The sequence below is a fragment of the Megascapheus bottae genome, chromosome 2 (assembly GCF_031878675.1).
Source record: "Megascapheus bottae isolate mThoBot1 chromosome 2, mThoBot2.hap1, whole genome shotgun sequence".
In the NCBI taxonomy this organism is placed as follows: Eukaryota; Metazoa; Chordata; class Mammalia; order Rodentia; family Geomyidae; genus Megascapheus; species Megascapheus bottae.
Window position 1 is genome coordinate 7377380 of NC_143510.1, and position 288358 is coordinate 7665737.

At 42.6% G+C, this 288358-nt stretch overlaps 2 protein-coding genes, 1 long non-coding RNA gene and 2 pseudogenes across 5 annotated transcripts; 3 read left to right on the forward strand and 2 right to left on the reverse strand.

Annotated features, from left to right (window-relative positions):
* Nucleotides 1-25229: 25229 nt before the first annotated feature.
* LOC150066331 (protein O-mannosyl-transferase TMTC1-like) lies at nt 25230-153300 on the reverse strand. The gene is given in 21 exon segments (XM_090320013.1): nt 25230-26406; nt 27325-27402; nt 28897-29019; nt 30174-30311; nt 32411-32566; nt 32569-32626; nt 33362-33497; nt 34613-34715; nt 36997-37105; nt 41207-41350; nt 47472-47585; nt 56019-56183; nt 57995-58116; nt 75034-75223; nt 85265-85368; nt 86533-86614; nt 122302-122502; nt 129436-129612; nt 130641-130714; nt 136623-136800; nt 152969-153300. Coding segments are annotated over 21 exon segments (2925 nt in total). The 3' UTR covers nt 25230-26265.
* Nucleotides 153301-180457: 27157 nt separating this feature from the next.
* Nucleotides 180458-183521, forward strand: LOC150066332 (golgin subfamily A member 2 pseudogene; annotated as a pseudogene).
* Nucleotides 183522-199326: 15805 nt separating this feature from the next.
* On the forward strand, nt 199327-208529 carry LOC150066333 (uncharacterized). Of its 3 annotated transcripts, XR_016539120.1 has the most exons (4): nt 199327-199445; nt 201935-202049; nt 207139-207254; nt 207611-208529. It is a non-coding gene; the product is annotated as an uncharacterized LOC150066333 (long non-coding RNA). The 3 variants fall into 3 exon arrangements; XR_016539119.1 differs by having other exon boundaries at nt 207139-208529; XR_016539121.1 differs by lacking the exon at nt 199327-199445 and adding an exon at nt 200549-200810 and having other exon boundaries at nt 207139-208529.
* Nucleotides 208530-213589: 5060 nt separating this feature from the next.
* On the reverse strand, nt 213590-269671 carry LOC150066334 (serine/threonine-protein kinase 38-like). Its single transcript, XM_090320027.1, is given in 17 exon segments — nt 213590-214032; nt 214035-214073; nt 214414-214505; nt 218260-218355; nt 220848-220971; nt 221635-221752; nt 224536-224597; nt 224783-224885; nt 225513-225667; nt 235909-236032; nt 238205-238288; nt 238482-238604; nt 245329-245380; nt 247775-247919; nt 255921-255974; nt 263577-263626; nt 269629-269671. Coding segments are annotated over 14 exon segments (1392 nt in total). The 5' UTR covers nt 247909-247919; nt 255921-255974; nt 263577-263626; nt 269629-269671; the 3' UTR covers nt 213590-213946.
* A 13480-nt stretch (nt 269672-283151) lies between these two features.
* Nucleotides 283152-288358, forward strand: part of LOC150066335 (cytoplasmic dynein 1 light intermediate chain 1 pseudogene) — a 9949-nt pseudogene continuing 4742 nt past the window's right edge.

The following is a 288358-nucleotide window of genomic DNA, read 5'->3' on the forward strand; positions in this document are numbered from 1 at the left end:
TACAGCTCCTCTGGTTGGTTGAAGATGGGACTCTGATGGAATTTCCTGCTAGGCCTGGCTTTGAACCTTGATTCCAGAGCTCAGCCTCCTGAGTAGCTAGGATTACAGGCAGGAGCCACCGATTGCCATCAAGTCATGTAATTTTAAAGTAAACGGTCACAAAATAATTCTGGTTAGAGTTCCTTAGTACACATTTGTGGACAAATAATGTTTGTGGTGGGGTTTGAAAGGTGACTATTCCTTTGCTAGCTAATAGAATGCTGCGTAAGAGTGAAATTAAATTTCAGGTCCACACAATGATGGGTCATTACTATGCACAAGGAAGGGGAGTTAGGAAATGTAGAGAGATAAAATAGATATGAATTGGCAGATGAGCTCTATTTCTAGTAGAACAGGATGACACTTCTATTTCTTTCATTGAGGAAGGGAGAAATCATTCTACCCAGTTTTGAAAAGAAATATGTAACTGCTTTTTTAATATATAAAGGAGGGAAATTTGTTTCTCACAGTCCAAGGCACCATCATATGTCATCTAATGTCAGTCTTCTTGCTGTATCCTCAAGTGTCAGAAGGCAGAAAGGGCATCCAAACTTTGGATGTATTTGTTTATGTTGTTGTAGTTTTGGTGAATATTAAGGATTTCCTTAACACCTTTCCCAGACCATCCACAAAATCATAGATGAGGTTAGACTTCAATTCTATCCATTTCTTCATTGAAGTAATGGAAACAAAAGTTTTCCCCAATAATCAATTGTTTAGGTAGAGAAAGAAATAGGAGAGAGTATTTACAATGAATAGTGATTTTTTAAAGAATAAAATATCCAATTTGCCTGGTGCTGGTAGCTCAGGCCTGTAATCCTAGCTACTCAGAGGCTGAGATCTGAGGCCAGCCTGGGCACTAAAGTCTATGAGACTCTTATAGCCAATTACTCACCAGAAAACCAGAAGTGGTGCTATGGCTCAAGTAGTAGAGTGGTAGCCTTTAGCTGAAGAACTCAGGGACAATGGCCAGGCCCAGAGTTCAAGCAACATCCAACAGAAAAAACAAAAAAGTACACTTTATGGTATCTTAAAACTGTTACATGTTTAATGATGTTTCTTGTAAAAAAATGTCATTTACCAGAGGTAAATGTCCTCTATCCACTTAGGGTTAGGATGTATAAACCCCAAAAGACATTCCATTCAGAATTATTCTTCCTTCTTCCAGAACCTAACCCAAAGCTGTGTCTTCTAAGGGATACTGACAAGATTTCATTTATATTCACTTTATTCTAGTATGTGTAAGATTATTGTAACCATATGCCAAGCTTTCTCCTTAACACTTTATAAAACTAACCTGTTATGAGCTAAGCACTGCTGTTACCTACTAAATCTGTCTGCACTGAGCTAAGTATTTCTAGTATCTCTGCACTGAAACTAGGAAAAGCCAAACGAGGGTAGCAGCTTTGGCTCACACTTGTATTCCTCACTGCTCAGGAGGCTCAGATTTTGAGGATCATCATTCAAAATCATGGTGTCTGAGAGATTTCACCTTCAGAATAACCAGCAAAAGATGAGCTGGAAGCATAGTTCAAAGTGGTAGAGCACCCACATGTGAGGCCCTGAGATTAAACTTTAGTATGACAGAAAAGAAAAGAGAAACCTAAGGTACAGGGGTAAGGTACAGCACAGTTGAGAAGGCAGCATTCCTGGAAGCACTCTTCCTCCAGGGCCAGTTTTATAATGAGTGTGCAAGCCTACATGTGAGGTATGGGGTAGAGGTGCTGCATTTCTTATGTGTTGTAATACTCACTGAGATTGCCTTTTCAATTTGGATTGACAATATTGTTCTTACTATCAGGAGTCAATTGTCATTAGGCTTATTCTGTTAGTACTGAATTTCATACATATCCATTAATAAAACAAAAATAAGTCTGGCGAAGTGGCTTTCCTCTATAATCCTAGCTACTCAGGAGGTAAGGTAGGGGATAAGGTGCTGCCTAGCTCTAGGCAAATTCAGGAGACCTTTACTCTGTGGAATTCCTTTAGTATGTGTACCCTAATGTTATTTGTGTTATTGTTCACAATAAGCAAGGCATGGAATGAGTGTAAGTATCTGTTAATATATTTATATATATATATATATATATATGGATTAAACCATAATATACACACACACAAATCCATAAGTATGGATATATACGAGCTATGTATAACCACCAAAAAATACACATGTACATTTATCTTTGCTTTATGTCATAGATAATGGTACAACACATATAAAATGTATTATGTTAATTACATATATCTATAATAGGTATGCACACAAAGAAAGAAATATTTTTATTGATAAACCCAAAGACATCTTATCATTGAAAATAGTGTGGCTGAACCGGGAAGAGTATTTTTTTATTTTTTCATATATTTCTTATTATACTTAATAGAAGGTTTGCATTATATTCATCAGATAGAAGATGCATTTCTTTACAAACATTGATACCCTTTCTCATGTTTAGGCCCCCATTCCCTTCCCCCCCAACCCCAGTCCTCATCTTGTTATTTTCTTTCCCTAACTGATTTCAAATAACAAAATGAGCATATATAAAATATATCAAATAGCAAGATAAAATACTGTAACAATATGAGATAACCAAGGGACAGCAAAAGAGATGAGAGATAACATAGTACATTAAGGACAATAATCACTCATTATATGGCTTTTGTTTCTATATCCTGGTGGTCCTTTCATTTAGCGTCATCTCATATGGCCTTATGTGTCTAGGTTTAGTTCTATTATAAATCTCTGCTAGGAGAGCCCAAGGTTTCTACTGATTATTACAAATGAGGAAACCATTGAGCCTATGTTCCTTTGAGTCTGGCTTACTTCTCTTACTATGACTTTTTCTAAGTCTTTCCATTTCCTTACAAATGGGCGACGTCATTCTTTCTGACAGTGGCATGGTACTGTTTATTTGTATGATTTACCTAGAATTTAATATGAGGAGGTTTCTTTAACAAGTCCTCTAGGTGCAGATTTGAAGGTTCATTTGTTGTCCATTCACATATTTGCTCATTTATTTCTAATTCAGGCACTGTGCTCATTCCTGAGGATGTGAAACAGGACAAGGCCACTATATTCCCTTTTGTGGAGTTTACGTGCCATTTTCTCTCCCCCTTCTTGCCAATACAGAGAATAAGCTCAGCAAATTTTGAGATTATTTCTCTTGAGGTTGATGAGAATTTGTTAATTAGATATGAATGGAGGGAATGTTGTTGAGTATGTGTGGATGAACTCAGGGCCTATGTACTGTCTCTGTTAATTTTTCTGCTCAAGTCTAGAGCTCTATCACCTGAGCCATAGATCCACTGCTGGATATTTGGTGGTGATATTTGAATTTAAGAGTCTCATGGACTTTCATTCCTCACCTGGCTTCAAACTGTGATACTCAGATCTCAGTCAATTGAGTAGCTAGGATTCCAGGTGTTAGTCATCGGTGCCCAGTGTAGCAAGAACGTTGGCCAGTGTATGCAGTGCTAGGAGTTGACTTACAGTGAAGCCCTTGCACGTGCTATGCTGGTTCCCTAACCACTGCATGCCATGGCCAGCCCAGGAGCAGTCTTAAAATTAAGGAAGAGCAAAACCTTTGTGGTCGCCTATTTTTTATGAGTGTCGACACAGAGAGGCAGCCCAGCCCACATGGACGTCTTCTGAAGTTCTGCTGCCTTTCCAGCTCTGGCATGGGTGCTTTCCTCTTGGACACAAAGACAAGTTGAACAATAGAGTATTTGTTTTTCTTACTTTTCTGAATTCTTTTCTCTTTGTTGTACACTACTGGAGTCTAAACTGTAGGATGTGTGCTTTCTAGGCAAGCACTGTACTTGTTGAATGAGGTCTCCAGTCCTTTGGTCTATATTTTCTTTTTGAGGTAGAGCCTCACTAACTTTGCCTTGGCTGACGTCAAACCATGATTGCCCAGTGTGAATTTCTAAGAGAGGTCAAATGACTGACCAGTCTAACCAGAGGAAAATGAAAGCCACTCCTTTGACTCTATTTTACAATTGTTCCTAGTCTAACATTCAGTGTCCCAAACACTACAAAGTTGGGATGTGATTTCCAAAGTGTCTGAAAAAGTTAGTGAATGGGGAACAGTAATGCACCTGAGGAAGTTAGACAGTATAGAAAAGCAACCGCCCATTTACAGCACTCTTCAGCCAGGCTGCTTTCTCAAGGGTCATGTAATGTCTGCCAGGCTCACCCTGCCCAGGCTAGGACCTGGTTTAGTCTGATGGTCTCTGAGTCCTGGACAGCCCTGCCCTGTTTGGCAACCCCTGCCTCTCCCCCCTACCCCCAGAGGGGGGGAGAGGACGGAAGGTCCTTTGATAGGAGGCACAGCAGTTCTTCTCTTTCAACTTCAGGGATCTCCTTCAGTTTGATGGAATCAAAGGAGCCTTACTTTGGACAAGTCTAGAGCACCTTGTTTTTCATTGCCACAGAGGCTTGGATTATGGGTGTGTGTGCCTGTGTGTGTGGAGTGTGTGTGTGTGTGTGTGTGTGTGTGTGTGTGTGTGTATGGTAGTACAGAAGTTGAAGTCACGGAGATGTGCTGATTAAGCAGTTTTATTCACGGTTGAAACTCTACCACTTCAGCCCTTGCTGATTAGATGGAGATTAATTTCCTAGATTTCTCTCCCAAGGGTGGCTTCAACCTGGACATTGCAATTTCAGCCTCCCCAGCAGCTAGGATTCCAGGCTTGGGATCCCAGTGCCTGACATTTAGGGACATTTAGGAGTTTGACCTAGTGCTAGAGTGCTGGCCTAGAAAGCACACAGCCCTGGTTCAATTCCTGGGTACCACATACACAGAAAACAGCAGCAGTGGTGCTGTGGCTCAAGTGGTAGAATTCTAGCCTTGAGAAAGCTCAAGGACAGTGCCCAGGCCCAGAGTTCAAGATTCAGGACTGGACAACACAACATAGAGAGAAAAAAAATCAATAACCATTGATCATTTTAAATGCAAACTCCAAGGAGTAAAGAAAGATACGCTGAGAGTCTTGATGAAGAGCTGGGGCAGTGGAGGAGCAGCTCAGCCTGGGAGCCAGGCTTCCCGTTGAGCGCAGTCCCTAAGCAGCTGGTGAGTGGGGCCCTCGCTGGTGGCTGAGCTTCAGAACCACCCAGGCGCCAGTGGACACAGAGGCTCGCTCTGCACTGAGGCTCCCATGCCTCGTCCACACCTGGACCGAGCCCCATGGCCGGCGTGGGGCCCAGGCTGGGCTAGGAGGGGATGGTGGGGGGAGACTGGCGCCCAGCGCTCGCTTGGTGTCCGGGGGCGCCATTCATATTGTAAGACCCCCGACTCAGCGGGACGTCTTCCAGACGGAGCCCCCTTCCCAAGGAACAGCGAATCCACGCAGTCGGATGCAAACAGAAAGAGGTTTATTTGGGTACACGGGCGCCCGGGGCAACAAAGTCTCCTAGAAGACTTGCGCGCCGAGGCTGGGGAGAGGGGAGTATTTATGGGTAGCTGAAGCGTGGTTACAGAAGCAGAAGCATGGTTACAGTGTAGGGATTGGTTAATTCAAATGAGGCTGGGGGTTTATTCTGGGCAGTAGTGGAATTTTCCTTTTTGGCTAGAGAAGGGCTTACGTGTCCTTCTTCTGGTCATAAGATGTTTCACACACACTCCTTATCCTGTCTATACAATTTCAGTTCTCGGTCACTCTGACCGTGAACATCTTGCTGGTTATTTTTCAATTTCTTTTTATGACTAAACTGCAGCTGCTACACAAAATGGAGTCACTTCTGCTATCCCTGGTAATTACAGTTAAGGCTATACATTTCTCAATGTCCTGCTCTGGAGAAGCAGGGCTCGGGCTCTGCAGGGAGGGCCTGGCTGGGGAGAGCACCGTCCTCACTCCTCCGCACAGCCAGTCCTCCTGACGGCCATCCCCACCTCCACCGGACTGGGCCAGGGGCACCGAGCCGGGGCGGATCTCCACCCCCACCCCAAGAGGATTCCCTGCCCCGCCATGGCCTCTGTGGGCTGGGGGAGCCCCACCAAGAAACCACTGCTGCCACGGAACCCCAGGAGACGCAAGTTGTTAAAGCTGCTCACCTGAGCATTAAAGGAAGTCGTCCTCTCCGCATCTGCACGGAGCGGAGGCCAGGCCTGGCTTGGAGAAGCCCGGCTCCGTGGGTATCAGCTCTGCTCAACGTGGGAGCCGCCGTGTCTCCATATCAGCCTCCGGCTCCTAGGAGACCGCCAGGAGGACGACCTGCGCATGCTCAGAGCACATACTAGCATTTCTGTACTGCGCATGCTCAGGACACATATGCTATACCTTACTGCGCATGCTCCGCGCATAGTACCATGTCTATACTGCACATGCTCAGAACACATATGCCCATTTCTTACTGCGCATGCTCAGGAAGCACAGGTCAGCGCTGACTTTTCACATTTGATGATTTCCACCTAACATGAAGTAACTTCTTCTGCACACATCTTGCCTTCAACCTACCTGGTGTCTCCACCTGATCTGGGCAATGAGGCACGTCCACAGTGTACTTGCTCTTTCAGATGATCATGGAGTTTTAACACAATGGACAACAGTAAGCCGGGCAGGGCACTAACGGCCACAGGAGTTGATTTTTAAAAATTGTTTTAAGTGAATCTTTCTTTTATTGAGCCTGGGGAATCATATACATGTTTTTCTATTCACACTGTTAAGAATCATCCTTCTGATTTAACAAACCTGTCACTAATATAAAATACAAAGAACTCAAGTTTATATAGGAAAAAAGTTGAATTCTTGGAACATTATTGGTGATTTTTTCTGTTCCTGTTGCTTAGCATCAGCCGTTCCCTCCTCCCTGCTTTTCCCTCCCTCCTCTCCCTGGTCCTGAGTTGATCAGTCCACCTGCCACTTATCCTTTGCCCTCCTCCATCTTCCTACAGATGTGAACTTGTTTGTGCCATGTATCAGGTCGTGAATACTGAGCCCTCCACAAACCATGGCACAAGTTAAGAAGAGACCCTCTGTACCACATCCTTGGGGTTACCTTCACTCTATATATTATTTTATGTACATATGAAGGGTTCTTGGGGATTACAATCAGGTTCTTTCTCCCAAGACTGTCCTCATGTGGTCACACTGCTCTTGCACTTGAGCCACAGCACCCCTTCTGGGTTTTCTGTGCTACCAAGGAATCAAACCCAGGGCTTCCTGCATGCTAGGCAAGCACTCTGCCACTAGGCTACACTCCAGCCCTGGATTCTGTTTTCAGACTCAATTCGTGGTTCTTTTTCTTTTGATTGGAGAATTGAGTCCATTAATGTCTAGGGTTATTATAGACAGCTATGTTGTATTTCCTAGCATTGTAGTTTTTACTGTTTGTTTTCCTTGTCCTTGCTTCATTTATCTTCTACTAAGTACTGTCTGATGTGGTTCCCTTGATTATTTTGTTCATATTCTATTCCTCCTTTCATTATTTTTAGTATTGCTGTTTTCCTTTTAATGCATTCCTTTAGTGTTTTAGTTTGGCCATCCAATGTAAGGGCTAGCTTTGCTGCTTAGAGGAGTTTGCATTGGCAATTGTGATCTTCAGAGCTTGAAGCATACCTTTCCAGGCTCTCTACACATTGAGGATTTGTGTGGAGAGGGCTGCAGTTATTCTGATTTTTCCCCCATTTTTAATATAGCTCCTTCTTTGATTTTGCTGTGCCCCATGCTATGGTGTAATATTTTTATTATGTGTCTAAAAATGTTTCTTCTTGGATCCTGTCTACCAGGTGCCCTACATGCTTCTGCTATGGGGGTGAGATTTTCTCTCTTCAGATGGGGAGGTTTTCTTTGATAGTTACTGAATTGGTGTTGCATTCTGCTGTTCTGGTATTCCTCTCCCTCACCAATTCCGACTGTATATAGATTTGCTTTCCTTGGTTTGTCTGCCATTGAACTTCCCTTTGGTAATCCCCCCCCCCCTCTGTGTGTGTGTGTGTGTGTGTGTGTGTGTGTGTGTGTGTATTTCCATTTCTAAGACTTTCTGCTCCAGCTCCTCCATTTTATCCTCTACTCCTGAAATTTTTTTCATCTTATTCTGTTTCCTATAGCTTCCATTGTGCTTTGCATTGTGGAAATTGAGCCATTTATGGTTTTGGAAGCATTACTTTTATCTTTTAATCTTCCTGGCAGGCCATCCTGCCCTGTGGGGATGGTGCAGCCTCACATTGGTCGTGAGCAGAGCAGGCCGGCAGTGGGGGCTTTCGAGTCTGGGGTTCACCTATTCTCGCCTGTGGTTTCTATCTGGAACCCGGTGCTTTGGAGGTCCTTGTGTTGGGTTCTGTTCTCTCCTCGTGTTCTATCGTCTGTGGAGGGGTTGGTGGGTAGGGGTCTTTGCAAATCTCTGCCTTTGTGGCAATTCTGATGTTTTGTTTTGGCTGTTGTTGTTATTTTGTCTTTTAGTCAGTCATAGTAATTGAACTCTGGGCATGGGTGCAGTCCTGAGCTCTTCAGCTCAAAGCAACCATCCTATCTTTGAGCCATAGCCCCAGTTCCAGTTTTCTGGAGGTTAATTGGAGATAAGAGTCTCAGCTCCTTTTGTGCCCACACTGGCTTTGAATCAGGATCCTCAAAGCTCAGCCTCCTGAGTAGCTAAGATTATAGGTGTGATGTGATGGTTTTTTTTATCCATTTCCTTTTTTTTTTGCTAGTGTCAGGGCTTGAAATCAGGGCCTAGGCATTCAACGTTGTCTTTCTCAAAGCTAGCACTCTACCACTTGAGCCACAGAACCTTTTCTGGCTTTTTCTGTGTAGTGGTTCCGGGTAATAATATGTTTATTGCTGTCTGTCTCTTGGTGGAATTATTTGTTGGGATCCCAAGGCCCTTTCTTGGTTAGAGAGAGCACCACCTTGGATTGTTCCTCTTCTTAACTGATTCTTTTTATTTCTTTCATTTATTTCTCGTGAAATCCTGGGTTGGATTCCTATGTACCACATACAATGAACAAAAGGAAGTAGTGTTCTGGCTCAAGTGGTAGTGGGCTAGCCTTGAGAAACTCAAGAACAATGCTCAGGACCTGAGTTCAAGCCCCAGGTAAGGCAAAACAATTAATTAAAAAGAGAAAAGACATGGTGAACCGGACACCCATGGCTCACTCCTGTCATGCTAATGAGCAATCTGAGATCTGAGCATTGCAGTTCAAAGGCAGCTCAGCACAAATGTCCGTGAGATTCTTATCTCCAATTAACCACAAGAAAATGGCATGTGCTGCTGTGGCTCAAAGTGGTATAGTGCTAGCCTTGAGCTGAAGAGCTCAGGGTCAGTGCCCAAACCCAGAATTCAACCCCCACGACCAACCTAAAGAAAAATAAGCCAGCTGGGAAGAGTGACGCACAGTTGTAATCCTAGCTACTCAGAAGGCTGAGATCTGAGGATCAAGGTTCAAAGGTAACCTGGGCCCTAAAATGTCCGTGAGATTCTTATCTCCAATTACGCACCAGAACAGCAGAAGTGGTGCTGTGGCTCAAGAGGTAGCGGGTTAGCTGTGAGTTGAAGACCTCAGGGATAGCATCCAGGCTTACAACAGACCCCCCCCCACAAAAAAAATAAATCAGAAAATGAAAAAGCCACTCATGGATGACCTCGGTAAGCTGGATGCTAAAGCATGGGAACCCCACAAGGGAGATGACTCCTATGATGTTCCAGAATTCTGTGGCGTATCTGCTCTGACATAACACACCATCCAAATATTTTTAGAGTTTGGAGTCCCTCAGGAGACCCCAGAATAGGCTTCTTGTTCTTTTGTTTTGATTTTGGCCAGTCCTGTTGCTGGCACTGAGGCCAGGGCAAGTCCCTGGGCTTCTTTCGCTCAAGGTTAGTACTCTTACCACTTGAGCCACAGTGCCACTTCTGGACTTTTCTGATCATATGGTACTGAGGAATTGAATCCAGGGCATGCTAGGTAAGCACTCTAACACTAAGACACATTTCCAGCACCAGAATAAGTTTTGTCTCTGCTTTCTGTTTTTCTGTCATTTTGTGTTTACTAGGGATTTATCCAGTTGGAATAGTTGGAAAAGGAGAGCCAATATGTTCAAGAAACCCCAATCAGGGCTCAGTGATTAGTGAGGACAGGATTTTAGGGTACAGAGGAGATCTGGTGAACAGGATTTTTTTGTGTGTTTCTGTTTTGTTTGGTCTGTTTTACAACATGGAACCTTGTTTTCTGCATCTCCATCTGGTGGAAAACAGCATTCTAGAAAAATGGCTAAATCCAATAGCCTTAGGCTGTGGCCCCTTCCTGTGGCCACATTTGGAGGTGGGGCCACCACAGCCTTGGTTGGGACATCTAAACAATCTTGGCAGTGTAAAATTGTAAAGAGCTCCTGGCTAATATTGGTAAAAGACAGTTTACCATCTGGGCTAAGAGATGGCTTCCCTTGTCACTCAAAGGTGTTCAAAGGTCAATTGGTATGTTCATGTGCCTGGCCACCAAGCAAGCCCTGGAGAAATTGGGCTGGGTATGGGAAGGTGATCTGTTAACTGGTTAAAAAATTTTGTCTTAAATGTTGGTTATCCATAAGAGTAATATTGGGGAAAGTATCACTTGCTACTAAAATTCCAGAAATTGTGTGGCTCATACTCATTTTTGTACACTTGAAGATCCTGTGTTCAAGTATGTATGTGTATGAATAAATATATTCAGGAAAACATTTAATGGTATTTTAATGCATAAAGCAATTTGCATTGTAATCAAGAGCCGGTATATTCACAAGTGGCAACCAGGAAAGTATTGGGAGACTTCATGGAAATAAGGCTCCCACCTCAGGTGAAGTTAAGTTGCAGGCACCTCACCAGAAGGTGTGCAATTTGTCTGGGAGATGATGCTACACGTTGCTTATGGACCAGCCTGGATCCAGCCCATTCCTCCCAACTTGGAGATTCCCAGCCATCGACTTTGTCATCCTGACCACCCCCACCATGGTGAAAGTAGGTGGGACCCCTGCCTGACTCCAGCACATGCAGCTGGTCCTGATGGAAGACTGCTTTGGATCTACTAGAACTTGGACTTTTGGTTTGTGACATTCTTTCTGTGCCTCCCAGATCTGTAAACTTTATCCAGCTGGGCCTGGAAAAGCATGTTCAAAGTCTCTTCACTGTATGTGTTTCCATCATATGGAACCAGCTTTAACTGCTGGAGAATTCTTGAATTACAGGTGGGAAAAACCCAGGCAAAAATTAAAGGGGAGTTCCGGACAGCCTTGGGATAAACTCCTCTGTAAATTTTGGTGAAAGTATCATGGCCAGGCTCATGATACTAAGAGCCCAGTGAAGCTCTCTCACTAGGTAATCAGTGATTTGATTTCATGTACATAATACCAATGGGGAATGAAATAGGGTGCTTGAGCTAAGAAATGCCATCTTGCCATCTTAATAAAAAGTAAGAGAAGATGAGACTTTCTGAGAATTCTGGAGGTAATAGAAGACATTCTTTAGTTGCAGAAATGCCATGATTTAGGCTCCAGGAAACATGTTCCCTGTGGATAATTGCACTTCTGATTATTTCTCTAGAGTCTACTCTGCCTGTTCGTGACCCTTTTATTAGAAGTAAATCTCCACATCTACATTGCTGTGTTTTATGTATAATACTTCTTTGAAGGCTGTTAACGCTTGCTCTCCACATCCAGTATATGATTTTTGTTTTTAAAAAGTTGGTTCAAGCTCTGCTCGTGGCTGCTGGTCTCTTTTTTTATGAGAAAAAAGTATATTTTATATTGTAAACAACCAGCAAAATTACAAAATTAAGTCTTTTTGTCATATATGAGTGATTACAGTACAAGTAATTGAAAAAAGCATTCTGTTAAAACAAAAAGACGGACAAATGGATTTTTTTAAAAGATTCAACTGAAACTGATCTACCACAAACACATTAGATTTAAAACACAAATATTTTTATGTTACATATTATCTGAATTTAAAGAATTGCACTTTAAATGTGTATTTCAGAAATTGATGCTAGGAATTACATTAAATTTCTGGAAACATCAACTTATTAACATTAAAATAAAATTAAATCAGCTGTTGATTAAAAAATAATTCAGGAAAATGATGGGGAAATAGACTCCTTCTGAACAAAAATCAGGCTAGAATGACTGTGCTGTGTCAAAGGAACTACATATTAAGATGAAAACTTATAGTACAATCCATCAAAACCATACTGTAGTTCTGAACATACACTTAAGAAATCAAATATGGATGTGTATATGTCCGAAGTAGATAGATAGATAGATAGACAGATAGATAGATAGATATGTATGTCTGAATGGTGAGATGGAACATTCAGACATAGGTAATAATAGTTACATGTGTCAATATTCTGCATTCATCCTTAGACATTGCCTAGCCTCATGCCAGCATGATAATTTTTTTTTAATTTTTCTATTTTTTTATTGTAATTAGTAAAAGGGTTACATGATATTTGTCGTGGCTGCTGGTCTTTGAGGCCGGAGTCCACCATGCAGTTGCTGGTTTTCTAAGAATGACACCCAATTTGATTTCTCTGTTTGCCCTGCATATCGTAAGCAGCAGCTGCTTCAAGTCACTGGGCATCCTTCTTTCCTTCTTTCTTTCTCCCCTTTTGCTTCTTTTTCTTGTTTGTCCTGAGGTACAGTGCACTGCTCATGAGCTTTTTCTCTCAAGGCTAGTGCTGTACCACTTGAGTCACGGGTCCCCTAATGGACTTTTTGGTACATAATTGCAGACATGAGTCTCACTCTCCTGCATGGGCTAGCTTCCACTCAAAATCTTCAGATCTCAGTCTCCTCAGAAGGTAGGATTGCAGGTGTGACCTACCCACACCCAGCAACCAAGTGACCAAGTTTGGCAGTGGATCATTCCTTAACAAGAAACAATGAAAGTATTTTCTGGGGCCATTATGTGGAAGAGACTGTGTGGGGAAGGCAACAGAAGTAAGAAGGTTTCCTGTCTGTCCCGGCCAACGGGTATGTCAACGGAGACCCTAGAGGGGGAGTGAGAATGGAGAGACAAGACACACAGGAGACAGAGACAAGACAGGTTTCTGATCAAGTCTCGTTTATTCAGGGTAAAAGCAGGGTAGATATAGGGTATTAGGAATAAGGAAGTTCTCCTTATTGAAGGTCAATGGATATCCAGGCACACCACAAAAATGTTTTAAGGTATCTTGTTATGAGAACAGGCAATTCTTTTTGCAAGAGCACAGGGAAACTAGTCAAAGCAAGCATGAAATAGATGGCCAAAATCTTCAGTTTCCCACTGGTCCCCCTTTTCTTTAAAATTTAGGCCACGGGAAGCATGCTTGTAAGAGTGCTTGAGGGGACTGTGCCTGTCTTAGGTCTGGGGATACATGCACTATGTTTTGCACAAACCTTACCTGTCATTGGAAAACTGAATCCTCTTTATCAATTCAGTCCCTGTCTCTTTTTTCAAAATGACTTGTCCCTTTATCTTAAAGGGGGAGGGCAGTTGATGGGCGAAGATCCATGTTCTGTAACTTCTTCAAGCTGACTCAGGGGCATTGTTTCTAGGGACCCTAAAAGCTTAGCCTATTTTACCAAGGCATTGCCAGGATTAGATATCAGGAGCAACACAACATTTAACAACTGCACAAACCCTTTTTTTTTTGGCTACAACAGTGTATCTTACTTAGCACCCATTTACAAAGGCTTTTTTCTGATTGTCTGGGGAATCTTAGTTTCTGTGACCCTAACAATGCCAAATTACCTATATAAGCCTATATATAGATCAATATGGACACAGCCTCAGGTGCACAAACTTTTTCCAGAATTTGTGGCTGGTGTCAACTCAGAGTTTGCTCAGGTTGGGGTTTGAACAAACATGGGGTTCAGGATTATAAACTACCTACTATTAGAGATGACTAACAAGTTTCTGCCCAGTTATGGAATAAATGGACATAGACAGTAGTAAGGCATGCTTACAAACTATCCTATGACCTCCCTGATTAATTTTGAATGGCCAAGCACAAGTGATGCTAGGATATAACACCATCTCTACCATCCAAGCAGTGGCTTACTGCATTTGGATGCTTCATTGCTTTTGTCCCGGGAGTGTCTCTACACAGAGATTGGGCATATCACTTGCTTGGCTTCTGGACTTGAACTCAGGGCCTGGCCACTGTCCCTCAGCTCTCCAGCTCAAGGCTAGCACTCTACCACTTTGAGCTCCAAACCAACTCTGCTTCACTAGCACTCTGCTACTAGATTAGACACCACAGTCTCACAAGGACTTTGCTTTGCCCGGGCTGGCTCAGAACTGCAGCTTTCAGATCAATGAGTCCTACAAAAGACCACTTTACTCCAATTAAAGCAACAAGGTGGTCAACACAGAAATAGTCTCTAAGCATAATCTTACCTGGAACTTGGTAAGGGCCAAAATTACATCTGAATAAGGATTTGTTGTCCTTTTCCATGGTCCAGCTGGAAATTGCTATAAAGAAACTTACAAGAGCAAACTGAAATAGCAATTAAGCAATCATTTTGGTAGTCCTAATTTTCCTCTTTTTTTCTTCTGTTTTTTTTGAAATACATTTAATTATAAAGTAGCATGAAACCAATTCATAAGGAGATAAACCTTTAAACATTTCTTTAAACTTTTTCCCCAATTAATCCATTTTAGGGGGAAGTTTAAGAAATACAAATTACATCACCCACATTTTACTATCAGATTTTCAGTGTCAGTCTGCAAGGAAAAAGGACAAAGATGGTCCATTCAGTCTATCTGACCCTGTTTAGATGAGCATCCTTTGTGCCAGCTTATTTTGTTCCACCATGCATGGACCCTCCCTTAGGGACTTTTCCACCATGGGAACCCAGAGCTGCACCTCTGCCAGTTCATCTCTCACCCCCAAAGATGGCCACACAGGACTATCCTAAGTTTTCCCAGTCCTTTCTCTTGGCATTTGATTACCTAAACAGTTTTAAAAGACAGACAAAGTTTCTGACATTGATAAATTTACGTTTAAAATTACGTCCAAATTTTAACTCAGGAAATAAATTCCAAATTTCCTAATGTCTCTGTACTAAACAGAGTACAATTTTTACAAGGTAAATATCTCTGTGCATTACAATACTAGATTTTTAATGCAAATTTCAGAATCTTTAGAAAAATTCTATTAATCAGTTCCTCTTTAAAACAATGCAATAATCTTTTGAGACATTGGAAACATTCAAACCTAATCATTTTCTTGAAGTTTAGACTTAGATTTACACAACTGTCTTTGTGTTTCAAGTATAAATTTACCTATTATTTTACACAGAATGCTGAAAATTTAACCTTGAACATTTTCACTTGCACCCATTCATATATATATTCATACTCAAAGATCTTAAAGTGCACAAAATTAATATCGTCTGTTTATTTTCCAGAAGCTTGTGTCAAGAGAATTTTGCCAATCTTACTCTTGCAGGTGAGAACCAGGTTCAAAACAAAACTTTTTACAAGGCAACTTAGTTAAAATTATTCATTGGTGGGGAGTCTTCCAGTGCCAAATTTAGCCCACCTGGAGCATAACTCTAGTCATTTTCCCAATTTTGACTAGGCCATCTCACATACCACTTTACAAGACCAAATTCAAACCTGGGGGGAACCAAGACTGATGCCTATGTCCTGCCACCAATTGTCTCCAGATTGTCACTTTAGCCAGGTTGTTAGGAAAAAGATAACTAGATTAGGCTTGCAGCTGTCTCGCCTGCCTCAATTGCAGCTGAGTGGGAGAAGCCATACCAGGCTTGAGACCTACCCCACTGGGGCTGAAGCTTTTTCAAATGCTTAGTGACAAAGATACAAAAAACAAGAATCCATATTTAGGACTGGTACCAGTTTTGAAAACAAATTCGGACAGGAAAAAAACATTTAACAAAACAAGACCGAGTAGCAGAGACCTTTAAGTAACCCCAAATTTTGATGGCATGCCTGGCAGCAGTCAGAGTGAGGGCCTCAGGGCCTTGAAAATTCAGGGGGCGCCTCGCCTGTGGAGACTTCTGTTCTCTGGCAGCTGGCCGGCCACGGCCATCCGACCCCAAATGTGAGTCATTTTACAGAACAAAAAGTAACAAATTTATCCTGTAAAGATTTATATGCAAGACAGAACAAAGCAAACGAACGCCAGGGCTGCTGAAACAAAGTCAATTAGGCACACAATACACACTGAAAGAATAAAGAAACGCTGCACAGTGCCGATGGTCAAGACAAAAACTGGGTGGGGGGAGTGTTTTAATCAAGGGGGAGATTAGAAGTTCCCTCAGCTGGCCATCCATCTTCAAAGGAGGGACATTTCTCACTGCAAAGTGTAACTTACTTACCTTTCTCTAATTTCCACATTTAAATTGAGTGCCCTTCCCTTCTCTGCTCTCCCAGGTCACTCAGGAGAGCACAGCCAGTTGCAAACTGTCTCCAGGATTTAGCTGTTAGTTTTTTTTATTATTATTCAATTAAGAACACTTAACGTGACATAAGACAATCATTCAACAAGACAGAACACTTAAATCGCATGCGCGTCCCAGCTGTAAACCAGCAGGGAGCTATCGGACAGTGGAATGGTCACAAGTCCATCCTTAGGATAGTCCCCCAGAAGGGCGCAGGGGACATGTCTTGCTGGCCCCGTTGGCTGTCCTATCCTATAGGGCATCCGCCAGGACCTCTTGCCAACCAACCCAGAACCTGCAGACAAATACAGAACACAAAACCAGAGGTTCCAAACCAGAATTAATGACAATTGTCCTAACATTAGAACGGCTTTTATAGTACAGAATAAACAAGTTTAGTTTTTATTCACAGTCTCATGTTTTACATCTTTAATATAATCAAAAAAGTCACACAACTGTTTGATTTTAACCTTTACCCCTCGTGTCTTTAAAGCTTTATCCAATCCTTCTACAAATAATTCATGCTAACTAATATCTTGTCCCATAATTGCTGCTCGACTTACCGAGGTTCAGAAGACATAGCAGGCTCCCATGCTTCTCTCCCTCTAAAACACTGTAACGCCGGCCCCTCTGAGCAGCGTTCTTCACTGAATCCCGGGTGCTCGAGCCCCACATTGGGGACCACTTGTCCAGGCCTGAGGTTATGTCAACGGAGACCCTAGATGGGGAGTGAGAATGGAGAGACAAGACACACAGGAGACAGAGACAAGACAGGTGTCTGTTCAAGTCTCGTTTATTCAGGGTAAAAGCAGAGTAGATATAGGGTATTAGGAATAAGGAAGTTCTCCTTATTGAAGGTCAATGGGTATCCAGGCAACTAAACCACAAAAACATTTTAAGTAGAAACAAAGTACCTTGTTACGAGAACAGGCAATTCTTTTTGCAAGAGCACAGGGAAACTAGTCAAAGCAAGCATGAAACAGATGGCCAAATCTTCAGTTTCCCACACCTGTCCTCAATGTTATTAGGCCCCAAAGAAATAAAGCGGCAGAAACGGTCTTACATATGCTTGCATGTACACACACACACACACACACACACACACACACTCACTGACACACACACATACATACACACACACACAGAAATCAGCATTAATATTGGAGAACAGAGATGGTAACTGTCTAGCTAGCTATCCATGTATGTATGAAAATGGAACTATGGAAATGGAGCTATGGCTTGAATAATAGAACATTAGCCTCAAGCAAAATAACTCAGTGGCACTGTCCAGCTCACAAGTTAAAGGCCCAGTACTAACATAAAAAAATCTGATATATATATGGTATATGTATAATGATATTTAAATATATATTTAAATTTTCATTTATGAGTGATATATAGAGATGTCTATATATATATGTATATGTAGATGTATGTGTGTGTGTGTGTGTGTGTGTGTGTGTGTGTGTGTGTGTGTAAATTGGCAGCAGAGAAATTTGATGTGAAGTCCAGACAGTTTCTAGTTACACTCTTTATTGCTGAGTCATCTGCCCTTTTTGCAATGATTCTATTTGACATAGGGTCTAGGTTCTGACAATGACTGCACATAGACTTAGGTTATTCTAGTTCAGGCTTCCTCTTTTGATTATGGGTGGCTTCAACTGGACTGGGCTCCATCTTTTTTTTCTCTTTGTGTCAGTCATGGGGTTAGAATTAGAACTCAGGGCCTGGGCAATATACCTGAGATATTTTGTTCAAGGTTAGTGCTCTACCACTTGGAGCCATGCCCACTTCCAGTTTTCTGGTGACTAATAGTAAACAAAAGTCTCAAAAACTTTCCTGCTCAGGCAGATTTTGAATACCCATCATCGGATCTCAGCCTCCTGAGTAGCTCAGATTACAGGATGGCCTATCAACACCAAGTACAGCTCCATTTTGTGTGTGTGTGTGTGTGTGTGTGTGTGTGTGAGAGAGAGAGAGAGAGAGAGAGAGAGAGAGAGAGAGAGAGAGAGAGAGAGAGAGAGAGAGATTGGGTTGGGGAATGTGACATTTATTTTCAGCTCACTGCATCGAGGCATGCAAATCTGACTTAAAAGTGGAGCCAAAATGGTAATATTATACAAGCTGCAAAGTTTTTAAACTAGAGACAATGGATAGGGCATTTCTACTCATTACAAATTAATCCTCTCATTGAGCTACTCTCCCAACCCCACCCCAAGATGCACATACAGAGAGAGGATCGTAGGGTTAGCATGGCCATATAATGGTGTTTTTAAAACCAAACCCCAGGCCCAAATCCCAGGAATTCCTAGGTAGTTCTAGCCCCTTCTTATGACAAATACAGCGACATAGTGAAGGGTAGAGTAAGTAAATTGATTACATGGCAGACATCTCCAGAGTAGGATGAACTACTGGCCACATCCTTCAACCATGTCCTTAGGCCTAGGGTGTGTCTAGGGATGTGAGAATGCTCTACATAGAAACATCTAGGGCGGCCTGAGACAGGCATGTTCCTTGAGTCAGGAGCTACTCGGTAGGTGATGGAGGCACTGAGTGGTGTCCTGTGCATCTGTGCATGTCCTTTCTGAGATTTGATTGTGCTGTGGCCTCTAAATCAGCCAAGGTTGGGTCAGGTGAGGCCAGAGCCCCTGGCATGTGACTCCATTGTGATGTCACCCATCCCACTGGCTCCAGGGTGGGAGACTTCAGGATGACCACACCCCTTCATTTGCATATGTCCAATCGACCAATGGCCTGGGGGCATCTAAGCCACGCCCACAAACAAGCCTGGTTGCCTAGTGTCATTTGGATTCCATTCTTCAGGCTCTCACTTGGCCAACAGTTGACCAGGTGGACACAGCTCTGGCATTTGTGAGAGCAGCGATCACTGAGTCTTGGGGGCAGTCCCGAGGGCAGCCCCACACCTTCCCCTTCCCAGCCCTTGCTGTCTAAACACCAATCCCTGACCAGTGTCCAGAGCCCAGACAGCTGCAGGAATCCTGAGAGGCGCTGCCCGGTGTGCCTGCCCCAGCAGTGACCCCATGAAGACCTGCCGAACCTGCGGGAGCCCCAAGACCACCCTGGAGCAGTGCAAGGCCCCGGAGGAGCCTCCCAAAGGCCGCCAAGACACTGAGCAGACTGTGCCAGGGCCCGCTGAGCAGGGCAAGATGGGTACCGCCCTAGCACGCTGTGCTGCAGGCCGCCGCCTCCGTCCACGCACAGCTGCAGGATCTCTCCAGCCAGGTGGGCAGGGCGAGGATCCGAGCCGGTCAGCTGGGGGACGCCCTGGGCCATCTCCACAGAGGGAGCGAGGCCTTGCAGATGAGAGTCCAAAAGATGCAGGACAGCCTGTCTGCTCAGGGCCAGAGCCAGGAGGAGGAGGAGAAGGGCAAGGAGGAGGAACAGGAGGAGGAGGCCAAAGAGGAGGATCAGAAGGAGGATGAGGATCAGGAGGAGGAAAAGGAGGAGCTGCAGGTGCCTCAGGTGGCCCTGGACCCACAGCACCCACAGCGCCCACAGTGCCAGGCCAAGGAGCTGGCAGCCGCCCAGACCCCTGCTGCCCTGCCCAGTCCGGATGGCGCGCGCCCCGTGCTCATCCCCATCCCGGAGCAGCACCGCAGTGAGCAGCGGGAGCCTAGCCACGCTGGCCACCCACAGCCCCTTCCTGGGCCTTGCCGGACCTGGAGCCTCGGGAGCCTCACTGGCCACATCCTGCAGCTGCCCCAGCTCCTGAAGGCCATGGCACAAGCAGTCATGGATGACAAGTTTGCCCTCCGTTGCCCAGCCAACGATGAGCTGGTGGAGGTCGTGGTGCTTCCCTGAGGTCTGAGGGCCACCGAGAGCGGGGCAGGGCTCGGCCCCACACCACCCCTGTCACCCCAGTTCCCGACACCCCAAATCCTTGCGCTGCGGTCTCCAACAAGGCCGGACAGCGTGGCACAAGCAGTGCCCTGGGTTCCTGCCTGGCACAGGCACATGGGCAGGTCCACTGCACCCGCCCTCTCAGGTCTCCTCATGGAAGAGCGAACTGCAGTTCACATGGCCCAGACCCTGGGCAACTGGACCAACTCTAGGGCCGTCAGCAGAGCCTGGGTGCCCAGGGAAGGACCAAGTCCAGGGTGGAGTCCTCAGAAACAAACTCCCTCAGAGACCAACTGGGGCAATGGAATACCTTTACATTCCTCTCTCATAATGTACGGTTACTTTATATTTCCTAAGGCTTTCTAGTTTATATATGGACTTTTTACATTGCTGTTGATTATATTATCTCCAAAACATAATATATCATTGTATTTGTGATACTGATTGTGTGAAGCTGAATGACAGTGTATTCATGGTCCACCTTTGTCAGAGGACACTGAAGTCTGCCCCAGCCTTCGTGGGACTAACTGTTATGTTCAGAGCTCACAGAGGGAGACTGATGTGAGCAGTGGAATCAAACCTGAACCAAGAAAGAGAATTCCTGCTGAGTCACTGAGGGGAAGGGCTGGTGGTAAGGACTGACAAAGACAAGTGTCCTCAGTATGGAACTTGGGAAAATGTAAGTGTTAATATAGTTTTATAATTATTGTGTATATTCATTTTTTACCATGTGAGTGGATATTTATGTGTCATTTTCCACACTGCAGTCACTTACCTTCTATGGCAATAGTGAACTTTATTATTTTTGTTACAAATGCCATAATTGGCAAACTGGAAATGTGAATAAATATAAGAAAAAGAAGCTAAATATTTTGCAAAAATGGGAATGGAGATATATTGTAATTCAAAACTACATATCAAATATAGCACTTATTGTAAAAGAAATGTAAGAATCCACAAAGATAGAGTATAGAATATTTTACATTGAAACATGCCGAAGTCATATATAGCATATAATTTTGTTGAATAAAATAAGATATTTCACTCCATTCCTCCTGGCTCTTAGCTTACTAATAGATGTCATTAGAAAGCCTGAAATTCTATGACCTGCACTGTGTGTGTGTGCAGGGCCAGTCCATCCTGCCAGCTCAGGACACAACACTGCTGACAGGAAAGGAAGGAGAGGGCCAGCCTCCCCCACGAGGTCATTCTCACCACCAGGCCTCACTCTGCAGCCTTTTCCTGTGGAACCATGGCTGGAGCGGCCTCTGAGAGCCTTGAGGCGGCAGAGGGGAAAGGAATCTCAGGACCTCAGTCCCTCCGCTCCTTGGGTGAGCAGAACAGCAGAGTTCTCGTCCCAAAGCACTCTCTGCAACAAGTTTCTGCTTTTGAGGCTTTGGGGGCAGAGGTGTATTGGGTCTTGCCGACTGCTTTCCTGTTCTTCACTGCTCTGTTCCCAGTACTAGAGCATAGTACTTGACACCAGATGAACGTATGTATATATGTATATGCACATATACATATATATATATGAAGAGAAAATATAAGAAAGATGTACTTTTGCTATTGCTGGGAATTGAACTCATGTTCTCCCTGACCTTTTTTATCCAAGGCTAGTGCTCTGCTGCTTGAGCCACACCCGCACTTCCTGCTTTTTGCTGGTTAATTGGAATAAAGGTCTCAAGGAATTGTCTGCCGGGCTGGCTTCAAATGATGTTGCTTAGATCTCAGTGTCTTGTGCATCTAAGACAGCAGGGAGCCACTGAGGCTTGCTTACCTCATGGTCATTAAAAATGACAATAGGGGACAGTAGCGTGGTCTAGTGGTAGAGTGCTCACCTATCATGCATAAATCCCTGGGTTCGATTCCTCAGTACCACAAAGACATCAAAAGCTGGAAGTGGAGCTGTGGCTCAAGTAGTTGAGCATTAGCCTTGAGCAAAAGTGCTCAAGGACAGCGCCCAGGCCATGAATTCAAGTCCCAGGATTGGGAGAGAGGGGGGGCAGTGTAAATTGACAATTTTTTCGTCAGCAGCAGCCTCAGGGATAATTTTCATGTCAGTCCTTTTCTGCAAGTTTTCTTGATCTGCTCAGTAAGGCAATAAGAGCTACTGTGCGGTTAATAGGTATAAAATGGGGGGCAGGGGGACAAAACCAATGCAAGATAAAAGGTCATCATGGTTTCTCTTCTCAACATTCCCTGGGCTTCCTCATAAAGGATGCTTTTTCCCACAATGCCGAGTGCCCATTCAATCTACAAAATGACCATGGAGGTGGAGGTGCATAGATGAATTTAAGACTCAGCACTGCTACAGATGTGCATCTATGAGTGAGTGCACGCGCACACACGCTCGCATACACATAAGCGTGCACTCCCACACACAAATAGATGGACAGAGTTTTGTTCATACCTTTGTCTAACATGATCTCATTGAAAATAATTCCAAATCCATGATGCTTAGCCTTGAAGACATGATGAGGAACTCAGGGACAGTTTCTCCCCTTGAACTAATCTGATTCTAGGCAGTCCTTCCTCACTCTGTAGCCTGGCCTCAGTGCCATCACGGCTCAAAGCCAGCCCAGGCATTGAAGTCCATGAGACTCGTATTTCCAATTAACCACCAGAAAACTGGAAGTGGGGCTGTGGCTCAAGTGGTAGAGCACTAGCCTGAGCTGAAGAGCTTAGGGACAGTGCTCAGGCCTAGAGCTCAAGCCCCACTACTGACCCTCTCCCCCTGCCCAAAAATAATTTGAGGCCAATGCCAGTGGTTCACACCTAGCCTCTAAGAAGGCAGAAATCAGAAGGCTCTTGGTTTGAAGTCACCTAAAGTAGAATATTCCCTGAAACACTTATGTCCAGTTAATCAGTAAAAGGCAAGGCTGGAATTGTGGCTCAAATGTACAGTACCACCTATGGGCTTAAAGTGGAGTCAGAGGTACTGAGTTTAATCACCTCAAACCAAAAACGAATTATCAGCACACCATTTGACCAAGCAAAGGGTGCTTGGAGGACGGCTGGAGGCTAGACAAGCACAAATCCAGGAAGGCATACCCACACCCCGATCACACTGGCACGAAGGGCAGAGGACGGTACCTCAGTGGTGGCTCTCCATCTTGACTAGGATAAGGATGAGTTCCACTTACCATTCTGTGCTGTAAGGATCAAACTAAAATATTACAAGGTACACTGAACAATTTGAAAAATAGCATGTGATTTATTTTCTTAGAACTATTTCAAATATGGAAACCATTTCATTGATCATATTACAGTAAAGAAAATATCTGATCTAAAAAAGCAGTGCTTATGTTGAATGTTCAAGGAGGTGTTGGTGTGGGGAGACTGAACAGAATGGCAAACAGAAGGAAAGGGAGGCCAGGGTGGACAGGACATGTAATCTTTTCCCTTCAACTTTTAGGATGCAACTGTCACTTCAATAATCAAAACACATATATACTCAGATGTTTAGCAGCACTTTAAGGCATAATTGCTCCGAAAAGTAAGGTTCAAATTTCCTGTTACTTTTATGCTACTACGAGGGCTTGAGTTCAGGGTAGGCGAGGGCTCACATTCTCACTTGGTTACTCTTTGAAGGCTGGCACTTTTAGCCATATATCCACCCCACACTAGTTAACTGATCATGAGACTTACAGACCTTTCTGCCTAGGCTGGCTTTGAACCTCAATCTTCATATCTCAGCCTCCTGAGTAGGATTACAGTCATGAGTCACTAGCACACGTCTTTTATGTACGCTCTGAGCATGAGCTTTGGCTAGAAAATATTCTGAGAACTTGTACCAAGATCCTCCTTGCTGTTTAAGCAAGGTTCCCTTTTTTGATTTGGGAATTTGGGGTTTATTTTATACTAAACACCACAGCACATTTTTGGAGGGACCTTGGGAATCTAAAAGCAAAATTTCACAAGAGTAAGTACTTGAAGATGTTGGGTACATTTTTGGCATGCAACACTGAAACACTATCAGACATGGAAGGTCACAGAGGCAATATATACAATATTGGATAACTGAGGCATAGAAACAGATGCATGCTAATTCAAATTCTGTCATCCTGCATTTAAAACAGCTCCCATCATCTCTTTACAAAGCAGCTTTCTCATTCATTTCTATTTGCCTTGTCCTCAAAAATGTCACAGACAGGAAATGCCTTTTCTATCGTATACAAAGCAGAAATGTCTACCTCTGCCCTGGCCTACACGGGTGAGAGATTATTGGCTTTCGGGCAACTGCATCTGGTCAGCACCACGGACAGCAACTGCCGGCAGTGTTTTTTATTTTGTGTGTGTGTTTGTGTTTGTGTGTGTGTACAGGCCCTGGGGTTGGAACTCAGGGCTGCTTCTTCTTCCTTAGCTCTATTGTTCAAGGCTGGCTCTTTCCTACTTGAGCCACAGTTCCACTTCTGGCTTTTTGGTTGTTAGCTGGATCAGGTTGGATTCAGTCTCCTGAGTGGAAAGGATTATAGATAGGAGCTACTAGCAATTATCCTTGCTTTTTATAATGACAAGTTTGATGATGACAAGTTATTCAAATGTCTTTTCTTTTAATCTGACCCCTAATTTCTTTAATTGTAGCTGGTAATTTATCAATACAATTATTTTGACAGATACTTAAAGTGTAAATTGTCATTTGGATTTATACTTTTGGTGATTTGTTTTGGGAGCTGTCATGAAAACCACTATGTAGAGAAGATAGTGATCATGTGTATATATATATATTTATATATTAAATATTTTATAAGTTATGAAATAAATAACTCTAAAAATAAATGTTAAACTGTAAGTTCATCTTTACCTTTCTTATATTTTAAATATAAATATACCTTGTCAAAATTATGAGTTTACATATTTTTCCCACTGTGTTGGGAGTATTCCCCATGAAATCTCCAAAATTATCAATGTAGACAGATTCTGCATTTCAGTCACTCATGTAATCATGGCATTCTCGGGCCTGACAAGAGAAATAGAGTTCTTTCTATCGACTTAAGCATCTATGAATATTTCTGTACGCACTGTAAAGATTCCTCCCTGGTTGAATATATTTTTCAAAAAAATAATCTCATGATTTCTTGAAATTAAGCTAATAAAGTAGATTTCTCTCAGTTAACACCTTCAATACTTTCTATGTAGAATATTGTTTTTTTCCTTCCACCAAAATAAGATTATATTTCAAGGTAGGAACATATATAATTTGAAATGCACTTTTGTAATGTTAGAGTATAATCTTTCCTCTAGTAATACTCAGAATAAAATTTAAATGATTTAAAACATTTCTATAAAGAATTAAGAGTATCAAGCTCCTTCATTTTCCTGTAGGGATAAAGATATCCACATACAGATCTAGAAGGTTCCCTTTTAATATATTATGTAAGTTAAAAAAAAACTTACATCAAAGGGAATTTTATGACTGCTCAGAAGACCTTTAGTAATAATAGCCTTCGGAGGATGTTAGATAAAGCTCACTGGACAGTGCCCTTTTCTGTAGATTCTGCAAGGTTCTTAGATCTCAGACCTCGATGAAGATGTCCCCATGGACCTCCCCCTTTCCCATCTGCTGATCCTAGAGGGATTTTGTTGCTGCTGTTTGAACTACCTTACCCCAAATGGAAGAGGTACTCTGCCTTTATAGCATTTTGAACTTGTGTGAGCTGTTGTGAATTTGTTTAAATGAAGAATTGAAATTAGATCTCTAGTCAGAACGACTCACGAGAAGATGTCAAGGGAAGTTGGGAGGGAAACCAAACAACCACCTGTAAGACGTCTACTTGCTGATTCCCATCCTCCTCAGGCCTTGATGTCCACTCTTCACCTTCTCTGTTCTTTCTCATGGAATGCAAGTCCTTCGGCTGGGTCAGCAGTGGATGTCCCCGTGCTGCCCCGGGGCAGGAAGTGAGTGTCGGGCGGCAGAGTCCAGATGTACTGTGGGGGTGTGGAGCAGGCCTGAGCCTTAGGTCTCTCCAATCATCGGTGCTGGCCCAGAGAGCGGATTCCAGCAGGCTATGTGTGGTCCTTTCTTCTAACTTCTTGCAATCGTTTCTCTAGGCGATGCAATTTGTGGAGATTTTCCTTCAGTAGTTTGTTGTCTGGAACCAGCTGTAAGGCTCTCTCATAATAAGTCCTTGCAGACACATAGTTTCCCTGGAGGAAAAGAAGAACAATTCAACCTGATTCTCAGAATCCATTGGAGGATTGGGAGATGGGGACCTGGCCCTGCCTGTAATTTCACCCCAGCAGCTTGGTGCTTAGGAAGAATCCGTTTGTTTGAAGCACCAGATCATCTGAAAAGCCAAGTCATGCCATTAGGGAACTAGAAAAGAAACAGAAGTCAACTCTAGGAATCCAGAGATGAGGCCAGGACTTCAGGACTCCAAAGGCTTGAGCACTGTCCTTTGAAATCTAAAGGAGCCACTGCTGAAAACAAGAATCAATAAATATGATCTTTTTAGTAAGAATTAGTCTAACATTCAACTTAAAAGAAAACTTCTAATGTAGGCTTTGCATGTGTAAACAGTTGACATGGAGATGGCTTCCAATCTGCTTGCCCCCCAGGCGTGTGTTATATGTGCCAGTATGGTTGCAGGCTGGTGATTCATATCTGGATTCCTAGGAAGCTAAGCTCTTAGGATCAACGTTCCAAGTCAGGCTGGGCAGATAAATGTAAAAGACTCCTTATCTCCAATTAACTACCAATGAGCCTGAAGTGGAGGTATGGCTCAAAAATACAGCATCAGTTTTGAGTGAAAATGGCAAATGAGAAGGCGATGGCCTGTAATCAACTCTTAGTACCAGTACAACAGGCCCCCATGGCTCCTGCCTACAATCTTAGCCACTCAGGCGAGATGTAAGGATCTTGATTGATAGCCAGCATGGGAAGAATAGTTTGTGAGGCTCTCATCTCCAACTGACCAGCAAAATGTGAAAAGTGGAGATGTGGCTGAAGAGCACTAGCCATGAGCAAAAACAAAAGCTGAGAGAACCATGTCCTGAGATGAAACACTAGTATGGGCAGGAAAATGGAGACGAAAGCAGAAGAGAAGACAGCAGCAATACTCCTACCTGCATGTGCTGGATACCCCCCATGTTCATCCAGGCCTGGGCTTGATCTGGATTCAATTCCACCGCTGCTTGATAGCTCTAAAGACACCAAGAGGAAAGCAGGTTAGGAAAGGAGAGCCTGCATTTAACCCAGCGGGACTGCAGAAACACCTTCCACCCAAGTCAGTGTCTGACATGTGTTTGTGTGCCTGGGCGGGGCTTGAACTTAGAGCCTGCTTGACTTTTCTGCTCAAGGCTGGCATTCCACCACGTCCACCTGAGCCCCACTTCTGGCTTTTTGGTGGTTAACTGGAGATAAGAGTCTCATGAATTTATTTTCCTGGGATAGTTAAGAACCACGATCCTCAGATCTCAGCCTCCTGAGTAGTTAGGATTACAGGCCTGAGCCATGGCTCATGTTGTTTCTGGTTTTCAAAGCTGATAACTGTCATTGTGGACTTAAAGGAAATGCAAGCCCTCTGCTGGTGATCAGGTGATTTCTGTAGTAACAATGCACTTCCCATACACCTTTCTCCACCTATAAGAAAACTGCTCTTTTAGGCATGTTCTATCATAAATGGAGTTGGTAATAAAATACCTTTTTTCAAAATCATAAAATCTGAAGGCCAAAGCAGAGCATATTATATAGCAGGTGCTTAGCGTGCATGAGGCTATGGGTTCAATCCTCAGCACTGAAAAACTATAATACAATTTAAAAAGAAACCCAAAACATAGAATTTTTAAGAAGTTTAACCTAGGATTAATGCCACAATGTGTTGTACTAGGGGATAGTTTTTCATTTATTTTGTTTCATTTTTTAGCCAGTACCAGAGTTTAAGCTCATAGTTTCTTATGTACTTGCTCAGTTGACGCTCTACCACTTCAGCTGTGCCTCCAGCCTGACGTTTTGCTGATTCTAGGGATGGGAGTGGTCTTCAGACATTTGTATCCAGGCTGGCTTTGAACACTGATCCTCCTGATTTCAGCCTCACGAGTAGCTAGGATTACAGGTATGCGCCACTGATGTTTGCAAATAATATTTCAATAACTAGTCATTTGCTAGCTTCCTCACACAATGACCTGATACTTTACTATCTACCGTATTGTGTTTAGTGTAATTTTATAACATCAGCAATTTTAACTGGTGACTTTATCAGATACCAGGACGAGTGGTGGCATTTTCCTAATGTTTGTATTTAATTTATTTCTTGATTTCATACTATGCAGAAATCTTATCTCAAACCTATAGATAGGAAATGCGAAGCTGGGTGCTGATGCCCTCTGATGCCCTATACCTAAAATCCAGGATGACCAAGAGGCTGAGATAGGAGGGTACAGTTCAAAACTAGTCGACATAAACCAATTTGGGAGACTCTTATCTCCAACCAGTCATGAAGAAGATGGACGTGGACCTGTGGCTAAGGTGTTAGAGCACAACCCTTGAGCAAAAGAGCCAAGCAAGAATGCAAGACCCAGCACTGGTGCTCACACACACACACACACACACACACACACACACACACACACACACACAAGACTATGAATTCTTAATCTGAATCAACAAATGTACTGGCATCATTTTAAGAGTCATACCTCATATGCTTTGTCAAGAAGGTTCTGCTCCCTCAGCTGGTTTCCTTTGGTGAAGAACAGTTCAGACAGCACTTTGGGGTCCTTTGGTTTCAGCTGCAGAGCGTGGTCGATTGCACTGAGCGCCTGCAGAGGTAGCATAGGGAGAACTGATCAATGGAGCTTGATGAAGAGAGCCTAGCAGAGATGATGAGATTCATTCTGTTTCTTCACATCTATTAGCCGGGTGAACCACACTCTTCATCTCCTCCAATTTCCTCATGCAGCATTCACGGCCCTGACAAAAATCTATGTGTTCTATTCATGGGCCAGTCCCCACTGCCCTCTGGTGGAGCAGACTTCCCTCATAGCACCAACAGATCTTAGTTTTCTCCTAAGCCCCAAAGCTTCTCCCAAGATTCTTTCTCAAGGCTGGTGCTCAACCATATAAGCCATGTCTCCAGTCTTGCATTTTGCTAGTTAATTGGAAATGAGAGTCAGTAGGGGGGGCTGGAAATGCGGCTTAGTGGTAGAGAGCTTGCCTAGCTTGCCTGAAGCGCTGGGTTTGACTCCTCAGCATCACATAAACAGAAAACATTGACAGTGATGCTGTGGCTCAAGTAGTAGAGTGTTAGCCTTGAGGAAAAGAAGCTCAAGGACAGTGCCAGGCCCTGAGTTCAAGCCCCAGAACTGGCCAAAAAAAAATGTCAGTGGAGGGGCCGGGAGTTTGGCCTAGTGGTAGAGTGCTTGCCTAGCATGCACGAAGACCCAGGTTCGGTTCCTTGGTACCACATACGTAGCAAAAAGCCAGAAGTGGTGCTGTGGCTCAAGTGGTAGAGCCCTAGTCTTGAGAAAATCCAGGGACAGTGCTCAGGCCCTGAGCCCAAGCCCAGGACTGGCAAAAAAAAAATGTCAGTGGACTTAGTACTCAGGCTGGCTTTGAGCCATGATTCTTCTGAGTTCCTAGGATTGCAGGCACGAGTCCAGCACTGGACTGGCTATCAGAGAAAATCCTGGCAGTGGTCAATGGATATGCCCTAAGGGATTGTGACAGGACTCCACGCAGTACCAGGCAGAAGATATAGCCCACCAATACCACACTTTCCAGAGTTAGCCTGAGAAAACGGTGATAGCAAGACCAAGAAGGAGCTAAGCATATTTCAAAGGAGCTCAGGAGTTCAGGGATACCTGTGCAAAGCTGCTAAGATCCAATACTAACGAAGTCACCCTCCTCTGACCAGGACTCAGCTGGAGACCCACACACATGCACATCTCTTCCTCAGGCCCAGCTTGGTCTGTACCTTGTCGTGGTGTTCCTGCTTGCTGTAAATGGCGGACAGGAGGCGACAGCGTTCGAGGCACTCTGCCTCTTCCACCACCATGAGACTCACAATCTGCTCTGCTTCTTCTGCCTGCTCCAGCACTGCCAGAACCTGTGCCTGCAAAATCAGGGGGCTCTCATGTCTCAGGGTGCATGCCTTTGCTTGCTTGGTTGCTGAATTATTTCTAGTACTGGGGCTTGAACTTAGGGCCTCCCATCTGCTCCCTTTCCTTTCTAGGCTAGTGTTCTACTGCTTGAACCACACGTGCAGCAAACAGCTGCTTATTTTGGAGGAGTCTCTCAAGGTGTCTCCTGCAGGGGTTGGCACTGGAACCTCAGTCCTCTAGATCTCAGCCTCCTGGGTAGGTCCAATTATAGGCATGAGTCTACATCAAGGCCTGTCACTGGCAGGAATGACAGCATTAGTCCAGAGAAATGCCTTTTGCCTCTTCAGAAAAAAAGTGACAAAAGCTGAGCACGAGTAGCTCACGTATGTAATACCAGCTACTCAGGGGGCTGAGATCTGAGGACCACAATTCAAAGCCAGCCCAAGAAAGTAAGTCCAAGAGACTTATCTCCAATAAGAAAAGCTGGAAGTAGCACTATGGCTCAAGTGGCAGAAAACTCTAATTTCCTTTTTTGGGGGGGTCAGTCGTGGCTTGGACTATGGGCCTGGGCACTGTCCCTGAGCTCTTTAGCTCAAAGCTACCGCCCTACCCCTTGAACCACAGAACCACTTCAGATTTTCTAGTGGTTAACTGGATATCATTATCTTGAGTGCCCAGGCTGGCTTTGAACCTCGATCCTCAGATCTCAGCCTCCTGAGTAGCTAGGATTACAGTTGTGGACCACCATTCCTGGCTATTTTCTTATAATTTTAACACAATATTGTAATCAAAAGGCTAGTATAATTTGGATATATCTAAAAAATTGAGATTTCAAAATTTAAATAACATTATTATTGGTATCAAAGTTGATTTGTGTGTGTGTGTGTGTGTGTGTGTGTGTGTGTGTGTGTGTGTGTGTGTATACTGGTGCTCATATTCATGGACTCGCACTCCTATATGACTTTTCCACTCAAGAATGGTGTTCTCCTTGCCTAGCATGCATGAAGACGCGGGTTTAACTCCTTGGTACAATATACATAGAAAAAACTGGAAGTGGTTCTATGGCTCAAGTTGGCAGAGCTCTAGCCTTGAGCAAAAAGTGTCCAAGGACAGTGCCCAGGCCCTGAGTTCAAGCCCAGGCCCTGAGTTCAAGCCCAGGACAGGCAAAAACAAAAAAAATAAAAGAATGCTGCTCTCTTACTTGACACACAACTGTGTTTCTAGCTTTATGTTAGCTAAATGAAGAAAAGAATCTCTTGGACTTTTCTGCCTGGGTTAGCTTCAAATAAGCTCCTGATTATCTAGCATTATAGGTATGAGTGATCAGCGCTCAGCTGTTTTTTCTGACTTTCACACACCCCTGCAGGTATGCTACATAATTTTCTCCTTTTTCAGAGCTATATGCTAACATATTTAGACCTCAGGGGAAAATGATACCTATATGTAATTCTCACATGGGCCAGAAAATAAATACACACATGTGAACATGTACATGTATACATGCTTGCATAGATATGGTGATATATACAATAACAGTAATTAGGGCCAAAGATTTAGCTCACTGATAGTGCTGTTGCCTAACAAGTGCAAGGTCCTGGGTTCAATCTCTAGCACTGCAAGTAAAAAAGAAGCTGACTGAAGAGGCTGAGATTTGAGGATTGTGGTTTGAAGACACTCTAGGCAGAAATGATCCTTGAGGCTCTCTATCCAGTTAGCCAGCAAAAAGCCAGGTTGGAGATATGGCTCAATTGGTAGGACACCAGCCTTGAGCAAAAAGTCAAACTAGAGTGTTAAGCCTGAGTTCAATTCCCAGCACTGGCAACAAAGAAAGGAAGAAAAGTATGGAAAGAAGCGAGGAAGAAGGAAGAAAGGAAGGAAGGAAGGAAGGAAGGAAGGAAGGAAGGAAGGAAGGAAGGAGACAAACGAAAGGAGGGAGGTATGGAGACAAAGAGAGTCCTGAAACTGCCATAAGTGCTATGGATGTAGTGTCTGGTGGCTGCACCCAGTCAGGAATTTGGACAGAAGGGATGCTGTCTCTGGCACCGTCCCTGCAGCCCCGTGTGTGTGCATAAGGGGCTATCCCCAGCGCCCCTCCTCTCCTGCCCCTCACCAGTGCCAGGCACAGCTCCCTCTGCGAAGGCTGTAGTGCTGCAGCTTCCCTGTAAATGTGCAGGGCATCCTCCAGCCGGCCCGTGTTGTAATAGAGAGCTCCCAGGGGGGACAAGACCTCAGCCGTGCGTGCCACCTGCAGGGCGCTGCGTTTGGGAAAAGAGAAAGCATCATTGTTTTCTAAGAGGCATATTTCCAGAAGCAGATTGAAGAAGGACTTCTAGGCTCTGAGACTCTGCTTCAACTTCTGCTTTCTTTTCTTTTTCTTTCTTTCTTTTCTTTTTTTTTTTTTTGGTGCTGATATTGGGAAGTAAACTCAGGGCTTTGTGTCCTTGCTTGGCTTTTACACTTGAGGCTGGCATTCTACTAGTTGATTCACACCTCCACTTCCAGGTTTTGGCAGATAAGAGTCCCCAAGACTTTCCTACTTGGACTGGCATTGAACCTCAGTCCGATCTCAGCCTCCTGAGCAGCTAGGATAATGGCATGAGCACAAGTGGCTGGCTTCCTCTTTAGTCTTTTTGTGTCCAGATCAAGGTTTAATAAGAAGCTGGTCGTGAGCAGCCCAGAACGTGACGACCTCAGCTGTCCCTCTGCTGGACTGTCCTAGCCACAGCAGGACAGTCTCCTTAATGGAGATGAACGTGCTGGTGTTCTGAGGCCAATGTAGTCCTCATCCACCCTCACTTCTGAAATGGAATCCAGAACAATCTGCACTCACTACCACAGACACGGACTCCTCCCCTGGTCTAACCAGCAGGAAGACAGAAGTCACTCTTAGGACACTAGTTACACCACTGTATTGTTCTCTTTGGAAACAAGAATTGGTGTAGCTCAACTTGGCAATAATTGTCCCTATTCTGAGAGCCTGTGTGTTTCAACTTACTGAAAAGTTAATGTGAGATTGCAAAAGTATCTGGGAAAGTTAAACAGTATAGAAAAGCAACGGTACCGTTTATAGCACTCTTCAGCCAGGCTGTTTTCTCCCTGGGACCTGTAGAGTCTGCCCAGATTCACCATGGCCACGTGATGGCCTGGGCTAAGCCTGACGGCCTCCCGGTAGTGGGCAGCTGCCTTCTCTGGAGACCCTGCCACCAGGAGAAGAGTGAAAAGGAAAAGCCGTGGTCACTGCATGGCTCTGGCTCTCTTTTAGAAGCACAATCATAGTGGCCTCACTTGGATCCAGGAATGGGGAACACGTTTTTACTGCCAAGGAGATTTCAATTGTGTGTGTGTGTGTGTGTGTGTGTGTGTGTGTGTGTGTGTGTGTGTCTATCCTGATTTGAACTCAGGGCCTAGTTACTGTCTCTTAGCCCCCCAGAGAAGCTTGGGAGTGCCAAGGCTTTAGAACAGCCTCAAGTTCTACACAGAGCTGGTCTTTTGTTGATCACATTATCATCCCGATTATGCCTTTTTTGAACAGAAGACACCAAAAGCCATTATGTCACAGAGGCCATCCAGGTGTCATTCACTTTAGGGGGCACTGATGCGATAAAGCAGAGGTTTAAATCATACAGGTAAGTTTGCTTTGTTGTAATGTAGCTCATCCACCAGCAGGGGGCATTGCATACCAATTTGTATGCAACAAAAGTTTTTCTCCAGGTACCAGAATGTAAATTTATACTGCATAAAACACGTTTTACATTCCCTAGAAAAGAAAAATATTTTCAAGCATTATCTATTGAAAAAAATAATTGAAATTGTGTTTTATTGCAGGGTAGCTGGTCTATTAGTAATAAGAACAAGTATTTTTGCATTAAATGTGTCACTGAATTACTCCTAGGTATTCATTATATGCGGATAGGAAAGCACTTAACTGGTGGACCCATACCTGTGACCAGTTTAGCTTCATTGTTTTAGATCGGGTCTTATCTTCTGTGTGGGATGCCCTACAACAGTGAATACTTCTATCTTTCCTTCCAGAGCACCTGGAATGGCATCAGCAAACTCAAGCCCAGTGTGCTAACTGAGATGGGGTCTCACCAGCTTTTTCTCCAGGCTGGCCTGAAACCAGAGCTTATAAATCAAGGTCACTGCCTGCCATGTGGGAAATGAGAGCACCGAGGTCTCTGGGTGACTACCAACTGGGAACATTCTGCTGGGCTAGTGGAGTTCATTCCTGAAGGATAATCTGAGTTGTAGCCGTTTTGCTTGATAGAGCATGTTTATCTTCACAGAACAGGCTCTCTTGAATTTCACTTACCAAAATCGACCAAGAAAACCCCGTAGTTGTTGTGCAAATCTGAACTGTCTGGACAGTGCTTAATCCCAGCCTGGTAGACTTCTTCAGCTTCCTTAAATCTCGCCTTTCCAACGGTGAACAAAGAGAAAGAAGTCAGAAAGTTTCACAAAAATCAATACACAGAAACAAAGACCTGCATAGTGGGGTGGGATGGGAAGACGTCAGCTACTGAGCTGCATCGTTATGAACTGGAATCCCTGGACTGCAGCCAACATGATTAAGCTTTAGTGGTTTCTGTGGGTCCACACATAACTCCAAGGAGACCAAAGGAACAAGACCTGCGCATGCTCAGAACTCAGAGGTCAGGGCGGTGGTCAGGGATCAAGGCTGAACCGCACATGCGCAGGGCGCATATTCATTCGCACTCCTGGGCATGCTCAGGCCGCATGGGCCAGCGCTGTGTATCGGTTGCTTGGTCCACTTTCCCACACATCTTCTACAGACCTGCCACATTCCACCACATCTCAGCTTTTCACTCCATTGTGTTAATTAGGCTCGTTCACTATCACCTTGCTTTTGGGAAGAGGGGGAATTCACAAAATGACATTTTTAGCAGATCATAATGATTTAATCGCAATAAGCAATAACTTGAGATGGCTGATACCTTCTCAGCGGCATCTGAGCTGGGCTTTGGGCACAGGATTTAAAAACTGCTTTTGGAAGCTCTTTTGATTTTTTTTAAACCATTCTTTCAGATTTTATTTGCTTATTTAAACTTCTCATTAACATTTTATCATTGTTATTTGACTGCACTTGGTCAAAACTAGATACTGCTTGGGACTAGTGGCTCATGCCTGTAATCCTACTTAATTACAAAGCTGAGCTCTGAGAAGGGTGGTTTGAAGCCAGGCCAAGCAGAAAAGTCCTCAAGACTTATTTCGTTAATCAGTGAAAAGCTGGATGTAGAGGAGGGACTCAAGTGCTAGTGTGCTAGCCTAGAGCAAAAAGCCAAGCAAGAGAGCAAGGCCTTCAATTCAAGCCCAAATAGTGGCACCTCCCCAAAAAACAAAACCCCACTCAGATGCAATAAATCCTAGACTAAGGCAGGCTTACTGTCCTTATAATTCCCATCTGTGTTTAGTTCCCTTTGGGCAGACAATGGAATAGGATCAATGTTTTGAAAAGGCCTGAAAGCCGTGGCTTGAACAGGATTTGCCTCTAATGAAAACTGACCGTACTGCAATGCAAAAGGATACTTTGGGACAGCAACTGAACGAGAAGACAGGGAGCCTGGGGACAGGAATAGCTGTCTTTTCTACTTATATTTTCAACATGTTTGGAGGTATTTCAAAGTAGAGATGGTGAATGTGATCCAAATGGCAGAGAGGGCTTTGCCCTCTTGTACTGGTTCTCTCTCTCTCTTTCCTGCTCTGGTTTACACACTTTTCCTCAGCTGGCATTCTACCTTCCGAGTGGTTTTTGGCTGGTTCTTTGATGGGTTTGTTTGCCCAGGATGGTTAAACTGGGACCCTCAGGGCTCAGCTGCCTGAGCAGTGCGCACAACAGCCCTGAGCCACTGGTCCCTGCTTCCACGTGTCTCTCTGCAGTCTTTGTGGGTGATTGAAATACAGGAAGGAAACTCCCCTAGGATTCCACTGGAGAGGGAAGAATATTTTACCAGCCTTTCCAGAACTGTAGTTTCATCAGATGTCCATTAGCAAATTACCTTGGACTCAAAAAATATGATCGAAAGAAGCAGGTATTTTTCATGTGTGCAGATTTCTGGATCCCAGAAGACTCCTTTACACTTGACTGCCAACTATAGGCTTAGTGGATAATCACAGTTGCAAATGGAGTACAGTCTTCCACTAAGTAGAAGAAGCTTGTGCTAGTGCTGACACCATGTCCCTGGGGCTGTGAGGTGTCTTCACTCGAGTTCATGACAGGAAGCAGCAACAGCCAGGGACCAGGAAGCTAGGAATCACTGAACGCAGGCCAAAAACTTCCCCAAAAAGCCATCCAAGACAGAAACTCAAAGGACAGAGATTAGCTGGATGTCTGTGGCTTAAGCCTTGTAATCTTAGTGACTCTGGAGACTGAGCTCTGGTGGAGCATAGTTCATATCTAGCATGGACAGAAAAGGCAATGAGACTCCATCTCAAATCATCTATATCTTAGAATAGACAGGCTCCCCTGTAAGTTGGGTTTTTGACAAGAGCATCTCATGTTAGTGATAGTGATGAATATTTCTTAATCCTCTATGTTTATATGTTATGGTATCCTAATCTAACTATAACATTGCCCAGGCCCTGAGTTTAAGCCCCAGGATGGGAAAGAAAGAAAGGAAGGAAGGAAGAGAGAGGGAGGGAGGGAGGGAGGGAGGGAGGGAGAGAAAGAAACTTTACCTGCTCAGCCAGTAGTGAAGCTAGGCTTGAATATGCATCTGCGAACTCTGGGCCGTATTTAATGGAATCCTTCAGTAGGGCAATGGCGTCTTCTTTTTGCCCCTGCGATCTAAAGATAACAGAGAAGGAAAAGAATATCTGTTTTGAACACTTTGCAGAAATCCTCTGATTAGATCTGGAATTTGCACTTTTTCGATCAAACATGAGGCAATTCATTCTGGATTTGGCTGTATGTGAATGAAATCACAGCATGTGAATATACTAATAATAGATTTTTCCTGAGAGTGAATTCTCATTAGAAAGAAATGTGAAGTTGTGGAAGAATCTACAAATTCTACCTTCTGTGTTCTGCTCTGCACCTTTTCTAAGCTCCCCTGAACCATCTGTGAGTTTGTGAACAGGAAGAGCTGGTCCTATGGGAGGCCACGGGGTGACACCACTTGGGTGGCGTGAAACCAGTGGCAATGTGAACAACGACATGGAGATGATTTCAACTCCTCTTTCTACCACGGTAGACACAATTTTGAATGGAAAACAAGCTACCAATCCAGGATAAGCCAGGCCAAATTGCCAAGGTTAATTTCTTGGTTCCACCAAAAAAGAAAAAAAATACATATATAATTTATGAAAGCAGAAAATGGTGTGACCACCAGCTGTCAAAGAATCATGAGCTATTTTTTAAGCTTTTTTTAAAATTGTAATTAGTAAAAAGGTTACATGATATTTGCCAGATAGAAGGTGCATTAATTCACATACATTGATACCCTTTCACATGTGTTGGTACCCATTACCCTCCCCCCACACCTCCACCCTCATGAGCTATTTTTTTCTTTTCTTCTTTTCTTTTTTTTTTGCCAGCTCTGGGACTTGAACTCAGGGCCTGGACACCATCCCTGGGCTTTCTCAAGGCTAGCTCTCAAGGTCAGAGTACCACTTCCAGCTTTTTCTGTGTATGCAGTACCAATGAGTCAAAGCCAGGGCTCTGTGCATGCTAGGCAAGCATTCTACCACTAGCCATGCTCCCAGCCCTCAGGAGCATTTTCTTAAAAACTTGGGCTGATTGTGATGCTGAAAACCTGCATGGCCTTTGTCTGGATTGCCTTGATGGTCTCAAAGACACAAGGGGAGAAATAAAATGGCCAAGACTCATTGAAGAAAATGATAAGCAGAGTTCCCGTTAGACAGGAGAGGTGTCTCGGTGAACAAGGTTAATAAGGGAACTCTAGGAGAGAGCTGCGTGACTCTCAAGATCGTTGGACAGAAGTCCCCAGACTCAAGCAGAGGTTCCACACAGCCCACAGATCTCTGTGCATTGTTTAGTCCCTCTAACTGGTGCCTGTTTCAGCAAAGACCTCTGTCAGTCTTGTCTTTCAAGGGCAATGGGTCATGAAGAGACGCACCAAGAGCCTGTGTGTGTGACTGCTCACTGCTGTGGTGACCCCACGTCTAGAGGCCCGCGCACAGGGCTGCTCAAAGACGTAGTGGGGAATGCAGAACCTGCAGGAGGGGCCTCTGCCCTGACGGCCCAGCCAGGCTCTCTTTCTGCCTTGTTTTGTCTTTTGTACTTAGGTCTCTACCTAGCGATTGTACTTGCTCTTATGGAGGATCAAGCTCTAATGTCTACTTTCTCTTGTGTGATGGTTCTCTTTCCTGGCAGTATCACGGAGAGACACTGGCTTCTTATCCTGAATTCAATGTCTTTGAGTCAGACGCAGACACTGGGCAGTGATAATTTTGCGATGACTGCAGTTCTACAAGCACTGATGTAATTAATGTTTAGCACTAGACATTATAATGAAGTCTGGAGAGTGCATGGTCTATAGTGCCAGCTTAAGCATTAACACCACAGAACAGTGTGCTTATGCTTTCCCTTTCCATTGATTCAGTAATGACTGTATATCATGAAATGTCACAGAACATTATTCGTTTAATTCTCACACAACAGCTCACAGAGTAGACATCATTGTTGCTGTGCTCAGTTTTCTAATACAACATTCAGAGTCAGTACAGTCACACGACTGTACTGTATTCATATAATTCATCCTCTGAATATTGTTCCACGGCTACCCATTCTTACTACCTGAAGTCTGTCCCACATGAGCTATGTCAGAACAGTTAAGAGAATTTCTCTACAAGAGTCAACTGACTATACCAGGCACTGGTGTCTCACACCTGTAATCCTAGTTACTCAGGAGGCTGAGATCTGAGGTTTGAGGTTGGAGGCCATAGGGAAGACAAACTTGAATGTCTCTTATTTCCAATTAATCAGCAAAAATCTCAAAGTGGAGGTATGATTCCAGTACTAGAGCTCCGGCCTTGAGCGAAAAAGGTCAAGTAAGACCTTGAGGTTCAAATTTAAGTATTGGGAAAAAACACGAAACCTCTACGTAGAATTTTCCTTTTGTGTAAAGGTAGAGTTGACCTTTAGCTCTATATAAGGCTATGAGAATTAGGGCCAGAAGAAAAGGGAAATGTTCAGTGACTACTGCTATTCTATTGTACCTTAATTGAATCATTCTCTCCTTGCCCCATCTTTTTAAGTCATTCTGTCATTCCCTAGCCTTGGGAACTCCAGTACAAGTGAACCCAGGAAAGGTGAGGAGCCTGAGGGGACAGGGATGACTTACAAGGCACCGGAGACGCCTGCAAACTCTTGTACTTGGCAAAGGAGTCAGGCCTGGGTAATTGTTCTCTGCTAAAAATATTTATGCATGGAAAAAAATGATGACATTCCAATCCTGCAAGGGAATGTAAACAAGAACAGGGCTTCATAAAGCCTGCTCTGGACATAGGGTTTCCTGTGTGGCTGTCCTCTGCCTTAGCCGTGTGGAGTGCAGCCACGATGGTAAAGGCAACACTGGGACAAGGTTCTTCCCTTGCTAACAATGTACAGGATCTATACATTACTCAAGCACAATTAATTAGCAGCCATGATATAAGTATAATATCATTTCAACCAAAAACAAAGTTGGAATCTTAGATAATTAGATGTGTCACCATGCCCTAGTCATACCTAGATACACCATGATTTTTTTTGTTTATTTTTGTTTTTGGTGCCCAGCCTGGGGCTTAAACTAAGGGCCTAGGTGCTATCCTTGAGATTTATTTTTCCCCCCTCAGAGAAAGCACTCTACTATTTGAGTCACCGTTCTACTTCCAGCTTTCTTTGGTGGTAAGAGTCTCAAAGACTTTCCTGCCTGGGATGGTTTTGAACCATGATCCTCAAATCTCAGACTTGTGAATAGCTAGGATTACAGGCATAAGCCACCAGTACCCAACTACTGCATAATTTTTAAAGATCTGCTCATATTCCATTTTAGTAGCAAACACCACCGATCATATCGCAATTGACACACTTTACTATGTTCTCTGGACTTCAGCTCTCTTCATCAATAAGAATTTTATGCTAGTTGTAATTTTTCCTTCTATTTTTTTCTCTTTCTTGTCTTTCCTTTTTCATACTTTGGGTTCCAAGCAAAGCCAACAGCTATTAATATAAATTAGGAAGCTGGTCCTTGCCAGGCACTCACTCTACAGATGAGCTGCATGGAGCAGCAGAACAGCCTCAGTGACACACGAAATGGCACCAGAGGCCAAATGTATTTGGATCACATGCAGCAAGGTCTGCGCTGGGACCTGGACTAAAGCTGTCTGTGCTGTGATGCCAAGAATTCAAATGAGCTGAGGCAAGCCTTCCAGGATCATCTGACAGAATCATGTCTTCCTTAGGTTCACTGCAGCACAGTGAATGCTATTTCCTTCAAAGTCAAGGTTATTAAATTAGCAAAGGTCCAATATAGCAGCTGTCCAATATAGTGATTGCTATGATACACTTGAAATGTAGATTTATTATTAAAAAAGGAAAATATAAGCTGGGTGCTCACATCTTTCATGCTACCTATTCAAGAGGCTGAGATCTGAGGATCTGGATTCAAGGACAACTCAAGTAGGAAAGTTCACCAGTTTGAAGCTCAAGTGGTAAAAATCCAGCCTGAGTGAATAAAACCAAGTGAGAGTACAAGGGCATGTGTTCAAGACCCAGCACTCACACATACACATACACATGAATATTACATTCTCCCAATATTGGAACACACTCTTTTTCAGCAGCATGTAGAAACAGCAGTAGTTGCAGCATAGGATGCTGTGTCTAAGTTAAAGCTCTGAAGGCTCATGACACGTGGTCCTGGCTGGCCAGTGCTGCACTTACTTGAGCAGGTTTCCCAAGTTGAAGAGAGCCAGGTTATGTTGGGGATGGAGACGCAGTGCCCTTTCATAGTACATCTTGGCCTCCGCTGTGTCTTTTGTCAGTGTTCCCAAGTTGTTCAGAGCGCTTGCTTGGCAAGGATACAACCTGGAAGATTGACAGCATTAAGCCATGATTTCCACAGGCTTCTTGCTTCCCCTCCCAGTCTGCTACATCAAATTCTTTCCCTATTTGTTTTGTTGTTATTCTTGTTTTTCTTTCTTTTTTTTTGCGGGGGGTGAGGGGGAAGGGGCTTGAATACAGGATCTAGGCATTTTCTGGTAGTTAATTGGAGTCTCATGGTATTAGTGCCCAGGCTGGCTTGGAACCATGATCCTCAGATCTTAGCCTCTGAGTAGCTCGGATTACAGGTGTGAGCCACTAGGGCTCAGCTTCAGAAGCAAATGTCATTTTTAAGATATCCATGACTGAGCCCTGAGCTCAAGCCTAGGACTGGCGAAAGAAAGAAAGAAAGAAAGAAAGAAAGAAAGAAAGAAAGAAAGAAAGAAAGAAAGAAAGAAAGAAAGAAAGAAAAAAGAAAGAGAGAGAGAGAGAGAGAGAGAGAGAAAGAAAGAAAGAAAGAAAGAAAGAAAGAAAGAAAGAAAGAAAGAAAGAAAGGAGGGAGGGAGGGAGGGAGGGAGGGAGGGAGGGAGGGAGGGAGGGAGGGAGGGAGGAGAGAGAGAGAAAGAAAGAAAGAAAGAAAGAAAGAAAGAAAGAAAGAAAGAAAGAAAGAAAGAAAGAAAGGAGGGAGGAAAGGAGGAAGGGAGGGAGGGAGAGAGGAAGGAGAGAGAGAGAGAGAGAGAGAGAGAGAGAGAGAGAGAGAGAAAGAAAGAAAGAAAGGAAAGAAAAGAGAGAAAGAGAGAGAGAGAGACAGAGAGAGAGAGAGAAAGAAATGTGGTATTGCCTGACTTATATAACTATAACCTTTATACAACAATAAAAAAATTACAAAGAAAAAAAAAGCTAAAGGGAGCAAGAGTTCAATCCCCAGTACTGGTACACAAAAAAAACCTTTAACCTACAGATAGCTTACAACTAAAGTCTTGGTGTCATACTTATATCAATGACTTATCTGAAATGTTGTACCATCTGTTTAGATGTAAAAATGTTATTACTTTGTATACTTTTAGTGCTTTATAAAACACTTCATTGTTCAAATATTATTGGATCCTGTGCTACCATTTGTAATTTCCTTTCTGAGTTCACACACCCTTAGTTGGCACTCAGATTTCTATTCCACACATTATTTGAGGCTAATTTTGCTAAAGCCACCTGTTTATTTTCTACTTCTTTTTTTTTAAGAGCCTTCGACTTTTATTTCCTCCAAGCACTTATTCATTTTTCAAAACAAATGACAAACTTCTAGAAAAGGCCAATGGGTAATTTTAACAGTAATATTAGCACTTAAAGAGAGTTTTTGTTTTTATGATTGAATATAGGCTGTCCCTTTGAAATTCATTCTTGCTTTTCATGTGTAAGACATGCTTTTTGAGTAACATACTTTGCCAATGAAAGTTACAAATTCAAAATCTAGTCCATAAACTAGATTTAATTGGCAATAACTAATAACTTATCTAGGATTTAGTGAGAAAGTATAACATTGCTCAAGGTACATTTCAAACAAATACTAATGCAACTCAAAAGATAGAAGTATAACCTCTGAGTAATATCCATGTGCACTTGAAATCTACAAACCAATCTAAACCAACACCTGAAATTCGTGTATAATAAATTGCATGTAATAAATTTCTCAGCGTAGTAAATCTAGCAAAACTAATTACCATAATTCAATCTTTTGAAAATTAAGGTATTCCCTCCCCATCTCCAACATACAGAAAGGTTCAACACGCTGGAAAGTAGTTTGCCAAACAAGGACATCTACTCCAGATAATTCCAAGATTTCCCTCTCCTTAGTTTATACAAAAAAAAAAATCACCGTTTCCTCGCATTAATTTACTATTGTCGATGACATTCCAAAAAGTAGAGGCAGAATCTCAGTCTTCTGTTTTCAGACCACATCATTTTCAATCATACTCATTTTCATAACTTGGAAAAGCCCAAAACTTCACTCTTGGATTTCTTTTCTCCTAACGTTAGAACTTAGAAGAGCCATTCATCAGCAACAACCAAAAATCTATGAATCCTTAGTCTGTAACAACTGCAGTTGCAAGTAAAAAAAAAAAAAACACAAAACAACAACAACAAAAAAAAACCTCAAAGGTCAGTGGGCTATGTAGTAAAAATAAAAGTGTCTCCTAGAAGCCAATTACACCAGGATTAGAAAACTAAGTCTGAGACCCGCTTTCTGTTTTGTTTCTAATGCTGAGTAAACTACTTTTGTCTGTTTCAGACAATGAAGGATCCAACACGGGCGGGGGGTGGGGGGGGGACGGGGGGTAGGGAGGAAGAGAAGGGGAGGGCTCAGATGAAAAGCTAACCAGCATCACTTCATCTTTCAACGTGCCCTCGGCGGCAAGAATGGTACCTGGTCCCACAGAGAAGACGTATGCCTAAGTTAACAGACACAAATGGGCTTCAAGTGTACGTGCTCCCCCCCCCCCCAAAACCAGGCAGCTGGGCTTGGGGCGGTGTCCAGGCACCCCACACACTTGGTTCGTGCGTGCGTGTACATGGGTGTGCACATACAGATGTGCGTGTATACATATACGTTAGTAAACGAGAGAGAGAGATGATGTATGCAGCTGTCACCGGGTGGCTGAAGGGAGCCCGGGCTCCACATGCTCGGTGCCCTGCGTCGCCTGACACCCACCTGAGCCACAGCTGGCCCGGCCCGAGCCTCAGCCCCGCTCCATGTGACCCTCTCCTGAGTCATGGCTTCCATCGAGATACCACATCACTTTGCTAGGACATCTTGTGTGTATTTCCTCGCGTCCACGACCCAAATGGACTCAAAAGTCCCGGGGAGAGCTGCCTGGCTGCACGCTGCGGGGCCGGCCGGGCAGCGAACGGCCCCCGGGCTACTCCTTCCCCCAGCCCGCCGGTGGCTCGGCAGAACCAGGAAGAGTGGGGTCGACGCGGAGGACGCGGGAGAACGCCGCGGCCACACCCCGGAGCCCTCCCTCACCGGAGCCGCGCCTCCCCGGCCGCCTGTACCTTCGGCCAGCGACTCCTCCAGGGTGACCTGGTAGCGGCCGGCGGACCCCCACGGAGGAGCCGCCCTAGCCGCCGCCGCCGCCGCCGGCCCCCGCCCCGGCGGCCCCGCCACTAGACGCGCCGCCGCCTCCGCTGCCCTCCGACTTGGGCATCCGCGAGAACTTCTTCATGGTCCCGCCGGCGCGCCGCGGGGCAGCGGGAGATTCCAAGGGCGAGCCGGGAGGTCGAGTCCCCGGCCAGGCGCGCGGCCCGGCGTCCGCGCGCGCTTCGGCCCGTCCTGCCGGCCTCACATTCCGCGCGCCTCAGCGCCGAAACCCAGGACCCGCCACCCGCTCCGCCGGCCCCGCTGCAGCTGCGGGAATCCCGCAGAGGGCGGCGAGGAGGGCGGGGACGGGCCGGGCGGGGCGGGGTGCGAGGGGGCGGGCCCGGGCGCGAGGGGCGCGACCCGGAGGAGCGAGCGGGACCAGGAGTGGGGGGGGCTGTGGAGCGGGGCCGGCCGCGCTCTGGGCGGAGGCCCGGACTCTCGGGCTTCCGTCCTCAGGACCACCGCCCCCAGCCTCGGCCCCAGCTCCACCCACGCTGCCCGCCGCTCGCCGCCTTGGGAAGATCAGAGCTGGTGCCATGGCTCCCCGCGCCCCGTGCACACGCGCTGCCCACGCCATCGGAAGTCTATTTTCTACTTCTTGCAGAACGACAACAACAAAATAATCCAAAAGGACACTGGGTCTAGAGGGGAAAAGAAAAACAACTATAAAAGCCAAATTTCCCTAGACTGAAATATATACAAATGAAACTTTGGTTTTAAGGGTTGACAGGATATTTTCAATCAGCTCAGTCATTGACATTTTAAAAAATTCTTGATTCTTTCATGTCACAAAATTCAAGTGAGCATGTGATTAAACTGCACCCATGTACATCTGTTAACTTTATTGACCTGTTTTCATACATATGTTTTGGACACTGGTAACTGGGTTTGAACTCAGAGCCTGGATGTTCTCCTTTAGCTTTTTCACTCAAGGTTGGTGTTCTACCACTTGAGCCACAGCTCTACTTCTGGCTTTTTGCTCATTAATTGCAGATAAGAGTCTCATGGCCTTTCTTTCCCAGGCTGACTTTGAGGTGAGATAGGGTGAGCCACCAGGGCCCTGAGTATTTATCTTTAAGTAGTTGTACAAAGGGCTTGCAATTTGACATGGCAGTTTATGCCTCCCCATTGTAACCCCTCTCATCTCAAGTCACCTCATTCCTTTCTGAAACATGTACACTGAACATTATACAGTATTGCCCCACTCTTACTTTCTCCATTTGTCTGTCTACCCCCCCCTGCTGCCCAAAGCATGTTTCAGCTTCTTGGCATTCCTGTTGTTCAACTGTGAATTGTACAATACATTCTGATCAATGTCACCCTTTCAATTGTTCTCCTTCCACCCTGACCGGCTTGTCTAAAATGATCATAAACACCTAGAAAGTATGTCTTCCTACTTTTTTTCCCCTGTATTTTTGGCACTGTACCCCCTTCTGATTCATGTCATGAAAGACAGCCTTGGAGACAAAATGTCAAGGACAAGTTAGAGAGATGTGACACACCCTCCACTGGAAGGGTGGGTGTGTCATCTGACCTCCAAGAGTAATGTCAAAGGCCTCCCTCCTCCCAGCCCAGCGCCCAGGTTCTGAGAGTGAAGTCATGGCTTTCAGATGTCCTGAGGAAAGGAGTCACTCCTAATGGTGGAATTCTCCCAACTTGTGAGGTAGGAGGAAATACACGGAATGAATGCCACTACTTGTTTAAATGGCTCCGTGAATGTAAGCAGTCTTTTTCAGAGACCCAGAGTGACCACAGTGAACTTTGTTATTTATTTACTTTTCTTATCATAGGATGGGTAGAAAACTGCCTTGGTACATGGAAATATGACAGACAAGGAATTACAAAACAAGAATGACTGTCCAGCTGTGTGATTTTTGGATCTGCATCTGTGCTTGTGAAACTCCCGTCACCACACCCGTGCCAGCACTCGCTGCCATATCCAGGTTCCTGTGTGGATTCTCTGTAGACGGGACCGGGTTTCAATCATCCTGCTGGGCTGGAGCAAGTAGCTAATACCCTCGTGTGAACCTTTTTGTATATATGCTGTACTGGGGTTTGAACTCAAAGCTCTTAGCTTTTTTGTGGTATACTTCAGTTTGAGCCAGACTTCTCCTTCTGGCTTTTTGGTGTTAAATAAGAGTCTACACTGGGCGCTGGTGGCTCATGCCTGTAATCCTAGCCATTCAGGAGGCTCTTGTCTCCAATGTAAGCATTAAAACAAAACAAAGCAGAAAAGGCAGAAGTGCAGCAGTGTGGTTCAAGTGGTAGAGCATTAGCCATGAACAAAAAAAGCTCAAAGACTATACACAGGTCCTCAGTTCAAGGCCCAAAACTGGCACACACTCCCCCACACACATCCAAGAGACAGTATAGATTCAACTTTTACAACAAATTCCACCACAACTTCTAGGGTGGCGCTGATCAGTAGAGCAGTGGGAATAGCTGCTGGAACTGATATCAAATCCCAAGGTCTTTAACCTGCCTTCTCTGGTGGCTCTTCCTGCAATGGGGGAATGCAGAAGGTGGCTGAAGCAGGCGCTGAGTAGCTGAGAGGGACAGAAGTCTGTCTCAGCAAGTTCCACGAAGAAGATAAGGGCAAGCTTCTACTCACAGCAAATAGAAAATTATCAAAATGGTATCTCTGTATTTACCCTTCTTTCTTACACAGTGTGACAGAAGCCAGCAGGGCATCAATGGCTGTAACTCGAACTATGTAGGAGGCTGAGATCTGAGGATCATGGTTCAAAGCCAGCGCAGGCAGGAAAGTTTGTGAGACTTTTAACTCCAATTAACCAGCAAAAAGCTGGATGTGGAGCAGTGGCTCAAGTGGTAGAGTGGAGAAAGTTAAGTTAAAGCATAAAGCCCTGAGCTAAAAGCATATTACTAGTACAAAACCAAACAAATAAAACATTGAATCAGAAATAGACAAGAATTGCCACATTAGAGCAGGCTGGAACCCTGAGCTTCTCTTCTGAGACAGAGCTCAAGCATGGTGCCACCTCCGGGACATGTTCCTGGCAACGTGCTTACTTGAGGGCGGTCCTGTAGTGGTACACGGCTTCCTGGTTCCGACCCTGGTCCTTCAGGAAGTTGGCGTAGTTGTAATGAACCTTGGCATTGTGCGGCAGAGTCTCAACTCCAGACCTGAAATACATGCATTATAAGGAAGTTTTTCGCCACTACCTGACTAATGTAACTGTATCCCTCTGTACATTACCCTGACAATAAAATAAAATTTTTTAAAAAGAGGGTTTTGTTTTTTGTTGCTTTGTTTTGTTTTGGTCCTGGGGCTTGAACTCAGGGCCTGGGCACTATCTGAGCTTTTTTGCTCTAGGATCATGCCCTACCACTTTGAGCCACAGCTCCACTTCTGGTTTTCTGGTGGTTCATTCGAAATAAGAGTTTCAAGGACTTTCTTGCCTGGGCTGGCCTTGAACTGTGATCCTCAGATCTCAGCCCTCTGAGTGGGTGGGATTAAAGGTGTGAGCCACTGGTGCTGGCTAGAAGGGCTTAAAAATAAAATACGCCGGAGGCACACCTGAACCTGAAGACACTGTGGTCATCTGCCGAGGCTTGTTCTCAGGAGCTAGTTACAAACCTGGGGGTACCTCACCCAAAGAAGAGGCAGGAGCTTCGGGAATTCTGAAGGGCATGATGAGAAATCCCACTTTGCAAGAGGCTCAGAATTAGACAAGACCTGACTCCCTTTCATGTCTATGTCAGGAGCAGGCTTTTACACAGAGACTCAGTGAAAGGGTCCCAGCGGTCTCTGTGTGTCAATACAGACAGCATGGTTTGAGGGGACACCACACAAGAGCAGGCAAAGCCCATAGCCACTGTACCCACAAAAGCTGATGGAGCTGGTCGAAGTGGCTCGTGCCTGTAATCCTAAACTACTCAGGAGGTTTAGATCTGAGGACTGAGGTTCAAAACCAGACCAGGCACAAAAGGACCTGAGTCTCTTATCTCCAGTTAACCTCTAGAAAGTGGGAAGTGGGGCTTGGCTCAAGGGTAGGGCAGTAGCCTTGAGCTGAAGAGCTCAGGGACAACACCCAGGTCAAGTTCAAGCTCCATGACCCACAAAAAGAAAAAGCTGAGATGAGAGCTGCTGTGCAGACCCTTTGCTTTCTCCCTGATTCTAGTTTCCTGCAGCACTGGGCCCACAAAAACAGTGGGTGGAAAATTTGGCGTTCCTTCAGGGAAGTGATCACATGTGTGGCCCTAGAATGGATAGTGTAGAACAATTTTAAAAAAGACACACACACACACGCACGCACACACACACACACACACACACACACACACACACACACACACACACACACGTGAAGAAATGAAGCCCAGTAGAATGGTTAGAGAAGTTCTTGCAGAAGTCTGATGGTTTGGTAAAATTGGCTTGCATGCATTCCTCTGCAGTGCAGTAAGCAGCACTGCATCCCCGGGATGCAGATATACATTAGTTCAAGTATCTCCCTTTTGGGAACTTCCTGGGGTGACGAGATAAAGGCAGCTAGACAATTGGAGTGATTTGCACACCATCTGTCAATTAAGTGTGATAGGATTATGGCAATGATAGGAAAACTGAGATTTTAAAGACAACAAGTGAGCTGAGCACTGGTGGCTCAAGCCTGTAATCCTATCAACTCAGGAGATTGGATTTCTAAGGATCATGGTTCAAAGCCAGCTGGAGCAGGAAAGTCTGTAAGACACTTATCTCCAGTAAATCACCCAAAACTCCAGAAGTAGGGGCTGGAAGTTTGGCATAGTGGTAAAGTGCTCGCCTAGCATGCACGAATACCCGGGTTCGATTCCTCAGTACCACATACATAGAAAAAAGCCAGAAGTGGTGCTGAGGCTCAAGTGGTAGAGCTCGAGCCTTGAGAAAGTCCAAGGACAATGCTCAGGCCCTGAGCTCAAGCCCAGGATTGGCAAAAAAAAAAAAAAAAAAAAAAGCTCAGGGACAGTATCCAGGGCTCTGAGTTTTAAGTACCAGGAACAGCAACAAAAGAAAGGGGGGAGAGGGAGAGGGAGAGGGAGAGGGAGAGGGGGGGAAGCACAAAAAGAACTGAATTAACTTTTGAGAATAGGCAAGGGACCATTCTGAGCACTGAACTCAGAGAAAAGAAAGCAGGAGCTTTTCAGGGACTGAAAGAAATTCAGGTGACAGATTACAGAAGGACAAGTCTCAAGAGTATGGAGACACCAAAGGGTCTTATGGCCACTGCAACTTTTGAGTTTTTGCAGGATGAGTGGTTCCAAGCATAGAAGCCAGAATTAATAGTTGAGCATCAGAGAAGGGCTGTAATGGCAGCCATGCACAAAGAGAGTAGAAGGAGGAAAGGCTGGACGCTCAGAGTCCTGACAGGGGCTGTCACAGAAATGCAGGTAGGCTCCAGTGGTAGAGAACCAGCGAAGCAAGACTTCGAGGGCCTGAGTTCAAGCTCCACGGCACACAAAATAAAAATAAATCAGATTTTGAAATGAGTATTACTCAGGGTGAAGTCACACACCGGATCTAGATCAGGGTGAATGCAACAGTTCAAAAAGAATTCAATTTGGGCCAGGAGTTTGGTCTAAGTGGTGGAGTGCTTGCCTACCATGCATGAAGACCCAGGTTCCATTCCTCGAACATACATAGAAAAAAAGCCGGAAGTGGTGCTAAGGCTCAAGTGGTAGAGCTCTAGCCTTGAGAAAGCCCAAGGACAGTGCTCAGGCCCTGAGCTCAAGCCCAGGACTGGCAAAAAAAAAGAATTAAATTTCTGGTGGGAGGCATGGCTGAGTTGGTAGAGCACTCGTCAGTGAGCAAAAGCATCAGGTACTGAGGTCAAGTCTCCATCTTGGACTGAAAAAAAAGGAAAATTAAATTTCTATTCATGGAAATTTCAGCGCTTTCCACGTAGAATTCAACAGTGCATGGTATTAGTAGGTTCTCAGATGAACTGGGATGCCACTGGCACAGTCCTGTCACCGAGCGTGTCCTCTGTGGGACTTCCTGTGGTGCATGAGCAACCCCAGGCCTGCATGGGGTCAGGGTGGAGCTGGGTGGTGGAGAAGAAACCTGCACAGGCTGGCAGGTGGGTGGGGTAACTAACACTCCACCACAGGGCTGTTCCCATGGCTGATCTTGACCTTCATGGGTATTTTTCTGCTGTTTTCCCAGATCTCATTGTACAGTGAATAGCTTGTGAAAGTCAACAATTAGCCAAAGAAAACATTTTCCCCGCAAATGGCCAGATGACCCCAGCCTTGAGCCTAAGCAGGGGACCCCATCCTTGCCTTCAAGCTCTGATTACCATTTGTTTCTGTGGTAATGCCCAGCTGTGCAGTGCACACTCTGCAAAAACAACGCAATGTTCATACACCACATGGCTGGATCAAAGCCTGGTTAATAACTGCAATGATTCACTCATTCATTTGCTTAATGCTGGTCCTGGGGCTTGAATTCAGTGCCTAGACACTGCCTCTGAGCTTCTGTGCTCAAGGCTAGTGCTCCACAGGTCAACTTTCAGCTCTTTGGTGGTTAATTGGAGAATAAGTCTCACAGACTTTCATGCTCAGGCTGTCTTTGAACCATGATTCTCAGACCTCAGCCTCCTGAGTAGCTAGGATTACAGAAGTAAGCCACCAGCACCTGGTAAAAATCACCCTTTAATTCAGTAGTTTAACATATGCATTTCATGCTTCTCCTCTACAACTCTTCTTCAACGAAGACTGAAGAGAAACCAGAAAGAAAATAGTCACTCTGAAGCCACGTTCTGGTGGCTCCTGCCTGCAGTTGTAGCTACTCAGGAGGCTGAGGTCTAAGGATCAAGGGTGAAGCCAGCCTGAGTAGGAGACTTATTCGCAATTAGTCCTGGAAGTGGAAGTGTGTCTCAAGCTGTAGAGCACCACTCTTGAGTGGAAAACACAAAGAGAGTGAGACCCAGCTCCTAATTTTGAACGTTGTGTGGGCACAGGGTTTTTATATTACATACATAGATGGCCCTACTCTAGGAACTGGTTTTTTTTGGCCAGTCTTGTGGCTTGAACTCTGGAGGCTGGGCACTGTCCCTGAGCTTTGATTCAAGACTCAAGGTTAATGCTCTACCACTTGAGCCACAGTGTCATGGCCAGCTTTTTCTGATGAGTTCACTGGAGATAGGAGTCTCACTGACTTTCTTGTCTGGACTGCGATCCTAAGATCTCAGCCTCCTCAGTAGCTAGGGTTGTAGGTGTGACCACCCTGCTCTTACACTACTTTTAATAAGAATGTTCTTACCCAGGCAGTGGTAGCTGGGTAAATAAAGTTTAAAAAGGAGAGCAAGGTTTCTGTTTTGGAGGTTTTAGGCCAGATTTAGGGTCAAACCTTGAAAGTTCAGCTCAAACTCTGCCACGTGTGTAAGGCAGAGCTAGGAAGGGCAGCTGAGCTGGATCTACAAACACAGTCAGGGGCGGTGTGTCATGTGAGACGAGGTCTTGCTGGAAGTGCTGGGGCCTGGCCAACACTCTCTTCTCACTAATCAAAGGTCTGTCTTCAGATACTCAATGAAGAACCTCATGGCATTGCTAAGCCCAAACCATCTCACGGTCAGCCAGGTCTCAGCGGGCACTGTCCCTGAGCTCTTCAGCTCAAGGCTACCACTCTATCCTTGAACCTCAGCTCCGCTTCTGGTTTTCTAGTTGTTAGAGATAATAGTCTCACATTCTTTAGTGCCTAGTCTGGCTTTGAACTGTGATCCTCAGATCTTAGCCTCCAGAGTAGCTAGGATTACAGGCAAGAGCCACCTCACCTGGCTCACTATGGCTTTTTTATATTTGACATCCCTGCCCCCATCCTTCCCCTGCTCTTACTGTTGCAGTACTGGGGACTAAACTCAGGGCTTCTCACATGCAAGTCAAGTGCACCTGAACCCCAATTCCAAAACTTCTGTTTTCCATTATGTTTTTGAGATAGGGTCTCACCAACTTCACTCAAACTGGCCTTGAACTTATGATCTTCCTAGCTCTACCTTGCCTTTTGAGTGGTTGGGATTACATGTGTACTTTCTACGTCCACCTTTTCTCATCTTTTAATACTCCTCTCAGATCTGCAATAGAATGATTGATGTTCGTCACCTTCCACACTTACTTAGAGTTCTGTATCTCCTACTACAGAGTATTAGTGTGTTCATGTGCCTGACTCACTGGTGCCTCCCGTGTATGTTTCTCTCCTATCCTAGAACACATAGCGTGGGAATGTCCTGGAAGCTTTAGATATGGTGTTTACCCTGCATAGATACTACTTCATGCCTCTTCACAAACAACTGCATCCTTGCCCGCTATCCTAGACAGACACATTACTATTCTAACTTTTGAAATGCACAAACCAGTACGACCTATCCAAGATCCAACTGTGGACAGAGCCACAAAGCCCACTCTATACCTCTCCTCCAAGCCCCAGGTGGTCCACCTCAGATTACTGGTGAATGTCTGCCTGACTCATCTCAACATTATCCCTCACACATGAACTCATCATGTGGTCTTACAGGAAACAGGAGGGTCTTTAAGTGTCAGGTTCTCAACGGATCAGGATTTAGGTAAAAGGTCAAGTTTTCTTAAAAAGCACTAAAATATTAGAGAACTTTGGATCCAGTTCTGGGTTCAAAACTGTCTAGCAGTGGGACCCTGGAAAGTTAATACTCCTTCCTGGGCCTGAGGAGGGGGTGGGCAGTCTCTGTGCTCCTTTAGAGGTTTATATTCTAGGCAGCTCAGGACATGTTATCAGGTAAGGAATGAGCCCTTAAAACCATCTTTTGATGGGAGAAAGAGGGAGATGGAGTCCCGGCTTGGAAGAGCCAGGATTTTACACAGGACGTAGTCAAGACTTACTAATTGGATGAATGGGTCAATAGCTATGGTTGGGGAGTGAGGACACAACATACCACACAGATGTTTAAGTGGAGGGAGGGGTTCTGGTGTCTAGGCTAGGAGATTCTGATTCAGAGGTGGATGAGCAAAGAGACAGCTGGGATGGGGTAGTAAGTCACCAGTGGACCCAAAGGGTGCAGATGCCATGAAACAATATGAACCCTGCAGAAAAAAAACCATGAGATGGCATGGGAGAGTCATGAGGGAGAACCAGGAGCCTGCAACAACCACGAGGCAGCAAACCATGTGTCGTCAAGGTGGCAACAATGGAAAAGGTAGCAGAAGTTGCCAGATGAAAAGAAGCTGCAAAGAATCCATGGATTAATAAAACATGAAGCTCTAAAAGCCATGAGGAGGCCTAGCAGCTGCAAGGCAGCAAGCAAAATCCTGGGACAGCAATGAGGGGAGCAGAAAGAAGTTAAAATAGGAGTGAGTATAAGTGCAGCAAGAAAGTAGTGGAGTCAGCAGCAGAGGCCTACACCTGACAAGAGGAGCCAAGCACCAGACCGGTTTTGGCTTTGGATCTGATCAGAACCGTTTGTCAAGGTTTTGTTCTTTCAGGAGGCTGCCTGTGTAACTTTTGATTCCCATCACAAAAAAGAAAATAGCATACTAGAAGCTTTTGGGTTTTTTTTGACAGCCCTGGGGCTTGAACTCAGGGCCTGAGCACTGTCGTTGACTTTCTCAAGGCTAGAGCTCTACCACTTGAGCCACAGCACCACTTCTGGCTTTTTCTATGTATGTGGTACTGAAGAATCGACCGCAGGTCTTCCTGCATTCTAGGCAAGCACTCTACCACTAGGCCAAACTCCTGGCCCCTGGAAACTTTATTTTTAACAACAAAATATTCTATTTGCCTAGCAAAGGTTCCTAAAGGCTACCCACTTGTTGTTCTGGAATGTCCTAAAGCTTCCAGAGGCCATCAGTGTGCCTTTGTTTTTATGTTTTCATGACTGGTGTCAGCTACATCACCAGCATGACCGGTGTTCATGCCTGTAATCCTAGCTGGGGTCTGAGAAATGAGGTTCAAAGATACCTAGGACAGGAAAGTCCATTAGACTCTTATTTCCAATTAAACACTAAAAAGCCAGAAGTGGATGTTTGGCTCAAGTGGTAGAGTACTAGCCCTGAGCAAAGCAAGCTCAGGGATAGATAGCACCCAAGCCCTGACTTTGAGCCCCAGGACTACCACAGACACACAAAAAGAACATCTATGATCCATCATTTTTTTTTCTTGCCATATGTCCTATTTGTAAGTAAGAAGCTTTAAATGCCACTAAATAAAACAGAATAAGAAGCTCTAAATGCCACTAAATAAAACAGAGTAACAACGCATTATTATGTAACCCTCTCCACCACTACATCTGGTAGAAATACTTAGAGAAATTCTCAGATGCTATTATTAAATGGTTATCTAAAACATATTCAAGTATGAGCTTGGTGCCTCATATGAAACAGGCATCCAGGAACTCATAGTCCAAGCCAACACCCCACTTACGTGACATGGTTATACCTAACATACTCACACCCTGGGAGATGAAAAATCTTTCATTTTCTCATTCAAAACTAGTGTTCAAAATAAGGCAATTAGAACTGATCACTGCTTAACACACTGGAATATTCTATACAGATGCATTGTATTTCTCTTCCTCCTTGCTGGGTTCTTGCCTTTGCCACTCACTTTACTAAACAATGACATTAGGCTTATTGGTTTCATTTTGTTTATGGCTGACTTCACAGCCTGGCTCATCATCAGGCTGTTTCCACCTGAATTCACAGACACAAAGCTGTCCCAGGAGTCTTTTTTTCATACATTCATTTAGACTATCATTTTGGAAATCTAAAATTAGCCAAGCCCTGGTGGCTCACACACAATTCTAACTACTCAGAAGGCTGAGATATAAGGATCACAGTTCAAAGCCAGCCAGCCCAGGCTAGAACTGGCCTAAGATTCTCTTATCTCAAATTAACAACAACAAAAAAAGCTGGGATTGGAACTGTGGCTCAAATGGTAGAGCACCAGCCTTCAGTGAAAAAGCAAGGAAGAGTGGTCTGGAGTTCAAGCCTCAATATCAGTACATACAAACATACTCAAAAAACACAAATCGGGGGGGGGGGGAAGCAACAACTAAAATTAAAATTTATTCTAGGTTTTGACCCAGTCCTAGGGCTTGAACTCAGGGCCTGGGCACTGCCCTGGAGACTCTTTTGCTCAAGACTAGCACTCCATCAGTTGAGTATCAGCTCAGCTTCTGGGTTTTTAGTACTCTTTATTGGCAATAAGTCTCATGTATTTTCCTGACTTTGAATCAAGAACCTCAGACTCAGCCTCCTGAGTAGCCAGGATTACAGGTGTGAGCCACTGATACCCAGGAGTAAATGCAATTTTATGTATCAAAACTATTACCCATGGTTTGAAATCTATTATATGTATTTATTTTTGGTGGCAGTCCTGGGGCTTACACTCAAGGCCTGGACACTTCTCTGAGCTTTTGCCCTCAAGGTTTGCCCTCTACCACGTGAGCAACAGCTTTACTTCTGGCTTTTTCTTGGCTAACTGGAGATACAAGTCTCCTAGACTTGCCTGCTCAAATGGCTTTGAACCTCAATCCTTGGGCTTCTGAGTAGGGAGGATGACAGATGTGAGCCATCAGCATCCAGCTTGGTAACCATCTGCCCATCTATTCATACCTGAATAGGGACTCTCTGGACAGCCAGATTTCATTCTGTTTCACAGTTTTCCAAGAGAAGAGAAGCAGTAGCAGCACTGTGGACACAGACAAAGTGGCTCCACACTGGTTCAGCCATGTATAGAGCTTGCTCAGTCCATGCACAAACAGGATGCAGTAGCCCATGCTGAAAAATAAGCCCAGGTACAAAGTTACTAAGTGGGCTCTGGATTCCCTAGCTTGGCATAACTACATAGCTTTCAGTGCCACATTAACATACTTGCCAGTTAGTTTTTCATAGTGACTGATTTTGTACTGGTACTGGGGCTTGAACCCAGGGTCTGGTGTTCTTGCTTGGCTTTTCACTCACTGCTGGTACTCTGCTACTTGAGCCACATCTCTACTTCTGGATTTTGAGAGGTTAACTGAAGATTAGAGTCTCTTAGGTTTGTCTGCTCGGGCTGGCTTTGAACTATGAACCTCACATGTCAGCCTCCTGAGTAGCTAGGATTGATTACAAGTGTAAGTCACTAGTACAAGGCTTCTTTGAAAATCAGTTTCCTCCATACAAATGAATGTTTTTGAGGTTTTAAACAGAAAAAAAACCTCAGAGGGGAAGATCTTTATGAAGAAATTCTCGCTCTTTTTTTTTTTTTTTGTGGGTCATAGGGCTTGAACGCTGGGCCTGGGCACTGTCCCTGAGCTCTTCAGCTCATGGCTACTGCCCTACCCTTGAGCCACAGCCCCACTTCCTGTTTTCTAGTGATTAATTGGAGACAAGAGTCTCAAGGTCTTTTGTGCGTGGGCTGCCTTTGAACCTTGATCCTCAGATCTTAGCCTCCTGAGTAGCTGGGATTACAAGTGTGAGCCACTGCACCCAGCTGAAAAAAATTCTTATGGTTTTACGTAATATATTTGGCCAGGCACAAATGGCTCACATTTGTAATCCTAGCTACTTAGAAGGCTGTGCTCTGTGGATCAACGTTCAAAGCCAGCCCAAGCAGGAAAGTCCATGAGATTCTTATTTCCAATTGACCAGCAAGAAGCAAAGCCTGAAGTGGAGCGATGGCTCAAGTGGTGGAGGGCTAGCACCAGCACTGGCACATAAAAATTATATTTGTGGGCCAGGAGTTAGGCCTAGTGGTGGAGGGCTTGCCCAGCATGCACAAAGACCCGGGTTTGATTCCTCAGTACCACATACATAGAAAAAAGCCAGAGATGGTGCTGAGGCTCAAGTGGTAGAGCTCTAGCCTTGAAAAAGCCCAAGGACAGTGCCCAGGCCCTGAGTTCAAGGCCTAAGACTGGCATAAAAAATTTTCTATGATAAGGACACCTTTTTAGCCATGTTCACAATAGTCAACTCAGATGGTGCACTACAGGAGATATATATACATATATTTATATTTATATTTATATTTCAATTCTATGTAGCCAACAGACAAGATAAAATAATGGCATTCACTAGGAAGTGGATGAAACTAGAGTGAATCATGTTGAGTGAGATAAGTCAAGACCAAAGGAACAAAAGGCACATGGTCTCCTTGATATGTGGATATTAGATCCAAACAGTACAAGAGCAATAACTCAATATTTGGGAACCCAAGATTATGGCCATGGTCTTGGAGATATAAACATAACTACATAGACATAAAATCTATGATGGGATGTATACTCTATAGGCATAATGTTTTATTATATAGATTAATATGAATCTATGACATACAAGCCTTCTGCTTAATTTTAATTATGTTCTACAATCTATGTGCCAGTGGTTGCATATAGATTCCCTTCTTGAATGCTTGTTTGTTAAACATGACATTTGAAATATGATATAAAAATCAGTGTTAATAAAATCTTTAAAAATATATATATTTGCACAAAGCTGTTGTTGAAATCACTTGAAGCTAAATTCTCCCCTCCCCCCAACTTCAGGAGTCATTATACACAGTAGACTGTCTCTGCAGCTGCCCAAGTTGGGGACAGAAGTAGGACAATTACCTGAGCATGTACAGGACTCTCTCAGCCACCACAAACCCCACCCTGAAGAAGAGGTTGCTGGCTGGAAGGAACGGGAATGCCAGGAAGAGCAGGCCCACCAGTACCTCCTTATGCTCCAGCCTCTGAAACACAGAAGGGAGGACAAAGGGACTTGTTTAGTTCCACAGTCACATGTAGGGCCCAGGAAGAATGACGGGTGACACACATTTGGATGAGGACTGAGTTGAGCACCGAAGGCTCCAGGCTGGAATGGAGGCAGCTTAGGTAGAGAGAGAATGCTGAAACCAATCCCCTCCCTCTAGAGTCATGTCCTGAAAAGCACCCCTAGTCCTCCCACAGCTGCTCCTGCTGTGCGTAATTAGTGGTCAGTTGTGCTTAGAGCTTCTTCCCGGAAGGAATTCCAGGCCAGTAAACCTTTGAGTCCTCACCCTGACCTCTCTCTGCCTAACAAATTTCTACTTAAGGCTCAAGCTTACTGAACGCTGTGGGATGGCAACTAGAACATGCACAGATCCCTTCCCAACCATCTATCCAAGTCACAACCCCATCTCCCTAAGACCAGCCACTATCATACCCATGAACGCCTCCCATTCTCCTAGCACCTCTGTGTGTGTGTGTGTGTGTGTGTGTGTGTGTGTGTGTGTGTGTACAAAATTCTTTGTTGGAGATGCCAAGATCATCATCTCTGCAACAACGCCCTGGCAACACATCAGGTGTCATAATACCCACCCATGCATGTGCCTGATGCACATCTGCACCCTAAGCATCTGGTACTGGCACAGCGCAGTCCCTGGCCACAGCCCGGCACTGTGTGTGCTCCGTGGTAACCCTGCTTCTCTCTCTGGCTGCTTTCAGAGTCTTTGTCTTTCAGGACAGGACTGCCTGGGCACACAGCAGCTGGGTGAAAAAGGCACGCAGAATCAGAGAGAAATAAAATCATGTCCTCTCACAGCAAACACCTCCAGAAACCAACAACACACCCCCAGAGAACCCACCTTGCCACAAAGGACAATAAGTGCAGTGGTACAACTTAGGCTCACAGCATGGGGTTCCTAGAACTAAAATAAGCACTAAAGGATATTCCAGTAGATTCTGTTAATAAAAACCCACCATAAGAAAATAATTCAAGCTGGCCTCCAGTGGCTTATATCTGTAATCCTAGCTACTCAGGAGGCTGAGATCCATGGTTCAAGTGCAGCCTGGGCAGGAAAATTTGTTGAGACTTCTGACTCCAATTAATCAGCAAGAAGCCAGACATGGAGCTGTGACTCTAGTTGAAAGAGTGCTAGCCTTGAGCAGGAAAGCTTAAGGATAGCTCCCAGCCCCAGGACTAATGCCAAAAATTAAAATAAGAAAAGAAAAAAGAAAAACAAAAATTCATTCAATTGGCAAAGGGCTTTCCCCTCTATCTCAAGTCCAAAAAACTCACTCACAATAGCATTTGTTTTGACTGTTTCTATGTGATCTTTTACACTTTTAAAGCTTCAGTGGCCTTAAAAATGAGAGACTAGGTATGCCCTGTGGCTCACACCTGTAATCCTAGCTACTCGTGAGGCTGAGATCTGAGGATCATAGTTTGAAGCCAACCTCAGCAGGAAAGTCTGTGAGCCTCTTATCGCCAATTAACCAGCAAAAAAGCAAGGAGTGGAGTTGTGGCTCAAGTGGTAGAGCACCAGCCTTGAGTGAAAAACTAAGGGACAGTGTCCAGGCTCTGCGTTCAAACCAAAAATGAATGAATGGATGGATGAATGGTTTCCCCAATCCCTGAAGGATAAGAGAAAGACTATGCTGAGACCTTGTAAAGACAGGACCTCTTGGGGGCCCTGGAGTGGACCCGTCAGCCCAGCTGTGTCTGAGTTTACCCCCCATCCCCACAGTCCCTTACTGCCACTCTCGCAGCTCAAGTTCTGGAAGACCACAGCATCAGCTTCAAAAGCCATGGAGGAAAGACAGGGGCTCAACACCTGTATAGGCTTTCAGGGGGGCAAAACGGCGGAGCTGGAGCTCCAGCCAGAGCTATGGACTCACTCCTTGTATACAGTCAGGTATTTCCAGTGGGTCCTTGGGAGTACTAGAGTTGTCTAGTGGGGGCTGCTACAAAAGTCACTAATCATGAGACATGACAGATGGCGTGTGCAGAGGGTCACAGGTGGGAAAAGGGGGGGGAGGCAAGATGTCAGTTCAAAGCCCCAGTCTTTTGCCAGCCAAAGGTTCCATCAAGGTGAGAAGGGAAGGTGGAGTGGGTGTAAGTCAAGGTCAAGTGGGCTGGCAGGCAGCCCAGCGTGAGTGGGTTAAATCCATGTAGAGATCACACAGAATTACTGTTCCAAACAGTTGCTCACTTATTTGCTCCCACGTTAATACCTCCTCCTCCGCTTTCTTCCTTCTTCTTGGTGCTGATACTGGGCTTGAACTCAGGACCTCAAGCTCTTGCATGGTGTCCTGCTCAATGCTGGTGGCTCCACCACTTGAGCCACATCCCCCGTCTGGCTCTTTTTGTGTTAACTGGAAATAAAAGGCTCATGGACTTCTCTACCCTTGCCTGGCTGTGTACTGTGAGCCTCTAATGTCAGTCTCCTGAGCAGTTCAGATGACAGGCGTGAGCCTGGCATTCCCACCTTGCTTACGGAACAGACATGGAGCTGGGATCCTGATTTTGGCCCAACAGCCACAGTACCACAGGAGCACAAGTCATATTTCAACAGAGGAGTGGAAGGCTCTGTTAGAAAACTGGTTTTGTTCTGGGTCACAGCAGCGCTGCTCTAAGTCAAATGCGCCTGGCTCAGGCTGTCCATAGGATTCCCCTTCCCCGGCCATGCTGGCATGAACGTACCAAGCATAGGATGCAAGGTTTTAAAGGAGGAAATGAGTCAAGAAGTGAAACCCCTCTGAGACAAGAGGCGTCTATATATAACATGGCTCTTCTCTGTTGATCTAAACAACCATCTCTCCCCGTGAGACTTCCTGTGCCAAAACACAATGCCAGTGGCCCTGATGAACTGGGGCAAAGACAGATTAGGTGAAAATCAGAGTGTTCATAAACCAACACTCTACATTTCTTGGGATCTGGCCTTGTTTTGGGGTTTTTTTCATGAGGAAATTTTGATTGCACGCCACTTCCCAGTATTGTACTGGGTTTGTCCTCGGGGACAAAGCTTCATGCTTGCTAAGCTGGGCTCTATCCCTGAGTCCCACCTCTACCTTTACTTTGGATGAATGAATCTGGAGAGTCTCATGTCAAATGTCATAGTGTAGAGATTTCAGCTGTAGCCATTTGGTGGAATTGACCCTGTGATGCATGAGTCTCTCTTGCTTTGTAACAATGAAAATAGGTGTGTGCAGGTCCGCTCTTGAACTCAAGGCTTGACCTCAGGGCCTGAGCACTGTCCTTGGACACTGTTTTTTGTTTTATTTTGTTTTTTCTTGCTCAAGGCTAGCACTCTGCCACTTCTGGTTTTTTCTGAGTATCTGGTTCCAAGGAATCGAACCCAGGGCTTCCTGCATGCTAGGCAAGCACTCTACCACTAGGCTATGCTCCCGGCCCTAAAATAATTTTTAAAAAATAATACACACTGGCCAGGCACAGTGGCTCATACCTATAATCCTAGCTACTCAGGAGGCTGAGATCTGAGGATCAAGGTTCAAAGCCAACCTGGGCACAAAAGGATCTGAGACTCTTATGTCTAATCAACCTCTAGAAAATGGGAAGAGGGGCTTGGCTCAAGGGTAGGGTGGTAGCCTTGAGCTGAAGAGCTCAGGGACAGCACCCAGGCCGAGTTCAAGTCCCATGACCCACAAAAAAATAAAATAAATAAATACTACAGTGTTGTAACTTTCTTTGAAAGTAATGCAAAATTACTTTCAGGGGATCATAGAGATACAATAAATAAGAGAAATGAACAGTCCAATGGAACAAATGCCCTCTAATTTCTAAATTTTGTTATTGTTCTAAGCTTTTTTCTTTAATATTCAATGATTTGTCTATAAATTCATGGATGCATGAATCTTCCAGAAATGTATCACGTGCTTATCACCTGTGTGTGTATATATACATTGTGGGTAGTTTTCATTTGAGCAGATGGAGGTGGAGAATCAGCACTGTATTGCTCTAATGGGTACAGGCTTGTGTGTTCACATTGAAGACAGCGAGGGAGACTGAGGCCGGAGGAGGCACTCGGGAACTACAAGAACAACCGTCCAACACCAGGGGCTGTCAAGAGACAGTGTCCCGGGAAGGGTCACTGGTGCCCATGAGAAGTAGCAGAAGCTCAACGTGGTACCCGTAACCTGCTAGGAAGCAGAGGAGGACTGCCTATGGCTCACATGCCAGGACTGACACACACTTGGCTAACAAGTGTGTGACACAGTGTTGCCACTGCCATTAGGAAGCTTTTCATCTCCATAGAAAGATACTCCCAAATCAACGTTATTGTGGCTCTTACTTCTGAGGTTTCACCCCAAGGGGACGGGTCCACAGCATTCAGTGCATCATGACAGGGCAGAGCAGCTCACCCCACGAACAAGGGACAAGAAGGAGCCAGGGCAGCCTTGGACAGCTCCTCCACGTGCAAGCTTCCAGTGAGCTCACTTCCTCCCGGGAGGCCCCCCTCCTAAAGGTTCTGCCACAGCGCGAGCGGCTGATGGCCAAATGTGTGACCCATCTTCTTGACCCAAAATCCTGGGGCTAACACTTAATTCCTAAAATGACTGTTAGGAGGCAGGAGTAATCAATCATTTGGCGTGTGCACGCGCACTCGTGTGTGTGTGTGTGTGTGTGTGTGTGTGTGTGTGTGTGTGTGTGTGTGTGTGTGTACTGGTGCTTTTACTCAGGCCCTCTAGCTCTAATTTGGATTTTGTTTTCTTTTTAAATTTCTTTATTATCATTATAAAAGTGATGTGCAGAGGGGTTACAGTTGAATAAGTCAGGTAAAGAGTACATTTCTTTTTAGACTTGATTTTTTTCACTCAAGGCTGCCACTCTACCAGTAGAGTCACCCCACTACTTCTGGTGCTTAGCTGGTTAATTAAGAGATAAACTTTATGGGCTTTTCTGCCTGGGCTGACTTCAAAATATTATCTTCAGATCTCAGCTTCTTCAGTGGCTAGGATTACAGAAGTGAGCCACCAGCGGTAGGCTCATTTTTATTCCCTCTGTAAGTACTTAATTAGGAACCAAGATGGATTTCCATACACAAGCCCAGTGAGGAGTGGATTTAGCTTTGATGAAGTAGTGAGAACAGGCAGAAAAGAATTCAGACAGATTTTCCCAGGCAGCTTTGTTCTTGTGAGAACCCACATGCTTGGCTGAAGTGGTTTTCTATCCTTGACTCCTGCCCAAGGTCTGCAGCACCCAAAGAAACAGATTGCTTTCAGCCAACAGAGACCAGATATTTTATTTCTTTATGCCACTGGGAGTGGACAATATACAGTATTGTAGTCTGTATTCTAAAATTAATGAGGAGGAGGAGCCTCAAAGAATGTTTACCATTTGCTCAGCTAGAGAAACTCTTAAAAATGTAGGAAATATTTCCTAAAGACAATTGACTAGACTTTACACACATACACACACACACACACACACACACACACACACACAAAAAAAAAACTGCTCAGAGACATTATTTAATGACCAGCTCAGTAATCATGTTAAGAGTTGAACAACAAAACAACAACTGACATTTGCTTGAGTAATCACATTTTTGGAACTACTGTAAGGTAGATTTGGCCCTGTTACTTGTCAGTGGATTCACCCCAAACTCAAAAGATCATCTATAATTAAAATGTGTTGCAAAACATTGGAAAAGGCTCATATTTCTGCTTCTGAAATGTACAATGATAAAAGCTTCATGGCTACAGTATGCTGGTAGCTCACTGAAACCCTAGCTACTCAAGAGGCTGAAATCTGGGGACCACAGTTTGAAGCCAGTCTGGGCAGGAAAGTCTGACAAAGTCTTATCTCCAATTAACCACCAAAGAAAGCTGGAAGTGAGCAGGGAACTGGTGGCTCATACCTAAACTCCTAGCCACTCAGAAGATTGATATCTGAGGATCACAGTTCAAAGCCAGCCCAGGCAGTAGTAGTTTATCTCCAATAAACTACTCAGAAAAAGCAGAAATGGTGCTGTGGCTCCAGAGGCACAGAGACAGCCTTGAAAGAAAATGTCAGGCAAGAAAGCAAGGCCTAGAGTTTAAACCTGATGGATAATTGTTCACCTGTCTGCCCATGGTAGTTAAAAGGTACTTTTCACAAATTACTGATACAGCTGAATTACACTCCCTCACCTTTAACTGGGTTAAACAGTTCCTATCCTTGCCGCAGCTTAGAACGGCTAATTTCTTTGACTAATGGATGTAAATGAAGACCCTGCCAAAAAATGGCAGCAAATACTTGTCATTTTCAAAAGCAGACCTGCACACACCTATTTTCATTGTTAAAAAGCAAGAGAGACTCATATATCATAGGGTCAATTCTACCAAATGGCTACAGCTGAAATCTCTATGAAAAGAAAGACTTTTACAGTATGACAGTTGACATAATATAAAAGAGCTTAGTCCAATGATTATTGGACAGAATTTATATTTTTCTTGGGAAAGCTTACAAGTTAGTAAAAGAATATGCAGGTTCAGGGTTTTTGTTTGTTTGGAACTATGCTTGAACTCAGTTGGACCTGATCTTGCTTGTTTCTCTGACACAGGCTGGTGCTCTACCACTTGAGCCACATCTCTACTTCAGGTCTTTTGCTGATTAACTGGACATAAGATTTTCACAGACTTTTCTGACCCAGTTGACTTTGAACCTGGATCCTCAGATCTCAGCCATCTGAATAATTAGGATTACACTCATGAGCCACTAATACCAGGTGAGAAAACATTTTTGATGGAAAAACAAGGGGCAAACGTGTTTCTCCAGTGCTCTATTTTTCTCATGTGAATAGACAGGCAGACGGAGGCCCTAATTCTGTAACAGGTAGAAAACAAGAGTTTATTCACCAAGCCTACTCAAATCCAAAGGAACTGAAGTGCAATGCAATTGAAAATTTTAAGAGCAATGCCAAAGAGGCTGGCATTAATAATCATGCCTCCCAATTAGTCGCAACTGAATAGCAAATGCCAATCCTGCATTACAAACAGATAGGGCCAACTGGCCATTCAAAGTTGCCCGTTTGGTTTTTTCCTTTTGCGTATACTGGTGGCCTTTGACAATTAAAGCTAGATGGGATACAAAAATGACAGCAAGCCTGAGAGAAAATTCTATTGGAAATGCCATCATACACTGCCATTTATTACAGATACACACTGGTTGTCTTAAAGTTCAAGTCCCTGTTCTGTTTCCCAGAAATTCCTCATGAATTTTCTAGGGAAGACCTACTACATAAGGCAGAACCATTCCATATCCACCCAGCAAAATCGTCAGTGAGGCTGGTAAAGATACAATAAGATAGCTGGATGCTGTTGGCACACACATGTAACCTTTGCCTCTCAAGAGGCTACACTCTGAGGACTGCAGTTTGAAGAGAGAGAGAGAGAGAGAGAGAGAGAGAGAGAGAGAGAGAGAGAGAGAGAGAGAGAGAGAGAGAACAACTTCAATTAACCACCAAAAACACTGGAAATGGGGGTGTGGCTCAGGCAGTAAGTATAGCTCCAGCCTTGAGCAGAAAAAGCCAAGTGAGAAAGTTCAAGCCCCAAGATTAGCATGTACAGCACACGCCCCCACAACCACACCCAAATAAGGAAATGAGTTCAGGAAGAAACAAGAGACAATAAACTGGATGTCCAATGGGCCAGAGCATGGAGAACCTTCAAGGCATTATCAAGATTGTGACTTCCTCTGAGATAAACAAGAAGTTCCTAGAACACATGAAGTCCACCAGGGGCATTCTCTGATATCCTAAGACAAGCACTCTAGCTCCAGCCAGCAGGCTGAGAACAGATAGGACTAACTACACCAAGCAGAGGTAGGAAATCAGTCACAATAAATAAAGTGAAAACAATCCAGGTATAAGGGTGTAAGCTTGTACTGAGTGACCCCAGGGAATGTGGGAAAAGGAAGTGTTCAGTGTCAAAGTGAGTTAGTTACACAGGATATTCTGACTGGCTAGATGAGAATTTTGAGAAAACGAACATGCACACAAAAGGAGAGAACCTGGAGAGTTTGGCTCAGGTAAACAGTAGAAATCTGAAAATGGAAAGCACTGTTAAGTTAGAAATAAGCCTCCCTACGGGAAGCTGGGAGTTGAATTCAGAATGCTGACTTGAGACCTCCATGGGGACTCACTGGGTGTGACGGTGCCTTCAATGACGGAATATGCCACTTCCTTTATTCTTCTTCATTACGGAGGAGAAGGCTGCTTTGATAAACTTACTGTCAAGGTTTTGCTGTGCAAATAGCATGAAGGCTCATCTTACAAACCCATGCTGTCATTTCCTCAGCAAGCACAAAAGGGAAGAGTTTTCCTTCAACACCCAATCCAGTAAGCTGTCTATTTCTATGTGGCTTGTTTTTCCTATTTTCATCTCCAAGTGTGCTAATTACATATTCCATGGTTTTCTGAAAGCAAAATATACACAAAATGTGGTTCTTTAAATAAAACTTAATGTCCCGGTGGAAATACAAAGGACAGACTGGATTTAAAATTAGAAAAAAATATCTTTTGACCTTTTGAAGTATAAGAACCATCAGAAGGGCCAGGAGTATGGACTAGTGGTAGAGTACTTGCCTAGCATGCACAAATCCCTGGTTCAATTCCACAGTACCACATACACAGAGAAAGCCAGAAGTGGTGCTGTAGCTCAAGTGGTAGAGCAATACCCCTGAGCTGAAGAGCTTAGGGGACAGAGCCCAGGCCCAGAGTTCAAGCCCCACAACCAACCAAAAAAAAAAAAGAAAAGGAAAAGAAAGAGAGAAAAAAAGAAAAGAAAAACAGAACAAGCTCAAGTACAGTGCCCAGGCCCTGAGCTTATGTCCCAGGTCTGGTAAGACATACACACACACCCCAAACCTTCAGAAGCAATGTAATCAAGGATTGCCTTTCTGGGAAAATGAATCACCTAAGTAAGAGAAATAATTGCCAATGAAAAAGTAGTACTTTCTTAGATTTTAACTATAGTATATACTATAGACCACACTAACTCTTGCTGAGACCACAAAGCATCCAAATCAAGAAAAAGAAAGTGAGCTGTTAGTGATGTCTGAAAACTCCCTTTGAGATTAAACAACTATCTCATTCTTCCATTGATAAACTCAGAGCGTGTTCCAACACAACCATAAACATCAGAGGAGTAGGTAAGTCTTATTAAATGGTGTGACTGGTGAAAATGTAATTGCTCTGTGAAAGCAAAGGATCTTATTTAATGAGGCTGGGAAACTCCTGCAGGCCCAGATCAAAAGCTACACAGAATGCTCCAGTTACAAGTCAACATGAGAACACAGAACACCAGGGAAAGGGATTTGTACACCTGTCAGCTACAGAGCAAGAATAACTTCTCAGATGGCATGCTAATCACCAACAAAACAAGGGGAAGCCTTGGATCAAGGACCTCTGGTTTTGGAAAGGGATGTCTTTCCTATGCCAGTCCTTCGCCAGTATCCCCACTGGGGGGTGGGGTGGGGGCGGGAGGGAGGGAGAAAAGGCAACAGAGCAAAGGGTTTTAAGGACAAGAGGTTTTAGTGAAAAGGAGGCCTAAGGGGAAGCTCAGTGGTGGGATGCACTTCTATACATGAATCCCTGCGTTCATTCCCCACCCTCTCCTCAGGTTAATTCCTCTTTTAAATCTATTTTCATGTTTTCAAATATGTTTTTAAAAAATTCATAATGAGGGGACATTAGGGAGAGAAGATGGAGGCCAGGGCCGGCTACAGCCTAGAGGCAGGGGAACAACACAGCAAGGCCATGGCAGCCAGGGCCGAGGGCATGCCCTCCTCCACTCAGGAGCCCCTCCTCCACATTGGTGAGCAGAGATGGGAATCCCATCACAGGGCAACTTCCCGGTTCATGTTCCCAGGCAAGGGAACCAACCACGAGATTCCCCGCAGCCTGTATCCATTCCTCATCCAATCAGATCAGGAGTACATCCTTAGGGGAGGAGACAAGGACCCCCTCTCTATCCAGTGAGCCCTCAAAGACTGCACACATGGTTCTGGGAGCGCTCTTGGCCCCAGGAGCCTGCTTCTCAAACAAACCTGCTCTGTTTGCTGTAAACACTCCTGTCTTTTAATTCTGGAATCCATTGATAAAGTAACTCCCAACCCTAGACAGTACTGATGATACTTCTCACACCCATCACAAATGTTTGCCACTGCTGTTCTCTCTTGAGGAACTGCTAGTTGGAATGGCAGGATCATTATGTAATATTGGTCCCTCGAGTACATCTGAGCATCTTAGCTTTCTGCACTTAGGCTTTGGCAGCACACATGTGGAGGACTGTTCCTAGAAAGCTTCCAGTCTCCTGGCCTAGAGGATGATGGGAGATGGAATGATGGTACAGGTGGTGAGTTTTCATAAGCAACAGGAATGTCATCCAGATTAGAAGCCTGGGCCTTGTAAAATACAGGCTTTATAAAGGTAGTAACTAGATTTCTTCTCTTGCTGGATTTCTTGACTTTTTGTGTTAGTACAGGGGCTTGAACTCGGGGCCCATACTTTTGCTTTGTGTTTTTGCTCAAGTCTGGTATTCTACTACTTGAGCCACAGCTCTACTTTCAGCTTTTTGCTGGAACAGGAGATAACAGTCTCTTAGAACTGCCTGCTTGGGCTGGCTTTGAACCATGATCCTCAGATTTCAGCATCTTGAGTAGCTAGGATTTCAGATCTAAGCCACCAATGCCCAGTTCAGATTTCTTCTTAGGTCTGCTACTTCTACAATATGGAGGCAGGAGACCGTATAGTAATCCTGCAGTTAAGCTGTGACAATCTCACAATGACAGTGATGACAATGATACTGACTATGAAGATAGCTGTCAGGAATCATTGTTCCCTAGGTAACTGAGTGTGTCTTGTAGTTTGCCCTGGCATGACCTCACATATGGTGCAGGAAGGCCAAGTGAGGCCAGCACCCACAGCCTGGCAGCAGCAGCAGCAGAGCCATGGCCAGTCACTCCACTCCACGCCTCCCCTCCTCCTAGCCTCAGGACTCCTGACCTGAAACCTAAGACACAGACACGGACACGGACACGGACACAGACACAGACACAAACACAGACACAGACACAGACACACACAGAGTTGCCTCCACACAGAGGAATCTGGCTCTCCCTTGATATGAGTAGTCATGATTTTAAAGCATGAATCACAAAACACAAGGTCTAATGCAACTAATATCACACAGAGCCAAGCAATGACTTAAAAAAAAAAGTATGAAACCAGCACCAGTGCCTTACGCTATTGTAATCCTAGCTACTCAAAAGGCTGAGATTTGAGGATCACAGTTCAAAGCCGACTGGGGCAGGAAAGTATGTGAGGCTCTTATTTCCAATTAATCACCAGAAGTGGCACTGTGGCTCAAAATGATAGAGTACTAGCCTTGAGCACAAAAGATCAAGAACAGTGCCCAGGCCCTGAGTTCAAGCCCCATGACCAGTGTGTGTGTGTGTGTGTGTGTGTGTGTGTGTGTGTGTGTGTGTGTGTGTGTGTGTGTGTGTGTGTGTGTTTATTTATTTAAAGTATGGAAAGAGCTGGGCTCCTGTGGGTCACATCTGTAATCCAAGCTACTCAGGAGATGAAAGATGGAAAATGGAAGGATCCCCATTTGAAGCCAGCCTGGGAATGAAAGACTGTGAGACTCTTCTCCAATTAGCCACCAAAAAGCCAAAAATGAAGTGTGGTTCAAGTACTATAGGGCTAACCTAAGGAAAAATGCTCAAGATAGTGCTCAGGCTCAGGACACACACACACACACACACACACACACACACACACACACACACAGTGTGAAGACCCAGTGGCAATGGCTCAAACCCAGCGTCTCTATTTTCCAATGTTGTATTTTTACACTGTCATAAGAAAAATAACAAGGACAAAAACTCCAGGTTTAATTGAAAGGACCTCCAGGATATTGAAACAAAAGCCATATAACGAATGATTGTTGTCCTTAATGTACTATGTTGTCTCTCATCTCCTTTGCTGTCCCTTGGTTATCTCATATTGTTATAGTATCTCACTTTGTTATCTGATATATTGAATTTATTTGTATTTGGTTATTTGAAATTTGATAGGGAAGTGGGGAAAACCAAGACGGGTGGAGGGTGTGGGGGGGAGGGAAATGGGTACCAAGACATGTGAAAGGGTATCAATGTATGTGAATTAATGCACCTTCTATCTGGCAAATATCATGTAACCCTTTTACTAATTACAATAAAAAATAAATAAAAAAAAAAAACCTCCAGATTTAGCAATGTAGCCTTAAGGCCAATACTGCAACAGCTGCTGAGTCTGAGAGCCGTGACACAAGTAGAAGAATGAGCCCACACAGGGTAGAAGCTGCCAGCTAAGGGCACTGACAAGAGCCTGGGTCAAGTGAGAGGGGCTGTTCTCTCACGGTGGCTTACTAGTATGTGGCACTGGGTGCCAGGGACAGGAGCCATGGCATGACATCACCAGGGCCTCTTCTACCTGTGGGAGAGTGGTATAGTGGCTGGGGAAGGTGAATGCACTCCACAGTGGAAGGAGTGGGGACTGAAAAGAAAACGCCAGCCAAAAGAAACAGCATCCATGCTGGACTAGAGCCATTCACTATTAAATGTGACCTTCATCCCCATGTTCCATTTTGTCTTACCACTTGGTATGAAAACATGATGCTATTTAACAAGGTCTCACAATGGCTTTTTCTGGAATCCAGTGATTAATGGGCTATAATAATATTGTAACCAGAACTATATACAAAATAATATCCAGATGCCTGAAATTATGGATAGTTCAACGTTCAGGTGACAACTGTACAACGTGAAGATAAGGAACACAAAGGCACAACGTCTCTATGCATCTGGTTGTATAAAATAGTACTGATCAAAATGAACTCCAGAAAATGGAAACCAGAGTTTTCTTTGTTATCATTTTCTTTTTGCCGTCTGTCTTGGGAGGGTAAGAGGGGAGGGGATGCAGAAACCAAAGATAAACAAATGCAGCAGGGGTATTCACTAGATACCATTTTGAAAATGAACTCTAAAACTTGAGGGTGGGGATGGGAGGGAAAAACTGAGAGACAGTGAGGGAAGGGGTGTCATTGGCCAAAAAGAAATATACACTTTACTTGACTTATGGGACTGTAAGCCTCTGTATGTTACCTTTATAATAACTATAAAAATTAAATTAAAACTTTTAGAAAAATACTGCAACATTCTACGCTAGGAGTAGGCTAAAGTGTTACAGGAATTAAGGGGAATAGTTGCTCCATTCAAATATTTATCACTTTATTCTTTAAGAAGAAGAAGATAAAAAGCAACCAGAAGCTAAGAGCTGGTTAAACACACCTATAATCCAAGCTACTCAGGAGGCTGAGATCTGAGGATTACAGTGTAAAGCCAACTGGCAGATAAATCCAAAAGACTCTCATTACCAATAAACCAGCAAAAAGCCAGAAGTAAAAGTGGACCTCAAATCTGCAATAGAGCAAAATCTTGATACATAAGGCCATATAGTATGAAGCTAATTGAAAGGACCTCCAGGATATTGAAACAAAAGCCATAAAACGAATAATTGTTGTCCTTAATGTACTATGTTGTCTCTCATCTCCTTTGCTGTCCCTTGGTTATCTCATATTGTTACAGTATCTCACTTTGTTATCTGATATATTGAATTTATTTGTATTTGGATATTTGAAATTTGATAGGGAAGGGGGGGAAAACCAAGACGGGTGTGGGGTGTGTGGGGAGGGAAATGGGTACTGAGACATGTGAAAGGGTATCAATGTATGTGAATTAATGCACCTTCTATCTGGCAAATATCATGTAACCCTTTTACTAATTACAATTAAAAAAAAAAGTGGACCTCAAGTGGAAGAGCTCCAGCTTTGAAAAAAAAAAAAGAAAGCCACGCACAAATTCTAGTTCCTGAGTTCAAGTCCCAGTAACACACACACACACACACACACACACACACACACACACACACACACACACACACACACACGTTTGCTAAGTATTATCCTATTGTAGTATTCTAACCCTCATATGTGGTTCCAAATCTTTTGAGAACAGTTAGCATGTTAACATACAGATAACATCATTCTGTTTTTGTTTTGTTTTGAGCTGTCCCTGAGCTTTTGTGTACAAAGCTAGTACTCTAACACTTAAGCCACAGCTCTACTTCCAGCTCTTTTGATGTTTAATTGGAGATAAGAGTCTCATTGAAGCCAGGCACTGGTGGCTCACTCCTGTAATCCCAGCTACTCAGGAGGCTGAGATCTGAGGGTCACTAAAGTCCATGAGACGCTTATCTCCAATTAACCACCAGAAAACCAGAAGTGGGGCTGAGGCTCAAGTACTAGAGCAGTAGCCTTGAGCTGAAGAGCTCAGGGACAATGCCTAGGCCCTGAGTTCAAGCCCCACACCTGACCAAAAATAAATAAATAAATAAAGCAAGAAAGAAAAGAAAAAAAAATCTCATTGACTCTTTGAAGCCAAGGCTGGCTTCAAACTTCAGTTCTTATATCTCAACTTCCTAAACTGCCAAGATTACAGGAATGAGTCTATGGCACCCAACCAAATAATCCCTTTCTAAGAGTGACTACTATTCAACCTCCCATTGAGATGTGGGGCAAGTTTACTTGAACAGCTTAGCCTTTATCAGGGCTGGGAATCAGGTATCTGAGCTTTGGGGGAGTAAGGCATTGAGGGAGCAAGGCAATGACCTCAGTGAGATGCCCCAACCCCACCCCATTCCTCCATCCCACCAAATTGTCACTGGCTACACACCTTTACCTCTTCATGGACACCAAGACTGGCCGGTTTCCAGGACTCAGAGCTACAGCCGATTCATGTTGCTCTGAGCCCTGGAAACAAGCCAGACCTGATAAATGGATAAGGTAGATTGGGACAAAACTATAGCCTCTCCTAAAAATGAATCAACGGCGCAAACTTGAGAGCAGTGGACCTGAGATTCTAACGTACAATCTTAAAAGACACCCACAGTGTCATGAGACCACTATTAGCAAAGTCAAATATTTATTTTTTTCTTTTTCTTTTTTTTTTTGGTCGGCCCTGGAGTTTAAACTTAGGGTCTGGGCACTATTCTTGAGCCCTTTTGTTCAAGGTTACTGGCCCGTCACTTGAGGCACAGCACCACTTTCAGTTTTTTCTGGATATGTGGTACAGAGGAATCAAACCCAGGTCTTCATGCATGCCAGGCAAGCACTCTACCTCCAGGCCACATTCCCAGCCCAAAGTCAAGTATTGCTAAGCCCCCTCCATTTAAATAATCCCATGATTATTTAACAGGCATAAAAATTTAACTGCTGGGTACTGGGAGCTCACTGTGTAACTCTAACTATGAGACTAGAGGAGCACAGTTTTAAGTCAGCCCACACAGAGAAGCCTCTGAGATTCTTATTTCCATTAACAACTATAAAGACAAAAGTAGAGCTGTCACTCAAGTAGCATTAGCAAAAAAGCTCAGGGACAGTATCTAGGCCTAGCCCCAAGACCACCACGCACAAGTACGTACATACACACACGTACACACACACACACAACCTTAAAAAAAACTCAAAAGACATCCTATAAGAATGTAATAAAGAATCAAATGAATTCCTCTTAATATAATTCCCTTGGCATTTCCTCTGAAATGCAGTAAAACCACATCAGAAGACATAGGAAGTGAGGAGCTACAGCAACTAAGCCCAATAGTATTAACTTCCCAAAACAATCAAGTCAAACGGGCAATATTCCTGATATATGTCACTTTTCATTGGAAGTCCAGGCTGACTGACATGAAATCTGGAAGACTCACGAAGAAAACTCATGCACACATTCAGCCTATAGTTCTCCTGGGGTATAGATGTTCACTTTTCATTGATAAGACAAACAGCATTCAGAACTTAAATATCCTTTTCATCTCTACCATATAAAGATTACCATAGAATACCCTCATCACAAAAGATGAGAACAACCTTATCTACTTTAAAAATCCATTAGTTGGGTGCTGATGACTTATGCCTGTTATCATAGCTACTCAGGAGGCTAAGACCTGAGGATCATAGTTCAAAGCCAACTCAGGCAAGAAAGTCCATGAGAGTCTTATCTCTAATAGACTACGCAGAAAAAGCCAGAAGTGGCGTTGTGGCTCAAGTGGTAGGCCTTGAATGCAAAGAGGCTCAGGGATAGTGCCCAGGCTCTACATTCAAGCCCCAGGATTGGCATGCCCATACACACACACACACACACACACACACACACACACACACACACACACACACACACCATTGTAAAAAACTCAACCTAGTTAGGGTCTCAATGCTTAGGAGCCAGGTCCAGAGGGTTGTGATTTAAAGCCAGGTCATGAAGAAAAGTTCACCAGGCTCCATCTTTTAAATAACCAGCAAAAATCTGGGCTAGAAGTATGGATCAAGTGGCAGAATGACAGCCAAACAAGCAAACCTAGCAAGGCCCTGAGTTCAAACCCTAGTGCAGGAAAAAAAAAAAAAAGAACAAATAGGGAAGCAAGCCTATACAGGCTTGCATCATCAGAAAAATGTCCACTTTCTGTGAAGTGCTGACATTTTGGAGGGTTTGGTTTTGGATCTATTTGGTGTGGGCTGGGTATCTGGTGTCTCTCCTGAGCCTTCACAGCTTTGTGATCAGCCAATGGGCTGACACAGGTCCACACAAGCTGTGAAGCTACCGAATGTTGCTACCCAATCTGTGTATGGGTCAAAGAATCCACTCAAAACTGCCTCTTAAATCTCCTCAGCTTAAATTTCACTGGGCCTATGAGGGGTTCTTCACGTACATGCTGAAATCCAGACCCCCCACATAAGACATTAATATTACTGAGCACAGACTCTCTGACTTCAAATGTAAGAGTGCATTTGAATTCTGGGAAAATTACCTTAAAAGCGGAGAACCAGTGCAGGCTCAGTGAGGTCAACACAGCCAGTAGCAGAATGGTGGCCAGGTTCCTCAGGTCCCAGATGGTCTCCACGAGAGGAATGCTGCCCACCTGCCAGTCGTAGCACAGGGTCACAGGTGCTAGCAGAAGCCACACATTGAAGGCCAAGAGGTAGGAATAGGTAAGGAATCTGTGCAGTGAAAAAGAAGCATAGAAACACAACTGGAGTGCTAGGTGCCGTGGCTCATGCCTGTAATTCTAGCTACTCAGGAGGCTGAGATCTGAAGATCAAGGTTCAAAGCCAGCCCGAGCACAACAAGACCTGAGACTCTTATTTCCAATTAACCTCTAGAAAATGGGAAGTGGGGCTCAGCTCAAGGGTAGAGCGGTAGCCCTGAGCAGAAGAGCTCAGGGACAATACCCAGGCCCAGGCATAGGGTGGTAGTCTTGAGCCCAAGAGCTCAGGGACAGAGCCCAAGCCCAAGCCCCTTAACACACAAAATAAATAATTAATTAATTAAATTTAAGGAAAAAAAGAAAAGAAACAACTCAAGATCCATCTTTCCTCTGTCAGGGTTATCATACCAACATTTCAAAGAGCTATGGCACTACACATAATCTCATCCAGCCTCTTGTTCCCTTCAGGCTTTGCGCCGCCAGTGAGCTGAGGTGAAAGCATGTCCGACTCTCCTTCATCCCTGCTCAGAAGCCAAGGTTGGGGACTCAGTCAAAAGAGAACTTTCTGTTTGTGCCCAAGGTGAGGAAACCAATCAGGAGACCTTGGCCTTACTCAACCAGTGACACCAAAAATCAGCCCCCAGAGTGAGGGAAGAGTGGGGGTTGTGTATCTTGTCCAGACAATGGGCATATGGGCCACTGGCTTTGGGACCCCTTTCTTCAAACAGTTTGTTCCACTGGTTTTCTTTCTCCTCTCAAATCAACTTGTTCTGTTTGCGCTACTTTCCTGCCATTTAATTGTTTAGAGGGCAAAGGACACAAACCTAAACTTGGACTATATCACAAATAAATGCATTGTAACCTGGGATAAATACCAGAAAGAAAATGTTTTCTGGGAACTACATCAGAAATGCCACTGTTGAATTGTCCCTTAGTAGCATGGTGAAGCCCACAGCCAGTAATGAAAACATTGTGTCATTTTTAGAACAGATTGATCTAAATTGATTTTTTTTTAAAGTTATATGTGGTGAGGAGATAAAAACCCCTTAGTCGGGAGAATGTGAAACCCTGAGTTCATGACTCAGTACTGGCACAAAAAAAAAAAAGATTTTTTTTGGGGGGGGGGGCTATGTGCCAGTGGCACACACAGCCACCAAGCTACTATGGTAGGCTGAGATCTGAGGATAGTGGTTCAAAGCCAGCTGGGGCAAGCAAGCCCTGAGATACTTATCTCCAATTAAATACCTAAGAATTGGTAAAGTTCTAACCTTGAGGAAAAAAGCTTATGGACAAAGTACAGGCCCTAAGTTTAAGTCCTAGGACTGGCACTCACACACAAAAGCAATGATAATAATAAAAAAAGAATATTTTTTTAAGTTCTAGACCCAATGAAGGTACTTTTATATATACATATACATATATATTATATATATATACTTCTTCTATATATACTTTTAGAAATATGCTTATTGTGGCTCAAATAGGTCTTAAAAACTAGTTTAAAAAAGTCACAGAACTAAAAGCAAGTTTACTTCCTTAACAATACTAGAAAAGTTAAAACCGTTAACTCACCAAGATTCTGTGTGTGTGTGTGTGTGTGTGTGTGTGTGTGTGTGTGTGTGTGTATACACACATATATGCAAGTACTAGTCTTGGGGCTTGAACTCAGGGCCTGGGTGCTGTTTCTCGGCTTTTACGCTCACTCTACTTATGGGCTTTATTATTATTGTTGTTATTATTATTATTAACAGGAAGTAAGAATCTCATGGAAAATTTCCTGCCCGAGCTGGCCTTACACGGTGATCCTCAATCTCAACCTCCAGAACAGCTGGGGTTAGATAGACAAGAGCCACGGCTGTCATGTGCACAGTTCGTGTGTTCTGTCTAGAAATGCAAAAAGCTCACATGGATTCAGGTCATGTTGCTGATAAGTTCTTTAAATACCCTCTGAAATATGGACATAGCATTCTAAGTTTCTTGCAGCTATAAGCACAAAGAGGCTATTTGGAGTGACTCCAAATGCTAATGACATTTTAGGGAGGGCTGTTTGAGCTAGCTGTAACCACCAGCTAAAGTATTTCTTTTTAACTCTGACTATGAATTACATTCATGCCAATCACCTCGTTCATAACTGCTAAAATTCCAGAAACAAAATAAACTGAACAATATCTGGACCCTGCTGGGTTCTCCCTCTCCTCCCTGTCTCTGTCTGTATCTGTCTGTCTGTCTGTCTGTCTGTCTGTCTGTCTGTCTGTCTCTCTCTCTCTCTCTCTCTCTCGAAGCAAGAGCAAACACATATTGCCAATTTTCTACCATAAATTCCACTAACAGAAGAAAACCACCATAATATCCTGCCAACCGATTGGAAAATACAACTGAGAGAGCCAGGATATCAACTTAGATGATTTCATCAGGCCCTTTTCTTGATAAATTAGGAAAGACAAGAGATTTTAGGACAGGACTGCACAGCAGGGAAGCCAGGACTGTGGGGAGGGTCATTTGGCTCCGGGTCAGACCATGGGACTTGAAATCAGCATCTTCCTTTCTTTACGAAGGAAACAGGGCAGTGCTTTTCATGTGAAAATATTCAGCAATCTTGTTCTTGTCTGTGCATAAACTCTTTGGCTAAGAAATAACAAAAATGCAGACTTGGTATAGATGGCTACTCAGGATGCTGAGATGTGAGAGTCATTGTTGAAAGCTGTCCAGGGCAGAAAACTCCATGAAACCCTTATCCCCAATTAACCATCAAAAAGGCAGAAATGGAGTAGTGGCTCAAATGGTAGAGCACGACCCTTGAGCAAAAAAGCCACACAGGGAGGGAGGCCCTGAGTTCAAGCCCCAATGCCAGCACCAACCAAAAGCCCAAAACCAAAAAAACCCCATGAGCCCAACATATAAAACCCATAAGCCTAATATAGTTCCTCATCTTACATAGCTGCACATGAGAAAGCCATATGCTGCAAACAGAAACAGCAAGCTCCTACTTGTCATCAGAGGGCTGCTGCAGTCTCACCACCCAGAGCAATGGGGTACTGTGCAGGCAGTACGTTCATGATTGCATCTTGTTCTCCTGAAAGCCATTTTCTGCATCAGCCACCTCAACAGATAGGAAATCTTCACCTGAATTCAGGCGACACCATCAAAGCACTGTGTATGCTCTCCTACGCGCCTGTGTGACCTCAGGATGTCAGCACTGCTTGGCTGGTCAGAAGACTACATACTTTACAGGGTTGGGTGTCATCTGATGAACATCAGGTCTCAATGGACCTCTAAGAAATAGATGGATGCAAGGAGGAGATGATGGCTCAAGGATTTTTACCGTTTGTGATTTGGTACCAGAAGTGGTGCTTGAACTCAAGGCCTGGACACTGTCCCTTAGCTTTCTGGTGCTCTACCACTTGAGCCACAGCATCCCTTCCAACTTTCTGCTAGTTAACTGGAGATGTGTCTCACGGATTCGCCTGCTGCCTGGCTGACTCTGAACTTGGATCTTCAGGTCTCACTCAGCCTCCTACATGGGCAGGATTATAAATGTGTGCCACTGGGGCCTGGGCAGAGAATTTAAATAGGAAAAAAAGATGAAAAAGGTAAAGAAAAAAGGCTTTAACTGTAGATGAGTATGCTGTTCTCTATGAATAGATAAGAATATCAACAGGTATAAAATTTAAAAGAAATTATAAACTGGCTGAGCATGGTGGTTCACTCCTACAATCCTAGCGCCTCAGGAGGTAGAGACTGGAAGGGCTACATGGATGGCGGCTCATAGCATGAGTGAGAACTGTACAATACCATGTGCTCCCCATATAAACACATCCTCATGAAGCTATGCTAAGCTAGTTTTACTTTGTGTTACACTGCAATGGTTATTACAGTTCAAATTAAAAAAAAACCTCTTGTTACACTGGGTAAACTAGAAAGTGAACTTGAAATGTCAGAGTATTTGTGACCTTTGACATGTGTCATTAGTAACTTATTAACAGAGCTCCACCAGAGGTTTTTAAAAAATGATTCATCTAGTTACAAATGTACAAATAGTTACTATGCTACCTGTGGTCTTTCTCCATAAAGCACCAGACAACGTTTTTATTCCAGACTAATTTTTGTCCACCTCCACCCAACCCAACATGTAGTTCTGCTTACTATCCAGAGCCTTGGGTGTCCATGGAAGAATCCTACTGGCCTACTGATGAACCTCTTTCTATAACATGCTTTTTTCAAATCCTGTTAGCCTGATGTCAGTGATTCACTGAGTAGGTAATCCTACCTACTCAGGAGGCTGAGATCTGAGAATCATGCTTCATAGCTAGCCAGGGCAGACAAATCCAAGAGACTCTTCTCCAATTAACAGCAAAAAGCTAGAATGGAGGTGTGTGTCAAGTGTTAAGAGTGCCAGCCTTGAATGACAAAGCCAAGTGAAAGTGCAAAGGCCCTGAATGCAAGGTCCTTGTACCAGCACACACACATACACATTTCAAATATCCTATTAACATGTACCACACTTGGAAGTTTGTAAAGCACTTGAATATGGACATTTCCTGTCATCTACACAATCTCTATTGAGTAAGCATTGCTTCCTTTGTGCCAAAGAAACCAGTTGTGATTTCTTCCTGTCCCAAAGCAAGCAGACATGTCCAGCCTGTACACACAGGAGAGAGGTTTAAATGCAGTTTCATCGAGGGCTTGCTAGGAGCAGTGTGTTACTAATGTGGAGAATTGAAAGGTAGCATCATGGTTACATCATTTTTCTCTTTGTTTTTCGGTGCCAGTACTGGACCTTGAACTCAGCCAGGCCAGCCTGGGCATTGTCCCTGAGCTTTTGTGCTCAAGGCCAGTGCTCTACCACTTGAGTTGCAGCTCCACTTTTGGCTTTTTGGTGGTTAAGTGGAGATAACAGTCTCATGGGCTTTCTTGCCCGGGCCTAAGCCTCCTTTGTAGCTGGGAGTACTGGCACGGGCCTCCTGATGGCATGCAGAAGCACAACCTGCCTGGGCCCCTGACCCCACTCCCGAGCTAGTAGAGCTCAAGTAATCCTGAGTGAGCACTCAGTTCAGCAAGGCTGATACAAACTCTGCTAATGAAGAAAGAAGTTTTTTGCAGCACACCCAGTGCTGGATTGCATTGCTACAAATGTTTGCCAGAACATTCCACAACAAGGAGCAGAATGCTGAAATCAAAGCCTAGACTCACTCTGAAAGCAGTTTCTGTGTGATGATTCTGTTAGCAGATATTGAAGATCTCCTGCTCCAGATCTCATTAACTTCTCCAAAATTTAAGTTACCAACATAAATTTAAACAATTTAAACAATCTTTTTCGAGAGGTAAAATATCAGTTAACAAAATCTTTACAAGATCATTTTTCAGAATTCAAAACCTAAAACTAAAATATCTTATAAGATAGTGAAACCAGGCACTGGTGGCTCAGCTACTCAAAAGGCTGAGACATGAGGATCTTGGTTTGAAGCTATCAGGCATGGCAGAAAAGTGAGATGATTATGTCCAATTAACTAGTAAAATGCCTAAAATGGAGATGTGGCTCAAGTGGTAGAGTGCCAGCATTAAGCAAAAAAGCAAGAACTTCAGTACAAGCTACAGTACTGACACACACCCACAAAAATAGAGTAAGCAGTAATGATACACATATCTTACCAGCCAAAGCTCTAGGCGACAACAAAAGTCAGACACATTTCTTCTGTCTTTCCATGCCATAGACAACCTTTTTTCTTTCTTTCTTTCTTTTTTTTTTTTTTGGTCATGGGGCTAAAACTCAAGGCCTGAGTGCTGTCCCTGAACTCTTTTTAGTCAAAGCCAGTGCTTTACCACTTTGAGCCACAGCAACACAAGGATCATTTCAAACACTGGAAAGCACCAGGCTACTCTGAACAGAATCCATAATAAAAATTTAATTAAAAAAAAAAGAGCCAGACATCAGTGGATCACATCTGAGTAGCTAACTCAGGAGCCTGAGATCTTAGAACAAGGGCTGAAAGCCAGAATGAGCAAGAAAGTCATGACAATCTTATTTCCAATTAACCATCTAAAATGCCAATAAATGGAGCTATGTGGCTCAAGAGTAGAGCACTAGTCCGGAGTGAAAAAGCCAAGGGACATGGGCTGGGAGTTTGCCTAGTGGTAGAGTGCTTGCCTGGCATGCACGAAGACCCCGGTTCGATTCCTCGGTACCACATACATAGAAAAAAGCTGGAAGTGGTGCTGAGGCTCAAGTGGTAGAGCTCTAGCCTTGAGAAAGCCAAAGGACAGTGCTCAGGCCTCTCAAGCCCAGGACAGGCAAAAAAAAAAAAAGACATGCATTAATAACTATAGCAAGGGGCTGGGAATGTGGCTTACTGGCCCAGTGCTTGCCTAGAGTGCATGAAGCCCTGGGTTCAATTTCTCAGTATCACATACACAGAAAAAGCCAAAAGTAGTACTGTGGCTCAAGTGGTAGAATACTAGAAGCTCAGGGACAGTGCCCAGACCCTAAGGTTCAAGCCCCAGAGCTCCAGAGGAAAAAAGTACAGCAACTCCTCAATGAACAACAACTGAAAATATCTGATAAGTAATTCATTATATTTACTTTAAAAGGAGAGATAATACTTGTAAAATGAGAAAGCAGAAACGCCACTGAAAGTTGTATGTGGTTTATAGGTGTAGGAAGGGAACACCTATGGCTGTATTATGCCAGCTACCACCTCACACACTAAGCCCACTCTCCAGTGTGACTCTGGAAACCTACAAGGAAGTAGGGTTAAATGAGGTTCTAACGGGTGGGCTTGAACCTGATAGAGCTGGCACTCTTAGACAAAAAAAAAGCCTCAGAAATCTCTCAGGGTGTGTGTGCCATCTTAGCACTTGGAGACTGAGACAAGTGAATGTCTAATTTGTAGCTACCCTAGGCTACAATATATATATTGACCATATATATATAATATATATACCATATAAATATATTGACCATATATATATTAACTATAATATATATATGTTGATTATATATATATGTATATATATATATATAATTTGACCCCCCAGCTGAACTCAGGGCCTAGGTGCTGTCCCTGTGCTTCTTCTGCTTAAGGTTAGGGCTCTGCTCTTTGAGTCATAGCTCCACTCCCATAGTTTTGGTAGTTTGAGGTAAGAGCCTCATGGACTTTCTGCCCAGCCTGGCTTTGAGCCCTGTGATTCTCATATCTCAGCCTCCTCAATAGCTAGAATTATAGCTGTGACTCACAAGTGCTCAGTTTTATAATCTGACTTTTGAGAGACAATAGAAAGGCTATGTGAGAGCCCAGGGAAAATACAGCCACCACAAGAGCCTCACCATACACAACATGTGACAGTATCTTCATCTGGACTGGTAACCTCTACAACCAGACAGAAAAAAAATAAAGCCTGGTTGTAGGCAGAGATTGCTAGTTATAGAATAATCTAATGGTGAGTCATTAGTCTGTCAGTGGTGCTGATTAGCAGAGCCAACTGGCCTACTTGGAACCAGAACAGACAGACTTTTGAATCCTGCCCCAAAGGAAAGTACCGATGACCAGAAACCCAGCAGAACTAAGACACTGAAGAGACCATGCTAGAGGACTGAGACCTGGCAGCCTGCCAGCGTGCCAGCCTGAGCAGTATATAAGCAGAGACCTCCTTCAGCCCAGGAGAGGAAACAAAGTGGGTTTTCTGAAGGCTCAAAAGCATCATGGTAAGCCAAGTACAGGAACTCACATTTGCAGTCCTAGCTTCCCAGGAGGCTGAGATCTGGAGATGGAGGTTCAAGCCAATCCAGGCACAAAAATGATCTCCAGGAACCAGCAAAATGTCACAAGTAGAACTATGGCTCAAGAGGCAGAATGAAAACTGCTAAAGCTCCAGGCCCTCAGTTCAAGCCCCACTGCTGGCACACACACACACACACACACACACACACACACACACACACAAAGGACAAAAGGAAAATAAAAAGTATTCTAATGTAGCTGTCTTAGAAGATTTTTTAAAAAACCCATTCTCCACAACTACTACAGAAATATATCTGTACATTTACATATTTCAAGTATTAAACTCAATGTTATTTAGCCCTCAAAAAGGACATTATGTAACTGTAGCCCCTCTGTACATCACCTCTATAATAACAACTAAAACAACTTTTTTTAAAAGACACAGGAGTTATTGCTAGTTAATTCCTGATGCTACAAATTTCTGAAATAAATCCTAAATTGGAAGAAAAAAAAGCTGATTGTGATTCAAAGCCAGCTGGGCAGGAAAGTCTGTGACACTCTTATATCCAATTAACCACCAGAAAACCAGAAATGATGCTGTGGCTCAAAGTGGTAGAGTGTTAGCCTTGAGCAAAAGAGCTCAAGGACAGTTCCCAGGTCTCACGTTCAAGAATATATGTTGTTTACCAAATAGAGGACAAGAATTAAACAACTGTGCTAATCTTAGGCTATCTTATTAAACCACTTCCCCACACTGACAAGTTGTTACCTGGATGTGTAGATTCATAAACACAGTCCAGGCAGAATGTGTGGTGATCCTTCTGAAATACATGTATCTTGGGAAGGGAAAGGCAAAATGTGAAACATGTTGGGCCTGAGTTCCTTTGTCAGTGGTTCCATTAAAGAGCCTTTACTGGGGAGGGGTGGGGAAGGGAAATGAGGACAAAAATATGAGAAGGGGTAGCAATGATTGTTAAGGAATGCACCTTCTATCTGGTAAATATAATGTAACCCTTCTATTAATTACAATAAAAAAGATTTTAAAAAAGAGCCTTTCCTGTGAGCCATCAAACGGGAGAAAGATGCAGCCGAAGTCTCCTGGCAGCTGAAGAGAGCAGTGAGCTGGGGATCGAAAGCCTTGGCCTATACAAGAAGGCTCAGGGCTGGGCACAGTGACTCATGCTGGTCATCCTAGCTACTCAGGAGGCTGAGCTCTGAGAACTGAGGTTCAAAGCCAAGCCAGGCACTAAAGTCTGTGAGACTCTTATCCCCAATTAACCACTAAAAAACCAGAAGTGGCGCTGTGGCTCAGGGGGTAGGGCAGTAGCCTTATGCTGAAGAGCTCAGGGACAGTTCCCAGACCAGAGTTCTGGTTGGCCAATAACAGATTATGTGCATCAGATGACTGGTGGGCTAACTGCAGTGTGCCCTTATTCTATAATTTTGACCTTATTTTTTAGTGCCAGTACTAAGGCTTGAACTCAGGGTCTTTTTCTATGCAGGTTGGTGCTCTACTATTTGAGCCAAACCCCCACTTCTGGCTTTTTTTTTTTACTAGATAACTGAAAGTAAGAGTCCAATGAACATTTTCTGAACTAGCCTGCTTCTAGTTGTGTTCCTCAGATCTCAGCCTCCAATGTAGTGCATATTATGGCTGAGACTGGAGCTTGCTAATTATTTGTCCAGATTGGCCTCAAGCCACAAGCCTCCAGATCCCAGCCTCCTGAGTACATGGGATTTAGCCATAAGCCAGCATGCCCAACCTGTTTGATCTTCTCCACTGATTTTAGTCTTAAAAACCATGATGCCTATTCAGCCTCTATATTCCTGAGTTCAAGCCCTACAAATGACCACAAAAGAGAGAAAAAATAAAGAAAAATGGTTTGTTTGCTTTATTAATAATAAATAATTAAATACTTGTTAAATAAATAAACATAAACCAAAAAAAGAACAATAGCAGCAACAATTCTGTTGAAGGCAATTCCCACTATGTGAATCTGAGACCCCATTTCTTTCCTCAAGATTCCAAGCCAACTTGTAATTAGCACTACGTACTATTACTTAAACCTCTAGTTTAGTTCAGTATTATTTAGGATTTGTATTTTATTGTTTAGGTTAGTATTATTTAAAACTTTCTGCTATGTTATGACACTGTAACCCCTATATCTGTCATCACTTTGATAATAATAATAAAAAATGAACTTTCTAATATGAGTGGAAGTATCACTAGATGAGCCATTAATTTATAAAATTGATAGATACTAGTAAAACCTACTAAAAATGTTCCAGAATGAGCTATGGTATTAATAGTAAAATCTAGAATATTTATTTCTACTAACCTTGTAAGAATGTAAGGTGAGAATGAAGCTGGGTTATCCTGCTCTGAAAAGAGGGGCATAGACCCTCCCATTATCCACAGGCGGAAGTACAAAATCACCATCACCTACAGGAAACAACAGGCTCGGTAAGATGGCGGCCAGGGAGTAGAGCCCTTCTCTCACAGAAGGCTTCTAGCGTGGCTACATGTGCTCATCAGAAGAATAAGGTAGGAACAAAGCGTCAGTTGGAGGCCTCACTCCTAAGAGGCCCTGTAACTTTCCCTTTGATTTTTTTTTTTTTTTTTAGTACCCAACTGCTTGGCTGTAAGGAAGTTGTTTATCTTCTAGAAAGAGAGGTCATGGGAAAGGCCACACAGGGTTGAGTACCACAGAGAGAAACATGTGGGAGACAGATGGGATGAATCCTTGAGAGAGTTGCCTGAGCAGGCGACTGGTACCACCAGTTACCACTATCGACTAAATCATGGAGGGCAACACATATCTGCTCTATCTGTAACACTGAATTCTGGGAGCATTGTCCTTCAATAGGTAATTCTGAGACAAGGCTCACTTCTGTAATCCTATCTACGGAGGAGGCTGAGATCTGAGGACCTTGGCTGGAGGCCAGCACAGGCAGAAAAATTTGTGAGACTCTTATCTCCAATAAAGTGGCAAAAAGGCCAGAAGTAGAGCTGTGGCTCAAGTGGTAGAGCATTAGATTTGAGCAAAAACATAAACAAAAACAAAAACCATTAGAGACAGTGCCCAGTTCAAACCAGTTCAGTGCCTGAGTTCAAACCATAGAAAAATAGATAAGACAGACAGATAAGTAGATGAATAAATGGATTGATGGACCATTGGTGTAGCCCACACTATTACTGAGTTCACATATACCTAGGGTATTTTCTTTCTTTTCTTTTCTTTTTCTTTCATTCTTCCTTGCTTGCTTGCTTTCTCCAGTCCTAGGGTTTGAACTCCAGGCCTGGACCCTGTTGCTGAGCCTCTCTATAGCACTTTACCACTTGAGTCACAGAGTGCCACTTCCAGCCTTTTCTGTTTAGGTGGTATTGAACCCAGGGCTTCATGCATGCTAGGTAAGCAATCTTCCACTAAGCTACATTCCCAGCCTATCTAGAATATTTTCACACAGATTTTCCAAAGCTGTGTAACATTCACACTATGCAAACTGTTGATTCTATTACATTATCTGAGTCATGTATCTGAATTGAGTTGAAGTGAAAACATTCTTTATTAAGACATTTTACAAATGCATTTATACACATACTCACATAACTTATGACCAAAATGGCCCTTTTGAAGAATGGTCTCATGGAAAGCAAGTAATTACTCTTACTGCCTGTTGTCAGGTACCTGAAAAAGGAAAGAAGAGGAGAAAAAAAAGTTTAGATACATGCAAGAATGCACTATGTATTAATTGTCTCCCAAGTAAATATGCTATGCATCTGGAGAAGCTGGAAGCCACGCCATGAAGTCTGGACAGACTTCAATCCCCAACTCTGTTGCCTACAACCTAGAAGGCCTAGGAAAACTTCTATTTCTGTGTGTGTGTGTGTGTGTGTGTGTGTGTGTGTGTGTGTGTGTGTATTTATGCACTGATTTATTTGTGTCAGTACTGGACCTTAAACTCAAGGCCTCATACTCTCTCTGGCCTTTTTCACTCAAGGCTGATGCTCTACCACCTGAGCCATACCTCCACTTCTGGCTTTTTTTATTCTGGTTAATTGGAATCTCACAGACTTTTCTGCTGAGTTAGCTCTGAACTGTGATTGGCAGATTTCAGCCTCTCTAATAACTACGTGTGAGCCCTCAGCCCCAGCTACCTGTCTACAGTTTAAAGGACATAGTGGAAGAAAGAAACTGACTCAAATCAAATAACCCAACAAGTATTTCCCAACATACTCTGGTTTTCCCATTCCTTTTCATTTTTTTCCTTTGACTCCTTTTAATCCAATTTTCACTCAAAGGAATTGCTTCTAGCATCTCAAAATCTGCATTTGAATGACATTTCTATGTTGGATAAAGTAATGTAGAACTGGATTCCTTTTGTAAGATCTGAGTGCATTAGAATCTCACAGGAAAAACATTTACCTTGGGTACTACTTAGTATTTATGTGGTTCTTGAGTTTAGTAATAACTGTTTTGTAAGAGAGGGGAAATGACAGCCTCACTCAACAGCAGGTATCTCCCTCCTCATTTCCATTTTCCTCTTCTTGTCTCATTAAAAGAAAAAAAAATCTTTGGAAATAGCTGTCATCCTATCTACTCAGAGATCTGAGGATCACTGTTCAAAGCCAGCCATGGCAGAAAAGTCCCTGAGACTCCTCTCCAATTTACCACTAAAAAGCCAGAAGTGATATGGTAAAGTGCTAGGCTGGAGCAAAAAAGCTCATGGATAGCATCTAGGCCCTGAGTTCAAGTCCTAGGACACACATGCACGGAAAGTGTCACATGCTTACATCTGGCTATCCAAGTTTAAATGAATAGGAAAAATGGAGAGTTCCCAAAAGATAAAACAGAGTTAACTAGTAATAAACGAAGACAGAGCTAACTAGCAATAAACTTTTTACTAGATCCGTCCTTAAGCGTTCCTTTTAATCCTTTTCCTGTCCCACCTCAGGGATGCTATTACCTTCCACAGCACAGGTGAACAGACAGCTTCTGTCAGGAAGTTAACTTAAGGGAGCCCTGAGATTCCACACAAGTTGTATGTGTGCATGTGCACGCTTCCACCTTGCACGTGCATCTGTGTATTTTTCTCAGGCAGTCACTGGCTATGATGTTCGTTCCATGTCAAAGAGGCCTGCAAACCTAAAAGTCAAAGCGCTGCTGAACATCCTCCTCCCAGTTTGGTTTCTATGGTAACTATCATTTTCAGGCTAGCTTGGATATTTAAAGGTCAAGGTAAGTGGCAGCAGGAAGTCAAGGAGAATGAATGACAGAGGAGGCAGGAAAAAGGAGCTAGGGAGGACAGGGATAGGATAAACATGGACAAAGGGCTTCCTGGAGTGCTTGGCCTTCGGAAGATCATTTTTCAGATTCACTCTGTTGTTTGTTTATTTTACCATAGTGGAAAAATTAGAAGTGGGTTTCCTTCTATAGAACAACAACAGAGTTTAATTTTTTTCAATGTGCAGCTTAGCTGAAGTCCCATGTCTTGTTTCTCTGAAAGTTTGTTATAATAGCTATTTTCAGTAATTATGGCCAGGGCATAATGCTTGGTAAAATTCCATTTCCTCAAGCAGTTAAGCTCAGACACCAATTTACTCGACAGTCTGGGATGGTACAGAGCTCTGAAGATTAGAAATAAGACTTTTTGAGATTCTATTTAGGTCTGTTGACACCACAGTAAATGATAAAATAAGCCAAAATGCTCTGGTGCCCTATTTTGAGAACCAGTAGGGCCAGCAGCCTATGATTCCTATAGTGTTCAAGCAGCCTGAATTCTCTACATCCTCTCCTTTGCACCCCATGAAACAAGACAGTCATAATAGCCAGTTTACATTTAAAAAATGAACTTATATATAACATTCAGATAGGAGTGAAAGGGGGAAAGTAAGGCTGAGTGAAGTTGTGACATTAAGAAACATTGTGTGCAATAGCCTGACGTATGCAACTGTAACAAAACTAGGAATTAATAGTAATAATAATTTTGGGGGGAGGATCAGTGGTGGGGCTTGAACTCTGGGCCTGGGTGCTGTCCCTGAGCTCTTCGGCTTAAGGTTAGTGCTCTACCCTTGGAACCACAGCACCACTTCTGGTTTTCTGGTGATTAATTAGAAATAAGAGTCTCACAGACTTTTTGTGCCTGGGTTGGCTTTGAACAGCAATCCTCAGATTTCAGTCTCCTGAATAGCTAGGATTACAGGTGCGAGTCACTGGCGCCTGGCTATAATATTCTTTTTAAAAACAGAAAAAGGGCCGGGAGTTTGGCCTAGTGGTTAAAGTGCTTGCCTAGCATGCATGAAGACCCGGGTTCAATTCCTCGGTACCACATACATAGAAAAAAGCCGGAAGTGGTGCTGAGGCTCAAGTGGTAGAGCTCTAGCCTTGAGAAAGTCCAAGGACAGTGCTCAAGCCCTGAGCTCAAGCCCAGGACTGGCAAAAAAAAAAAAAGTAAAAACAGAAAAAGCCAGAGGCAGTGGCTCATATCTGTAATCTTAGCCACTCAGGAGGCTGAGATCTGAGGATCATGGTTTGAAGCCAACCTGGACAGGAAAGTCTGTGTGAGACTCTACCTAATCTTATCTCTAATAAACTACCAAAAAAAAAAAAACACCCAAAAGCAAAAACAAATTCTACTAGTGGAGCTGTAGCCCAAGTAATAGAGCACTAGGCTTTTGCAAAATAAGCTCAGGGACAGTGCCCAGACTCTTGAGTTCAAGTCCCAAGAATAGTACAAAAAAAGAAGAGGAAGATGGAGGAGAGGAAGAGGAGGAGGGAGGAGAATGAGGAGGAGAAAGAGAAGAAAAAGAAGGAGAAAGAGGAGGAGAAAAAGGAGGAGGAAGAGAACCAACCCCATATTTTCTATTAACAATTGATTTCAGATTTTCAGAGCTACAATTTGCCTTCTTCCTGAAGTTCATCTTTCAGAGTGACTCTATCCTCAAATCACACTGGCAGACCTTAGCCGCCTCAGATCGTCCACCAAGGATCCTGAGATCTGCATGAGTGCTTACTGTTCTGTTTGTCCTGTCAGTTGATGATGTGAGACTGTTTGCTTGGTTAGTGTTTAGTCAGGCTACAGAAACGCTGGTGCCCACTAGTGTACTTGCTAATAAAAAGTGACCACTGATAAGTCCGTTTAACAAGAACCTCTCACACTTGGTATGTGCTCACCACAGATATCTGATCAAGATCCTCCCCCTCCCCCATCCACCTGGCAACGCCTGACCACCCTGGCCTGTCTCCAGCAAGGATCCTGTTAGGTCACTTGAGCCAGAATCCTCCTTACCCATAGTATTTTCTTTCAGTAATTTTCCATCTGCGGCCATCTAGGGGTGCAGGTAAAGAGTGAGTATAGTGACACAGCAAGTTTACTGGAATTGGAGCGGAAACCAGACCCTGTCGGAAGGATCCTGATGCTGAAGTCCAGAAAGCCCCCAGGAAAGTGGGCTTCATGACGTATTAATTCTCCTTCTCCAGGGGCCCACTGGTCAGTAAGGGACACATGTGAACTTGGTTCCTCATGGGTCTCTGCCACTGGACACAAATAAGTCCAACTGACCGTGCACGAGATGTGACCTCACTCCTGAAGTATGATTTTGAGCAGGAGCAGCCCAGGGCATTGTAAGAAGAAGCGCCATTTTGAGCAGCAGCCCAAGGCATTATGGGAACAAGAACTGCCATAGTGGGCCACATACTGTCTCCCTCATGATATGTATGCTATTTTTCCATCCTTATCTACCTTGCAGTTTCTCTTTGCCTTTTCTCAACTTCCTTAACCCCATACCACCATCCTGTTACCTGGCTTTAAATTCACATGTGGTCACACTACATTCAGCATTAAGTCCAAACTCACTCCAGTACAAAATTGCATCACAGGAATCTATGTATCTATTGCCATAGGCGACTTTTCTTTGAGTAAAGTCTACCTTACCAGGGTGATGTGAATTTCTTCCTTTCTTTTACACATATAGCGAGACGATCAATAAATGCCTTAGTGGCCTAAAGAGAATTCTAAGTATCTTTACCTGCCTCTTCTCAATCCTTTTTCTTGTTTTATATGTTCCTTACCTTCTAGTATGAGGCAAGTACAAAATAAAAAGTGCTCATAGTTTGAGGTGCAGACAGAATGTGAAGAAGAAAAGTACTCAGATAATATAATTCTCTTCTTAAATAGGGATGGTTTAAGAGATATTATATCAGACATCCCATTCTCTTTCAGAGATCATTTCTGCTTACATGAACTGTTACACAAATGGATTATAAAGAGCCATGTGATTCCTAACTTAATTTTCTATGTGATGTCAAAAGGTATTAGCTAGAATCACATACTAAGGAAAAACTCAAAGCTTTCAGAATAAGAAGACGACTTTGACCTAGGAATTACCATAACTAAGAATGTAAAGGACCTTTTTGATGAAAACTTTAAAACCCTGAAAAAGGAAATTAAAGCAGAACTAAGGAAATGGAAAAACCTCCCATGTTCCTGGATTGGAAGAATCAACATCGTGAAAATGACAATCTTGCCAAGGGCTATCTACAAATTCAACACAATACCTATCAATATCCCAATATCAATCTTTAAAGAAATAGAAGAGGCAATCCAAAATTCATATGGAAAAATAAAAGACCCCGTATAGCAAAAACAATTCTTAGCAGAAAGAACAGCGTTGGAGGAATTTCAATACCAAACTTTAGACTCTAGTACAGAGCTATAATTACCAAAACAGCTTGGTACTGGCACAAGAACAGGCCTGAAGACCAATGGAATAGAACTGAGGACCCATATATTAAACCACAGACCTATGGCCACCTAATCTTTGACAAGGGAGCCAAAAAAATAGAATGGAAGAAAGACAGCCTCTTCAACAAGTTGTGCTGGCAGAACTGGTTAAGCACCTGCAGAAAACTAAAGTTGGATCCTTCTTTATCACCCTGCACTAGAATTAACTCCAAATGGATCAAAGACCTGGAGGTAAAAGATGACACACTGAAAACTTTACAAGAAGGAATAGGAGATACACTAGGCCTCCTTGGCACAGGTCGAAACTTTCTTAATAAGGACCAAGAATCACAACAAATCAGAGAAAGGCTGGATAAGTGGGACTGCATTAAACTGCGGAGCTTTTGTATGGCAAAGGACATAGCTAGTAAATTAATTAGGAAGCCTACAGAGTGGGAGAAGATCTTCACCAACCAAACAACGAACAAAGGCCTCATATCTAAAATATATCAACAACTCAAAAAATTGAATCACTCCAAAACTAATCTCCAAATGGGCCAAAGACTTAAAGAGAGTCTTCTCTGAAGAAGAAACAAAAATGGCCTATAGACACATGAAGAAATATTCAACATCTCTGGTCATAAAAGAAATGCAAATCAAAACAACACTAAGATTCCACTTCACTCCAGTTAGAATGGCCAGGATCAAGAAAACTAATAATAACAGATGCTGGAGGGGATGTGGCCAGGAGGGATCACTACTACACTGTAAGTGGAAGTGCAAACTCGTTCAACCACTATGGAGAGCAGTATGGCAGTGCCTCAAAAGGCTAAACATAGAGCTCCCCTATGACCCAGCAATTCCACTACTTGGCATTTACCCAGTCGTCTAGAAACAAGGACATACTAAATCCACTTGCACAATGTTCATTGCAGCACTATTTACCATAGCAAAGATATGGAACCAACCTAAATGCCCCTCAGTTGATGAATGGATCAACAAGATGTGGTATTTGTACACAATGGAATTCTATACTGCTGTGAGAAAGAACGACATTGCCCCATTGGTTAGGAAATGGAAAGACTTAGAAAAAAATCATATTAAGTGAAGTAAGCCAGACTCAAAGGAACGTAGGATCAATGGTTTCCCTCATTTGTCATAATCAGTAGAAACCTTGGGCTCTCATAGCAGAGATTTGCAATAGAGCAAAACCTTGATACATAAAGCCATATAGTATGAAGCTAATGGAAAGGACCTCTAGGATATTGAAATAAAAGCCATATAATGAATGATTGTTGTCATTAGTGTACTATGTTATCTCTCATCTCTTTTGCTGTCCCTTAGTTATCTCATATTGTTATTGTATCTCGCTTTGTTATCTGATATATTGGATATATTTGTATTTGGTTATTTGAAATTGGATAGGGAAGGGGGGAAAACCAAGATGGGGGGGGGTAGAGGGGAGGGTAATGGGGACCAAGATTGTGAAAGGGTATCAATGTATGTGAATTAATGCACCTTCTATCTGGCAAATATCCTGTAACCCTTTTATTAATTACAATAAAAAATATAAAAAAAAAGAAGACAACTTTGAAAATAACCACTTTTCTTTGAAACACAAGACAAAAGATTTCTGGTAACTAAAACATAACAGAGATAGGTCACAGAAAATACTGTAAACTTGTTAAGAATAAGTATCTATAAATGAGCTTGTTAAAGCATTCTTCTTGAACTTACAAAGTGCTTCATCCAAATCTTAATAAGCAAAGGCATTTCACAAGGGGCAACCTTTAGTGTCTCATTTGATATTCAAATGAAGATTCTAGAGGGAAAGACCCAAGTATTCTAAGCAGATAATGGTGCATTTCTTTGTTCTCATGCAGAAACCCCAACAGATTTTCAGTGCCCACTCAATAGGTCTAAAAATTGTTCACCAAAATTTTAACCTCTTTATTTGTCATATTAGTTACTAAGAAACATTTACTTAAGCCTTTCTCTCTCTCTTCCTCCCTCCCTCCCCCTCCTACTCTTTATGTCTTTCTCTCCCTCTGTCTCTGTCTCTGTCTGTCTGTCTGTCTGACTGTCTGTCTCTCTCTCTCTCTCCCTCCCCCTCTCTCTCTCTCTCTCTCTCTCTCTCTCTCTCTCTCTCTCTCTCTCTCTCTCTCTCTCACACACACACACACACACACACACACACACACACTAGAAATAAAGACAACTTGTGGGTGGGGGCAGGAGGGAAAAACTGAGAGTTAGGAAAAGGGTGACACGCCTGTAATCCTAGAGGCTGAGATCTGAGGATCAAGATTCAAAGCCAGCCTGGGCAGGAAAGTCCATGAGATTCTAGTCTCCAATTAACCACCAAAAAGCCAGATGTGGAGAGCTGTGGATCTTTGAAGGGAATGAGGGAAGGAGTAACACTGTTCAAAAAGAAATGTATTATTTATACCTGACTTATGTTAATATATACCAGATTGATAATAATAATAAACATATTTAATCAAAAAAGAAACTTATTTGCCTCTTATTTTCTTTCTTAGCTAGCCAATCAAACAGACCTCAGAACTGAGGCTTTTACAAATACAAATAAAATAAAATTTGCAGCATACATTACTTTATTCCTGAGAATCTGTTTAATGTTGTCTGCTTTTTTGTGTTTAGGGTGTGTAGGTATACTAGCCTTGAGGCTTGAACTCAGGGCCAGGTGTTCTCCCTGAGCTGTTTTGCTCAAAGCAAGGGTTCTGCCACTTTAAGCCTCAGCTACACTTCTGGTTTTCTGGTGGTTAACTGGAATCTCAAGGACTTTGCTGCCTGAGCTGGCTTGGAACCTTGATCCTCAAATCTCAGCCTCTTCTGCAGCTAGAAAACTAGAATGCTAGAATACTATAGTAAGAGGCATGAGCTGCCTGCGCCCATCTATGCTGATTTTGTTGTTGTTGATTTTTTGTTGTTGTTTTTACCATATCTGAGCAGAACTAATGAGCCAATTCACTGCAGGCACTTTGCCCTGCAATTTTTCACACATACAGTATCTGTAATAAATATGCACAGAACCACAGCAGGATAAATATGGCATGCAAATTAATCTCACTGGATGAGTTATTTTCATAGTTCTCTCCTTCCACTATTGTAGAAATTTAATGAACTAATACTTCTTTAATATTCTGAAACCTCATCTACCAGTCTAATCAATTGCTTTTAAATACCAAGGTCAGCAATGAACAGAAATTGCTTCTAAGTAACTGAAACTGTTTCGAAGCCACAATGATCTGGATTTCATCACTGATGTAAAATAAAGCCATGCTGCAAGGAAACCTCACACAGGCAGATTGCTTCGGTGCTTCAACACTGCTGCTTCTCTTCCTGGGCGGCAAATTCTCTATCTCACTTACGGGTGGAGATGGACAGGATGGGAAGGGACGGGAAAGACACACCACTGGTGGCTTGGCCATTCAATCCTCCAGAGTATGTGAACAGCCATGCATGTGACTCTTCACAATCATGGTGACCTGTAGTCATTGCTTGAAAAACCAAAAAAGGGTTTCTAATTAAGCCTCAGAAACCAATAGCTTTCCTGTATGCAATGAGAAGAGCGAGGCAGAAATCAGGAAGGCAACTCCTTTTCCAATAGCCTTAAAGAAATTAACTAAGGATGTAAAGGACTTCTATGATGACAACTTTAAAAACCTGAAAAAGGAAATTAAAGCAGAACTAAGGAAATGGAAAAACCTCCCATGCTCCTGGATTGGAAGAATTTAACATCATGAAAATGGCAATCCTGCCAAGGGCTATCTACAAATTCAATGCAATATCCAGCAATATTCCAATGTTATTCTTTAAGGACATACAAGAAGCAGTCCAAAAAGTTATATGGAATAATAAAGACCCTGTATAGCAAAAACAATCCTTAGCACAAAGAACAGCACTCGAGGAATACCAATACCAAACTTCAGATTCTATTACAGAGCAATAGTAATCAAAACAGCTTGGTACTGTCACAAGAACAGGCCTGAGGACCAATGGAATAGAACTGAAGACCCAGAAATCAACCCTGTGGCCACCTAATCTTCAATAAGGGAACAAAAAAATAGCATGGAAGAAAGACAGCATCTTCAACAAGTGGTGCTGGCAGATTGGTTAAGCACCTGTAGAAAAGTAAAGTTGGATCCAGAATGAATTCCAAATGGATCAAAGACCTTGAGGTATAAGCAGATAACCTGAAAACTTTACAGGAAGAAAGAGGAGATACACTAGCACAGATACTTGGGAGGCAGAAATTGGGGAATTGAGGTTTGAGGCTTGCCTGGTTTGAGGTTAGTCAAGGCATAAAGGTTATCAAAATTCTATCCTGGCTGAGCAGGGAGTTTGGCCTAGTGGTAGAGTGTTTGCCTAGCATGCACCAAGATCCAGTAGCTGGTGAGCCACGGGCGCTCTGCTCTACTGCACTGTTTGTTTTCTTTCTTTCTTTTCTTTCTCTCTTTCTTTTTTGTATGCCAGTCCTGGGCTTGAGCTCAGGGCCTGAGTACTGTCCTTAGGCTTTCTCAAAGCTAGAGCTCTAGCACTTGAGCCTCAGCACCACTTCCACCTTTTTTTTTTCTATGTATGTGGTATCGAGGAATTGAATCCGGTCTTCGTGCATGCTAGGCAAATACTCTACCAAACTCCCGGCCCCTCTACCTCACTGTTTCTAACCAGCATCTTCAACTTAAATTGGGGAAGGAGAACTGTGATGGCTTTGACTGCTGCCTGTAGGGAAGGGGGAAAGAAATCTTTCCCATAACAGGAATAAATCCCAGTCACTGGAGCAGAGCCAGCTGCAAGGGTGCATACTGTACTTTACGATTTCCCAACTCTCTTCTGATTTATAGCAGTTATTTTCCATGACTTCTATAGCTCTCCAGTGGTATGTTTCCAAAAGAGATGCACTGGAGTATGTCTTTTCCAGAAAGAGTGATTTCATGAGTCAGGCACTGGTGGCTGACATCTGTAATCCCAGCTACTCAGGAGGCTGAGGTCTGGGGATGGTATGGAACGTGCCTGTAGTCACAGCTGCCGGGAGACCTAGGTAGGAAGATTCCCACTCCTAGACTGGCTGAAGTTAGCCAGGACGGGGGGAGAGGGGAAAAATGAGATGAATATGACCAACAAAACAAAGCAAAACCCCTGAAGACAAGCAGGGGAGAGGCTGGGATTGTGGCTCAGGTAGTACCTCACCTAAATTCACACCCCAGTATCCCCCAAATTGAGGGAGAATAGAAAGGATCGACACCTTTTTTAAAGCAAACCTAAATTAGAAATGAAAACCCCAAAGCATTGAACCCCAACTACTCAATGTGTGCACTAGGAATCTAAGGTAACGTACTTATTGCCTGTCTTCATATCAGCTAGGAATGATAGATGGAGAGGCCAGCAAAGGTCAAGGGTCACCTCATTAACATCAATGGCATTTCTTTTCTCTGGTGACATGGCACTATGCAGTACTTATCACACATGGTCCCTCCCTAATAATGTGTTTTCATACCAACATAAACAAAAGAGGTATTCATTGTGTATGGCAGGGCTGCAGGGAGGCCTGATACTAGGGCTTGAACTCAGACCCCTTCACTTGTGTAATTGACTTCTTTGGCTGGCTCTCTGCCACCTAAGCCATGTCTTCAGTTCTTGTTTTTGCCAGTTAATTGGAAAAGGAGTCTCACCGACTTCTCAGCCTGGGCTAATTTACATGATTTAAACATTGTGTTGTGCATTGACATGGAAGATTTAGGAATCCACAACTATCAGGATTTCAACTTACACCAAACAACTATCAGTTTTTGTTTTTTTGATGGGTCACAGGGCTTGAACTGTGGGCCTAAGCACTGTCTCTGAGCTCTCCAGCTCAAGGCTCCTGCCCTACCCTTGAGCCAAACCCCACTTCCCATTTTCTAGAGATTAATTGGAGATAACAGTCCCAGGTCCTTTTGTGCCTGGGCTGGCTTTGAACCTTGATCCTCAGATCTCAGACTCCTGAGTAGCTAGGATTACAGGCCTGAGCCACCGCACCCAGTTTTTAGAAACCAATTTTTACTCATTTATTTTTCCTACTGTGATTAAAAATTGAAGGTTTACTAGGGTTTCATCCAGCAATGGTTTTAATTCTTTAAGTTAAAAAAGTGTGTGTGTATATGCTGTTAAGAACTATTGGGCCAGAAGTACAACACAGAGGTAGAGGGCTTGCCTAGTATGCATGAAGCCCTGGGTTCAATTCCTCTGTATCACATAAACAGAAAAGGCTGGAAGTGGAGCTGTAGCTCAAGTGGTAGAGTGTTAGCTTTGAGTGCCCAGGCCCTGAGTTCAGCCAAAAATAGAACTGTTTAAGGTATGTACATAATAAACATATACATATTTCCTAGAACCATTAATATTTTACTATAGATCCTTATTTTACTAGGGCAAAGTATAATAATAAAAAGAAGAAAAAACCCTGATTTATGGAAAGACATTTTGTACAAATTTAACATTACTTATTTTAAAAGATATATATTATTTTCATTTGTGGATTTATTAACTTATTAATAATTGACATATCTGCTCTAGAGATATGAGATAAAATATCCCATAAATGCCGGGCACTACTGGCTCATACCTGTAATCCAAGCTACTCAGGAGACTGAGATCTGAGTATCAGTCCAAAGCCAGCCCAGGCACCAAAGTCCATGAGACTTTCCTCCAATTAACTACCAGAAAATGGAAGTGGTGCTGTGGCTCCAAGTAGTAGAGCACCAGCCTGGAGCTGAAGAGCGCAGGGACAGTGTCCAGGCCCAGAGGGTGGGGGGAGAGATCCCATAAATAAGCCAGGAGCCAGTGGCTTATACCTATAACCCTAACTGCTCAGGAGGCTAATATCTGAAGATCAAGGTTCAAAACCAGTCTGGAAAGAAACTCTGTAAGACTCTTCCACCCCCCAAAAATAGAAGTGGATCTGTGGCTTAAGTAGTAGAGTGCTACTGTTAAGTGAAAAGGCTCAGGGATACTGTCCAAACCTGGAGTTCAGTAGGTAGGTAGGTAGGTAGGTAGGTAGGAAGGAAGGAAGGAAGGAAGGAAGGAAGGAAGGAAGGAAGGAAGGAAGGAAGGAAGGATCCCATAAATAAAGTAAGCTCCTGTTTCTCAGTTATAGCTAAACTGTCTGGACTAGCAGGTAGAGATGCATCTTCCGGCTGATTTCACCTGATACAGTCACATCTGAGATTATCTAGTGTTGAAATAGACACATGGGTGTCTTTCTCTTACTGCACCACTGCTGATGCCAGGTTAATGTCTCCCCAGTCAGTGAGTAGCCATCACAGAGCTTCACTGTTCTATGTAAACTGGACCCCTGAGGTCCAATTCCTATTTCTGAAGTCGGGATTGAGGCAGGAAGGAGAAGGTTAACAAAGAAGGTTAACCAGACCTGCAGGGCTCCTGTCTCCTGTTGTCAACAATCAGTGTGTGGCCAGTCCCTCCAGGGCGCTCCAGCTGCTTTCCCGGGATGAAAGGGAGGGGGGGGCAGCATTTTGACTTTGGATAGGTGAGGTTATACATCAACCATACAGACTAGGAGCTGTCCAGCTGGGTTCTATGCACAAGACTGCACCTCCCAAGATGGTCAGTTCAGGAAGGCAAGAATGCCCTGCTCTGTGCTGCAGACGAGGGGGACAAGATGGTCTCATGATTTACGATCCACTGCCTAACAGAATACAAGTGAGGTCTGCTGCCCAGACCCGTCCTGGGGATGAAATCACAAAGCAATTGTTGATGCACAATGCCTTTGCAAGGCTTACTTGTCAAAAATGTTAGGATTTTCTCAGAACTTTACATTGATTTTGGGTGCATCTGAGAAAAGCCAACAAGACATAACAGCACTCCACCACGACAAAAACAGCACTGTGCAGGGTGCGGTGGCTCATGCTTGTAATCCTAGCTACTCAGGAGGTTGAGATCTGACGATCAGGGTTCAACATCAGCCCTGACACTAAAGTCCATGAGATTCTTACCTCCAATTAATTACTAGAAAACCGGAATTGGGGTTGTGGCTCCAAGGATAGGACTGTAGCCTTGAGCTGAAGGGCTCAGGGACAACGTCCAGGCCCAGAGTTTAAGCCCCACAACTGACCAAAAAAAAAAAAAAAAAAAACAACCAGCGCTGCAATAACCTTGTGTTATTTGTATTGTGCTGTTTGTAAAGACTACAAAATGTAATTGAAACAAATTAGACATATGGAAAACTTGCAGAACTATATTTAAAAAGGCTGTTTTCCACATCTGGTCTTTTTCACTTCCCAAGATGCCATCTTGTGTTAATAGAACTCTCTTTGGCATGTGCAGTGGGGAGAATTTTAAAACAGTGAACTATCTGCAAATCCCACTTCCTGAGGCTCCTCTGCTGGGTTTGATGCTTCTAGAAGAGAACATATTCTTTTTCTATCATTCAGGCCACACCTCTAGGTTATTCTTCAGGCAGAGTGTACACTTTGCCTGGGCTGGACTCAGACGGTGACCCTCCTACTTCCACCTTCTGCAGAGCCAGTATTACAGGCATCAACTACCAGGCCAGGCCTATGCAAGATTTGGTGAGGCTACATAAACCAAGAGAACAGCACCTAAAAGGAGGAGAGTGCTGATTCTACTTTGCTTCTAATGGACATCAACTCTGAGCAGGTCCCTTTCTTGGATCTCAGCATATCTAAGGAGAGTAACCAGAATCATATGAGAATTTAGAAACTGCAATACCAAGAAAAGCCAAAAGAAGAGTGTGAAAATATTTATCCTGGAAAAGGAAGTATTTAGGACAAAGTACTGCCTTGACACAACTGCAGGCTCCTCATCCCACAGCAGGGGGGAATAGGGAGGGGGGAGCTGACAGCCTGGACTGGACAGAGGCTAGGGACAGGACAAAGCTGTCACCACAGGGTTTCTACATCTTCTGAGTTGAGTTGTTCCACTGCTCAGCTTTCTGGGAGGAGCCTTCTCCAAGTCACTGGCTGCTAGTATAGAAAACCAGCATATGCCACCCCAAAATACCCTTTCTCTTGGCATAGAGAATATTTTGAGCTGGTTATTTTGAGAAACTGCAGACACTGAAAAAAATCTTTCAAAAACAGACTAGAAATTACCCTTCTGGAAGAAAAATGTTCACCACAAAGGAAATCTCCACTCTATACTAGAAATAGATAACTCAATCCCTAGACATCAGTGGGGCTGCAGACTGATCCTGCTCACCTGCGTCTCCCGGTCCTGCCCCGCCACCAGCTTCCCAGACCCTGTTTTTGCTGTCATTGGAGAAGGGGGGGTCTCGAACTCATGGCATGGGCACTGTTCTCGAGGTTTTTCACTCTACCACACTGAACCACAGCCCCACTTATGGCTTTTGGTGTTTAGCTGTAAGTTAAGTTTCATGGAGCCGGTGGCTCACACCTGTAATCCTAGCTACTCAGGAGGCTGAGATCTGAGAATCAATGTTCAAAGCCAGCCCTCGCAGGAAACTCCATGAGACTCTTATTTCCAATTAACCACCAGAAAACTGGAAATGGCACCCATTTCCTTCTGCCCATCCACACATCACAAATTCACTTCTTCTCTGATTTCAACTAATTTCTGGCTTTTATTTGAGTGACAGTGCCAACGAGGAAGGTAACACATTCTAACTTACAAAGGTTAGTGTCTGGACTGGGAGGCAGTTGTTTCTGTGTACGCTGTGGCTCCTAGAAGGCAATGTGGTTTGAGCAGAGGGAACCATAGCACAACTGGCAGCTGTTTTCATCTGGAATGCTCACTCGAAGCATCTTAAGCCACTTCGGAGCAGATAGTCCTTGAAACAATTACTAAAAAGCTAGAACAAGTTCTCTGCAGTTTACTATGAATCTTGTCAATGACATTTCCTCTTGAATATTTTGGGGTAAACTTTAGTTTCTGTGCTGTGCTTTCAGTAATACTATTTTGTTGGCGCGCGCACGTGTGTGTGTGTGTGTGTGTGTGTGTGTGTGTGTGTGTGTGTGTTGAAAAGAAAAGTGTAATATAAAAATCAAGCTTAAAAGCAGCTGCCATGAAGAAGAGAGTAGAGGACAGGGAGAACAGAAACCAACAATATGTGCCATGGGTGTGTGTGTGTGTGTGTGTGTGTGTGTGTGTGTGTGTGTGTGTGTGTTGAAAAGAAAAGTGTAATATAAAAATCAAGCTTAAAAGCAGCTGCCATGAAGAAGAGAGTAGAGGACAGGGAGAACAGAAACCAACAATATCTGCCATGGTAGGTGACAAATATGAAACTTTAGTGAATGCACAAGACATTCAAACCTCAAACAAGCCAGGCACTGGTGGCTCATGGCTGTAATCCAAGCTACTCAGGAGACTGAGCTATGAGGATCCCAGTTTCAAGTGAGCCCAGGCAGACAAATCTGAAAGGCTCAAATATGCAATTAATCAACAAAAAGCCAGAAGTGAAGCTGTGGCACAAGTACTACAGCACCAGCCTTGAGTAGAAAAGCAAAGCAAGAGCAGGAGGCCCTAAGAACAAGCCTTGATACTGGCACCAAAAAAAAATAAAATAAAATCTGAACTGAACCTAGAGTTTTTTATTCAATGCTTGAATATTTTTAGAAACATTTTATATGTATGCATATATAAAATATAAAAAAGGCTTTTAATAGTTATTCTTTCTTCTAATCTGTGCAACGGATTTCTGGAGGTTGCTATCCGGGCTTATTGGTAGAGTGAAGATAAAATACAATCAAAGTCCTGAAGTTGTATGTGATTACAGAACAAGCATCTCATCACCACAGAGAAAGAGAAGCACAGTGTGGGAGTCTCAGTGTGAGGCAGACCACCAAGCAGAAGTGACCCCAGAGCCCGGTTCTGAGGCCACTTCACCCTGCCACAGAGACACATCTCTGTCTATTCAAAACAGAATTTGGCTCACACCTGTAATCCTAGCTACTCCGGAGGCTGAGATCGCAGTTCTTGCCTGGGCAAGAAAGTTCATAAGATTCTCATCTCCGAAGTAACCATCAAAAAGCCTAAAGTAGAAGGTGGTTCAAGTGGCAGAATATCAGGCTTGAGTAAAAAAAGCTAAGTTCTCTGTTTCTACTTGCACCTTTATGTTGCATTCACTTATTCACTCATTCACTCATTCACTGAAAGATACTAAAGATTTGAACTTAGGGCCTCCTGCTTACTAGGCAAGTTTTCTACCCTGAGGCACTTAAATAATGCCATCATTCTTTGCTTTTTGGTTTTGTTCTTCAGATAGGATCTCACGTTCATTAACTTTGCCCTGGCTGCCTCTTAACACTCCTTGTCTCTGTCTATGAAGAAGCTGAGTCTACAGATATACAAGACTTCTTGTAAAAGAATTCCTACCTTCCTTGTGTTGCAATAGTCTACCAGTCTACGGTGGTATATTTTCTCAGGGTTCCCAAAAAGGCACAATTAGAAATGCTATTATTCTGTTTACAAAAGAAAGTGATTAGCTGGGTGCAGGTGACTCACTCCTGTAATCCTAGCCATTGAGGAAGCTGAGACCTGAGGATCACTGTTCAAAGCCAGCCCAGGGACTAAAGTCTGTGAGACTCTTTATCTCCAAGTAACCACCAGAAAACCGGAAGTGCACTGTGGCTCAAGGGGTAGGGTGGTAGCCTTGAGCTGAAGAGCTCAGGGACAGCACTGAGGCCCAGTGTTCAAGGCCTACAACCGACAAAAAAAAAAAAAGAAGGAAAGATAGAAAAAGATTTAAAGAGCAAAATCATGTGCAAGGAGGTCTCCAATTCAATTCGCTTTCAACGAAATTGAGGTTGCCTTTTATGGGGTCATTTACCAAGAGGCTATGAAGAAATGTTCTTTATGGAGGATCAGTAAGTGATTTTTTGGCAACGAATCCAAAAAGAATTCAAATGATGGGTTTCTTCAATGTCATCTACACATCTATATAAAGAGATTTCTTTCACTGTAAGCATACCAATGGAAAATTGATATGGAACCCAGCTGCATTTCAGCAAGAAAAAATAGTCAACATATAACAGATGAACTAATTTTTTTAATCATACACTCATTTCATTAAGAGATGGATTTCAGTGGGCCAAATAATAAATACCTGGGCAATATTAATCATGGTACAGCAACTATTCTAAGGACTTTACATACATTAACTCATTTAGTTACCACAATGTTTATATTTGATTAATATTATTATTGTTATTTACTTATTTTTATGTTGGTATTGGGGCTTGAATTCTGGTCCTTGCACTCTCACACTTTCTGCTCTAACAAGTGGAGTCACAGCTCCACTTTTGTCTCTTTACTAGTTAATAGGAGACGAGTTAGAATTACAGACATGAAGCACCAGTAAGTGCCTCAGTTAATACTATTTCTAAAATCAATTTCATAGGCAAAGTAGGTAAAGATGCTGAACATCTGGAGTTATAACAAGAATTTGAATCCACTTATTCAGGCTTCTATACTATGTTGCCTCAATGCATTATAACACATCACATTAATACTGTTTGGAAAAATTATTCATTAACAAGTCATCATTAATACAATAATGCTCATACCTAGAGCTTAAGAACATGGTTAAGTTTAGAAATCATAATAATTTATTTGACTAAGCCAAGACAGGTACTTATGAAAAAGAAATACTCTACAAAAGAAATCAGAGGTGTATCTCAAGTGGTACAGCACCAGCCATGAGCAAAAAAGCCACAAGAAACCACAACACCTGTGTTCAAGCCCCAGTCAACAGCAAAAAATAATATATTATATGAGATATTACATATTAGATGAAATGAAATGATTAACTGTAGAAGAACATGTAGTTAATAATATACCAATTATCTCAAGAAAAGCAGAGAATTTAAAGAATAAATTTAAAGAATAAATATGAACTATTTCTATATACTAAGATAGAAATCTTGAAAATATGATATTTAAACAGTATCTTTTCTAAGAGTATCAAAAGGTAAAGAGTCTAGAAGAAGTGAACTTGGAACAGAAAATGATAAAACTTTATATGACATCACAAATTTCCTAATTAGATGTAGATAATTTCTTATCTATAAGAAAACTCAAAAAAAACCTCAATACCAAGATGTCAGTTCTCTTAAAATTCTCAATATAATTTCAGTAAAAGCTATTAACATATTAATAGAACAGTAAAGGTTTATAAAATGACTGAGACAACTATAAAGAATTACAGAGCAATTACTATGACATGTTAAAATTATTTTAAGGCTAGAAATGAGACTGTACAGTCACACAAAGACAAGGGAATATAATAGAGAAGGCAGAACTAACTTTTATATGTAGCAATTTCATTTATGACAATCATAGTTGGCCCTGTAGATTAATGATAAAGGTCTAGACTTTTGATCATATTATGATACTTAGCTATATGGAACAAGAAGAAAGAAATAATCAACAATAAGACAGATAAAGATAAAATAAAGACAAACATAAAACTAAAAATTACATTGTCGTTATTTTATTTTTGGCCAGTCTTGGGCCTAAACTTGGGGCCTGAGCATTGTCCTTGGGCTTTCTCAAGGCTAGAGTTGTTATTTTATTTTTGGCCAGTCCTAGGACTGAACTCAGGGCCTGAGCATTGTCCTTTCTCAAGGCTAGAGTTCTACCACTTGAGTCACAGCACCTTTTCTGGCCTTTTCTAAATATGTAGTACTAAGGAATCAAACCCAGATCTTCACACATGCTAGGCATGCACTCTAGGCCAACTTCCCAGCCCCCTGTTGTTATATTTCGTGCTGTACTGGGATTTGAACTCAGGATCTGAGGCTGTCCCTCAGCTTTTTTGCTCAAGGCTAGCACTCTCTTACTTGCATCACAGCTCTGCTTCTGGCTTTTTAGTGGCTAACTAGAGATAAGAATCTCATTATAACTTTCTTCCCTGGGCTGGCTTTGAATGGAAACCTTAAATCTGTCTCTGGTTTAACTAGGATTACAGGCATGAGCCAGTGCATGGTTTCTGCCACATTCTTAATGTGGTAATTTCTCATTCTGAATTATCAGCTCATCAAAAAAAATACTATTGATTAATCATGTTTATACAACATTGTACTAGATCAACAACAAAAGAACTGCAAAACATATTATCTGGGCTGGGAGTTTGGCCTAGTGGTAGAGTGCTTGCCTAGCATGCACGAAGACCTGGGTTCGATTCCTCGGTACCACATACATAGCAAAAAGCCGGAAGTGGTGCTGAGGCTCAAGTGGTAGAGTGCTAGCCTTGAGAAAGTCCAAGGACAGTGCTCAGGCCCTGAGCCCAAGCCCAGGACTGGCAAAAAAACAAAAACAAAAACAAAAACAAAAACCCCACATATTATCTGTTTCTAGTTCATAATTAATCATATACCCAACAGAGACAAGATATTTCCCTAAGAAGTTTTTCAAGAAGGATCCTTTGCTATTGTTTTTGGTGGTGATAATTTTTGTGCTGGTCCTGGGGCTTGAACTCAGGGCACTGTCCCTGAGCATTTTTGCTCAATAACTAGAGATAAGAATCTCATGGCCTTGCCTATGTGGGCTTGCTTCAAAGGGAGATCCTCAGATCTCAGCCTCCTGAGCAGCTAGAATTATAGGTGAGAGCCACAGGCACCCAGCTCAGAGATCCTTATTTGATTCACTAGTCCATAAGTCAACTGAAACATCATTCAATTATTGAAAAGCAGCATTTTCAGATTATCACTGGACTTACACATTAAAAAACAAGATTTAAAACCTGGTTAAAGCCATTATTCAAATTCTGATCTTTAATCTTTTTCCTCTAGGAATGACACTTCCAAAAAGTCACCCCTGAATCCCAGCTTTCTGCTTAAAGGAAAACTGTATACTGACTTCTAAATCTGAACAAAGAGAGAGCCAGTTTAGGGGCTTGGACTCAGGGCCTGCACATTGTCCCTTAGCTTTTTCACTCAAGGCTGGTGCTTAACCACTTCAGCCACAGCTTCACCTCTTGCTTTTTGCTGGATGGTTAGAGGTGTCATAGGTGTTTCTACCTGGGATGGCTTTGAACCACAATCCTCAGATCTCAGCCTCCTGAGCAGCTAGGATCACAGGATTCACAGAGTAGAGCCAGTGGCAACCAAGCACTTGGGTAGAGCTGAATCTAAAAAGCACAGGTGTTCCAGTTCCCTGACTGTTCTAGGGAAAACAATGCAGACTCTAGAGACACCACCCAAGCTCTCAGACCTCTGAAATATCTGTGGAGAGCCATGCTGGGCCTCTGAACCAGAGATACAGAGGGCAAGCAGTGTTTAAGTTCAGAAGCAGCATCCTGTCTCATGAGAGTACCCTAGATCTCAGCACACAATCCGAATTAGTAGCTTGACTCTAAGACAAATGCAATTCACATGATATCTGCCCTTTAGAGACCACAGGGACATTTAAACTCAATATTTACTGTTACTAACACAAGATTCCACATCCTCTCCCCACCTTAATTCAACCCCAGGGAAGCTCTCCCTGGATTTTTTAATAAAGTGCTCTTCCCTTCTGCATCTCTGAGGTTAACAGGAAATGAAACAGGTGACTAAGGCAGACAGTGGTGCTCCTCTACAAAGGTAATCAGCCCCAGGTCTCTTCCAGATCTTTGGGGAAGCCATCCTGTCTCCTCCTCACACTTACCACCAGCTTAATAACCATATCTGAGGTGCCACACTTTCAGTCCCAAATCCCAACAGGCTGGCTCCTGTTAATTCACTAGCCAAGCACCAGCGGTTCACACCTGCCATCCCAGCTACTCAGGAGGCTCTATGATCGGGAGGATCATGTCTGGAAGGTAGTCTGGGCAGAAGATTCCCATTGCCCAAATAACCTGCAAAAAGCCAGATGATAGGCATGGTTCAAATGGTAGAGCACCAGCTGAGCAAGCAAGCTAAGCATAATGTCCTAAATTCAAATCTCAGTTTTGGCAAAAAGAAAAGGAAAGAGAAAAGGTCCTTTGCACATACTGTAGCTATGTAGTTAGGAGCTATGGATTATGTGATCTTCTCTCCCAGCCTCTGGGAGGTTCTGCTAGGCACAGCAGGAGTAGAACTCTGCTGCCCTATCCTTATTAGGCAGACAGCATCTTCACATGCAATTAAATCCCCCCACATGTCAAAATCTAGCAAGGAAACCACTGAACCTACTGGCATTGGAGCTCAGCATCTATCAAGACTTGGGGTATGACTGATGGAGCTACAGCACTACGTGATCAAAGCAAGAGGAAGAGAGAGAGAAAGAAAAGAGAAAAAAAAGCTTGGTATGGGTCCAGACAGGTTTTCTTCAATGCAGTTTGTGATTCTGCATATTGCTAAAGAGGGAAATTATAGGTAGAAAACAAAGGACCCTAAACACTGAACTCTGTGTGATGGTAATAACAAATGCCCAGCACTTTCCATTCATTCACTGTTGCTCCTGACAACAGTGTTGCTCTCTATTTCTTGTTGTGAGACTGTGAGACAGACAGACAGACAGACAGACAGACAGAAATAGAAACAGAAACAAAGAGGCAGGAAAAAAACCAGAGAGACAAAGAGACAGGAACAGAGTGACAGCGATACAGAGACAAACGTAAGACAGACACTCATAGAGAGGTAAAGAGACAGAAAAAAAGGACAGAGACAGAGAATGACAGACACAGAGAGACAGAGACAGGCAGATGCTGAAGAGAAGAACTAGAAGGGAGAAATGGGAGAGCACTGGCACACAGTGTAATTTGGCTTTGTTACTGAAACCCCTTTTGAAGAAGGAAGAGCTTTATTAGATGCCAGAAGCTTCTTTACAGTAAGATTGCAAATTACAAAGGTTCCAAAGAACTAACATACATGGCCCCCTAAGTCCAGGCTCACACCACTCACAGCAAGAAGGGTCTCACGCATTTACAGTCAGGGACTGCAGGGCTGTTGAATGCTAGGGACGGGCCTTAAAAATCTCCAGCTGCGGGCCGGGAGTTTGGCCTACTGGTTAAAGTGTTTGCCTAGCATGCATGAAGACCCGGGTTCGATTCCTCGGTACCACATACATAGAAAAAAGCCGGAAGTGGTGCTGAGGCTCAAGTGGCAGAGCTCTAGCCTTGAGAAAGTCCAAGGACAGTGCTCAGGCCCTGAGCTCAAGCCCAGGACTGGAAAAAAGAAAACTCCAGCTGCAATCCTAGCCACATAGGAGGCTGAGATCTGAAGATCACAGTTCAAAGCTAGCCTGGGCAGGGAAGTCCTTAAGACTCTGATCTCTAACCACCAGAAAACTGAAGTGGAGCTGATGTTCTACTCCTTGAGCCACAGCTCCACTCCAGCTTTCTGCTGAGTAGCTAGGAGCCATGAGCACCTGCCATCAATACATTTTTGTTTTTGTTAGTGTTTATTTGTGCCAGTCTTGGGGCTTGAACTCAGGGCCTGGGCACTGTCTCTGAGCTTTTGTGCTCAAGGGTAGTGCTCTACCTCTTGTGCCACAGCAACATTTTCAGATCTTTTAGGGTAAGAGTCTCCTGGGCATTCCCGCCCGGGCTTATCAAACCCTGATCCTGAGATCACAGCCTCCTGAGTAGATAAGATGATAAGCCTGAATCACTAGCACAGAAATGGGGTAAACAAGTTATTGTTTTAATTTGTTCTAATGTTGTTTGTAATGCCTATGTTGTTCTATCGATTGAAGCTAAAAGTTTTCTAGCTAGCCCCTACCATAAAGTTCTGTAGCCATCCTTATTAAACTTGGTTTGAGTCGGTTCTTGTTCTCAATCTGTTTTGCCCTGTAAGATGCTGGCTGTAGAGGACTAGGTATTTTCAGAAGGTAAGGAGCCATATCCTTTACAAAAAAAAATGTTCTGTGATTTCACGCAGCCCACTCCCCAACACACCACCACCACCACCACCACCCAGTAGACAACTACTGCGCTACCAAATGGCTTCTGACCTGTTTCCTGCCTTGTTTTCTAGGGGTCCAAGAAACAAGCAAAACATCCTAATTAGGCAGGAGGGGAAATTCTCGTGGTTTCCAGGGTCAAAGGACCCCCCAGAGACAGCCTTGCATTGCATTCTGAGATCCCAGCCTCGGATGTCGTTCTGCTGCATCAGCCATTTCTTGCTCCATAAAATGCCTTTTCCATTCCCAATCGTGACCCAAATGGTCTCATTATTTGGAGATCCGGACCACACAACAGCACCTAGCTTATGATGTTTTTCCTTTTTTATTGTTATTATAAAAGTACAGAGGGTTTACCATTACCTAAATCAGGTAAAGAGTATATTTATTTTTAAGTGTCACCCCTTTTCTTACTCTCCCAGTTTTCCCCTCCCAGCTCCATCCACAAATTGTATAATTCATTTTCCACATAGTGTCTGGTAAGTACCAGTTTGTCCCTCCATTTCTGTGATTTTCACAGTTAAAATCACTTTCCTTCCCCGTCTCCCTGCTAGATAAGGAGCCCCTGGGTGGTGAAGAGCTCTGGCAGTGCTCCCGGGTGCTCAGTGAGTCTCCTCTTTGCCCTCCTGGGCAGTTCCTGCCCAGGTCCCCACAGGAAGGCTGGCCTGAGGTCCGATCAATGGCTGCCCCACCCGCTAGCTTCCGGTCCATTCACAATGGAGAGCAGCCCAAGCCACAGAGTGGAAAATGGGAGAGACTGGAGATGAGGGAATGTACTGGTCAGAATTCCTGCCTGTGGGGTCAGCTCAGGCTGGCTGAGGACAGGACTGAGGCTGCTCTGAAGGAGATGGCTCCTCTCCCAGGCGAGGGCTGATGACAGCTTCCCTGCAGCGCCCAAGGCGGAGACACCATCCTGGTTGTGCTCCTTGTATTCATTCTGTATGCATTTCCTATGTTGACCACAACAGGCACAAATGGACAGTAGAAATGACAAGGACCTTGCCCTGGTGGAATTCACAATCTGGGCATAGGGTGGGGGTCTGGCACAGACCGGATATTTGTCTAAAAGGCTCAAGGGATTTCCCTCTCTCATCACACATTCCTCACTTCTGGGTCAAGAACTGGCCTCCTACAGGTCCCCTGGGAGTAAGCGGGCTTACACACTGGAGGAAGAGGAGCCCCACGAGGAGGAAGTGAGCCACATAAGTGGGTCCGAGCCCTGTGGAAGGACACAGCTGAAATAAACATGATGTGAATCTGAATCTGAACCTCTTTGTTTTTATAGAATAAAGTCAAAGAGTAAATATGTTACCTGAGAAAGTGAAATTTAAAAATAAATATACCCGGTATTGGTGGCTCATACCTGTACTCCTAGCTACTCAAGAGACTGAGATCTGAGGATCAGGGTTCAAAGCCAGCCCAAGCACGAAAGTCCGTGAGACTCTGATCTCCAATCAACCACCAGAAAACTGGAAGTGGTGTTCTGGTTCAAGGGGTAGGGCGGTAGCCTTGAGCTGAAAAGCTCAGGGAAATGCTCAGGCCTAGAGTTCAAGTCCTATGACTGACCAAACAAACACAGAGCTAGATCCTAGCTCCTCTGGAGGCTGAGCTATGAGGATGGCAGTTTGAAACCAGACTGAGCAGAAAAGTCCAGGAGACTCTTACCTCCAATTAACCAGCAAAAAAGGCTGGAAATGGGTTGTAGATCAAGTGGTAGAGTGCAGCCTTCAGTAAAAAAGCCAAGTGACAACCCAAGCTTTTGGGTTTAGGACCAAAAAAGGAGAGAGGAAAGGGGGGAGGGAGAGAGAGAAGATGGAGAAAGGGAGGAGACAGTAGAAATATCTCATACACAAATATCCAAGCTACAAGTTTTTAAAAATAGAAAGCACTTTGGGTAAACCAGCTGTCCATCTTAGAAGTCAGATGGATTCAGCTGAAAATATTAGGAGTAGTAATTGATTTCACTGAATTGACCTGAATTCTGAGCTCAGGGCTTTGTAATATCATCTATCCAGATTAGCTAGAAAGTTTCATTGAGATGCTACCTATACCTACAGAACAGAGAACACCACTGACTCTGTCCTTCGTTTGTTGCCTCCCAAAACATCCAATCAGCCTGAAACAAGCAGAGATCCTACATTTCGAACCACCTCAGAGAAGAACCACCAGAGGAGACAGTGCTACTATCTGCAGTAGAGACGGTGGGTATTAGCAATAAGTAATTATCTCTTGCTGTCAACACAAAGGTATTTCGCTTGCTTTTCCTGCAGCTGTTCCTGATTAGAAGAAAGCCTGCAAACCCCGTAATAATGATTCTTACATTCCAAAATCTGGCCAGGTGTCTGTAATCCTACTCAGAAGACTGAAATCTGAGGATACCGGTTCAAAGCCGTCTGGGCAAGTTGGAAATGGAGGTGTGGTTTACATGGCAGTCAGCCTAGGAGACTCATATCTCCAGTTAACTAACAAAAAACCAGAAGTGAAGCCAGGTTCAAGTGGCAGAGCACCAGCCAACCCAAGCACAAGTCTAAGGTCCTAAATTCAAGTCCCAGTACTGGCACACACACAAAAAAGGATGAACGAAAGGAAAATCTGTAACATCCTCTATGAAACCACTTATTTCATTATCTTTATTAATAACAGTAGTAGTATTAATACCAAAATGCTGACAACTATTTCAGCATGAAAGGTGAGGGAGGGAAGTCAGGCCAAGGTCTCAACAGCTCAGTACATCCTGCCTTTCCTTCCCGAATTAACACATTTTAATAAAAATTTCCATCTTCAGAACACACTCTGCCTCTCCCTCTCCTAGGCATATCTTGACAAAATCTGCGATCGGGCTGGTTTGATGCCTCATTGTGAGCTTCAATTCCTTATGAGCTCGCTCTTTCTTCACCCCTGACCAGTCTGTTTCAGTGCTCTCACTGATTCCTCCGCGCTCAAACCTCATGCTCTCTGGCTGTTTCACACTGCTCTGCTCTCCTTCAGAAGCTGGCCCACTTCTTTATTGTTCTGACAGCCCAAGGCTTTTTTTTCTTTTTCATTGCATGTTCCATAACACACGGACACCCCTGAAGCTGTTTTAGTTATATTTCTCTGAAGATCCACAAGCACCAATTTACTGGGGACGGAGTGGGGGGAACTTGCTTCTTCTCTGTCTTCTAGGGCCTGTGTACCTTTCCTAATGCAGCTATCATCACTTCAAGGTGTCCTAAAAAGCATGCCGATCCAAATGCTTTCACTGAGTGAACTTCTCTCCTGGTGAAATACTACCCTTTTGTCCTCTTACATTCCCATGGTCTCTTCACAGGAAAGTATATGTGTGACATGCGCAGGGATGATTTATTTTTTCTGCAACACCCTGCTGAGTCTGCCTGTCTCTCACAAAACCACACCCCTGGAGAATGACTAGCATTGCTCTGATTTTTTTTTATGCAAGATCCAGGAGATATAAGAATTTCTCACATAGAACTTGGACCTCTCCCAAGGATACCAGTCCTGCCCCTCCTCCCGTTTCCTAACACTTGGTACCACCCTTCCTTTGCCCTGCCCCAGGAAATAGATTATGACCTTTGCCAAAAAAAGTGCTGAAAGATCCTAAATTACCTTGACAGTTCTACAAACCAGACAGAAAAGGATATGTCTAGATGGAAATATTTGAGCAAAAGACTTGAGGATATACAACGTTCCCCAGGAATTGAATACTGGACTGCCAACTAGCAATTTTTATTTATTATTGATTATTTATACTTACCAGTCCTGGGGCTTGAACTCAGGGTCTCATGCTCTGGCTTGTTTTATTTTATATATATATTTTTTTCCATTCCAGGCTAGCACTCTACCACCTGAGCCATAGGTCTACTTGTTCTGGATTTGTCTGCTAGGAATGGCTTTGAACTGGGATCCTCAGATCTCGGCCTTCTGGGAAGCTAGGACTAAAGGTGCTTGTCTTACTAGCAATCATTTACAAAGCTCCTTTTTTTTTAAGACAATATCCCTTCTTTTCTCTATAGTTTCAATAACTGAGTGATTGATTCCTCAAACAGAAAGCAGGATGGTGGCATGGATGAAGGAGGCTTGGCTCATTCTGCATGGATGAAGAGATTTTCTGGTCCCTCAAGAGCTGCTCCAGCTCTGTACAGAGTCAGAACACGGACAGTGGATCTGTTTGTGTGAGCTGTGCTCTGGGACAGTATCTGGTTGCAACCATGATAAGCATTAGTGTCTTCTAGGCTAGATGAAAATATCTAGTAATATCAAACAACCAGTCCTATATCCAACCCAAGAACTAAAGTGCCCTCCTCAGGTGAGTAGAGAGAAAAACCAGAGGAGACAGCCCCATCCACTCAGAGGTTAGGCATGAAGGCCCCCCTGGGGACCTGCGAACCTTCATTTAGAGTGAGTTAGTTTGAAAGTCAAAAGAGTGTGGAGCTGGGCTGCAGGCTCTTTATTAGTAGAACTTGGGCAAGTTCCCATCCTTCCTATGTCTCCATTATTCCATCTTTAACACATGGGACCAGTGGTACCAAGCACACAGAGTAATCATGAGAATTAATGAGTTTGTGCGCCCAAAGTGCTTACTGGTCTGTGAGTATAGAAATACTCAGTAAATGTTAGCTGTTATTATAAATTACATTCAATATCGTCAAGGAGGGATAGTTTTTGGAAGTGCAGAGCATATCAAATACAAGTATTATTAGTGTATCACCTAGCATATGTTTAACAAATACCTGTGGAAATGTCCTCACTGCAGAAATGACACTTCCTAGAACCTTCTAACATAAACGCTGGTGGACATGGAGGGAAGTGACTGTACTTATTATACAGAAGGAAAAAAATAACAACAACAAAAATAAGCCTCAAGAGGCTGAATCTGAGACAACAAAAATAAATAAATAAACCTCAAGAGGCTGAGATCTGAGGGCTAGTTGATATTCAGAGATAATCCTCTTCCAACCTATAGTTTCAGGAGACAAAGACAGGATGAAACCTGAACATTCCTAGGGTACATCTTCCTTTCTGTTTTCCAAGCCATTTCCTGTGGGAAAATGGACTGTTAAGTTGTATACCTACCTTTCCTCTCAGAAGCAGAAAACCCTGGCCAGTCTGTAACCCTGAGAAGACTGAGATCTGTGGCAATGAGAGGGCAGAGCTCGCTGCACCACAATGCTTCCATCCTTTAGGGAGAGCACAGGAACCTAATACCAATACGCAGACACATGAACTCTTGTGCATGATTTTTAATATTCTCTTCAATATCTTAAAGTTCTTAGACCAAAGAAGAAGGAAAACGAAGAAAGGGGGGAAAATAGGATAAGGGGGAAATGGAGAGAGAAAGGAAAGAAAGGGACAGAAGAGAAGAGGAGGAAAGGGAGAGAGGGAAGAAAGGAGAAAGGAATGAGAGAAGGGGAAAAAAGGGAGGGAGGACAGGAGGGAATCTTTTCACTTTTGTCTATTAAAAAAAGAAAAGCTGGATGCCAGTGGTTCACACCTGCAATTCTACTTGGAAGATGGAGATCAGGAAAACAGAGTTAAGGCCAATTTCAGCACAAATATAAGACCTTAATATAATCAACAGCTGTCATACTAGGCTAGATGAGAAGCATAAATAGGTGGATCATGGTCCTAGATAAGCCCAGGACACACATAAGGCAAAATATAACAAAAATAATAAAGACAAAAAAGAGCTGGAAACATGGCTTAAAATGGAGTGCACTTAGCCTAGCAAGTATGAAGAGATGAGTTCAACACACAGTAGCACATGAAAAAGAAATCAAGAAATAAAGAAGCAGGCTGAAGAAGGGTGGCTTGTACTTATAATCCTGGCTACTTAGAAGGCAGAAATTGAGAAGATTACATTCAAGGGCAGCTCAGGCACAAAAAAGCAAGCCACACTTCATCTCAGTGAAAACGAGCAATGAAAGCCAGGTATCGCCTGTCATCTCACCTAAGCATGAGGTATAAAATAAGGAGAATCTGTATCTACAGTAGCCCAAGCAAGAACAAGCACGCCAACCTGAAAAATAACTATAGGAGAGGGGGATAACTATAGGAGATGGTTCAAGTGGTAGAGGACCTGCTTAGCAAGAGCAATGACCTGAATCCAAATCCCAACAGCATCCACCAACTGATTAGCCCATACAAAAAATAAACTGGGAATCCACATGCATCACTATGACTAAGTAAACACAGCTTTGACATGAGGTTTTTCCAGAGGTTAACTGAAGATAACAGTCTTAGGTCCTTTTGTGCCGGGCTGGCTCTGAACCTTGATCCTCAGATCTCAGCCTCCTGAGTAGCTAGGATTACAGGCAAGAGCCACAGAGCCCAGCAACAATGACCTCTTGAGACACTCCTTTGTTCTGAGTGTTTAATGTGTTTATCAAAGGAACAAATAAACTATCTTTTAAAGGTCAACACAATTTAGTTTGCAAATGCACAACTTGATGAAATGTAAGACAGCTGAAGTCAATGTTTTATCTTGAATATTGACATTTCTGAAAATCCATCTGCCCTAAGTTCTAAAAAGAACTGAGGTCACGAATCCAAAATGGAAAAGACAAGACAATGACAAAATGGAACCATCAAAATGTCCCCCACCATCTGCCTACCCATCCTCAAGAGCCTGTCCAGTGAAGTTTAACAATTTAAAAAGAGAGAAGGTAAATAGTTTCCTGAGAGCCTCAGCCAGGTGCTGCTGGCTCGGGCCTGTGGGCCTCCTACACAGACCTGAGGACAATGGTGAAAAACAAGCCAGAGCAGGAAAAGCCAGAAACAGAGCTGTGGTTCACACAGTGGAGTTTTTTTCCCCCTCTAGGGACAGCACCCAAGCCCAGAGTTCTAAGGGTGTGGGGAGGTGGGGCAGACCTACCAGAGAATATCAGACCCCATCCTCCTCTGGCTCTCCGGAGTCAGTTCAGCTATAACCCCAAGACCCAGACAGAGAACAACTGGCCCAGAACCACAGCAAACTCCAAGGCAAGGAGAAGCCATTTTCCAGCAGCAGGCTCTGCTCCCCTTCTCATTTACCTCCAGTTTCAAAGTATTCTCTTTCAAAAATAAAATTAAAAAAAAAAACTCAGCCCCAAGAAAAGTTATCAGGATCTTCTGCATTGTTTGGGCTTTTCATAAACAATGAGGGGCTGGGAAGAGTTTTATGCCAAAGGCATTCCTTTAGGTTCACACTTGCACAAAAATACAGCTGAAAAGCCTTTTATAACTGGAAAGAAGAAAGAAGCAAACAGAATTGGGCAGAAAATGGAGACATGACAACCAAAAGTGCAGTTTTATAATTAAAGGGAAGACCGGACTCAAACTTCCAATCCTCCTGCCTCAGTTTTTTAAGTGCTGGCATTGTAGGCATGTTCTACCATGCCTAGCTATGACAGTATTTTCAACCAATTATTGCCCCATCATGATGACTTTAACCATTTTAGACAAGCTGATCATTTCAATCAGCTTTCTGGTTTTTAGTTTTTGTTGTTGTTTCCATACAGGGATTGAAGTCAAGGCCTGGGCACTGTCTGTCCCTTAGCTTTTTCACTCAAAGCTAGAGCTCTGCCACTTGAGCCACAATTCCACTTGAAGGTTTGTGGTGGCTGTCTGGAGATAGACTCAGTGACTTTTCTGCCTGAACTTGTTCCCAATTGGGATCCTCAGAAGGAAAAAATCGATTAAGTCAACACATGGATTCACCTTTCCTGCATTACAAACAGTAACTCCTGCTACTCTCATTCTTATGATGAGAAAGACAAAAAAAAATAAAGCTTTAAAAACTCTTACAAATCTCATGTTGTTACTGTATCTGACTTTGTTTCCTGGTATATTGTATATACATTTATTGGTTTATTGGAAATAGGGAAGGGGGGAAACAAGATGATTGGGAGGGAGTAGAGGAGGGAAATGGGGACAAAAACATGAGATGGTATCAATGTGCAAAAAGTAAAGCACCTACTACCTGACAAATGTAACTGTAACCCCTCTATACATTATCCTGACAGTATTTTTTAAGATAAAAAATCCCTTTTACAAACATTTAACATTAAATGTTTAACAAACACTCCACCATACAGACCCTGAAATATACCAATAATTCATCACATGTCTAGAGCATACTGAGTTCATAAGATACAACACAAACAGCATTCCATCTTTTTGCATAACTCCGGTTGGTTGTTTGGATTTGGATTTTTTTTCCAATTAGATAAATTCATTTGCCTTTATATCCTAAAAATCCATAAAATTCCATTCCAACACTCCAGCAATATTCACAAAAGCTAAAGCATTAAGGACAAATCTTTTAGAGGAAGTGGAGGGTACAGAGGCTTGAACTCAGAGACTAGACTGGGAGCTGTTCTCTGTCTCTCTTTTTTTTTTTTGCCAGTCTTGGGGCTTGAACTCAGGGCTTGGGCATTGTCCTTGGGCTTTCTCAAGGCTAGTGCTCTACCACTTGAGCCACAGCACCACTTCAGGCTTTTTCTGTGTATGTGGTACCAAGGAATCAAATGCAGGGCTTTGTGAATGCTAGGCAAGCACTCTACCACCACTAGGCCACACTCCCATCCCTGGGAGCTATTTTTGAGTCTTTTGCTCAAGGCTGGTGCTCGTTAACTTGAGCCACATCTCCAGTTCTGGCTATTTTTTTCTGGTTAATTGGATGTAAGAGCCCAGACTTTCTGCATGGGCTGATTTCAAACCTTAATTCTCAGATCTCAGTAGCTAGGATTATAGTCCTGAGCCACCAGCATCTGACAAGGAAAAATCTTAATATAATGTTGAGTCCCTCTTGGAAACAGCAGCTTCCAAAGATTTCAGAATCATTATGAATGTTCACCTTCTACATAAAGGAATAAAGATCATGGTACTATGAATGCTATTAAAAATTCATAAATCCATAATAGGAAACACTTCTTTCATGGTAATTAGGATGTCTATTTTAAAAACTAGTGAATTAAGCCTTTATTTGATTTTCCACCTAATGATTTATTAATGCTTCACTCAACTAGCATCCTAAATACATGACAATATTAAAAAGTCAACAAGCTCAGAAGCTAAGAACTACGAATTCTGAGTTTTTTTAAATGAGGCCAGCATTCATTAGCTAAAAATGAAGTCTTATCACAAGCTTTCTTTATCCTATTAAACTCTGATGAGTCTTCAATCAATGCTACAAATATGTTTAACTTTCATTATTGAATATTTCCCTCTAAAATATTGTAATCCCATGAAATGAAACCAACTAAATAATGTAAACAAGTCAAAGCATATGATGAGTCAAAGTTCACAATTTTCCTTTAGAAATATAGCCAAAAAGGGAAGTTAATAAAAGAAAACATTTCTAAACAATAATTATTCCAATCAGGTTTGAGCATGAAGTAAACATGAGCAGGAGTTATGAAAAGCTATATTTAAAGGCTATTATAAAGCCAGGTGCCAGTGACTCACACCTGAAATCTTAGCTACTCAGGAGACTCAGATCTAAGGATCACGGTTTGAAGCTAGCCTGGGCAGAAAAGTACCTGTGAGACTCTTATCTCCAATTAACTACTCAAAAACCAGAAGAGGAGCTGTGGCTCAAAGTGGTAGAGCACTAGCCTTGAACAAAAGAACTCAGAGACAACACCTAGGCCCTGAGTTCAAGCCCCACAACAGACAAAAAAAAATAGCTATTAGAAGCTCATTTTACATGTTAACTCATTTTTCACAATAGGTATAAGTACTATAATATTTGAGGAATCTGAAACAGAGTTTGGTGTCAGTGTCTCACTCCTATAATCCCCACTACTCAGCAGGCAGATCTGAGGATCCTCAAAGTGTCACAAAAGAATCATTTATATGCCCTATAAGTGTTTACAAAGCTAAGACAAAATGGCACTGCTTTTATTACTATCACTCTGACAGACTTCTTTAAAAAGAAATGGGGGCCAGGAGTTTGGCCTAGTGGTTAAAGTGCTTGCCTAGCATGCACGAAGACCTGGGTTCGATTCCTCGGTACCACATACATAGAAAAATGCCGGAAGTGGTGCTGAGGCTCAAGTGGTAGAGCTCTAGCCTTGAGAAAGTCCAAGGACAGTGCTCAGGCCCTGAGCTCAAGCCCAGGACTGGAAAAAAAGAAAAACAAAAACAAACAAACAAAAAAAAAAAGAAATGGAACAGGAAACAAGAAATGCTAAACTGGACGACAATAGCATTAACCAAAAGAGTAAGGAATCCACAACAACTACTTACAACCCCCTACAAGTGCCTGCAATGCTCTGGGTAAGAACAGAAAGCTGCCATTAAACCACGTGGAGTTGGCCTTGAACTGCTATTCCTGAGTACTGTAGATGGCATTGGTTGCCAATAGAAAAGTGTACCACTTGAGATCCAGTCCAGGAGCTGCTTGTGTCTCATGCCAACCTGAAATGCCTGCCTCCTGAGAGTTTTCTCTTTCAACATATGTCCTGGTGCATGCAGTTGGAAGCAGACGCCTGAGCTTGACTGCTCTGCGTGGTGAGAAAGAGAACGTACCACAAACTGGCTGCGATTCACAGAGCGGTGAAGGCTGCCAGGAATCAGTATCCAACTGAGAACAAACGCGGCTCTGTCAATGAGTAGAAACTCCACCGAATCTTATCCATAAATTAAAAAGAATTTGCCTCTTAGCATGAGATTTATTGGAAGAAGCTTTTAGTGTAATGTTCCGAATTAAGCCAAGAAATATTTTGAGGAAATTATTTTTATTCTAAGCTCAGTTTAAAAACCAAAGGAAAGCCAGGTGCAGTGGCTCACGCCTATAATCCTAGCTACTCAGGAGGCTGAGACATGAGGATAGTGGTTTGAAGCCAGGCTGGGCAGGAAAGTCTGAGAAAAAGCTGAAGATGGATCTGTGGCTCAAGTAGTAAAGCACTAGCCTTGTGCACAAAAGAGGCTCAAGGATAGAGCCCATTCCTAAGAGTTCAAGCCTTAGGACTGGCAAAAAAATAAATAAATAGAAATTAAAAAAAAAAAACAGAACCAAAAGAGAAAGTGGTGGCTCATGCCCGTAATCCTAGCTACTCAGGAGGCTGAGATCTGAGGATCCTGGTTCAAAGCCAGTCCAGGCACTAACGTCCATGTGACTCTTATCTCCTTAATTAAAACTGGAAGTGGGGCTGTAGCTCAAGAGGTAGAGCAGTAGCCCAGGCCCATAGGTCAAGTCCCACAACCAACAACAAGAACAAAAAGCCACACACACACACACACACACACACACACACACACACACACACTGAACTCTGGGCCTTGGGTACTCATCATTTGACTTCTTTGCATAGGCTGGTATTCTACCACTTAAGCCGTACCTCCACTTCCAGCTTTTAGGAAATGATTAAGTGCAGAGAAGAGTGCCATGAGCTTTTTAGCCTGGGCTGGCTTTGAACTGTGATCCTCAGATTTCAGTCTCCTGAATAGCAAGGATTACAAGCATAAACTACCAGTGTCCTAGATGAACCAGAAAATTTCCAACTGGGAAATGCAATCAAGGCTACTAGTCTAGTTTAAGGAGTCTCTTACTTTTTTCTGTTGTGCTTCAAGTTCTTATTCTATAAACTAGGCTTCACTTTGATGCCCTTCGTGGGATTATTCAACCTGTGTTTGGAGTTGCCATCAGTGATCCAGGAAACTCTTGAGAATTCTTATGTGCCTGAGCTCATCTTAAACAAATAGCTGCTAAATTCTCACTTTCCTGCAGCTTGAGGTATAAAAGAAGTAAACCACCTACTTCGTTGCGTGCATTGATGATGAACACACTGCTAATTGCCAGCACTAGATCAAAGCAGTCACAAGAAGGATAATCTCACACTCACGGTTTTCTTGAATCCTCAGAAATATGTGGAGAAGAGTTCCCGGGATTCCCTTCCACACCTGTACTGTCATAAATTCACACCAACAGGCCCGGCTCTGGCGGCTCACATCTGTTATCCTAGCTACTCAAAAAATTGAGATCTAAGGATTGAGATTCAAAGCCAGCCTGGGCAGGGAAATCCCTGGGATTCTTATCTCCAATTAACTTGCTAAAAGTATGTGGCTTAAGTAGCAGGACACCAACCAACCAACCAACCAACCAACATGTCAAATGAGAATACAAGGTCCCAAGTTCAAGCTTCAGTATCGGCATATGCACACTTGCGCGCGTGCGCACAGCGCACACACGCACACACACACACACACACGCACACACACACACATTTTAAAAGTTGAAAAAGAATTTAATTCACATGACAGTCCATGAATAGGTGTTGGCAGAGCATATCCAGGAAAGGGAGGGGACTCTTTTGATGCGGAAGCTTCACAGACCAGGGCCCGTGACTTCTATCTTCAAATGATAGCAAGGGCCTTCCTTGCTTCCTCTAGCTATTCCCTATCCTCTCCCTCTTCCTCTCCCCCTTCCCCTCTCTCTCTGTCCTAGGGCTGAACTCGGGGCCTGGGTGCTATTCCTGAGCTTTTTTGCTCAAGGTTGGCACTCCACCATGTTGAGCCACAGCTCCACCCTTAGTTTTCTGGAGGCTAATGGGAGATAAGAGTCTCGTGGATTTTCCTGCTTGGGCTGGCTTCAAACCACAATCCTAGATCTCAGCCTCCTGAGTAGCCACCAGCAACTGGCTTATTCCTTTCTTCTTATCCCAATTCATACAGGCAACGAAGGGAGAGAGGGACAGAGAACAGAAGAAAAGGAAAAAGATGAAAAGACAAGAGGAGGGAGAGAGTGAAAAAAGGTGCCTTCTCCAGGCAATGCTGAACAGTGAAGACATGCTACCAACACCTAATCCAGTACCTCATGAGGGTCCACAGGGTTCTTGGAGATAGCAGAAATCCACTTTTGGGTTCTGGTGGCAGGGGGGAATGGCAACCACCCCAACCCACTTTGTGTGGGAACCGCTGCCTCCCGAGATCTCGGTGGGAGTGGGGTGGCAGGGAGGAGGTGCGGGGGCTCCCAGGCTGCTGAGGGCTGTGCTCAGGGAGGACTCCGTTGCTCCTGAGTACATAACAGAATAAACAAAGTTATCATGAACAATTTATTATGCCGAGAGACACCAGCTCCTTTGCTCCCTAAAAACAACCAGTCAAGACCTTGAGCCCCTTATTTTTTTCATATATTTTTATTGTAACTAATAGAAGGGTTACATTATATTCACCAGATAGAAGGTGCATAACTTCACAAACATTGATACCCTTTCTCATGTCTTGGTCCCCATTTCCCTCCCCCACCCTACCCCTCATCTTGTTTTCCCCCCTTCCCTATCTGATTTCAAATAACCAAATAAGCATATACAGTATATCAGAAAACAAGGTAAAATACTGTAACATTTCCTATGTGGCAACTTGTACGGGAGTGCCTGTTTTTGTCCAAACAGTTAAAAGAACAGGTGGAAAGAAGCACAAAGACGCTTGGAGAAATACTTGAGAGAATCGAGTAAGCAGGAAGAGGAAGAATTAAATAGTAGTGATTTAGAAAGCCTGTGCTCGGGTGCAGAATTGCAAGGTAGGGAGCCACTGCCATCTGCAACTCCATGGGAGGAGCCAACAGCGATCTATCCGCAAGTTAGCTAAAAGAGCAGAAGTGTTAGAAATGGGGGATGGGAGGGGTTTTCCAGTGTTTGAGGATCAAAATCAGGTGAGATTTCATCAACCAATAGATTTTAAATCTGTTAAGCAGCTAAAGGAGTCTGTTATGGCTTATGGACCCCAAGCGCCTTTCACTATTAGTATGTTAGACTCATTGGCAAATTTAAATTTGGTTCCCAATGATTGGAAAAAATTATGTAAGGCAGTGCTGAGTGGAGGACAATATCTGATTTGAAAGACTGGCTGGCAGGAGTTATCCCTAGAAACGTCACGTAGAAATGCTGCAGCCGGTTTCCCACAAAGAAATAGAGATGCTTACAGGTGAGGGTCAGTATGCCGCGTTAGAGGCACAGCTTCAGTGTGAACCAGGAACACATGCGCAGATTGCTACTGCAGCTACCAGAGCATGGAAGACCTTACAAGGTTCTGGTGATTTACAAGGTAATCTCTCAAAGGTTCTTCAGGGACCTAACGAGCCTTATGCAGATTTCGTAGATAGACTCAAAACAGCCACTCGTGTCTTTGGCGATGCTGACACTGCGATGCCATTAATACTTCAGCTGGCATTTGAAAAGGCAAACAAATGGTGTCAAGCTGCAATGACCATGGAAAGGGAAAAAGGATTTATCAGTTTACATAAAAGTCTGTGGGGACATTAATGATGCAATGGTCACAGGACAGGTGATTGTGGCAGCCATGAGGGGTGTATCTCCCTTGGGCCCTGCAGGGGGAGCTAGACAAAGAACTTGTTTTCAGTGAGGCCAACAAGGACACTTTAAGAAGCAATGTCCTAATAAGGGGCCCCAAAGAGCTTTGGTGGTAAAGACAGAAAAGTCCCCAGTGCCAGGGATCTGGCACTGTAGAAGGGGTAAACATTGGGCCAATGAGTAGATCTGCCACTGACATTGATGGGAACCCGGTAAATAGGCCCTGGTCAAAAAATGGAAGGCGGGGCCCTTTGCCTCTGGGCCCGCAAATGTACAGGGCTATGGAGATGCCAGTGAGCCATACTCTGGGCATAATACAGACCCTTCCTCATCATAATCCTTTCTTTCGATTGACTCTCTCGTCCGAGGAACCTCAGGCAATGCAGGATTGGACCTCTGCTCTACCTCCCCACTCATATTAACACCTCAGATGGGAGTCCAATTAATTCCTTCAGGGGTGTCAGGGCCTCTCCCTCCAATTCAGTAGGCTTACTTCTTGGGCATAGTTCGCTTACCCTTTCCGGCCTTCATATCTTTCCAGGGGTTATAGATTGTGATTATACACGTGAAATTAAAATTATGGTGAATTCTCCCCATGGTATCTCAGTCATCAGTCCAGGAGATAGAATAGCCCAATTAATCTTACTTCCAAGTATGCATATGCCTCAAAACAGAGAATCCAAGGGATTTGGGTCAACTGGGAAAGAACAAATGGTTTGTTGGGTGCAGGATTGTTCAAAAAGGCCTCTGCTCAAATTACTTGTGCAAGGAATGACCATTGAGGGTCTCCTTGATACTGGGGCAGACATATCCATTATCAACGCTCAACATTGGCCTAAGCAATGGCCTCTTCAGAAGGCTGATTGCACACTGAGGGGGTTAGGATTTTCACAGAGTCCTGAACGGAGTGAGGAGGAATACAAAGGCACTTTTCAGCCTTATTGTTGGCATCGTTGCCTATCACAGTATGGGGCAGAAATATATTACAGCAAATGGGAGAACATCTTACCACAGAACCTGTCAAGGAAAACAAAGAATCCTAGATGGTAAAACCTGACTGAGGATATTATCCAGGTAAGAGAGCCTGGACAATGATGCACAAGTAGGGTTACCTGGAAGGGAAAGGTCTAGGAAAACATCTTCACGGAAATCCTTAGCCTCTGCCCATAACCCAAAAAAAGACCGCTGTGGAGTTGGTTATCCTTTTCATTAAGGACCACTGCGAAATCACCATTAAAAATAACCTGAAAATTTAAGAGTCCTATTTGGGTCCCTCAGTGGCCCTGGTCAAAGGAGAAACTCCAAGCGGCCCAAAAGTTAGTACAAGAACAACTGCAAGCTGGCCACACTGAGCCCTCTATTTCTCCTTGGAATTCCCCTATTTTTGTAATAAAAGAAGAAATCTGGAAATGGCAACATCTTCATGATTTGAGGGCATTAATACTTCTATGCAACTTATGGGTCCCACGCAACCTGGCCTCCCTAATCCTGTAGCCATTCTAGCCATTCCAAAGGGATATCAAATAATTACTATTGTCATTAAGGATTTTTTTCTATTCCATTACATCCTGAGGATGTTCCAAGGTTTGCCTTTTCAGTACCCGCTATAAATAATGAAGATCCTTGTCAAAGATTTCAATGGAAAGTCCTACCTCAGGGTATGGCTAACAGCCCTGCAATATGTCAGGTGCATGTTGATGCAGCCATTAAGCCGCTTAGAGAAAGCTATCCTGATGTAATGGTAATACATTACATGGATGATGTTTTATTAGCACACCATAATTTAAATTTACTTTTACAACTTTTTGGCTTGATGTCGGATATGTTAAAGAGTCATGGACTACATACAGCTGAGGAAAAGGTACAATCAGGTTCTCCCGTTCTGTATTTGGGATATCAAATTATGGATACGTGTATTAAGCCACAAAAAATTCAAATTGCTAAAGATAAATTGATTGCTTTAAATGATTTTCAACATCTCTTAGGGGATATTAGTTGGCTGCGTCCCTCCTTGGGGCTATCTACAGGACAACTTAAACCCTTATTTGAGATATTACGAGGGGATCCTGATCTCTCGTCTCATAGGGAGCTTACTCCAGAAGGAAGAAAAGCTTTGCTTATTGTAGAAAAAGCCATTGAAAGAGCTCATTGTGATCGTATTGACTTTTCTAAAGAGCTCATGTTTATTGTAATTTCTTCTGCTTATACACCTACCGGAGTTTTTTTTGGCAAGAAGGTCCTCTTTTGTGGGTCCATTTTTCAACTTCCCTAAAGAAAGTTATTATGCCTTATCCATCTATGATAGCTGAATTAATTATGCAAGCCCTTACTACCTCCCTTAGGGTTTTTGGAGTTCATCCTTGTGAGATTATTACCCCTTATACATTTCAACAATTGGAATATTTAATCAGAAATACCAACGAATGGGCCATTATACAATGCTCTACTCAAGCCTACTTTGGTAATCATCCTCCCAAATCTAGTTTGTTATCATTCTGTTCAGAACATCCCATTATATTTCCCACTATAGTTAAAAAGAATCCCATCCCAAAGGCTTTGACAGTATTTACAGATGGATCTTCTCTCAGCCCTGCTGCTGTGGTTACTAAAAATACTGTACTTACACATGTTACCCCTCATAAGTCTGCTCAGTTAGTAGAATCGGAGGCTATCATTGTAGTCTTACAACGCTATCCTCATGTTCCTTTAAATGTTTTTTCTGATAGCTTGTATATTGTTCAACTTTTCCTTCTCTGGAAATTGCTGGACCTATTTCACCACAAACTCCCGCCATTTTTGTGGTTTTCCAGATTCAGAAAATTTTGTGGAAATGTAGCAATCCTGTTTTTATCGGGCATGTACGAGCTCACACAGGATTTCCAGGCCCATTAAGTAAAGGAAATCAATTAGCTTTCCTGGCTATGAAAACTATTTTCGTTTTTTCAGTAATGAAACAGGCTGCTCGCTTTCATTCTCAATTCCATGTTAATAGTATGACCCTTAAACAGCGCTTTAATATTACAAAAGAGCAAGCCCGAATGGTTGTTAGACAATGTCAAAAGTGTGCTCCCTCCCTTCCAGTGCCTTATCTGGGTATAAATCCAAGAGGTTTACAACCCAATCACATTTGGCAAATGAATGTTACTCATGTGCCTAGATTCGGTACTCTGCAGTAGGTGCATGTATCTATTGATACCTGTTCTGGATTCATATCTGCTTCCTCTCATGCTGGAGAAATGGTAAGGATGTCATATCTCACATGCTGCATGCATGTGCACCCATGGGGATGCCTAAAAGTATAAAACCAGATAATGGTCTGGCATATACATCTGCTTCCTTTCCTCAATTTTGTGCAACTTTAAATATTGTTCATAAAACAGGTATTCCTTATAATCCTTAAGGGCAAGGGATAGTACAGCGTGCATATCAGACATTAAAATTGTTGCTTTTAAAACAAAGACTCCCAAGGATAGACTTGCTATAGCTCCTTTTACTTTAAATTTTTTAACTCTTGATGCTAAAGGACATTCTGCAGGAGACATTTTAATCCTTCTAGAAGTCATAAGCCTTTAGTATTTGGAAAGATATTCTCTCTGGAAACTGGAAAGGACCAGACCCTGTTCTCATGTGGGGTTGAGGAAGTGTTGGTGTTTTTACACAGGATGCTGACAGTCCCATCTGGGTGTCGGAGAGACTGATACGTCAGACGGTGGAGGCTCCTTGGAAGCATGTCGGTCAAGATGAAGGCTCTTCTACTTAGCACGAGTATCTTTTTAATGTGCTCCCATGTGGATCCCAAGCTCATCGTATGGGCCACTGTTAAAGGGTGGCCACTTCCTCTAACCAATATTTCCGTCTTTGTTTTCCACTAATTCTTCCATTGGCCTCCCTCCTATTCCCTAGGATTATCCCTTTGTCTGATAATCTTACGGTTCATTTGCGTGGTAGTCTTAGTTTTTCTATTGGTTTCAATCTCTATTTGTTCTAATAATTCTATTAGTTTTTCATGTTATCATGAATGTTGTTTTCTTAGTCATACAGGTGGAGGAAAATGCTTTCCCGCTTATCAGTAAAAGAAGTAAAAGAGATTTTTGTATTTCCCTGGCCATGGCGGTGGCTGTTGCCGCATCAGTGGCTGCCGTTACTGCCACGAGTATTGCCCTTGCCACTGAGGTTCCTACAGCTTTGAATACTGCATTGCAGACCCAAGAAGCCATTAATCAGCATGTGAGGACTGGAATTGTTATGCTTAATCAACGAGTTGATTTATTGCAAGAACAACTGAATATTCTGGAGCAGGTGATGAGCACCTCTTGTGTAGTTGCTTATTCCGGATTTTGCTTGACGGAGTACCATATAATAATTTCAGTCGAGCAGCTAATCTGTCTAAAGAACTTGGACGTAACATGGAATGCTCAGTTTGATAACTTGACGGCCTCTCTACGTGCACAAATAATTATTGTTAATCAGACACATGTTGATATTTCAACCTTGGATGATTGGTCATCTTTATTTGACGCTATTTTGTGATTTAGTCAAAGGTAGGCAGGATTGATCAGCTTGGGTTTTTATGTGCTATAATTGTAATATGTCTACATTGCTTGTGTAAAATAATACAGTCAACGCAGACAGTGAATGCTAATGGCATTTGCTGCCATGGAAACAGGTGCATCCCCTCAGGTGTGGCTTGCTCAAATGGACAGCTGGTAGTGAGAGACGGGTAAGTCCCAGCTGTTAGCCTATCAACCTAAGACAGGAGCCAAGTAGAGAGTACTTGGTGATCCCATGACAGGTAAGAAGACTAACAAGCTTGGAGACACCTAAGACAGGCACAGTCAATCTGATATGATGGTAGCCCTATAGATCCTAGGTTGTTTCTTTTTTTTTCTAAAATAAAGACAGGGGAGATGCTGGAAGCCGAGTGCAGGGGCAGGCTGGCCCATGAATCTGCATCACTGAGTAGGATAACCACACAAAGAAATGAGCTGACATGGGGGAAAACCAAGACGGGTGGGGGGTGTGGGGGGGGGAGGGAAATGGGTACCAAGACATGTGAAAGGGTATCAATGTATGTGAATTAACGCACCTTCTATCTGGCAAATATCATGTAACCCTTTTACTAATTACAATAAAAAAAAAAAGAAATGAGCTGTCATGTATGAACGCCATGCCTAACTTTGAGCTATATCGTCAGTATTGTGAATCACTTTCTGCTGAGACTTGATTACCATTAGGTACAAATGTGTTATTGCTTTATCACTCTCTGCTGAGACCTATAGTGAGAGTAAACACGTGGACATCCCTGCCCTGCCCATCTTTGTGCTGATAGGCTCCGGCACCCGATATTAGCTGGAGGGACTTCCTGAATAAACGAGTTCCTGCCTTGACGGATCTCCCTGACACGTCTGATTGTCCTCCCGAGAGGGAGGGCTGGGTGCGGGCGGTCAGTGGGCCCTCTCCTTTCTCGGCTCATCCTGGTCAGGGTGTGTTCTCCCTGTCCCTCCTGCGGGTCGGGAGGGACCGAGAACTAAAAACCACGACACATCAGCTTTGAGCAAAGAAGCCAAGCAAGAACATGAGGTCCTGATTTCCAGTCCTAGTACCAGCATCCAAAAAATAGTAATAAAATGACTTACACCTTGCCTTCCTTGTAGGAGGGAGAAAAGAGGTCATAAACCAAACACACTCCAAACACAGTGATGCCTGTCTCTTTCACCAGCATGGCGCATGTCCCCAGGAGCAGACTCAGCAGCAAGTAGACAGGAGAATCCGTGGAAGGAAATCTTTCCCCAGCACAGCACTGACCCAGGTTCCTGAAAACACATTGCACATTTTCTTAACCTAAGAAATGTGGGCCACTAAGATATCATACCTTTTGGGGCAAGATCTAGTAACCATGTTGCTGTCTAGTGCTCAGAAGGTGATTTTAACTAGGAGCATCTCTCCCTCTCCCTCCCCTTCTCCCTTCCCCTCTCCCTCTCTCTCTCCTTCATACATGAATTACTTTTGGGCAGCTGAGACCAAAACACAGTGGAGCAGCTAAAAGGGAAAAGATTGATTTTGGTCCAGGGCTTCATAGGGTTGCTTGAAGCCCAAGTGCATGTCGCTAAGCACCAGAGAATGAGCCAAGAGTTTACAACAGCATTCCTAAAACCCAGTCCCTGAGATGTGCAGTAAAGATAAAGTGAAATCCTTCCCTAGACATGACTTCAGAGTGAGCAGCACGGCTGGCCTGCACACCTGGCCACCTGCTCCACTTCTACTCTTTTAATCCACACTTTCGGCTATGAGGATATCACAGCTCAGGTGAGAATCTCATCATTTGGAGCATTTTAAGCACAGTATAATAGAAAATAATGACATAAATAGAAAAGAGGTAATGAAACTCATTTTACCTGTTTGATGAAATAGTTCTAAGTTGGAAAAAGACAGATGAGAAACACTACAGTCTAACCTACTATGTTAAACCTTAGTGAGGATAATAAAGATGGAATAAAAGGAATCAAATGAGAAGAAATTAAATGGCAAACAGTCCAGAGCATTGTATACTCCCCTCAATAAGTTCTGGCTTAAAGCAAAGATTTTAAATTCCATTTCCAGACAGACACTGCAGGTAAAAGCAACCAAGAAGCAAAAGCTTAGAGTCCTCGCACTGGAAACGTCTCTTACAATGATAGCTCTGGTTCCAAGTGGAGCTGGAAATGACAGGTACCCAGGGAGCTCCTGTCCCTGAAGCTCTAGACCTCTTCAAAGTGCAGAGCCTCCCACTGTCAACACGGAAGCTCCTTCTTCACATGGCACACAGTGACAGTAATCTCAGAGGACAGTACTCTACACTTACCTGTTGTAGGAGAGAAAAGCCAGCAGGAACAGGAGGCAGGCTAACACATCCGCTCTACCCACAATCCCAGCCACCTAGGTAGTGCAACACAATAACAAAATTGAGAACAAAAAAATTATTAGAATTACTAGTCCAGAAAACTAACAGAAATGTATTTGTTTTAGATGAATGAAAGGTATAATATAACAGAAAGCACACATTCTTCAAAGTCCAACATATGGCATATGCACCTCTGATGACCTCTGATTATTTTATATATATACATATATATTTTACAATAAGTGAAGCATACAGGAAAAGTCCACAGAATAAGAAAAAGAGAAAGGAGCAAATTTTTCATGTTTAGCTATATTTCTAGCCTCTCTTTCATGAGAGTCATTTAATATAGTACCAAAGTTTATTCACTTATTGACCTCTTATTTTTTTTAAAAAAATCTTAAGCCAGGTACTGATGGCTCATATCTGTAACTCCAACTATTCAGGAAACTGAGATGTGAGGACCAAGTTGGAGGCCAGCCTGAACCAGCCAGAAAATAGTAGGATACCAGCTTTGAGCAAAAAAAGATAACCTAGGTCCTAAGATTGAGCCCTAGTACCAACACAAGAAAAAGAAAGGAAAAGGAAGGGTCAGGCAAACATACAAATCCTACTAGCAATATTCCAAAAATAACACACTTTATAAACAAATGTATTCTTGGTGGGCAATTTCGACATATGACTCTATTAAACCTTGACCTGGAGGATACATTTCAGGTTGAGCATCCCTAATCTAAATATTAAAAATGAAGACTGATACATGAGTCCTAGCAAGAGGAACATTTCATATCAGGCATCATAGTCACACCATTAGTATGCCAAAAATTCTGTATGCGATTACCCCCAGTGGGGCACGATGGCTCACACCTGTAGCCCGAGCTTCTTTGGAGGCTGAAATCTGAGGATCAGAGTTCAAAGGAAGCCAGGGAAGATAAATCTGAGAGAAATATCCAATTCACCAGCAAAACACCACAAGTAAAGGTGTGGGCTAAAGTGGTAGAGTATTAGCCTTGAGCAAAAAAGCCAACTGAGAGCACAACACAAAAATTACCTTCAGGCTTGTGTATAAAGTGTATAGAGAAATATAGATGAATTTTGTGCTTAGACTTGTCTCATTGATATCCCATTGTGTGCAAACAAATATTTCAAAAGCTATAAAATTTCAGACTGAGATGTTCTAATACAAGCATTTCATACAAATGATACCCTGCCTGTTTCAAATGCTACTGTTTACTGATATTTCCACAGTCTTTTCTCTTCTTTATGTGTGTATATATGTATATTCCAGTACTGAATCTTGAACTTGGGGCCTTAGGTTCTCACTTGGCTTTTACACTCAAGTCAGATACTCTACCACTTGAACCACAGTTCTGCTCCCAGTCTTCTTGCTGGTTAAGTGTAGATCGGGGTCTGACAGACTTTCCTGCCAGGGTTGGCTTTGAACCACAAGCCTCCGATCTTACCATCCTGAGTCTAAGCTTGCTAAGTCCCCACCCTGGTTAGGTTTCTATTTCCCTAGTGTTGTACTGTTTTCCCAATGTGACGTGCAAATTCCTGCCCCAGTTCCAACAGTCTTGTTACACTCCTGGAAATGAGACTATCCCTCCAATTCCTGTAGCCCACCTAACACCTGCCTCCCTTCATGCTTGGAGCACCCCAGCAGGTCTGTCCCTCAATAAAGCCTTGAGCCCCTTATTGGTGACTAGCCTCTCATTTCTTACACTGAGTAGCTAAGATTCCAGGCATAGCATAAGCCACTGGAACCCAAGCAGAATTGTTAATAATTATTTATTCTATCTGCAAGAACAAGTTCCATTAGCATCAGTCAGGGCCAGGAATGGAGACTTAACAAGTCCACAGCCATGAGCCAGACAAATTAAATTATAACTCATTTTCTCCAATATCCACCTGTCCCTGTTCTGGAAATGTCATCATTAATTCCACCTCTATGTGTTAGCACTCCCTTCCTTCCTCCCTCACTTCCTTCTTTCCTTCTTTCTGTGCAGGTTCTGGGGCTTGAACCCAAGGCCTGGTGCTGCTCCTGAGCTTCTTTTGTGCAAGTCTAAAAATCTACCACTTGAGCCACAGTGCCACTTCTGGTTTTCTGGTGGTTAATTGGAGATAAGAGTCTCATGGATTTTCATGCCCAGGCTGACTTTGAACTACAATCCTTAGATCTCAGTCTCTTGAGTAGCTACGATTACAGGTATGAGCCACTGGCGCCTGGGTGTTCCTACTTTCTTTCCTTTTTTGCCAGTCCTGGGTCTTGAACTCAGGGCACTGTCCTTGGGCTTCCTCAGGGCTAGAGCTCTACCACTTGAGCCATAGTACCACTTCTGGCTTTTTCTGTTATATGGTACCAGGGAATCAAACCCAGGGCTTCATGCATTCTAGGCAAGCATTAGACCACTAGGCCATGCTCCCAGCCCTGCTCCTACTTTCAATTCAATGCAAATACATTCCTTCAAGCCAATAATGTCTCTCTGATTATCAAATTCATGTTTTCAGAGGAGAATTATAGTAATTTCCCCTATTTGTCAATTACTCTGCTTTTTCTGATGACTCAGAATTCAGAAAAAAAAATGTGAATGTCCTAAAAAATGCTTCAAACTGAGATCCTCAGGTCTCATCCTACTGAGTAGCTGGAATATTAAGTGCAAGCCACTAATGCCCAGCTTAATGCTCTGTCTTGTAGCCACTGTGTGTCTGTACTCTAGATCTTCTATGGGCTGCAAACCAGCTATGGGAGAGGCTCCTCATCCACCTTCTAGAAGGTTCCACACCAAGAATGCTCTTCTTAGCCACTGTGACTTATGTAACTAACAATCATACCAACAGGTTCAGACAGATTTATATCAAAGTATTTAAACCCAAGTTCATTCTCCAAATTTAAATTCTCCACCCTTTCTGAGCTAACTTCTAAACCCATTTTTGTTCTTGTTTAACAAAGGAAGAGTAAGGTTCCAGTAACTTCTTCCCCCATGTCACCAGGGTCTCTGTGTGTGTTTTAACAATTTATGCATCATCATCTATAATGCACATCTTTTTCTAATTCTCTACCTCGCCTTCAGAAACCTGAAATGAAATCTCTCTCTCCCTCTCTCTCTCTCTCCCCTTCCCTCCCTCTCACCCTCCCTCCCTCCCTCTACTTCACAGTGTAAATTATTAGCAATGTCAAATTCCTTATACAGCCCTCTTGTAAATGTAAATACCTTCTCAAAATAAATAACAGCTCTTGAAATTCTTTGCCCCTTTAGTTGTGTTTCTATAGATTGTTTCGTTTTGTTTTTTGATTAGTACAAAAGTTTGCTAAATCTCTTTTCCAGGGTCAATTTGTTAATAGGATTTGCCTCTTTTCTTAGAATCAAACTCAAGCTTTATTAGCTCATTATCACACTGCCTAAAGTTGCCAGCCTTTAGCCTCTCTCCCTTGCCACTCCTGAATTCAAACTCTTATTGTTGCCTGGTGCCAGTGACTCACACCTATAAGCCCAGCTCCTCAAAGGCTGACATCTGAGGATCCAGGTATGAAGCCATCTTCGGGAAAAAAAAGTCCATAGGATCCTTATCTACAATTAGCCTGCAAAAAACTGGACATAGAGATGTGGCTCAAGTGATAAGGTGCTAATCTTGGGTGAAAAATTAAAGAACAGCATCCTGGTCCCAAGTTCAAGCTCTAGTATAAGCACATTAAAAACAAAACAACAACAACAACAAAAACTGTCCTGTCATTTAGATCTTTTCTGTGATCACTGATCCCAAGATTCCCCAGTACAGATTTGCAACTGGAATTTTAAAACTATTTGTCAGAGAAGTCATATTGTCTCTGGCAATAGATTAGAACTAGCCAGTGGTCAAATGCCACATGTTCAATATGGTCAAAAATGCAGGCTATGATCACCTACCTTATGTTATATCTACAAAGATCTATAAAAACTTAGGTATCTCACACATTATTTAAGCTCATATCCAAAACTTGTCACTGTACTTTTAAATAGCTGAAAACAAGTAATTACCCCTGCATTGTAAACGCTGGCATTTGAAAACAAATCCACCAGGTTATTGTTTTAAATGTACCTAGTGAAAACTCAAATACCACAGCAATTCTACATTCCTCATCTTCCATGTACACAGGGAAGATCTTCTTTCAACTGCCAATACTGGCCAGGCACAGGCAACTGTAATCTGAGCTACTCAGAGGGTAAACGTTTCAAGCCAGTCCAGGCAGCAAACTCTATGAGACTCTGATCTCTAATTAACCAGCAAAAACTCAGACATAGAAGCCTGCTCAAGTGGTAGAGCACCAGCCTTGAGCTAAAAAGCCATGGAAGAACAAGAGGCCCTAAGTTCAAGCCCCAATATACACACACAAGTAAATGACCAACATTATATCCTCCCACCTCCTTGAAATCAACTTCCACTGTGTATTCCTCTTGGCATTTGTTCTTAATGTATTGCATAGTTACGTTGAAATGTTTGTTTTGTTTGGGATGTTTTGGCCTGACTTGGGACTTAAACTCTGAGTTTGGACACTGTCCCTGAATTTTTGTGCTCAAAACTAGCACTCTACCACTTGAGTCACAGCTCCAATTCTGGGTTTTTTTGTGTTTACATGAAATAAGAGTCTCACAGACTTACCTGCCAGGGATGGTTTCCAACTGCAATCCTCATATCTCAGGCTCCAGAGTAGCCAGGATTACAGGTGGGAGCCACTGGCATATGCATGTCTGTGTTCTGAGGATGGTAGACAATTTCCTAAGGCTGAGCTTTATACATGGTCCTTAATTGTTTCTTAAATTTCCTGTGACCCTCAACTCCCTATTCCAATTACTATTTTTCTTTTCTTTTTCTTTTTTTTGGCCAGTCCTGGCCCTTGAGCTCAGGGCCTGAGCACTGTCCTTGGGCTTTCTGAAGGCTGGAACTCTACCTCTTGAGCCACAGTACCATGTCTGGCTTTTTTCTATGTATGTGGTACTGAGGAATCAAACCTAGGTCTTCATGCATGCTAGGCAAGCACTCTACTACCAGGCCAAACTCCCAGCCCCTCCAATTACTATTCTTATTCGCTGTCATTAGTAACTGGATTCATACATTGTAATAAAAGTAGTGATTATTAAACATGAAAGTTGAATCTTAACATGAGGATAGGTGACTCCATATGAACACATTCAGTTACCTGTGGTGGAATCTTACAAGCTGTAGATTCACACGACAGCACCCAGGGTCCTTGTAGGTGACCCCAGAAATCATCGTGAGGAATGGCTAGGACACAAGACTATTTGCAGTTTCATCCTCATACCCTGAGTCACACAAATAGAAGTATCTGTAGTAGGCCAATCACTGAATTCTTTGAACGCCAATGCCATCAGCAATAACCTCAAAGTTATCTAGTATCTCATGTAAATGTTATGATCCACCAACTGCCAAATCAACCAGCTCCTCTTTAATTTGCTCCTAAGAATTAAAACACATCCATCATTAGAGGAACCTGTCTGAGAAGCCATTCGCTTACACAGTTTTGCAGGCATACAAGCAAGTTAAAAAGAAAAGAAAAACCTCAGCAATAGCTATGGAGCTGCCAGGCACAGTGGCTCGCCTGCAATCCTAGCTACTGATGAGGCCCTGATCTGAGGATTTCAGTTCCAAGCCAGTCAGGGCAGGAAAGTCCATGAGACTCATTTCTCCACTAAACTACCAAAAACAGCTGTAAGTAATGTGGCTCCAGTGGTAGAGTGCTAGTCTTGAGAAAAAAAGAAGCTCAGGGAGAGAGAAGGATCCTGAGTTCAAGGCCCAGGACTGGCCTACAAAAAATAAATAAACCAAGGTGACAGACAGAAAGATTCATACATAAACACTTGTGCAAAGCCTCAAGCTCTGTGTGAAAGGGAAAAGATAAGCCTGGTTGATCTGAACAAACGTATCTTCCAGCTGCCAAGATGCACTCACCGCCTCTGTGTGGACAGGATGCACTGCGAAGATCAGCGCCGTGAGGAAAGCAGGGCCTCGCCTCCTGAAGACAGTCTTCTCACATGTGTGCATCAGCACCACCGTCACCAGGTAGTGTAACAGCACGTTCAGCACGTGGAAGTAGAAAGGGTTCATGCCAGTCAAAAATACATTCAGCCTGGGAGAACGGAAAAACAAAAAACAGAAACACCTATCTCAGCAATCACACCACCTACGCAGCAGAAGAGAAGAGGGAATGCATCATTTGAGCAGGTCAAGCTGGGGGCGAGTGGCTCACACCTGCCATCTCAGCCACTCCAAAGGCTGAGATCTGAGGACTGAGGTTCAATGCCATTCCAAGCAGACAAAACTCTTATCCAAGAAACTCTTATCTCCAATTAACCAGCAAAAAGTCAGAAGTGGAACTGAGGCTCAAGTAGTAGAGCACCAGCCTTGAGCAGAAAAAAAAAGTCAAGGGCCAGAGTTTGACCTAGTGGGAGAGTGCTTGTCTAGCATGCATGAAGACCTGGGTTCAATTCCTCGGTACCGCATATATAGAAAAAAAGCCAGAAGTGGTGCTGAGGCTCAAGTGGTAGAGCTCTAGCCTTGAGAAAGTCCAAGGACAGTGCTCAGGCCCTGAGTTCAAGGCCCAGGACTGGCAAAAAAGAAAAACAGAAAAAAGAAAAGTCAAATGAGACTGCAATGCCCACATCAAGTTCAAGTACTAGCAAAAAAAAAATAACAAAACAAGTACTAGCAAAAAAATAACAAAACATATAAGCAAATGAACAAGAGAAGCTACTATTTTACAGGATTCCCAACATGGGATCTTTTTATGTATTTGCCTACGTGCCACATTTTCCCTGTCTCTGAATAGTCTGAGAACATCAATGAATTTATTATCCTAGTCTTACTTCAGGAGCCTTTGATCTCGCTGAGATGGCAGACAGGACATGAGCCTGTCCTTCTCTCATTCATGGCTCATGGAAACACCTTCCTGCCACTTGCTATTATGGAGGTTTCTCTGGCAAATCTCAAGTATAAGAGCAAGTTTACAGTACTTGGGATGAGAGGCACAGTCACTGGGGATAAATAGACCTCAGTAGACAATGAGAAGCCAGACAGAAGCATGATCAGCCAGGCACAGTGCCACCGGAAGCATGATTTGGCATGTGGAAGCACTGTCTGATTATCTCGCACAGGAGTGCTTAGCATGGTACGTGACTAGCAGCTACAGCTGCCAAACTTCAAGGGCCAGCAGAGCTGCCACAGTCCATACAATGTGCTCTGAAACAAATCACCACATCCTTCACTGCATTGTGCACATCTCACTAAGAAGCTAGAAGAAATCCAAAGAGAGAAGGGTTGAATATCATTAAACAAAAAATATCATGGCCGACACTGGTGGTTCATAATACTAGTGACTCAGGAGGCTGAGATCTGAGGACTGTGGTTCAAAGCCAGCCTGGGCAGGAAAGTCCACAAGACTCTTATCTCCAATTAACCATCAGAAAACGGAAGTAGAGCTGTGGTAGAATGCTAGCCTTGAGCAGAAGAGCTCAGGGACAGTCCCCAGACTCTGAGAACAAACCCCCAACCAATCAAAATAATTAATTAGTGATGAGGATATGATGATGGTGATGATGATATCATGAGTCAAATACTAGTAGCTCATGCCTATAATCCTAACTCCTCAGGAAGCTGAGATCTAAGGATTTCAGTTCAAAGACAGCCCAAGCAGGTAAGGTGGTAAGACTCTTATCTCCAATTAAACAGCAAAAGCAAACAAACAAAAATCACAAGTGGAGCTGTAGCTCAACTAGTAAAGCACCAGCCTTGAATAAAGAAGGATGAGACGGAAGAAGAGGAGGAGGAAGAGGAGAAGGAGGAGGAGGAAGAGGAGGAGGAGAAGGAGGAGGAAGAGGAGGAGGAGGAGGAGGAGGAAGAGGAGAAGGAGGAGGAGGAGGAAGAGAAGGAGGAGGAGGAGGAAGGAAAGGAAGGGAGGAAGGAAGGAAGGAAGGAAGGAAGGAAGGAAGGAAGGAAGGAAGGAAGGAAGGAGAAAAACAGCAAAAGCTCAAGCCTGTGAGTTCAAGCCCCATTACAGGCATAAAATAATAATGATTACTAGTAGCAGTAGCAGTAGCAGTAGCAGTAGTAGAAGTAGTACTAGTAGTTTTTCATGAAAAAGTAATGCAGATCAGAAGCAGCCTTTAATTTAGTAACAGGATGTAATGTCCCCAATTGAGTCTGTCAGTTATAGAAACAAACACCCACATACAAGGCATGATTCTTTGGGGAGCACATGCACATCCTAAGTGGTGTTGTTTGTAGTTGTCTAGATTGTGATCCATCTTACCAAAACAATACCTCTCTGTGTGTTCTCTTGCCTTTGATCAAATTCTCTAACAGAAACAATTTGTCTTTGCCAAAATACCCACAAACTATGCCAGGCACCAGTAGCTCAATGCCTATAACTGTAGTTACTCACAAAGCTGGGATTTGAGGATTGAGGTTTGAAGCCAGCCAGGGCAGGACAGTCCATGGGACTCTTATTTCCAAATAACCATAAAAAGCTAGAAGTAAAGGTAGGGCTCAAGTGGTAGAGCACCAGCCTTAAGCAAAAAAAAAAAAAAAGCTAAGAGATAACACACAGGCCTGAGTTTAATCCCTAATACTGGCACATACACATACCCCACCCCCCACACTACTCACAAATATATATTCCAAGTTCCAAGATGTCATTCTAAATCCTTGACTCAGGCACAACATTTACTCTATAGAAGTTTCAACATCTCAAGCTTTATCTGAGCACATGACTCCAAATGTCATAGTTACTAATTAACTATTTTCACTCCTGCTGAAGCAAAATGAACTGTGTGGGAGGCAACCCCCAGGCTCATTCCAGCAGTGTAAACAGAGATCCACCAGCCGCAGTGTCCTTAACAACCCAGGAGGAAGGGAACAGGCAGAGAACTATGGGGGCAGCTGGGCCTCTCCCTGTACTGAAGAGCTGAGTTACATTCCAGTACAGGAGGACCCACAGGAGTAAGACAGTTTCCAGATGCCAAAAAACGACAAGAAGGGCACATCGTGGGTCCTCTGAACCTAAGGGGCCATCTATGCTCAAGGTTGACTGCACACAGCTTTCCACTTCATTAGGCTGAGCTTTCTCCACCAGCTAAGCCATTCGCTTCAAGTTCATTCCCCTTAACAATGATGATGTAGCCAGGCCACTGGTGGCTCACGCCTGGAATCCTAGCTACTCAGGGGGCTGAGAGCTGAGGATCAAGGTTCAAAGCCAGCAGGAGCACAAAAGGATCTGAGTCTCTTATCTCCAATTAACCTCTAGAAAACAGGAAGTGGGGCGTGGCTCAGGAGTAGGCGGTAGCCTTGAGCTGAAGAGCTCAAGGACAGCACCCAGGCCAAGTTCAAGCCCCATGACCCACAAAAGAAAACAATGAAACAAAATGATGATAAGCAAGAAGGCATCTCACATGCACTTAGTGGATGTCCAAGTTGAAGGTCTCTAACTGCCAAAATGTATGAGAAGTTTTACAAAGCATATATGCTTTGAGAGAAAATTGCACTTCTAGATGCCTGCTATGAAGGAAAAATGAACAAATATTCAAAGATCTTGAGCTTTGGCTCAAGAGGTAGAGTGTTAGCCTTGAACAAAAGAAAAAGCACAGGAATATCACCCAGGTTCTTCCTGAGTTCAAGCCCCAGAACTGGTGAAAGGAAGGAAGGAAGGAAGGAAGGAAGGAAGGAAGGAAGGAAGGAAGGAAGGAAGGAAGGAAGGAAGGAAGGAAGGAAGGAGAGAGAGAGAGAGAGAGAGAGAGAGAGAGAGAAAGAGAGAGAGAGAAGAGAGGGAGAGAGGCAGAAAGTGAGTGAAAGAGGGAAGAAGGGAGGAAAGGAAGGAAAGAAAGGGAAGGGACAAAAGAAAAGAAAAGAAGGAAAAAGGTTTTTTGAGGGGTGGAAGAGGCAGGAGTTTGGCCTAGTGGTAGAGTGCTTGCCTAGCATGCACGATCACCCAGGTTTGATTTCTCAGTACCACACACATAGAAAAAGCCGAAGTGGTGCTGTGGCCCAAATGACAGAGCTCTATTCTAGCCTTGAGAAAGACAAGGACAGTGCTCGGGCCCTGAGTTCAAGCACTGGGACTAGCCCCCCTCCCCCCCCCCAAGAAAAAGGTTTGGAGGTATGGTTTAAGAAGAAGACTGCTTTCCTAGCATGGACAAGAACCTGGATTCAAAGCCTTGTATCACATACACTCACACACACACACAAAGTAATACGTGCCAATTTTGATTATAAAAGTGGAACAGTCTAAAAATACCTAAAAAGATAGAAAGTGAATTCTCCACATTGAAGGCAAGTTCTGACAAAATCTAAGGATACACTTGTATGTACGAGAATAGAGGGAAGCAACTCTAACTCTGTGAGCCAATGTTTAACTGATTAATCTTGTGGTTTAATAGGACAGGGGATGTGATCAATGTATCCCATCTTTACTTCAACGAAGGCATTTATCAAAATATCTTACAATCTGCCCACACACATGACAGTCTAGGAGTACAGAGGTGAGGAATGAATCAATGTCTTCTCAGACTGAGACTTTCAGTGCACGTGACAGCACTCAGTTATTATCTCTACTCTGTCCAATATTTTCATCAAACACTCAAATGAAACCGTAGCAACTATGCTTATCAAGATTACAAAGTACTCGAGCTAAAAAGTGAAATGTGCTGGCAGCCTACCTGACAGCCTTTAAATGGCTGAAATTGCTCATTTTAACAGAATTAAATAGAATAGTAGTAAGAATACTGACCATCTTGGGGATGTAAAAGGGAACTAAATACTTTCAATTCAGATTTAAAAATACCCAGAGCTGGGCACAGGTGGTTCACACCTGTAGTCCCAGCTACAAAGGAAGCTGAGATCTGAGGATTATGGTTTGAACCCAGCCCAAGCAGGAAAGTCCATAAGACTCTTATCTCCAATTAGCCACCAAAAAGTTAGAAGTAGGGCTATGGCTCAAGTAGTAGAGCACTAGCCTTGAACATGTTATTTTTAAAAGCTCAGACACAGCACCCAAGCCCTGAGGTAAAGTCCCAAGACCAGCACATCAGAATCACCACATACATACACACACGTCATTCCTTTTCTGCAGGTTAGAAACTCGTTTCTTTCCACTGTTAACATCCATCTCACTTAGCCCCAGTAGATTCTAAATGAAACTTTACTGAATAAACAGATGATGTGCATGATGTTGGATATTCTAAGAGATATTTCCCTTTCTACTTTAATATCTCTTGTTTAATTTGATTTCACCTTCATTTACCACTGAAAAGACAAACAGTAGGAAATGAAACTATTTTTTTCAGATACTCTTAATAGGTCATCTCTGAGTGCCTGAAAACCTTCCAAGGTTTTGTATATATGAACACAAATCACCCCTTCCCTCTCTGACGTTTCTCCACCTTTTATAAAACTGGCCAGAAAGGTAGAGTCGTAAGTTTATAGCAACTAGATCAGCTGTTCCCCACAAGGCCACATCTCTGCGGGAAAATCACATGCACATAACTCTCCTGCCCCAAAGAGAAAGCAGAGAAGGATCCTTGGCTCTAGCCTCCTCTTTCTCACAGCCGGAGCTAGAGATAAAGTCCATTACTCTCTTTTAATTTTCTTCTTTGAAAATAGCAGCTTACAGCCAGGCATCTGTAGTCCTAGCTACTCATTATCTAGTGCTCTACCAGCTGAGCCAGGTCCCCATCCCTGGAGGTCAATATTTATCTGGGGGCACATAGTCCGCTCAAAAGGACTCAACTTCCATCACTAGTGTTGGTCAGGAAAGTGAGCAAGAAGTTTTCACTGGGGTGACTCAATCTGATCCTGGCCATGAACCTGCAGTTTTCCCTGACCTACAGAACAAGCAATGGGGCTATGCGTCTAGCTCCTTCCCAGGGATGAGATGAAACACCCCCCCCCCACACACACACACCTGCAGGCATACCATAATGCCTGCAGGCAAACCATTTTAATGACCACCGCGCCCCTGCTGGCCACCATGGGAAATGCACCCACCTTTGCCTGCAGTGAGGGGATGAGATGTGTGTGGAGGCAGTGTATCTCAGGAAAGTGCAGAATACTTCCTCTGCATTATACCAGGGAGACTCCACCACTTCAGCCTCCAGTGACTCCCAGTGGCTCCCAGGCTTCTGGGCTGCCTGCCTACAAGCTATGCAGCTGCATCTCTTGCAGGGCAGTAGATCTGCCTCCAAGCAACGCAAGTAATGGAAGGCAAATGATTCTCAGAGCCATGAGACATGGTCTCAAAGTGGAAGAGACAGTTTTATAAACTAGCAAGCTGACCAGGAAAAGTCAGATTTCTTTTTTTACCCCACAGCAATAACACACACACACACACTCATTTCCAGTGAGAACTTAGCCGTGGAAAAAGATAAGTGAGGCGTGCCCTTTTGTTCCTGGCATGCAACAAACTAAGTGTTGGTTTCCCCTTGCCTGCCTTGCCTGCCAGGCTGCCAGCTTTCCACAGCCCTGAACAGAGCCCCTCCTCCTCTCTTTCTTTGGGTTGTGCATCTGACTTTCCCTCCCTCTCACTCTCACTACAGCTCTCCAGTGCTCCTGAGCAGCTTCTATAGTCGTCTTAGATTATCCAACCAACAAACAACAGACATCTGGTTCTGCTCATTCTTCCTCTCAGGCAAATCCCTTCAGGCCCTCAATCGTCTTGGAGGCTCCTCTTCCGCATTCCCTCCAGTACTAGAAATAAATCAGCAAATCATCATTGCTTAATGTATCCAAAGAACCAAATGATGGAATTCACGGCGCCCATTCAACCAGCAGAGCAGAGGAGAGCCCAGCACTCAAACACAATCTTCAGGGTTGGGCTTTGACCTCAGCCAACCACAATGTCTCCTGGCTATGAGGAAGCTGTTCCCCACAAAGATGGAGATTATAATCCTTGTCTCCTTAGCCCTTGAGGAAATGATCATGCAAAAGAAAGGGAAGAAGCCGGGCACAGATCTCTCAAGCCTGTCATCAAGCTACATAGGAGGCTAAGATCTGAGGACCACTGTTTGAAGCCAGCCCAGGCAGGAAAGTCCATGAAACTCTTCTCCAATTAATTACCTCCCCCCAAAAAAAGGCCAGAAATGGAGCTGTGGCTCAAGTGGTAGAGTGTTAGCGTTGAGAGAGAGAAAAAAAAAGCTCAATGACACTGCCTAAACCCTGAGTTCAAGTCCCAGGACTGGACTGGCACCACCAACAAAAAACAACAAAGGGAGCACTATGGATAGGACCAGTAAATAAGGCAACAAGTTCCAGGAGAAAATCCTCTAAAAGAGAATCAGCTAATAATCAGAAAAGCCAACCAGAAAGACCTTAGTCATAGTTAGAACCAAGGCATCGTTTTCCAGTAACTTTTTGTTTTAAAAGTTTGTGTTTCCTGAGCTCTGGTGGCTCACACCTGTAATCTTAGCTACTTGGGAGACTGAGATCTGAGATCCCGGTTCAAAGTCAGCCTGGGCAGGAAGGTCCATGACACAATTAACCACTCAAAAACTGGAATTGATGTTATAGCTCAAAGCCGTAGAACAAAAGAGCTCAGGGAGAGTGCCTAGGTCCTAGTGAGTTTAAGCCCCATGGCGCACACGCGCACACACACACACACACACACACACACACACACACACACACACAGAGTATGTGTTTGGCAGAGAGCCTGGATGTAATTCAACTCTGCCACTGACTACCAGGAGTTGATGGCACTGTCACACATTCAGAGCAAAGTCGCCACCAGACTTCAAATATCAATCACAAGTTCAGAGGGCCCCAGGTATCCTGTTTTGTGATCAATTGACTACAAAGCTGAGACTCGGCCAGCTCCAGTGGCTCACATGCATTATCTTAGCTTCTCAGAAAGCTGAGACGGGAGGCTATGCAGTTCAAAGCCAGACCTAGAAAGAAAGACAATGGGAATCTTATCTCCAATTAGCCAACAAGAAGCCAAAAGTAAAGGTAAAGTACAATTGGTAGAGTGCCAGCCTCAAATGAAAAAGCTAAAGGACAAAACCCAGGCACTGAGTTCTCCCCTAAATACTGGTACCACCACCAACGGCAACAACAACAAAAGCTAAGGCTTTCCACAACTCTCAGGTTCAAAGATTCACTAGAATGACTGACTGGATTAAGGAATTTACCATATTTGTCATTAGTTTGGTCACAAAGGACACATCTCATGACCAAAAGATAAGAGCCTTGGCCCGAGATGTGGGAAAACTCAAAATACAAACCCCTGTGACCAGACTGCCTCACTCCAGCATGTCAATACAGGGCTGACTACCAGGGAGGAGAGGGAAACTTTGGGGTCCAGGGCTTGATTGGGGCACCATGATCCAGGCATGACTGACTAGCACTGGACTGAACTCAATCCCCAGACAGACATCATATGGCTCCATGCCGCAACTCTGATGCCATAGCGTTTGGCATGGCCAGTCTTCATCCTGAAACCACCAAGGACCTGCCAGGGCCCCCTCCTCCCCAGCATAGCTCAGCTACGCCAGATCCAGAAGCCTGCAGGAGAAATTTCCCTAATGGAGAAATTCTCACCACTTGGGAATTATAAGGGTTCAGAGGTCTTCCCAGACTTCCAGGACTCAAACAGGACACATTTCATGGGGCCAGGGACTCATGCCTATAATCCTAGTTATTTGGGAGACAGTGAGCAGGAGGATCTCAGTGAGAGGCCAGCCTGAGCAATGTGTATGAGCAATGTGTATGTGCAATGGTTCACACATGGTACTGTAGCTATGCAGGAGGTTGAGATCTGGAGGATCACGGTTCAAAGCGAGCCTGGATTTAAAAAATAAGTTTGTGAGAGCCAGGAAATTGGCCTAGTGGTAGAGTGCTTGCCTAGTATGCACAAAGACCTGGGTTCGATTCCTCGGGATCACATACATAGAAAAAGCCAGAAGTGGTGCTGTGGCTCAAGTGGCAGAGTGCCAGCTTTGAGGAAAAAGCCCAAGGACAGTGCTCAGGCCCTGAGTTCAAGCCCCAGGATTGGCAAAAAAAAAAAAAAGTTTGTGAGACTTCACCTCAACAGAAAAAAGCTGGGTACAGTAGTGTATGCCTGTCATCGCAGATGCAAAGGGAGGTAGAAATAGGAGGATCAAAGTCCAGACCCGCCCTATCATAAAGCAAGACACTATCTGAAAATAATCAGATGAGATGAGCTGGCAGCTCTAAAGCAGTCAGTCATGCCTGCCTAGTTTGACTCTGAAGTCAAACTCAGTACTCTGTAGTCAAATTTAGTACTAAAAAAATATATTTATAAACAAGTGCTAGAAAACATTATGGAGAGAGGAAGCCACTGTTAAGCCAGCTCCTCTGACAAGGTAGTGTGAGGTCTTTGTGATGTTCCATGTCTACCTTACTCACTAAATGAGAAAATAAATAAATGTGACAATGAAAAGGCCCTTCCTTAGGAGACAGGGCACTTGCACAGATACCTTTAGCTCCCGAGATCAGGCTGTGCGGAGACCTCCTGTGATTCTGGGAGTTTTCTCAGAGATCCAGCTGTGAACCCTACTGGACACATGGTGGGTTCTGGTGCCACTCAAGAGGAGGGGGCTCTGAACGAGCTAGACTGCCATTCTCTCCAGGAAGGCCCAAGCCCACAGAGTACAGCACAAAACTGCCTCCATCCCTTTCAGAGTCAAAGTTGTCGCACCTGTCAGAAAGCAGGGCACTTTGGCTTGCATCCAGGAAACTCCTCACCTACATCCACTTTTCCTTCACTGAGGAAGACAAAAGGTAAACTAAGCAACTGAGCAGACTTCCCCTCCACATTGCAAGGGCAGTTCTTCCCTTACTATTTACCTGAAAGGCTGAGCATCCGTGAAAATGATTTATGCACTAATTTGTGTTTAAATTCATTTGTAATTGGCAACAAAATACTCTTTGTTTCAACAGTGACTTTAGATTCCTGTGTTGTATGCCAGGCAATGTCCTCATGGAATCTGAGCTACAGCATAGGCACTAAACCTGACAACAAAAAATAATAGCAGACTGCAAGGAGCCTATGGAAACAAAGCAGGGTTTTAAAAAGATGAGGAGCGTGGGAGAATGGTAGCTCCTTCAGACCTGGTGGCCAGAGAAGGGCTCTGAGATGGAGTGACATGGGAACAAGCACAGGCAGATCTGGAGAAGAGCATTCATGGGCCAAGGCCGTTGGCAGCAGTGGGTCTGGCTGGTGAAGGAACAGGCAGAACAGCGGTCAACCTTCAGATCAAACGGGACTTGGGAGCACAGAAACCGTTATCTCCCCATAGGAAAAGCATTCCCTATCCTAATTTTACTTTTATTCTAGTTTACCATTTCATTTTTCCCCCTAAGACAGAGTGTACTGCTATGGGGATTGGCTACACAGTCTGTGACCCTCCTAAGTGCTGGGATTATAGGTGTGAGCCATCCCAAGACCTTACCTCTCTCGTAAAAACAGAATGACTACATACTCCAAGTGTGGAAAAAATAGAAATGGAGTTCCAAATAAAAGACATTTGTTGATTAAAAAAAAGAAAGAGAGGGAGAATAGACTGTTCTGAAGCCTCTGTTCAGAGCCTCATATAGAAACCCTGGATACAGAAATAAAGTCCTGTCATTCTCATCCTCCTACACTACAGATTGTCGTCTAAGCTTATCTTATATCTTCCCACATCCTGCCAGGTGACAATCACAACCCATGCTTCTAAGGGTTTCTGGGATAAAAACCCAGCTTCATATAAAATTTTCAAGTGCATTTGTCCATTTTTCTCTATAAAAATCATATGGCCTCTAGTCCATTTTTTTTTCTTGGTTAGTTCCATCACTGAACATTTTAGAAAACTTAGTCAAACATCCCTTGCCCCTTAACTTATCACCTTATGGGGAATAAAACTACCTCAGAATGAAATCTCCATAGTAGGACAATCAGAACGCACATGTCATCATTTCTTTAAGGTTTACAGCATGGAGACTGGTGCTTACTTTTTGGTTGGTTAGTCCAAGACACACTACTATCAAAGAAAAAAAATATGTGCTGTATATAACCTCTGAAACAACCATTTCTTAAAAACCACACACAAAACAATTTACCAGCTGCATATATTAAGATATTCTACTTTTTAGCTCTGATATTTTAAACCACCCACTCCACTCTAAGGATTTATAGCAGCAACAGAGGCAATCAATAAGACCGTGATGCTGGCTTCTACCTGTAATCCTAGCTACTCAGGAGGCTGAGATCTAATGGTACCAGTCCAAAACCAGCCCAGGTAAGTTCATGAGACTCTTATCTCCAACAAACTACTCAAAAAAAAAAAGCCAGAAGCAATGCTGCGGCTCAAGTGAGAGTACTAACCTTGAGAAGAAAGAATCTCAGGGACAGTGCCCAGTCCCTGCGCTCAAGCCCCAGAACCAGAACCCGCCCCCCAATAAAAGCTTTATAGCAGCCAGGTGCTGGTGCTCATGCCTGTAATTCTAGCTACCCAAGAAGCGGGGAAGAGGGTTGAGAAGCCAAGCCAACAGAAGAGTTTGTGAGATTCTTTCCTACAATTAACCAGAAAAAAAAAAGCCAGAAGTGGTGCTCAGACGGTAGAGCACCAGGGTTGAATGCAAAAGCCAAGTGAGAATGTAAGGGCCACTGACTTCAAGCTCAAGTACCAGCACCAGGAAAGAACGAAAGAAAAAGAAAGAAAGAAAGAGAGAGAGAGGGAGGGAGGGAGGGAGGGGGAGAGAGAGAGAGAGAGAGAGAGAGAGAGAGAGAGAGAGAGAGAGAGAGAGGAGAGAGAGAGAGAGAGAGAGAGAGAGAGAGAGAGAGAGAGAGAGAGAGAGAATATGGGGGGTTAGGGTGGAAGGGAGGGTGGGGAGGAAAGGAAAGGAGAAAGGCAGGCAGGCTATCAATTTTATAGCAAATTATAATCTCATGGCCCAAATATGGAAGGAGAACCATAATTGTATGGCCCATAATCCATCTTAGTTTCCTAGCTTTAACAAGAGGTCTTGTTGAGTCATACCTGCCCTCACTCCCTAATGGGCAACACTGCTAATAATTCTGTAAAAACTATTTCCCAAGAGGAAAAGGGGAGAGGAGAAAATTAACAAGCTGTGTCTATTTCCAGTCAATCCAGGCCATTTTCAAGACAGTGTCAGGCGTTACATACTTCAGATCTGTGTCAGTCCACACAAGGGCTGAATGCATTCCTCCTGCTTTCAGTGCTACTAGCAGGCTATGCAGGCAGAGGATCAAGAGACACAACCCAAGAACAAGTGCTGCTGTGGATTAAGTTCTCACAAAGGTTTTGATTCTGCTCTGCTAGAGTCTAAAAATATCCCTGCCTGCCCCGGGCCGTGATCTCACGAAGAAAACGAGACTTATCTTCCACAGAAGTGCAGCAGACACAGGCACCAGTGGCTCACATCTGTAATCCCAGCTACTCAGGATCAGTGAGGGTCAAAGCCAGGCAGAAAAGCCCATGAGATTCTTATCTCCAATTGGCCAGCCAAAAAAAGCCAGAAGAGGAGTTGTGGCTCAGTGGTAGAGTGGCAGCGTTGAGTGCAAAAGCCAAGTGAGAATGGAAAGCTGAGTTCATGGCACAGCAGCGCACACGCACACGCACACACACGCGCACGCGCGCACACGCGCGCACACACACACAAATGCGTGCTCAAGCATGCACATGTGTATGCACCTGCACAACATACACATATACAGCCACAAAGGCACACTTGCCAAGAATTAAGAGAGAACAAATAAGCATAGATAAAGGTGTTTGACACCACCAGTCACTACGGAAATAAAAACTGAATGAATCAACTGTCAAGATGAATAACAATGTAAAAAAATTAAAAAGAAAAAAAATAGGGCTAGTGGTAGAGTGTTTGCCTACCATGCATGAAGCTCTGGGGTTCAATTCCTCAGTACCACATACACAAAAAAAGCCAGAAGTGTGCTGTGGCTCAAGTGGTAGAGCACTAGCCTTGAGAAAGCCCAAGGACAGTGCCCAGGCCCTGAGTTCAGGCTCCAGGACTGACAAAAAAAAATAAAACAAAATACTTTAAAAAAAAAAAAAGCTAAGTATGGTGGCTCACGCCCATAATCCAAGGAGGCTGAGATCTGAGGATCAAGATTCAAAGCCAGCCCAGGCACTAAAGACAATGAGACTCTTATCTCCAATTAATCACTAGAAAATAGGAAGCGGAGCTGTGGCTTCAGGGGTAGGATGGTAGCCTTGAGCTGAAGAGCGCAGGGCCAGCACCCAGGCCCAGAGTTCAAGCCCCATGACCCACAAAATAAAACAAAACAAAAAATAAAAACAAAACAAAACAAAGCAATACTGAAGCCTGTCTAGAAAGCAAAAAACTGACTCAGTTTTCATAAAGAATTAAACATATACCCATAAAAGATCTAGCTATTGTATTTGAATTTTCCCTAGGAAAAAATAAACATTTGTTTGTACAAAACCTATAAATTAATATTTTTGCAGTTATTTGACATAGCTCTAAAATGAAAACAACCCAGATGTCCTCCTTAGATGAATGATTAAATGAAGTGTGGTGTATCTACACACAACAGCATACTACTGGGCAGTAAAAAGGAACATCTTATCCATACATGCAACACACTGAATGAAGCCCCAGAAAAATTTTGAGTGGAAAAATAAAAGGCCAATCTCAGTAAATTGCATGTCTTATTATCCCACTTACATGATGACAAAATGATATAATAAAATTCTATACTAATGGCAAAATTATAGAGATGGGAGAAATTGTGGTGGTTGTGGGTGAGAGTAGGGTTGTATGGATTAGGTGGTTGTTACAGCCATTGCTGTGAGCATGACTGGTTCTCATGATGAAACTGTTCTGTCTGTGGATCTCCACTGAAGTGGAGGTCTCAGTAATCTACACACAGAACCAATACACTTACCAAAACAAACAAAATGAAAACAGTACATGTAAAACTAAGGAAATCTAAGCAAAAGCTGAAGATTGTATCAGCGTCAGTTTCCTGGTTGGGGTATTTTCTATACGATACAAGATGTTATCACGTGGCTTCTCTCATCTGTAATAATTAGTATGCTACTAGGATGTTCCTAGCAGAGGATCGCAATAGCCCCAAAGCTATGTGCATATGACCACACAGGATGAGGCTAAGCCAAATGAACTCCAGGATGAGGAAACAAGAGGTTTATCTTGGTGGTGGTGGTTGTTTTTAATGTACTATGTGAAGTTATTTCTTTGCTCTTTTGGGGTTTCTTTTCCCCTTTATGGTTTATCCCTGTTGTTGCTGTATCTATCTGGTGTACTGTATATACATTTACTTGTTTATTTGACTCAGGGAAGGGAAGGAGGAAAACAAGATGATGAGACAAAGGAACCAGTGTAACCGGGATATTCACAAGACAGTATGTTGGAAATGAACTTTACAACTTGGGAAGCTAAGTGGGAGAAAAACATGGGAAGGGGTAACAATGTTCAAGAAATAATGTATTCACTATCTTATGAATGTAACTGTAATCCCTTTATATATCACCTTGACAAGAAAATAAAATTTTTTAAAAATTAAAAAATGAATATGTGGTAAATGGAATCTCTAAAATATTACCTACAGGAACATATAATTAGTTATCTCAAAATAAGTGTTTTAAAAATTGAGTTTTCAGTCTCAAAGATAATTCAAAATACAGTTTAAAATGGTCAGCACATATTTAAAGTGCTATCTCAACTATATTTTTGTCAGCTGTCTAAAATTAACATCATAAAGACATATTCTAGGGTAATGTGACTTGATAGGTTCATATTGACTAATAAACATGGTTCTCTAACCTGCCTGTCCACATCCTTTCGAGCTATGTGGAGCATGGCTTTATACTGCTGTACTAGGCATGGTTTCACCTCAACTGGTAATGAAAAGAAACTATTTTAAGTTATTTAAATCAGCACCTGGGCATAAAGACAGTCTAGTAATGCTCTTTATAAAGAGCAACTTAATTCTTTCTCTTTCCTACCCATTTCTATATAGTGTTGTGGTGTCTTCTAGATTTGCAAGTAAATCATCCAAAAAAAAAAAAAGTGCATTCTCAGCTGGGCACGGGAGGCTGTGCCTGTAACCTAAATTTCTTAGGAGACTGAGATCTGAGGACCATGGTTCAAAGCTGGCAGTGGAACTGTAGGTCAAGAGATGGACTGCCAACCTTGAGCAAAAAAGCTCATTTTCCTCTTCATCAGTGGCCTGGGTTCCTTGCCTCCTCAGTCTCTTCATGTATCTCTCACAGAAAGTTTGCAGAATTGTCTGGAGTCAGCACCTGAAATTCTTCCCATCCTCTGGCAAGTACTCACAGACGTTTAACTCTGATTTTTTTTTAATGCTGTGTGCTCAGGAAGCAGGGCAGTCTCTAGGCTGTCCTCCTTCTAGCGTGCCTCAAACTGTGTGTGTGCACTCCTACAACTTCGAAGGAACCCACAAGCCTCCTGGAATAAGTGCAAATCTCAGGCGGTGTGGTAATACACCTGCAGTTCCAGCAATAAGAGCACAGAGCAGGGGAATCCCAGGTTCAAGGCCAGCCTGGGTTTCACAGCGAGGCTCTTATGGAAAAGAAGGGCCTATGATACGCTGGTATTTATGCCATCTAAAGAGAACTTAAGAACCACTTAGCACGTAGCCTCTGGCTTGCACCCGTAATCGTAGCAACTTGGGAGGCTGAGATCTGAGAAGCCTGGGTAAAAGCCAGCAGGAAAAGCCTCCCGACTATCAGCCCCAATAAACCAGCACAAGGCCGGCAGCAGAGCCCAGGGCCCGGGTTCAGGCCCTGGTACACAGGTCCACACACACCCCGCACACTGGAAACTTGGCGGTGCCATTCGGGTGAAAACGAGTCCAGCTCTCCCAGGGGAAGGACCTTGATCCTCGTTCCTGAAGACATGGTGCTCTTCGTGCAGAACCAAGTCCACAGCCAGTCTTCTCCTCCAAGTCGCCAGCGCCGCCGCTCTAGGAACGCGCCTGGGCCAGCTCAGCCTCCCTCCTCGGCCGCCGCCCCCCGACCCCTCCTCTCAGCCCCGCGCCTGCCGCGCCCCCTCTCCACACGGCCACCCCGGGATGGGCCCCACGACCCCGGACGACCCGGCGCTGCAGGACACCCGAAACACGTCTAGAATCCGGGATGGCTGGGGAGATGCCAGACGGCCTGGGCCAGCCAGGGGCGCGAGGCCGAGCCGGGGGCCCCCGGCCCCCCGCCCGCCGGACACTCACCCGCTCCCGGGGCGGCGGCGCGAAGGGGCGCCGGGCTCACCTGAAGGTGAGCACGCAGAGCGGGCGGTAGGACTTGTGGCTGCTGTTCTCCGCCATGCCCTTGCCCCAGAAGTCGTCGGCGAAGACGCCGCGGAGCAGCGGGGCGCCGGGCCGCACGTCGGGGTTGTTCACGATGGCCCACACGTCGTCGTGCACGAACTCGCCGCGCAGGGAGCCGGCGTGGCACAGGCAGCCAGCCCCGGCCAGCAGCGCCGCGGCTCCGGCCCCGGCTGCACTAGGCGCCAGCCCGCGGCCGGCCCGCCGGGAGGACGCGCGGTCGCCGCCGTCGCCGCCGCCGCCGCCGCCGCCCCGGGCTCCGGCGCTCGCCACCATCGCGCACTCGCCCGCGGCGCCGGCCTCGGCCGGGCGTCTGGCATCGTCCACGGCCGGGGCCCGAGCTGCGTGCCGCGGCGGTCCGCAGGCGGCCTCTGGCACGGTGCGGCAACCGCTGGAGCACGCGGGAGCCCAGCGCTCTGCCGCCGCCTGCGCCTCTGCCTCGGCCCCGCCTCCCCACCATCGCCTCTGCTGCCGCCCGCACCGCGCACGCGCGCGCCGGCGCCACCCCCTCCCCTCCCCCCGCCCCGACGGGGCCCGGCCCCACCTGCGCGCCCCCAGGGCGCAGGCCGCACCCACCTCCGGGCCATGGGCGGGTCCCGCCTGGGTCGCACGGCCCCGCCTCCCGACAGGCCGCTCCTGCCCGGGGTCCATGGAGGAAAGGTGCCTTCGCCAGAGGGCGGGCGGGCTCTGCAGCCCCTCCCCGCGACCGCGGCTTCTGGTGAGCCGCCCCGGCTCTGCCGGGCCCCAGCTGGGCCGGGCTTGGTGCTCTAGGTGGCAAGGGCCTCTCTCCTGGCTTCTCGCCTGAGGATGGTGCTCTACCACTTGAGCCACCGCGTCACTTTGACTTTTTGCAGGTTAGCGGCAGGAGTCTGGGATTTGTCTGCTGGACTGGGGTTTTGATTCACAGATCTCATGCTCCAGCACAGCTGGGATGCCAGGCGCCCGGCGGGGCTTCTTCACCCCGTTTTTCTGCACCGTTTCTGTTTTAATTTGTCTCTGGACACTGACTAAGGTCTTGATACGTGTCTCCTACTTTTATATGTTACTTTCCTTCACGACAATTGGAAAGGAAAGTTGACAAGCAAAGTTTCTTCCTGTCTGTGGGTGGGTTTGAACCACACCTAGGTACTCAGCACACATTTTATAAAACAGTGGGGAGGGCCGGGAGTTTGGCTTAGTGGTTAAAGTGCTTGTCTAGCATGCATGAAGACCCGGGTTCGATTCCTTGGTACCACATACATAGAAAAAAAGCCAGAAGTGGTGCTGAGGCTCAAGTGGTAGAGCTCTAGCCTTGAGAAAGTCCAAGGACAGTGCTCAGGCCCTGAGCTCAAGCCCAGGACTGGCAAAAAAAAAAACAAAAAAACAAAAAAAACAAACAAAAAAAAACAGTGGGGAAAGCAAAACACACAAAAGAGCAACCAAAAAACGTCAGAGTTCAGATTCCTGAGGGTTGTCCTCTAACCCTCTTTCTTTTATACAAATTAAAATATGTAGGGGCCCAGAGTGTGGCCTAATGGTAGGGTGTTTGCCTAGCATGCAGGAAGCCATGGGTTCGATTCCTCAGTATCACATACACAGAAAAAGCCGGAAGTGGTGCTGTGGCTCAAGGGGTAGAGTGCTAGCCTTGAGAAAGCCTAGGGACAGTGCCCAGGCCCTGAATTCAAGCCCACAACTGGCAATAAATAAGTAAGTAATAAATACAAACTTTATAAAACACGTTAGATCAATCAGGATGACTGCTTGAATTTCTCCCTGGTGAAGAAAAAAAATCTCTTAATTTTTCACAACACTTGTATATTCCCATGTTATGTTAATTACATGGAGAACCCCACACATCCAGACAGAAAAATCTAAAGTAAAAAGCCATCCTCCTGTTTTCTTTTTGTTTGTTTTTGGTGAGTTATGGGGCGCTCTTCAGCTCAAGGCTACTGCCCTAATCTTGAGCCAAGCCCTACTTCCCGTTTTCTAGAGGTTAATTGGAGATAAGAGTCTTAGGTCCTTTCGTGCCCAGGCTGATTTTGAACCTTGATCCTCAGATCTCAGCCTCCTGAGTAGGTAGGATTACAGGCATGAGCTACCACACCCGGCCCCCACTTTTCTATTGTTTACTCCCAATAATCTCGGAAAAAAAAAAAAGCTGTGACCTAAGGATCATGGTTCAAAGCCAGCCTGGACAGGAAAGTCCATGAGACACTTAGCTCTAATCAACGAGCAAAGTGTAGGAAGTGGAGCCGTTGGACTAGTAGTAGAGCACCAGCTTTGAACAAAAAACTTAAAGTACAGTGCCTAGGCCCTGATTTCAAGCTCTAGTATTGGCACTGGCAGCTAAATACACTTAGAGAGATAACAAAGTGTAATGGTCTACATTGATAGGCTAATGTATCCGTTTACCCATAATTCACAGAGGTTGTCTACGGACACTATCTCAACCCAGTGGAGGCAGTTTAATCCTAGATTTCTATAGACAGCACACTTCTTTCTCAAATTAGACTGTACTCACTGGTGCAGGAAGCACAGCCCTGCCCAACCCTCTGGTCTGAGTCATTTTCTGGTTTAGTTGAAGCAGCAGCAGAGTTGCCCAAGATAATAGAGAGTGGTGAGGACTGAGAGCCAGCCTCCAGAAAAAGAACAGAGGAGAAGAGATGAAAAGAACCCCTCAGGGGCTCCAGGTTTCTTAGCATGGAGAGGCTAATGTTGACCTCAAGTCTTCTCAAAAATAACCAATAAGTAATTATTTTCCAGAACTATTGCCAGGTACTAGCGATTCATGCCTGTAATCCCAGATCCGCCGCAGGCTGAGGCCTGAAGATCAACATTAGAAGCTGGCCCAGGAAAACTCGTCCAAAACTCTGATCTCCAGTTAGCCAGCAAAAAGCTGGAGATAAGGGTGTGACTCTCGTGGTAGAGTATCAGGCTGGAGTGAAAAGATGAAGGGACAGTACTCAGACCTGAGTTCAAGCCCCAGCAGCAACACACACATACACACACACACACACACACACACACACACACACACACACACACACACACAGATTCAGCAAGCGTAAAATTACTGTTCTTGTAATGCTCATCTGCATGCCAGGCCTTCAAGCTGCCTGCTTCCCCCTTGAAGTGTAAAACACTTGTCTTACCTAATAAAAGGGCCCAAAAGGAAATTAGATTTAATCCTTGTTACTTAGTCCCTCATTACTTTGAAAGGATCAGTAATTAGAAGAGTACTACCTTCTAAGACACCTTTTGTCCACTCAAGAGTAATTTAAAACATAAATTATTACAGAAGAACCTCTCGAAGACTCATACAGATTAAGTTACTCAAGCAAATTAAATCGACTATACTCCTGAAAGACATCAGGACACAACTAAAAATAAATCAAGGACAAGTAAGTATTTTCATAAAACGAATGTCAAATCATTGCAGACTAAGACTCTCTGCATGGCTTAAAACATAACCTTGCTCTTAAGGGTCGAGGACTTTGGTGGAGTTGGACAGAATCAGTTGAAGTAAAGGACCCTGTTAAGTCAGCTCAGCAAGAACTTCCACTCTTTATCTAACTGTCCTCAGCAACTGATGGGGTTGCTCATTCTCTACCCTCTCCCCCCAGATGGTGACTTTTTACTTTGGCCTGATTTCAGCAAGAATCATTAATAGTTCAGGGCAAACAGAGTCTTTCTTATCTCTGTTTCTCCCAGTAAGAGTCCATCCACCAGGCCCTGCCCTGCTCTGGTGTTAGTTACGAAGGCTGAACTTACCAGTGGGCCCAGCCTCCCTCCCCCTCTGCAGTATCCACTGTTCCTGCTTCCACCCAGCACCTGGGCGTCACAATACCATGAGTGCTTCTTCAACATGAAGCTATGTCCTATTTGGGTATATCCTGCATAAATGATCAACTATTACAAAGGCAGAAATTTACCAAAGGATTCATAAGATGCATGAAAAGTATTTTTGTTGCCTTGTAATTCAAATAGTACGTGTGTGTGTGTGTGTGTGTGTGCTCGCGCCTGTGTGCTCAGGGCCTGGGCACTGTCCTTGGACATTTTTTGCTCAAGGCTAGCACTCTGCCACTTGAGCCACAGCGCCACTTCTGACTTTTTCTGAGAATGTGGTTCTGGGAATTGAACCCAGGGCTTCATGGGTGCTAGGCAAGCATGCTTCCATTAGGCCACGCTCCCAGCCCTTGCTTAGCATTTTTGTTGCTTGAGGCTGTCGCCCTACAACTTGAGTCATACTTCCACTTCCATTTCTTTTTTTTGTCGGTTTCAGGGCTTGAACTCAGTTGCCTGGGCACTATTCCTGAGCTTTTTTTGCTCAGGGCTAGTGCTCTAGCAAATTTCCAATTGTGGGGTGGTTCATTGGAGATAAGAGTCTCACAAGCTGGGTGCCAGTGGCACATGCCTGTAATTTTAGCTATTCAAGAAGCTGAGATCTGAGGATGGAGAATTGAAGCTAGCCCAGGAAGAAAAAGTCTGTGAGATTCTTATCGCCAATAAACTACTCAGAAAAATCCAGAAGTGGTACTGAGGCTCAAGTGGTAGGGCACTAGCCTTTAGCATAAAGAGATTCAGAGACAGCACCCAGGCCTTGAGTTCAAGCCTCTAGGACTGGCACAAGAGGAGGAGGAAGAAGAGGAGGCAGAATCTCATGTATTTTCCTCTTCTTGAAGAAAATATAGAATCCACTGGACACTAGTGGCTCATACCTGTTATTTTAGCTATCAGGAAGCTGAGGTCCAAGAATCAAAGTCCAAAACCAGCCCAAGCAGACAAATGTAAGAGACTACTAACCAGTAAAAAAAAAAAACCAACAAAAAACTGGAAGTGGAGCTGTGGCTCAAGTAGTAGGGTACCAGCCTTGATTGAAAAAGTCAAGGGAGGTAAGAAGGACCTGAGTCCCAGTCCACACACACACACAACTCTAAATGGCTTTGGGCTCCTGCTAAACCTAAAATTATTGTCAGAAAGGCAGGCAGTTTCATGGGGACCCCAAATTCCCCACAATACAGTTTTCCTTCCTTAATAGTAACAGGCTCCCTCAAAGATGTACTATTAAATACTTTTGAGATTTACAGCCGGAGAAGGTTAAAAAAAGAAACAAAACTAACAAGCTAAATAAATAGAAAACAACAGCAGCAACTCAAGAGTCCAGACATGGAAGCTGTTGGGTTAACATCTGGCCACATGTGTGGTTGTGAGCACAGATGAGGCAGCTCAATACTAGAGCTCCTCTAGAAAACAGAACCAATAATGAGAAAAGTCTAAAAGTCTGGTTGGTCTACATAAAATATTTATTATACTCATCAATATTAAGTGTCTACGCTGTACAGTAACACATTGTTCTAATGTGCTTGATTTAAAAACCTCACGTCTTCACATTTTATTGAATTATAAAAATGATCTTCTTAAGGAATTCATCTCTCACAGATGGGCCTGAGGTCTGCTCTGCCCTTTGCCTTGGGCAGGTTCAAGTATATCTTTGTGGAGCCCAAGGTTAAAATTTAAATGGAAGATTACTTGTTCTAAGCTAACTAAGAATGACAAGAGTGTAGCAGGCTAACAGTCCAGGGCTCACTAGTCCAGGTGCAGAGCAGTCACTACTAGGGCACAGGTTTTTGCAAAAAGTAAAGAAGGCCCATCTACCTACCAAATCCTTTGGTATGAGAGGGACTCAGAGGGGGGAGCAGGAGGAAGGGAGTTGGAAAAGGGAATGAAGAAAAAAAAAGAGGGAGAGGAAGAAGAAAAAGAAAACAAGAAGGAGGAGGAGGACAAAAAAGAGGAAGGAGCCGGGCACTGGTGGCCCATGCCTGTAATCCTAGCTACTTAGGAGGCTGAGATCGGAGGAGTAAAGTTCAAATCCAGCTAAGAAACAAAAGTCCATGAAACTCTTACCTCCAATTAACCACCAGAAAACCAGAAGTAGTGCTGTGGCTCAACATGGTAGAGTGCTAGCCTTGAGCTGACAAGCTCAGAGATAACACCCAGGCCAAGAGTTCAAGTCCCACGACCCAGACAAAAAAGGAGAGGAGGAAGAAGAGGAAGAGAGGGAGGGGGAGAAAGAAGAAGAAAAGGAGGAGGAAGAAGATGGAGGAGGGGAAGTGTAAATAAATGCAGCAATAATATTAACTGGACACTATATTGAAAATGAACTACACAACTTGTGAGTGGTGATGGGAGGTGAAAAGCTGGGAGAGAGTGAGGGAAGAGGTAATGCTGTCCAAAAAGAAATGTACTTTTTTTTTGTCATGGGCCTTGAACTCAGGGCCTGGCTACTGTCCTTGAGCCATTTTTGCTCAAGGCTAGTGCTCAACCTCTTTGAGACACAATGCCATTCTGGTTTCAAGGTAGTTAGTTGGAGATAAGAGTCTCACTGAGCTTCCTGCCCAGGCTGGCTTGAAACTGCAGTACTTAGGTCTAGGATTATAGGTGTGATCCACCAGTGCCTGTCAAAATCTGTACTCTTTACATGACTTATGTCACTGTAATCTCTCTGTAGATCACTTTTATAATGAAAATAGAAAAAATAATCCGGTTGATTTTAAATACAAAGGCAAGAAGTGGGGAGGGGAGATGTAATGGAGGGAAGAAAGTGGGTGGAGGAGAAAGAAGAAATGGAGGCACTGTTGCTTGATGACACCATGGCAGGTTTCTTTGGGAGCCAAGTTGTTGTCTGCACAGTGTATCTTGAGCTTGTGATGTGACTAAATGGATAGTCTGTATTTTACTGATGTCCACATGATTCTTTTGTGGAAAGCCAGACAGATTTTTCTGGCAGACAAGTTAAAGAATGTATGACCCAGGATATCCTGATTTCAATGGCAGATGATGGGAGTGGAATCCTCCCAAGACATGAGTTCATCTAAAGTCAGGCTCCAGGAGGTAGCGTGGGTGCAGACCCACAAAGCCAGGCCTGCTCCTAAGAACCACTTCTCACTTCAATTGAGCTTGGGGCACAAAGGGTATAATGTTTGTTATAAGTGCATGCTGGGGCTTCCATCCTATGGGCTTGTTTCGTCATTGTTTCTCTTGTTACGTGCCCGTGGCTCATGCCTATAATCCTAGATAAGCAGGAAGCTGAGATCTGAAATTGCAGTTCCAAGCCATTCCAGACAGGAATGTCTGTGAGCCTCTTATCTCCAATTAACCACCAAGAAGCTGAAATGAGAGGTATGGCTCAAGTGGTAGAGCACAAGCCTTGAGCAGAAAAAGCCAAGTGAAAGTTTGAGGTCCTGAATTCAAGTCCCACTAATGGGCACAAAAGATAAATGAAAATAAAAATTTTATTATTTTTAAGTAGTTATACAAAGGACCATTCTGCGTTATTAAGGGAATTGGAGTACTGATTGTACTAGTTTTTTTTGGCCAAGAAAAGAAGATAAGCAATCCCCCTGAGAGAAAACAATATTTTCTATATTTTCTCTGTGTTAAGCCTTATTTCTTGGATCAGCTTTCCATATGTGAGTTTATTTGAAGAGACACAAGTGAATCCTTTTAGGACCTACTGTAGCTGACAAAGCATTGAAGGCGTGGGGGGGGGGAATGAAAACTATTTGGGGATTTCTTTTTTCATAGTGCTATTGTAGTAGTGGTTTTAAGCCTTTGCACATCTAGTTAGATCAGAATACTGTGACCTTCCCAGCTAGACCAAAAACAAAATGCAGGCAGATTTTTGCTTCACAATCTGTTTTCCAGTCTGTTGTTAATTCCCCATTTGCTTGCTGATTTTATTTTTAATGTATTTATTTTGTGCTGGTGCTGGTCTTGAACTCAGGGTCTGGGCCCTCTCCTTTAGTTTTTTTGCTCCAGTCTGGAGCTCTCCCAGTTAAGCCACACCTCCACTTCTCCCTCTCCCTTTTTTGTTTTCGCAGTGGTTAACTGGAGATAAAAAGTCTCATGGATTTCTCTGCCTGGGCTAGCTTTGAACATCCATCCTTAGTCTCAGATGTCAGCATCCAGCCAGCTTCCCCTACCTTATATTTTGAGAGATTAGGAAGGGTGTTTCCACTTCTGGCAAAACTTTTGTGAAGAATGAGCATGACAACTAAGAAACACGGCTGTAATGCTGTCCTTACTGACACTCTTGCACTTCTGGAGACACCTCAGTGTGACTTTGTTTTTACTTTATGATTTGTCTAAAATGCAGATAATGGCCCTGGAAAGGTGGTTTAAAAAAAAAAAAACAAAAATGACCAACCAAAGAGTTTTCCCTAAATCAGGGCAAACTCCAATAACGCTGAGAGAGAACAGGGAGCTGTCAGGTAGCTAGGAATAAAAGGTGGCAGGCACATCTTACCCCATGGAGACCTTCTGGTTCGCAAAGTGCTTCTTCCCATAATGCCCCAGTTCCTGCTAAACCAATGAAAAGAGCCAAGGCAGCACATGTGCAAGCCACCAGCCAATCAGCCCAGGGCCGAGGGGTGGAGCTACGGGAGGAACGCCCTCTTCCACAGGCCCGGTGGAGGGCTTCGCTGGGCTCCTCCTTGACCCTTCCCTGAGGGCGGGTTCTCTAACGGCTCTCGCCTCAGTTTCAAATACGGTCGATTGTTTTTAACCCAAGCAGTTTTGTGCCTTTAGGTCTTTAGTGGGTGGAGAAAATGAACTTGCGCTTAGACACGATCACCCTTCCTCAGCGGCCCTGCACAGCGCGGCTCTCTGGCCTGCCCGGAGCTCATGCCTGGTCCCAGTCCACTTGAGCCACAGCTCCTTTTTTTTTTTTCTTTTTGTAGTTAATTGAAGATAAGTCATAAAACTTTCCTGCCCCAGGCTAGCTTTCGTGATCTACAGATCTCAGCCTCTTGATTAGCTGGGATTACTGATGGGAGCCACCAATGCCCAACTGTTCTTACACTTTTTAATGTCCTTATTGTACGTATTTATTTTAATTTTCTTTTTTAAATTTTAATTTTCTTGTAAAGATGTTGTACAGAGGGATTATAGTTAAATAAGAAAGCAACAAGTACATTTCTTGTTGAACATTGCTACCTCCTCTCCTTTGTCTCCCATTTTCCCTGCTATTTTAATTTTAAGTAGTTGTACAAAGAAGTTTCAACAGATCAGGGTTTTTTTTTTTGTTTTTTTTGTTTTTTTTTTTGCCAGTCATGGGCTTGAGCTCAGGGCCTGAGCACTGTCCTTGGACTTTCTCAAGGTCAGAGCTCTACCACTTGAGCCTCAGCACCATTTCTGGCTTTTTTCTATGTATGTGGTACCGAGGAATTGAACCTGGGTCTTCGTGCATGCTAGGCAAGCACTCTACCACTAGGCCAAACTCCTGGCCCCCAGGGGTTTGTTTTTGTTTTGTTTTGTTCTTTGGGAGGCTTGAAATCAAGGTCTGGGCTCTGCCCTGAACTCTTTTATTCAAGGCTAGTGCTCTACCACTTTGAGCCACAGTGCCACTTCCAGTATTCCTGTGGTTAATTGGAGATCAGAGTCTTCATGGACTTTCTGGTCTGGACTGGCTTTGAACCATGATTCTCAGAACTCAGTCTCCTAAGTAGCTAGAATTTCAGGCACAAGCCACCAGCACCTGGCTTGTGAGACACATGTCTCCGACTAAGCGCTCAACGGGTCAGTTTATGAGTAGAACACATTTGATCAATGTCACCTCTCCCAACCCCAACCGTCCTCTTATTTACCCGGTTCCATTTTCACATTTACATAGAATACTGTGACCGTATTCACCCACCCTTCCTCACCCCATTTGTCTCACCCTGATCCTCTTCCTATATTGGAGTATTTTAAACGCTCCGTGAGAACTTTTACCATTCTATAAATATAATATTAGATAAATGAAAATTGCCACACAAAGACTAAGTCACCATATTAGAATGTTTCAATGGATAAAATGTACAGACAATGTGAAAATGCTATTTAAAATTATTTTAAAAGAAATTTAGGTACAAGTAAGTGTCCCCATAGATAACACTGTTTATAATTTATCATCGGTTATGATGACTGATTCCAATCCTGGAATCATCTTCTCCCAAATTAAAAATTAGTTATTGATGGATAAAGGAAGAAGCCATTTAATTTCATTTCTCTTTGTAGCAGCTGAATTTGCTTAACTACCCACACCTGTTCCTGAGCTAATTGCTTTTCTTGGCTGCAAATAATTTTTGGGCATGCTGTCCACAGAGAAGCCAGCCTTTCCCTGCCAGCTCATCTCTCCAATGTGTTCCTGTTCTAAGGGTAAAGGAACTTCAGGCGGTGTGAGTGGGGAGGGGCCTCGGGGAGTGGGGGCTCGGGGGGCGGGGCCTCTGGGGGCGGGGCCTCGGGGAGGGCGGGGCCTCAGAGGGCGGGAGTGGAATGGGCTAGGTCTGTCTAGGTTAAGAGCCTGCCACATAGCAAGGCCTGGCTGATGGTGTTTCTGCCCCACTCTTCTTCCTACAGGAAAGCTGTCAGCCGGCAGGGCTGAGGTACCTGCTTTCCGGTTTCTGATCGGGCAGACCTTCCAACCTGCATTCAGGCCCTGGCCAGCCTCGGTCCTCTGTGCTCGGTTCGGGGCCAGCTGAGGAGCCCTCGCAAGTCCTGCATTGGAGAAACATCACGCCGTGTTTCCGACTTTCCCAGTCTCCCTGTCAACATCCAATATTTTCTTGGGAGGAAAATCATAGTTTTTCTTTCCAGGATGCTGACCTTTGTCATCACATGGATTAAATTTCAAATGTTTTCTGCATGGTTGCAAAGGAATCACTAACTTACTAAATTTAGTAGCAAACGTATTTGGCTGTTTTATTGCTAATGTGCTTAATCTGCTTAAATCATTTAAAAATTGTTCTTTGTGAAGTTGAGTATATGTTGTCATAAAAAGAAAAATTTTCCCAGGATAGTCTTTTTGTAGGATTTTCAAGGAAGTTTGGCAGATTTTTTTATTCCTTCAAAATTGCCAAGTGGGAATGAATTTCCTTTGTTCCATCTGCAGCAAATTCAAAGGTAGAAGAGATAGTGAACCAATCTCCGGATAGTATTCCCTGGAACAAGCAGGATACCCTGGGCACAAGGGAGGTCCCGTAATAGAACCTGATCATCCAATCAGCTGTTCCTTGAAGATACCCAGAAGAGCAGGCTGGACAACACCAACAATGAACATTATTAGATCATTAACAATACAGAAATGTGACGGGAAGATGCAGCTCAAGCCAACTACTCGGGGCTTCCATGACACCAGGAGTGAGTGAGAGGCAGCAGGACATAGAGAGTATCCAAGGATGGAGAAGACAATATTTGGGATGTAAGGTCCACCAGGAATAGGTCTCCTGATATAGTATGTAGTGGCCTCCGTTGGTCAGTTCTCCCTACTGCATGAATGAACAAAGTCTGTCAGCTCCCAAAAGTTTGCACTTCTAGGGGTTATAACCCATTGTTTTGGATCTGTGGTGACACATATGATGGAGTGAATAGTACAGCAAAACTGCTTACCACATGGCCAGAAACACAGGGAAGATAGGACCTCAAAATCCCCTTTGAGATCACCCCAATAACCTAACTGCCTCTTACTAAGCTCCACCTCTTACTCTGTCTACTGACAGCACCAGCCTGCAAAACAGCCCTGGGCCTCTGATGGACATTCAGATCCTAACTATAACTGAATGGGAACCTGAAAAATGATGCAGTGGTGGTAAAGAGGAATGAAAAGTTACCTTCCACTTTCATTGCTTCTAGGAATCTAGACAATTTCAGCATAGGTAAAAGACAAACTTCATTAACAAGGAAGAGTTTTCCACTAAAAGATCAGCACTAAAGGAAATCTAAAGGGTAGTCATCCAACATGATTGAAGAAAAAAAAAAAGATTCCAGAGCTAAGAGTTTGGCCTAGTGGTAGAGTGCTTACCTAACTTGCATGAAGTCTTAGGTTTGATTCTTTTGTACCAAATACACAGAAAAAGCCAGAAGTGGCACTGTGGCTCAAGTGGTACAGGGCTAGCCTTGAGATGAAGAGCTCAGGAACAGCACCCAGGCCCAGAGTTCAAGCCCCATTACTGACAAAAACAAACAAACAAAAATATATATGGACACAAATTGTTACTGTATCTGACTTTGTTACCTGATATAATGTATATACATTTATTTGTTTATTTGAAATAGGAATGGGAAGGGAGGAAAACAAGATGATTGGGAGGAGGGGAGGGGAGGGAAATGAGTACAAAAACATGAGAAGGGATATCAATGTGTGAGAAGTAATTCAACTTCTACCTGGCGAATGTAACTGTAATCCCTCTATACATTACCATGACAATAAAAATATTATATATATATATATATATGGTCAAAAAAAGATTCCAGCCAGGCAAGGTGGCTCACGCCTGTAATCCTAGCTACTCAGGAGGATGAGATCCCAGGATCAAGGTTCAATGCCAGCCTAGGTACAAAAGGAGCTGAGACTTTTATCTCCAATTAACTTCTAGAAAACAGGAAGTGGGGCTTGGCTCAAGGGGAGGGTGGTAGCCTTGAGCTGAAGAGCTCAGGCTGAGTTCAAGCCCCATGGCCCACAAAAACAAACAAAACAAAAAGATTCCATGTAAAAGTATAGAGACATAAGAAGTAATAAAAGTTAACTAGTACATATGATCATCTATCATGAGATGTAGGTAGAAGTAGCCTGTTTACCAATCTATGCAGACAGAATGAAGATTACCAATTGCCAGAAGCAGGGTTATTAGTGATTGCTAGTAAGTAAAGATTTCTTTCTACAACAATTTTTTTCTTTTTTTAAATTTTTTATTAAAGAATTTATTAACATTGATTTTTACATCATATTTCAAATGACATGTTTAACAAACAAGTATTCAAGAAGGGAATCTCTATACACAATTACTGGCACTTAGATTTTAGAACATAATTAAAATTAGGCTGAGGGTTTGTATGTCATAGATACATGTTAATCTATGTAATAAAACATTATGTCAGGCTGGGAGTTTGGCCTAGTGGTAGAGTGCTTGCCTAGCATACACGAAGACCCGGGTTCAATTCTTCAGTACCACATACATAGAAAAAAGCCGGAAGTAGTGCTGAGGCTCAAGTGGTAGAGCTCTAGCCTTGAGAAAGTCCAAGGACAGTGCTCAGGCCCTGAGTTCAAGCCCAGGATTGGCAAAAAAAAATCACACCTGAACATTTTATCTTAAGTGGGTAAAGAAAGAGCTTAGGTCTAAATAAGACTGCCACCAATAGGAAATATTAAGACCCAAGTTAGTGTAAGTACCAGCTTGGAATACCACAGGGACACACAGAAAGAAAAGACTGTCAGCCGCAGCTGACAGGCTAGCTTTCCTGGGATAGAGATTACAACATGCTCTCCATCAGGGAAGATAGTCATATAATACCACGGAGACTGAAGGCAAGAGAAGGGGACTGGAACAGGAAATCTCTGTAGTCACAGCTGGACACTGGAGAGAGCAGACAGCCAGGGTAGGACATTCTATTGCCGATGTGTAGCCAGGAAAAAACCTATATGTTGCACGTAGCTGAAACAATACATATTTTGCAGCTAGACATTAGACCTAGTGCGTGACTGGGAATGAGCACCCACATTAAGGCAGAAGCATGTTGCTGTTGCAGTTGGAGCTGGGGGTACATGCAATTTGGGTGGGAATGAGCAATTGGGGCCGGACTGGCTGGTGGATGACCCAAGATGAAGGCTATCAACACAGAATGGGGATGAATATGCCAACAGTTTGGAAAGCATATTCTCTCACAAAACTTGATAACACCTAAGTCCATGCAGAAATATTCATTGGTTTCAACAGTCCTTGGCAGTAAGTAGAAAAACAATGTACCGTGTTTAATGTAGAAGTCGAATGCAACATTTCTTTCATGAGATGTAAGAGAAGTAAGAAGCTTTAGATCAACTATACACCTAAAGGGTAGAAGTACAATGCCCTTCAGCTGCTACAGGATGAGATGCAGATCGAATCATTTTCTTCTTTTTTGGTTCTGGGGCTTGAACTCAGGTCCTGGGCACTGTATTTGATCTCTTTTCCTCAAGGCTAGTGCTCTGCCACTTTGAGCCCCACCACCACTTCTGATTTTAGAGTGGTTGATTAGAGATAAGAGTCTCCTGGAGATCTTTGAACCTCGATCTTCAGATCTCAGCCTCCTGAACAGATGGGGAGCCACAAACTCCAGGCTTAAAACAGCATTTCAGTGGCCCATGAGTATTTCCAGTCTTCTTCCATAACTTTCATTTGGTGATCCTGTGGTTTTGACCTCAGCACATCCAAGTCACTTGCCAGTTCAGATGGTACCTACCCCAGGGAGGAAGAAGAAGGAGCCGGGCTGGGCAAGCTGGTGGGTGTGCAGAGGGTGCTCCAGGTGGGCTGCTGGAGCCAGCCGCGCCTGCTGCTGGCCCAGCCCGGGAAGTGGTGGAAGGGCTCCAGAACACCTCCCTGAAGAAGTGGCTGCTGCTGCGAAAGGACACCCCAAGTGTGGCAGCTGATGGCAGCAGTGACTCCCCATCTGTTGGTGGAGACCCGGAGCACAACTTGACCCAGTTTAACACGTGGACCAGGCGCACGCCCACTCACGACAGCTGAAGATGGAACTGGGGGAATGGTGTGTACTTCAAGAGCACGAGTTTTCATCACCAAAACCTTAGGAAAACCCTCAAACCAGGCACTTTCTTCAAAGGTGAAATATAGCAGGCTGGGGACAGGAATTGGCCAGTCCAGCTAGATCTGCTCATGGAAAGTTTTTACTCTTTTAGGTTTTTCTTTGAGGAGACAGATTTGTTGGTCTGGGCAGGAGGTGTCAGTGTGTTGCTTGAGGAGGTCTTGAGGAGCTGTGAGGACAGATGTGAGCCACCAAGTGAACACAGAAGATTATGGCTGCTGTGCATCCCTGCTCTCAGTTCTTTCTCCCAACAGGTCGTCCTGCCGCTACCTGCAGCTGCCTGCTGATCTGCTCAGACAGAGTGAGGATCAGACATACCATGCCAACTGAGAGCTGGTGCTCATGCCTGTAATCCCAGCTACTCTGGAGACAGAGATAAGAGAACTGTGGTTTGAAGCCAGCCCAAGCAGGAAAGGGAAAATTTTATGTGCAATAAACCACGAAAAAAGCCAGAAGTGGAGCTGGGAATCAAATGGTAGAGAGCAAACCTTGTTCAAAAAGCTCAAGGATGACATCCGGGCTCTGTTCAAGAACCAAAATCTACACACCCACACACACATAAATTGCACCTAGAGCCTCACAGTGTGCTAGAGAAATTCTCCACCACTGACTCACAAACAGCCCCCACACTGAAAATCTAAATGCTGTGTGTGTCTGTACACAGGAGTAGTGTAAAATAAAACAAAGTTAAAACAGAGGTATGCAAAATCATGCCTATATTATCCAACTAAAAATCAGAAAGTAAGCCAGGCACAGTCGCTCATGTCTTCAATCCTAGCTGTTTGAGAGACAGAGATCAGAAAGATTCAGGTTCAAAGCCAGCTGGAACAAAAATAGTTCACAAAACGGCCGAGAGTCTGGTCTAGTGATAGAGTGCTTGCCTAGCATACACAAAGACGCGGGTTTGTTGCCTTGGTACCACATATATATAGAAAAAGCTAGAAACAATAGTGTGGCTGAAGTGGTAGTGCTCTAGCCTTGAAAAAGTCCAAGGACCATGCTTAGGCCCTGAGTTCAAGGCCGAGGACTGGCAAAATCAATAGTTCAGACATGCCCATACATTCAACGCTCGGCATGTTGGGACATTCCTGCCTTTGTGAGAAATGTAGCAGTATGGCAGTCCTGGCAGCCGAGGCATAACTCAAGAAAGTAATTACAGAGAAAAGGGCTGGAAGTATGGTTCAAGACATAGAGTGCCTGCCTAGCAATTTGAAAGTCCTGAGTGAAACTCAAATACTGAAGAAGAAGAGAACAAAAAAAGAAAAAGAAAATAAAGAGAAACTATAAAGCAATCCACAAAAATTACCTGTGGTTTCAAAGATGGAGCTTATTCAATTACATTTGAATATCATTTAGCTCGATATTTTTTAGAGACATAAATGTTTATAGATCTTTGTGTAAAAAGAATTTGTTGGCATTTGTGTTGGTTTGGGGCCATGAACTTGGGACCTGGGCTCTGTACCTTTTTCTGTACCTGAGCATCTTTTGCTCAAGGCTAGTGCTCTACCACTTGAGCCACAGTGCTACTTCGGTTCTCAAGTGGTTAGGGGGAGATAAGGGTCTTACTTGGAATTTGAACTGTGTTCCTAGGGTCTCAGCCTCCTGAGTAGCTAGGATTACAGACATGAGACATAAATCTGGCTTGGTTGACATATTTTTAAGCTCTTATTAAGAAGAAGCATTTTTTTTTGCCAGACCTGGTCTCTTGAACTCAGGGCCAGAGCACTGTCCTTAGACTTTCTGAAGGGTAGAACTCTACCACTTCAGCCTCAGCACCACTTCCAGATTTTTTCTAGGTATATGGCACCAAGTAATCATACTCAGTCTTCATGCATGCTAGGCAAGCACTCTACCACTAGGCCAAACTCCCAGCCCCAAGAAGAAACATTTTCTAAGGAAAGCTTAGAAATAATTTTATTTAATTTCCAGAAACTTTAATACCAAACCTAGTAATACAAAATCTAGTAATACAACATTTTATAAAATCTAGTAATACAGTACAAAAATGTGCTCTTAGTGCTCAAGAATTTCTTACAGGAAACTTACTTCTTTACCAAAAAACAACAACAAAAAAAAACCTCTGCATTTACAACAGTCAACTGAGAACATTTCACTTTTATACCATTTCTTTTTCAAGTTTACAAGAGGTTTCAATCTTACTGGAATGTAATGATAGTTGCAAATAACCATACTGATGAGGATCAAATGGGCTGTGGTCAGTTTTTGTCCTAAGCAATATATGACTATGAAGCCACCAAATTTGTACAACAACACTTTCAAGCACACAAAGCAATTTGTTTTGCAGCTGAGACCTGGCATGCTTTTTCCAGATCCCGTTCTTCCCTGGATGGCAGCAAATTTACAAAGAGGACAGAGGTAGCTGATTACTGATTTTAGCTGCACTGTGATCCTTTTGTCCTTGCAGTGCATTTGCGAGGACAATATGCGTACATTTAGAATGGCATTGAACTATAAATTCAGGTTAGAAATCTTAAATGTAATCCCTACAATGACTCAAATATATCTATAGAGTGAGTAGAAAAGGAAATGAGAAGGGAATTTGAATGTCCCATGATTTAAAAAATTAAACACAAAAGAAGATAGCAAGGCAAGAAATGGGACAAAAAGATCAAAGAATTATCAAATCATTACTAAAGTATGCACTCTAATCAACTGGCAAAGATTGGTAATGGTGAATATTTCTGACTTCCTTGTGCTGTTCACAAAAGACATTAGAACGAGAAACACAAACAGATTAAGAATGAAGGGATGGAGGAGGGATTCCATGCTAACAGCAACCAAAAGAAAGCTGTTTCAACACCAGTTTATAGAGCACATTTCCACATGTATGTGTCGTGTGTGTGTCACAGCCTGGGCTCTGTCCCTGAGCGTTTGTGCTCAAGGCTAAAGCTCTACCACTTGAGCCCCTGCTCCACTTTTGGCTTCTTGGTGCTTTATTGCAGATAAGAGTGTCATGGAATCTCCTGCCTGTGTTGCTATTAAACCACAATCCTCCCATCTCGGCCTTCTGGTAGCTAGGATGCCAGGCGTGAGCCACCGTGCACAGCTCAGGCTCCTATTTTCTAATGTGACCCCTGATTCCATATCATCCTTATAGGGTGTGAGACTTCCGGGCCCTGATGCTCCAGAAACGCGTGCAGGACTTTGGACCCCTCGGCCACCATAGCCCTGGATACCTCAGTGCCTGCCGGCCTCGGCGCCATAGTGGACTCTGACACCTCTGGAGACTCAGCTGCCGCCATGGTCACAGTCAAGATTTCATAGGGCTGAATGAAGTAAGAAATATAAAAGAGATTATATATATGTTGTGAGTCCTGGGTCCTGAACTCAGGCCTTGGCTTTTCTGTTCAAGACTCGTGGTCTACCAGCTCTACCACTTGAGCTACAGCTCCTCTGGTTGGTTGAAGACAGGACTCTGATGGACTTTCCTGCTAGGCTTGGCTTTGAACCTTGATTCCAGAGCTCAGCCTCCTGAGTAGCTAGGATTACAGGCAGAAGCCACAGAGTGACATCAAGTCATGTAATTTTAAAGTAAACGGCACAAAATAATTCAGGTTAGAGTTCCTTAGTACACATTTATGGACAAATAATGTGGTGGTGGGGTTTGAAAGGTGAAAATTCCTTTGCTCGCTAATAGAATGCTGAGTAAGAGTGAAATTAAATTTCAGGTCCACACAATGATGGATCATTACTATGCAGAAATAAGGGGAGTTAGGAAATGTAGAGAGACAAAATAGATATGAATTGGCAGATGAGCTCTATTTCTAGTAGAACAGGAGGACATGTCTATTTCTTTCATTGAGGAAGGGAGAAATCATTCTACCCAGTTTTGACAAGAAATATGCAACTGCTTCTTTTAATGTATAAGGGAGAAAAATTTATTTCTCACAGTCCAAGGTACCATCATACGTCATCTGATGTCAGTCTTCTTGCTGTATCCTCAAGTGTCAGAAGGCAGAAAGGGCATCCAAACTTTGGGTGCATTTGTCTATGTTGTTGTAGTTTTGGCGAATATTAAGAATTTCTTTAAAACCTTTCCCAGACCATCCACAAAATCATAGATGAGGTTAGACTTCAATTCTATCCATTTCCTCATTGAAGGAAAGGAAACAAATGTTTTCCCTAATAATCAATTGTTTAGTTAGAGCAGGAAACAGGAGAGAGTATGTATGATGAATAGTGATTTTTTTAAACAACAAAATGTGCACTTTGCTGGGTACTGGAGTCTCAGGCCTGTAATCCTAGGTTCTCAGGAGGCTGAGATCTGAGAATCTCAGTTCCAAGCCAGCCTGGCCACTAAAGTCTCTGAGACTCTTTTTTTTCATATATTTTTATTGTAATTAATAGAAGGGTTACATTGTGTTCACCAGATAGAAGGTATATTACTTCACAAATATTGATACTCTTTCTCATGTCTTGGTCCCCATTTCCCTCCCCCCCCCCACACACAACCTGATTTCCCCCCTACCCTCTCCTATTTCAAATAACCAATTAAGCATTTATAAAATATATCAGATAATAAGGTGAAATATTGTAACAATATTAGATAACCAAGGGACACTAAAAGAGATGAGAGATAACATAGTACATTAAGGACAACAATCACTCATTAGATGGCTTTTGTTTCCTTATCCTGAAGGTCCTTACATTTAGTGTCATACTATATGGCCTTTTTTATCTAGAGTTTATTCTCTTGTGAATCTCTGTAAAGGAGAGCCCAAGGTTTCTTCTGATTATGTCAGATGAGGGAAACCATTGAGCCTATGTTCCTTTGAGTCTGGCTTACTTCACTTAAGTAAGTCTTTTCATTTCATTACAAATGGGGCAATATCGTTTTTTTTTCTGACAGCAGCATAGAATTCCATTGTGAATAAATACCACATCTTGTTGATCCACTCATCAACTGAGGGATATCTGGGTTGGTTCCATATCTTTGCTATGGTAAATAGTGCTGCAATGATCATCGTTGTGCTAGTGGATTTAGTATGTCCTTGTTTCTGGACAATTGGGTAAATGCCAAGTAGTGGAATTGCTGGGTCATAGGGGAGCTCTATGTTTAGTCTTTTGAGGAACTGCCGTACTGCTTTCCATAGTGGTTGGAGGAGTTTGCACTCCCATCAACAGTGCAGTGATGATCTGTCCTGTCCACATCCCCTCCAGCATCTGTTGTTATTAGATTTCTTGATCCTGGCCATTCTAACTGGAATGAAGCAGAATCTTAGAGTTGTTTTAATTTGCATTTCTTTTATGATAAGAGATGTCGGGCATTTCTTCATGTGTCTATAGGCTATTCTTATTTTTCTTCAGAGAAGTCTCTCTTTAAGTCTTTGACCCATCTTTTAATGGGATGATTGTTTCTTTAGAGATTAGTTTTGGGGTGATCCAATTTTTTGAGCTGTTGATATATTTTAGATATAAGGCCTTTGTCTGTTGTATGGTTAGTGAAGATCTTCTCCCACTCTGTAGGCTTCCTAATTAATTTACTAGCTATGTCCTTTGCCATACAAAAGCTCTGCAGTTTAATGCAGCCCCACTTATCCAGCCTTTCTCTGATTTGTTGAGTTTTTTGGTCCTTATTGTGAAAGTTTCGACCTGTGCCAAGGAGGCCTATTGTAGTTCCTTTTCCTTCTTGTAAAGTTTTCAATGTGTCAGCTTTTACCTCGAGGTCTTTGATCCATTTGGAGTTAATTCTAGTGCCGGGTGACAAAGAAGAATACAACTTTAGTTTTCTGCAGGTGCTTAACCAGTTCTGCCAGCACAACTTGTTGAAGAGGCTGTCTTCATTCCATTCTACTTTTTTGGCTCCCTTATCAAAGATTAGGTGGCCATAGGTCTGTGGTTTAATATCTGGGTCCTCAGTTCTATTCCACTGGTCTTCAGGCCTGTTCTTGGGCTGTTTTGATTATTATAGCTCTATAATAGAGTCTAAAGTTTGGCAATGAAATTCCTCCTGCGCTCTTCTTTCTGCTAAGAAGTGTTTTTTGCTCTACAGGGTCTTTTATTGTTTTATGTGATGTTTTGGATTGCTCCTTCTATTTCTTTAAAGAATGACATTGGGATATTGATGGGTATTGCATTGAATTTGTAGATAGCCCTTGGCAAGATTGCCATTTTCACGATGTTGATTCTTCCAATCCAGGAGCATGGGAGGTTTTTCCATTTCCTCAGTTCTGCTTTAATTTCCTTTTTTGGGGTTTTAAAGTTTTCATCAAAAAGGTCCTTTACATTCTTAGTTAAGTTAATCCTACATACTTTATTTTCTTTGAGGCTATTGCAAAAGGAGTTGCTTTCCTGATTGTTACCTCGTTCCTCTCACTGTTGGCATATAGGAAGGCAGTTGATTTTTGAGGGTTAATTTTATACCCTGCTACCTTGCCAAAGTTTCAAATCAGCTCAAGCAATTTGGGAGTGGAGTCTACAGGTTTCATTATGTACAGAATCATGTCATCTGGAAAGAGAGAAAGTTTCACTTCCTTTTTCCCTATTTCAATCCCCTTTATGCTTGCTTCTTGTCTTATTGCTCTGGCTAGGAGTTCTAATAGTAAGTTAAAGAGGAGTGGAGAGAGTGGGCATCCTTGTCTTGTTCCTGATTTTAGAAGGAATGGCTTTAGCTTTTCACCATTAAGTACAATGCTAGCTGTCGGTTTGTTATACACAGCCTTTATTACACTGAGAAATGTTCCATGGATTCCTTGTTTCTCCAGAGCTTTTAGCATAAAGAGGTGTTGGAGCTTGTCAAATGCCTTTTCTGCATCTATTGAGACAATCATGTGATTTTTGTCCTTCCTCCAGTTGATGTGTTGAATTATATTAATTGATTTGCGTATGTTGTACCAGCTTTGCATCCCTGTGATGAATCCTGCTTAATCAAAGTGTATGATTTTTTTGATGAGTTGTTGAAGACAGTTGGCCAGTATTTTGTTAGAAGTTTTGCATCAATATTCATCAAAGAAATGGGTCTATAGTTCTCTTTCTTGGATGAATCTCTGTCTGGTTTTGGGATGAGGGTTATACTGGCTTCGTAGAATGAGTTTGGCAAAAAAGACTTCATTTTCAATTTCGTTGACAAGCTTGAGGAATATTGGTGTTGAGAAATGTATAGCCTTAACTGTAATTACCAGGGATAGCAGAAGTGCCTCCATTTTGTGTAGCAGCTGGTGTTTAGCTATAAAAAGAAATTGAAAAATAACCAGCAAGATGTTCGCCGTCAGGATCACCGTGAACTGGAATTGTATAAACAGGGAAATTCCAGGATAAGGAGTAGAATAAGGAGTATGTGAAAAACATCTTGTGACCAGAAGAAGGACACGTAAGCCCTTCTCTAGCCAAAAAGGAAAATTCCACTTCTGCCCAGAGTAAACCCCCAGCCTTATTTGAATTAACCAATCCCTACACTGTAACCATGCTTCTGCAACCGTGCTTTTGCTACCCATAAATACTCCCCTTCCCCAAGCTCCGGCGCGCAAGTCTTCTAGGAGACTTTGTCGCCCCGGGCGCCCGTGTACCCGAATAAACCTCTTGCTGTTTGCATCCAACTGCGTGGTCTCGTTGTTCCTTGGGAAGGGTCTCCTTCTGTAGACGTCCCGTTGAGTCGGGGGTCTTACAGTGTGATCTCTGCTTTGAAGACCTTATAGAATTCAGCTGTGAAACCATCTGGCCCTGGGCTTTTCTTAGGTGGAAGGTCTCTTATAACCATTTCTATTTCAGTGCTTGAAATAGGTTTGTTTAGTTGGATTAGGTCTTCTTGGGTGAATGTTAATATTGGCTAGAAATTCATCCATTTCTTCTAGATTTTCAAATTTGTTGGCATAAAGGGTTGAGAAGTATTCCCTTATGATGCCCTGGATCTTGGTAATTTCTGTCGTGATATTACCATTCTCGTCTGTGATTTTGTTTATTTGGGTATGCTCCCTTCCTTTTTTGGTAAGATTTGCTAAGGGTCTGTCAATTTTGTTAATTTTTTCAAAGAACCAACTCCTTTTGTTGATTCTTTCTATAGCTATTTTGGACTCCAATTCATTTAATTCTGCTTTGATTTTTAATAATTTGCTTCCTTCTACTGGGATTAGGGTTGGTTTGTTGCTCTTTTTCTAGGTGCTTAAGGTGACACATTAAATTGTTGGTTTGTGATTTTTCCAATTTGTGGTTATAGGCACTTAGAGCTATAAATTTTCCTCTGAGTACTGCCTTTGCTGTGTCCCAAAGGAGCTGGTATTTTGTGTGCTCCTTTTTCTCTATTTTTGCATAGCATGTTTGTACATTAGGGTGGCTTTAAATTGGATTGTCTTCCCTATAGATAATGAACACCTATACTTAGTTTTTTGACTTGAAGTCAATCATTTGAAAACTATTACCTTATCCTGCTCACTCCAGTGAGTCTGAAATGCTCCAAATCCCTAAAGATGTTTTAATATAAAATACCCAAAGTTTTATTAGAAAAATGATTTTCATGCAAGAAAACATGAATCTCTCAGAGCCTGCAAGAGCTTTAGGACTTCCTGGGTACCTGTGCAGAGGTTTAGGGAAAGAATTATAGTAGTATCATCCCACATAAGATTCATCCTCTGCAACTTGGGTTGAACTCTGCTGCATCCCACAAGAGCTCCACATGAGTTCTTCTCACACTCAGCACGTTCTTCAGCTGATTGTGTTCAAGGTGATGAAAACATTCACAGAAACATTTCATTCCCTTCATAGGGCCATGGGTGTGTGGAGGGGGCCACAGCCTAGAGTTCCAGGAGCAATCAGAGGTTAGGGGCAGCAAGGGGCAGCAGGAGAAGAGCAGGACATGTGGGTGGAATGGAGGACACAGGCAGGAGTGGCATGAGAGAAGTGTCCTCTGAAAACAGGCTACATTGGTGAGGGGAGGGAGTGTGTCAGGGCAGTGACACCCAATATTCTGGGCTACTCAGGATTAAGTAGCTGCTGGAAGATTGAGGAAGGACTTGGAAGGTGCTGGAAAAAATGGATAGATTGTCTGAAACATGAAAAATTTTCTGTTAGTGTGATCAATGATATTGTGAGAAATGGCCATTCCTGGTAATGGGTAATAGAAAAAAATCTGTCGTATTGAAGTTGATAACTTGCCAACTGTGCTTGAAAACCATGAAGGCCAGAAGCCAACCAATCATTATTGCTTCCTCTTCCAAGAATGTTGGAGAGGAGCTTACAAAGAGAAATGAAATTGCCAGAAGTGTGTGTGTGTGTGTGTGTGTGTGTGTGTGTGTGTGTCTTGCTCTATGGAAATCTGAAATATTGCCTGATAAGTTGGCTTCTATAGAAAGCCATGTGGTCTAAATGCTGTATCACCCCCAAACAATGCAGAAATAAGCACCAATGGGATGGATTTAGGAGGTGGGAGTTTGGGGAGGTGATCAGGTAATGAAACCTCAATAATGAGATTTGCACCCTGGCAGAAGAGCTCCAGGGAGCTGCCTCCCCCCTCCCCCATGCAGAGCACACTGAGGACATGCCATCTGAGAGACAGGGCTTTGTGCATGCTAGCCAAGTAGTCTACCTCTGGGCCACACTACTGGCCCATGAGCTGCCCATTTTCCTATTATCCTGCCATGAGTCTAGAGGATTGGACCAGGCCAGGCTAATAGTAGTCATTCTTGAATTTTTTTCCTACTACAGTTAGGGAGGACCATGAACATTAAGATACTATTCCAACTGCCTCTGCATTCAAGGTGCATTCATGAGTAAACCATACAGCCACAATGATAAGTAAAAGAATTAAAATACCTAACGTATCTGTTAGTGTATGTTCACTGATTTTAAATAGTTCAGATAAAAGTTGTGGGGTGTTTTATTTAATAAAAGATAACAAACCAGGACTGGGAATATGGCTTAGTGGTAGAGTGCTTGCTGAGCATGCAGGAAGCCCTGAGTTTGATTCCTCAATACTACATAAAAGAAAAATCCAGAAATGGTCCATTGACAAGGAGGTATATATGCAGGCATTTCTTACTGATTTTTTTCTTTTTAAAGAAATTTTATGAATTGTCTCATCTGTATGGAACCATGGGTAGGTTGATCTGCATTTTTTAAAAAGCATTGCATATCTTTGTAAATAAGATAGATAAATGTTTCCCATATATGATTCATACTGGTACATTAGTTTAAATCAGAATGAAATTTAAGCATAGATATGTGAAAGTGTATACATGTCATCAGCTTATTTAGAACTGATGGCCTGAACCTTAAAATCTTGTTTGACCCAAATGAAATGAGTAGGTTGCAAAGGTAAAAGGAGCACTTTTGTAGAGTAGCTTTCCTTCTCCTCTTCCTTGATTCTATGGTGGTGTCCTGTTTTTACAAAGTATGCTTAGTGTTAATTAGTAAGGTATGTGTCAAATGTTACAATGTTTCTACCTGTATTCCTGCAACCCCTTAGAGGGCAGGTGTTTGTGCCTGCATTTATGATGCACTGTGTGTGTGGTGAACAGTGATGGCAGTATTGTGGTCTTGCTGGGCTTGTCTCAGCTTTTGAAACAGATATGTAGTAGTATTTTTCAGAGTTAAGCTAAGTCCTTATTCTAATTTTATTCCTAGGGCCAAAATAGCAGGAATGATTTCTCTGAATCTTTCCCAGAATAACACTTTTGTGTTTGGTGTTTTCATATGTTATGGCCTTGTGGTGCAATTTAGACAGTGTTGGCCTTTCTCCCCTTAGCTCCATTCATGATGAACTCCCAAAGCCTAAGGAACAGTGCAAAGGATTGAAGCCCATCATACAGCAGGCTGTGTGCATGGTTAGGGTACAACCAAATCAAGGATTCCTGGTGGTCTTGTGCACTTTAATCTGCTATAGTTAGACTGAAGGGACAAGGAAGAAATGAACTTACTAAAGCAGGCTGGCTGCATGATTCCGTTGTTTTTTCTTACTATTTTACCTCTGCAGACCATCCTGTGCAGATTACCACTTGACAGTTGCCAAATTTTCACATGCTGACTTCTGAAATTCACTATCAGCAGTTAGGCTACATTGCTGTGTTTCACATTAACCTTAGCAACTGTACATAATGTCACAATCCAATGGTATTTGACAGTATTTATATATACGTTTGAGAAGCATTTTTAATGGGATTTGTATTTTTAAATTTAGTATGTAATAAAAAGATGTGTTTGAGTGAAAAATTATTATACATACATATATATACTGTTATCTGTTATAGAAGCCAGGAGTTCAGCCTAGCATGCACAAAGACCTAGGTTCAATACCTAGGTACCACATTCATTTGATTTTCTGCTTGCTAGGATTTTATTTTTGTCTTTTTCTTAGGAGAACTGCATGTTGGAACCCCAAGTCTTTTTGCTTGGAGAAAGCTAGGGAATTTCCCTACTTTTCCATCACCATATTGAATATGCAGCCTGATTTTGAAGACAACATTTTGCTTTTTCTTCTCCTGAAGCCTGAGTTCACATAGAAAACGTTTACACTCTAATGAAAATTTTTCTATATGAAAAAATTACAAGTACTTGCTTTGTGTCCCAAAATCCAAACTTTACATACAAGGAATCTCAGAGTATCTTTCTAAAATGCATACAACTGTAAAATAGCATTACAATCAAATTACTTCACAGATTAACATTTTTAGGTAACTTGTTCAATCGAATTACCTCTGACTGATGGAGAGATTTTTTTTTATCGGGCATGGGACCTGAACTCTGGAACTGGGTGTTGTTCCTGAGCTTTTTAGATCAAAGTTACCACCCTACCCCTTGAGTCATAGTACCACTTCTGGTTTTCTGGTCATTAATTGGGGACAAGACCCTCACCGACTTTAATGTCTGGGCTGCCTTTGAACCGCAATCCTCAGATATCAGCCTCCTGAGTAGCTAGGATTACAGGTGTTGTGCCCAGATTTGGGTCCCTAAAGACCACCAAGGATCCGAATCTGATGTAAGAGCACGAGATTCTTTATTGCAAGCTTGAACGTGGACTCACAGCCAACACCGACACAGCAGGTCTGAGTTGAGAGAGTACCGACTTCCTGTTGTACAATGTTTTTATAGGGTTAGCTCAAAGGGTTGATGTATTATGAATTGATTGGCTAGTGTTAGAGGATACGTGTGCAGTTCATGCTTATGGGATACATGCCAAGCACAGGGCAGCTGGAGGACAGCTGGTCAGGATATCTCAATGGTTATTTTATCCTAGGGCCTCAAATCACTGAGAGTAGTCTGTAATTTATTACTTTCTTTGAAACTGCTACTTCTGCTGGTTTAGAGTCAGTTCAGAATGACCTTCTGGCGGGGCCTGCTTAAAAATAACTTTTTACTGAAGTTCATCTTCAAAATTAATTTAGGCTTTCCAGTGTGAGCCACTGTGTCTGGCCTTGATGAAGAGATTTTTTAAGACATAGATATTTGGCAGTAAATTGTGAAATGCAAGAAGGTATGTACAGTGATGGACAGTTCTGTCTGCATTCTTTATTCTCCATTTGAATTCTGAGATCCCATCCCCTGAACTTTGGTCATGAGAATCTGCAGAACAAGATGGTCTAGGGCAGAGGCCTGAAACTGACATCCCAGGATCCTAAGTGACTGGAACTATGTGATGGAGGTCATGGCCATTAACAGACCCCAGTAGAGCTGTGCAGGCTGCCAGGTAGAGGTGGTCCCTAACTGACCCCATGTGGGAGGGACTGCCTAGGAGAGGTTCAGATGCAAGTGTCAGTGGGCCTTTAGCATTCTGCCTGCATCACAAAATTCTGGCCACACCTCCAATTTTTCATGTTGCTCTGACCAATGGGATACAAGAATTGAGGCCCCACCCACATTCCATGCTGCCCAGTAACACCGGGATTCCCTTTATTAGCTCACACTACTACAGGAGTTGAGGGATGTAGAGGTGGTGAGTGGTGAGTGAGCGAATCGAGGTGACATTGCAGATAGCGTTGAAGGTAGACAGAGTTATTGGTGATTGTGAGAAGTGAGTGGAGTTTAGAGCCTGGGAATGTGGCCGCCCCACCTTCGCCGTCCCAGGGCTGGGATGTCTGAGCAGACGAGAAGAAAAAAGGTAGCTGCAGGAAGGAAAATACTGCAGGAATACCAGCAGAGAAATCATCCTGATAGACCTGCAGCATCCAAGAACAAGAAGAACACTAGAGAGGGAGGTAAACCCAAGACAAACACCTCTGGGGACTGTCCTGTACTCAAGGGGGCAGCCCAAGACCACGCACACCCTGAGCCTCCCCCTCCAATGGGCACTGTCACATCTGCCAGCGGGAAGGGGGTCACAGGTCATAGTCACACGGAGGACCTGGAAAGGCAATGCCAGCACCTGGTGCTTGCCCTGGACTCCAGCACCACACACATCCAGCAGCTGTATAGAGACATCCAACAACTGAACCAGGAGAAGGAAGCCCTACAAGATCAACAGAGGGAAGAGAACCAGAAGATGGCCTGTGTGCAGGAAGCCCTGAGAGCAGAGCTGGAGCAGCACAAGCTGTGCATACAGATGCTGAGCTCAGAGAAATGGGATTTGCAGTCTGCCCTGGCCCACATGCAGCAGGTGACCAGTGAAAGAGCACTGGAGCAGGAGAGTCTTACCAGCCGCCTGCAGGCTGCAGAGCAGCGCGTGGCAGAGCTAGAGATGACCTCGTCTGCAGACTGCACCAAGCAGATGGAGGCCGAGCAGAACAATATAGAGCTCCTGAAAGCCCTGAACCGTGTGAAGCTGCAGCTCCAGGGGAAGGCAAGACTCTGTGAAGACCTGGAGGACGAGAACACAGTGCTACAGGAGAGGCTGGAAGAGCTCCTGACCGAGAAGGCCGCCATGAAGATCCAAGTGCGCGAGGGCCAGTAGGCACTAGAGGAGCGGGCAGCTTTGGAAAGTCAACTCAACCACATGAGGGAGATGGTGAGAGCATTGCAGTTGGAAAGAGACACCTTTGCAGAGGACCTGAGGGTGGAGAGGTGCACGGGGCAGGAGAAGGTCCAGCAGCTGGCAGAACAGGTGAGCCAGCTGAGAGAGGAGAAGGAGCAGGGGCTGGGGCAGGTTGGGGAGCTGGAGAGCAGGCTGGTGGAGCTGAGAAAGCAGCTGTCAGAGCTGCAGCCCCCGCCGCCCCCCGCAGGCCCATGTGAGGCTGAGCAGCAGCTGCAGGCCCAGGCCCTGCAGTGGCAGCAGGAGCTCAAGACCTTGCAGGAGCAGCTTCACATGCAGGTGGAGGAGAACCAGAGCCTCAGTCTCCAGTACCTGGAGCAGCAGCAGCAGCTGTGGATCCTGGAGAAGAAGGCTGAGGAGTGGGATCAGCACGCTGAGGATCGGCGCAAGATCCTGGAGACGATGGAAAGGGAGCACGAGACCATGAGATGCACCCTGGTGCTCAACCAAGAGCTCAAGGAACAGCTGGGCCAGCTGCAGGATGCCTTGCAGAGGCTGAGCGCTGAGAAGGGGGAGCTGGCCAGCCTCCTGCACTCAGAGCAGCAGGAGAAGACAACCCTGCAGGAGAAGCTGGCCAAGCTGGAGGAGAAGTTGGGAGAAGACAAAGAGATGGTTGGGTTGCAGAGCCAAGTGGCTGAGGAGCTGCAGGATCTGCGTGACAAGAACCTGGCCCAGATGCAGGAGCTCATAGCCACGAGGGAACAGCACAGAGCCTCCAGCCAGCAGCTGAGCTCCGAGAAGGAGGCCCTGCAGCAGCACCTGCTGAGGCAGACCCACCTGCTGGAACAGCTGCAGCAGGAGGAGGTGCAGAGCAAGATGCTGGCCCAGATGGAGAGGGACAAGTTCCAGGACACTCTGCAGTGCCTGGAAGCCACCAGACATGAGAATGCGCAGCTGCAGGCCCAGCTGAGCTCCCTGGCTTTTCCCAGGGAAGGAGGAGGCCTGAGCAGAGAAGAAAACAAGGGTGAGGAGGCGACTGCCCCCGATGGGACTGTCCCCGAGGACGTGGACAACCCCCAAAGCATGTGTGATTTTTACGAGGAAGCACTGTCCATTGCAGAGTGCAAGAAGGCGAGGCTCTGCAGGCAGCTGCAGGAGCAGCAGGCCCGCTGTGGTTGCCTGAGTCAGCTGGCAGCCCAGTGGCAGAGAAATCTGGAGGGCCAGGCCCTCTTCCCCAAGCGCTGGATCCATGGCTTGTTTGGGAAGAGGAAGCAGGACGCGCAGGCACCCAAGAAGCTGAAGATCTGCTTCCACGAAGACCTGGCTGCCCAGGTGGATGGCCAGAGTGCAATGGATGGCCTCCTGCGTCGCTGCAGCCAGCTGGCACAGCACGTGAGCACCCTGGAAGAGACCATCGTTTCCTACAAAGAGCAGATGGGAGTCCTGGAGAAGCTGTGTCAGGAAAAAGACGAGTGTGTCAGCCAGCTGTCCCAAGAGAAGAGGAAGAAGAAGAAGGAGCTGCAGGAGCTGCTGCTGTGCCTTGCAGGGGAGGGCACAGAGTGCCAGGACAAGATGCTGGCAGCCTCCCCGGTCCCTGCTGCCCAGGTCCCCTCACACCTCTCGGGGCCCCTGAAGATGGAAGTCAGGAAGGTCCAGCAAGAGTTGGAAGTCGTGTGTCTTGAAGAAAACCTGGCACCTGTCCGTGGAGAGGCTGGGGCCCCTGGGCCCCTGGAGAACCCCACTGCAGAGCCTCCTGTGCAGCTGCTGCCTGCTGTGCAAGCCCAGGGAGACCCCGTGGGCTTGGGCCAAGAGTTCTGCCTCCCTTTCTTCTACAAGCCTGAAGCAAAGGATGTGTTTGACATAATCACCATCTAGATACTGCAAAGATACATTGGGCATGAGAGTTTAATTTAATGGACTGGTCAGGAAAGGGGGGTTAACCGCAGGTCAGATAGAGCAGAGGCTGCTGGGAGGTGTCCATATCAAGGCAGGTCTTAAGACTTTATGGGTTCCAGGGACCAGGCCCAGGTCAGGGTTATTATAAGAGGTGAATCCTTTACAAAGGAAGCTGGGAGCAATGACCTTGCTTCATATTAATATTGGATGACACTGATATTAATTAATTATTGGAATGGTTCATAATGTAGTAATATCTTGACTTCATACCATGATATCTATTTTTCAAAAAACCTATACATGACAGTATTATATACATGATTTTAATCATTTAATGTACTAAGTTGGTACATTTATTGTATACTTAGGCACATTTTCATAATGTACTAAGCTATAAGAGCAATGGAAATAGTCTTGTTTGAATATTATAATGCCATGAGGAAGATATTGAGATGACCAAATAGTAAAAACTGTACGAGCGAGAGAGAGAGAGAGAGAGAGTGAAAGAGAGAGACAAAGTTCTTAATGGTACATATTTAGAAAACTGACAAACTATGAGTTTAAAAATTATAGACGTGTTGTAATTGAAAACACTTTCCAAATTGTTTACAGAATTATAATCCTAAATGGAAAACATAGAATTTTAGAAGTCCTATAGGAGAATATCTCACATGTCAGTGTTTTTAGTAAACCATACAGCAATATGTTCTATATTATTTCTTGAGTAAGTAACATTTTCTCTTGCTTTTGTTTTTAATTTTCTGAGTTCACTACATTTACAATTACACATTATACCAGCAACAATGTATTTTCTTGTTTGAATATTAAAATGCCACAATGGGTTTTTTGAGATGAGTAATTAGCAAAAAACTATAGAAAAGAAGGAAAGGTTCTTAACATTGAGTATTTGTGAAAGATAAATAATATGAGTAGAAAATGAACTCTTGGGCTGGGAGTTTGGCCTAGTGGTTAAAGTGCTTGTCTAGCATGCATGAAGACCCATGTTCGATTCCTTGGTACCACATACATAGAAAAAAAAAGCCAGAAGTGGTGCTGAGGCTCAAGTGGTAGAGCTCTAGCCTTGAGAAAGTCCAAGGACAGTGCTCAGGCCTTGAGCTCAAGCCCAGGACTGGCAAAAAAAAAAAAGAAAATGAACTCTTATCAAATGGAGAAAAGAACTGTAATATGAAAAGAATATGGAATTATGAATTTTTAAAATATTACATATCTCAATATGTTTTAATGAAACATATTGTAGTGATACTCTTTTTTTTTTTTGCCAGTCCTGGGTTTGAGCTTGAGCTCAGAGATTGAGCACTGTCCTTGGACTTTCTCAAGGCTAGAAGCTTTATCATTGAGCCTCAGCACCTCTTCTGGCTATTTTTTTCTATGTATGTAGTACTAAGGAATCGAACCTGGGCCTTCATTCATGCTAGGCAAGCCCTCTGCCACTAGGCCAAACTCCCAGCTCTGTAATGATTATTTCTTGAATAAAGTATCCACTCTAGTTTCTCCTGTTTTCATCTTCCTGATTTAAGGCACATAAAAATTGAAAGTTATTTCTGGAACCCCTTTTGTCACAGAGTCTGTTTTTGGGCAATTCTCCTCTTTCCTATATGGAGATATAGATAGATAGATAGATATGTGTGTATATATATATATATATATATATATATATTCATTAACAGGCTCCTGCAAGAGTTTGAATCAAGTTACACTTAACATCAGAATGAAACTGATCAGGACTGTTTTTTCTAGCTCTTTGCAAGCTCTCAAGTACACAGTCACAGTAGCCTACTGAAGGTCAAATGGGCCCCACACCCTCTTTTTTGGTTCAGTGGAGCCCTAAGATTTAAATGCTGAATTCCTATATTTTCCTGAGATGTGACTGAAACAAGAACTTTAGAAGGGTGCTATTCAGTCCTATTTGGGCAGGTACTGGAATCTTGACCTCCCTGGGCCTTTTTGCCTCCACTTTCAGCCTTTTGCTAGCTATTTGGAGACAAGTGTCTGTTGGATTGGTTCACCATGGCTGGTTTTGATCTGACACCCTCAGGTCTCAACTTGCTGAGTAGGCAGACTTACAAGTATGAGCTTCTGGCTCCTGACAGTGGAAACTGAATATTGTCAGAAGCAGCAGATGAAGCCAGGCACAAATAGACCTGAGACCCTTATCTCCAATTAACCTGTAGAATACAGGAAGTGGGGCTTGGTTCAAGGGTAGGACTGTAGCCTTGAGCTGAAGTGCTCAGGGACAGCACCCAGGCAGAGATGAAAGAGTGTGCAAAAGAGAAGATACATAATACACCATCTATGGTTACTTCACAATTTGAAATCATTTTAACCAAATGTCTTTTACTTTGAACCTTAGTAAATCAGGAGGCTAGAATCTGAAGATGGGGTTTCAAAGCGAGAAAAGTCCTTGGGATATAATCTCCAACTAGCCACCCACCAAAAAATATTAAATAGAGCTGTAGCTCAAGTGGTAAAAAGATCGGCTTGAGTTTAAAGGAAAAGAAAACTCTAGAACATTGGCGAGGCCTGAGTTCAACTTTAATGAGAGGCACATATCCATAAAAAAATAAATCATTTAAAAATATTTTCACATGGGCCGGGAGCATACCCTAGTGTTAGAGTGCTTGCCTAGCATGCATGAGGCTCTGGGTTTGGTTCCTCAGTACCACATACACAGAAAAAGCTGGAAGTGGCACTGTGACTCAAGTGGCAGGGCACTAGCCTTAAGCAAAACTTGTCCAAGGACTGTACATAGGCCCACAATTGGCAAAATAAATAAACATATATAGAGATAGATAGATATTGTTTTACATATGTGCAATACATATTCATGAAAAATTGCCACTGAAGCTGGGCCACGGTGGCTCATACCTGAAATCCTACCTACTCAGGAGGCTGAGATCTGAGGATTTCAGTTCAAAGTCAGCCCAGGCAGGAAAGTCTATGAGACTCTTATTTCCAGTTAACTACCAGAAAACCAGAAGAGTTGCTGTAGCTCAAATTGGTAGAGTACTGGCCTTGAGCTGAAGAGCTCAGGGTCAGTGTCCTGGCCCAGAGGTAAAGCCCTACAACCGATCAAAAGTAAAAATGCTTCTACTGAGCGAATAAAATGCAGAAGCTCAACTAACTCAAGCACTGTTCAGGTTGTTTTAGGATTTTCAGCACAGATGGAGTTTGTCTAGTGTTGAATTCTTTTTTGGTGGTTCTTTCAGTATGATTTGAACATTTTATCTTAAGTGGTAAAAGAAAGAGCTTAGGTCTAAATAAGACTGCCACCAATAGGAAGTATTAAGACCTAAGTTAGTGTAAGTATCATCTTGGAATACCACAGGGACACACAGAAAGAAAAGACTGTCAGCCGCAGCTGACAGGCTAGCTTTCCTGGGATAGAGACTACAACATGCTCTCCATCAGGGAAGATAGTCATATAATACCACGGAGACTGAAGGCAAGAGAAGGGGACTGGAGCAGGAAATCTTTAGTCACAGCTGGACACTGGAGAGAGCAGACAGCCAGGGCAGGACATTCTATTGCCGACGTGTAGCCAGGAAAAAACCTATATGTTGCACGTAGCTGAAACAATACATATTTCACAGCTAGACATTAGACATAGTGTGCGACTGGGAATGAGCACCCACATTAAGGCAGCAGCATGTTGCTGTGGCAGTTGGAGCTGGGGGTACATGCAATTTGGGTGGGAATGAGCAATTGGGTCTGGACTGGCTGGTGGATGACCCAAGATGAAGGCTATCAACACAGAATGGGGATGAATATGCCAACAGTTTGGAAAGCATATTCTCTCACAAAACTTGATAACACCTAAGTCCATGCAAAAATATTCATTGGTTTCAACAGTCCTTGGCAGTAAGTAGAAAAACAATGTACCGTGTTTAATGTAGAAGTCGAATGCAACATTTCTTTCATGAGATGTAAGAGAAGTAAGAAGCTTTAGATCAACTGTACACCTAAAGGGTAGGAGTACAATGCCCTTCAGCTGCTACAGGATGACATGCAGATCGAATCATTTTCCACAGTGGGTTTGTGACAATGCACTGTGATCATGATTAGAGAGGGGAGTGTCTTCCCTGTGAGGAGGTGGTGAGCTTGACCTTTCCTTGTTTTGCCTCTGAGGAAATAAAGCGTCAAGGATTCCCTGTAAACCAGGATCTTAAAACGGAGTCTTGGCAAAGTGAGATTAGAACCCACAATTATAATTCTGTTTCTAGAATTTGCTGCTTTTCTGGAACTTGTTAACACAGGTTTTTCTAAAAATGCAGAATTTGTTTGTTTGTTTGTTTGTTTTTTGGTTCTGGGGCTTGAACTCAGGTCCTGGGCACTGTATTTGACCTCTTTTGCTCAAGGCTAGTGCTCTGCCACTTTGAGCCCCAGCACCACTTCTGATTTTTGAGTGGTTGATTAGAGATAAAAGTCTCCTGGAGATCTTTGAACCTCGATCTTCAGATCTCAGCCTCCTGAACAGCTGGGGAGCCACAAACTCCAGGCTTAAAACAGCATTTGAGTGGTCCATGAGTATTTCCAGTCTTCTTCCATAACTTTCATTTGGCGATCCTGTGGTTTTGACCTCAGCACATCCAAGTCACTTGCCAGTTTGGATGGTACCTACCCCAGGGAGGAAGAAGAAGGAGCCGGGCTGGGCAGGCTGGTGGGTGTGCAGAGGGTGGTCCAGGTGGGCCGCTGGAGCCAGCCGCGCCTGCTGCCAGCCCAGCCCCGGAAGTGGTGGAAGGGCTCCAGAACACCTCCCTGAAGAAGTGGCTGCTGCTGTGAAAGGACACCCCAAGTGTGGCAGCTGATGGCGACAGTGACTCCCCATCTGTTGGTGGAGACCCAGGAGCACAACTTGACCCAGTTTAGCACGTGGACCAGGCGCACGCCCACTCATGACAGCTGAAGATGGAACTGGGGGAATGATGTGTACTTCAAGTGCCCGAGTTTTGGTCACCAAAAACCTTAGGAAAACCCTTAAACCACGCACTTTCTTCACAGGTGAAATAAAGCAGGCTGGGGACAGGAATTGGCCAGTCCAGCTAGATCTGCTCATGGAAAGTTTTTACTCTTTTAGGTTTTTCTTTGAGGAGACAGATTTGTTGGTCTGGGCAGGAGGTGTCAGTGTGTTGCTTGAGGAGGTCTTGAGCTGTGATGACAGATGTGAGCCACCAAGTGAACACAGAAGATTATGGCTGCTGTGCATCCCTGCTCTCAGTTCTTTCTCCCAACAGGTCGTCCTGCCGCTACCTGCAGCTGCCTGCTGATCTGCTCAGACAGAGTGAGGATCAAACATACCATGCGAACTGAGAGCTGGTGCTCACGCCTGTAATCCCAGCTACTCTGGAGACAGAGATAAGAGAACTGTGGTTTGAAGCCATCCCAAGCAGGAAAGGGAAACCTTTATGTCCAATAAACCACGAAAAAAGCCAGAAGTGGAGCTGGGAATCAAATGGTAGAGAGCGAACCTTGTTCAAAAAGCTCAAGGATGGCATCTGGGCCCTAAGTTCAAGAACCAGAATCTACATACACACACACACACACACACACACACACACACACACACACAAATTGCACCTAGAGCCTCACAGTGTGCTAGAGAAATTCTCCACCACTGACTCACAAACAGCCCCCACACTGAAAATCTAAATGCTGTGTGTGTCTGTACACAGGAGTAGTGTAAAATAAAACAAAGTTAAAACAGAGGTATGCAAAATCATGCCTATATTATCCAACTAAAAATCAGAAAGTAAGCCAGGCAGTGCTCATGTCTTCAATCCTAGCTGTTTGAGAGACAGAGTTCAGAAAGATTGAGGCTCAAGGCCAGCTGGAACAAAAATAGTTCACAAAAGTGCCGGGAGTCTGGCCTAGTGATAGAGTGCTTGCCTAGCATATACAAAGACGCGGGTTTGTTTCCTTGGTACCACATATATATAGAAAAAGCTGGAAATAGTAGTGTGGCTGAAGTGGTAGTGCTCTAGCCTTGAAAAAGTCCAAGGACCATACTTCGGCCCTGAGTTCAAGGTTGAGGACTGGCAAAATTAATAGTTCAGACATGCCCATACATTCAATGCGTGGCATGTTGGGACATTCCTGCCATTCTATCTTTGTGAGAAATGTAGCAGTATGGCAGTCCTGGCAGCCGAGGCATAACTCAAGAAAGTAATTACAGAGAAAAGGGCTGGAAGTATGGTTCTAGACATAGAGTGCCTGCCTAGCAATTTGAAAGTCCTGAGTGAAACTCAAATACTGAAAAAGAAGAGAACAAAAAAGAAAAAGAAAATAAAGACAAACTATAAAGCAATCCATAAAAACTACCTGTGGTTTCAAAGATGGAGCTTATTCAATTACATTTGAATATCATTTAGCTGGATATTTTTTAGAGACATAAATGATTATAGATCTTTGTGTAAAAAGAATTTGTTGGCATTTGTGTTGGTTTGGGACATGAACTTGGGACCTGGGCTCTGTACCTGAGCATCTTTTGCTCAAGGCTAGTGCTCTACCACTTGATCCACAGTGCTACTTTGGTTTTCAAGTGGTTATGGGGAGATAAGAGTCTTACTTGGAATTTGAACTGTGATCCTAAGATCTCAGCCTCCTGAGTAGCTAGGATTACAGACATGAGCCATGAACCTGGTTTGGTTGTCATATTTCTAAGCTCTTTTTAAGAAGCATTTTTATTTTTTGCCTGACCTGGGCTCTTGAGCTCAGGACCAGAGCACTGTCCTTGGACTTTCTCAAGGATAGAACTCTACCACTTGAGCCTCAGCACCACTTCCAGCTTTTTTCTAGGTATATGGTACCAAGTAATCAAACTCAGTCTTCATGCATGCTAGGCAAGCACTCTACCACTAGGCCAAACTCCCAGCCCCAAGAAAAAATATTTTCTAAGTACAGGCCAGAAATAATTTTATTTAATTCCCAGAAAAATTTAATATCATATATAGTAAGATAAAATCTAATAATACAGCATTTTATAAAATCTGGTAATACAGTACAAAAATGTGCTCTGAGTGCTCAAGAATTTCTTTACAGGAAACTTACTTCTTTACCAAAAAAAAAAAAAAAACCTCTGCATTTACAACAGTCAACTGAGAACATTTCAGTTTTATGGCATTTCTTTTTCAAGTTTACAAGAGGTTTTAAACTTACTGGAAGGTAATGATAGTAGCAAATAATCATACTGATGAGGATCAAATGGGCTGTGGTTAGTTTTTGTCCTAAGCAATATACGAATATGAAGCCACCACATTTGTGCAGCAACGCTTTGAAGCACACAAAGCAATTTGTTTTGCAGCTGAGACCACGGGGCCCAAGGCTATACAGGTAACTTCTGGCTGGACTCTTCATCCACTCTACATATCAACACTGAGCAAAGTGAACGTAGCCTTCTAAGCCAGATACAGTTTAGAAACCTGGCATGCTTTTTCCAGATCCTGATCTCCCCTGGATGGCAGCAAATTTACAAAGAGGACAGAAGGAAGTAGCTGATTACTCTTTTTAGATTCACTGTGATCCTTTTGTCCTTTGCAATGCATTTGCAATGTGACCCCTGATTCCATATCATCCTTATAGGGTGTGAGACTTCCGGGCCCTGATGCTCCAGAAACGCGTGCAGGACTTTGGACCCCTCGGCCACCGTAACCCTGGTTACCTCAGTGCCTGCCGGCCTCGGCGCCATAGTGGACTCCGACGCCGGTGGAGATGGAGCTGCCGCCATGGTCACAGTCACCGCCAACCCGAGACTCTGCTCTCACTGGTGAGGACACAGACAGGGAGAGCCATGGGCGGGAACCTGAGCAGAAATGATGGAAGCCATCGTTTCGCACCCAGGAAGCCTTGGGCTGAGGCCCTGCTGGTCCACCACGCTGGTGGGGGGTGGGGAGGGGGTGGGAGAGGAGAGACAGGTGCAGCACTTCAGGTCCTGCGCAGTGACACCGGTCCTGCCCCGTGGAGCCAGATAGAAGTAGAGGAGCGGTGGTTTCTGTTTAGTGTGGAAGCTTCATCGGTGACCGGGAAGCATTGACCTGATAGGACCAGACTGCTTGTGTCTGCTGAGCAGCCTGCTGGCACATCATTTTCCCCGGCTGCTCATCTGGGAGCAGAGCGGAGTCCTTTCCTCAGGTGGTGCAGGTGCCGGGGAGAGGCCTCTCTCCACTGTCCATAGCTCCCATCCAGACCCCAGTCCGGGAACAACGTGGCCTCAGGAACCTGAAGCCCTAATGAGTCCAGAGACCTGCACGACCCAGCCTCGCCTCCTCACACCGGGCCCCTGGTCCAGTCTGGTGGTCTCCATCCTCCCAGTTCCAGGGCACAGCCACATTTCAGAAGGTCACCAGTCTGCCAGGGCCAGATATGGTAGAGGCAGATGCTGAAAGGACCTACAGAGATCGGGAGGTGAGTGATCCCCGCCTCAGTGGCCATCCTTGTCACACATCCAGTGGACAAAGCATCATGCCACAAACTTGTATGTACTTTAATTTATCAAGACAGTAGGAAACAAGACGCAAATGAACTGAGTTGGGCAGTAATTTTAACTAGTCATGGAGTTGGTCATCTAAAGGCTGGCTTTGTGCAATGACAATCAGTTATTAATGCATTTGTTTCACTGCAAATACAATGATAAAAGGAAAGATTTGTTTTTATCCCTCGGAAATTATGTTTTGATGAAGGATTCAAGTATTATCTATATAGATAAGCAAATCATTATAGATTGCAATAATTGCAAAAAGGGAAAAAATAAGGTATTCTAAAGGAAGGGATAGGTATCTTAAAAGTAGTGTAGACAGTTCAGTCTTATGAGGTGTAGAAACTAAGAAGAGAAAGAACTCCAGGAATGTGTTTCCTAATAAAAGGAATGAGACAAATTTGTCAAGATTTCATAGGGCTGAATGAAGTAAGAAATATAAAAGAGATTATATGTTGTGGGTCCTGGGTCCTGAACTCAGGGCTTGGTTTTTCTGTTCAAGACTAGTGGTCTACCAGCTCTACCACTTGAGTTACAGCTCCTCTGGTTGGTTGAAGATGGGACTCTGATGGACTTTCCTGCTAGGCCTGGGTTTGAACCTTGATTTCAGAGCTCAGCCTCCTGAGTAGCTAGGATTACAGGCAGGAGCCACAGATTGACATCAAGTCATGTAATTTTAAAGTAAACGGTCACAAAATAATTCTGGTTAGAGTTCCTTAGTACACATTTGTGGACAAATAATGTGTGTGGTGGGGTTTGAAAGGTGACTATTCCTTGCTAGCTAATAGAATGCTGCGTAAGAGTGAAATTAAATTTCAGGTCCACACAATGATGGGTCATTACTATGCAGAAGGAAGGGGAGTTAGGAAATGTAGAGAGACAAAATAGATACGAAATGGCAGATGAGTTCTATTTCTAGTTGAACAGGAAGGTGTTTCTATTTCTGTCATTGAGGAAGAGAGAAATCACTCTAGCCAGTTTTGACAAGAAATATGTAACTGCATCTTTTAATATATAAGGGACAAAAATTTATTTTGCACTATCATATGTCATCTGATGACAGTCTTCTTGCTGTATCCTCAAGTGTCAGAGGCTGAAAGGGCATCCAAATTTTGGATGTATTTGTCTATGTTGTAGTTTTGATGAATATTAAGAATTTCCTTAAAACCTTCCCAGACCATCCACAAAATCATAGATCAGGTTAGACTTCAATTCTATCCATTTCTTCATTGAAGGAATGGAAACAAAAGTTTTCCCTAATAATCAATTGTTTAGGTAGAGCAAGAAATAGGAGAGAGTATCTATGATGAATAGTGATTTTTTTGTTTTGTTTTGTTTTGTTTTTTTTTTTTTTGCCAGTCCTGGGGTCAGCTCAAGGCCTGAGCACTGTCCTTGAACTTTATCAAGGCTAGAGCTCTACCACTTGAGCCTCAACACCACTTCCGGCTTTCTTCTATGTATGTGGTACCAAGGAATCAAACCCGGGTCTTTGGGCCTGCAAGGCAAGCACTCTACCACTAGGCCAAACTCCCGGGCTAATAGTGATTTTTTTAACAAAAAAAATGTGCACTTTGCTGGGTACCGGTGTCTCGGGCCTGTAATCCTAGCTACTCAGGAGGCTGAGATCTGAGGATCACATTTCCAAGCTAGCCTAGGCATTAAAGTCTGTGAAACTCTTTTCTCCAATTAGCCACCAGAAAACCAGAAGTGGTGCTATGGCTCAAGTAGTAGAGTGCTAGCCTTTAGCTGAAGAACTCAGGGACAGTGTCCAGGCCCAGAGTTCAAGCCCAACACCCAACAGAAAAAACAAAAAAAGTACACTTTATGGTATCTTAAAATTGTTACATGTTTAATGATGTTCCTTGTAAAAAATGTAATTTTCCAGTGGTTCTATGGAAAATCAAAATGTACAGGTGCTTGTGTCTATGCTTAACTGGATTTTATTAAGTAAATAAATACTGAAAGTAAGGGAAGTTTCTTCTGCACCTGTAAGGATGTCAGGAAAATGTACATGAAGCTGCTTTCAAACAGTTGAGTGTCACTACGCTTGTTTTTAAACATTCTGTAGATAGCAGTTTATGTGTGCATGTGCACGTATGCAGATGAGTGTATGCCCACCTGCCCCACTGGGGCTCCAATGCAGGGCCTAGCCTAGTGCATTTACTCTCAAGGCTGCAACTCTGCCACTTGAGCCACATGTCCACTTCGATAGACGGGAGTTTAAATAGATTGGCTTTGGGGCTCAGTAGAATGCCTTTAGTAACCAACAGGATTTTTATTTACATTTGTATCCCTTGCATTGATCAGATTATTAAAGGCCTTCTGAACTAGGTCTATCATTCATATGTGTGGATGCAAAACACCTGCCTTACTTATTGAGGTTGTGGCATCCTTTAAAAACTGGACATTGAACATCAGCGTACTTCCTTAATCTTTGTAACACCCCAATATAACTTCCACATTCATGATACTGGGCATTACATAAATTCCAAACAAGATTAAGAAGCATTGCTATCCAAAGCTTTCATTGTTTCATTTCAGGGAGTTTGTTTCTTGATGATAGAATGATCTACTTACAGAGAATGGATAGATAGGACTGGGAATCTCAATGATAGGTGAATAGTTTTTTGAGGGGAAAGCAGGCAAACAGAAAAAATAGCCAAAGGAAGATAGCAGCATCACATATATAAATCTGAGGTTCAGCAGTTCAAGCAGTTCTAGAAGATTAGAGATTTAACTGGGATTGTGGAAGTACATGGTTGTATAGATAAAGATGGATATTGTTAGAAACTGAGTTGCTAGCCCAGTGGCTCACACATGTGAAATCCTACTTACCCAGGAGAACAAGAAGATCATTTTTCAAGGCCAGCCAGGAAGAAAAAACAAAGAGCACTTACCTCAGAATTAACCATCAAAACCAGCTTGAGGTATGGTTCCAGTGGCATATCACCACCCTAGCAAGGGGGAGGCCTTTGGTTCAAACCTCAGTACAGCCCAGAGAAAAGGGGGAAATGGAGGATGAAAGTGCTAGGTAATAGAATTTGAAAACCTAAATCTGGGAAATAGGGATACAACTCAGTGGGAGTTGCTCAATGTGTAGTTCTGAACATTGATACTAAAGAGCAATGAAGCTGGCAGATGTTTAGCATCTGCACTGCTCAAGAAAGCATTAAATAAAAGCATTTGAACAGCAGACATTTTGGCATGCCTCTCTAGTCCCAGGTACCGGAGAAGCAGGAGCATCTATGCAGCACTGGAGCTTGAGGCCAGCCTGAGAAACATAGCATGTTGTGGATGGGGAGATTGGAGAGAAAAACTGGGAAAGAGTAAGGAAAGGAGTGATATTGTCCAAAAAGAAGTATACTTTTATCTGACTTACAAAACTGTAACCCCTTTGTACATAACCTTTATAATAACAGTTAAAACTTAAATGACAAAAGGAAATATAACAAGGCCCCATTTAAAAAACAGCAACAACACCTGAATGTGCTTGGGAAGAAACAGGCACAGCTATCTAGCATCCCTGTGAGGAATACCACTGTCTCTTAGGAGAGAGACCTGGGTAATAATGACGAATTATTATTAAAGAGAAAGTTACCATTATTAGTCAACAACCTATTTCCTCAAAATAAATTACAAATTTTGTGAAAAGATGAGAGAAATATACCAATAGCAGCAAAAGACAGCATAGTTGTTGGGCCTTCAAAGGTTATTAAATGAGTAAATAATATATTGAGAACATAATATAAAGAACTTCAACAGTGTTTTTGTACTAAATAATAGTTTTCAGAAAAAAATGCCCTATACAGTTTAATTCAAATATTCATGTAGAGGTTTTTTATAATTTTTTATTGTGATTAATAGAAGGGTTACATTATATTCACCAGAGAGAAGGTGCATAACTTCACAAACATTGATACCCTTTCTCATGACATGTCCCCATTTCCCTCCCACCCTTCCCCCGCTTATCTTAATTTCCCCCCTTCCCTATCCTATTTCAAATAACCAATTAAGCACATATAAAATATATCAGATAACAAGGTGAAAAATTGTAACACTATGAGATAACCAAGGAATGACAAAAGAGATGAGCGATAACATAGTATATTAAGGACAACAATCAGCACATGGCTTTTGCTTCTGTATCCTGGAGGTCCTTATATTTAGTGTTGTACTATTTGGTCTAATGTCTCTAAATTTTGTTCTATTGTAAATCTTTGCTAGAAGAGCCCAAGGTTTCTACTGATTATGACAAATGAGGGAGACTATTTGGCCTATGTTCCTTTGAGTCTGGCTTACTTCACTTAATATGATTTTTTAGAGGTTTTGATAGTGAGAACTACCTTTAATATGTTGTGTGTGTGTGTGTGTGTGTGTGTGTGTGTGTGTGGTGTGATTGTGACTGTGTCTGTGACTGTCCTGCAGCTTGAACTCAGCCTGGATACTGCCTTTGACCTTCTCTCCTCAAAGCTAGTACTCTACCACTTGAGCCAGAGCTCCATTTCTGACTTTTTGGTGGGTAATGAGTGATAAGAGTTTCAAGTACTTTCCTGTCCCCAGCTGGCATTAAAAGATGACCCTCAATTCTCAACCTCCTGAGTAGCTAGGTTTATATGAGTCAGCTACCAATGCCCAGTCTTTTTCAAAAAATTTTTAAGTTTCTATTACTTTATTAAAATATTAAGAGGTTGGCCAGAAGTTTGGCTTAGGGGTGGAGGTTTGCCTAGGGTGAGGTCAACCAGTTGTCCCTCCAAGGCTTAAGGTTCACTACTTGGCTAGAGATGTCATGAAGTTGACCAGTTATGCCTAGTTTTTTATGCACTTTTAAGTATTACTTTAAAACACTGGGGATATACCTGAGTAGTAGAGGGTGGGCTTTCCATGTGCCAGGTCTTGGGTTTGCTCTCCAGCACCAGAAAAAATGCATAACACATTAGAAGTTTTCAAAAGAAATTGACAATATTTAGAAATTAACAGGAATTCTCTGTCATATCTTGTTCCTTGCCTAAGAACTTTCCTTAAAGTCATTCACAGTGTTTCTCTATATTGCCTGGAATCAGAGTAATGTTTTACCAAACATAGCCTATTACTGATCTTTCGTTCAAGATAGACTATTACATGCCAAGGAAAAGATTAAAAGGGAAAAAGGTAGTAGGAAGTGTACACAAGGCTATCAACTCAAGGGGATAGAGAATTGTTACAGGTGAATGGTGTGCAGAACCTGGGATATAGAAATCACTTCTTTCTTATGTTTGCCAGTCTTGGTGCTTGAACTCAGGGCCTGGGCACTCACTGTCCTTGGGCTTTCTCAAGGCTAGGACTTGAGTCACAATAACCACTTCTGTGTTTTTCTATATATGTGATACTGAGGAACTGAGCCCAGAGCTTCCTGAATGCTAGGCAAGCACTTTATCACTAGGCCATACTCCCAGCCTAGAAATCATTTCTTTAGGAAAAATCGTAATAGTATTTTTGGATTGCCCCAGCTCATTTGATTTAATGAATTCTAGAATGAGCTACAAACCTTGGAGGCCACAGTAAAGTCCACCCCTCATTCTAGCTTCCACAATGAGCATAAGTAGGTGGCTAGATGTGCCATAGAATGGTGGCACTGTCACACTCATCATGCCTGATCCAGGGGGGACTGACACTGAATGAAAAAAAAAAAAGGACGACATCATTCCAACAACTCTTCAAAGCTTCCAACTTCATTTATAAGCTGAAATTAAAAGGGCATTGACTTTGGAATTAACCACTTCATGTATAGTTTCTGATTGCATTATTTGGCACACTACTTTGTCCTTTCATTTTTAATTTCTCGATAACAATAGATGTTATGTTGTCTTGATGGAGTTCTTATGAAGATTAAGTTAGAAAATACGTGAAATGCTCAGGAAATATTGACCCTGCATCTTCTTATCGGTGTTGCCTGTAGTTTGCCCCTTCCTCCTGTTTTAGTTTTCCTCTCACTGTCTAGATCATTTGCTGTCGATTCCTATTGCCTGTTTTGTTTCTTTCAGTGACTCTTTGGGTAACAAGTAAGATTGTTTTATTCCTTCTAATTTACTGCCACTAGAGGGCGATGAGAGATGCAGCACTAGTCACCTGATCACACTGCAAACTGGAAGATGGGACCACATTACCTGGGTGAAATCAGTCATTCAAAACTGTAACATAGTACATTAAGGACAACAATCACTCAGTACATGGCTTTTGTTTTTATATCCTGGAGGTCTTTTCATTTAGCGTCATCCTATATGGCCTTACGTGTCTAGGTTTTGCTCTATTATAAATCTCTGCTACGAGAGCCCAAGGTTTCTACTGATTATGACAAATGAGGGATACCACTGAGCCTATGTTCCTTTGAGTCTGGCTTACTTTACTTGCTATGACTTTTTCTAGGTCTTTCCATTTCCTTACAAATGGGGCGATGTCATTCTTTCTGACAGCAGCATGTTACTGTTTATTTGTATGATTTACCTGTAATTTAATATGAGGATGTTTTTTTTAACAAGTCCTCTAGGTGCAGATTTGAATATTCACTTGTTGTCCATTCACATATTTGCTCATTTATTTCTAATTCAGGTACTGTGCTCATTCCTGAGGATGTGAAACAGGACAAGGCTACTACATTCCCTTTTGTGGAGTTTATGTGCCATTTTCTCTCCCCCTTCTTGCCAATGGAGAGAATAAACTGAGCAAATTTTGAGATTATTTCTGTTGATGTTGATAAGAATTTGTTAATTAGATATGAATGGAGGGAAAGTTTTTGAGAATGTGTGGATGAACTCAGGGCCTATGTACTGTCTCTGTTAATTTTTCTGCTCAAGTCTAGAGCTTTATTACCTGAGCCATAGATCCACTGCTGGATATTTGGTGATGATATTTGAATTTAAGAGTCTCATGGACTTGCTTTCCTTCCCTGGTTTCAAACTGTGATACTCAGATCTCAGCCTATTGAGTAGCTAGGGTTCCAGGTGTTACTCATCTGTGCCAGTGCAGCAAGAACTTTGACCAGTGTATGCGGTGCTGGGAGATGACTTAGAGCAAGGCCGTTGCACATGCTATGCTGGTTCCTTAACCATGGCCAGCCAGCCCAGGAGCAGTCTTAAAATTAAGGAAGAGCAAAACCTTTGTGGTCATCTATTTTCTATGATTGTCTGTTGGGAGCCAGAGTGGAATCAAACTGTACCTTGATTTGCATCAGACAATGGCTTTATTGTCTTATTGTTTTCTGGCCTTATTCTGTTTAAATGACCTGAGATTTACCATATGAATGTAACACCTGGAAGTTCCCTGGTTTCAAGGAGGGAGGGAAGCCTGGAGTTGACAATAAACGAGGCGGCAGTTTTTACCTGGGCTGCAGACCTCCCTTGACCCGATGTGTTTGTCTCTCTTCTATTTTTTTCCAGTCGCTGCCCCCTATTGCAGGAACCCCAATTTGCTGCCGGTAGGCCCCTGCAATTGTCGACACAGATTACAGCACAGAGAGGCAGCCCACAGCCCACATGGACGTCTTCTGAAGTTCTGCTGCCTTTCCAGCTCTGGCATGGGTGCTTTCCTCTTGGACACAAAGACAAGTTGAACAATCGGGTATTTATTTTTCTTACTTTTCAGAATTCTTTTCTCTTTGTTGTACACTACTGGAGTCTAAACTATAGGCTTTGTGCCTTCAACGCAAGCACTGTACTTGGTGAACCAGGTCTCTAGTCCTTTGGTCTATATTTTCTTTTTGAGGTAGAGTCTCACTAACTTTGCCTTGGCTGAGGTCAAACCATGATTGCCCGGTGTGAATTTCTGATATGGGCATGCACCGCCCTGCTAGGCTGGTGAATTACTGTCAGAAGGCACTCCCTCTATAGCCTCCACATCTTTATATTTACGATTTCTGTGCTGGAAAGGAAAATATAAGGGAAGACAAATGACTACACTTCCATGGCACTAAACATGGTGTTTTAACATCTTCAATAGCTGACTTCTAACATATTTAAAAGGTTGAACTACCTCAGTTCTGTTATCTTTTGGGGAGTTTATGCAGAAGCTGAGTCAGGGACAGTCAAGTAAGTGAAAATATTCAGATATGTGCAGAGTATCAGGAGAGATTGCTAACTGAGGTATCATGCAGGAGAGAGCTTGGAATGATGTGATGTTGGTCTGACTTGGCTTTAGAGAGGACAGGACTCGGTTCTCAGTAGAGCCGGGGAGACCAAGGCAGCTTTTCCACAGACATGCTGTGCCCCACCATCCCTGCTCCTTCACTGCCATTGGCACCACTGACAAAACGTCTGCCTGATGTGCCATTTATGTCAGAAATCGCAAAGATGATTACAGTTTAAAAGACGGAACATTGAGTCATTTGTTTCCTTAGCTGTGTTTTAACATGATTGATATCTTCTCATAAGGAAAACAAACTTTTTATTTAGTAATATTTGCCAAAACAATAAGCATGCTACTTCTTAGAAATGACCCCCTCTTTCGTTTTTTTTTTTTTTGCTGCTGTCCCTGGAGTTTGACCTGTGGGCATTGAGCTGCTGCTGGGCTACTTGCCCATGGCTGGCACTCTACACTTGTGTAAGCTTTTTTGCTGATTATTTTGAGATAGAATTTCTCAGACTTTTCTGCCGGCCTGGTTTCGGGAGCTCTATCATCTAGGTCTCATCCACATGCAGAGCTAGAATTATAGGTTTGAGTCGACAGGAATTGGTTCACTTTTTCACATTCAGCCTATACCCTGTCGTGGTGGTTTGTACTTTGTTTTTAGCTTTGTTTCTTTCCCACAGCTGAACTCTTACTGCTTTAGTCTGCCTTGTACTAAGTTGGGACACTGCAGGGTGGGTCTATGACACAGGACAGAAGGACACACAGCACAAGTAAGGAGACTGATGATCTAGTGGCATCTCAGGCCACATGGAGACCTGAACAATCTTCTTCCTCACTTAAAAGTGCCTGTGGCCAAAGGTGAGGCTAAAGTGAGTAAAGCACTTGCTCACAAATGAGAATTCCTGAGTACAAACCAGAATATTACCCTCCAAAAAGTACTTTGAATTGAAACCTATGAGTTGTTCCTGCATTTTGATGAAGGTCTCTACATAGCAGGCTTTTCATGAGCAGCACACAATATTCATTCACCTGAGTCTCTGGTCTCTATTTTATTCTGCCCTTAGTTTCTGGATGTTTGTTTAGAGTCCATGTGCTTAGTCCAGCTGTGGGAACATTTTATTTCTTACATTTTTAAGTTTTAATATTAATTTTATTGTGAAGGTGATATACAGAGGGGTTACAATGACATAAGTCAGGTAATGAGGATATTTTCTTTAGAACAGTGTCACCCTTCCCTTATTCTCTCACAAACACTGGTAAGTGAGCAGGAGAATAGAGCTGTGTGAGGTGTATGAGGGTAATTCACCCCCCCAGGAGTCCATGTACTTGTGCAAAGGTGTAGGGAGATATTGCATGTAATTATTTTGAGAGTCGAGTAGAGAATGTATAGTCACCTATTTTTCCTCATAACTAAATCTGAATTTCTTTTCTTTTGTTCCTTGAATTTTTTTGCCAGTCCCAGGGCTTGAACTCAGGGCCTGAGCACTGTCCTTGAGCTTTTTCGAGGCTAGTGCTCTATCGCCTGAGCCATAGCACCACTTCTGGCTTTTTCTATGTATGTGGTACCAGGGAATTGAACCCAGGGCTTCATGCTAGGCAAGTACTCTACCACTAGGCCATGCTCCTGGCCCTTCCCTTGGCTTTTTTTGCTCAAGGCTAGACCTTTATCATTTGAAGCACTGTTCCACTTTCTGCTTTTTGGTTTAGTTAATTGGAGATAAGAAGTCTCCAGAGGTTTTTGCTTTGGGATAGCTTTGAACCATGATTTCCTGCTCTCAGTTTCCTGGGTATCTAGGATTACAGGTAGGAGCCACCCATATCAGGCTCATGGAGTTTATTTAATGATGGAGTCACCCTCTATCTTCCTGCCTTTACTTCCTTCCTACTTCAGCTGTGATTATAGAAATGAATCACCATATGGTATTTCATTCTGTGTATCATTTTATTGTTATTATTTAATTTTATATTTCTTTCCTGTTCAGATGGAGCTGGTTATCTATTTGTGACTGGCTTTCCTGAAGACCTGAACCACAGTCTAATGACATGGACCAAGTGCTGCTGGAGGCTGAGGACTGCTGGAAGAATGGCACGAAGCAGGTAAAACTTGCCCATGGAGGGTTCCAGTGGGCACCTGAGGATCCTTCACAAAGGTGACAGGTCAGGAGCCACAGCTTGGCACCTCAAAGGGAATTTCACACTCCCATAACTGGTACATGAATTGCGTGTGAGAGGCATCTTCACATCTGAGGTGTCCTTGCTCTTCCATCGATGTTCCAGGATCCTATGTAGTCCGTGTCCATAAAGACAAGGCACAGGGGAGCTTTAACCTCCGTGAATGAAACTGAAATCTCATATTCCAAAATTAATTCCTCAATGAAGGCTTTTAAAAATCATGCTTGGATATTAGTTTTGAGTATAAGTTTTGCACTGAAAATACCATGTGATTAGTTTAACATAGATTAAATTGCCAATGTGGATTAAAATGAATACATTTAATTAAACAATGGCAAGTTTTTAAAAATTCCTTAATTTATTGTGTTCTTCCACTTGCCATGTCATAGTTATTTTTTAAATTGTAATGTATAGAGAGGTTACAGCTATGTTCGCTAGATAGAAGGTGCGTTACTTCTCACACATTGGTACCCCCTCTCATGTTTTTGTCCCCATTTCTCTCCCCCCCACCCCTCCCAATCATCTTGTTTTCCCCCCTTCCCTTTCCTCCTTCAAATAAACAAATGTATATACAATATACCAGATAATAAGGTCAGATACTGTAACAATATGAGATTTACCAGAGGACAACAAAGGAGAAGAGAAATACTACATCGCACAATATAAAGCTCTTGTTTCCATATCTTAGAAATCCTTTCATTTAGCCTCATCCTGTATGACCTTATGTATCTAGGATTTGTGATATTGTAATCCTCTGCTAGGAGAGTCCTAGATGTGTATTAATTATTACAAATGAGGGAAACCATTGAGCCTATGTTCTTTTGGGACTGACTTACTTCACTTCAGATGATTTTTTTCCAAGTGTTTCCATTTCCTTACAAATGGGGCGATGTCATTTTTTTTTCTGATGGAAGCATAGAATTCCATTGTGTATTAGTAACACATCTTCTTGATCCAGTCATCTACTTATGGGCGTCTGGGTTGGTTCCATATCTTGGCTATGGTAAATAGTGCTGCAATGAACATCATTGTGTTAGTGACTTTGGTATGTCCTTGTTTCTGGACCATTGGGTAGATGCCAAGGAGTGGAATTGCTGGGTCATTGGGGAGCTCTATGTTTAATCTGTTGAGGAACTGCCATACTGCTTTCCCTAGTGGTTGAACAAGTTTACAATCCCCCAACTTTGTAGTAGTGTTCCCTCCTGGCCACATGCCCACCAGCATCTGTTGTTATTAGATTTCTTGATTATGGCCATTTTAACTAGAGTGAGGTGGAATCTCAGAATTGTTTTGCTTTGCATTTCTTTTATGGCCAGATGTTGAGTATTTCCTCATGTGTCTATAGGCCATTGTTATTTTCTCTTCAGAGAAGTCTCTCTTTAAGTCTTCCATCTTTTAATGGGATGGTTGTTTCCCTGCAGATTAGTTTTGGAGTGATTCAATTTTTTTAGCTGTTGATATAGTTTAGATATGAGGCCTTTGTCTGTTGTATTGTTAGTGAAGATCTTCTCCTACTCTCTGGGCTTTCTATTTACCTTGCTAGCTATGTCCTTTGCCATAGAGAAGCTCTGCAACTTTATGTGGTCCCATTTCTCTAAACTTTTAAATTTGTTGTATTTCTGGGTCTTTATTAAGAAATTTTTGACCTGTGCCAAGGAGACCTAGTGTATCTCCTATTCCTTCTTGTAAAGTTTTCAGTGTATGGGCTTTTATCTCAAGGTCTTTGATCCATTTGGAATTAATCCTGGTGCAGGGTGACATAGAAGGATCCAACTTTAGTTATCGCAGGTGCTTAATCAGTTCTGCCTGCACCACTTGTTGAAGAGTCTGCCTTTCTTCCATTCTATTTTTTGGCTCAAAGATTAGGTTAAATAATGGCAAGTTTTTGAACATTATCACAGGAACACCAACAACCATTCCAGAAATTTTACCTTTGGTTAACAGTGGAGATAATGGAATAGAGATGTTCTCTGTTAGTACTGCTTGTTTAATGTGGAGGTAACGCTCACTCCCACCTTCAGATCTGCCTTCATTTTTTATAGATCTGAAGTTTACACTACCATGTGCACACTTACATATTTACTATTGGTGTTGTTACTGTTTTATGGCTTGAAGTTTATAAACATAGGGATGTTATAAAAATTATGAGTTCAATATTGAGTAAATTCATTCTGAATCATGACTAGTGAAAGGAGAAAGATGAAATACATTCAAGACAAAGTCATGCCTCATAGATAAAACAGGAACACCAGGAATAGAGGCAGCACAGAGCTGCTTCTCATGTTGTGGGCAAGGTGGTCACTGAACAACCGGGGTGGGTGTTGGAAGGTCTTCTCACGTGGACTATTTAGTGAAAGGCAGTCTTGGAGGTAGCTGTTCCATGAGAGAACCCTGATTTTAAGATCAACTAACTCTGTCTGCTGAATGAATTCAACCTCATTTCCTGGAGAAAATACTCCCAGGAGAAATGACTCTGTGTTGGGAAGGAATTTGAAAGTTTTTCACATGGTATTGTACGGCACGAGTAAATATGAATGTCTTGGATCTGCTTTTCATCTGAGGTTCACTAGCTGTCATCGCAGAAGTGGGAAAGTTTTCTAGGAAACTTAGGAAGCCTTAGAAAGTTTGCCTAATGACACAAAAAATGTGGGTCTTCTCATAGAATTTAGGGCTAGTGGTGCTCAAATCCAGCTGCACAGGAATTGAGTGTGGGTTAGCAATCTTGGTGAGCTTGTGCAGTTTCTTTCTGTATTATAATTCTCTTATCTCCGTTTCCTCATAGAACTTGAAGGCTGAAATGTAGTAAGACGTGAAGAAAACTCACATTTCAGCTTTAGGTACACTGTAACTCTCAATAATTTACTGGCTTTGCTTTGTGGATGAAAATCTACTTAAGCAACTCTTGAGAAGTTCAGTTGCGGGGGGCAGTAATCAGAGTTTTTTTACTTGAAGTATATTTGGGAACTTTTCACAGTTCTTTGGAACCAGCACTAAGGATCACTCTGAGTTCACTTAGAAAACCCCTAGGTTATTGTAGCTGTATTCTCCTCACCAGAGGAGACCCTTCTCTCCCTGTGGTCCTTCCTGGAAGTCGCCCTGCCAAAGAACAGCCAGTATGTGGCCCCACATACTGGAGAAAGAGAAATGGGGAAAGATTATATCTCCATAGTCAATGTTTATGAATTGTTTTTACATTTTTCCATTATTAACAAATTCAGGGAAAAAAATATTCAACTGGCCAGGTACTGGTGGCTCACTGTAATCATAACTACTCAGGAGGCTAAGATCTGAGAATCACAGTTCAAAGCCATCCCAGGCAGGAAAGGCCATGACATTCTTATCTCTAATTAACCACCAGAAAACTGGAAGTGGCCCTGTGGCTCAAGTGGTAACACCCAGTGTTAAAGCCCCACAACCAATAACAAGAAAAAAAGTTCAACGGTATTGGGAAGTTGTCGTACAAAGGCCCCTGGGCTGAGAATTTAGAGTGGTCATCTTCTACATTATTTACTTCAGTCTGGGTTAAACCAGGAAATGGTTTGTTTTTCAGGTTTGTTATTTGTGAAATAGCTTTAGTTATAGTTTGGTTACAGTGTTGTGAGAGTGAGATGTTATGAATTTACAGGTCTGGAACAGCAATTAGCACACAGAAATTAGTAGTAATAGTTCATCATGTGAAGCAGTGAGAAAGTTCTAGTCAGCTTACATTTCCTAGACTGCAGGATGCCACAGGCTCTGTTTGGCAGAACTTCTAATATCTATCCTGGCAAAGTAACACCTAGGAAAAGTGTCATGGGGGTGCAATTTCTGCTAGTCAATTTTTCTATGTGAAACAAAGACCAAAAGGAGGGAAAACGAGTTTTGAGGTAAACAAAGGAAGGGATAGTTAATTTTGGCTTCAGGTTTCAGAAGTTTCAGGCTATGGCTATGGAACTCCATATCTTTGAAAGTTCTGATGAGGCAAAGGACTCTGTTGGAAGGCACGGCTGACTGGCACTGCCCAGTGCATTGTGGCTGAGAAAGGGGTTAAGGTAGTTGTTGAAATAAGAGGTAGCGGTAGGGATCAGAGAGAGAAAAGAGAAGAGGAGAGAAAGAAAAGGAGAGAGAGGAAGGGAGATTGGAGGAAGATACCCTCTTAAAAACATGCCCCAGTGACCTATTTCTCCATCTAGGTTCATTTATCTGTCATCTGTCGAGGATTAATCAGCTAGTGATACACAATTTAATAGCACCAACTGCTGAATGGCTAACATTCAGTAATAGTTTCAATTTAAACATAAAATAACTTGACATCACTTTTCAAAACAATGTAAAATTTGATTTTGGGACAAACAGGAATTCTGCTCATGGGGTGAGATGTTTATAAACATGAAGACTGCAGCCACAGCCGCAGTAGAGCTGAATGCAGGGATTTTAGAACAGCTATCTCTCTGATCCATTGTTTGGCATTTGGCGACTCTTAGTTGTGATCATTGAAAAAAGTCTTAGGCTAAACATATTCACATTTTTAAAGTGCTGTGATGATTTAAAATTTTTAATACATTTTTGCTCAATAATTTTTAGCACATTTCACATTGTAAACAACATAATTTGCAAATTCTTTAGTCTAAGGAAACGTTTTCTTACTGGCAGTGATTGATAGCTAGTGGGAAATTTATCACGGATTGGGGAAGTCTTCCTGACTCGCATGAAGAGATGTGGTGCTGAAGTATTTCTAATGGATTTTGTCAGCATGTTTTTATATTTCCAAAGATACAGGTTGCATTTGAAATCAAAAGACTTTTTCTTTTTCCCACTTTAAACTCATATGACTTGGCATAACTCAATGAACCAAAGTTATTATAGTCAATATAATGACTATAACTCACAGTGTTGATATCTGGCCAGTGCAGTGTCAGCCTGAAGGCTAAAAGGCAGGAGGTATATGCAGAGCAGGTAGCCTTAGTGAAGGCTAAACAGACTTTAAATTGATTGAATGGAAAGATCGCCTAAATCTCTAAACCCTGGTCCCCAGATGCTGACCTCTTGTGACCCACCAGCAGAGCACTTCATCAGCTCCAGCCATTTCCCTCCTCACCCCGCTCCAAGTTCCAGTCTGAGAAAATCGTCCCTGGGCTTCTTTTGCTCAAGGTTAGTACTCTTACCACTTGGGCCACAGTGCCGCTTCTGGACTTTTCTGATCATATGGTACTGAGGAATTGAATCCAGGGCTTCATGCATTCTACATAAGCACTCTAACACTAAGACACATTTCCAGCACCAGAATAAGTTTTGTCTCTGCATTCTGTTTTTCTGTCATTTTGTGATTTCTGGGGACCTATCCAGTTGGAACTGTTGGGAAAGGAGAGCCAATATGTTCAAGAACCCCTAGTCAGGCCTCAGTGATTACTGAGGACAGGATTTGGGGGTACGGAGGAGATCTAGTGTTCACCAGATCTCCAAGAAGGATTTTTTTTAGTGTTTCTGTTTCATTTGGTCTGTTTTAGCAAAGTGGAACTTTATTTTCTGTGTCTCCATCTGGTGGAAATCAGAGTTCTAGAAAAATGGCTAAGTCCACTAGCCTTAGGCTGTGGCCCCTTCTTGTGGTGACACTTGGAAGTGGGGCCACCACAGCCTTGGTTGGGACATCTAATCAAGCTTGGCAGTGTAAAAATTGTAAAGCGGTCTTGCCTAAGATTGGTAAAAGACAGTTTACCAGCTGGGCTAAGAGATGGCTTCCCTTCTCACTCAAAGGTGTTCAAATGTCAATTGGTATGTTCATGTGCCTTGCCACCAAGCAAGCCCTGGAGAAATGGGGCTGGGCATGGGAAGGTGATCTGTTACATGGATAAAAAATTTTGTTTTAAATTTTGGTTATCCATAAGAGTAATATTGGCAAAAGTATCTCTTGCCACTAAAGTTCCAGAAACTGTGTGGCTGATACACATCTTTGCACACTTGAAGATCCTTGTGAACACGTATGTATGTGTATGAATAAGCATGTTCAAGAAAACATTCTAATGGTATTTTAACACATAGAGCAATTTGCATTGTAATCAAGAACCGGTATATTCACAAGTGGCAACCAGGAAAGTATTGGGAGACTTCATGAAAATAAGGCTCCCACCTCAGGTTAAGTTAAGTTGCAGGCAGCTCAGCAGAAGGTGTGCAATTTGTCTGGGAGATGATGCTACATGTTGCTTATGGACCAGCCTGGATCCAGCCCATTCCTCCCAACTTAGAGATTCCCAGCCACCGACTTTGTCATCCTGACCACCCCCACCATGGTGAAAGTAGGTGGGACCCCTGCCTGACTCCAGCACATGCAGCTGCTCCTGATGGAAGACTGCTTTGGATCTACTAGAACTTGGACTTTTGGTTTGTGACATTCTTTCTGTGCCTCACAGATCTGTAAACTTTGTCCAGCTGGACCTGGAAAAGCATGTTCAAAGTCTCTTCACTGTATGTGTTTCCATCATATGGTACCAGCTTTAATTGCTGGAGAATTCTTGAATTACAGGTGGGAAAAGCCAAGGCAAAAATTAAAGGGGAGTTCTGGACAGCCTTAGGAAGCCCTGGGTTTGATTCCTTAGTACCACGTACACATGAAAAAAGCTAGTAGTAGTACTACTGCTCAAGTTCAAGAGCAGTGCTCAGGCCCTGAATTCAAGCCCCAGGACTGCCCCCCTCCAGAAAAATGCTTAGGGACAGTGCCCTCGATGAACATATGGACACACACACACACAGACACATACTCTTCAAGAGTAGAGACTCTGTAGAGAAGGGTCTTGGAGTTGAGAGCCACGTGAAATACCCCAGTGACGTGGTCTTTGTGCTTACTGCTTCTCACTCTCCCCAGGCCATAACTTGCTGGTCTCTGGCCCTGGGCGAATGTGGATGTATATGGAATTGGGTATGCTTGATTGTATACCAGGCATTCACTACCAACCCAGGAGATTAAAGAAAAGGCAGTTAGTAGAAAGCCAGGGCATTATAGGAAAAAAGCATTTGAGTAGGAACTTAAAAAAATTAAAAACTAGAATAGGACTTTTGCTGGGCAGAACTAAGTTCTAAGGACTGAGGATCAAAACTAACCCAACTACACAAATGTGCTAAGATTCTTATCTCCTATTCAGTAGCACAAAGCCAGAAGTAGAGGTGTGGTTCAAATGGGAGCGTACCCGTCTTGAGTGGAGAAGAGAGAGCATAAGGACCTCAATTTAAGTCATGGTACCCACAGAAAAAAAAATTACCCCTACCCTACAACCACTCAGTGCATACAAATTACTATGGTCATAGTGGTGAAAATATTCCTAACAAGAAATTTATAAGCTGGGCGTGGTGGTTCATGCCTATAATCCTAGCTACTCAGGAGGCTGCGATCTGAGGATGAAGGTTCAAAGCCAGCCCAGGTACAAAAGTACCTGAGACGCTTATCTTCAATTAACCTCTAGAAAATGGGAAGTGGGGCTTGGCTCAAGGGTAGGGTAGCAGCCTTGAGCTGAAGAGCTCAAGGACAACACCCAGGCCCAGGGGTAGGGTGGTAGCCTGAAGTGTGGCCTAGTGGTAGGGTGGAGGAGGAGGAGGAGGAGGAGGAGGAGGAGGAGGAGGAGGAGGAGATATGAACATTTCCACACACTAAAAGGAAAGGAAGGAGAAAAGAGATGAATATTTTAATGTATTCCCAGTCCTTGATAATTTTTCCAACCATTAACTCTATTTGACAATGGACCAGGAAAGCAGGACTAAACAGAGCGGGGACAAAACTTAAGCCTGCACCCCACCCCCTCCCTGTCCCCCCTGCCACACACACACACACAGTCTCATGGATTTTCATACCCAGGCTGGCTTTGAACTGCAATCCTCAGATCTCTGCATCCTGAGTAGCTAGGATTACAGCTATGAGCCACTAGTGCCTATACAACTGTTCTTTATTAATTAGTTTTGGGGGGAACATGCTGGAAAGGATACCCAAGAATCGGGTCACCATTCTTCTGCCTTTAATTCTGCTGTGGACTCAAATAATATGACCCCCGTGCAGCCTTCGGATGATCTGATGTCTCAGCTTTTGTGAAATAACCTTGGGTACACTGGGGTACAGATCCAGCTGCCTGAACTCACCTCACTTGTGTGAGTCATAGGGACTCGAGGCCCTGGTCAGGCTATGTAGATGGAACTTGATTGATCACTTCATGTCAGGTGAGCAGGGTTAGTGGAGAAATCTAGGCTCTCAGAGGTGGTACTATGGTAGAGCGCTGGCCTTGCACTGAAGAGCTCAGGAACTATTCTGAGGCCAAGTTCAAGCCCCACAACCAACCAAATACAAAGTAAATAATTTTTTTAAAAAAGAAGATAAATCTGGGCTTTGATCAATCAGCTTCCTGTAGGTAGAGCTCTCGGCCCCCTCTCCATATTCCCTTTACTGCTCTAACATGTCCCACATAGACATGAGCCATCATGTCTGCCCTATATTCTTTATTAGTGAAGCCATTTCAGCTCAATATCACTTGTATGTATCACTAAGTGCATGTATAATCTGCAAGCTCTATGACTTGGAGCTACAGGGGGTTCTAGAACAATATACTACCTTTACTAATCATCTGTAAAACCAGGGAAATTAGACATCTTCATGGAGGGCTCACACATGTAACTCTAGCTATTCAGGAGACTGAGAGTAGAAGATCACTGTTCTAGACTTCTCTGGGCAGAAAAGTCCTTGAGCTTCTTATCACCAATTAGCAAAAAGCCAGAAGTGGAGGTGTGGCCCAAAAGGGAAAACTAGAGTGAAAAAGCTAAGCAAGAATGGGAAACTCTGAGTTCAAGCTCCGGTACGTGGGCATGCAAGTGCATGCGCATTCACATGCATGTGGGGGTGCTCACACAATAACTAAATAAATCTCAATTTAATTGAGATTCCTTCTACTAGGACAGACTGATTGGTTGTATAGGGGTTTTATATACTAAAATACTTTTTAAATATTTAAGAATTTTTGTACTCTAAAATACTTCAAAATATTTAAGAATTTCTGAGTGACCACACAAAGTTACATAGGTGTGAAAACCCATATGCTGTTTTGGAAATGAACTCTATCTTAAGCTTTAGCAACCAAAGACCATTTTTCAACAGTTCACATTTGGTATTTCCATGAAACTAACGAGATTATTAAACCAACTATAGGTTTCAAAGTAGTTGACTTGTAAGTGATGATTTTCTATTTTCAGACAACTTGATGCTTCAATATATTTAGACTTTTAAAACTATGTCAATAAATGCATAAAAGAAAAGCATCATAACTTGCTTTAATACAAAGGTGTTTTAATTTTAAAAAAAAGTCAAAGTCTACATTAAATCAGGGAACCAAGAAATCTAAACTGTACAAGCTTTCTGTATACTCAGAAAACCCAAACACAAAGTTTACGAATAAAACTCTTAATTTCAATTAGCGTCTAACTTAAAGAAAATGTCATAATACCCAGTTGATTAAATAGTTTTGTCATTTCAATTAAATGATTCACCTGAAACATAGAAAACAGGCAACAGACAAAAGACTCTCAAGGGTACTCAAATGAAATTCCTAGTTTCCAAAGGGCAGACACAGTCTTTAATTGCTTTTAGATAGGCACTTAGAAATGCTTCAATGAGGTGAATTCCCACTAGATTGTGAATCACTCACTCAACACCAGGGTAAAATGAGATGCTACACAAGCAAACTGTCCCAAATGACCTATCTATTGCTGAGAATTATAACTATTTTCATGTTCTCTCTGAAAAGATGTTCTTATTATGCAATAAGAAGGATTTTGGTTAATTCATCTCCATTATATTAATCTCAATCTTCCTTTCAGTCAATCTGAATTCACAATATATTCCAAACTAGAATTAGCATGCTTCAACAAAAGAATATTGCAGTTTCTTCACATTATACTCCTTTTTAAATATGCTCCTTTTTAAAAAGAGTAATTTTTTAAATAAAACAGGAACTAATCATGGTTGCGGCAAAGTGGTTATCTTCTCTATTCTGCATTTTTTTACACTTCAGAGGTAATGTCTCCATAGTAATGGTCTTCTGCTGATTAAAATCCCTTTAAAAATGACATGAGCTGAAGCTGGAAAATCTCATAAACCCTTGAGGATGTTACGGGGTTTTAGGGGGCATCTTGTTTTAAAATAAAGACAGCTATCACTAGAAAGATCAGTTGGTTGAGTTCAAATTTTCTAAGTACCAGGCCGCATGACCCAAACTAGAAAAGCAGAGATGGACTCTAACACATAAGGGCTCACCAAATCCTTGAACATACAAAGACAAGAGGATGGGAGGACACTAGAATGGCCTCACTGGTACTTGGTGGAGTTACTAGCAGCACATTTATAAAAGCTTTTGTAGATATGCATAATACTTGTATATAATTCTTTGCTCTTAGGAAAGACATTCCTACACAAAAATCGTCACTTAAGGTTTGGAACTGAGGATCTGTAATCCTATCAATTAACAGAATAAACATTAAGTCATTATATTATTTCTCAACTGTAGCGCCAAAACCTTGAAAGGTCAATTTACAATTAAAATATTGAGTAACTAAAGACTGCTTGATTCTTGGGTAAATAAGATAATTTGATGTGACATTATCAATCCAGTCGCTCTAATGACAACCCTCTGACCTGTTCTCCTTCTTTGCTTCCATGGTATCAGCACAATAATGGAACTGAACCCAAACAGGGCCCACCATTAACAAAATCTTTCCTATTTGAACATAGTATTTCTATATGAGCTCCACTCTGTTCAGATTCTTTGGTAATTTTGGAGCATAAATAAAGACATTCACACAGTACTACAAGTTTATCAAAGGAAAAAAATCTCATCAGAAGTCCTAAAAGGTTATCAGCTATGATATGTAGCAACTTTCTAGAAAACCAAAGTAAGTTAGCTCTTAGTTTTCTGCAAGACTTTTTTCACATGATCAGAAATTTAACATTAAAAAATATAAATAAAAATAGGTTCTACAAATAGCCTTCATGATCATTTCTGAAATTCAATTTATTGTCATGTCTTCTTGTCAAAAAAAATTTCTCCTGCTACAGGAAAAGCAACTTTATATTTTATATTATACAGGATATTTCCCTATGAGTATATAGATTATGAATATAAATAAAGCTCATCAATATTTCTATAGTTAAATTAAGTGTCTTAGTGGAGTATTTGAGTGAAGGTGTTAAATTTCTTCCTCATTAGAAACATCACCGCTGACTGTGGAGTTTGTATAGTAACTTGATAATAAATTCTACTTTTTAAAGATGTAGTTAGTATATTTCTTTTTAAATGTCTTTAAAACTGAAATTGTCTTCATATTCTATAGATGTCCAAACCAGCAGGGTGGATATTCTATCTCTAACTGTGGAAGGTGACTTTTACTGATTTCATAGATCCAGAACATGTGCAATAAATCAGGAAAATGAGCCAGACCACAGTGTTACACGCTACCCTACCTGGATTTAAAGGATATGTATTTCTCCTAAACTGACTAGAGTGGTTACAGTTCAAAGCCTCGGCACACACAGGCAGAATAAAACCTTCATATGCATGTAGGTAGTGCAGTTAGAAAGGGATGTACATTCCTTGTACTCTAGTACCTTCGTATAATTAACAAAAATAATAAAATATTTTTAAAAAAATAGCCAGCTGGCACTGCCAACCCATTCCTATAGTAGTCCTAGAAACCCTTAAACTTGAAGCATTCCCTTTCCAGTCAGTAAGCACCACAGTCTTCAGTGTCTTAGATTTCCAAGCCAGCCTTGTGAGGCATCTACCTGAGTTCTCTTGGCTGTGGGTCAAGGTGACCTTCATTCACAATTTCCCAGCTTTCATGTATATGGGAATAGTGCCACGCTGGGTCAACCCTTCGAACCTTTTATAGGTATAATTGAGAAAACCCAGTCTTTGGATTTGTAGTCCGGTTCTGTGGTATTTGGCACTAGAGAAAAAAAGCAAAAGATTATAATTAGTGAAATATCATTACCATCAACATTTTTTTGGGGGGGGGATTGGTCATGGGGTTTGAACTCTGGGACTGGGCACTGTCCTGAGCTCCTCAGCTCAAGGCTAGTGCTCTAGCACTTGAGCCACAGTGCCACTTACAGTTTTCCAGTGGTTACTTAGATGTAAATGTCTCATGGACTTTCATGCCAGAGCTGGCTTTGAATTGTGATCCTCAGATCTCAGCCTCCTGAATAGCCAGGATTACAAGTGTTCAGCCATCTGTGCCCAGCTCACCTTCAACTTTTGAATGACAACTTAGTGTAAAACTCCCTTACCTGGTTGTAAGATATCAGATTCGGGGAAGTCATCAAAATTTGAAGTGTCATCAATACTTTTGATTTCTATAGGGATTGCTGCTGGCCTTTCCCTATAAAAATAGGAAGCAAAAAAAACATGAAAAAGTGCTCTTGAACTCTTAAGTGTTCAACAAATAATTCCTGAAAACTCTGTATGCTATTTTATAAATATTCGAATGGCCAAAGACATTTAGTGTCAACTTGAAAATAAAAAGTAGATTTCAAACTAGTTGAGTATAATTTTTTTGTTTGTTTTACAAGTCCTGGGCTTTGGCTCAGGGGCTAAGCACTGTTCTTGGGTTTTCTCAAGGCTAGTGCTCTACCACTTGAGCCACAGAACCACTTCTAGCTTTTTCCTATGTATTTTTAATTCCTATGTACCAAGGAATTGAACCTGAGTCTGCGCATGCTAGGCAAGCACTCTACCACTAGGCCAAACTCCCAGCCCCAAGTTGAGTATAATTTTTTAATGTGTCAATTAATTTGAACTTTTATTATGCTCCATTCATCCATCCATTTATTCTGACAACAGTAGGGTTTGAACTTAGGTTTGCATACCAAGCGCTCTACCATTTGAACAACAATCTCCAGTCCTTTTTTTTCTTTATTTTTTTTTGTCCAGGACAACCCTGCACTATGCTCCTCTTATTTATGCCTCCCATGTAGTTGGGATGATAGAGGAATACCACCATACCTAGCTTTATAGGTTATGTTGCTATGTTTTGGTTTTGGCTTTGGTTTTTGCCAGTCCTGGGGCTTGAACTCAGGAACTGAGCACTGTCTTTGGGTTTTCTCAAGGCTAGAGCTCTACCACCTGAGCCATAGCACCACTTCCGGCTTTTTCTATGTATGTGGTACCAAGGAATTGAATCAGGGTCTTCGTGCATGCAAGGCAAGCACTCTACCACTAGGCCAAACTCCCGGCCCCTTTTTGTTTTGTTTTGTTGATGCTGGTCTTGGGTGCTGTCTCTGAGCTTTTTTTAGCTCAAGGCTAGCACTCTACACTTGAGCCACGGTTTCACCTCGACCTTTAAAAAAACTTTTTTGGGGCTGGGCCCCCAAACAGTGTGACCTAGTTGTACAGTACTTGCCTAGCATGCATGAAGCCCTGGGTTCCATTCCTCAGTACTAGATACATAGAAAAAGCCAGAAGTTGTGCTGCAGCTAAAGTGGTAGAGAGGCAGCCTTGAGAAAGCCCAAGGATGGTGCCCAGGCCTTGAGTTTAAACCCTACAACTGGGAAGGAAGGAAGGAAGGAAGGAAGGAAGGAAGGAAGGAAGGAAGGAAAAGAAAGAAAGAAAGGAGAAATTAGTAGTTAATAGGAGGGAAGAAGCTCATGGACTTTCCTGCCTGTGGTGGCATCAAACCACAATGCTCAGATCCTAGCCTCCTGAAAGCTAGAATGACTGGCATGAGCTACCAATGTCCAGCCTCTGCCACTTTTTTGGGGGGGGGTATGGAATGGGGGATTATGGGCTTTCAACTTTGGACCTGGGCATTGTTCCTGAGCTCTTCAGCTCAAGGCTACCACCCTACCCCTTGAGCCTCAGTCTCACTTCCCATTTTCTAGTGAAGAGTCTCACGGTCTTTAGTGCCTAGGCTGGCTTTGAACAATCTTAGTCTCCTGAGTAGCTAGGATTAAAGGCGTGAGCCACCACACTGGGCCCTCTGTCACTTTTTGCTGGAGCAAAAATGGATCTCCCCCACAATCTTTTCAACTACTACTTTCCAAGTAGCTGAGATTGCAGGCATGAGTCATTGTGCTCACAGTCTAGCATGCTACTTATTTTTGCCAGTCCTGGGGCTTGAACTCAGAGCCTGAGCACTATCCTTGGGCTTTCTCAAGGCTAGTGTTCTACCACTTGAGCCACAGCACCAGTTCTGGCTCTTTTTCTATGTATGTGGTACTGAGGAATTGAACTCAGTGCATGCTACGCAAGCACTCTACCATTAGGCCAAATTCCTGGCTCTAGCATGCTATTTTTTTTTTGCCAGTTCTGGGCTTGAGCTCAAGGCCTGAGCACTGTCCTTGGGCTTTCTCAAGGCTAGAGCTCTACCACTTGAGCCTCAGCACCACTTCCGGCTTTTTTTTCTTTCTTTTTTTTTTTTTGCCAGTCCTGGCCTTTATCTCAGGGCCTGAGCACTGTCCTTGGGCTTTCTCAAGGCTAGAACTCTACCACTTGAGCCTCAGCACCACTTCCGACTTTTTTCTATGTATGTGGTACCGAGGAATCGAACCCGGGTCTTCATGCATGCTAGGCAAGCACTTTAACCACTAGGCCAAACTCCCGGCCCCGTCCGGCTTTTTTTTTTCTATGTACGTGGTACCGAGGAAATGAACCTGGGTCTTCGTGCATGCTAGGCAAGTACCCTAACACTAGGCTAAGCTCCTGGCCCTAGCATGCTATTTTTTAAGTGGAAAAAAAAAAGAAAAGAAAAGAGCTACTTAAGGAAAAGGAAAATTGAAGTTTGTTAAAAAATTTTATACTCAAATGCTATGTACATATGGCCTTATAGGATGAGGCTAAGCGAAATGATCTCCAAAATATGAAAACAAGAGGTTTACCTTTATGATTGCTGTTCTTAATACACTATGTGAAGTTTTCTCTTTTTTTCCCCTTATGGTTTATTTCCTGTTGTTACTGTATCTGACTTCGGAAGCTGGTATATTGTATATATGTTTATTTCAAATAGGAAAGGGAAGGGGAAAACCAAGGTGATTGGAAGGGGGTGGGAAGAGGGCAAGTGGGAGAAAAACCGGGAAAGGGGTATCAATGTTCAGGAAGTGATATACCCACTATCTGACAAATCTAACTGTACCCCCTATACATCACCTCAACAATAAAATACAACTTTAAAAAAAGAGAGAAAGAGAAATAACCACAGAGAAATGTCTTTGATTAAAGGCTGAGAGATATTGAAGTTATCCTTATAACAAAATTCAGGTTGTTCTAATACTGGGGCCAAAAATGGATGATCATGAGAATCACCTGGGAAACATTTCAGATAGACTTCTAGGCTCTCAGCCCAGCAATTTTGTTTAAAAAAAAGATTTTATAATTACTGATGCTTAAAATATGTACATAGCCATAATTATTACACCTTCTTTATACATTAAGTGTAACTCAGTTTAGTTAGAACCATAGATCCTGGATATCTGAGCTCAACTGTTAGTATGAAGTTGGGCAGTTAAGTCTCTGTTCTACAACTGCTCTCTGATTATAAAACCAAGAGACTGGACTGGCAGTCTTCAAACATCTTTCCAATCTTAAAAAGTGTGAGACAATAGTTGAAATATATCAAAAATGATCTCTGTATACTTCGATAACTATAAACATTTAGCAGTTAAGAGTTAGGACTAGCTATCCTTGAGCCAAAAGCTCAGAGACAGTGCACAAACCCTGAATTCAAGCACCAGGACTTGCAGAAGTAAGTAAGTAAGTAAATAAATAAATTCTAGACAGGCACCAGTGGCTCACACTTATAATCCTAGCTACTCAGGAAGCTGAGATCTGAGGATACTGGTTCAAACTTGACCCAGGTAGAGAAGTCTGTGAGACTCTTATTTCCAATGAACCGGCAAAATGCTGAAAGTGGAGGTATGACTCAAGTGGTTAGAGTGTCAGCCTTCAATGAAAAAGCTAAATAATGGTCTGAGACCCTGAGGTGAAGTCTCCCCACCTTCAAAACACACACATACAACTAACAACATCAACAACAAAATCCTGACATAGTAACATTTTAACGGTGCTACTTCTTGCACTGTATCAGACAGAGCTACCCACTAAATCTAGAAAGCTTCTGATTCAAAACCTTTGGAACATACCTGATGTGCCCCCAATCTACACCTTCAAAAAAGGGATGACCTTTTATTTCCTCTGCTCCATTATTCCCAATTCTATTTTCAGAGTCAATACAAAATCTAGAGGAAGAAAGAGAAAGTAATATATAAATTACATTTAATATATAAATTACAAGTTGTATTGTTTCGTATGGTTTAGGTTTTTTTAACATTTTTTTTTTTTGGTGGGTCATGGGGCTTGAACTCTGCCTGCGTGCTGTCCCCAAGCTCTTCAGCTCATGGCTAGTTTTCTAGTGATTAATTGGCAATAAGAGTCTCAGGTCCTTTTGTGCCTGGATTGGCTTTGAATATTGATCCTCAGATCTCAGCATCCTGTGTAGCTAGGATTACAGACGTAAGGCAGAGCTGCAATTATGTACTTAAGTTTTGCTGTGTTTATTGTGGAAAATGGCACTATTCAGAAAAATGATTCTAAATATTTTGAGGCCATTTCTGATTGCCTACATTAATAATATTCACGCTTAACATTGATAAAATGCTAATACTTTAAGGGCACTTTGTTTTCTAATTTAGAAACTCCAAAGTCAAATACCCTTAATGAATTCATTATTTTATTTTCCATTTTTCCTTTTTTCTGTCGTGTCTATGTGTGTATGTGCGCGTGTGTGGGCTTGCATGCATGTACACATGAACATTTGTACTGGGGACTGAACTCAGGCCCTGGACATTGTCTTTTTTGCTGAAGAGTGGCTTTCTGCCACTTGAGTCACAGTTTCACTTGCAGCTTTTTGCTGGTTCCCACCAGGCTGGCTTCTAACTATGATCCTCAGACTTCAGCATCCCAAGTAGCTAGGATTACAGGCATGAGCCACACACACACAATTCCTAAAAGTAGAATGGCTATTGGAAACATAAACACATCTACACAGACATAAAACCTATGACTCTATCGATATACTGTTTTATTTCATAAATTAATATGTATCTATGATATATAGCCTAATTTTGATTATGTTCTAAAAACTAAGTGCCAGTGATTGTATATAGATTCCCTTCTTGAACACTTGTTTGTTAAACATGTAATTTGAAATATGATATAAAAATCAATGTTAATAAACTCCTTAATAAAAAAAAGACTAAACTAAAAAAAAAAGTAGAATGGCTGCATCACTTCGGAGATTTTATACAATATCAACCATCAAATCTCATGTATATGTTCTTTGCAGCCACATAAAACAGTACAAAATTTCCTCTTGTTGATGAAAAGAATGGAAGTTTTGCTTAGATTTCATATACAGACCTCTTATTTTCCTTTTTTCTCTCCAACAGCATTGGGTCATCAATTTTTTTTTTAATTTTTTTGCCAGTCCTTGGGCTTGAACTCAGAGCCTGGGTACTATTCCTGAATACTTTTTTTTTTGGGCCAGTCCTGGGCTTGAGCTCAGGGCCTGAGCACTGTCTTTGGACTTTCTCAAGGCTAGAGCTCTACCACTTGAGCCTCAGCACCACTTCCGGCTTTTTTCTATGTATGTGGTACCGAGGAATCGAACCCGGGTCTTCATGCATGCTAGGCAAGCACTTTAACCACTAGGCCAAACTCCTGGTCCCTATTCCTGAATACTTTTGTTCAAGGTTAATGGTCTACTGCTTGAGTCACAGAGCCACTTCCAGCTTCTTCTGTGTATGTGGTACCAACGAATCAAACCCAGGACTTTGTGCATGCTAGGCAAGCACTCTATTACTAGGTTACACTCCTGGCCCAAATGTCATTTTTATTTTTATTTTTTTATCAGTAGTGGGACTTGAACTCACCTGAGCTTTTTTTGCTTAAGGCTATCATCTACCACTTTGAGCCACAGTGCCACTTCCAGTTTTTTAGTGTTTAGCTGGTGATCAGAAACTTGGGCAGGAAGTTTGGCCTAGTGGTAGAATGCTTGCCTAGCATGTACGAAGACCTGGGTTTGATTCCTTGGTACCATAAACAGAAAAAAACTGGAAGTGGTGCTGTGGCTCAAGTGGTAGAGTTGTAGCCTTGAGAAAGGCCAAGGACAGTGCTCATGCCCTCAGTGCAAGGCCCAGGACTGGCAAAAAAAAAATTAAGAATTTCTATGGATCAAACTTCAATTCTCGGATCTCAACATGCTGAGTAGCTAAGATTACAACAATATCTGGCTGAGACATATTGCTTTTAAGAAATATCAGTATCAGGGCCGGGAGTTTGGCCTAGTGGTAAAGTGCTTGCCTAGCATGCAGGAAGACCCGGGTTCAATTCCTCGGTACCACATACATAGAAAAACCCAGAAGTGGTGCTGAGGCTCAAATGGCAGAGTGCTAGCTTTGAGGAAAAAGCCCAAGGACAGTGCTCAGACCCTGAGCACAAGCCCAGGACTGGCAAACAAAAAAAAGAGAAATATCAGTATCTGCACCAATCTTTTTTGTTTTCAATTCCATAAAATAGCTCCTTTTCCTCTTCTCACATTTTCCCAGTGAACTTCCTTTTAGGAAGCTGGTCTGTATAGATCAGGAATATTCTCTCCCCTCTACAAAAATGAAACAGATATTTGACTGGGTTTTAGGACATCCTGAAATTCTCCAAGAAGTTAACCACTAACCCGAGAATTAAATCCTTTGCTTTCTCAGAGATAGGTACTTCTGGAGGAAATACTAATGTTTCTTTCCAGTTCATCACTTTTCTGTATGTTTCTTGAGGTGTTTCAGAACAGAAAGGTGGATAGCCTACATAGTAAGAAAAACAAAGGTTCTATCCATTTTCATGATCAATTAAATTACACCTACCAAATACTTGCCATAACAAAATAACCCTGAATACTATGATAACAATAAAGTAAAGCCAACATGTATAGTTTTATACTATAAGTGATATTATAGCAATAATAGATTTAGGGTATCCATCCTCTCAAGTCACCTGAAGAGCTAAGGAGACTTTTCTTCTTGTCTGTCTCTCTCTTTCTCTCTCTTTCTCTCTTTCTGTCTTTCTTTCTCTCTTTCTCTCTTTCTTTTTTTTGTCCTGGTACTGAGGCATGAAGGCTTGAGCTCTTGCTTAGCTTTTTCACTCAAGGTCAGCACTGTACCAACTGAGCCACACCTCCTCATCCAGCTCTTTGCTGGGCAGTTGGAGATAAGGGTCTTACCATTTGTCTAGGATTACAGGTATGATCACTGGGAATCAGCTGTGCTACAACTCTGGTACATGAGAGCTGAGGTTAACTTTGCTTCTGGCAACAGGATCTAGTATTTATCATTATGTGCTTAATACTGAGAAGGCAGAAATGAGTTTAAAATAGTTCAGCTACTTTTGCTCATATCTGTAAGTAAGTTCAAACAACAACACTCAAGGAAATACCCACATTGTATATGTAAATTAAGAACAAAACATACCTATTAGCATTTCGTACATAATGACTCCCAGAGACCACCAATCACACAGTTTGTTATAACCAGTCTGCATGAATACCTCTGGAGCAATATAATCTGGAGTCCCAACTGTGGAGTATGCCTGCAAAGGAACAGCTTGTTAAATCAGCATTCTCTGTGTGCGTGCGTGCGTGCATGCGTGCGTGTGTGTGTGTGTGTGTGTGTGTGTATGCATGTGCACGAACATGAGCCAGTACTGGCACTTGAACTCAAGGCCTGAGCACCCATCAGCTTTTTTGCTTTAATGCTCACATTCTACTACTTAAGCCAGACCCCCACACTGGCATTTTGCTGGTTAACTGGAGATAAGAGTCTCATGGACATTTTTGCCCAGGCTGGCTTCATATCATGCCCCTCAGATCTCAGCTTCCTGAGTAGGTATGATTATAGGCATGAGCCATAGGTGCATGGCTTCAAACAAACCATTAAAAATTAAATAGCACTCAAGAAGAAAGTAAATTCCACCCAAGTCCTGGGTCTTGGACTCGAAGCCCTGGGGCTCTTTGTGCTCAAGGCTAGTACTCTACTACTAGTGAACCATAGCACTACTTCTGAGGAAGTAAATTCTTTGACCAATAATTATTTTCCATGTTTATCAAGTGTAAGGTTTAGTGATGGTACTGAGTAAGATAATATGTTATAAAAATGTGATTCTGTCCTCTAAGAGGTTCTAGTAAGGGCTAGAAATGTGGCTTAGTGGTAGAGTGTTTGCCTAGCATTCATGAACCTCTGGATTTAATTCCTCAGTACCACATAAACAGAAAAGGCCAGAAGTGTAGCTGTGGCTCAAGTAGTAGAGTGTTAGCTGGTATAAAAGAAGCTCAGGGACAGTGCGCAGGCCCTGAGTTCATGCCCCAGAACTGGAAGAAGAAGGAAGAGGAGGGGGTAGGAGGGAGAGGAGGAGGAGAAGGAGGGAGAGGAAAAGGAGGGGAGGAGGGGGGGAGAAGAAGGAGGAGGAGGAGGGGGAAAAAGGAGAAGGAGAAAGAAAGAAGAGAAAGAGGAAGAAGAAAAGGAAGAAGAGGAAGAAGAGGAGGAGGAAGAAGAGGAAGAGTTCAAGTAAGCTGGGTGCTGGTAGTACTCAGGTAGGCTAGTGCTCTATCTCTTGAACCCTACCTTCACTTCTGGCTTTTTTGGTGGTTAACTAGAAGTAAGAGTCTCATAGACTTTTCTCCCCATGCTGGCTCTGAATCATAATCCTCAGATCTCAGCTCTCTGAGTAGCTAGGATTACAAACTGGTGACTAGCCTTCCTTTTTTTTTTGCCAGTCCTGGGGCTTGAACTCAGGGCCTAAGCACTGTCCTTGGGCTTCTTCCTCAAGGCTAGAGCTTGGCCACTTGAGCCAGAGCACAATGTCTGGCTTTTCTATGTGCATGGTACCAAGGAATCGAACCCAGGGCTTCAAGCATGCTAGGCAAGCACTCTACCACTAGGCCAAACTCCTGACCTTTTTTTTTTTCAATTCTTAGTTTCCATAAAATCCTATAAAAATTGCATCTTTAAGGCAGTTGTTTTGTTTTGTTTTTTGCCAGTCCTGGGATTGAACTCAGGGACTGAGCTCTGTCCTTGGACTTTCTCAAGGCTAGAGCTCTATCACTTGAGCCTCAGCACCACTTCTGGCTTTTTTCTATGTATGTGGTACCGAGGAATCGAACCCGGGTCTTCATGCATGCTAGGCAAACACTTTAACCACTAGGCCAAACTCAGGGCCCAAGGCAGTTGTTTTTAATGAGGAGTTTTGCTGTTTGACAATGTGTGACAGCAGATTCTGTCATCTCTGTGACCTGAGGAAAGACATGACTATAGTTAGTGGGCAGAGAAAATTTCCTGCTCCAAATATGAATACCTTACTCTCTACTTCTCCTTTGGAAAACATCAATATGCATACTTATCACCTGTTAACAATCTGTCATCTGTGAATTCTCCTGCCATATTTTTGTTTTGGTTTTTAGATATGGTCCCAACTATTAAGCCACAACAATCTCCTGAATGCTGGGATTACAGGTATGTACCAACATGTCAGACCTCTATCACGCCGTATTTCTAAGTCATATTCCTTTTCCCCCCTATTATAAGTAGGGAATACAGCTATTATTTTCTCAACTATGAAATCTAATCTAAAAGTGATACATGTAAAGAGAAAATGGTTTTTTTCACCTTAATATAGAACTTCATGTTTAATAAACAAACACTGAACTAAACTGAATAGAAGGATGGTAGGACGGAGGCTAGCCTGGGCTGCATGGTCAGATCTTGTTACATGTAAACAAATAAGCCATGAACCAGAAAGGACTTTCTAGCATAGATTATAATTACTTGGGTTAGTGAGAGAATGAGCTCAATGATTCAGAGGTCATTTATACGGTTTTAATGGATGTCAGAATATTATTTGACTTAGTACCCCTTTAATTACTTGGTTGGACAAATATTTATGGAGCATTTATATGTGTTTGGCATTGAATAAAGGAACTAGGAAAACAAATTCAAAAGGCACATCCAGGTTGATATTGTCCAAAAAGATGTACTCATGACCTGACTTATAAAATGTTAAGCCCTCTGTTCATCACCTTTATAATAACAATAAAAATGCAGTTAATTTTTTTCATTTAGTGTTTTTAAAGACATATTCTTAAGAATACATAGTTTGGTTGGGGACTGGGGGCTCATACCTACTCAAGAGGCTGATGTTTGATGATCAAAGTTCAAAGCCAGCCCTGGCAGACAAAGCTGAGAAACTCTTAACTCCAACCAACTAACAAAAAGCTGAAAGTGGAGGTGTGGCTCAAGTGGTACAACACCGTGCTCAAGCCCTGAGTTCAATCCATGGTATGGGCACAAATACTCATATACAAAATGTGGTTGACTCACCAGCTGTCTCCTGTTCTTCTTCCATGTTTCTGCTTTCCTCTTGGAGTTCATGTTCTGAAATGCTAATTTCAACAGGAAAAAACTGTCATCATGAGGGGAAAACTCTCACCAGAAACCCAAGTCACACAGATAGAGACACACAGACACAGACACAGACACAGACACACACCAATTTAAGGAAGAGATCTGTCCTTAACATTATTGAATTAAACAGAACAGGGGGAAAAAACTAACAAAGCAAACTTACAGAAATCACTTGGTGGGTTGTGTGTGAGATTTCTGTAGAATTCAGTCCTGTGGGCTTTCTTTAACCCCGTGCATAACCCAAAATCAGATAATTTTACATGTCCCTAAAAACAGAAAGTCCCAAGAACACCAATTTATATTAACATTGAAGACAGCAACTAAAATAAAAAACAAAAGAAAATCTTATTACAAACTCTTCTTTTTAAATGTAAAGCTGTAAAACTTCTTAGCTCAGAACTCATACTGTCTGGCCCTGATGGCTCAGGCCTAGAATCCTAGCTACCCAGGAGGATAAGATCTGAGGATTCTGGTTTGAAGCTAATCCAGGCAGACATATCAATAGGACTCCATGAATTAGCAAAATGCTGCAAGTGGAGATGTGGCTCAAGTGGTAGAGCACCAGCTTTGAATGAAAAAGACAGAGCCTAGAGCCCAGGCCCTGGGTTCAAGCCCCAGTATTAAAAAAAATTCATCATGGTAAAAATGAAAAATTATGAATATCTCAGGATGATGATTTTTTAAAAGGTAGAAAACAGACAAAATAGGAGCTAGGAGCTGTAACCCCATGGTGTCCTTCCCCCTCCAGCCCTAATTTGCTATATCATTCTATGAAACAATGTAGTTTACCAATGATCTGAAATTGCAGATGACCATTTCCAACCATACTACCAGCTCTATTTTTCTGTAAGACAATCAGCAGAGCCTAGTAAGCCTCTAGTTGAGTCACGTGCCTTGGCATCCAATAAAAGGTTGTCTGGCTTAATATCCCGATGAATAAAACCCAACTGGTGGATTGCATCTATTGCTAGAACAGTCTCTGAAATGTAGAACTGTGTTTCTTCTTCTGACAAGGTATCCTTCTTCATTAACAATGTCATCATGTCACCTAAATAAAGGAAGGGACCATGTTAACTGAAAAGGCCTTGAAGGGGAAAAATATTGCAAAAGCGTGCGTGCGTGTGTGTTTATGCACATGCACCGGTACTCGAGCTTGAAATGAGGACCTGGATCTCACCCTTAGCTCTTTCACTCAAGTTTGGGGCTCTACCACTTGAGCTATAGCTCCACTTTGGCTTTATTCTGGTTTATTGGAGCCACAAGGTTCATACTTTCCTGCCTGAGCTAGAGAGATCCTGATCTCAGTTTCCTGAGTAGCTAGGATCACAGGTGTGAGCCACCTGCTTCTTTGTATGTTTGACTCATACCTATAACTAGTGGTGGGGTGTCACTGCATAATGTGTCATGGCTCTGGGGATAGAGTATCAAATTAAATTAGAGCAGATCTGATAACCTACCAGTCAACCTTCAGAATAAGTTGATGAGGATAATATGCTAAATTTGTGCAAAAAGAATCAGAATATACAAACACATTCCTTCTGAAGTTTCAAAAACAGCCTGAGATGGGCACTGGAGGCTCAGGCCTATATTCTAGCTATTCAGATGGTTGAGTTGTAAAGCTCAAGGCTCAAGGCAGGAAGACAAACCCAAGAGATACGTTTATCTCCAATTATGCAGCAAAACACTAGAAGGTATGGCTCAATTAGTAGAGCATCAGCCTTGAATACCAAGCAAGAACCCAATTATGTGAGTTCAAGCCCCAGTTCTGGCACACAGAAACAAACAGTTGAGCTCCTCAGACCAAATAATAGGACATCAGCCCACTAAAGAAGTCACTTCTAGACATTCTTTCATTTTCAAGTCTTTTTTTTCTTTAAAAAGGAAAATAATTTTAACCATTGTAAACACTATTGTACTTCTAACACAAAACTGACAACTGATAGCATTTATTATATATACTTTAAGTCTTGAAAAATATAATATGTGAGCTGGATACTGATGACTCAGGCCTGTAATCCCAGTTACTCATGGGGCCAAGATCTGAAGACTAAAGTGTGAAGCCAGTTCAAGCAAAAACATGCCATGAGACTCTTATCTTCAATTAACTAGCAAAAAGTTATAAATGGAGCTGTGACTCAAGTGGTAGAATTGCAGTCCTGAATTTAAGCCGTAGTATGTTACACAAAATATTACTATTCTGTAGCCAGGCGATAGAAACAATCCAGATGCCCTACTACAGAAGAATGAATACAGAAAATGTGGTGTGTGTGTGTGTGTGTGTGTGTGTGTGTGTGTGTGTGTGTGTATGAAATTCTACATAGCCAACAGACAAGATAAAATAATGGCATTTGCAGGGAAGTGGATAAATCTAGAGCAAATCATGTTGAGTGAGACAAGTCAAGACCAAAGGAACAAAAGGCGCATGGTATCCTTAATATGTGGCTATCAGATCCAAACAGTACAAGAGTGGGACTCAAAAGTTGCATACCCAATGCTATGGACATGGTATTAGAAATAAACACAACTACATAGTCATAAAAACTTATGACTCTATAGACATATTTTTTTTACATAGATTATTATGTATCTATGACATACAAACCCTCACCCTAATTTTGATTATGTTCTAAAATCTAAGGGCCAGTGATTGTATATAGAGATTCCCTTCTTGAATACCTGTTTGTTAAACACGTCATTTGAAATATGATATAAAAATCAATGTTAATAAATTCTTTAATAAAAAAATTCATGACTCTATAGACATGTTTTATTACATAGATTAATATGTATCTATGACATACAAACCCTCACTCTAATTTTAATTATGTTCTAAAATCTAAGTGCCAGTGATTGTATATATAGATTCCCTTCTTGAATACTGTTTGTTAAACACATCATTTGAAATATGATATAAAAATCAATGTTAATAAACTATGCAATAAAAAAATATATTACTATTGTGGGGCCAGGAGCGTGCCTACTGGTAAAATGCTTGCCTAATATACATGAAGCCCTGGGTTTGATTCCTTGGTACCATATACACAGAAAAAAACCCAGAAGTGGTGCTGTGGCTCAAGTGGTAGAGTGCTAGCCTTGAGAAAGTGCCTAGGCCCTGAGTCCAAGCCCCAGGACTGGCCAAAAAAAATTATTGTTGTTGTTATTATTATTTAGAGATATTCTTTTCCCTTCATTCCCATTTTATTTCCCCCTCCTCTTAGCAGAGCAATGATGGCTGGATTTGGTTTGTTGTGTATCCTTTTAGCTTACTTCATTTTTTTTGTTTGTTTTTATGAAGTACTGGTCCTGGGGCTTGAACTAAGGGCTGGGCACTGTGTCTGGAGGAAAACACTACCCCTTGAGCCACAACTCCAGTTCTGGCCTTTCTTTGATAATTTATTGAAAATAAAAGTCTCACAAACTTTACTGCCTGGGCTAGCTTTGAACTGTGACCCTCAAATCTCAGCCTCGTGAATAGCTAGGATAACTGGCAGCCAGCTTTTCTAGCTTACTTTTTTTGGGGGGGTAGTGGTGGTTATGGGGCTTGAACTCTGGGCCCAGCCACTGTCCTTGAGCTCTTCAGTCCAAGGCTAGCACTCTACCACTTGAGCCACAGCACTACTTCCGGTTTTCTGGTAGTTAGAGATAATAGTATCATGGGCTTTCATGCCCAGACTGGCTTTGAATAGAGATCCTCAGAACTCAGCCTCCTGAGTAGCTAGGAATACAGACATGTGCCATGTGCCACATACACACATACTGTATATTTCATATACACATATTGTTATATAAACTTATACTCTTCTATGTTTTGTTTTGTTTTTTACCAGTCCTGAGCTTGAGCTCAGGGCTTGAGCACTGTCGTTGGACTTTCTCAAGGCTAGCACTCTACCACTTGAGCCTCAGAACCACTTCCGGCTTTTTGCTATGTATGTGGTACCGAGGAATCGAACCCGGGTCTTTGTGCATGCTAGGCAAGCACTCTACCACTAGGCCAAACTCCCAGCCCTTCTATGTTTTTTAATTGTATAAATGGTAAAGGGACAAGAATTTTAAATTTCCTTATAAAATACTCCATGAGAAAGAAAAGTCAGATAACCTAAGAAGAGACTATATTTGCAAGAACACTAAGAACCACAACACAGAAAAAGGACAGATGAACATGTAGCAAAACAGAAAGGTAACAGAGGAAAATAAATAATTTGTATTTCTGCTTCGGTGGAGTTAGGAAAAACAAAGGCCTCCATCACAAGATAACTCAGGCAACCTTGAAATGACAAACTTTCTTTTAGATCAAATCCAAACTACCAGAAAGTTTTAAACCTCACTGCAGGAATTTCATGGACCAATTACTTCCCCAGCATGACAGGAGAGTGTTAAACGAGAAAACCCAATGTTCCCCATATCTCAGAAAGTAGCAGGGAGGTGTCATACTTAGAGTGAGACTCCTCTTTAAGACTGACATACTTGGAGAAGTTGAACACCCAGGAAAGTATGGCTCATATAGGTGAGCTAAGAAGACAGAACAACCAGGAACTCAGGCAGTGAAGGAACTGGTTGGCAGTCAGTACCCCTGAGCGTCACTGTAGGTAGACCTGAGAAACTGGCAGATCCTAGCACGCTTACCTACCAAAACTGAGCCAAGATAATATAAGCCACATACACAGTTCTACAAAAAAAGCAATGAAACTGAAAAATCTTCCAACAAAAGCCCAGGCTCTGTAAGATTCACCAAAACTTTAATGAAAAACTAACACCAGGACACCTCAGATATTCCCATGAAATGTACAAGGGAACATCATGCCAACTTCATTCTATGAAGTCATTTTCTTACACTCATTCAAAAACTCAGACAAAAAACAACTGTAGACCAACCTGTAACATGCAAAAGTTCTAAATATAATACTTGCAAAGCAAATACATCAACATTTTAAAAAGATCAAGTTGGGTGCTGGTGGTTCATAGCTGCAATCCTAGTTACTCAGAAAGTTGAGATCTGAACATCATAGTCCAAAGCCATTCCTGGCTTCAATATGATAAAAGTTATGAAGAAACTAGGAAAAGAAATAATGTAACTCAATAATAAAAACTGTATATCACGGGGCCAGGAGTTTGGCCTAGTGGCCTAGCATGCATGAAGACCCGGGTTCGATTCCTTGGTACCACATACATAGAAAAAAAAGCTGGAAGTGGTGCTGTGGCTCAAGTGGTAGAGCTCTAGCCTTGAGAAAAGTCCAAGGACAGTGCTCAGGCCCTGAGTTCAAGCTTGACAACTAGAAAAAAAAAAGCAAGCTGTATATCATAACTCCATAGCTAACATACTAAACAGGAAATAACTGAAATAATTTCATCTAAAAAGTCAGAAATGAAGAATGTTTACTCTCCCTACTTTCGCTGAGCAAGTGAAAGAAAAATGGTCCAACCTAGAAAGAAGTCAAATTATCTCTGTTAGCAGGTAATTTAATTCTATGCTTAAAAGACCAAATATTCCACAAAATCCTCTTAGATCTGATAAGCATTTTGGGCAATATAACCATAAAATAAACATACGTTTAAAAAAAAAAAGCAGGCTGGGAAATTAACTTAGTGGTAGACTGTGTGCCTAGCATGCACGAAGCCTTGGGTTTAATTCCTCAATACTAGATAAACAAAAAGCCAGAAATAGTGCTGTGGCTCAAGTGGTAGGTGCTAGCCTTGCACAGAGAGAAGCTCAGGGATACAGCTGAGGCACTGAATTCAAGTACCAGGACTAGCAAAAAAGAAAAAAAGAAAAAAAAAAGCTTTTCTTTATAGTGACAATGAACAGGCAGAAAACAATCCAAGTAGGGCACAGTGGCTCACACCTGTAATCCTAGCTACTCAGGAGGTGAGATATGAGGATTGGTTCAAAGCCAGCCCAGCACTCAAGTTCCCTGAGACTCTTATCTCTAGTTAACCACTAGAAAAGGGGAAATGGTACGAAGACTCAAGGGGTATGGTGGTATCCTTGAGCTGAGGAGCTCAGGCCCAGATTTGAATGACTGACAAAAAAAGAAAAAAAAAATCTCAATAGTCTCAAAAACAAAACACCTATGTATAAACTTAACCAAAGAAGTAAAAGACTTTTTTTTTTTGCCAGTCCTGGGCTTGAGCTCAGGGCCTGAGCACTGTCCTTGGACTTTCTCAAGGCTAGAGCTCTACCACTTGAGCCTCAGCACCACTTCTGGCTTTTTTCTATGTATGTGGTACCGAGGAATCGAACCCGGGTCTTCATGCATGCTAGGCAAACACTTTAACCACTAGGCCAAACTCCCAGCCTAGAAGTAAAAGACTTTTATGATGAAAACTATACAACCTGAAATTGGAGAAGACAGCAGAAAATGGACATTTTCCTCAAGTTCATGAGTCAGCAGAATAAATATTATGAAAACAGACATACTACAGAAAGCAATCTATAGATTCAATACATCCCCACCCAAATCCCAAATCATTCCTCACAGAGACTGAAGTAGTATTCTTAAACTCATTTGGCATCATAAATGACCCTGAGTAGCCAAAGCAATCCTTACTAAAAAGAGCAATGCTAGAGGTATAATATCGGATTTCAAATTGTAACAAAAACAGCTTGGTACTTGCATAGAAACAGGCAACAAATAACAGTGAAACAGACTAGAAGACTCAGAAATAAAACCTCACAACTACAGTGATCTGATTGTTGACAAAGTAGCCAAAAGTATCTTGGAGAAATGACAGCCTCTTCAACAAATAGTGCTGAGAAAACTGAGCATCTATTAAGACTATTTTTCATCCTGTAGAAAAATCAACTCCCAAGTGGATCAAGGATCATAATGTAAGACCTGAAATCTTGAAACTACTACAGGGAAATGTCTAGACAGGCGCAGGTAACTTTACTAAATAGGATTCTAATTGCCCAGAAATAAGAACAAGAAAGAACAAATGGCAATGAATGATACTCACTGGACATTTGAGGGTAGGGAGAGAAGGCTGGGAGTGAGGAAAAGGTGACATTGTCCAAAAGAAATGTACTCTTTACCTGGTGTATGTAACTGTAATCCCTCTGTACATACCACCCTTATACTAGCAATTTAAAAATAAAGGACAGATGAGTATAGGTTTTTTAAAAAATTTCTGAACATCAAATAGGGCAATTACTAGAATCAAGACACAGCTCACACGCCTGGACCTGGTAGTTCACATCTGTAATACTAACTACTCAGGAAGCTGAGATCTGAGGAGGACTGAACCCACCCCAGGCAAGAAAGTTTGTGAGACTCTTACTTCCAAATAACCAGAAAAAAAAAAATCTCAAGAAGTGAGCCAGGTGCGGTGGCTCACACCTGTAATCCTAGCTACTCAGCCAGCCAAGGGCAATAAAGTCTCTGAGACTTTTATCTCCAATTAACCTGTGGCTCAAGGGGTAGGGTGGTAGCCTTGAGCTGAGGAGCTCAGGGACAATGTCCAGGCCCAGAGTTCAAATCCCATGACTGACAAAAAAAAAAAAGAACAAGAAGACAAGAAGTAGAGGTTGGCTCAAGTGGTAGAACATCAGCTTTCATGGAAAAATTCAAGCAAGGACAAGCCTCAATACTAGCATACACATAAACACACCAAAACAGAACACAAAAAAATATTAATTCAAAGAATGGGAGAAAAACCTTTGCCATCTATTCAGTGGATACAAGATTAATATCTAGAATATACCAAGAGCTCACAAAATAATGCAGTGAAAGAACAAATAAACCAACGAATGGGTAATGTTTAGCTTTCAGAAAACAAAATACAAGTGACTAATGAATGGAAAAAAAATGTTTGACATCCCTTGTATTTCACAAATCAGAACTACACTAAAATTCTATCTCATCTCAATAAGAATGGCAATCATCAAAAACCAAAAAAGGACTAATGCTGAAGAGGAATGGATGGGGAAAAAAGGCACCCTCATATATGGCTGGTGAGAATATAAACTGCTGTCACCACTATGGAAATAAGTATGGAGGTTCTTCACAAGACTAAAAATAAACCTGGGGTGGGGAGTTTGGCCTAGTGGTAGAATGCTTGCCTAGAATGCACAAAGACCCGGGTTCAATTCCTCGGTACCAAGTACACAGTAAAAGCCAGAGGTGGCACTGTGGTTCAAGTGGTAAAGGTCTAGCCTTGAGAAAGTCCAAAGACAGCGTCCAGGCCCTGAGTTCAAGCCTAGCAAAAAAATAAAAATAAACCTATCTTATGACCCCTTTTACCACTTCTGGGCATTCATCTGAAGGAAAGTAAATCAGTATATAAGAAAGAGAACTGCATACTCATGTTTACTGCAATTCTGTTCACAACAAATTGTGGCATCAACTGTGCTGAATAACCCAATAAATGCACAAAAAATATGGTGTATATGTATACTATGGAGTATTACTGAGTCATAAATGAAAATGGTACTATGTCATTTGCAGGAAAATGAATAAAACTGGAAATCACCATGTTCGATGAGATAAGCCAAGCTTAAAAAGCCAAATATTAGCTAGACTCTGTTGGCTCACACCTTAATCCTAGCTATTTAGGAAGCTGAGTTCTGAGGATCATGGTCTGAAGATAGCCAGAGCAGGAAAATCTATGAGACTGTTCTCCAGTCAACTACCCAAAAAGCCAAAAGTAAAATTGTGGCTCAAGTGGTAGAGCGCTTTGAGCACAAAAGTTCAGAGACAGCACAAAGGCCTTGAGTTTAAGCCCAAGAATTAGCGCACATGCACACAGGCCCCCCCGCCCCCTACTCATTGAAACCTCACAAATGATTCTGGAAAAGGAGAGGAGATTAGAGGGGAGGAATGGGAATATGGTGGAGGGGATGAATGAATTTGTTCTAAGTGTACTATGTGCATGTATGAAAATATCACAATGTACAATATGAAATCCCCACATATCACAAATGCATGTTAACTCAAAAATAATAGTAAAATTACATATATGGTATCAAACTATTAGTATGATTTCATAGCTTCCTTTATTTCACTTCACTCGAGGTTTAACTGTCAAAACAGTTTATAACTGCTGTAAAAATATTTCCCCTTGTAACTATGCTGGATTTCATTTTCATATCTTCTGATAGGAATTCATCTTGCATTAAGTTTCCACTATTATAAATTCAATGTGGGAGTCAACATCCCCCCCCCTCTCTCCCTTTCCTGTTATTTTTTTCTTTGTTTTTTGTTGTTTTTTTTTTAAGTACACTAGATTTGGCCTCAGGGCCTCCAGATTATAAGCACCTCCGCTGTGACTCAACTTGAGCTCCTGCCTCCAGCTTTTTGGCTGGTTTGCTTTTATTTGCTGGTCCTGGAACATGAATTCAGGGCCTGAGCATTGTTCCCCAGTCTCTTTGTGCTCAAGGCTAGCACTCTATCACTTTAGACACAGCACTACTTCCAGCTTTTTTGAGTGGTTTATTGAAGAAGAGTCTCATGGGCATTTTTCTGCCCTGGCTGACTTTGAACTGCTATCCTCAGATCTCAGCCTCCTCAGTAACTAGGCTTACGGGCCTGAGCCACCAGTACCATTCTTGGTAGTTATTTTCTTTTTTTTCTTTTTTTTTTTTGCCAGTCCTGGGCTTGAGCTCAGGGCCTGAGAACTGTCCTTGGACTTTCTCAAGGCTAGAGCTCTACCACCTGAGCCTCAGCACCACTTCCAGCTTTTTTCTATCTATGTGGTACCAAGGAATCGAACCCGGGTCTTCAGGCATGCTAGGCAAGCACTTTAACCACTAGGCCAAACTCCCGGCCCTTGGTAGTTATTTTCAAGGTAGGTTTTCACAGACTTTTCAGTCCAGGCCAGTTTCAAACCAAGGTCCTCTGGATCATGCTAGCTGCATTGCTATTATTACAGGTATGAGTCAGTGGCACCCAGTTTAGTGAACTTTCTGCTGTCTTCAAAGTGCTGGGCTGTGGATACATGCATTATCAGATTCACTGGATATCTCTACATTTCTCTCCATGAAAGAAATCACTGGAGGCCAGGAGTTTAGCCTAATGGTAGAGTGCTTGCCTAACATGCACAAAGACCTGGGTTCAATTCCTAGGTACCACATACATAGAAAAGACAGAAATGGTGTTGTGGCTCAAGTGGTAGAGCTCTAGCCTTGAAAAAGCCCAAGGACAGTACCCAGGCCCTGAGTTGAAGGCCCAGGCCTAGAGAAAGAAAGAAAGAAAGAAAGAAAGAAAGAAAGAAAGAAAGAAAGAAAGAAAGAAAGAAAGAAAGAAAGAAAGAAAGAGGGGGGAGGGAGGGAAGGAGGGAGGGAAGGAGAGAGGGAAGGAGAGAGGGAAGGAGGGAAGGAAGGAGGGAAGGAAGGAGGGAGGGAGGGAGGGAGAGAAAAATCACCAGGTATTGGCAGCTCACGCCTGTAATCCTAGCTACTCAGGAGGCTGAAATGTAAGGATCCCAGTTTGAACCAGCATGTGCAATTAACCATGCGACTCTCATCTCAAAAAAACCATTCAGAAAAAGCCAGAAGTGGTGCTATGACTCAAGTGGTAGGGCACTATCCTTGAGCAAAAGCAGCTCAGGGACAGTGCCTAGGCCTAGAGTTCAAGCCTCCAGACTGGCATAAAAAAAAGGAAGTTAGAAATCAGTTTACAGGACTATGACTTAGTAATAGAGTGCTTGTACAACATGTATGAAGCCCTGAGTTCAATCCCTCTGTATCACATAAACAGAAAAAGCCAGAAGTAGCACTGTGGTTCAAGTGGTAGAGGGTAGAGTGCTAGCCTTGAGCAAAAGCAGCTCAGGGACAGTGCCCAGGCCCTCAGTTCAGTCCCCAGGATTGGGAGAGGGGGAGGGAAGAAACAAAAAGAAATCAGTTTACTAGGGGCTGGTAACCTCCACAGCCTCACCCATTCTCAGTATTATGAGAGTTTATAAAGTTTTTGATAATCTGATGAGTGTAGAATGGTATCTTAATTCATCTTCAATTTGCATTTCCCTAAATGCTGGAAACTCTTCAAACTTTCTTATATAAACTAACCAAAATATCTCTTCTGTACATTATATTGCCCATTGATTTACTGGCTTATTTTTCTTAACACTACACTTACAATAGGATAACTGGTTACAATGGACCCCAACTAGTAAATTTGGAATGTGCTGACCTAACTAATCCTTCACAATAATATAATTTAGAGTAAAAATGAGCATCATTATGGAAGTAAATACTGAGAAACCCTGACAGATTGTGTAAAGGAAGGAATATGTACAAGAATTAATGTCATTATTGCATATGAAGATGTACCTAGCTAGTCAACCACTGTTACTTACCTCCAGGGAGAAATTCCATGATTAGATAAAGGTTCCTCTTGTCCTGAAAACTGTAAAACATCTTCACCACCCAGGCACCATCTGCTTCTACCAAAATATCTCTTTCTGCTCGTATATGAGCCACCTGGATGAAAATGTGTTGAAAAAATAGTTGTAACACATTATACATTTTTCAAGCTTCCATCCAATCTGAGTGTGCACATGCATGCCTATGCCCATACTGGGGCTTGAACTCAGGCATTGTGCTCTCATTTGCTTTTTCATTCATGTGCTGGGTTTGAACGGCAATCTTCAGATCTCAGACTCCTGAGTAGCTGGGATTACAGGCTATGAGCCACAGGCACCTGGCTTGGTTTTTGACATTTCACTATTATGAACTCCAACCAAAAGCATGTAAGAACATATATTTGCAAACTTTTCCAGGGTAATAAAACATGGTTTACTTAAGATATCACCTAAAGAAGGGCTGCATGCTAGAATCTATACTCTTTATCTAGGAAATTCATCTTGTCCCAATACTTTCTCCTTGATTTTTCTTCCTTCCCATCAATATTCTTTCTCATCCTCTAGCTCTTCAACAGTCCATCAGGGCAAACTCTGCTAGGTCTTCCTCAAATTACACACTTTTCTTAATTTAATTTTTTATTTCATTTTATTTTGCTGCGGCCTGTACTGTGGCCCAAACTCAGGGCCTACGCATTGTTCCATAACTGTGTCATCATGGATGGCACTCTATCACAGAAGCTCCACTTCTGGCTCTTTGGTGGTTAACAGAAGATAAAAATCTGGTAGATACGCTAGGTAGCAGAGGCTCACGCCTGTAATCCTAACTACTCAGGAGGGTGGGGACCTTAGTTCAAAGCCATCCAATGTAGGAAAATATAGCAGACTCTTATGATGTGCAACTAGCCAGCAAAAAGCTAGACGTGAAGGTGTGGCTCAAGTGGCAGAGTGCCAGCCTTAAGCTGAAAAAGCTGTATGAGAACACAAGGCCCCGAATTCAAGACCTAGTACTGGTAAGAGTACATTTGTGCATGCATGCGCACAGCACAAGATTTTGCAATAAGCAAATTTTCAGGAAACAAATTCTGCTTCTTTGATATGGGACAGGGTTAAAAGCTGCTGAATGATATCTGTTCCTTATTTTCAGTGAAGTCAAAAAAGAAATTACTTCAGAAAGCTTTTATGTGATAGACTGAGTCACTCCAAAATTCATTTTGGTAGTGAATTCCTACCATCTTGGGGCGACTTCATTTGGAGACAGAGCCTCTAAGAAAATAAGTAGGGTGTGATGGCTCACGCCTGTAATCCTGAGATCTGAGGATCAAGGTTCAAAGCCAGCCTGGGCACAAATGGACCTGAGACTCTTATCTCTAATTAACCTCTAGAAAAGAGTAAGTGGGCTTGGCTCAAGGGTAGGGTGGTAGCCTTGAGCTGAAGAGCTCTGGGACGTGTCCAAGCAGAGTTCAAGCCCCATGACCCACAAATAAATAAATAAAATAAATAATGAAATTGTTAGAAAATAATTATGGTTAAACTGGGGTCATAGGTTGAGATTGCAATCTTTAGGAAAAGACACCAGAACTTTTCCTGTGAGTGTGTTTGCAATCTTTCTTCCTATACTCACCATGGAAGGATCCAGTCAGGAAGCCAGAACCTTCACCTTGGAGTTCCAGTTTTCACAGTAATGAGAAAGTTTCTACTATTTAAGCCACACAGCTTGTGGTATTTTGTCATCATACCCCAAGCAGACTAATGCCCAGATTATAAATATAAAGATATTTTAAATATCAGAACTGGCTGGGAGTTTGGCCTGGTGGTAGAGTGCTTGCTTAGCATGCATGAAGACCCGGGTTCAATTCCTCAGTACCACATACATAGAAAAAAAGCCAGAAGTGGTGCTGTGCCTCAAGTGGTGGAGCTCTAGACGTGAGAAAGCCCAAGGACAGTGCTCAGGACTTGAGCCCAAGGCATGCATATATATATATATATATATATATATATATATATATATATACTAAAAAGCACTAAATTAGAAGGCTGCAACAAATTAATAGGTTACAATTGGGTGTGGTGGTTCGTATCTGTAATCCTAGTACTTCAGAGGTTGAGGGAAAATGATCTTGGGCTCTAGGCGAGCCTGAACAATGTAATTTGACTGTATCTCAAATAATAATAATAATAATAATAAAGCATATAACCTAATAGATATCTTCTAAAAAACACTCCAACATAAGCACTCCCTCTAAAACAATTTCCTCCTTTGCACTGTAGCTATGAAAGAATCAATCCGTACCTGCTCTTTTTCAAGCATATCAGCTTTTCTTAATATCTTCATTGCATAGATATGACCCGTATCTTTCTTCTGGACAAGCCTCACCTAGAAAATAAACTATATATTATAAGAGTAAAACATTCACACCTATTTGTTCAAGAGTAGAAAGCAGATACCTTTTTTTTTTAAAAAAAAAAAAAGGAGCAATTTGCCTTTGGTAGTATTCCTAGAATTACATTTTAAAACATTTTAGGATAACATACTTTCAACAACCGTGACTAGAAGAAAAACAGCTTACCTCTCCGAAAGCTCCTCTTCCTATAACTTTCAGAGACTCAAAATCATCTAAGCCCAGCCTGGTCCTGTTGAGCCTTAAGAATTCTGTCTCCTTGCGAGCATGTTGTGATCGACGTAACTTTTTCTATACAAAAGAGGCAGTTTAAAACAAGGATTTCAAAATAAAGATAACACGGGAAAACTGAGGTAAAATATTTTAACTATTGAACACTTGTACTATAATCTACTTACCATCAAGTATTTATTAAACACTGAAAGAATAAAACAATCTTAAAACATATGTGAACATGTATCTGTGTGTTTGCTAACAAATACTCCCTTCCTCCGTCTCTCACCCACTTCTTTATGTAGTAGCCTGTCGGGATTAGCTGTCTAATTCTGGTTTTTTTGTGACAACACTTAAACTGCTTGACCACCTGCATGTGGTGTTTTCCTGATGAACAGGACCACCTGTGCGTGCTCTCCTTTAAAAGCTCATCCCCACGGGAGGTCAGGACTGCTCTCTAGCAGCCAGAAGGCTAAGAGTAGACACTGCACTATTAAACTGACTCCAAGCTCCATTCATTGAGTGCTGGTGCCTCTATTGTTGGGGAGTTCAGGGACCCCAAAATGACTGGGATATTACACTTTCATTTATTTATTTATTTTTGTGCCAATCCTGGGGCTTCATTTTAGGGCCTGGGTACTGTCTTTGAGCTCTACCACTTGAGCCACAGCTCCACTCCCAGCTTATTGCTGGTTACTTGGACATAAGAATTTCTCAGATTTTTCTGCCCAAGCTGGCTTTGAATCAGACTCCTCAGAAAAGCCTCCCAAGATTTACAAAACTAGACCACACACAGCATGTGGCCAAGAATCATTTTTTTAATATTTCCTCTTAATTACTCTCAATCGCAATTGAGGTTTCAGTTAATTAAGATCAATCTAATTAAAATCATTTTTCATCTATATACTAACTTATTAACATAATTCATAAAAAGAATTCATCCATATATAATTCTTTTATATGCTAATTTAAGTCTAACACAAAATTCAGCTTTAGAAAAATAATTTAAGAATTCTGATAGATTTTTATTGTCAGAATATCTGTTTTGCTTCAATTCTCTTATTCCCAAAATGTCTCTTTACAACTACTGAGGTTTATGATTCCCAAAACCAGAAACTGTGGTTCCAGTGGTAGAAAAGCAGCCTTGAGTAAAAGAGCTCTGAGACGGAGTCCACGCCCTGAGTTCAAGCCCCAGGATGAGCATAGAAATAAAATAATTAGCATTAATTAGCAGCATTTTTTTAAAAGACCTGTGGTTACAACTGAAATAGACATTTTGTTGTTTAAATGTTACTTCTTCCTCACACACACACACACAAAAAATTCTGGGGTTTTGATCATTTCTAGTAGAGATAACACAGAATGAAAACATACAAACTGTCTGAATTTTTTCAGACATTTGCTCATTTTCAACTGGCTCGATTCAGAAGAAAGTCACAATGTCCATAATGACTCAGAAATATTGCTCTTTAAGTCAGCCGAAATTAACAATAAGCACTATCCCTGCTCCTGCCAATTTCTTCTATAAAAGAGTTAAGTGAATTATTCAGATATTTAAGCATGTATCATATATACAATATAGTGTCAGATACCTCTAGCAATGTTAAAGATGATGAAATCAAGACATTACATCTTAGATTCAAACATCCCTGTGAAAATAAATGTTATGAGTGCAATTTAAAAACTTGGTCTAGCCAAAGGGAATAGAGAAAATAAAGGGAAAGAGAGGACACTGAGGTATGAAAAGCCACTTCACCTACCCGAGAACTGACATTCAGTAGACTGAAAATTAAATAGCCATATTCTGGAGATGGCAGACCTCAAAATGATCTCATAAGATTTCACATTACTCTATTGGTGTGTAATTTTAATAAAGTCTTCCTTTTAAGAATAGAGATGGACAAGAGAGCAGCTAAAAGGTGAGGAAATAAGAGAACTCCCTCTTACATAATCTCTGCTTGCCAAAACAGTAAGTTATGGAAACAATTACTAATTACTAATGTCCTTGTAACTCATGTTTGAAAATGCGCAGAGACTGACAAAAATTAAACAAAATACTTGGAACTGAGCAAAAAACAAAATTGTAACCAGGCACAGTGGCTCACACCTGTAATCCTAGCTACTCAGGAAGCCTAGATCTAAGGATGGTGGTTCAAAGCCAGCCAGGGCACTAAAGTTCATGAGACTCTTCTCTCCCATTAACCACTAGAAAACCAGAAGTGGTGCTGTGGCTCAAGGAGTAGAGCAGTAGCTTTGAGCTGAAGAGCTCAGGGACAATGCCCAGACCCAGGGGTAGGGTAGAAGTCTTGAGCTGAAGAGCTTGGGGACAGCGGCCAGGCCCAGAGTTCAAGCTCCACAACTGACAAAAAAAAAAGTACAATTTAGGAACATTTAACTAAGGGACAGACACCTGTCTATATCCTGTGTTCGCAAGGATCCTCAAACCATCCTGATAGAACCTCAACAAGCAGGACTACCATGAAATCTCTGGGGCTGTATGTGCCAGTTTTGCTTCCATAAGAATAAAATCTTGGCCTCTACCAAGGCAGAGGTCACCTTCCTCTTCCTTCTCAGAACCCTAGTCAAGGAATGATGCTGTGTTTATTGTGCTGGAAGGTACTGCAGTGTATCTATTCTTGGATTCTCCAAAGAAATGCAAGGTGTATATGGGGGTAGGGGAGGGGAATTTTAAGACAACTATGTCTTGGTGAAGGAGATAAATAGAAAAGAGGCCCTCAAGTGCCTTCTCTTGGGTCTAGCTAAAGTCCTTTCCTCCCTCTCTCAAGGGCCACCTGAATGAGCACACTGACAAGGCTGTGGTGCCATCCCCAACATGACTTTTTCAGTCTCTGCACCTCCCCCTACCCTTCTACACCTGGGCCAACTCCTGTGCTACTGTCTCCAAGTCACTCAACATTGATTCCAAAGCCTGAAAACATTTGGACCATACTATAATTTCTTATAAAACACTACCAGTTTATTTTAAAGCCTGAAAACATATGGATTATACTATAAATTCATATAAAACAACAATATCTAACTTTTGAAAATGTACACATTGACTGCCCCCTAAGTATCCTGTGACTTTTCAGTATTATTGAGCTTTGTGTACAAAAATCATTTAATTAAAAAAAATTTAATGTCAAAACAAAAAAAAAAACAAAAACTTGGTCTAGGCCAGGAGTTTGGCCTAGTTGTGGAGTGCTTGCGTAGCATGCATGAAGACCGGGGTTTGATTCCTTGGCCCTGAGCTCAAGCAAAAAAAAAACAAACAAAAACAACTTGGTATAGCAGGGCGCCAGTGGTTCATACCTGTAATCCAGCTACTCAAGGAGGCTGAGATTTGAGGATCATGGTTCAAAGCCAGCCTGGGCACCAAAATCCATGAGACTCTCATTGCCAATTAATCACTAGGGAACCAGAAGTAGTGCTCTGACTCAAGTGGTAGAGAGCTAGCCTTGAGTTGAGGGACACTGCCCAGGCCCAGAGTTCAAGTCCCACAACTGACAAAACAAAAGAAACTTTAATGGTCTTTTGATACCATAAGAGTACTGTGGTAAATTTAGACAACAATAAAACAGAACATTTTTTGTAAAACATCAGATGATAGCTGGGTGCTAGAGGCACACAATCTGTAATCCTAGTACTCAAGAAACTAAGATCTGGGGATCCTATTTCAAGGCCAGCCTGGGAAGAGACGTCTGTGAGACTCTTATATCCAAATAACCAGCAAAAAATGGAAAGCAGAGGTGTTGCTCAAGTGGTAGGTGACTAGCCTTGAGTTACATAGCTAAATGAAGCCTTGAGTTCAAACTCCAGTACAGACAGACACAGACACACACACACACAAACATAAATCAGGTAATAAGGAGAATTAACATTAAAATGAAACAATCATTTTCCTAAGAGATGTACAGATTTACTAGGTTTGTGTTGAGAGATTATACTGGGCTTTGAATCTATAAAATGCAATTAAAGCTACAATTATACATAAGAACTAAGATAGATTCTACATCAACTACAATCAACTGCAAGAATTTTCTTTAAGTTCTTTTTACTAAGATATTGATGGTGTGCCCGAAAGTATTTGCAGCCTTAACGGACTTTGTTTTCAAATTTAAGGCTATGACTACTTGAACAAACCACATGGGGGCAGTATAGTATCATGTTCTCCAAGAATATAGCAAAAAATAAAAAAAGGTTTTGCTTTGTTGATGTAAGTAAATAAATACACCACATTTGAAAGGTAATTTTTAATCACCCCCCCTCTTTCTCTCCAGATTATAAAAACAGTACAGGCCTAGCCTAGTGGTTCATACGTGTAATCTTAGTTACTCGGAAAGGTGAGATCTAAAGATGCCTTCCTGCGCATGAAAGTCCATGAGACTTACTTCCAATTAACCCCAAAAAGCTAGGAGTAAAGGTATGGCTCAAGTGGCAGCATGCCAGCCTTGTGGGAAAAAAAAAACAAATGAGACTAGCACATCCTGAGTTCAAGCCCCAGTTGTACCATTTCAGAACATGTACTAAAAGTCTACAGACAGGACTCGACCAAATCAATGCTGACGGTGTACACTGGAATATCTGACAGCTTCTATAATGTGGCCATCAACAATACTTACAAAGTTTTGAATACAAACAGTACATACCAAAAAGGAAGTGTCATCATTCTATGGATCATGTAATACCGTAATGGGAATTAATTATCTGTAATATTACATGAGTTCAAAAACAAATTCTATCTCAAGATTATTTTTTCCAGTACTGGGCCTTGAACTCAGGGCCTGGGCACTGTCCTTGGGATTTCTCAAGGTTAGGACTCTACCACTTGAGCCAGAGCACCATGACTGGCTTTTTTTCTATGTATGTGGTACCAAGGAATCAAACTCAGGTCTTCGTGCATGCTAGGCAAGCACTCTACCACTAGGCCAACCTCCCAGCCCCAAGACAGTCCTGGGCTTGGGCTTTCTCAAGGCTAGCACTCTACCACTTGAGCCTCAGCACCACTTCCAGCTTTTTTCTATATATGTGGTACCAAGGAATCGAACTTGGGTCTTCATGTATGCTAGGCAAGCACTCTACCACTAGGCCAAACTCCCAGCCCAAGAGTTTTGTTTTTTATAGTATACTCAGGAAGCTGTTAATCAACTAGGTAGTGATTCCCTGTCATCTAGCAAATAAAGTCTACGTTTCTTAGTTAATTATTCTAAGGACAGCTTTCCACTAGTGCTATCAACTTACATTGACATGTTCACATGTAATTATATATACATATAATTTTGCTTTTTACTTGTCTACAATACTAAAAGTCAGAAGTGGATCTGTGGCTCAGGTGGTGGAGTACTAGCTCTGAACAGGCCCCAAGTTCATTTCTTAGAACATCACCATCCTCCCTCAAAAAAAAAGCCAGAAATGAAGGTATGGTTCAAATGGTAGAGTACCAACCTTGAGTGAAAAAGCCAAAGGATGACATGAGGCCTTGAGTTGAAACCTCAGTATTGGCACCACCTGAGCCACAGATCCACTTCTGACTCTTTTAGTAGTTAATTGGAGATAAGAGTCTGATAAAATTTCCTGCCCCAGCTGGCTTTGAACCACAATCCTCATATCTCAAGACTCCTAAGTAGCTAGTATTACAGGTGTAAGTCACAAACACTTGGCTTACTCCTGGCTTTTTGATGATTAATTGGAGATCATATATGTGTGTGTGTGTGTGTGTGTGTGTGTGTGTGTGTGTGTGTGTGTATATATATATATATATATATATATATATATATATATATATCACAAGTTGGGCTCTGGTGGTTCATGTGGTAGAGTGCTGGCCTTGAGCAAAAGAACTGAGGGCTGGAGTCCAGGCATTGAGTTAAAGTCTTATGACAGAAGGAGGAGGAGGAGGTGGAGGAGGAGGGAGGGGGGAAGGAGGGAGGGGGGAGGAGGAAGGAGAAGAAGGAAGGGGGAGCAAGGAGGAGGAGCAAGGAAGAGGAGCAAGGAGGAGGAGGGAGGAGGAGGAGAGAGGGGGAGGGAGGAACAGGGAGAAGAGGAAGGAGGAGGAGGAGGTGGAGGAGGAGGAGGAGGAGGAGGAGGAGGAGGAGGAGGAGGAGGAGGAGGAGGAAGAGGTGGAGGTGGAGGAGGAGGCCGCCGCCTCACAGATTCGTCTGCCCAAGCTGGCTTAAGGCTTAATCCTCAGATCTCAGCCTCCAGAGTAATTACAAATAGGTGTGAGCCACCAGCTTCCAGCTTCTGCTTCTATTAAAGATTGCTATATCCTACAGTGTATACATATTTATTGCTGGCTTTTCTTCTTAATTTTTGGCCATGCTAGGGATGGACATAATAAGCAAAGATTGTATCATGAACTATCCCTCTAGGACTATAACATAGACACACATTTTTTTACATAATTGCACACACAAACAAGCATATGTGTTACTGAAGGAGACAGTATAAAATTCCCTTTTTAAAGCTTTACGTTTATTAAAATATATAAGGCACATTTTATTTCAGGTTTATTTGTAATATTCCTTGAGCCTGAAATCAGTATAAGGAAGGAAGGACAGAGGAAGAGGGGAGAGAAAGAATACTGTAAATAACATTCACCAAATATATATTGCTGGATTTTTTTAAATACTGCCTCTTTATAAAGGTGGCTAGGATTGCAACAAGCAAGCCCATATTCAAATGATGAAATCATTAAAGCTGCAAAAGAATTAAAAGTTATACAAGTACTAAGCTATAAAACCAGCTGACTGATAAAATCACTGGGATTATTTTTTGTACATGTATAAAAACATCACTTTACCTCTTCATCTGCCAATCCTTCTTCCTCCATGGCCACTTCTAATTTCTTCTGCCTTTTTAAAAGAAAAGACAGTTAAAATTTTACATGTATTCTTATTTCTGTTTAAGAAATATATTGGTCAGAGTGTGCACGAAGCCCTGAGTTGCATTCCTCAGTATGTACACAGATTCCACGTATGCAGAAAAAGCTGCGAGTGGCTCTGTGGCTCAAATGACAGAGCACTAGCAAAAAGTGTCCAAGGACAGTGCTCAGGCCCCAAGTTCAAGCCTCAGAACTAGCATTAAAAAAAGGGAAAGAAAGACATATATTTATTATTTAAGCTAACCACTTTGTATGCTCGGCTAAAAAGAAGCTTTCAAACTGAATCAAGATTCAAGTGTTTACAAAGAATAGTTTCTCAGGAAGGAGTTTGTGGTAGAGTGCTCGCCTAGCATACACAAAGACCCGAGTTTGATTCCTTGGTACCACATACATAGAAAAAGTTGGAAGTAGTGCTATGGCTTAAGTGGTAGAGCTCTAGCTGTGAGAAAGCTTAAAGACAGTGCTCAGGCCCTGAGTTCAAGCCCCAGGACTGGCCAAAAAAAAAAAAAACCGAACCTATAGTTTCTCAAGATACAAGCTTTTGATGGGTACCAGTGGCTCATGCTTATAATCCTACCTACTCCGGAGGGTGAGATCTGAGGATCCTGTTCAGTTTGAAGCCAGTCTAGGTAGTGTGAGACTCTTACCGACAATTACCCACTCAAAAACTGGAACTGGAACTATGACTCAGGGTGGTGAAGTGCTAGTCTTCAGTGAGAGCTCAGGGACATAGCTCAGGCCCTGAGTTCAAGCCCCATGACCAACAACAATTTATCATACAGGCAAAAGATGCTCTGTGTGCATGTGCATGTGTGTGTTCATACTGGGAAGTAAGCTCAGAGCCTGGGCACTGTCCCTAATACTTTTCACTCTACTACTTGAGCCACTGGCTTTTTGCTGCTGAAGTAAAGAATGTCAAGGGACTTTTCTCTCCGACTGACTGTGAACTGGGATCTACAGATCTCAGCCCCTAAGTAGCTAGGCAAGTGGAAAGTGCTCTACTACTTACAGATGTAGGTAGCCCAAATCACCATTTTATTTTTGCCAGTCCTGAGCCTTGAACTCAGGTCTTGAGCACTGTCCTTGAGCTTTTTCTCAAGGCAAGAACTCTACCACTTGTGCCACAGCACCACTTCCAGCTTTTCCTGTGTATATAGTACCATGGAATCGAACCCGGGTCTTCATGCATGCTCGGCAATCATCACTCTATCACTAGGCCAAACTCCCAGCACCCAAATCATCATTTCTAAACTTCCCCCTGCATAAATATTAGTTAATAAAGATGACTAATGTTTTAATAGGAAAATTACTATTCCTTCAAGCTTATACTAGTAGAGGTAGGTAATGATGTTGAAAGCATATATTTTAAGGTAGCTATCCTTTCTTGTGTTTGAATCATGATTTCAACACTTACTCAAGGATAGATGTTCAGTGTAACAGGTATATTTAATTTTATTAAAATTCTTTAGAAACTGGAAGGCCATTTTGGCATATACTCAGAATATTTGCTTTTTGGGCTAGGAGTTTGGCCTAGTGGTAGAGTGCTTGCCTAGCAGGCACAACGACCCTGGTTTGATTCCTCGGTAGCACATACAAAGAAAAAAGCTGGAAATGGTGCTGTGGCTCAAGTGGTAGTGTTCTAGCCTTGAGAAAAACCCAAGGATAGTGCTCCGGCCCTGAGCTCAAGCCCAGGACTGAGGGGGAAAAAAGCTGAAAGTGGAGCTGTGGCTCAAGCAGTAGAGGGTTAACCTTGAGTGAAAAAACTCAAGGCCTGTAAGAAAACACTAGAAATTAAAGCCAATCCTGTTGAAGCAGGCTTCTGAATGAAAATACAAAGAGATATACCACAATTTTAGAGCTTGAAAAGGTTTATTTAAAACTCAAACTGACAAGAGATATAAATATGAAGAGTGCACACTGGGTTCCCAGAAAATTATTTTGTAAAAATATAACTAGATGCAGTGTCAGGGCAGAAAAATTAAGTCAGCAGGCAATTATCTATTATCTGTTAGTGACAGGTAACAGATTAGATCTGTTAGTGAAAGATAAGCTTACTGTCCAATCACAGGGTAGGTTTGCTTCCTTGTTTCTTTCCCTTTTTCTTTCTTACTTTCCATTTCCTCCCTTCCTCCCTCCTTTATTCCCTAGCTCCTTCCCTCCTTCCTTCCACCAGTCCCTCCCTCCCTTTCTCCTTCCCTCCTTTACTTCTTCCTTCATCCCTTCCTCCTTTCCTCTCTCCTTCAACCCCCTCTCTTTAAGCTGTTTCATCACCTAGCCCTCAAACTCACAATTCTCCTACAGCCTTATGGAGGTTCACCAACACACCCAGCACAGTTTGTTTACATGTGACCAGTATTTTATATACCTGGTTTCCCTCTCTTCATGCTGAACAATCAGGTTGCTGTAAAAGTTTTCCAGTGTGAGCTTGGCTACAGTTACTCTTTCCCGGGTATGGTTGCTCATAGGAAAGGAGGCTGCAGTCCCTGCCATCATTGCCATAGTAATAGACACTAAAAGGACATATTAAAAACAAATTATTCAATAGGAAGGAAAAAACTTTTCTATAACAAGTTCTAGAAATGCTTAACTTTACCTACATTAGATTTAAATAAAAATCTAACAGTCAACAAAAAGAGAGGCATTATTCACAAAGCAAAAAAAAAATGTATTAATTTTGAGCCAGACACAGTGACTCATGCCTATAGTCCCAGCTACTCAGGAGATCTGAGGATCACAATTCAAAATCAGCCCACGCAATAAAGTCTGTCAGACTCTTCACCAAGTAACCACCAATAGAGCCAAAAGCTGAACTGTAGTGCAAGTTGTAGAGTGCTCAGCCTTGAGCAAAAAATTCAGGGCCTACATCCAGGCTCTGAGATGAGGGCCAGCACACAAAAGACAGAAAAATTCCTATTTTTTTATCGGTGGTGGGACTTGAACTCTGGGCCTGGGGACTGTCCCTGAGCTCTTCAGCTCAAGGCCCTACCCCTTGAAGCCACAGTACCACTTCTGATAAAAAGTCTCATGGATTTTTGTGCCCGGGCTAGCTTTGAATCGTGATCCTCAGATCTCAGGCTCCTGAGCATCTTGGATTCCAGGCATGAGCCACTGGCACCCAGCCAAAAATTAATTTTTTATTTACAGAAACAGACTTAATTACAGTAAAGAAATAGCAGTGGAAATCTACATAAAATATAGGCATTGATATACAGAAACTTTCAATTGCATTAAAAAGAATTTTGTCAATCTACTTGGCTGATTTCTTGATTACTAAATAAAATCTTTAAGATGTGCCTAATAGCTATGGTTATTGCTCCTGTAAATGTAAATCTCCTATCTGGGTGTCAATAATCCTAGCTTCTCAGGAAGCTGAAACCTTGAGGATCAAGGTTCAAAGCATCCAGGTGGAAAGTTTATGAGACTCTTATCTCCAATTAACCACCAAAAAAGCTAGATATGGAGCTGCTACTGAAGTGGTAGAAGGCTAGCCTTGAGTGAAAAAGTTAAGCAACAGTGCCCAGGCTCTGAGTTTAAGCTCTAGTACTGGCACCAAAACATTTCCTATTATGTATAATTATATATATACATATATGTGTGTGTGTGTGTGTGTGTGTGTGTGTGTGTGTGTGTGTGTGTATCCAAGTAGATTCTGCCTCATGGGGGTCTATGTCACACACATACATACACACACACACATACACACACACACACACACATGTATATCCTAAGTAGATTCTGCCACATAAACCCCATGACACATATTATGTCAACTATATAAGCAAGTATCAGTCTAAAACTATTTCTACAGGTATACACTTTAGAAGAAACTACTAGTAGGAATTGGCTTCTCTAAATGAGGTCAAGACTGCCCTTTTTATTCTGAATTATGTCATTCCTGACAGTGCCTCACAAAAAGTAGCATAGTTCTCTAAACTCTGAAGTCCATCTTGTTTTCTAAAGAAACGCAAATGCTCTTAAGAATCAGGCAGGAGCCAGCAGGGTGGCTCATGCCTGTAATCCTTGCTACTCAGGAGGCTGAGATCTGAGGATCAAGGTTCAAAGCCAGCCTGGGCACAAAAGAACCTGAGACTCTTAACCTCTAGAAAATGGGAAGTGAGATTGGCTCAAGGATAGGATGGTAGTCTTGAGCTGAAGAGCTCATGGACAATGTCGAGGCCAAGTTCAAGCCCTATGATGCTGTCCCCCCCCCACCCCAAGCCAAAGAATCAGGCAGGAATCACACATATATGAACCAGTCAGGTTAACAAGTAAGTTCTATAAGCATAAACTATATACAATGGCAACGCTTCCCACTTCTTCCTGAAAACAAATCATGGCAACACTTCCCCTTCCATCCTTAGAACAAAGGCTAACAACACTTCCCATTTCAGCCTTAAGGACATGTCATGGAAACACTTCCCATTTCTTCCTCAGAATAGCCATGTGAAGCAGGACAATAGCAGAGAAGTCACAAAGCCAGGCTGTGAAATCAGGACTCCAGCTTGCCTTTAGGCTTATCCGCCACTCTGTCACCACTCACTTCTGTCCCAACATCCCTGAGGTACTCCTGTCCCTAAGCCCTCCCATGATATAACCCTACACCAGTCACATCCACTTTCTCTGCAGGCACCCAGCTGAACCTCTATGTCCCTGTCGTGACTTCTCAACATCTCTACCAGACCCCTCTGTCACTCTTCATTTCTGCCCATGTATCTCAGGTACCACTGCTTAAGGCTACCACTCCGTTTCTCTCGCCAAACTAGAAACTTCCCTGAGTAACAACATTTTCTCCTTTGTCTTGGAACATCGACTATAAGATCAACATCCATTTCTTTCTCTTTTTGTTTTTTTTTGGGGGGGGGAGGGAGTGGAGGGGTAAGTTGTGGGGCTTGAACTCTGGGCCTGGGTGCTGTTCCTGAGCTCTTCAGTACCATATACGTAGAAAAACAAGCCAGAAGTGCAGCTGTAGCTCAAGTGGTAGAGCTCTATCCTTAAGAACGCCCAAGGACAGTGGTCAGGCCCTGAGCTCAAGCCCAGGACTAGCAAAAAAAAAAAAAGTTCCGTTTGCCTCAGAACGTATTTCCCCACAGACATAAACCATAATATTTGATCTGCTTAGTGTAAGGCCATCTAGAAACTACATAGGAGCTACACAAGAAAGGTACCTGGCTTATGAAAATTTAAGATATTTAGGCACCGAGCTTAATTTTTCAAATGTGTAAAGTGCTATAATAAATTATTATGCAAAGGAAAGAAAGTTGTTTATTGTAAGACTTCCCAGCCTGTTGTGGATGGCTAGTTTATAATCCACCTACTCAGAAGATTGAGATCTGAAGAAATCAAAGAGATCCTCCAAGTAACCAGCAAAAAGTGAGACATAGAGATGAGGATCAGGTGATAGAGAATACCAGCCTTGAGTGAAAAAGCTAAGGAAAAGCATGAAATCCTGAGTTCAAGCCTCAATATCCTCATACAAAAAAAGCAAAACACTCTCAGGAAACTGGAAAAATATCTGCAAAGTTATGCTGACAGTAAAGTTGACTGGAGACTGCAGTGGTGATCCAAAATAAAATAACAAAACTAGCCAAATATTTTTTAAAAAGCAAAATAAACAAACTTTCTAGTATCTTTAAATCCCTAAATCCTAAAGTTTTTAGGGTGCTTTAATTTGCTCTGCCTTTCTTCTAGCAGGTAGGGTATTTATGAGCAGGAAAACTATCCAGATCTGGCTTAAAAGGAGAATTTTCAAACTGCTTTACTAGTTTCTACGAAGATAAAGTGGCTCACACATAACTGCATTTGTTTCAGCCTATATATTCTTTTGGCAAAATTATATGGAGAAACCAAAAACATTTTTGTTATATTAAGAGAGCCAGCTCACACCTGTAATCCTGCTACTTAGGAGGCTGGGATCTGAGAATCACAGTTCAAAGACAGCCCTGGCATTAAAGAACTGGAAACTCTGGGCCAGAAAATTGGAAGTGGTGCTGTGGTTCAAGGAGTAGAGCCAAATATTGAGCTAAAGAGCTCAGTACAGCTACTAGACCCAGAGTTCAAGACCCACAAGCATCAAAAAAAAAAAACACAAAAAACAAAAACCCACTATCTACTCTTGAACTTCTGGTTTTCATGTTTTCCCCAGGCTATCTTATTCATTAATACTGATATTTCCAATACCTAAGTCCAACATTCTTTAGTATATAAAGCCTGGGGAATGGAAATAACTCAAACATTTAGTATCAAAAAACTTATAAAGGAAGAAAATATTGACTGGTAAAACTATTTCACTTCAGTTCTCCTGCAATATATTTCGGGGAGTATCTTTAATATTATTTTATTTTTATATAGCCTTGCAATATGAAACAATAACCTTGGCTGGGTGTGTAGCCTAGTGGTAGAGTGCTTGACAAACATCCATGAAGCCCTGGGTTTGATTCCTTGATACCACATACATAGAAAAAGCCGGAAGTGGTGCTGTGGCTCAAGTGGTAGAGTGCTAGCCTTGAGAAATGCCCAAGAACAGTGCTCAGGCCCTTAGTCCAAGCTCTAGGACTGGCAAATAATAGTAATAATAATAATAATAATAATAATACCTCTAAAATCAATGATATAAATGTATAATAAATATGTCATGTAAAAATATTTACCAACATAAACATAATTCATATATTATGTTCATGATACAATTTATAAATGTTTATAAATATAAAAACTAGTAATATATAATATCTAATATAATAATGTATAACATATTATATATATTGATACTATATAATATTACATATATTAGTGGTACAAGTAGCATATCAATAATATATATTATATAGTATTCCCCCATCATCTTTCTCTTTCCCTCTATTTTTTTTTTTTGAGGGGTGGTGGTAGCCTTGAGCTGAAGAGCTCAGGGACAGACAAGCTAAGTTCAAGCCCCATGACCCACAAAAATAAATAAATAAATAAATAAATAAATAAATAAATAACAAAAACAAGGAGAGAGAAAAACACTGATGGAAGGAATGGGAGATGGAAGAGTGATAGGGAAGGTAGAAATTGGAAGACTTCACACCAAAGTCATATTTGGGGTTCTCTGGAACGAAATCTGAAATCAAATCTGTCAATAGAGTTACTCTTCCTGTTTAAAACTTGAGAGCTGAAGTGAGAGCAGCAGAGTTCCTGGAAATTCTGTATCCATTAGAGTCCACCATCTTTCTACTCCACCATGTCTAGATTCTTCTCATTTTATCACATGCTTCTCTCCATTAAGCATTTTTCAATATAGTCCATAGTTTAGAACAATGAAGATTAAAATCTACAATTATCTCTGTGCTTCAGATTTGGATGATTACATATCAACAAATATTTTAAGAGGGGTTTCAAAGCTGTTCACAGGAGCCCACAAATCAACTAAAAGCAGAAACAGTTGACATCCCTGCCTCCATATTTTTTTTTTTTTGCCAGTCCTGGGCTTGAGCTCAGGGCCTGAGCACTGTCCTTGGACTTTCTCAAGGCTAGAACTCTACCGCTTGAGCCTCAGCACCACTTCTGGCTTTTTGCTATGTATGTGGGGTACCGAGGAATCGAACCCGGGTCTTCATGCATGCTAGGCAAACACTTTAACCACTAGGCCAAACTCCCGGCCCCCTGCCTCCATATTTTTATGTGTCTGTGCAACACTTTGCAGCCATCATTCCTAGAATGTAGGAAGGATAGAAGTGACATACCAAAAAAAGAAAGAAAGAGTAAAGCCAGGTATAATTACACAAATATACTATTTCAAATTCAAATAATGGCTGGGAATGTAGCTTAGTGGTAGAGTGTTTGCCTAGCATGTATAAAGCTCGGTGTTTGATTCCCCAGTACCACATAAACAGGAAAACCTGGAAGTGGCACTCTGGCTCAACTGATATGGTGCTAGCCTTGAACAAAAGTAGCGCAGAGAAACTGGGTTCTTGAGTTCAAGCACCAAGAGTGGCAAAAAGAAAAAAAATCAAATAAGCTTCCAATATGGTAATTTGGGGGCCTGGCATTTGGCCTAGTGGTAAAGTGCATGCCTAGCATGCATGAAGACCTGGGTTCAGTTCCTGGCTACCACATACATAGAAAAGCTGAAGTGGTACTGTGGCACAAGTGGTAGATCACTAAGTGCTCAGGCTCTGAAGTCAGTCCCCGGGACTGGCAAAAAAAAAAAAAAAGGTTAGTTGGGGGAAATAACCTTATATTACACATATATTCACAAAAAAAATCTTTCACTATCTATATATAGCTTACATATAGCTGTTTTATATTCAACTTCTAAAGAAAAAAATGACCTCAATAAAGATGGGTAAATAATTAAAAATAAAAATAGCTTTACTAGCATACAGAAATTGTTCAGGGGGCAGGGAGTTTGACCTAGTGGTAGAGTATTTACCTAACATGCACAAAGACCCAGACTTGGGTTCAATTCCTTGGTACCACATACATAGAAAAAGCTGGAAGTAGGGCTAGGAGTGTGGCCTAATGGCAGAGCTCTTGCCTAGCATGCATGAAGACCTGGGTCTGATTCCTTGGTACCACATACACAGAAAAAGCTAGAAGTGGAGCTGTGGCTCAAGTGGAAGAGCACTAGCCTTGAGAAAGCCAAGGGACTGGCAAAAAAAAAAAGTTCACTTTTACTAGTCTATCAACTTCAAAGAAACATTACAGCCATAAAATAGTTTCCCTACATCAAAGAAGCCACAACTTAGGGAGACTGTCTTGGGGGAGCCTAGTTGTTCTTAGATCCCTTTCTCTGGAATATTGGTGCTGTGTTAACCCTTTCTGGTGGGAAAATGGCAGTTTGTAGCAAAAACAGTAAAAGATATCTTTATCTTTTGTCATATTAATTCTACTTTCAGAAATTCACCTCAAAGAAAAATCAAAATCACTGCAATGATTTATATATTAATAAAACTAAACCACTTAAACCAAATGTTTAAAATTAGGAAAAAATAGACACAAAATCAACTAATCTTAACCAGGCACTTGTAGCTTATGCCTATAATTCTAGCTACTTAAGAAGCTGAGATCTGAAAATCCAGGTTTAAAGCCAGTCTGGGCAGACAAGTCCAATTAACCACCAAAGGCCAGACATAGAACAGTGGCTCAACTTGCATAGTATTAACCATAAGTAAAAAAGCTTGGAACAGCATCCAGGCCTTAACTTCAACCTCCAGGATACACACATACACACACACACACACACACACACACACACACACACACCCCAGTAGCTTTCCTATATATCAATTATTAAGAAACAAATCATGGGTGAAAAATAATATAGAAAACAATCAGATCAAAAAACAAAAAGTATCAAAGGATAAACTTCACTAAAAAGGTGAAAACCACTGTAATAAAAATTATAAAACACTAAACAAAAGAACTGAGGAAGATATTAGAATATGGAAATGTTTCCCATGGTTACTGGATAAATACAATTAATATGAAAGTGGCTACATGGCCAAACAATCTAGAGTGTCGATGCAAAAAAAATTCCAATGTCATTCTTCATAGAAATCAAGAAAAATTACAAAATTTATGTTGATACACAAATTACTACATTCTACACAATCTTGAAAAAAAAATAGAAATGAGACAATACTAGATTTCAAAGGGTCCAACAGAGCCATAGTAACAAGAACAGCATGGTACTAGCACAGAAACAGAAATGTAATTTAATGTAATACAGATAATTGAGAAACAAACACACAGCTTCAGCCATCAGATCCTTGAGAAAACATCCAAAAAGGTGTATTGTAGAAATATCAGCCTCTTCAACATGGGAAAATGAGATATTCCCATGTAGAAGATTAAAACTAATACTCTGTCTCTCATCCTGTACAAAATCAATTCCAACTGTATCAGAGACTTTCATGTAAATCAAGGGCTCAAACTGGTACCTTTTTCGAGGGCTTTTCTATTGGTGATCAAACAGCCCATATCAAAGTCCAAAAGTAGGGCAATGGGCCAGGCACCATGGCTTAGAGATATACTACTACTATGATGGAGGCTGATATCTAAGGATTTTGGTTCAAAGTAAGATGGGGCAGAAGGTCTGTGACTCTGATCTCCAATTAACCAGCAAAAAGGCAAAAGTGGGGCTATGATTCAAGTGACAGCCTCGAGCCAGGTGCTGGTGGATCATGTCTGTTACTCTAGCTACTCAACAGGCTGAGATCTGATGATTGAGGTTTGAAACTAGCTGGGGCAGCAAAGCCTGTGAGACTCTTATCTCCAATTTACCACCAGAAAACTGGAAATGATGCTGTGGCTCAAAGTGATAGCTAGTCTTGAGCAAATAAACTCAAGGACAGTGCCCAGGCTCTGAATTCAAGTCCCCTGATCCACAAAACAAAACAAAACTAAACATCAACACCCACACCTTAAATTTGAGCTCTTAATACTAGCACTAGAAATAAAGGAATGAAAAAGAACGCAGTGTAAACACATCTCAATCATTTTTGAGACTTAATTTAAGAGCTAGTACATACCTGTAATTCCAGCTACTAGGAAAGTGAAGACAGGATTCCAAGTTCAAGGCAAGCCTGGAAGAAAAATTAAAGATCCTATCTTTAATTTGAACCAAGGGACTGAGTCCATGGGTCAAGAGATATTTTTCTAACAAGCTCAAAAGCCCTGGGTTCAATCCCTAGTTCCATGAAATGAAACAAAACACAAACAAAGAAAAGCCTTGGCCTGTCTTAAGGAAGAGAATGTCTTATTCAAAATATTAGTCCAGCCAAAAATGCAGATTTTTGTGTTGCAGGAGTTTAGTGTGAGCAGAGAACCCAGCCAATGAATGGACTAGGCAAGGAAAGAAGGCGAGTGGTGAGAGGTGGTGTGACATCTTAGGAAAGGAAAAGGAGGAGCTAGCTTTGGAAGCAGACTGGACAGATGAATCACCCAGTGCTAACTATAAAAAGCTCAGTCATCTTTGAACACTCACATTTCATTTCATCGTCTTCTTCTTTTCTTCCTTCCCTCTGTCCATCCCTCCCTCCTCCCTCTCTTCCCACCCTTTCCTTCTATCATTTTTTTCCTCTGTCTCTCTAGTACTGAGGCTTGGACTTAGGGCCTCTCAATCTTGTTTGGCTTTTTTGTTGTTGTTTGGTCCTAGGGCTTGAACTCTGGGCCTGGGAGCCATCTCTGAGCTGTTCTTGTTCAAGGCTAGTGCTCTACCACTTTGAGCCACAACACCACTTCTGGTTTTCTGGTGGTTCATTGGAAACAAGAGTCTCAGGGACTTTCCTGCCCAGACTGGCTTTGAACCACAGGCCTCAGGATCTCAGCCTCCTGAGTAGCTGGGATTATAGGTATGAACTACAGCATCCAGCTTTGTTTGACATTTTTTACTCAAAGTTGTTGCTCTACCACTTGAGCCACACTTCTACTTGGTTAATTTAAGATAAGAGTCTCACAAACTTTTCTGCCTTCAAACAAGGATCCTCAGATCTCAGCCTTCTGAGTAGCTAGGATTATAGGTGTGATCCACCGTGCCAGGCTGCTTTTCAATTTCTTAAAAATAAACTTCTAACTGGCACCCGGAGGTGCACACCTACAATCCTAGCTACTTAGGAGGCCAAGACCTGACAGCCATGGTTCAAATCAGCCCTCGCAAGGAAATCTGCTGACTCTTACCCCCAATTAACCACCAGAAAACTGTAAGTGGAGTTGTGGGTCCAAGTGGTAGAGTGCTAGCCTTGAGCAAAAAAATCAGGGACAGAGAGAGCCTAGGCCCTAAGTTCAAGCCCCATAACTGACAAAAATGAAAACAAAAACTTCTAAAAGGAATGAACAGGGTCAGACAGATATTTGCATACACACTTAAACTTGAAAATACACCAAGATTAAGAGAGGAGTTTAAATATACAATTTAAAACATACATTTCAAATACAGTCCTATTCTAATTTCCCATCTATTTGAAACATTCAAATCTATAACACTGAATAGCTTTGGGAGAAATTTTTGTGCAATTCTCAACTGCACCTATTTCTTAATATTTTTCTTTTCTTTTTTTTTCTTTTTGGTCAGTCATGGGGCTTGAACTCAGGGCCTGGACACTGTCCCTGAGCTCCTTCATTCAAGACTAACTCATGGGGGCTGGGAGTTTGGCCTAGTGGTAGAGTGCTTGCCTAGCATACACTAAGTCCTGGGTTCAATTCCGCAGTAACACATACATAGAAAAAGCTGGCAAGTGGTGCTCAAGTGGTAGAGCTCTAGCCTTGAGAAAACCTAAGGACAGTGCTCAGGCCCTGAGTTCAAGCCTCAGGATTGGCACAAAAAAAAAAAAAGACTACCACTTTGGGCCACAGCTCTATTTCTAGTTTTCTGATGGTTAGAGATAAGAGTTTCAGCCACCTAGGCTGGCTTTGAACTACAATTCTCAGATTTCAGCCTCCTGAGTAGCTAGGATTATCGGCATGGGCCACTGGCACCTGGCTTCCTTAATATTTTCTCTTTCTCTCTCACTCTCGATAGATAGATAGATAGATAGATAGATAGATAGATAGATAGATAGACTCTCAATATTTTCTGTCTCTTTCAATATTCATATTTCCTCTCCCTCCCCCTCCCCTCTCTTTCTCAGCTGGAACTGTCTTGAGGTTATTTTGCTCAAGGCTAGCACTCTATCACTTGAGCCACAGCTCCACGTATGGCTTTCTGCTTTCTGTTTATATGGTAATGAAGAATCAAACCCAGGAATTCATGCAGTCTACCACTAAGCCATATTCTCAGATCCTTAATATTTCTTAACCTTAGTTTATTATGATATTTTGTTTGCTATTCAAGTAAAAATTGCTTGAACCAGGTGCAGTGGCTCACATATGTAACCCTAGCTACTTGGGAGGCTGAGATCTGAGAATCATGGTTCAAAGTCAGCCCAGGCAAAAAAGGACCTGAGACTCTTATCTCTAGAAAAATGTAAGTGGAGGTTGGCTCAAGGGTAGGGTGGTTCCCTTGAGCTGAAGAGCTCAGGGACAGTGCCCAGGTTGAGTTCAAGCCCCATGAACCACAAAAAATAAAAATAAAATAAAATAGTTCCTTCTTTGGTATGTACCAGTACTGAGACTTGAACTAAGGGACTCACACTCTTGTTTGCCTTTTTCAATCAAGGCTGGTATTTTACCACTTGAGCCACATCTCCACTTCAAGCTTTTTGGCGCTTAATTGAAGGAATCTTAATTTTTATCTGCCTGGATTCAAAGTAGGTTCCTCAGATCTCAGCCTCCCCAACAGTCAGGATTACGGCAATGAGACATCAGCACCGAGCATGCAAACTACTCCTTAAAAGGCATCAGATGAATATATTTAGAACTAGAAGCAGTAATGCTTTGGGGGAAAAGAAATTAAGTAAGACTAAAATTAGAACCTGATGTGATCACGCTTACTTAAGTGTAAGGCCTTGGAATTATGAGAGCCTTTTAGCTTTTTTTTTTTTTTTGCCTTTTAGCTTTTAAGTCACTTAAAACTCACCCAAGTAACTCATCACAAGTAACTACAGAAAACCCCCAACTAAAAACAGACATGCCTATGTGATTCATCACACTGATATTTCACTATTAACCACACAGACTATTTGACTTCAGCAACCATGAGAAAATCTGGAACACAGCTACTTCATTAAGACACCCTGCCAGGTGCAGTGGCTCACACCCGTAATCCTAGCTACTCAGGAGGCTGAGATTGAGGATCATGGTTCAAAGCCAGCCTGGGCACTAAAAAATGTTGAGACTCTTCTCTCCAATAAACCATAGAAAATGGGAAGTGGGGCTGTGGCTCGAGGGTAGGGCCATATCCTTAAGCTGAAGAGCTCAGAGACACCACCCATGCTCAGGGGTAGGTTGGTAGCCTTGAGCTAACGAGCTCAGGGACAGTGCCCAGGCCCAGAATTCAAGCCTCATGACCCATGGGGAAAAAAAAAAGACACCCCAAAACAAAATCCTACAAAACCAAAAAGAAAAACGAAAGAACACTAAATGCTAATGAATGACCTTTGTATCACCTATTCATTAAACAAGACCATACCATTTTTGTTGTCTTGTGATCTTTAGTATCTAATTCTGGATTATCTGGAAAACAAATATAAGATGAAAAAAGAGAAGCCTAAAATGGAATAAAAACTAAATTGTATAGTTGGCTGTTATCAAGGATATCCTGTAATTCAAGTAAGTGGTCAGGCAAACCCTGCCATAAATCAGCCCATGAGCTCAACTCTGTTCAGCCTTTTTCTAGGTTCCACTAGAGATCTAAGAAGCATCTTTCATTTGGCACAGTTGTAAGATCATCCATCACAAAACTTAAATTAAAAAAAAATGTCTGTGGTATTGGGGACTGCAACAATAATTGCTGCTTTATCATTTGAGCAATGTCCCCAATTGTGTGTGTGTGTGTGTGTTCCAGTGCTGGGACTTGAACGTGGGGCCTCACGTCTTCTGTTAGCTCTTTTGCTCGAGGCTGGTTATCTATCACTTAAGTCATACCTCTACTTCTGATTTTTTGCTGGTTACCTGGAGATAGTATATCTGCAAGATTATAAAGGAAAAGCAAATTGCACAGATAGTTAATAATGAAAGTGTGTGTGAGTTCAAGTGCATTAGAGTTTTAGAAGAACATAGCAATAATTAACAGTTGATTGGGTCTCAGTCACTTTTCTGAGTACCTAAAACATATCAACCGGGCAGAATAAGCCAGAATCTAAGCCAGGCAACAGAACTTCAGTGTCTCACTCAGCAGTTTAAACTAGGTATTACAAGAAGCAGGGTGCTCGCCTTGAGCTGTGGAGCTCAGAGACAATACTTAGGCCAAGTTCAAGCCCCATGATCCACAAAAAAACAAAAAACTTTGACAAGAAGCAGGTCTGTAAGGTCTCTTTCACTTGTTTCCCTTATAATCTTGCAAACATACTTTGATGTTAATATGAATAAATCCACTTCATCCATTTCTCTCTCTCTCTCTCTCTCTCTCTCTCCTCTCTCTCTCTCTCTCTCTCTCTCTCTCTCTCTCTCTCTCTCTCTCTCTCTCTCTCCCTCCCTCTCTCCCCCCCTCTCCCTCTCCCTCTCTTTTTCTCTCTCTCTCTCTGTCCTGGGGCTTGAACTCAGGGCCTGAATACTGTCCTTAGGCTTTCTCAAGGTTAGCACTCTACCACCTGAGCCACAGCACCACCTCCAGCTCTTTCTATGTATGTGGTACCGAAGACTCCAACCCCGGTCCTTGTGCATGCTCAGCAAGCATTCTACCACTAGGCCAAACTCCCACCTCCCTCCTTTTTTTTTTTGAGTGAGGTAGTTAATAAAGTGTGAACTCAAGGTCTTAAGCCTTGCTCTCCACCATTTTTACTTTGGGCTCAAGGGGTAGGGCAGTAGCCTTGAGCTGAAACACTCAGGGACAGTACCCAGGCCCAGAGTTCAAGCCTCATGACCAAAAAAGAAAGAAAAAAAAAGAATTTGTACAATTCAGCCAGGCTTGGTGGCTCCAGCCTGTAATCCTAGCTATTCAGGAGGCTGAGATATGAGGACAGTGGTTCAAAGCCAGCCCAGACACTAAAGCCCATGAGACTCTTACCTCCTCCTCCAATTAACCACAAGAAAACTGGAGGTGACACTGTGGCTCAAGGAGTGGGATGGTAGCCTTGAGCTGAAGAGCTCAGAAACAATGCCCAGGCCCAGAGTACAGGGTCCACGACAGACCAAAAAAAAAAAAGAATCTGTATAATTCATCTGCATTTTAAAAATAAGTAATATTCTCTGCTATGCTGTCCTCATTTATTTATTTCAAAATAGGAAAGAAAAAAAGTATCTTTCAGTTCCAGTTCCTTAAGTGGCAGAGATCAGGAAGATCACTTTTGCCCAGGCAAAAGTTAGCAAGACCCCATTTCACAAAGGAACTGTAAATGGTGGTGCAAGCCTGTAGTCCTACCTAAAGGAAGGCTGTAGGTAGGAGGCTGGTCCAGGCTCAACCTAAGGGGAAAAATATGAAACCCTTTCTTGAAAAATAGCCTGAAGCAAAAAATACATGTCTCAAGTGGGTAAAGTGCTTGCCTAGCAAGGCTCTTAAGTTCAAATCCTAAAACTGTCAAAAAGAAAAGGGAGATCATAAATGCTTTCTTACATGACCAGGACCAATAGATGGTATCTGAAATTTACTGGCAGAGATTCTGAGTTGCATCTTGATAAGTTTCCCAGGAACCCTGAAAAAGGCCTCAGTAAGCTAAAAAGGGAACGTTCCACTGGCATAGTGTTCTGGTTGTGACAAAGGACTCCTTCTTGTCCCTTTGGCCATTTTAGTATTAGACAGTTCTCTGACATCTAACCTAATTTTCTGTACAGAAAGAAAGAAAGAGAGAAAGAAAGAAAGAAAGAAAGAAAGAAAGAAAGAAAGAAAGAAAGAAGGAAGGAAGGAAGGAAGGAGTTGTATCCTGACAAACCCTGTTACTGATGACAGGAAATGAAATAAAAATCTGGGGCCAGGAATTTGGCCTAGTGATAGAGTGCTTGCCTAGCACAAAGACCTGGGTTCGATTCCTGGGTACCACATACATAGAAAAAAGCCAGAAGTGGCAGAGTGCTAGCCTTGAGGAAAAAGCCCAAGGATAGTGCTCAGGCCCTGAGTTCAAGCCCCAGGACTGGCAATAAAAAAATCTACTAGAGGAAGTACTACGGTGGCTCAAATGGTAGAACTCTAACCTTGAGAGAGTAAGCCAAGCAACAAAGTGAGGTGCTGAGTTTAAGCCTCAGCACCAGAACAAAATAAGTAAGTAGTAAATAACTTATTAGAGAGTGGTGTATGGAGGAGCACAACTATAAACCTAGAGGGAGGCTGAGGCATGAAGATGGGGAAGTGAGGGCTTTCAGGATAGCCATAGATGGAAACCACCAGCAGAAACAAGGTAAACCAATAATCCCCCTGGCTTTAGGGAAGTGGGATTAAAGAGTGATCTCAACTTGCCTTTTTGCCTGTGCATGTGTGTGCTGGTACTGGAGCTTAAAAATAGGGCCTAAAGTTCTGTTGTTTGTTTTTTTCCCTCAAAATTGAGGCTCTACCATTAGAGCTATACTTCCACTTCCAGCTTTCGGCTAGACAGACAGAGATAAGAGTCTCACGGATTTTTCTGCCTGAGCTGGTTCGGAATTATGCTCAAAGCTCAGCTTTCTGAATACCTAGGATTACATGCATAAGCCACTGCATCTGGCTCAGCTTGCTTTTTACAAAAAGGGTCTCCCAGCACAGATGGTGACCCAATAAACAAGCAGTTCTTAGAATTCAGGCAATAGCTATTCAGATCATTCCCCAAAACGGCAGCTACCACTATATTAACGTCAGAGCAAACCAGTCCCTAATGTTCTTTGGCTCTCTGGCTAATTCATACCAGAACCAGATCTTGATCACCTGAAACAAACCCAGAAAAGTTTCTACTCCATGAGACTTGGCATCCACAAAAATGCCACCCAAGTTTCCTGGCATCATGGAAACTTATTGTGCCACTCAGAAGATCTAGTGTGTGAGCTCATCTATTTTTTGTGAAGTAATTCCAACAACAACTGAGTCAGAACTTTTTACCAATATTAGGATTGTTTACGCTAAAAAACAAACACACACAAAAACAGGGAAAAGGGTTTTTTTTTAGTTGAATAAATAGGATGGGCATGGTATCTCCTTTCCTGGAAGAAAACCTAAACTTAACTAGGAATATTACTCCAGAACTGGGACAGAAACGTGCCCCAGTTTTTAAGTTTAAATTATTTTAAATTTTAAATTATGTCCATCGCCTTTGGCCCAAGCCTATAACTCTAGCTAGTCAGGAGGCTGAGATCTGAGGATCAGGATTCAAAGCCAACCCAGGCAGGAAAGTCTGTGAGAATCATCTCCAATTAACCACCAGAAAACTAAAAGTGGAGCTGTGATTTAAGTGGTAAAGCACTAGCTTTGAGCAAAGAAGTTCAAGTATAGCACCCAGACCCTGAGTTCAAGCCCCACACTCAAAAAAAAGGGGAGGGGGTTAAATTATGCATTAGTGGTGCTGTGGCTCAAATGACTATTATTATTTATATATTATCTCTTATTATGTTGGATGCTGATGGCTTACCCCTAGCTAGAAGATGAGATCTGAGGATACTGACTCCAAAGCAGAAAAATCTGACATACTTACCTCTAACTAGGAAGAAGCCAGAAGTAAAATGTGGCTCAGGTGGTAGAGTACTAGAAAGAAAGAAAAAAAAAGCCAAGAGTCAATGCCCAGGCCCAGAGCACAAGCCACTGTAACAACAACAAAAAAAAATTATATGCAAACCACAGTTGTATGATTCTTTATAATAAACCCAATTAATTGACACATAAAAATTTATGGGAGCCATGGTATTCTGGATACCTATATACATCGTTCAATGTTCAAATATGGATGGCTTTTTTGTTGTTGCTGTAGTCATGGGACTTGAACTCTAGGCCTGGGCTTTGTCTCTGAGCTCTTCAGCTCAAGGTTACTGCCCTACCCCTTCAGCCACAGCGCCACTTCTGGTTTTCTGGTGGCTAATTGGCAATAAGAGTCTCATGGACTTTAGTGCCCAGGCTGGCTTTGAACAGTGATTCTCAGATCTTAGCTTCCTGAGTAGCTAGAGTTACAGATGTGAGACACCATGCCCTGTTATTTTTTTATTTTTATTTTTTGCCAATCCTGGAACTGGCAGGCCTGAGCCCTGTCCTTGGGCGTTCTTGAGGCTAGAGATCTATCACTTAAGCCACAATACCACTTCTGGCCTTTTCTATATGTGTTATGGAGGAAGTGAAGCTGGGTCTTTGTGTATGCTAGACAAGCACTCAACCACTAGGCCAAGCTCACGGCTTTTTTTTTTTTTTTTTTTTTTTTTTGCCAGTCCTGGGCTTGAGCTCAAGGCCTGAGCACTGTCCTTGGACTTTCTCAAGGCTACAGCTCTGCCACTTGAGCCTCAGCACCACTTCCGGCTTTTTTTTTTCTATATGTATGTGGTACCGAGGAATCGAACCCGGGTCTTCATGCATGCTAGGCAAGCACTTTAACCACTAGGCCAAACTCCCGGCCGGTTTTTTTTTTTTTTTGGTCAGTCATGGGGCTTGAACTCTCAGCCTGGGCGCTGTCCCTGAGCTTTTCAGCTCAAGACTACCTCCCTATCCCTTCAGCCACAGGGCCACTTCCAGTTTCCTAGGGGTTAATTGGTGATGAGTCTCACAGACTTTAATGCCTAGGCTGGCTTTGAACTGAGATCCTCAGGTCTCAGCCTCCAGAGTAGCTAGGATTACAGGTGTGAGCCATTGTGCCTGGCAGCTTTTTTTTTTTTAATGGTACTAGGGTTTGAACGTATGCCTCATACATCCCTTTTTTTCATTTAAATTTTTTTTCTTTACCTAGGCTGGTCATGATGGCCCCAGTACCTGGGACTACACATGTGAGTTGCTATACCTGGCCTACTCATTTAATTGTAAAAGCATGAGAAGATGCAAAGCAAAGAGATCCCTTGACTCCTTTACCCATGTTATTTCAGAAATCATCACTCAGGCAAGGTACGCAGCTCTTCTTTCTTCAAGGATTTTCTTTGAAAACAGAAAACTTGCTTTTGAGTTGGTTTTTATGCAATCTCACTAAAATCAGTAAGTTAACACTATTAAACCCTCTAAGGTTCCTTCTGTTCTGTTATTTTGCTTATATATTTTTCTTTTGTTGTTTTTCATGCAGTATTGGACGTGAACTCATGCTCTCCCTTAGCTATTGTGCTCAAAGCTAGTGTTCAACCATGTAAGCCAAGGATCTACTTCTGACTTTTTTTTGCTGGTTAACTGGCTAGCTTTGAACCATGATTTGAGATCTCAGCTTCCCAAGTAGCTAGAATTACAAGAATCATCCAGGTTTTAAATCCACAAGTTTATTTTTGAATGTTTACCCAAGACTTCTTTATGTATTTCTTCAGTCCACAGTTATTATATATCATATTCACATTTCATTATATATCAAAGACTTCAGAAAAGGTTGGAGAGCAATTTACTGCTCTCCACCTATACAGAAAAGAATCACTACAATTAATGGTTTCTCAAGATTTGAATCCTCAACATATGAGGATTCTAGTTCAAAGCCATCCCAGGCAAGAAAATCTGTAGATTCTTATCCTCAATTAAAGCAAAAAGCTTGAAGTAAAGATGTGGCTCAAGTGGCAGAGCTCCAGGTTGAGGGTACCCAAGCCATGAGTTCAAGACCCAGTATGAAGCTAGGAGTCTGGCCTAGTGGTAGAGTGCTTGCCTAGCATACACAAAGACCTGGGTTTGATTCTTCAGTACCACATACATAGAAAAGGCCAGAAGTGGTGCTGTGGCTCAAGTGGCAGAGTGCTAGTTTTGAGGAAAAAGCCCAAGGACAATGCTCAGGCCCTGAGTTCAAGCCCCAGGACTGGCAAAAAAAAAAAAAAGAAAGACAGAAAGAAAGACAGACCCAGTATAAACACACAAAACAAAACAAAAAGCCACATGTGGGCTAATGGCAAACCCTTCCACAGAAGTATAATTGCCTGCCGGGTGTGGTGGCTCTTGCCTGTAATCCTAAGCTACTAAGGAGGCTGAGATCTGAGCATCATTGTTCAAAGCCAGGCACAAAGACCTTGAGATTCTTATCTCCAATTAGCCACTAAAAAACCCAGACATGGCACTGTGGCTCCAGAGGTAGGTCGTAGCCTTGAGCTGAAGAGCTCAGGGGCAATGCCCAGGCTCAGGCTCAGAGATCAAGTCCCAGGACAGACCAAAAAAAAAAAAGAAGTAGTAAAACTGCCTACTTTTCCTAGGTGACTTCCATTTCATGAGCACTAGGGATGCAACCTGAAATACATGGACATTGAACCCAGCATCACAAAGCACATATCCAATCATACCACACTCAAGTTTTAATTTCCTTCCAAGACAAATAAGGAAATTCAGTCCATTTCATGCCTTCAATACAGCCAATTAGTTTGTAATCCTTTATTTGGCCATACAAAAGAAGGAAAAGAGCTATTTTCCTGGTCCTTTCTTGAGGGAAAGCAAAAGAGGAAAAGCATAATATTTAAGGCTCAGAGCAAAGGTTTAAATTTTTCCACTAATATGCACACCCTTGCTGAGTCACCATCCTAATATACTCAGTGGCTCTCCTCGGTCCTATCTATCTAATACTTAGAATTTCATGCAAAACGGTGGGCAAAGCCAGGGACAATGGCTCACACCTGTAATCCTAGCTAATCCAATCTAATCCAGGAGGCTGAGCTCTGAGGATCAAGGTTCGATGCCACCCTAGGTAAGAAAGTCTGGGACTCTTATCTCTAATTAATCAGCAGAAAACTGGAAGCAGCACTGTGGCTCAAGTGGTAGAGCGCTAGCATTGAGATGAAGAGCTCCAGGATAGCAGCCAGTCCCAGAATTCAAGCTCCATGATGTAATAATAATAGTAATAATAATAATATCAATATATGTGGAGAAATGGGTTATATCACTGAAGTTATAATATGTGAAATAAAATGACAGTAACTTGAACCGGGGTATTTGTGTTTTTCCCCCCACCTCCACTCCCTGGGAATAGAAGGGAAGAGAGAGAAAAGGGGAAGGTGTAGGGAAGGAAGGAAGCACATACATGCAAAAAAAAAATTGCTTCTGCTAATAGAAAAAAAAAAAACATTCATTGGTTGCTTCTGTGAGTCAAATACATGCAATAGAGCCAGGTACTGGTGGGTCCCACCTGTAATCCTAGCTACTCAGGAGGCTGAGATAAGAGGACTGAGGTTGAAAGCCAGTTGTGGGGCAGGAAAGTCCAAGAGATTCTTATCTCCAATTAACCACCAGAAAACCAGAAGTAGAGCTGTGGCTAAAAGTGGTAGAGTGCTATCCTTGAGTAAAACAGGAAAGAAAGAAAGAAAGAAAGAAAGAAAGAAAGAAAGAAAGAAAGAAAGAAAGAAAGAGAGAGAGAAAGAGAGAAGAGAGAGAGAAAGAGGGAGAGGGAGAGAGAAAGAAAGAGGGAGAGAAAGAAAGAGGGAGGGAGGGAGGGAGGGAAGGGAGGAAGCGAAGGAAGGAGAAAGAAAGAAGGAAGGAAAGAGACAAAGAAACAAAGGAAAAGAAGGAAGGAAGGAAGGAAGGAAGGAAGGAAGGAAGGAAGGAAAGAAAGAAAGAAAGAAAGAAAGAAAGAAAGAAAAAGAAAGAAAGAAAAGCAGGCAGGCAGTGGATATCATGTTACTGTTAATATCTGCAAGGCTTTTAAAACAACAGTGGGAACAGATACTACTGCCTAACATACCATCATCATCCCTTTCCTATCAATTTAAGATTAATACCTTTATGTAGCAAGCATTACTTTACTTTGTAAATGATTTGTTTCAATCCCTTCTGTCAAAGAAAAAAAAGAGGGAAGGAAGGAAGGAAGAAAGGAAAGGAAGGAGGGAGGAAGGAAGGGAGGGAAAAGAAAGTTATTAGCAACAATGTGTGTCCCTAGGTCCTTTGAAATCTGACTGGAATAGTATTTTACAGGCAAGAAAAAGTTTGGGAGACTTAGTAAATTAACCTGTTCCAAGTGATAGTTAAAATGGTAGATGGAGGCCTTTTTGCTTATCAATATGTAACTTGAGTTTATTGATCAAATACTAGCTTGGAAGAAAGGTTGAAAAAATTCCACCACCGCTGACCCGTGAAAGCAAGTAAGCCTACTGTGGAAAGAAAATGACAATAATGAGGATAGCTGATTAAATGATAGGATGCATACAACAAAATGGAAGGGTGTTACCACAAATATATACTATAAACTTGTGCCCAAAATATTGATGATCAAAGAGAAGCTGGTATTTTACAAATATTGAAACATGACCCTTGTAGTCATCATAGATTTGCGTGGAAGGCGAGAGGGAGCTGGGATAGAGCCACAGCAGAAAGCAGCTACTGGGGCTTTCGGCTATTGGGGTAGCCAGGAGATTTTTCCCACGGCTGAAATTAATACATCTAGTATATGTTTTGATAACTCTTCTCTAAGGCCTCAAATAATAACATTTGTATAGAAATGTGACTACTGGGAGGATATTAGTTATCTAAATGGGAAGTAGTAGGAAACTTGTGAACAATTTACTATGGAATTTGGAAATTTGTTAACCAGGTTTGAAATGGGATTATAATACACAGTTATAGACCACAAATTACAAGATGTTCAGAGAGAAGAAAAGCTAATCTTGCCTGAGCCTCTAACAGGCAAACCAAGTTATATGGGGTTTTCGTTCATTCTGGCTTTTTGTGCCAGTACTGGGGGGATTGAATTTAAGGCCTTGGTGTTTCCCCTTAGGTTTTTTGTTGTTGCTGTTTTTGTTTTTGCCAGTCCTGGGGCTTGAAGTCAGGACCTGGGTGCTGTCCTTGAGTTTTCTCAAAGCTAGTACTATACCACTTAAGCCACAGTACAACTTTCGGCTTTTTCTGTTTATGTGGTACTGATAAATCAAACCCAGGGCTTTGTGCATACTAGACAAGCACTCTACTGTAAGGCCATACTCCAGTCTCTGCCACCACCCCCCCTTAGTTTTTTTACCCAAGGCTGATATTCTACCACTTGGGCCACATATCAATTTCCAGTTTTCTTTGCTGATTTGTCTGCCAGAGCTGGCTTGTGTTTTAGGAATTTCAACAAAAATCCTGAAAGACACAGAAGATACTATAGTTAAGTCAAGGATATGTACCTACTGCCAGGAAGTAAGAATTCAAGGGAAGCTTCCTTTAAAGAGGGATGCCAGTCATTGTGGTGGCCTGTGACCCCACTACTCAAGAGGTGAAAGGGAAAGAGGATGGCCTGGACTCCATAGGAAAATGGTAGAATGGTAAGTTGGTAGGTAGGTAGGTAGGTAAATGGATAGATAGATCAGATAGATAGGTCAGACTAAATGGATAGACAGATGATGATGGATAAAGTAGATAACAGATCCATACAAGATATAAAAGACAGACCACAAAAAAAGACATACAAAATAGATTAGATGGGAAGATAGATAAGATAGATTAGATTGATAAAATTGTTTTTGGTAGATATGTGATTGATAGATTTTAGATAAATGGCAGGTAGATTAGATACCTGACAGAATTGATAGAGAGGAAGGATTGGACAGACACATACCACAGATTAAATAGATGCGTAAGACCAATTTGAAAAATAAGCTGTATAAAATAGACGACAAGAAACAAAAGAACAGTACTTAGCCGTCCAGTGGTTGCTTGTACTTGTAATTCTAGCTGTTCCAAAGGCTAAGATCTGAAGATTATGGTTCTAAACTCTTATCTCCAGGCAAGAAAGTCTGTTTGACTTTTATCTCCAGTGAATGATCAAAAAATCCAGAAGTGAAGCTGGAGCTGTGGTTCAAGTGACAGAACAATAGACTTGAGTAGAAAAGTTCAGGGACTGTGCCTAGCCCCCCCCCGCCCCCCCCCCCCCAGTTCAAACCCCAGGTCCTGTACAAAAAAAAAAAAAAAGCACAGAAACTAGACAACTATGAAAAAGGGCTTTCCAGGAAGTAGTGTGTCTGACACAAGGTAAGGCAGTTTAGCTCAGCTGCAAAGATAAGTAGGTTGAAAGATAAAGTTACACAATGAAAAAAGTGATGTATCATAAAGTGACTCTGTGCCATGCCCTTAGCATGAAAGGAGTTATACTTTGCACTATATTAGTCAGATTAAAGTTGGAGATGTGTTGGGAGCCAGAGTGGAATCAAACTGTACCTTGATTTGCATCAGACAATGGCTTTATTGTCTTATTGTTTTCTGGCCTTATTCTGTTTAAATGACCTGAGAATTACCATATGAATGTAACACCTGGAAGTTCCCTGGGTCTGAAGGAGGGAAGAAGCTGGAGTGAAAAATAAACGCAGCAGTCTTTACCTGGACTGCGGACATCCCGGACCCTGTGTGTCTGTCTCTCTTCTATTTCTTCCTAGTCCTTGCCCCCTATTTCAGGAACCCCAATCTGCGAGCCCTGGTTTGCTGCCGGTTGGCCCCGGCAGAGATGAACTCAAGTCCTTGTAGTCACAGAAAGAGAAAGTGCCCTAAAATTTGAAAATTAAAGTCACTCTCTAGATTAATACCAACATGAATGAAATATAGTGGCAGAAATTAGCAAACAAGCCAGGTGTGGTAGTTCATACCTGTAATCTTAGCTACCTCAAGAGAGTGAGATCTGAGGATCACAGTTCAAAGCCAGCCTGAGCAATACACAACCATGAGGCTCTTGTCTCCAATTAATCACTAGAAAATGGGAAGTGGGGCTGTGGCTCTAGCTGAAGAGCTCAGGGACAACACCAAGGCCAGAGTTCAAGCCCATGACCCCCCCCCCCCAAAAAAAAATTAGCAAGCAACCTTAAGTTGCCAAAAAAGAAAATATGTGGCTGAGAGTTATACAAATCCAATCAAAACTGAGTAGAAGGAGGTGGTGGTTCCTACCTATAATCCTAGCTACTCAGGAGGCTGAGATCTGAGGATTTAAAGCCAGCCTGATCAGAAAAGTCAATGGGAGTCTTACCTCTAAATAAACAAACAAAAAAGCCAGAAAGGGCTCTATGGCTCAGATAGTAGAACAGCACCCTTGAACAAAAAAAAAGCTAAGGGACAGTGCCCAGACCTATGTTCAAGCCCCAATATAGACACAAAACAAAAGTGAATCTATGGGAAGGTACAGGAATTATGGGAAGTTTTGGGAGAGTATGAGGAATCCTGGAAGTTTTAAGTAGGCGAGCTATATAATCAAACCTAAGATTAAATCTATGATTAACACATCAGTGATAAAAGCTGGAGTTACGGGTAAATTCTAGATTTGTATAGACCACCAAGTAAACTAATACTTCCAGGGGCTTGGGTAAAAGGATTGTGAGTTAAAAGCCAGCCAAAACATGAGGAAAATGAAGAGGGGGAGGAGGAAGGAGGAGAACAGAAGAAGAGGCAGATGGGAGAATAAGGAGCAAGAGGAAGATGTTTTGGAAAGGGAGGGAGTAAGTTCAGCTCTGGGCAGTCAAGTCATGAATACACTAAGTCAGTGATATTTAGGAGACAATGATAGCTGAGACTCTATAGCAAATAAGTCTTGGTTCAGGAGACAAGTCTGAGCAAGACATAAAGATATAAATTTGGAAGCCATCTTTAGATGGCTAAAAAAGGTATCTTACCACATGAAGTTTCACACTCACACATACGCACACTAGGATTACAGGTGTGAGTCACTCATGCCTTGTGTACACAATGACTTTTAAAATAAGATGTTGGCAATTCAGCTCAATCTTAACATGGCACTGGTCTCGACATGTAGCACCTGGAACAGGTCTCAGAAGTACTTGACTTCTTTTAGCCACACAATATTTCTGTACTCACTCTAAGTCTTTCCCATCTCCAAGCTTCCTTCTCCTGTTCTAACCTTTCACTTTCATATGGCAAGTGCCCATAGCCCATAAACTTTTATTATTACCAGTAATGGTAATAAAGCTAACACAGCAGCTGCCAACCCCTGGCCTACAAATATTATTGGCATAATTCCAACTGGAGTTTACCATTAACTTTTGTGTTTGTGTGCCCCTATTGTGGCTTCAACTGTGGGTCTCACACTCTCACTCGCATTTTTGCTCCAAGCTAGCAATCTATCATTTTGAGTCACAGCTCCACTTCTGGTACTTTGCAGTTAATTGAAGAGTCTCTCCAACTCTTCTGCTGGGTGGCTTTGAACCAGGATCCTCAGATCTCAGTCTCCTAAGTGGTAAAACTATCTACGCTTTTATGTAGCCTTCTCTTTATACAACCAGCGTAGTATCTCTGGGCATTCATTAAAGTAAAGGCATTTACCACACTAGCTGCTCACAGTTGTAACCCTAGATAGTCAAGAGGCTGAGATCTGAGGATTGAGTATTGGCCAGCCTAGACAGCAAAGTTCTCCAATAAACTACACAGAAAAAGCCAGATGTAGTGTTGTGGCTTGTGGCAGGGTGCTAGCCTTGAGCCAAAGAAGCTCAAGGACAAAGCTCCAGGCCCTGAGTTCAGGTGCCAGGCTAGCACAGATGCACAAACACACACAGACAGACAGGCATTTAACTGGGTGCCTGTGGCTCACACCTGTAATCCTGACTACTTGGAAGCTAAGATCTGAGGATTGTGGTTTGAAGCCAGCTCATGCAGAAAAGTCTGAGACACATAAACCACACACACACACACACACACACACACACACACACACACACTCTCTCTCTCTCTCTCTCTCTCTCTCTCTCTCTCTCTCTCTCTCTCACTCTCTCTCTCTCTCTCACTCTCACACACACACACACACAAGCTGGATATAGAGTTGTGGCTCAAATGTAGAGCACTAGCCTTGAGCAAAGCAGCACAGCAAACACACCCCCAGGCCTTGAGTTTAACCCCAGGACCAGCACAAAAAAGAAAGAAGGGAGGGAGAGAGGGAAGAAACCAAAAGAAAGAAAGAAAGAGTAGCAGAGGAAGGAAGAAGAATCAAAAAAAAAGCCAAAGCAAAGAAAAAAACCTACAGCAAATAAAAAGGTTTATTTCTCCTATCCAGCCTTACATCTCAACAAGAAAGTAATGCAGGGCAGGGAGTTTGACCTAGTGGTAAGAGTGCTTGCCTAGCATGCATGAAGACCTGGTTTCGATTCCTTGGTACCACATACACAGAAAAAGCCAGAAATGGTGTCGTGTCTCAAGTGGTAGAGCTTTAGCCTTGAGAAAGCCTAAGGACAGTACCCAGGCCCTGAGTTCAGTCCCCAGTACTGGAAAATAAAAAGCAATGTAGGTGCATGTGGCTCTCTTACTGATCCAGTCATGAGAACATGGAGCCACTACTTTAAAGGATGACTTTGGAATCTTTATTAGAGCACCAACAGGCAGCAAAGAGACTCCTGCCACAAAGCCCTTCCACCCTGAATACAAGGAACACAGGGCTTTCATAGCCCCCAAACCGCACAAGAAGCATGGAATTAATCTTAACAAAGTAGAAAGCAAATCAGATGTGAACAATTAAAAAGCAGTGACCATTCAAATCTAACAAAGGTGTTAAATATAAATCAAATGTGGACACAATCAAGGGAAATCAAGAACCAATCATTTAAGGAGACTAAGACTTTCTGGAACTTACCAACTCAAAACACATTTGCAAATGAAAAATATCCTCTCTTATCAAGGTTTTTTTCTTAGACCCAGTCTTCTTTGGTCTCTTCTATTGTTACATGATCATGTTTTCCTGTAGCTTACTGATCTAAAAAACAAAACAAAACAAAACACCCTTACTTACTCCCCCAGTCTAAACTGAAACACAATCATCTAATGGAAAAGCTGTCTCTTACCCAATAGCTGCTGCTTCTCCTCACATATTCCTCTCACTGCTCCATCACTGTAATAGTGGTGCCTAGTTGGAATTTTTCCTTTAACTATGGTGAGTCTTTTTCCCCCCAAGTCCTGGGGCTTAACCTCAGAGCCTGAGCACTGTCCTTGGGCTTTCCCCAAGATTAGCACTCTAACACATGAGCCACAGCACTACTTCTGGCTTTCCTATGTATGTGGTACCAAAGAATTGAACCCAGGCCTTTGTGCATGCTAGGCAAGCACTGAACCACTAGGCCAAACTTCGGGCCCCTATGTGAGTCCCTCTGCAGGCAATTGTCAACCCATCTTCTGAGGGAGAACCAGGTCCTAATTCCACATGACCAGGTGCACACACCAGTAATTCATGGGGTGAAGGAACTGCCCTAGTTCTCAGCAAACACATCTACACCCACCTCCCCATGCATTATGTCCTTTGCTATCTTACCCAGGTGAGAACTTTATTATGTATTAAATGATTTAGCTTCTTCCTTGGTCTTCCCATTTCTCCTCTTGCTTTTCTTGAATGCTTTCCAGATACATTACTACCACTGTTACTTCCTGAAATAATAATTCTAATTAAACATACCAATCTCAGTAGTTGATGATCCAGAGAAAGAGAAAGATAAAAATAACAATAACAACAAAGTACCTAACAGGGCCAAGACAGAAATAACATTTCAGGTGCCAAAAAGACACACCCAGTCAGGCAAGGTGGCTCACGTCTATAATCCTAGCTACTCAGGAGGCTGAGATCTGAGGATCAAGGTACAAAGCCAGCCTAGGCCCCAGAGGACCTGAGACGCTTATCTCCAATTAACCTCTAGAAAAGGGAAAGTGGGGCTTGGCTCAATGGTAGGGCTATAGCCTAGAACTCAGGGACAATGCCCAGGCCTAAGGGTAGGACAGTAGCCTTGAGTTGAGGAGCTCAGGGACAGCACCCAGGCCCAGTTCAAGCTCCATGACCCACAAAAATAAAACAAAAAAAGATACACCCAACTTATTCCAATTCCTCTGCCCACTAGGCCCCTATTAAGTGGTATTTCTTTATCTTTTCTTTTTCTTTGTGTCAGTACTGAGGCTTGAACTCAGGATCTGGACCATTATCCCTAAGCCTTTTTGCTCAAGACTAGTATTCTACCACTTGCGCCTAAGCTCTACCTCAGTTTTGTTTTCCTTTGTTGATTAATTGGAGGTAAAGAACCTTATAATAGACTTTCCTGCCCAGACTGGCTTGGAACTTCCATCCTCAGCTATCAGCCACCTAAATAGCTGGAATTACAGGTGGGAGACTCTAGCAACCAGTAGTTTTTTTTTTTTTGTTTTTTTCCTGCCAGTCCTGGGCCTTGAGCTCAGCGCCTGAGCACTGTCCTTGGATTTTCTCAAGGCTAGAGCTCTGCTTGAGCCTCACCACCACTTACGGCTTTTTTCTATGTATGTGGAACTGAGGAATTGAACCCGGGTCTTCGTGCATGCTAGGCAAAGCACTCTACAGCTAGGCTAAACTCCCAGCCCCGCAACCAGTAGTTTTGCTTAGCTCTTTCACTCAAAGCTGGTACTCTACTACTTAAGCTTCATTTCCGTATCTGGATTTTTGCTAGTTAACTGGAGGTAAAACTCTTTCTAGCAATTCACACATCAGCCTCCCGAGTAGACAGGAATACAGGCTTAAATTCACTTTAAAAGTATTTCAACTCATAAAGGAAGCTTTCCTAATCTGCCCATCCAGATGCAATCTACCCTCACCGTACTCCAGTACTCATTTATTGATTTTGCTTCAGTTACTTGCACTCACAGATTATATCTCTTATACAATTGCATTTTACTAAATGAAAGGACAGTTAAATCTTAGTTGTCTCTTAGGCTTACTAAAGCTCTGACGGTTTGATACCTTTAGTATTAACCAACATTTTAAATGTCAGCAGGGAAGTAATTGAGATGTGGCTCAAGAAGTACAGCACAAGCCTTGATGAAAACAACTAAGGGTCAGTCCCAAGCCTGAGTACAAGCCCCAGTACCGGCCTGTACATATGCATGTGTGTGTGCACGCACACACATAGTTACCCAGGCATCAATAGCTAACACCACTAGTAATTCCAGCTACTCGTGAGGCTAAGATGTGAGGATTGCTGTTCAAAGCCAGCCAGATCAGGAACGTCCATGAGATGCTTATCTCCAATGAACCACCAAGAAACCACAAGTGTGGCTCAAGAGGTAGAGCCGAGTGCCAACCTTGAGCTAAAAGCCAAGTAAGAGTGTTATCAATGGGATGGATGTAACCAATGTAGTATTAAAATTGTCTCACTCCAGCCACACTAATAGAAAGTATCTGTCTAGCTACATAATAAACAACATACTGAGACAACCTCAACAAGATTTAAAAGATATTATCTAGGGCCAGGAGTTTGGTCTAGTGTTTGCCTAGCATGCACAAAGACCTAGGTTCGATTCCTCGGTATCAAGATACATAGAAAAAAGCTGGAAGTGGTGCTGTGGCTCAATTGGTAGAGTGCTAGCCTTGAGGAAAGCCCAAAGACAGAGCTCAGACCCTGAGTTCAAGCCCCGGGACTGGAAAAAAAAACCAAAAAAACAAAACAAAACAAAAAAAAAGTATCTAAATGAAATGGATCTGTAAAAACACAACAGTGAGCAACTCTCTAGTCCTAAAACTAAGCATCCAGCCCCTGCAAAACACAGGTACAAATACAGAGAAGTCAGAAAGAACATTTTGTAGTACATTTCTGTAATAAGAGCAAGTCAGTGGGTAAATGATAACCTAAATAAAAATGCTCATGTCTAGGCAGAGTGCCAGTGGCTCCTGTCTGTAATCCTCAGACACTATGCGGCTGAGATCTGAGATGGTGGGTCAAAAGCCAATCAGGCCCATAAAGTCTGAGAGATTATTATCTCCAATTCACCACTGGAAACTAGAAGTAGTGCTGTGGCTCAACGTGGTAGAGCACTAGTGTTGTACAAAAAAGGATAGTACCCAAGCCCCTCCGTTCAAGCCCCCAGGACCAGCACACACACAGACACAGACACACACACGCATGCACGCACGAAAAGCATAATATTGATGCTATCATAAACCACAGACAACTGACAAAGGTTGAGGCATGTTTGAACTTACATACCAATGTGAATGGTCAGATCACTAAATGTCCTAAATTCTCCTAAGTTTTTCTCTGAGATCTGTGCAGAGATAATCTAAGATGGAGGTAGGTAACCCAAGAGGTTTTCGATATAGAAAGTTTTTTGTTTTGCCAGTCCTGGGGCATGAATTTGGTGAGCACTTTCCTTGTGCTTTCCTCAAGGCTAGCACTCCTAGCACCTGAGCCACAGCACCACTTCCAGCTTTTTCTGTGTATATGGTACTGAGGAATCAAACCTGGGTCTTCGTGCATGCTAGGTAAGCACTAGGCCAAACTCCTGGCCCCTAGACAGAACTATTCTATGGAGGAAATGATAGGGGAAATGTTAGAAAATAGCAAGCATGGACTGTGAACATGGTCTAGTGATAGAATGCTTGCCTAGCATGCCAGAAGCCCTCCAAATAGAAGAGTGGCTAATTCACATAAAATGCCTGTGAGCCACAGGGGAGTATCTACAAACAACTTGTTTTATATATCCTGAGGCAGAGAGAAAAAGGCCAGTCAAATTCAAAGAGGTTTCCAGTTCCTTATACAATATGTATACACAGTAGAGAGTGTACTTCCAAGCATCTATTAAGAAAGCAAAGAAAGACTGAAGGAAAGCAGAGATTAAAAAAAACAAAACAAAACAAAAACAGACCTCCACTTACAGTGGAGGGAAGAAGCCCTATCCATTTTAAACATCATACCAAAAACAGGGTCTCAATTCATCAGTTCCCAGCCTGAAGTCATAAGCATGGCTGAAATAGTTTTCCCCAGATTTTAGCAGGAATGAGGCTAATTCTCAGGTCATTTCCAAGTCAGCTGCTTCTATGAAAACTTACCCAAGTAGGGAAATGATGCTCACACCTGTAATCCTAAACTACTCAGAAGGCTGAGATCAGACAATCCCAGATCAAAGCCAACCTGGGCAGAAAAGTCCTGAGACTCATGTCTAATTACAAAACTGAAAGGAGGAAGTAAAGGTGTGGCTCAAGTAGTACAGAGACCGTCTTGAGCAAAACAACTAAGCAAAAGTGTGAGGCTCGGAGTTCAAGCCAGATACTGGCACAGAAACTATTTCAGGTTCTGAAATACAAGTCTTCCTTCTGTCTTTCACCTAGCAAGGAGGGTCCCATCGCAACTTTGGATATGCCCCCACCTTCCAACCCCACTAGCCCACAAAACAAAAAGTTGCATAGGCAAACACAAAAGCCCGTGTTTTGAAAGTTGTTGGCTCTTTTGCTGTGGACCCGGCAACGTTTTAAAGGTGAACTGTCCCCTGCACGATGGATCTAACGTTTCCTTTACACGTATAAAACATCAAACCTGTTTTTCTAGAGACCAAAGCTGACCAAAAGTGGTGGGAGGATGGAAGGATGACAGGACGAGTGGGACGACAGCCACGCTGAAAGCCCTGCGTTCCAGCTGGGGAGTGGGGAGCAGCCTTTCTGGGATGAGGACTGCTGAGTTTCGTTCAGTAGGCGTGTGGTCTGTGTGTGCATGCGTGCTTGCGTCGGTACTGGGGCTTGAACTCGGGGCCTCCGCGCTGTCCCCACACCTAGTGCTCCACCTCGCCGGCCGCAGCTCTAGCTTTGCGGTGTTAACCGACGGGAAGCGTCTTCCAGATTCCCTGCCTGGGCTGGCTTTGAACCTCCACCTCCAGGACGGCTGGGTTACCATGAGAGGTCCCGGTGGTGAGCAGTGTCCAAGCCTGGTGAGCTCGGCAACGGGGCGCCCCCATTTTCCGGGGAGGGTCCGGGGCGGCCCTCACACCCGAGGAAGCCAAGCCCAGCTCTGTCCTTGAAGACGCCAGCTGGAGGCGCGGGGCGCATGGCGCAGCCCCAAGCCACCAGCGACTGTCAAGGAGGACCAGGGTGCCGGGGACCCACAGGGGTCCCTTACTAGTTTTGGCTGCCTCTGTCACTGATGTGTTTATTATTTACAGTCTTCACTACTATCTCAATGTGAACTCCATGAGGACAAAAATCATACAGAGCAGACATTATTCAAAAATTTAGAAAATCTACACATCATAGAGATTTTATGTAACATTCTCTGCATAAATTAAGATTCTCTAAATCTTTGTTAAAGATGTGGTCTGTCTGTGCACATTAATTTCCACAATGCAGGGTTTTGTTTTGTTTTGTTTTCAAGATTTTTTTTTAGTTCACAATTGAGAATCCACACCTCTCTTCTGTGCATGCTGGAAAAAAAAAGATCTGAAAAAAAAAAGCTTTTGGACTATTCTTCAATGGTCTTCTCTCCAAATCAATATCTTTTGTGTGTGTGTGTGTGTGTGTGTGTGTATGTGTGTTTGTGTGTGTGTGAGTGTGTGAGTGTCAGTTGTGGGGCTTGAACTCTGGACCTGGGCACTGGCCCTCAGCTATTCAACTCAAGGTGAGTGCTCTAGCACTAAATCCACAGCACCACTTCCAGTTTTCTGGTGGTTAATTAGAGATAAGAGTCTCATGGACTTTCCTGCCCAAGCTGGCTTTGAACTGTGATCCTCAGATCTCAGCCTCCTGAGTAGTTAATCTTAAAGGTATGAGCCACTAGCACCTGGCAATTTCAAAGTTTTACATGCAGAAGCAGCCTAGCAACCTATAGTGACATCCCTCTGTAAGAGGAAATAAAACTAATATCTGACTTTCACAGATAATCCATTTGCCTTCAATTTTCCAAAAGCCATTGACTTTCTGTGTGTATGTGCTGGTTCTAGGGTTTGAACTCAGGGTCTGGGCACATCCCCGAGCTTCTTTTGCACAAGTCTAGCACTCTACCACTTGAGTCACAGCTCTGCTTCCATAATTTTTGAATCTTGATTCATAATTAATTCTTGATTTCAAATTGTATTTATTTGATTAGCAGTGCTATTGAGTATGTTTAATCTGCCTATACAATTTCATGACTAAGAGGGACAGTTTCTTTGCCTTTTCAGAAGAGTTGAGTGATAGTTTCAAGAATGGGACTGGGAATAAGATTTCTTCCCTAGTATGCTTAAGGCTCTAGGTTTGAGTCCTCATTACCCTATAAACAAAAAAATTAAATAAAGCATTAAAATTTGTCCTAATTACCAAGAAAAAACAAAGTATTTTTTTTGCCAGTCCTGTGGCATAAACTCAGGGCCTGAGCACTGTCCCCGAGATTTCTCAAGGCTCGTGCTCTTCCACTTGAGCCACAGCACCATTTCTGGCTTTTCCTGTGTATGTGGAACTGAAGAATTGAAGCCAGAGCTTCATGCATGCTAGATAAGCACTCTACCACTAGGCCACATTACTGGCCCAAAACTGATTTTTTAGATTATGGCAGCAAAGCTGGGCATTGGTGGCTTATCCCTGTAATCCTAGCTACTCAGGAGGCTGAGATTTGAGGATCTTGATTGAGAGCCAGCACAAGCAGAAAAGTCTATGAGACTCTTATCTCCAGTTTATCACCGAAAAACCAGAAGTGATACTGTGGCTCAAGTGGTAGAATGCTAGCCTTGAGTAGAAGGAGTTTAGCAACAGTACTCAGGCTCAGAGTTCACATCCCACGACAGACAAAACAAAAACAAAACATGAAGGCAACATGAAGAAGATCCTATAGGATCAAGAGCAAGAATAAAGGAGAGTCTCTGGGAGACTTAGATTCACTGGTTTTTTTTGGGGGGGGGGTTGTTTGTTTTGTTTTTTGTTTTTTTGTGAGTTGTAGGGCTTGGACTCTGGACCTGGGCACTGCCCTTTGCTTTTTAGCTCAAATCTAGTACTCTACCACTTGAGCCACAGCACCACTTCAATTTTCTGGTGGTTAATTGGAGATATAAATCTCAGGGACTTTCGTGCCAGGCTGGCTTTGAACCATGATCCTCAGATCTCAGCCTCCTGATTAGCTGGTTTATAGGCATGAACCATCAGCACCTGACATAGAGTCACTTTTTTATTCTTCCTTCCTTCTTATCTTCCTTCTTTCCATCCTTTCTTCCTCCCCTTTTTCTTTTTCTTTCTTTTATGTAGTAGGATTTTAACTTTGTTTCTCATGCTTATTTCACTTGAGCCCCACTTCCAAGTCAGTTTTGTTTTAGTTCATGTTTCCAATAGGGTCTTCCACTTTGTGCTTGGTGCTAACTGTACACTGTGATCTTCCTACCACTTCCCTAAGCTTTGCTCATGTCACAGTCAGGAACCATAATGTCTCCATTTATTTTTTGCCAGTCCTGGGGCTTGAACTCAGGGCTTGAGCACTGTCCTTGGGTTTTCTGAAGTCTCAAGGTCTACCACTTGAGACACAGCACCACTTCTAGCTTTTTCTATGTTTGTGGGATGAAAGAAGCAAACATGGGTCTTTGTGCATGCTAGGCAAGCACCCTACCATTAGGCCATGTGCCCAGCCCTCAATTTATTTTTGAAATAGAATCTTGCTAACTTTTTTTTAACCTGGGTCAGCCTCCAATTCTTACACAGTAGGGAAAAACTCCCCTCCAATTATTCCCGGCCATATTCTTCAAAATTATCTACTTCAGGTTTTGCAATAAAATCAAATGACAATATTGAATCGCTCTAAAATAATTCTAATACTACTTCTCTACAAAGAGCCTCAAATTTGCAAATAAACTATTCCCATCATGAAGTTCTCAGGAGTAACTTAAGGTTCAAAAATAAAATAAATGTTGTCAGCTAAGGTCCACAGATATTAAAAATGGAAAGAAACTGAAGTCAGAAGTCCAATTTCCTTGGCCTTGCAAAATAAAGTTCAAATGAATTAGATACTGAGTTCTCCTTACTCAGATTTAATTCTGTTCAGAGATAGAGGTACATTTTAAATCTTTTGATGAAATGGGATCTTTGAGGAACAGCAGCTAGGTTAAGACAGGAATAAGCCTCTGAAGTTACATCCATTTACTGTTGCATCTCTGCAATCTGTGTCTAGAAAAGGCTTACTTTTCCAGAAGGAAGTTAATAGGAATGAAGAGATTACTACAGCAGCTACCCATATACATGAAATTTAGAAAATAAATTATTCTTTAGATTCTAAAATTGTAATCACATCATACATTGCACTATCAAAAAAAAACAAACACAAAACTCTAATACCTGGACATATTCATGAACAAAGCACAGTCTTGGTGAGTTAAAGTATTTAAGGGCAAAAAACACCCACATCTGTCCAGAATTTGTTGTAGTGATAAATGTAGCATAACTAAAGAAAAGGTAGATATTCATTTTTTCTCCAGAAAAAATGGCATTCAGGCATTCAGGAGGCTAGCACCTAAGTTTGGAATCAATGTATGCAGGAGATTGTTGTTCCCAAATACCCCCACAAAAGAATTGGAGGCATGGTTCAAGCAGTAGAGCACCAGCCTTGAGCAAAAAGGCCAAGTGAGAGCCCAAGGCCATGAGTTCAATCCCCATTACTGGCAGAAAATGAATGAAGGAAGGAGAGAGGAGAGAGGAGGAGTGTGGAGGGGGAGGGGAGAGAAGGGGTGGTGGTTCATGCTTACCTTCCTAGCTACTCAGGTGGCTGAGATCTGAAGATCAAGGTTCAAAGCCAGCTCAGGCACTAAAGAATTAACCTCTAGAAAACCAGAAGTGGTGTTGTGGCTCAAGGGGTAGGATGGTAGCCTTGAGCTGAAGAGCTCTGGGACAGAGCCCAGAGTTCAAGTCCCAGGTCCAGCTTGGGACACACACACACACACACACACACACACATACACACACACACACTCCTTATAAAAATAACCCCCATACACCAATCTCAAACTTTTTAATAATGATAGATCTATATTTTTATAATGAAATCGAAGTTATTCAAGATGAAGTCTACATTTAGCATTCTAATCAGATAAGCACTTATCATATTTAGCATTGAAATGATACTAACTATTAAACATTTTAGAATGCGGGGAATCTTGTGCCATTTATATTGTGAAGAACACAATTTTCAGATTACAGTTATTGTGGAGATGACATGAAGAGATGGAGATATATTGCATAATACGCTTGAGTCCCATTTTCTTGAAAAACCATCCAGCTGACTCATAAAACTCCAAGTTCGAGTACATATTATGAATCTTTCACAGGAAACAAAAAACCGTGACCCTGCCAGAGGGAGATAAGCTTGCTATGTTCCCATAATGAATAGGACCTGGGATCAAAATTCAAGTTGCTCTGATTCTCAAGTTGATAGTCTTCACTTTAGGCTGCATATTCTCATGCTTGAACTTGTATCTCTAATTGACAGTGTTGTTGTGTATTCCCAAGCCAGCAGGGATGGTTGATAGTGTCATGAATTGTGAGCTGATGTCCAGAGAGCTTCCAGTTATCCACAGCCTGTGTGAGTGTGTCCTGGGTCCTTAAGGTCTGTGTTAAGTGAAGTCTCTGTCGTAGCATGGTACCGACCTGACGCTGGCATTCACTGGCTGGTACTCAGGAATGGCAGTTCTTGCTGAGGTTGCCTGGTTGGCTTCTTCTTTGGAAATGAACTGTGACATTGCTCTGTTTACTTCCTAAGTAATCAATTCAGAGATTTGGAAATGGGTGTGACTAGTATTGAAGTGGATAACTCTAGTCTTAGAAATTAGTAAGAATGGATTAATAGTTATTTTTTAAACGTCTTTGTGGGGTTTTCTTTTGTCCCTTTGAAAAACCTACAAATTCCATTGCTCAAGGCATTTGATTTCATTGTCACTTGCAAACATCTTGCTGTCCCCATCTGCATCCAATAAGAAATGACATGAAGGCATCAAATGACTGCCAATCATTGTTTGTCAGTAAGAACCATGACAGTTGAACACAGAATAACAAGTTACTTCAATACAGTTGAAGTATTCCAGAGAGATCAAAAGCTTTCAATGGATTTTATTAAAATTGAAAAGAAAAAATGACACTTTTCCCAATTATTAATGTCTGCAAATATACTGTATCCCCTAACAAATATGCACATTACATCCTATGGCCCCATGGTATAAAATAAGGGCTTGAAAAGTTTTTTTTATCTCAAATATGTAAGTATTCTCTCACTTAAATAAAAACGAGGGACAAAGACATTTATGGAGAGATAATGCGGCCTATCTTTTTAATCTTTTACTAAACATTATCTTTAAGTAGTTGTACAGAGAAACTTTATGTCAACATGTCAGTTTATGAGAATAGTGAATCTTGATCAATGTCCCTTTAAGGTAAATTAGAACACTGGTTCTGAAGACCTTGCAATGGCAGATATGAAGAGAGGAGTCTCATTACCACTGATGTACTATTGTCAACAGAGGATGAGGATGTTTTCTAGTGGGTGTTTTGTATTTTGTGTCTGGTTTGTTTGTTTGTTGGCAGTACTTGGAATAAAACCCAGACATTCTGTATGCTAACCAAGTGTTCTAACACTTGAATCTCAAAGCTCAACCCTTTTATTTTGATGCTTTGCTTGTTTGATGCCAGGCCTGAGTCTTGAACTTGGGGTCTGCATGCTGTCCCTGAACTCTTTTGCTGCAGACTAGCACTCTACCACCTGAGCCACAGCGCCAATTCTGCCTTTTTTCTGGTTAGTTGGAGCTCACAGTTTCACAGATTTTCCTGTCCAGACTGACTTCCCAATTCTCAGCACTCAGTCACCTGAATAGCAAGGTTTACAGGAACGAGTCACCAGTGCCTACCCTGTATTTTATTTTTGACACAGCATTTCACTACCTTTTCTCTGGTTAGTATCAAACTCTGTCCTTTTGTCTCTGTCTCCCAAATACTGATATTGCGAGTAGCCTGTCTCCTTTCAGAATTCTTCTTTTCTTCACCCCTCTTTGGTTTGTTTGGGGGGTTTTAGTATTGATTTTTCCAAATTGATTTAAAAGGTTAGGCTCTGCAGTTGAGAATTCAATTATTTCATTCTTCAGACCTGTAATATCTATTAGCAGCATTGCCACCACCATTGTCTTCTCCATAAATGCCCTCTTTCATTCCAAAGTCTTGTGTTTGTGATTTGTGTTTTCTAGGAGGCCTGGGGTGGACATGTCTCTTCATTTTTCCCTTCTCTTTCAGACCCTACAACAATAGCTGCTTTGTTTTAATAATCAAGATCTACCACTAAAAAGCTCGCTCATATACATGAGGAAAGGAAGACTTCCTTTCTGGATGGTTTCTGAATATATCATCATATCATCTGTAAATAGGGGGGCCTCTAGAAGCAGCAAGACCTGTGCTAACTCAAACCTAGAAAGCACCTGGGTAGCCCTGCCCCTCTTACCCAAACTAGTTTGAAGCATCAATTAATCTGATAGATCCTGCAGTTTCCCGTTCCATTCAACACCTCAAGTCTCTTTGAGGTAACATGTAGTCTTATTTGTTTATTCATTTAAAAAATTTTTTGACAGTATTGGGGCTTGAACATATTACTTTGAGCCTGCTAGGCAGATGCTCTATAACTTGAGCCATGTTCTAGTTATGTTTGAGACAAGTTCCCATTTTTTTCCTTAAACCAGCCTACATTATGATCATGGAGCCCAGAACTAACTCAACGAGGGAGATGTTTCTCCTACTGCCAATCTCCCATGCTACCCAGAGAAAGTCCCATTTTTTTTAAAAGTCCCAAAGATAGATTTTTTTTCCGTTCCCCTTCTCTTTTTTGCCCGGCCTGGGGCATGAACTCAGGGCCTGGGCATTGTCCTTGAGTTTTCTCAAGGCTAGTGCTCTGCCACTTGAGCCATTGCACCACTTTAGGTTTTTTTTCTGTGTATGTAATATCAAGGAATTGAACCCAGGGCTTTGTGCATTCTAGGCAAGCACCGTACCACTAGACCACACTCCTGGCCCCAAGATAGAATTTTAATATGATCTTATGACACCACCCCTGAAGCAATATAAACAAGCATGGGATAGAAATACCTGCACACCCACTTATCATTCGTTTTGCGCATTGTGCTTGAGAGACATTGCTGTCGGTTCATTGAAATCAGTAAAATAAGATGTGATACCATATAAACATGTGGACATTTTCGTATTTTAACTTAAAACACAACAAATATGTTTGTTTGGGCTCAGTTCTGGCAAGTGGATTCTCTAATTGGACTCCTTTGTTCTCTTTGTCAGAAATCACAAACCCGAAGCCCATTCCTGACACTTTCATCTTGGCTCTGATACCATGATTTGGGCCCAGAAATGTGCATGGGACTCTGTCCTGCAGAGGCAGAATGGAAGTGTCGGAAACAGGTGACGTGTTCCTGATGTCTGGAGCTTTGGGGAGAGAATGTATCTCCTCGTATTTTTGTAGCCTCTGGAGTCTGCTTCTGTTCCTTGTCTCCATCCGCCTCTCTGTTCCTCTCTTCAGAACTATCCATGTTATATATCTGTAATCCTAGCTGTTCAGGAGGTTATATTCTAAGGATCACGGTTCAAAGCTAGCTAGGGTAAGAAAGCTCATCATGAGACTCATATCTCCAATTAAATACCAATAAAACAAGAAGTTGAGCTGTGGCTCAAATGGTGGAGCACTGGAGCAAAAAAGCTCAGGGAAAGCGCCCAGTCCCAGAGTTCAAACCCCAAGATTGGCGTCGTACACACACACCATCCGTGTTCCATCTCCCTGGCCATGTTTGTACAGTCACATTGCCCTCTTTCCATAGTTGAGAGAAGAGGCTTTTCCTTCTTGAGGACCCCGTGATGACGTCACACCCTCCCCCCACCCCAAGTCACGCAGAGTATTCCTAATCACACCCGCAGAGTATTGTATGGCAAGTAATAAAACACACCTGTAATTTCCAAAGACATCTTCGTCAGGGAGAGTGTTGTTGTGTTTTCTGGAGCCCCAGGTCTTTCCTATGAGCCCCCAAATTTATATCTATTGGATAAACTTAGATTGACTCCATCTTAAATTCTCAGCAAAGTAGTGCATTAATCTAAAAATCTCCTCATCCCAGATCATCCAATGATCATTATTTCTTTGTTCTTTTTGCTTTTCTTTTCTTTCTTTTTTTCTGTTTTCTTTTTATTCTGGCCAGTCCTGGGGCTTCTTCCCCCCATTTGAGTTATTTTCTGTCTTTAATTGAAATAAGTTGCAATGAAAAATTTGTAATGAGGCACATTGTGTTGTGAATGGGTGTTGGCTTCCATGTGCCCAGGTGACAACTGGGCATTAACAAAGGAGCCATGGACTGAGCGCTAGTGGTCCCACCTGTAACCCTATCTTCTCAAGAGGCAGAGATCTGAGTAATGCAGTTCGAAGCCAGCCTGAAAAATCTGTGAGACCACCAGAAAACTGGAAATGGTACTGTGGCTTAAGTGGTAGGATGCTGGCTTGAGTAAAAGAAGCTCGGAAACAGCTCCTAGACCCAGAGTTCAACTCTAGGACTGCCCTCCCCATCACCCCCAAAAGAAAGGTAGCCTTGGAAAATACTGAAAACTCAGTAAATTCAATATTTATTTAAAAAAATTTAAACAGTCAAACTGAGTTGTGGCTAAGGGACAGAGGGCCAGCTATGAGCAAAACAACTTAAAGAAAATGCCAGGCTCTGAGTTCAAGCCCTACAAGTACTACACACATACACACACACACTCACAATCAAAACACAGATTAAAATTAATTGGTTCCCCATGCTTATTCTTTTTTTCTTTGCCAATCCTGGGCTTGAGCTCAGGGCCTGAGCACTGTCCTTGGACTTTCTCAAGGATAGAGCTCTTCCACTTCTGGCTTTTTTCTATGTATGTGGTACTGAGGAATCAAACCCCGGTCTTCATGCATTGTAGGCAAGCACTCTACCTCTAGGCCAAACTCTCAGCTTCCTTTGCTTATTCTAAAATGCTTTAAGTATAATCATTAGTAAGTACTTTCAAAGGGAACTGGAATGGCAGCTTGATCTGGTGCAATGGAAATATTTTGATGAGATTGTTCCATTACCTCTGAATTTCCTCACTGCAGTTATTCAGTAAGTTTGAATGAGTTTTTAAAGAAATTTTTATTGTGGTAATGTATAGAAGGGTTACGGTTACACAGTGAGTTGTTTTGTTACCTTCTTTCAAAGATGCAATATATTTTTGTATTCTTCAGCCCCTAATATCTTCTTTTCCTACTTCAGAATCCTCTCAGAATTATAAACAAAAGTGTGGAATGCCTGCCAAATTCATATATGATGCTGTCCTGGGCCTCTCTATAGCATTCCAATTTAGTATATATGCTGTCTATGTGAAAAGTTCTTCTCTTCTTTTCATCCTCTTCCTCCTCTTCCTTCTCTTCCTTTTTCTCTTTCTCTTCTTCCCTAACCCTAGGGTTATAGGTTTGAGCCACCAGGCTGGACTCTTTGCCATTTTTTTGTTTTTTAAATCATCTTTCTGTTTTCTTTTTCTGCTTATTACATGTTTAGAATTTATACCTGACTATGTGTTGTTGTACTGCAGCTGCTGTTGTTGTCATTGTTGCTGCAGGTCTTAGGTTTGTATTAACTCAAGGCCTGGCCTTGAACTCCCATATCTGAGCAGTTTTTGCTCAAATCTAATAC